At 36.0% G+C, this 256,366-nt stretch overlaps 7 protein-coding genes and 1 long non-coding RNA gene across 10 annotated transcripts in view; 1 reads left to right on the top strand and 7 right to left on the bottom strand.

Moving 5' to 3' along the window:
• Positions 1–2,583: 2,583 nt before the first annotated feature.
• Positions 2,584–3,483, bottom strand: LOC120423872 (uncharacterized). The gene has a single exon (XM_039587820.2). It carries the CDS (start codon positions 3,481–3,483, stop codon positions 2,584–2,586), a length of 900 nt encoding a protein of 299 aa, XP_039443754.2.
• Positions 3,484–13,841: 10,358 nt separating this feature from the next.
• On the bottom strand, positions 13,842–109,941 carry LOC120423877 (uncharacterized). The gene is made up of 3 exons (XR_005606293.2): positions 109,817–109,941; positions 92,131–92,386; positions 13,842–14,696 (listed from the first exon to the last, which is right to left on the bottom strand). It is a non-coding gene; the product is annotated as an uncharacterized LOC120423877 (long non-coding RNA).
• A 5,267-nt stretch (positions 109,942–115,208) lies between these two features.
• Positions 115,209–131,405, bottom strand: LOC120423873 (uncharacterized). The gene is made up of 12 exons (XM_039587821.2): positions 131,014–131,405; positions 130,896–130,945; positions 126,147–127,354; positions 125,953–126,087; positions 125,614–125,897; positions 125,250–125,554; positions 124,921–125,101; positions 124,804–124,863; positions 124,602–124,742; positions 124,212–124,546; positions 123,823–124,147; positions 115,209–116,112 (listed from the first exon to the last, which is right to left on the bottom strand). The coding sequence occupies exons 1-12, from the start codon at positions 131,053–131,055 to the stop codon at positions 115,957–115,959; spliced, it is 3,222 nt and encodes a 1,073-aa protein (XP_039443755.1). The 5' UTR covers positions 131,056–131,405; the 3' UTR covers positions 115,209–115,956.
• Positions 131,406–142,111: 10,706 nt separating this feature from the next.
• Positions 142,112–143,345, top strand: LOC120423874 (uncharacterized). Of its 2 annotated transcripts, none has more exons than XM_039587823.2 (2): positions 142,112–142,271; positions 142,331–143,345. In XM_039587823.2, exons 1-2 carry the CDS (start codon positions 142,208–142,210, stop codon positions 142,675–142,677), a joined length of 411 nt encoding a protein of 136 aa, XP_039443757.1. In that variant the 5' UTR covers positions 142,112–142,207; the 3' UTR covers positions 142,678–143,345. The 2 variants fall into 2 exon arrangements, with proteins under 2 accessions (XP_039443757.1, XP_039443756.1); XM_039587822.2 differs by having other exon boundaries at positions 142,116–142,271; positions 142,325–143,319.
• A 1,683-nt stretch (positions 143,346–145,028) lies between these two features.
• On the bottom strand, positions 145,029–147,277 carry LOC120423871 (uncharacterized; the record flags this gene model as incomplete). Its single annotated transcript, XM_039587819.2, has 2 exons — positions 145,029–146,847; positions 146,918–147,277. Coding segments are annotated over 2 exons (1,983 nt in total), but the record flags the coding sequence as incomplete, so codon positions are not given.
• Positions 147,278–201,486: 54,209 nt separating this feature from the next.
• LOC120423876 (AT-rich binding protein) lies at positions 201,487–217,297 on the bottom strand. Of its 2 annotated transcripts, XM_039587825.2 has the most exons (7): positions 216,625–217,297; positions 210,124–210,855; positions 203,520–203,678; positions 202,761–203,353; positions 202,274–202,683; positions 201,735–202,024; positions 201,487–201,627 (listed from the first exon to the last, which is right to left on the bottom strand). In XM_039587825.2, the coding sequence occupies exons 2-7, from the start codon at positions 210,370–210,372 to the stop codon at positions 201,622–201,624; spliced, it is 1,707 nt and encodes a 568-aa protein (XP_039443759.1). In that variant the 5' UTR covers positions 210,373–210,855; positions 216,625–217,297; the 3' UTR covers positions 201,487–201,621. The 2 variants fall into 2 exon arrangements, with proteins under 2 accessions (XP_039443759.1, XP_039443758.1); XM_039587824.2 differs by having other exon boundaries at positions 201,560–202,024.
• A 7,335-nt stretch (positions 217,298–224,632) lies between these two features.
• On the bottom strand, positions 224,633–225,448 carry LOC120423870 (nucleoside diphosphate kinase homolog 5-like). The gene has a single exon (XM_039587818.2). It carries the CDS (start codon positions 225,401–225,403, stop codon positions 224,633–224,635), a length of 771 nt encoding a protein of 256 aa, XP_039443752.1. The 5' UTR covers positions 225,404–225,448.
• A 12,385-nt stretch (positions 225,449–237,833) lies between these two features.
• Positions 237,834–256,366, bottom strand: part of LOC120423868 (uncharacterized) — a 37,284-nt gene continuing 18,751 nt past the window's right edge. Inside the window, exons 3-5 of the mRNA XM_039587815.2 lie at positions 244,590–246,739; positions 238,098–238,855; positions 237,834–238,036 (exon numbers count right to left, since the gene is read on the bottom strand). Coding sequence (XP_039443749.1) covers positions 237,989–238,036; positions 238,098–238,855; positions 244,590–246,739 — 2,956 coding nt within the window. The 3' untranslated portion in view covers positions 237,834–237,988. The remainder of the gene's footprint in view (positions 238,037–238,097; positions 238,856–244,589; positions 246,740–256,366) is intronic.

Here is a 256,366-nt window from a genome sequence, read left to right as displayed (position 1 = left end):
CTCATTTCCCATTTCTCATTTCTCATTTGGGTCATTCTCCGCCAACTCACTCAGCAGTTGCCCCGACCCCTCTTCGATTTTCGTGAAACTTTGCTCTAAGGGGTAATTTTGGTCCTTGATCACGAATCCAAGGTCCATTTTTCGATATCTCGTGACGGTGGGACGGTACGACCCCTTTCATTTTTCTGTTTTTTTACTAAGACACGTTTTTCAGTGATTTGAAGCTCGCAACCGTGAAGAGATAGAAATTTGGTGTCAAAGGGACTTTTGTGTAAAATTAGACGCCCGATTTGATGGCGTACTCTGTCAACTGTCAAAAATCGTGAGACATGTCATTTTATCGTCCAAGGGGTCATTCTTATGCAAAATTAGCTGAACTTTCCGAAAAAAATACTTTCAAAAGCACACGATTGAGTTTTAGGGGTTAAAAATTCGAAAAACTGGTCAAAAATGGTCAAAATCATAACTTTTTCAAAAAACTTTTTTGTAAAATTCTGATAACTCGTGAAAAATACATGCAAACCCCTTATGTATAAATATCATTTTTTTTTGTTTTTGTCTGCTCTACAATTTTGTAGAACATTGTTACACTCTAAAATGTAACCCTGCAAAGTTAGCAAAAACACGTAATTTTAAAATGAAAAATCTTGTTCTAAATAAAAAATGACCCTTCTGGATTATTTCAGATTCGAAAACTATGAACGGCCCGAGCGGTTTAGGCTTTCAGGATTTTTGTGATATTTACTTGTAGAGTCCAAACAGATCAGTAAACTTCACTTATTTGTATATTACACTTTTTAAAGATTACATTTTTGCGGTAACACTCTCAACTTTTACGCGCACGATCACATCACTCAACTATTTGTTGCTAATTTCATTAAGACCTTCGTCGAGCCAACTCTCTACGTTGAAGCCAGACTTGTCCTCCAGACCTCTTCGCCGAACCATGCCAGACCCGAACTCCTAAGTCCCGGGTGGATTCTTCACGGCGGCTAAGTCCCGGCGGACTCTTCACAGCGGCTAAGTCCCGGCGGACTCTTCACAGCAGCTAAGTCCCGGCGGACTCTTCACAGCGGCTAAGTCCCGGCGGACTCTTCACAGCGGCTAAGTCCCGGCGGACTGCGGACTCCACCGCTAAGTCCGGCTTGACTGGGGCCTCTGCTACTGGTGGCTGCTGGCGGGTCCGGCTGGTCTGGGGCTTCTTCAGGATCTGGAACTGGACTGGGCTTGAACTGGCTGGAACTGACTGGAACTAACTGGAACTAACTGCCCTCCTCAAGAATTTTGGGGTTTTTATAGTCAGTCCCCGAAAACTCTACTCAATTTTGTTCTACTAAAAGTGGTCCGTTTCGATGAGAAGCATCGATGAACCTCATGAATTAAATTATGCAGACCTCTGCAATTCTTCATGACTTTCCGTATGGTGTAGTGAGTACACCTCAAAATCGGAATCATGGGTTCGAACCATTGTCGTGAAACTTTAAATTATGTTATTGGAATATCAAAATTATGTTCCTAAAACATTCTCAAAAATGTTGGTCAATAATGAGAAGGTCGAATTCTCCATTGAACGAACATGCCAATGAATTTGGTTAAGCCACACCCAAGGGGCTGGAAACTCTAATATTACTTAGGAATACTGAGTATACTAACGATATTTCAGTATACTTGTTAGTATACTAACCGAAAAGCAATAAACTGTTAGTATATTAAGATACTCTCAGTGTATTGGTAAGTATACTGGCGATATGCAAAGGAAATAATAAGTATACTAACATATATTTTGATATACTGGTTAAGATAATAATTATAGCTCTAAGAGTTTCCAACCCCTTGGCCACACCCTCAATTTCCCCTGTGGAAAAACATCGCACATTCATAATTGAAAGCTTAACCATTTTTTTGATTGCCTAACAATTGGCGAAATTTAATAAAAGGCTTTTCAGGTGAGGATTACTCATGATCCACACCTGTACATAAGCTTAATTATTTGTCGCGCAACGCGAGTCGACGGGTAAAATATATCGAAAAATGGACCTCAGATTCGTGATCAGGGACCAAAATTACCCCTTAGAGCAAAGTTTCACGAAAATCAAAGAGGGGTCGGGGCAACTTTTTCCGATTCCGATTCTCATTTCTCATTTCTCATTTCTCATTTCTCATTTCTCATTTTTCATTGCTCATTTCTCATTTCTCATTTCTCATTTCTCATTTTTCATTTCTCATTTATCATTTCTCATTTATCATTTCTCATTTATCATTTCTCATTTCTTATTTTTCATTTCTCATTTCTCATTTCTCATTTCTAGTTTTACATTTCTCCACGCAGAAAAATAAGGCATAGGGGAACTATACCCTTTTTCAGCGTATTTCTATTATCGGCCTATCAGCACTTTGTTCATGAATTACGGCTTTCAAAAAGTGTTTTTGACTGTTCCAAAGTTATAAATAGCTCGAATTAAAGTGAGCAAGCATCTCTCCATTGTTGAAATATCTTTTTTTTTTTTTTTTTTGTTTTTATTATAGAGGTTTTACACAGTTTGTGCATTCGCCTCTTAAGAAAAAATAAAGATAAATACATTTTTATTGCATGTACATCAACTCACACCACTTCATGAAATTGTCGGTTCTTAATTTTGCGCTGTCTTCTTTGCTGATTTGTTTCAACGTTTGCTCGTCCATCTCGGTATCACTGTCGAAATTTATTTGAGTGCGCTTCTCCTGGGGCGTTGTTTTGGACTCGATAGAAAGTTGTCTTTTTGCACTCTTTTTTTTCTTCTCAACAGTTCTAAACCCATCGTCGTCGGTGACCTTCGAGATAGGATCAGACACTGTTGTTGTTGTTGCAGCTGGCACAATTGTAATCGTTGTTGTTGGTTTGTCGTTCTTCTGGTTCGCGTTCACGGTCTTCTTTTTTGTTTTCGCGGATGAGCAGGTTTTTTCGGGGTGACTTTTCTGTCCACATCGTCGGCAAGTCGGGATCTGGCCAGCATGAGTGGCCAAGCTTAATTGGCCCTTGATGCTGACGTATGACGGCACCTGCTTGGCGAGTTTCATCCTCAGGACCCGCACACCGTTTGGAATCCCGGGGAAAAAGTTCTTCCAAACGTCGTCCGTAATCGTCAGCACCTCTCCATACTGCGCCATTCCGTCAGCGATGTCGTCGTTGGGCATTCCCGGCGGAAGATCGTGGACCCGGACGTCGACGGCGTTGTCGTCAACGTACACCGGAATCAGGAAATTCTTCTCACCCGAACGGAGCGCGTGCTTCATGTGGTTGTCTGCTGCTACTTTAATGGCTGTTGCTAGATCAGCCATCTCGATGAGGATGCCGTTCCGGGTGTTGTGCAGTTGAAGGCACTTAAACCCGGCAGGATTAAGGCCCATGCTTTTTTCCACAAAGGTTTTTATGGAATCCAGCGGTGGGCGAGCTGGGAGGACTCCAAAGTCCACGAAGATCGTGTTTTTTCGAGTTGTGCTCATTTCTGAGCCTGCACGAAAACAAAAGAAATTGCTGCGAGGAGGTAGCACGTCTGATGTTGAAATATCTGTAAATGTTGATTTAATAGCGGAAAACGGCAAATTTATGAGAATTGGTCATTTGGTCATTTGGTCATTTGGTCATTTGGTCATTTGGTCATTTGGTCATTTGGTCATTTGGAAGAATTTTTATTCATGTTTTTTTTTTCATACATTTCTTTTTTAACTTATCCTTTAAACTTCCCAGAGGATGCAAACTCTCCGAACAATCCGCAAAAAAATAGATAGACACCAACAAAGGATGCAAATCAGTCGCGATGTGGGTCCTGAACCCGCGTGCAAAACCACATAACACGGTGTAGGTCCTTAACCTCCCCCTTTCTGGGTGGTGGATCGGGGTGAGAAATATTGATTTTGCCTTTCCAGAAAGACACGACCCCCGGCCGGGCTGCAACAGTCGGGGTTCAAAGGTTTTCTCACGAAACCGGCTTCTTAAGGATCATCCCTTGCGCAATTAAGTGAGGTAATCAATCAAGAGAATCCCTCCACCCTCCTCTCTAGGCATCATCAGAAAGGGATGATTCCACTAATCGACTTTCTGCCGTGGGAATTAGTGGGTTGGGGAAACCTTTTCTATCTTGTTTGCGAAGAGTAAAATGCTTGAAAAGTGAATATTTCCCTTAAAAAAAAAACATTTCCCTCCTTTGTTGGTTTTCATTTCTGAATAGGTGAGTTTTCAATCTGGAAAACGAGAAATTGCTGCAACGATGTGTGAGAGTTCCGCAACAACAATATGTTTGGATGATGATATTTCTGGAGGACATAAAATTTAATCTCGTTCCGTAAACACAACAGAGAAACGACTTCTGGCAAGTGAATGAATGAACTGGATTTTTGCCTCATGTTCTGATTGCTTCTATTTTTTCGTGGGGCAGGATGAACAGGGGCGTCGAAAAGGGTTTTGGGTTTTGGGTTTTGGGTTTTGGGTTTTGGGTTTTGGGTTTTGGGTTTTGGGTTTTGGGTTTTGGGTTTTGGGTTTTGGGTTTTGGGTTTTGGGTTTTGGGTTTTGGGTTTTGGGTTTTGGGTTTTGGGTTTTGGGTTTTGGGTTTTGGGTTTTGGGTTTTGGGTTTTGGGTTTTGGGTTTTGGGTTTTGGGTTTTGGGTTTTGGGTTTTGGGTTTTGGGTTTTGGGTTTTGGGTTTTGGGTTTTGGGTTTTGGGTTTTGGGTTTTGGGTTTTGGGTTTTGGGTTTTGGGTTTTGGGTTTTGGGTTTTGGGTTTTGGGTTTTGGGTTTTGGGTTTTGGGTTTTGGGTTTTGGGTTTTGGGTTTTGGGTTTTGGGTTTTGAGTTTTGGGTTTTGGGTTTTGGGTTTTTGTTTTTGTTTTTGTTTTTGTTTTTGTTTTTGTTTTTGTTTTTGTTTTTGTTTTTGTTTTTGTTTTTGTTTTTGTTTTTGTTTTTGTTTTTGATTTTGTTGTTACAAAAATACTTTTCTAAAGACTTAATGATTTGAGGTAGACTTGTAAATGATATTAATCTTAATTTGAATAAGAAAGCCTTTCAACCCTTTCCCACGCTACTGAAGTTTCGACTTCGCATTTTTACCATACAAGCTTCAAGCAAAACTATACGGGGAAGAAGAGAAGATTCAGATTTTTTACCATCAAAAATCAAAATGAGAAAAAAAGTATTTTTTGTCTCGTGCAGGATCATGCTCACATATGACTATGTCACTTCTGAAAGCTGTTCATCGTTTGTATGTTGTTAAAAACTTAGCGAGATGATTGCGTTGAAATTGTAATCCTAAGAGATTACTTGATAAAAGATTTCAGATGTCTTAGAAAATATTTAAAATAACACTTTTTTTATGAAATTTAAAAAAAATTTGCTGTTCTGTGAAAAGTTTATAAGTTCATATATTCAACTTACAGTGTAATAGAATAATTTTCTTAAAGTTTTTATTATTTTACAATACATGAATAAAACAACCCAAATTTTCTTGTCCCCTCCGATTTCCCCTACATCAAACTCCCTTCCAAAAATCACCCCAGGTGTTTGCGGAAAAAAAGCCAAGCAACAACACCGAGGAAAGGCAAAAACAAGCAAAAAATAAGAAAACAGCCGGGAAAATATTGCGCCGGCAGCGCAGGATAAAAGGAAAAATATACCCTCTTATTCGAAATAAAAAAAAACTTGATTCATAAATATTCAACCCGCCAAGTGCTGTGCCGCAAGTGTGTGTGCGTGCGTGTTTTACGAATGTATGTATGCTCTCTTTATGGCGCCGGTGAATGTAAGTGAAGGCGGCGCACACACAGAAAAAGTGCGAATATTTTCCGCCGTGCCATTCTGTTTGTGACGCAAGAAAGAGCAAGAATGAAATGCTTGAAGAAGGTTTGAAAATGGTGTAAAAGGATTTGGCAAAAAAATGGTTTTGAAAAACATTAAATTTTCGATCTACTAGCATGCTGTCATGTTTGAAATTTAAAAAAAGAACTATTGAAATGGTTAAGATATCGCTTATCTTGTCTTACTTACATTTTTCATTGAGGAATTCTTGAGCCCCTTAGCGATTTGAAAGTGTTTTTTTTAGCTGGCTTGAATTTTTTAATGTATTTTGATTGAACAGTTGATCCAAGACATAAGATTACGAACAAAATTGCTTGCTCTCTTAAGGAGAAGTTTTTATCTAAGAACCGATGATTTTCTCGAATATAAAATTCTGCATACAATATTCAGGATTTTCAAAAACTTTAAACCGTCAGTAGGAGTAATATTAGGACTCGGAGTTGAGATTTAAGCATACCGTCATCAGGGGTAACATTGAGTCTGGGGAGTAAGATTGGGGACCCAACGTCACCCCTGATGACGGTAGTATTTTTTACTGTTTTCGGAAATTTCTCGGAATAAATTTTATAACATTCTGAAAAAAGGTTATGGTGGAGATCTATTCAACAAACAAACATTGCTTAAAAATTCACCTTCATAGAACAAATCAGCTATTTTTTTTGTCTTTTTTCAACCAAACTAACTAAATGAATTCACTTTCAAAATAAGTGCAGATTTTGATCTGCGGAACAGCAAATCAATTTTCTACGAATCTTTCCTTTGAAAACATGGCAAGTTTTGAAGTATTTTTTGGATTATTTTCTCATTAATTTTCAATCAACAGAATGTAACTAATAGACATGTCTTCAATTCCTGTGATTATAAATAGGCTGTTACATCATAAGTTTTTACTATTCACTCCCTATTACTTTATAAAATAAATCTTTGAAATGTTAAAAATCTGTATCTTTCGATGGTATTTTCTTGGTAAATAGATAACTTTTTTGGAATTACCTTTTTTTCTTCAACTATGATATTTATTTTCAATTCTAGTCTTACATACGATTCTTTTCGACTGGCACAAACTATGCCTATTCACTTCCCACAAAAATACGCCATGATGACATTTTCTGTTGTAGGGATTCAGGCCGAACACGGAAAAAATCCGATTATATCTTAGTGATAAAAGTTGAATTCCCAAAATATGTATATTTTAATTTTCGAATGTTTTTGATATATTTTTGGGGAATAAAAAAGACAAAATCTGTTTTTTTATTTATTTTTTCGAAAATGTGAAGAAAAAAGTTTGAAAAAATAAATATTTTTAAAGCAAAATGGATTTTGCAATCTAAAACTTGTTTTTTTTTATAATTTGTGCCATTTTCAAGTTATACTTTGTTATATATTTGTAACTCAAAAACTAATTGCCCAATTTCCAGAGTTCCATAGAGAATAATGTATAACATTTTTTCAGTTATTCATATTTTATCCGGGGTGTTTTCTTTCAAAAAGATTTTTAAACAGCAAAAAATGTTACATTTAAAAAAAAATTGCGATGATTCTTTCGATTGCAAATTTGATTTTGCTTTGAATAATTATTTTTGATATTTTAATTGTTCAGGTTTGCGATACTTTAAAAAAAAACACGATTTATCAACAATGCTTATATCCTGAACCAATGCTTATCTTTAGCACCATGACGCACTATGGCTCAGAATATAGTTCCCTTAAACATTTTATATTTAAATGTCGAAAATAAAATAAATGTATTTAGAGAATTTAACAATTCAATGCTCACTTGCTCTATCAAGATTGGAATCTCAGCAAGCTTAGTTCAAAAGAGCACACCGGCATTGAATTTGTAAAAAAGGATGTATAAAAAAAATCGTAAATTTGTTTTTTTTTTGTGTACCTGTTTTTTTTTGTGAAAGAGCAATTCCATGTCAAATAGGGAATCGGTTGTACCCGACCCTCTCCGATTTCAATGAAACTTTGTAGACATGTTATCCTAGGCCTATAAAAGCCATTTTTGTGTATAAGGAGCCAGTTACACTCGATAATGACATTTGAGAAGGGCGTAAGTGTTTTAAATATTTTTGTATTTCGTAATTTAAATATTGCTGTATCTCGAAGCCGTTGCATCGTATCAAAGAGTGTTCAAAGACAAACTTGTAGGAAATTTGACGGGCTTTCCGAAAAAAATACCCTGAAAGAAAAAAGCACTCCACTTTTATGAGATTTTTTGATTTTTAAGTTTAAAAGTCAAATTTGAAGGTGAGCCCACGATTTTTTTTTCGTTCAAAATGTTTGTGAAAATAGCCTAAGATGTTACAAAAAGACTCACGAAAAATGCAGGATGGAGCAACTCACCTAAAAAAATAAAAAAAATCATTTACTGAAACTGTTTTTTTTTTCAAAAGTGCTCTAAACGTCAAAATTTTCAAATAACGAACACGAGAGTCGATTCTCCAGACAATTTTACATAAAATTCTCCATATTGACCAGTGTCCTAAGTCCAATCCTTGTGAAGTTACAGCGGTTTTAAAAATAAAAATGTTGAAAAAATAGGTTTTTTGATGGTTTTTGGCAGTTTCTATATGACAAACTTGATTTTTCAGTCTCGAAAATATTTTTACCGGAAAGCTCGTCCAATTTCCTATCAGTTTGTCTTTGACCACATTTCAATTGGATACATGGGCTTTTTTTTAAGTGAGTTGCTCCATCCTGCATTTTTCGTGAGTCTTTTTGTAACATCCTAGGCTATTTTCACAAACATTTTGAACGAAAAAAAATCGTGGGCTCACCTTCAAATTTGACTTTTAAACTTAAAAATCAAAAAATCTCATAAAAGTGGAGTGCTTTTTTCTTTCAGTGTATTTTTTTCGGAAAGCCCGTCAAATTTCCTACAAGTTTGTCTTTGACCACTTTTTGATACGATGCAACGGCTTCGAGATACAGCAATATTTAAATTACGAAATACAAAAATATTTAAAACACTTACGCCCTTCTTAAATGTCATTATCGAGTGTAACTGGCTCCATATACACAAAAATGGCTTTTATAGGCCTAGGATAACATGTCTACAAAGTTTCATTGAAATCGGAGAGGGTCGAGAAAAAAGTACCTAAAAAATTTCTGTTTTGGGCTGGAATTGCTTGAAAAGACCTTGCAAAGACACGGCTTGTCTAAAGGTTATTTATATAAAACTTGAATGAACCTCGCTAATTCATCCTGGAGCTTATTGGCGAGACTGTCCCGAGTCAGGGAAACTGTTTTTCATAATATTATATTGGTAAAAAATGATTTTTTCTCATTTTGAAGTTTTTTGTTTAATATATTTAAGCTTAAACTTCGAAAAAGTATCAAATAAATCGCTTAAATTAAGATGTTGTTTGTTGTTATTTCATCAATACATCAGTTTCGAGTTCCCTAAACATGCCTTTGGAAAAATGTTTATCTCGGTCGTCAGTTTCGAAAATAGCACCAAAATTGGGTTTTTCCTTATTATTATTTTTTTCAAATTCTTCTGGAAAAATCAATTTTATTCCTTTTTATCAAAACTGTTCGCATAGATTTGTAGCAAATATCATCTTTCGAAAAAAAAAAAAAACATTTCGAAAACCATCACTTGGAACCGTTTCAACCAATTATAGTTAGCCGCAAGTGACTATTTTTTTCCTTGAAAGCACATATGAGTTCAGTTGAAACGGTGTTAGACAATGATTTTAAAGAAAATACTTATTGTTGCGAAAATACTCAAAACTATCATCTTTGAACCACCCTGACGCGACAGGACAGGTGAATCCAACTCAGGATTTTTGATTTATCACTCTGGAAATGATTGAAGTAGCTGTTTAGTACGAAAAAGGAAATAATATCACTGAAATTTGAAAATTTGCATTTTTTTGTATACTTACATTGATTTAATTTTTTTGAGACACAATGTAATAGTAATCTCTGTTGTGGAAATTTGTTTTAGATGACATGTGCTAAAAATCTATGCGAAACTGAATTTTCCAGGAGAATTTGAAAAAAAAAATAACAAGGAAACCCCCAATTTTGGTGCTATTATCGAAACTGACGACCGAGATAAACAATTTTCCATGATGTATGATATAAAGAGCGAGTCCACGAACAGGGCATACACCTCTGTATGGGACGTCGGTTTTTGGTTGTAAATTTTTGTTCGGGGGAACCCTTAAATAAAATTTCCGGTGATAATTTTATCATATTCGTGTTCCTGAGACAGTTTCACAATAGAAACATGCATTAATACGTATATTTTCATCCTTTTAAACCCTTTAAAAATGAAAGACTTTTATTTTTTAAAGGGTTGAAATGGTTGAAAATAAACATTTTTATGCATGTTTCTATTGTGGAATTGTCTCAGGAACACGAATATGATAAAATTATCACCAGAAAATGGGATCTAAGGGGTCCCCCGAGCAAAAATTTACAACCGAAAAAATCACTAAAAGTAAAAGTGTTTATTTAATATGTTAAACTGCCTTACCCAAAGCGATCTCAGTCGCAGATGGTAGTCCCAAATGTTCCCTACAAGCTGCAGGTCGAATCGAGTTGATATCTGGATGGAACACTTTTTTATTTGAGTTTGAAAATTGTGCTATTTTTTCACTAAAATGCCAATAACTCCCTTTGGATTTGACCAATTTGGATGCTCTACCCTGCGTTTTGTTGCATTTTTCAAGCACTTTCAGATGCATTCAAAACTTTGAAATTAAATTGAATTTTGCCTAAGTTACAGAATTTTAAAAAAATTTGACGTTTTTGAACCATAAAACTTTGTGTCCCGATTTGCTCCACTTCCCGCTGACCTAGAGTGCTCATATTTTGGCCAGATGCTAGTTTTATATGTACAAACAACCCCTGAAAATTCCAGGCAGATTGGTGAGGAGGATGCGAGATGGGTATGCTTTGCTCGTGGACTCGCTCTTAAGTTCTTTTGTCACTTTAATCTCATTGCATGGCAAGAAAAAACACTGTTTCCTAAGACGATGTTGTAGTGCACTTTTTCTGAAAGTAAAAACTTTAAAACCTTGTACAAACTGGAAGTTAAGTGTTAATCCTTAACAAAAATTGGTACAGAATTTGGGAAACCTACTCTACTGTTTGACAGAATAGTGAGGTATTCACCATTTTCGCTTTGTGAATGATTCAAAACATTCGTATCGAGCATGTTGTAAATTTAGACCGAGCCACGTAGCCCAGTGGTAACGCTTCCGCCTCGTAAGCGGTAGATCGGGGTTCAAATCCCGGCTCGGACCAACACAACTGGTGATCTTTTCTCTTCTGGAATCGATTGCTTAGTAAAGGGAAGGTAGTGTATCGTCACAAACTGGACCTTATCACGACACCTTAGGGAGGCGACCTATGGAATGTTAACATTAACCTTAACATGTTAACATTAAGTTGAGAATGAAATTGCCACTGAATCCGCTTTGTAAATGCCGGCCCCGATACTCTTCAAGGGTGTTCCCCTCAGGAACTGGGAAAGATTTACTTTTTTTACTTTACATGTTGTAAATTTACATCCTTGCACAATTTATTATTTTTATTACTGAAAAATTGAGAAATTCTAGAAAATATTTAATCATTCATGAGTAAAAAAATAGTTTGACAAGAAAGCGTTTTAATACCGGAAATGCATCTTTTTGATAAAATTAATAGAATTCAGCTCAAACTAAAAAAAAAACCGATTTTCTTAATTTAGTAAAGTAAAGAACCACCCTTAAGATCGAAGTCATCCGCCAAATCCATCCCCGAACCGGAAGTCACCCAGACATTGCATCAAACTGAGTCCACCTTCTAGTTAAGCCCACCCACTCACTCTTTCTCTCTCTCATCTCCGTCTCCATCGAATTCCACCCCAAGGATAAACTGTCGTCTCGTTTTTAATTGATTCGTTCATAATCTAGTACGCGACTGGCATTAAAATGGGGCCTTTCCAAGTTCATTACCATAAATAACATAAAAACCACAACCCGGCTCGGTTTTTATCACATACAAAAAGGGAAGAGCTAGGAAGAATTGAGCAAGAAGTAGAAAGACAGATTATGTCATGAGTGGTGGAACCTGGGCTGGATGCTCTGTCATTGAGGAGGCAGCGAAATGATTCAGAAAAGGTTTCTCTGTTCGGGGTTTTTTTTTGTGACATTCGTCAGCTTAATCGACGTGATGGATTCCGTGTTTGGGTTTGTGGGGTTGGAATTCCACCCACATAATAATGGAGACTTCCTTTGAAATAACAAATTCTTCTCTTATATTCAAATTGTAAAGTACTTCGAAAGTAATCAAACAATATTTTCTCTTAAGTCCAAACGTATTTTTATCGATTTACTCATAAAAAGTGTTCTGAATGTCATTAAAATAAATCACAATCAAATAAATATCACCTCCCTACACAGAAAACACTTCAAAACAAATAAAAACCCCGAGACAGCCGCTCTTTTTTCGCATAAAGCAATTTCCGAAAACCTCCAAAACCCACCCAAAATCGAACCACTTCCGATTTATGCTCGCAATGTGTTGAGGAGCAACTGCCCTCCAGAATTGACCCGGCGGCATCTCTCCTTTTTTTTGGGGAAGCTGATCAAATAAAAAATACAACACGAACTTCGCATCAATAACGCGGGATTTTCTTCCGACCAAAGCGGCGGCGGCGGAAAACCCACTCTCGACTTTTTTCGCTGAAGGTCAAGTGGCGAATCACCAAAGTCGAATGTCTTTCTGAGTGGTTTTCCACGGAGAGAGGGCAATCCCTCGCTATGATTGGGATTTCTGAGTTTTCTGCGATTTCTGCGTTTTCTGCGTTTTTTTGGTATTGGTTTTGGTTTTGGTTTTGGTTTTGGTTTTGGTTTTGGTTTTGGTTTTGGTTTTGGTTTTGGTTTTGGTTTTGGTTTTGGTTTTGGTTTTGGTTTTGGTTTTGGTTTTGGTTTTGGTTTTGGTTTTGGTTTTGGTTTTGGTTTTGGTTTTGGTTTTGGTTTTGGTTTTGGTTTTGGTTTTGGTTTTGGTTTTGGTTTTGGTTTTGGTTTTGGTTTTGGTTTTGGTTTTGGTTTTGGTTTTGGTTTTGGTTTTGGTTTTGGTTTTGGTTTTGGTTTTGGTTTTGGTTTTGGTTTTGGTTTTGGTTTTGGTTTTGGTTTTGGTTTTGGTTTTGGTTTTGGTTTTGGTTTTGGTTTTGGTTTTGGTTTTGGTTTTGGTTTTGGTTTTGGTTTTGGTTTTGGTTTTGGTTTTGGTTTTGGTTTTGGTTTTGGTTTTGGTTTTGGTTTTGGTTTTGGTTTTGGTTTTGGTTTTGGTTTTGGTTTTGGTTTTGGTTTTGGTTTTGGTTTTGGTTTTGGTTTTGGTTTTGGTTTTGGTTTTGGTTTTGGTTTTGGTTTTGGTTTTGGTTTTGGTTTTGGTTTTGGTTTTGGTTTTGGTTTTGGTTTTGGTTTTGGTTTTGGTTTTGGTTTTGGTTTTGGTTTTGGTTTTGGTTTTGGTTTTGGTTTTGGTTTTGGTTTTGGTTTTGGTTTTGGTTTTGGTTTTGGTTTTGGTTTTGGTTTTGGTTTTGGTTTTGGTTTTGGTTTTGGTTTTGGTTTTGGTTTTGGTTTTGGTTTTGGTTTTGGTTTTGGTTTTGGTTTTGGTTTTGGTTTTTGTTTTTGTTTTTGTTTTTGTTTTTGTTTTTGTTTTTGTTTTTGTTTTTGTTTTTGTTTTTGTTTTTGTTTTTGTTTTTGTTTTTGTTTTTGTTTTTGTTTTTGTTTTTGTTTTTGTTTTTGTTTTTGTTTTTGTTTTTGTTTTTGTTTTTGTTTTTGTTTTTGTTTTTGTTTTTGTTTTTGTTTTTGTTTTTGTTTTTGTTTTTGTTTTTGTTTTTGTTTTTGTTTTTGTTTTTGTTTTTGTTTTTGTTTTTGTTTTTGTTTTAATTTTTGGTTTTGTTTTTGTTTTTGTTTTTGTTTTGTGATCTTCAAACGAATTTTCAGGGACAAAAATTGGTACTAGACCCAAAATAGATACATTGGTCCTACAATCATCCCATTTCAAGAAAAAAAAAACGTCTCAATCTTCGTTGCTTGAACAAATGCAACAAAAAACACACAGACAAGAGCGCGTATTTACACAATTATATCCCGGCAAAGAGAACCGGGCCCAGAACATCCCTTCGTTGGAAAATCGAGAGACAACGTTGCGTTGAATTTCCCTTTTCTTCTCCATTTTTTCCCAGCGCTGCACGTTACCAACCCGTGAGCAGGGGATTGTGTAGAAAAATGAGAAATTCAGAATTGCTGCTCCAGAATGTTCCCAGACATGCAGAATAGAGCCTTACTCTGAAATAGAATCGTAAAACGTTGTTACAGCAGGGCTTTTTTGGGGGAGTGAGGTGTGTTGGGATGGTGGAAAACGAGTTTATCTTTTCGGCAAATAAAGCTCTCCAATTACAGGCCACACAGTTGCGCGGAAAATTTGTGCTGACAGAACAGATGCTCACGTGGCAGTTCTGGTGGTGAAGAGGGGAGGTAGGAGGGGGATCACAGAGAAAATGACAGATAACAAAGATATAAAGAAGAGGGGAAAAAAGATAAAAAGCTAGACAAAGAGGCAAGGATTTGGAGGGATCGAGAGCCGCGTGGAATAGAATGAAATTTGTGACATTTAGACAAACTTTGGGGAAAGAAAAAACCCCTCTCAAGGGTTAAGCTTTTTGTGACGAGCTTTTGTTTTTTTTTCTCGGCTGTTTGGTTTGATGAATCATTGTGAAGAGATTAGAGGAAAACAAATAATGTAACCTTTTCACTGTTGCAGACAGTTTGCATCTATTGAGATCTAGGGATTTGTACTTGCGTAACAAAATTAAGGGAACTTACTACTGAAAATAGAGGTATTGTCTATCCTAGTTGTAAAACGTACCTGAAAAGAGAAAAATATATATTATTAGAAAATTTTTTACTCAATTTTGTTTGGATTTTAGATCAACATTTCTACTCAAATCAATACTCTTTCAAGATCAATTTTAAATTTAAGAGTCAAGAGTCAAGAGTCAAGAGTCAAGAGTCAAGAGTCAAGAGTCAAGAGTCAAGAGTCAAGAGTCAAGAGTCAAGAGTCAAGAGTCAAGAGTCAAGAGTCAAGAGTCAAGAGTCAAGAGTCAAGAGTCAAGAGTCAAGAGTCAAGAGTCAAGAGTCAAGAGTCAAGAGTCAAGAGTCAAGAGTCAAGAGTCAAGAGTCAAGAGTCAAGAGTCAAGAGTCAAGAGTCAAGAGTCAAGAGTCAAGAGTCAAGAGTCAAGAGTCAAGAGTCAAGAGTCAAGAGTCAAGAGTCAAGAGTCAAGAGTCAATTTTTTAGAGTTTTTTCTTCATTTAAAATGTTTCATTTACAAATTTAATCTATCGATAAACAGAGAAAAATTTATCTCTTTTTAAATTTCCAAAGGGCGTCTAACTCATTTTTCAGAAGGTTTTACATAAAGACAAGTATCTACTGAAAAGTTGCTTCAAAATCAAATTATTAATCTAGAGCAATTTAAAGCTCCAAGCTACCAAGAAGTTCTGAACGTTCAAAACTAGCACAATCTTCAATTTACACAGGAGCCGAAGAATTTAATCTGCGGAAGTGGACTGTGGTAACAAAAAGCAAAACCACGACATCACAGCAAATGAGACGGTGGTCACAGCAATGTTAATTTGATGGGCCCCACTTCCGGTGGACATGAGAGAGCGTGCAACATGCCACGCGAAACTAGCCCGGCGGTAATTGGGACGTTTTCGATGCCTTTAATTGGTGGTTTTTCTTTTCTTGTGAGAATGAGTTGTTTGAATTTTTGTTGGCGGAAATTTTTCAAGAAGTAATAACTAGTGATATGGAATGTTGTTACAATAGTGTGAGAAACCAAAAATATAAAACAGCAAAACTGTACTGTAAAATATTGTAAGACTGTAAGATTGCAAGTATGTAAAATTATAAGACTGTAAAATTGCAGGTATGTAAGACTGCAAGACTGTAAAATTTTAAAATTGTAAGATTGCAAGACTGTAAGATTTCAATTATGTAAAATTGCAAGACTGTAAGATTGCAAGTCTGTAAAATTGCAAGACTGTAACATTGCAAGTATGTAAAATCACAAGCTGTAAGATTGCAAGTATGTTAAATTTCAAGACTGTTGGATTACAAGTATGTAAAATTGCAAGACTGTAACATTGCAAGTATATAAAATTGCAAGACTGTAACATTGCAAGTATGTAAAATTGCAAGACTGTAGGATTGCAAGTATGTAAAATTGCAAGACTATAACATTGCAAGTATGTAAGATTGCAAGACTGTAAAATTTTAAAACTGCAAGATTGCAAGACTGTAAGATTGCAAGTATGTAAAATTGCAAGACTGTAAAATTGCTAGTATGTAAGATTGCAAGACTGTATAATTTTAAGACTGAAAGATTTTAAGACGGTATGATTTCAAGTATATAAAATTGTAAGACTATAAGATTGCAAGTATGTAAGATTATAAGTCAATAAGATTGTAAGACTGTAGGATTGCAGACTGTTAAAATTGCAAGACTGTAAAATTGCAAGTATGTAAGACTGCAAGACTGTAAAATTTTAAAACTGTAAGATTTCAAGACTGTATGATTTCAAGTATTTAAAATTGCGAGACTGTAAGATTGCAAGTATGTAAAATTACAAGACTGTAAAATTGTAAGACTGTAAGATTGCAAGAATGTAGGATTGTAAGTCAGTAAGATTGCAAGCCTGTAAGATTGCAAGTATGTAAAATTGTAAGTCTGTAAGATTGCAAGAATTTAGGATTGTAAGTCAGTAAGATTGTAAAACTGTAAGACTGTAAGACTGTAAGATTGCAAGACTGTAAGATTGCAAGCATGTAAAATTGCAAGACTGTAAAATTGCAAGCATGTAAGATTGCAAGAATGTAAGATTGCAAGTATGAAAGATGCAAGTATGTAAGATTATAAGTCAATAAGATTGCAAGTATGTAAGACTGCAACACTGTAAAATTTTAAAACTGTAAGATTGCAAGACTGTAAGATTGCAAGTACGTAAGATTGCAAGACTGTAAAATTGTAAGACTGTAAGATTGCAAGATTGTAAGACTGTAAGACTGTAAGATTGCAAGACTGTAAGATTGCAAGTATGTAAAATTGCAAGACTGTAAAATTGCAAGCATGTAAGACTGCAAGAATGTACTATTGCAAGTATGAAAGATGCAAGTATGTAAGATTATAAGTCAATAAGATTGCAAGTATGTAAGACTGCAAGACTGTAAAATTTTAAAACTGTAAGATTGCAAGACTGTAAGATTGCAAGTACGTAAGATTGCAAGACTGTAAAATTGTAAGACTGTAAGATTGCAAGAATGTAGGATTGTAAGTCAGTAAGACTGTAAGACTGTAAGACTATAAGATTGCAAGACTGTAAGATTTCAAGTATGTAAAATTTCAAGACTGTAAGATTGCAAGTATGTAAAATTACAAGACTGTAAAATTGCAAGAATGTAAGATTGCAAAACTGTAAAATTTTAAAAGTGTAAGATTGTAATACTGTAAGATTTTTTTACTATTTAAAACTGTAAGATTTTAAGACTGTAGGATTGTAAGACTGTAAGATAGTGAGATTTGAAGATTGTACGGTTGTAAAATTATGAGAATGTAGAAGAAAGTACTGTTAATTCATAAGACTGTAAAATTTCAAGTCTGTAGTACTAGAAAATTGCAAAAATGTAGGTTGTGTAAAGGTCTTTATATCCATTCATTTTTTCATACCATTTTTCTGACAGTTATATACCCATTTGACCATCACCTGTCAAGATTTTCCGACCACATCTCCAAAATTGTGCGAAAGTAATGATTATGATCATCACCAACGTCAAATTTGGCACCCTCTGTGAGTCCTCATCTGGTGTGCGTGAGAAAATGTGTGACCATCAGTCCTCCTGGCTGGTGGCAAATGGGTCTGGCCAAACCTGCCACCACCAGGACCCGAAAAAAGGTCACAGGTCCCAGCAGAGAGAGCTTTCCCGTATGATTTGTCCCCCGGTGTGGGCTGCTGCGGGACTGTTGCTGACAGCTAGCATAAGTTTATTTATGATGGGTATCACATGCAAGAAACATCACAGATAAAGTGGATGAGCTTTTATGGGAAAGACGAAATCTCATGCCAATTTCGAAAGATGAAAGCATTCGCAGAGAAATGAATGGGAAAAGTGTATTGACGTATTTTAGTCACAAAAAATTAAATTCTTACAATGTAGCAATTTAAAAAAAAAACAACCGTGTAAAGTCACATGTAATCTTACATGTTTTCGATGTAATAATCATAAAATGCTGCAGTTTTTAAATTGAATCTTTGAATCTTTGAATCTTTGAATCTTTGAATCTTTGAATCTTTGAATCTTTGAATCTTTGAATCTTTGAATCTTTGAATCTTTGAATCTTTGAATCTTTGAATCTTTGAATCTTTGAATCTTTGAATCTTTGAATCTTTGAATCTTTGAATCTTTGAATCTTTGAATCTTTGAATCTTTGAATCTTTGAATCTTTGAATCTTTGAATCTTTGAATCTTTGAATCTTTGAATCTTTGAATCTTTGAATCTTTGAATCTTTGAATCTTTGAATCTTTGAATCTTTGAATCTTTGAATCTTTGAATCTTTGAATCTTTGAATCTTTGAATCTTTGAATCTTTTTGGAATCTTCGCTCGAAATTTGCTTATTTTCAAAGTAAGTTCCACATGATAAGTAATTACATTTGCACTGCGAAAAATCTTCATTTACACACACCACATTACAAATTAGTGTACTAATTACAGTGACGTTCCAATTTCCAGGTTTTTCCCTGCACCAAGTGACTATGCAGTGCACCTAACGTTAAGGCAAATTTGATGCTCCGTTTTTTGCTCAAAATTTCATGCCTTCCCTCGTCGGCCTCACTTGAAACATAATTATCGTGAAAGAAGCTACTAATTACAGCCACTAAGCTCGTCGTCGTCGTCACACACACACAGTCTCCAATGCTTCAACTTAACCGCTTCAAGGTTGCGCGTTTCTGGAAGATAAGACAGAGCAGATCTCGCTCGAAAGTAAACACACACACATACGAATGTGTTTGTGTGTGTGTCCTTTGATGAGCGCTAGTTATAACCTTGATGACGATTAAATTCCTTCATGCACTATCGCACACACATATTCACAGAATCCTCAACTCATTTCCCACTCAGTTTGATGCTACGCTCACAAACAGGAGACACACAGGGGAATATCTTAGCATATCTTAAGCACACTCATTCCCTCGGCATCCGAGGCAGTCTGCACTGGTAGAATCACCCATCCACAACCACCCACAAAAGCACACACACACACACACACACACACACACACACACACACACACACACAAATACACTCTTACTAGTGCAAATATACTGAAAGTGAGGTGGTAGAACCACGAGCACCGTTCAGTGGAAATATTTTGCAATATTTGTTTCTTAAAGTACTTAAATGTTTTAAATATGAGATATTTGTAGCTGAAAACTCACAATATTTTGTATTGAGCTGGTGCATTTTTTTACTATACTAAATTAAGTTAAGTAGTGCATTAAAAAGAAACAAATATGATTTAATCTCATTTTTGATAAGTCAATCAAAAACGATAAATTTCAATTGTCTAATACAAACCTTGTTTAATAGAAATATTCGATGAGTAACGTATAATGGCTTGTGACATAATTCTGAGGCCTTTTCGGAATAATCTTCAGTAAAGCAAATATTTTACCAAAATATTAATCAAAAATTAAAAAGTGTTTTAAAACTTAATGCTTTATTAAGTTCCTTTTTTATCTAGCGAGCAATTCTTAACGTTTTCTCAAATCGCCTTTTCTATATGTGTTTTTTAAAGAAACTTTTTTCCATGCATACCCTTTCTCAAAGAAAGTCATTTCGCATCTTAGTTTTTACAAAATCGAATTCATAATCCGTATCTTGAGAACGAATTAATACATAATATTTCACATTTTTTATAGATGATTTAGGTGACCCAAAATTTGTATCTACTGCACTAGAGTTAAGGATGGTGCAAGATGCATCTGTTATAATTTTTTGAATGAAAAATAACATTTTGGAAAAATCTAAATTATTGTTAAACAAAATTTCAAAAATCCTATTCAGTTGCAAAATTTTGAAAAACTGGGAAAAATTCATTTTTTTGTGGGTCAGACTGCTAGTTGTAAAGTAAATCTTTCCCAGTTCCTGAGGGGAACACCCTTGAAGAGTATCGGGGCCGGCATTTACAAAGCGGATTCAGTGGCAGTTTCATTCTCAACTTTTTTTTTTTTTTTTTTTTAAGGACCCTCCATCACACCCCCACACCAAAAAGCTCATAATTGAGCCCCCTGGTAGTGGTCTCCTTAAATGCTCAGCTAACAAAAGTTAATGTAAAGGACGAAGGCAAACTAAATTTATGCTGAGAACATTGTTTTACAAAGAAATGCTAATATTGGTGTGCAATGAAGATTAACTACTGCTAATACTAAGGTGAAATCCAAGTGGAAAAAAGATTTCCTTTTAAGGGATCCACAAAACTAAAATAAATGACAATAGCTCGACTAATAACAAGAAATATAACCTATTTTATGTATTCGGTGTTAAGTGTATTCTATTGGAACAGTTCGTGTAACTTATGTTTTAAATGCTGTTTTAATCTGATTTTGAAAATGTAGGTGCTAGTGGTTTGTTTCAAATCACTTAATGTTAACATGTTAAGGTTAATGTTAACATTCCATAGGTCGCCTCCCTAAGGTGTCGTGATAAGGTCCAGTTTGTGACGATACACTACCTTCCCTTTACTAAGCAATCGATTCCAGAAGGGAAAAGATCACCAGTTGTGTTGGTCCGAGCCGGGATTTGAACCCCGATCTACTGCTTACGAGGCGGAAGCGTTACCACTGGGCTACGTGGCTCGGTCAGACTGCTAGTTGCGAAGATTGTTAAATTTTTAATTTAAAAAATTGAAAGTTTTTTGAAAATGTCAGCTATTTTCATTAAAAAAATTAAGATTTTTTTCAATCAACAGTTACATTTTGAAAGACTTAAAATACTTATTTCGGACATTTTCAAATCTTTTCAAAAATGACTTTCTGCTGTTACAGAAAAAATTATTTTCAGGGAGTAATAAATGCAACAACAACATTAGAGTTTGTTTTATTGATAATCATTTTTTTATCTGGCTTTCTTTTTAAGCTAATACAGTGAAACCTCTTTTTACGCAATGCGTTACGTTTTTTTTTTCTAATTTGTCGATTTCTCTGGAACGACGCAACATTTTTGAAATCATTTAAAAGCAATTGGTAGGTTTTGTTCAGATCTACAAAACGCTTTGAAAGCTTGCAAAAATATTGTATGGTTTTAGAGAAATCGACGAAATAAAAAGCGTAACGCCACCGCGTAAAAAGAGGTTTCTCTGTAATAAGAATACAATTTTGATTTGATATTAAAAAAAAATAACACGCAGAAAAAAACCATTTTCGAAACGTGAATTGTGTTCATGAATTGCACGAAGGAATTTATTCATGAGTATGGTGCATTTGCACTATAAACGAGAATATATAACTTCGTGGTTCTTAAATTCATGAACAAAATTCACGATTTGTAGATTTGAATATTTTCCGTGCAGTATCATAAAACGATGAAATTTATGCATCAAATTGTGTCATAATTCATGACAATGCTGACTTCCAATATTTCTGTAAATATCACATTGTGGTCTAAAATTAAAAAAAAAGTCGATTTAGTCCTCGTGGAGGTGAGGCAGAGCGTTTCTACCAAAATGAGATGACTTTCAGACTTTAAGACAAATTTGCGCATTTGTTAAGAATGATGTTAAGAAAATGGTGAAAATTATTTTTAAATATTTTGTTAAATATAAATTATGAATTATAGCTTAACTAGAATTAATCAATTAAAACATTGAAAAATCACACATTTTCAAACATTTTCTGTTAAAATAAGACATTAATAGAAAACAAAAAGCTCACAAAGCTTACAAAAGCAATAGCCAAAAACTTGATGAGTATCTACAAATATGCAGTCAGTTAGAAGTCACCATCCAATTTGAATTTGAAAAGTATCATAGAAAGGTAGAATCGGAAATCAAGAGTGATTCCAAGCAGTTTTTCAATTTTGTCAAATCAAAATTAAAAAGTAGTAATTTTCCGTCAAATATGTCTCTTGACAATAAAATTGGCAAAAACAGTGCAGAAATTTGTGAACTATTCGCAAACTTTTTTGAAAGCGTATACACCTCTTTTGATGAAAACGATCGCGACCGAAGCTACTTTTCCTTTATACCCCAAGCGAATAACGAAATAACAGTCGATAGCTTATCCTTAGATGAAATTCAGGCGGCTCTTAAAGCTCTAGACAGTTCAAAAAGTACCGGACCAGATGGAATATCTCCAAAATTTGCGAAAAATGTAGCCTCTGAACTGGCTTCTCCGCTTTATTGGCTATTTAATCTATCATTAAAATCAGGAATATTCCCAAGTGCTTGGAAGAAATCATATTTAGTTCCAATTTTCAAATCCGGTAAAAAATCTGACGTGAAAAACTACCGTGGAATTGCTCTTATTTCATGTATTCCCAAGCTCTTTGAGGCAATAGTTAACAACAAAATGTTTGCTCAATTAAAAGACTACATAACACAAAAACAGCATGGATTTTTCAAAGGGCGCTCAACAGCAACTAATCTTCTCTCGTTCGTAAACTACACACTGAATGAAATGGATAACAAAAACTCTGTACAGACACTCTATACTGACTTTAGCAAAGCCTTCGACAGAGTGGACATTCCTATCCCGAGCATGGGTAAATAACAAGGGAAATGCGTAATAATACCTTTCTCTGGTATCAATACCAAATTTTGGTATTCCTGGACCCTTTAAAAATTTTCTTAAGGATTATGCAAGAGCAAAATGTGGTATCATACCAATTTAAGGTATTGTTTTGATATTGCAAAATTGCAGCATTTGTCAATGGTCGAACACCACATTTTGGTATTCTTTTGGTATCACAGTATTTTATCAAATTCCTCTGAAACTATGGGAAAATTTTGACTAATTTTGACAAAATAATTAATTTTGCGCTAAAATGATGTATCAAAGCAAATGCCTTCATTGAAAACCGGAAATTATAAACTTGATTTTAAGCATTTTTGATATACCCCCTAAAGAAATTACTTGAAATTCTGAAAAAATTTCTAAGTCATGATGGCACATTTTGGTATTATTTTGGTATTAAAGTGTTTCATCAAATTCCTCTGAAACTATGGGAAAATTTTGACCAATTTTGACAAAATAATTAATTTTGCGCTAAAATGATGTATCAAAGCAAATGCTTTAATTGAAAACCGGAAATTTCAAACTTGATTTTAAACATTTTTGATATACCCCCTACAGAAATGACTTGAAATTGTGGAAAATTTTCTAAGTCATGATGGCACATTTTGGTATTATTTTGGTATTAAAGTGTTTTATCAAATTCCTCTGAAACTATGGGAAAATTTTGACCAATTTTGACAAAATAATTAATTTTGCGCTAAAATGATGTCTCAAAGCGAATGCTTTCATTGAAAACCGGAAATTTCAAACTTGATTTCAAACATTTTTGATATACCCCCTAAAGAAATAACTTGAAACTGTGGAAAATTTTCTAAGTCAGGATGCCACATTTTGGTATTATTTTGGTATTGAAAGGTTTCATCAAATTCCTCTGAAACTATGGGATTTTTTTTTATGAATTTTAATGAGATAATTAATTTTGCGCTAAAATGACTTGAAACCCAAAAATGTTAAAGCTGATTTTAATTTTTTTTATATACCCGCTAAGATTTTTTTTAAAACGTTGAAATTTCTCTAAGTTGGGATAACCAAATACTTTGAAAAACGAGTTAATCGACAGATTATTGAATTTTGGTGAATTTCAATCCAGTTTCATTTTAATAATACTTATTTTTCAATCTTTTTATTTTCAGAAGCTTCAAGAACTTCAAGAACAGGCCGTTCATCAATGACAAATGCATTCGATGTGGTGAAGAATATCACTTAGAACAACATGGAATCATCAGGTGAGTAGATTTGGCTGTTGCATATGGATCATTTCCGTTTTTTCACTAACTGCAACTGCTGCACTAAAAATGGTATGAAAATACCAAATTTTGGTATTACTTCTGCAAATACCAGCGACCAAAATGTGCTCTTGGTTGCCCAGTAATAGATGGTAAAATACCATGAAATCATATCAAAATCTTGTATGTGGAAGATCACAGGAATACCAAAATATGACTTTCCAAGGGCGCGGGAATACCTAAAATTAAAACCATGGCAATACCAAGTTTTGGTATTCAAGCAATGTTCAAAAATCCAGAAGATCTCAAGTTGGTATTGAAATGATTTTATTTTGTGGTATTATTTTACCTTTGGAATAACATGGTTTGGTATTGTTGTGCCCTTCCACATACAAGATTTTGGTATGATTTCATGGTATTTTACCATCTATTACTGGGCAACCAAGAGCACATTTTGGTCGCTGTTATTTGCCCAAGCAATACCAAAATTTGGTATTCCCGTGTTATTTACCCCTGATCGGGATGCTTCTTTTCAAATTGGATAAAATTGGAATTGATTCTAATCTACTTTCATGGCTTAAATCTTACTTAACAAAACGCACGCAATGTGTTAAATTTAATGGCCTCATATCTAGGCTCATCAATGTTACTTCCGGGGTACCTCAAGGCTCTCATTTAGGCCCATTACTTTTTATTCTTTACGTAAATGATGCATCCTTTATATTTAAGCATATCAACGTTTCGATTTACGCAGATGACATGAAATTGTTTATGAAAATTAAAGACGAAACTGACGCTTCAAGATTCCAGAACGAAATCAACATATTTTTTGAATGGTGCTGTCGTAGCCTTTTACAACTAAACATTAAAAAGTGTACATCGATCTTGTTCAGCAGAAAAATAAATAAGCCAAATATAAACGTAAAACTAGACAACCAGATAGTTGAAACCTGTTCAAATGTTAGAGATTCAGGAGATTGATTGATTGATTCTAAAATGACTTTCATAGAACATTACAACACGATGGTATTCAAAGCAACTAATATGCTCAACTTCATAAAACGATTCAGTTATAACTTTAAGGACCCCTATACATTGAAAACATTGTTCATAGCTTATGTTCGCTCTATTCTTGAATATTGTAGCGTCGTGTGGAGTCCACACATCAAAACACACGAAACCCGTATTGAATCAGTGCAAAAACAATTTTTACTATTTGCTCTTCGTAAACTAGGGTGGACAGTGTTTCCCCTTCCTTCGTATATTGCACGCTGTATGTTAATAAGCTTAGAAACACTTGTAAAGCGTCGTGAATTCGCTTCTCTCTCGTTCGTAAATGATCTTATTGCAAACCGAATTAATTCTCCAGAGTTGTTACAAACATTAAATTTCTATGAACCCACACGCGTATTGCGAGCACGTGAGCCTTTCGCATTGCATTTTCACAGAACTGACTACGCTAAACACGGGCCCATGAATAGAATGATGGAAACTTATAACAAATATAATAACATAATCGATTTCACAATGACAAAATCCACCATGAAAAAACAGTTTTACAATCAAAGATAGATGTTCCCCCCCTGTAATTAGAAACTAAGCAACGATCATGTAGTCTACGTATGTTTGACGAATAAATAAATAAATAAATAAATAAATTTTAAAATATAATTACACCAAAAAGGAGCAATGTATCGATAGTGCACCTTGGCGTTTAAGTTTTGACTTCAGGCAAGAACTAGCCGGGAATTCAAGTTTGTACAAAATAAAAATTTCAACCTGAAAAATAGGGTAAAAATAAGACATTAAACACAATTGGCTAAACATCTAGAAATGAATTTTCAACGAGCTTCAAATTTGGGCACAAGCAGTTCATAGCGCAAGCCTTCGAATTTCTTTTCTAATCTTATCTAATCTTAGCCTTCGAATTACTTTTTTTTTTTCAAAATAGAGTTCTTTGAATTTGAATGTGTTTTCTGCAAAGTTATCAACGAAAAAATAGAAAAAAAAATAGTTCTAGCCAATTACCGGTCCAACATTGGAAATTCATTAAAAAATCTTGAATATAGAAAATTCAGAGATCATGTCCGCAAGAAATCAAAGGTTAGCTTGTGACATTTTTCTCTGAAACGACTATATAAGAACCAATTTTTGATTCAAACTTTATCGGAAAAGTGCATCAAAATCTACAAAAACATGTCTTGGACGATACCTAACCCGTTCCCGCTTTTTTTTTGCAAAAGAGGCAAAACCTATTAAAAACGGCCAATTTAAAAAAACAGAATAATTTACTTCACACAGTTTTTTTTAATGATAGTGTAGAATAATGAAGAAATAAAACATCAATGAGATGATTTAAGTTTTTGAATTGAAATGATTTTTGTATATTTTGATCAAAAATTGATGATGCTTTTTTGTTGCAAGTTAAGAGCTTTTGTAAATTGAGAATTCTTCACTAAAACACATCAAAAAGAGTCAAGCAATATTTTTTTTCTTACGTGGTCTGGTCACCCTGTTTCAACACAAAAGTACTAGCGTGGTTTATATAAAAAAGAAAAAAATGTTTAAATTTTCAAGCACTTCGGCCCAGAAGCTAGCAAGAAAGTTTGAGCTTATTTAGCAAATGTTTAGTGAGTCTTCTATTGGCCAGAAATTGGTATGAAACTACAATCAATTTACTATGGGGGGGGGGGGGTTCCCATTTATTACCTCCTCTTATAGAACTTTTCTCAAAATCCAATACAAATTTTCATCCGGATTTCATCCTAAGTTCATCTTTGTAGAATTTACCACAAAAAGATACAGGATGTTTTTTTGAGTTTTTTTTTATCTTTTCAAAATCGATCCAAATGCTTTGCAATGTTCTACAAAGTTGTATTCCTGATCAAAACCTTAAACAAAAATTTAGGATATGAAAATTTCATCGAGATTCGGAAAACTTACACAAGTGAAAAAAAAAGATTATTTAATTTGATTCAAATTCCATTCAAACCCCAGGTCAGGAGTGGACCCACTAAACCTAATGAGCTTAACCCTCTACAACCCAACCCCGCCTCTAGACGGGCTTCGATTTAAAAAAATCGCCAAAAATCCATTTTTCAACCAATTTTTGATCTTCAAAATGCATTGGAAAGAAGAACTCTTAAAATTTTGAAATAATTTAGGGTTGGAAGTTTGACTTGTTTTATGTGACTTTGTCAATGTTTTTAAAAATGTAATTTTTTTAGGGGTCAACTTTGGCTGTGTTTTTTACTAACATTTCCTATAATTTAAGTAAAAAAGAAGTATGCAGTAATTTTTCTAGTGCCCCAGACTATGCCTCTTCGCATTTATTTACAATTCAAATGATAATGGTTCCATTTTATAGCAGAAAATGTGAAAAACATGCAAAAAATTGAAAAAGTTACTGTAAAAACATGAAAAAATAAGATAGGCAAAATGTAATGATAGGAGGTGGTAGAGTAGGCCAAATACTACCAAAAACAAACATAAACTAAACAAGATAAATGCAAATTAAAATACTAAAAATGAAACAAGAAAAACATAAAACAAGAGAAGTAAAGTTTTTCGTAGAACAAAAGTTGCTCAAAATGACCTCCTGAACACGGGAAAAATAAAAAAAATTGAATAAAAATTTGGGCAGTAAAGGGTTAAATTTTCAGGCCACCAAATGAGTTTCAATTTTAAGACAACTTTTGTCTTTATATATTATAATATATTTTTAAAAGAGTCATCGTTTCTTTTTAATTACGTTCCGAGACCTTTTTGATAGAAACATAAATGAATTTTACAACCCTGTCATGCTGACACTTGAAATGGATTTATCAAACATTTTAAGGTGAAACATTTTATTTTTTTAAAAATCGAGAGAAAGTTCTCAAAATTTTATCATGTTCCGGAGTTGGTCTTATTTCCAAAAATGGCTGATTTTCACTTTTTAAACAACTTATCTTGCAAAAGTTTCAGTAGAAACTTGTTTCCTCACTTCCTACTGAGCTGGTTATCACTCAAATTCAGTTGAAAACAACTCTTCGAAGTTGTAATTAAAATTAGACGTCAAATTGCTGCTGCCTACATTAGGTGCAAGATGGAATTAAATGCAGTTCGTCTTGAATTCAAATGAAAAAAGGAAAGATTTTTAAATTTCAGTCCACATTTACAGATCGATATTTAAAATGCATTCTTGAAATCTGTGAATACTGCCAAGACCAATCGGATTGTGTACATTTTTTAATGATCTCAAAGTATTCCAAAACAACTAAAAATCATAAAGATTCTAAAACTACTCTCCTCCACTGTCCTCCCACGAAGTTCAAGCATCCTTTTCGTCATCGCCACGACCAAGCTCTGCGAAGGGAAAGACTCTCCATGCCTGTATGAATCTTATCTGCCGGCTGGTGCTTTAGCACCGTGGCATCGTAATTTTTTTTCCTCCCCCACCCCATTACGGTCCCAATTATGTATGACGATGACGCCGCCGACGACGAGGCAAATCTCTGGCGTTGATGGCGGAAGCAGAAGCAGCATCACACATGTACATTTGCGTCAAATGCACTGCAGTTTTATGACACTTTAGAATTTTACTTCTCTCTCTCGCTTTTTTATGTTCTAGTAGTTTGAAGAAGCTTTTTTTGTTTGAGAAATGTTTATACTTTTCAGAAAGTTAAAAAATTTACACTTTGTCCTGACAATTTTTGAGCTTTAATGCAAAATTGCCCCCTCAAAAAAAGCAAGTTTCTCGAATTTCTGAAGTTGAAGTCTAATTTCGTTACAAGTTTCATTGGCCAAGACAAACAGAGATATAAGAACAAATGGGAAGGGGAAACCCCCCAGCTCAGAAAGGTCTGCCCTGTCCAGTTCAGAGCACCAGATGGAGCCGAGCTGCTTGTGGACAAACAAAGTTCAACTTAATTACGGCCCCCAAGTTTACCCCCGCACAAACAACCCTTAGGGGTCGTGCATAAACCACGTGGTCTCCTTAGGGGGGGGAGGGGGTCCGAAATCCGACCGAAAAAAAACCATGAAAAGCCATGGGGGGGAGGGGGGGGGGTCAACGGCTGACCACGTGGCCTTTAAAAAAAAAATCTTTTCTTAAAAAAAAAACAAAAAAAAGCGCTTTGAATTTACTTTTATGCATACATTTTTTGTTACACTTCAAAACCATACAATTATTGTGTTTAAAATTATTACTTATATTTCAATGTCATAATATTTTCCAATTCAATATTGAATTATATATTTCGGCAGATTCATATCAATACTTTGAGCCTGTTATTGATTGTACACTTTTTAATACTCATGTAACTACGTCTTGCAAAAGTTTAAAAGCTGTTAAAAAATAAAGTGACAGTATCCAAAGTTAATATACCCTAAAAAATGCGTACCAAAATGCAAACACAATTTCTCTTTTTTGTTGATGGTATCAAGTAGCTAAAAATGTGCTTGCAAATTTGCATTGAAAGCAGATGTAGTCTTCGATAGTTCAATTTTGGAACAACTTAAAAAATTAATATCGCTGACAATTTTATAAGATTTTTGTAACAAGGCAAAAACTAAATATGTATTATAAATGAAGTGTCTAAAAATGATTCTCTGCGAAAATTTTTTTTTTCAAAATCTCAGATCTTAGCTAATAACCGTAGCTGGTCCTATAAGTGTTTGAAGAATCTTAATCGAAAGATTTCCTTTTGGCACTTAAAACAAACTCAAGATATCTTGTATCTCCTCTCTCATGCAATATTTTTTTAAGTACAAAGAAACTAAAAACCCCAATTTCAGGATTATCGCACAAAATTTCAGTATCACTACCTCATTTGCAAGTGAAACATCTAACATTAAAAAATAACCAGTAACGAAAAAACGAACGATACATACTTTAAGATTCCCCAAAAGATTTGATGAATATTTTGGTCTAAAATATATTCCTTATTTCATGGGTTACACAATTTGGATTGTTATATTACATTACATTTCATAAAATACACGTTTACTGTCCATCGTCAAAGTTGTAGGTATTTTTTTTTAGTTTTTTTATGTTAATAGGGACCATCTCTTGAGCCAAAGAGAAACATGGGCAAACATTTTAGATTTTTAGAGAAAAAAAACGAGCTTCAAGCAAACATTGTTTTTGTTTCTCAATTAATTTAAAGATTAAAAAAATAGGGGCCAAAGGTGCCCTTTCCTGAAAATATTAGTTTTTCTTTAAGCTGAGAAAATATACTATACCCTCAACTTCATATTTGATATAAAACCACTCAAATACATAGACACATTAAAATAATTTAAGTTTTAAAGAGTCACTTAATTTTTAAATGCCGATATCAATATGTGAAATAAATTTCAATACAATGCCGTTAAAGATCAACATAAATAAAACTCCTTAAAAAAGATGGAACGGTATTTTCAACTCGCTGGTTCTCGGGCATAACTCAACCAACCGGGACATTTTTTTTTTGAGTGAATTATAAGGATGTCTAGATGATCCTTAAACTTTGCAGAACTCGATTTGGTCAAATCTGTAATTTATGCGATCAAAAACGTCGTTCCAACTTTTGTTTGCTCTAGATAAAAAAATCGCCCGAAAATCCGCGGAGACAAGCCCGAAAACCTGTGAGTTGAAGTTACCGTTCCAACGTTTTAGGGAGGCTTTGGCATCCGTGTATATTGGACATGCGTTGGGCGTCCCAGTATTAATAATTTCAAAGATATTGAAAAGATTGAAAAATTAACTTTTTCAATATTTTTTTTGTAATTATTTTGAAGTAATATCTCAGCAACCAAAAGTTGGATCAAAAATCTTAAATCGTAGATAATTGCTTATTTAAACAACTGAAAAAAAATGTAAAATAAATTCCAAATTTTAGCTCAATCTTTTTTAAATTTATCAAAACACGTAGTCGATAGCAAAATCAATTTAAAGTAAGTAAGTCTTACCTTAAACAATTTGGATGTCCATGACTAAAAGAATGATTTTTAGCGCGTTGTCTACAACTTTTCCAAAGACACGAAATCGATTTTGGAGCAATTCTATACAAAATCGGTCTTTATTCTTAAATTTTAATTTTTGATTTTTTTAATCCGTCTGAAACCTTTTTTGGTGCCCAAGCCATTTAGCATCATTAGTTTGTCCATATAGTTTTCCATACAAATTTGGCAGCAATGAAAATTAAAAAATCTGTATCTTTTGAAGAAATTTTTGGTCGATTTGGTGTCTTCGGCAAAGTTGTAGGTATGGATAAGGACTACACTGAAAAAAATGATAAATGTTAATTTACTTTGCTGATTTTTAATTTCACTTTTTGTCACTAAAACATGATTTGCAAAAAAACACTATTTTTATTTTTTTTATTTTGCCAACTTTTCAGAAATTTCCAGAACGGGCAAAAAATCGTTGTTTGAGTTATGAATTTTTGAATCAATACTGATTAAAAAAAATCGGAATATTGACCGCAACATAATTTCAATTTTATTTTTCGATGTAAAATCGAATTTGCAATCTAAAAGTACATAAGTGAAATTTTCATAAAGTGCACCGTTTTCAAGTTATAGCTATTTTGAGGTAACTTTTTTTAAAAATAGTTGCAGTTATTAATTTAAAAAATTTAGTGCCCATGTTTGCCCAATTTTGAAAAAAAAATATTTTTGAAATGCTGAGAAAATTCTTTGTTGCTTTGTTGCTGAGATATTGCCATGCAAAGATTTTAAAACAGAAAAATGGATGTTTACTACCCAAACAACCCAAAATTTTCTTATGTCGATATCTCAGCAACTAATGGTGCGATTTTCAATGTTTAAAAATAAAACTTTCGTGAAATTTTCCGATCTTTTCGAAATCAATATTTTCAAAAAAAAATTAAGACTAACATTTCAAAACGTCGTAATATTGAATGATTGTCCCTGTCTCTGATTCTTGTATGGAGAAAAAAATTAAACAGCTCGACTTTTTTGGACACACTGAATCATTGGAATCAATCATGCTTAATTAAAAAGAAAAGTTGCTGTAGTTTGGATTTTTATGAATGTTTGGAATAAAATAAATATTAACTAGGAGCTTTCATAACTAGATATTTTCCTTAAAATAAAATGAAAATATTTTTTTCATGAAACAAAACTTTTCTATTTAATTTCGATTTTAAGAAAATATTTAAAAGCGCATTTAAATTAAATCATGAATGCTGTTTATATATCAAAATAGCTTTGATTCTTAAAGCATTTTTATTCTGGATGCAATTAATTGCACTGCAATTCCATAATTTTGAATACATATGTTTTACTAAGTTGCTTGTTTTGTTGAGAGTATTTTTTACTTTCTGTACCATTTCAATAAATTGTTATACTGTTATTATTTACCTTAAACTTTGTGATATCATACTTTTTTCACACTTTTAAGTGAATTTCTGTTTTTTATATATATATATATGATTAAATTGGTTTTAATGGTGTTACAGCACCTACACAAATTAAAATGTTTTCTATTTGACCCAATGTCACCCCCTCTAAAGGGTGAGTTTGAGTTAATTTTAAAACGATTGGCATTTATGAACGGTGTGATTATACTAGCCATATTCTGGGAAAATGTTGGTAAATTCAGGAGCATTCCCCAACATTATTTATTTCGATATAATTTGAAATGTTTTTATTGTGTTAAAATAACAACAGTAATATCGTTTTTTGACCAAAAGTCACCACCACTGACGGTACATCATTTGTGGATAAACATTTTTGAAATCTATACTTATTTTGTTTTTTTTTAAAGATTTTTCACCTGGGAGGAAAAAGCCACGTGGCCATATAGGGGGGGGGGGGGTTGGCGTGAAACCACGAAAAACCATGAGGGGGGAGGGGGGGGTCAAAAATTCTCCAAAAAAAGGCCACGTGGTTTATGCACGACCCCATTAAGGGCGCCGCATGATGCTGTGGAAGGACTTGGTCAGTTTGGGAGATTTTTTTCCTGTCATCCAGTTGGAGAAACAAATAGAAAGTTTATTTTCGTACCCGGAAGCGATTCTTGGAGGTTTTTGGTCGTGACCAAATGTGAGGTTTAATTTCTTTCTTTGTGAGTTTTAAAGTTTGCAATTTTGAAGAAGTGAAGAAGTGAAGAAGTGAAGAAGTGAAGAAGTGAAGAAGTGAAGAAGTGAAGAAGTGAAGAAGTGAAGAAGTGAAGAAGTGAAGAAGTGAAGAAGTGAAGAAGTGAAGAAGTGAAGAAGTGAAGAAGTGAAGAAGTGAAGAAGTGAAGAAGTGAAGAAGTGAAGAAGTGAAGAAGTGAAGAAGTGAAGAAGTGAAGAAGTGAAGAAGTGAAGAAGTGAAGAAGTGAAGAAGTGAAGAAGTGAAGAAGTGAAGAAGTGAAGAAGTGAAGAAGTGAAGAAGTGAAGAAGTGAAGAAGTGAAGAAGTGAAGAAGTGAAGAAGTGAAGAAGTGACCAATGACCAATGACCAATGACCAATGACCAATGACCAATGACCAATGACCAATGACCAATGACCAATGACCAATGACCAATGACCAATGACCAATGACCAATGACCAATGACCAATGACCAATGACCAATGACCAATGACCAATGACGAAGGTCAATCAAAATTGTTTCAAAATTCAATTAAAGTCAATTCAATTAACCTTTCAAATTTCTCAAAATAATTCAGCAGCAGTTAAAATTTCATTCCCTGCGCCTGCAAGGTAGTCAACACGCACATCAAATCCAGTCAACTTTGACAGCACTAAACTAGCTTCCCCTCTGGAAGCAGTCCCTTGTTGGCGCTGACTGTCCAGCCAGGACTCGGTGAAACGATAAAAATCGAAACAACTTTTCGTGACCGTCCCCACGGGAGTTTTTGAAGGGGAGAAAAAATGGGGGAAGGGGGGTTGATGGAAGGTAATTGTAACCAAAGGTTGTGTGTGTTTGGGACTGTTTCGAGTCGCGAAAGAGCCGGAAAATTACATCCAGACTGCACTGTGGGCTGAAATACGTTTATGGTGGTCAAAATAAAATTCTTCTATTTTTTTTATTTGTTTTTTAATTAAATTCCAAAATTTTTATTGAACTTGTTGAAAATTGAATAAAATTAACATATTTTTAAAATAATCGCAAAGTTTCAGCCCACAGTGCCCCGACTCCCACGAGGGGCCCACCGGAAGGTGGAAAGGGACACCATCCTCCCTCTTCCACTGGCAAATGCCAAACTGACCGGAAGGTAGCTGCCAGCGGCTATTCCGCCTGAAGGGCCACTTTTTCATTTAACCGCTCGTACACGTTGCAGAGTTGGGGGGGGGGGGAGAAAGAAAAACGGCCAACCGGTTTGATCGATACTGACTCCTCACGTCTGATAGCAGGACCGGGTTTTGACCTTTTTTTTTAGATTTGAAAGAAGGATTAAGAAATGTTTTGATGGATGTTTGACCGCTAGAGGTCCTTGTAATCGGCAAAATCTTACAGATTCTTGAAATTAACTGGCTCAAGATCCAAAAACAAGTTCGTCGAAAAGTTCAAGTCGATTCGACTTCATCTAACAAAGTCTTCACCAAAAAATTTCATAAACTCACACAAAGTTTAATCAAGTTGCTCATTTGACCCCGGAAATAATTGCCCCACAAAACCTTAAACAGCCTATAACTTTGCTCGCTGACGTCGTATCGCTTTGCGATCTTCAACAACATTTCCGCAAATCCTCTCAGCAACAACTTAACCTCACTTCTAGCGGGATTTGCCTGAAATTTCATCGCGCTCTTGTTGGTCTGAACGATTTGAATAGCGAAAACAAAGCCCTCCCTTTGAAGTGGTGCTGATTTCTGACCGTTATCGGAACCAGCTGAAACCGGGATGAAACGGTCAGTCGGTGGTTTTGTGATTTAGGGTTCTTTTTTCGCTTTTTATTTTTGTTCCCTGGAAAGATCAAAAGGGATAATTTTCTCCACCGGAAGGTATTTTCCGTTGTTGAGTGAAAGCCCTATTTTGGTAGCGGTTTTTATTCCCCAAGCGGAACATTTGTCAGCGTCAGGCAACCTGCTGGCAGATGTCAGTCTTTTAAGCTTCCGGAAGTTTTCGCCCCCACCCACCGACGTGATAGTTCTTCGAGGGAAAAACACGCTCCGGAACTGCTGCCGGCAATTTATTCGAGCTACCTGTCGGGGTAATAAAACTGCACTGCAAAGTTTTCGTGTTTTTCTTTATTCAATTTAGGCGAGAAGCGGAAAGTTCTGAGCACACACATGCTCCACTAGGGTGTAATATGGTTGTATGGAAAAAAAATAAAGTTGTTCAAATTTAGTGAGCACAGCAACTTTTCAGTTCCTTTTGGGGTCCTAAACAACTCCCCAAAGTTTGAGAACGATTGGTTAAGTCCCCACTTTGCGCAAAGCGATTCAATTTTCCATATAAATTTGTATGGGAAAAACCATTTTTTTGGATTTTGATATTTTAAAAATCCACGTTTCACGCTATATTAAAACCGAATTCATATTTGATTGCTCTGAAATGTGCTCTACAACTTTCCCGAAGAGAGTATGGTGCTAACTTGTTCCTATAAAAAGATACAGCGTGTTCAAAACTCGTCTAAAACGTGTTTTTTGCTCGAAAATCACGTTTTAGACGAGTTTTGAGGACGCTGTATCTTCTTTCAGGGACAAGCTAGCACCATACTCTCTTCGGGGAAGTTGTAGAGCACATTCCAGAGCATCCGAATATGAATCCGGTTTTAGTACAGCGTAAAACGTGAATTTTATAAATATCAAAACTCAAAAAAATGTTTTTTCCCATACAAATTTATATGGAAAATTGAATTGCTTTGCGCAAAGTGAGGACTAAACCAATCGTTCCCAAACTTTCGGGAGTTGTTTAGAACCCCAAAAGGAATTGAAAAATGGTTGTGCTCGCTAAATTTGGACAACTTTATTTTTTTCCATACAACCATATTACACCCTAATGCTCCACCTGCCTCGTCGAAAATTTGAGTAATGCATAACTTGCCACGGTGTAAGTTGAGGTAACGCATTCATGGATGCACCGCAGTGCACCTGCTAGGTGTATTCCGCGAAAGCTGCCTGCTTGCAACAATATGTTATGGGAAATAGTTGCTGAAAGAAAATTGAAAGTCACGATGCATCTTATTTTCGAAAGTCAGTGTTTGAGTTATTGAAGCGAAACGAAATGGAATGATGTACTGTAGAATCAGTTTTTATCCTTTCAAGGTTACCTTTCTGAAAAAAAGGAAAAAAAATCCACCTGAAAGTAGTTTTCGTCTGTCTAAAAAATGACTTTTGATACGAAGAAACCGAAAGTTCTTGATGATGGGGAGCGGCCGTGGCTGACTGGTTACGGTGTTCGCTTTGTAAGCGAATGGTTCTGGGTTCGATTCCCATCTACTCCCAACGAGAAAGATAAGAACACATAAATTTGAAATGATAATTATGAACGAAAAATCAAAGTCGCTCGAGGCGGGGTTTGATCCTCCGTCCTTTGGATTGGTTAGCAAAAATGCTAACCACTAGGCCATGACGACTTGGTGAGCGTGGACTGGAATTAGGAATACAAAGTGTTCAAATTCCATGGTACGTTTTTCAAAATCGTACCATGGAATTTGAACACTTTGTTCGTGGTTCCGAATTTCATGAACGCTTGTTCACGATTTTGGGAACTCTTTTTTCTCCGTGTAAACAAAGTCTTTTTTGCATCGGTATTCGACCTACTTACGAAAAACTAATATCAAAAATGCTCGAGATTGTTCACCTACACGTCCTTCAAGTGCCCCAAACTTAAAATAAATGAAATTTTGTTTCATTTTCGAGAAAAACTAAAAATTGTATCAGAGGTCACGGTGTCTCTTACGACTTTTTGAAAACTCACCCGAGAAATACAATGTCCCATCCCAGAGGGTCCCGGAGTACCAAACCTTCTTCGCATGGTGCTCCCAACGAATACAACCAAATCTCGGAGCGTATGGTGGTGTGTCCCCACGCTTCTTCCTCCCCTGTCGATTCAGAATTGTGTTGTTGTTCGAACACTCAGTGCTCAAACTCAACCCAATTACGAGTCATCTCTGCGATACGGCTTTACGCAGTAGGCCTGGCCGCTTTAACGCTTTTGATGTTTCAATGCATTCCGATGCAATGGCGCACTACAAATGTTAATAAATTACAAGAAGAGTGCTAGGCGTCATCTAACCTAAGGCACTCTCCAGGGTCCCTTCGAAAGATTGGCTGCGCTAGGGTCTGATTAGATTAGATTAGATTAGAAGAAACCAAAAATTCTGATGATGTTCCCAGAATGACAGAATATAATATGAATACTCAGTTACTATTATGCCAATAGGTTGACTTTAAAATGCGTTATTTTTAATGTTTAAAAAAAGGTCGAAAGACATAATGTAAATGGACCAATGGTCGAATGTCAAAAGGTCGAATGATGAAAGGACAAAAGGTCGATTTTTTTTATAAATACAGTATGAAAAAAATCTACACCATTTGTGTTGAAACATGCAAGCAATTTAAAGTTTGAAAGAAACCAAGTACCTACTACGTTTTGTTCAGAAACTCATGTCGAACATTGTTACAAAAAGCTCATGAAAGGATGATTTCTATAAAAAAGTTTTATAACAAAGACTATAAAAAAGTGCATTAAAAAAATTACACCTTTACATAAATAAAGCTATTTGTTGATAAATCGCAATATATCCAATGTCCCAACTCCAAATAGGCATCCTTGACTGATTTAAAAAAAATAGGATTGAAAATAAAGTTAACTAATTGCTTGGTATAAAAGTTACTGTAACTCTGAAAATTCTATATAAAACTTATCTAAACTTAATTTTGCAAATTTTTAATTTATCTAAATATCAATATACAGCGATTCCACGTCAAAAGTCTCCATATCAAAAGTGCTTTGATTTGGCTCAAATTTGGCATGGGAGTTCCTTGACACAAAATAATTAGACCCGTATTTTTTTGTTTGGAAATTAGGGTACTCCTGTCCGAAATAGCTGAACCAATATTAGAGCGCCAAGTTTCAAAAGGAATGTTATTAGTTTTAAGGCTTCTAAGGAAAAATATGTTGAGGTCCGATAAATTTAGCTGAATATTTCAATAGGTCCTATGACATTTTTTTTATTTAGCATTTCAAAAGGGCGTAATATTCAATGTTTGGCCTTTTTGAAATGTTAGTCTTGATTTTAAAAAAATATATGAAAATATTGTTTTCAAAAAGATCGGAAAATTTCACGAATGTTTCATATTTTAACATTGAAAATCGGACCACTAGTTGCTGAGATAAAAAAAATGGTATTTTAATTACGAAAATTTTGGTACCCTAACATGTATAGGTCATCGCTGAAATTTTGACTTTTAAGTGAAAAAAAGTCGTTTTTTCCCGTTTTCGTCATTTTCCCATTCTTGCGCTTGGCGCGTCGAAAAACCCAGTATTTGTTTTCAACGAATCGTATCTCAGAGTATCGAAAACATAACTTCACAATTTTTTGATATGTTATGTAAAATTTTCCGAGGAATCTGATAACAATATTTTCAGACATAGGCTCTTTGGTCCCGAGACCTTCAAAACATCATCTTAAGTTTTCATACGACCTTTTCAAATGTTAAGCTAGATTTTTGGAACTTCTTACTATTTTTCCCAAAAAGCCAAACTAATCACCTTTCTTTTGCGTCTAGTACAGCTAAAATCGGATGAAATGGCGCGGAGATATGATTTTTTTTAAGTGGTTTTTGCAAAAATCGACGAAAATTGTCATTTTTCGGACCACCCTAACACGACGTAGGTCTCCCTAATGGCCAAACAAAAAAAAACGGGTCTAATTATTTCGGCTAAGGAACCCCCAGAAAAAATTTAAGCCCGATCGGAGAACTTTTTTTTCGAATCATGCTGTTTTAGTGGCAAAAAGTGAAATTAAAAATCATCGAAATTTGTTTTACCGTGACCGAAATCTTAGAGAATTGCTCTATACCATTAGGTCATATCGGCAAAGTGTACAGAGTTTAGCTCAGCAAGAGTTGGCAGCCTTATTTATGCATCATTTTTGAAAGCGGAAAACTAGCATAACAATCCTTGAAAATAGATTAAACTTGACATATTTTTATTTGAAAATGTCGAACTCTCAAAAGCGGAGTGAATGTTTTCAGAATTGAGCCGAAGTACCAAAATGTTGAAAAAAAAATCAAATTCAGCTGGCAAATCGAATTTAAGAAATGTTTAAAAAAAAATGGAAATAGAAAAGAATTCAGAACAGAAAATAATTTAAAATGCATTTTCCTGATTTGATATTCAAATTGAGCATGTTTGGACATCGTGAAAAAATATTTGAGTTTTTGCCTTTCTTACTAAAGAAAGGTATAGGTTTTACTTTAAGCCAGGACGTCATTTCCATCTTCGTAAATATGTCGATTCAGCATGAATTTTAATCGGAAAAATCGTCAAAAAATCACACTGCATCGATTTTCGACGCTCTATCGATTCACCTTGACAGAACTCGTCTATCTCACACCCTCGAATTTTGAGAAAATAAATTCCGTGGAGGTCGAGTGATGTTCGTATGTGGTAAAATTTTGCTAAATTTTGTGTCGCGCCGTTCTCAGCTCCCATATATCCGATTTCGATTCTTCTAAATGCAGATGAAAGCTAGTGTGCTGAACCTGGGCGAGTTGCCTCGCAAATTTCGAAATATCCATCTGTTTTCGGATGCGGCCAGACTTTTCAACAAAATACACAGTTTTCAAATGAAAATATGGTAAATTTTTATCATTTTCATATTTTTTATTTATCTCAAAAATTGCATTTTTCGAGCTCTACAACCTCCCAAATTTTCATCTAGATCCATAATCTGGTTCTGGAGTTAGAGCCGTTTGATTAACCTACCAAAAGAAAAAAAATCCCTAAAAAAAGGTAAAAGCCCACCTGGTGACCTTCGCCAACATTTTTCATTTCTGATTTTATTCAAAATTTCTTGCTACATTCATAGTACAAACCATGAGTGAGCACCTGAAACAAATTTGACATCGATCGGCAATCCCGATCAATTTTTAGACCGATTTACTTTTTGCCTTTCTTACTATTGCCTTTCTTACTAAAGAAAGGTATAGGTTTTACTTTAAGCCAGGACGTCATTTCCATCTTCGTAAATATGTCGATTCAGCATGAATTTTAATCGGAAAAATCGTCAAAAAATCACACTGCATCGATTTTCGACGCTCTATCGATTCACCTTGACAGAACTCGTCTATTTCACACCCTCGAATTTTGAGAAAATAAATTCCGTGGAGGTCGAGTGATGTTCGTATGTGGTAAAATTTTGCTAAATTTTGTGTCGCGCCGTTCTCAGCTCCCATATATCCGATTTCGATTCTTCTAAATGCAGATGAAAGCTAGTGTGCTGAACCTGGGCGAGTTGCCTCGCAAATTTCGAAATATCCATCTGTTTTCGGATGCGGCCAGACTTTTCAACAAAATACACAGTTTTCAAATGAAAATATGGTCAATTTTTATCATTTTCATATTTTTTATTTATCTCAAAAATTGCATTTTTCGAGCTCTACAACCTCCCAAATTTTCATCCAGATCCATAATCTGGTTCTGGAGTTAGAGCCGTTTGATTAACCTACCAAAAGAAAAAAAATCCCTAAAAAAAGGTAAAAGCCCACCTGGTGACCTTCGCCAACATTTTTCATTTCTGATTTTATTCAAAATTTCTTGCTACATTCATAGTACAAACCATGAGTGAGCACCTGAAACAAATTCGACATCGATCGGCAATCCCGATCAATTTTTAGACCGATTTACTTTTTGCCTTTCTTACTAAAGAAAGGTATAGGTTTTACTTTAAGCCAGGACGTCATTTCCATCTTCGTAAATATGTCGATTCAGCATGAATTTTAATCGGAAAAATCGTCAAAAAATCACACTGCATCGATTTTCGACGCTCTATCGATACACCTTGACAGAACTCGTCTATCTCACACCCTCGAATTTTGAGAAAATAAATTCCGTGGAGGTCGAGTGATGTTCGTATGTGGTAAAATTTTGCTAAATTTTGTGTCGCGCCGTTCTCAGCTCCCATATATCCGATTTCGATTCTTCTAAATGCAGATGAAAGCTAGTGTGCTGAACCTGGGCGAGTTGCCTCGCAAATTTCGAAATATCCATCTGTTTTCGGATGCGGCCAGACTTTTCAACAAAATACACAGTTTTCAAATGAAAATATGGTCAATTTTTATCATTTTCATATTTTTTATTTATCTCAAAAATTGCATTTTTCGAGCTCTACAACCTCCCAAATTTTCATCTAGATCCATAATCTGGTTCTGGAGTTAGAGCCGTTTGATTAACCTACCAAAAGAAAAAAAATCCCTAAAAAAAGGTAAAAGCCCACCTGGTGACCTTCGCCAACATTTTTCATTTCTGATTTTATTCAAAATTTCTTGCTACATTCATAGTACAAACCATGAGTGAGCACCTGAAACAAATTCGACATCGATCGGCAATCCCGATCAATTTTTAGACCGATTTACTTTTTGCCTTTCTTACTAAAGAAAGGTATAGGTTTTACTTTAAGCCAGGACGTCATTTCCATCTTCGTAAATATGTCGATTCAGCATGAATTTTAATCGGAAAAATCGTCAAAAAATCACACTGCATCGATTTTCGACACTCTATCGATTCACCTTGACAGAACTCGTCTATCTCACACCCTCGAATTTTGAGAAAATAAATTCCGTGGAGGTCGAGTGATGTTCGTATGTGGTAAAATTTTGCTAAATTTTGTGTCGCGCCGTTCTCAGCTCCCATATATCCGATTTCGATTCTTCTAAATGCAGATGAAAGCTAGTGTGCTGAACCTGGGCGAGTTGCCTCGCAAATTTCGAAATATCCATCTGTTTTCGGATGCGGCCAGACTTTTCAACAAAATACACAGTTTTCAAATGAAAATATGGTAAATTTTTATCATTTTCATATTTTTTATTTATCTCAAAAATTGCATTTTTCGAGCTCTACAACCTCCCAAATTTTCATCCAGATCCATAATCTGGTTCTGGAGTTAGAGCCGTTTGATTAACCTACCAAAAGAAAAAAAATCCCTAAAAAAAGGTAAAAGCCCACCTGGTGACCTTCGCCAACATTTTTCATTTCTGATTTTATTCAAAATTTCTTGCTACATTCATAGTACAAACCATGAGTGAGCACCTGAAACAAATTCGACATCGATCGGCAATCCCGATCAATTTTTAGACCGATTTACTTTTTGCCTTTCTTACTAAAGAAAGGTATAGGTTTTACTTTAAGCCAGGACGTCATTTCCATCTTCGTAAATATGTCGATTCAGCATGAATTTTAATCGGAAAAATCGTCAAAAAATCACACTGCATCGATTTTCGACGCTCTATCGATTCACCTTGACAGAACTCGTCTATCTCACACCCTCGAATTTTGAGAAAATAAATTCCGTGGAGGTCGAGTGATGTTCGTATGTGGTAAAATTTTGCTAAATTTTGTGTCGCGCCGTTCTCAGCTCCCATATATCCGATTTCGATTCTTCTAAATGCAGATGAAAGCTAGTGTGCTGAACCTGGGCGAGTTGCCTCGCAAATTTCGAAATATCCATCTGTTTTCGGATGCGGCCAGACTTTTCAACAAAATACACAGTTTTCAAATGAAAATATGGTCAATTTTTATCATTTTCATATTTTTTATTTATCTCAAAAATTGCATTTTTCGAGCTCTACAACCTCCCAAATTTTCATCCAGATCCATAATCTGGTTCTGGAGTTAGAGCCGTTTGATTAACCTACCAAAAGAAAAAAAATCCCTAAAAAAAGGTAAAAGCCCACCTGGTGACCTTCGCCAACATTTTTCATTTCTGATTTTATTCAAAATTTCTTGCTACATTCATAGTACAAACCATGAGTGAGCACCTGAAACAAATTCGACATCGATCGGCAATCCCGATCAATTTTTAGACCGATTTACTTTTTGCCTTTCTTACTAAAGAAAGGTATAGGTTTTACTTTAAGCCAGGACGTCATTTCCATCTTCGTAAATATGTCGATTCAGCATGAATTTTAATCGGAAAAATCGTCAAAAAATCACACTGCATCGATTTTCGACGCTCTATCGATTCACCTTGACAGAACTCGTCTATCTCACACCCTCGAATTTTGAGAAAATAAATTCCGTGGAGGTCGAGTGATGTTCGTATGTGGTAAAATTTTGCTAAATTTTGTGTCGCGCCGTTCTCAGCTCCCATATATCCGATTTCGATTCTTCTAAATGCAGATGAAAGCTAGTGTGCTGAACCTGGGCGAGTTGCCTCGCAAATTTCGAAATATCCATCTGTTTTCGGATGCGGCCAGACTTTTCAACAAAATACACAGTTTTCAAATGAAAATATGGTAAATTTTTATCATTTTCATATTTTTTATTTATCTCAAAAATTGCATTTTTCGAGCTCTACAACCTCCCAAATTTTCATCTAGATCCATAATCTGGTTCTGGAGTTAGAGCCGTTTGATTAACCTACCAAAAGAAAAAAAATCCCTAAAAAAAGGTAAAAGCCCACCTGGTGACCTTCGCCAACATTTTTCATTTCTGATTTTATTCAAAATTTCTTGCTACATTCATAGTACAAACCATGAGTGAGCACCTGAAACAAATTCGACATCGATCGGCAATCCCGATCAATTTTTAGACCGATTTACTTTTTGCCTTTCTTACTAAAGAAAGGTATAGGTTTTACTTTAAGCCAGGACGTCATTTCCATCTTCGTAAATATGTCGATTCAGCATGAATTTTAATCGGAAAAATCGTCAAAAAATCACACTGCATCGATTTTCGACGCTCTATCGATTCACCTTGACAGAACTCGTCTATCTCACACCCTCGAATTTTGAGAAAATAAATTCCGTGGAGGTCGAGTGATGTTCGTATGTGGTAAAATTTTGCTAAATTTTGTGTCGCGCCGTTCTCAGCTCCCATATATCCGATTTCGATTCTTCTAAATGCAGATGAAAGCTAGTGTGCTGAACCTGGGCGAGTTGCCTCGCAAATTTCGAAATATCCATCTGTTTTCGGATGCGGCCAGACTTTTCAACAAAATACACAGTTTTCAAATGAAAATATGGTCAATTTTTATCATTTTCATATTTTTTATTTATCTCAAAAATTGCATTTTTCGAGCTCTACAACCTCCCAAATTTTCATCTAGATCCATAATCTGGTTCTGGAGTTAGAGCCGTTTGATTAACCTACCAAAAGAAAAAAAATCCCTAAAAAAAGGTAAAAGCCCACCTGGTGACCTTCGCCAACATTTTTCATTTCTGATTTTATTCAAAATTTCTTGCTACATTCATAGTACAAACCATGAGTGAGCACCTGAAACAAATTCGACATCGATCGGCAATCCCGATCAATTTTTAGACCGATTTACTTTTTGCCTTTCTTACTAAAGAAAGGTATAGGTTTTACTTTAAGCCAGGACGTCATTTCCATCTTCGTAAATATGTCGATTCAGCATGAATTTTAATCGGAAAAATCGTCAAAAAATCACACTGCATCGATTTTCGACGCTCTATCGATTCACCTTGACAGAACTCGTCTATCTCACACCCTCGAATTTTGAGAAAATAAATTCCGTGGAGGTCGAGTGATGTTCGTATGTGGTAAAATTTTGCTAAATTTTGTGTCGCGCCGTTCTCAGCTCCCATATATCCGATTTCGATTCTTCTAAATGCAGATGAAAGCTAGTGTGCTGAACCTGGGCGAGTTGCCTCGCAAATTTCGAAATATCCATCTGTTTTCGGATGCGGCCAGACTTTTCAACAAAATACACAGTTTTCAAATGAAAATATGGTCAATTTTTATCATTTTCATATTTTTTATTTATCTCAAAAATTGCATTTTTCGAGCTCTACAACCTCCCAAATTTTCATCCAGATCCATAATCTGGTTCTGGAGTTAGAGCCGTTTGATTAACCTACCAAAAGAAAAAAAATCCCTAAAAAAAGGTAAAAGCCCACCTGGTGACCTTCGCCAACATTTTTCATTTCTGATTTTATTCAAAATTTCTTGCTACATTCATAGTACAAACCATGAGTGAGCACCTGAAACAAATTCGACATCGATCGGCAATCCCGATCAATTTTTAGACCGATTTACTTTTTGCCTTTCTTACTAAAGAAAGGTATAGGTTTTACTTTAAGCCAGGACGTCATTTCCATCTTCGTAAATATGTCGATTCAGCATGAATTTTAATCGGAAAAATCGTCAAAAAATCACACTGCATCGATTTTCGACGCTCTATCGATTCACCTTGACAGAACTCGTCTATCTCACACCCTCGAATTTTGAGAAAATAAATTCCGTGGAGGTCGAGTGATGTTCGTATGTGGTAAAATTTTGCTAAATTTTGTGTCGCGCCGTTCTCAGCTCCCATATATCCGATTTCGATTCTTCTAAATGCAGATGAAAGCTAGTGTGCTGAACCTGGGCGAGTTGCCTCGCAAATTTCGAAATATCCATCTGTTTTCGGATGCGGCCAGACTTTTCAACAAAATACACAGTTTTCAAATGAAATAATGGTCAATTTTTATCATTTTCATATTTTTTATTTATCTCAAAAATTGCATTTTTCGAGCTCTACAACCTCCCAAATTTTCATCTAGATCCATAATCTGGTTCTGGAGTTAGAGCCGTTTGATTAACCTACCAAAAGAAAAAAAATCCCTAAAAAAAGGTAAAAGCCCACCTGGTGACCTTCGCCAACATTTTTCATTTCTGATTTTATTCAAAATTTCTTGCTACATTCATAGTACAAACCATGAGTGAGCACCTGAAACAAATTCGACATCGATCGGCAATCCCGATCAATTTTTAGACCGATTTACTTTTTGCCTTTCTTACTAAAGAAAGGTATAGGTTTTACTTTAAGCCAGGACGTCATTTCCATCTTCGTAAATATGTCGATTCAGCATGAATTTTAATCGGAAAAATCGTCAAAAAATCACACTGCATCGATTTTCGACGCTCTATCGATTCACCTTGACAGAACTCGTCTATCTCACACCCTCGAATTTTGAGAAAATAAATTCCGTGGAGGTCGAGTGATGTTCGTATGTGGTAAAATTTTGCTAAATTTTGTGTCGCGCCGTTCTCAGCTCCCATATATCCGATTTCGATTCTTCTAAATGCAGATGAAAGCTAGTGTGCTGAACCTGGGCGAGTTGCCTCGCAAATTTCGAAATATCCATCTGTTTTCGGATGCGGCCAGACTTTTCAACAAAATACACAGTTTTCAAATGAAATAATGGTCAATTTTTATCATTTTCATATTTTTTATTTATCTCAAAAATTGCATTTTTCGAGCTCTACAACCTCCCAAATTTTCATCTAGATCCATAATCTGGTTCTGGAGTTAGAGCCGTTTGATTAACCTACCAAAAGAAAAAAAATCCCTAAAAAAAGGTAAAAGCCCACCTGGTGACCTTCGCCAACATTTTTCATTTCTGATTTTATTCAAAATTTCTTGCTACATTCATAGTACAAACCATGAGTGAGCACCTGAAACAAATTTGACATCGATCGGCAATCCCGATCAATTTTTAGACCGATTTACTTTTTTCCTTTCTTACTATTGCCTTTCTTACTAAAGAAAGGTATAGGTTTTACTTTAAGCCAGGACGTCATTTCCATCTTCGTAAATATGTCGATTCAGCATGAATTTTAATCGGAAAAATCGTCAAAAAATCACACTGCATCGATTTTCGACGCTCTATCGATTCACCTTGACAGAACTCGTCTATCTCACACCCTCGAATTTTGAGAAAATAAATTCCGTGGAGGTCGAGTGATGTTCGTATGTGGTAAAATTTTGCTAAATTTTGTGTCGCGCCGTTCTCAGCTCCCATATATCCGATTTCGATTCTTCTAAATGCAGATGAAAGCTAGTGTGCTGAACCTGGGCGAGTTGCCTCGCAAATTTCGAAATATCCATCTGTTTTCGGATGCGGCCAGACTTTTCAACAAAATACACAGTTTTCAAATGAAAATATGGTCAATTTTTATCATTTTCATATTTTTTATTTATCTCAAAAATTGCATTTTTCGAGCTCTACAACCTCCCAAATTTTCATCCAGATCCATAATCTGGTTCTGGAGTTAGAGCCGTTTGATTAACCTACCAAAAGAAAAAAAATCCCTAAAAAAAGGTAAAAGCCCACCTGGTGACCTTCGCCAACATTTTTCATTTCTGATTTTATTCAAAATTTCTTGCTACATTCATAGTACAAACCATGAGTGAGCACCTGAAACAAATTCGACATCGATCGGCAATCCCGATCAATTTTTAGACCGATTTACTTTTTGCCTTTCTTACTAAAGAAAGGTATAGGTTTTACTTTAAGCCAGGACGTCATTTCCATCTTCGTAAATATGTCGATTCAGCATGAATTTTAATCGGAAAAATCGTCAAAAAATCACACTGCATCGATTTTCGACGCTCTATCGATTCACCTTGACAGAACTCGTCTATCTCACACCCTCGAATTTTGAGAAAATAAATTCCGTGGAGGTCGAGTGATGTTCGTATGTGGTAAAATTTTGCTAAATTTTGTGTCGCGCCGTTCTCAGCTCCCATATATCCGATTTCGATTCTTCTAAATGCAGATGAAAGCTAGTGTGCTGAACCTGGGCGAGTTGCCTCGCAAATTTCGAAATATCCATCTGTTTTCGGATGCGGCCAGACTTTTCAACAAAATACACAGTTTTCAAATGAAAATATGGTCAATTTTTATCATTTTCATATTTTTTATTTATCTCAAAAATTGCATTTTTCGAGCTCTACAACCTCCCAAATTTTCATCTAGATCCATAATCTGGTTCTGGAGTTAGAGCCGTTTGATTAACCTACCAAAAGAAAAAAAATCCCTAAAAAAAGGTAAAAGCCCACCTGGTGACCTTCGCCAACATTTTTCATTTCTGATTTTATTCAAAATTTCTTGCTACATTCATAGTACAAACCATGAGTGAGCACCTGAAACAAATTCGACATCGATCGGCAATCCCGATCAATTTTTAGACCGATTTACTTTTTGCCTTTCTTACTAAAGAAAGGTATAGGTTTTACTTTAAGCCAGGACGTCATTTCCATCTTCGTAAATATGTCGATTCAGCATGAATTTTAATCGGAAAAATCGTCAAAAAATCACACTGCATCGATTTTCGACGCTCTATCGATTCACCTTGACAGAACTCGTCTATCTCACACCCTCGAATTTTGAGAAAATAAATTCCGTGGAGGTCGAGTGATGTTCGTATGTGGTAAAATTTTGCTAAATTTTGTGTCGCGCCGTTCTCAGCTCCCATATATCCGATTTCGATTCTTCTAAATGCAGATGAAAGCTAGTGTGCTGAACCTGGGCGAGTTGCCTCGCAAATTTCGAAATATCCATCTGTTTTCGGATGCGGCCAGACTTTTCAACAAAATACACAGTTTTCAAATGAAAATATGGTAAATTTTTATCATTTTCATATTTTTTATTTATCTCAAAAATTGCATTTTTCGAGCTCTACAACCTCCCAAATTTTCATCCAGATCCATAATCTGGTTCTGGAGTTAGAGCCGTTTGATTAACCTACCAAAAGAAAAAAAATCCCTAAAAAAAGGTAAAAGCCCACCTGGTGACCTTCGCCAACATTTTTCATTTCTGATTTTATTCAAAATTTCTTGCTACATTCATAGTACAAACCATGAGTGAGCACCTGAAACAAATTCGACATCGATCGGCAATCCCGATCAATTTTTAGACCGATTTACTTTTTGCCTTTCTTACTAAAGAAAGGTATAGGTTTTACTTTAAGCCAGGACGTCATTTCCATCTTCGTAAATATGTCGATTCAGCATGAATTTTAATCGGAAAAATCGTCAAAAAATCACACTGCATCGATTTTCGACGCTCTATCGATTCACCTTGACAGAACTCGTCTATCTCACACCCTCGAATTTTGAGAAAATAAATTCCGTGGAGGTCGAGTGATGTTCGTATGTGGTAAAATTTTGCTAAATTTTGTGTCGCGCCGTTCTCAGCTCCCATATATCCGATTTCGATTCTTCTAAATGCAGATGAAAGCTAGTGTGCTGAACCTGGGCGAGTTGCCTCGCAAATTTCGAAATATCCATCTGTTTTCGGATGCGGCCAGACTTTTCAACAAAATACACAGTTTTCAAATGAAAATATGGTCAATTTTTATCATTTTCATATTTTTTATTTATCTCAAAAATTGCATTTTTCGAGCTCTACAACCTCCCAAATTTTCATCCAGATCCATAATCTGGTTCTGGAGTTAGAGCCGTTTGATTAACCTACCAAAAGAAAAAAAATCCCTAAAAAAAGGTAAAAGCCCACCTGGTGACCTTCGCCAACATTTTTCATTTCTGATTTTATTCAAAATTTCTTGCTACATTCATAGTACAAACCATGAGTGAGCACCTGAAACAAATTCGACATCGATCGGCAATCCCGATCAATTTTTAGACCGATTTACTTTTTGCCTTTCTTACTAAAGAAAGGTATAGGTTTTACTTTAAGCCAGGACGTCATTTCCATCTTCGTAAATATGTCGATTCAGCATGAATTTTAATCGGAAAAATCGTCAAAAAATCACACTGCATCGATTTTCGACGCTCTATCGATTCACCTTGACAGAACTCGTCTATCTCACACCCTCGAATTTTGAGAAAATAAATTCCGTGGAGGTCGAGTGATGTTCGTATGTGGTAAAATTTTGCTAAATTTTGTGTCGCGCCGTTCTCAGCTCCCATATATCCGATTTCGATTCTTCTAAATGCAGATGAAAGCTAGTGTGCTGAACCTGGGCGAGTTGCCTCGCAAATTTCGAAATATCCATCTGTTTTCGGATGCGGCCAGACTTTTCAACAAAATACACAGTTTTCAAATGAAAATATGGTAAATTTTTATCATTTTCATATTTTTTATTTATCTCAAAAATTGCATTTTTCGAGCTCTACAACCTCCCAAATTTTCATCTAGATCCATAATCTGGTTCTGGAGTTAGAGCCGTTTGATTAACCTACCAAAAGAAAAAAAATCCCTAAAAAAAGGTAAAAGCCCACCTGGTGACCTTCGCCAACATTTTTCATTTCTGATTTTATTCAAAATTTCTTGCTACATTCATAGTACAAACCATGAGTGAGCACCTGAAACAAATTCGACATCGATCGGCAATCCCGATCAATTTTTAGACCGATTTACTTTTTGCCTTTCTTACTAAAGAAAGGTATAGGTTTTACTTTAAGCCAGGACGTCATTTCCATCTTCGTAAATATGTCGATTCAGCATGAATTTTAATCGGAAAAATCGTCAAAAAATCACACTGCATCGATTTTCGACGCTCTATCGATTCACCTTGACAGAACTCGTCTATCTCACACCCTCGAATTTTGAGAAAATAAATTCCGTGGAGGTCGAGTGATGTTCGTATGTGGTAAAATTTTGCTAAATTTTGTGTCGCGCCGTTCTCAGCTCCCATATATCCGATTTCGATTCTTCTAAATGCAGATGAAAGCTAGTGTGCTGAACCTGGGCGAGTTGCCTCGCAAATTTCGAAATATCCATCTGTTTTCGGATGCGGCCAGACTTTTCAACAAAATACACAGTTTTCAAATGAAAATATGGTCAATTTTTATCATTTTCATATTTTTTATTTATCTCAAAAATTGCATTTTTCGAGCTCTACAACCTCCCAAATTTTCATCTAGATCCATAATCTGGTTCTGGAGTTAGAGCCGTTTGATTAACCTACCAAAAGAAAAAAAATCCCTAAAAAAAGGTAAAAGCCCACCTGGTGACCTTCGCCAACATTTTTCATTTCTGATTTTATTCAAAATTTCTTGCTACATTCATAGTACAAACCATGAGTGAGCACCTGAAACAAATTCGACATCGATCGGCAATCCCGATCAATTTTTAGACCGATTTACTTTTTGCCTTTCTTACTAAAGAAAGGTATAGGTTTTACTTTAAGCCAGGACGTCATTTCCATCTTCGTAAATATGTCGATTCAGCATGAATTTTAATCGGAAAAATCGTCAAAAAATCACACTGCATCGATTTTCGACGCTCTATCGATTCACCTTGACAGAACTCGTCTATCTCACACCCTCGAATTTTGAGAAAATAAATTCCGTGGAGGTCGAGTGATGTTCGTATGTGGTAAAATTTTGCTAAATTTTGTGTCGCGCCGTTCTCAGCTCCCATATATCCGATTTCGATTCTTCTAAATGCAGATGAAAGCTAGTGTGCTGAACCTGGGCGAGTTGCCTCGCAAATTTCGAAATATCCATCTGTTTTCGGATGCGGCCAGACTTTTCAACAAAATACACAGTTTTCAAATGAAAATATGGTCAATTTTTATCATTTTCATATTTTTTATTTATCTCAAAAATTGCATTTTTCGAGCTCTACAACCTCCCAAATTTTCATCTAGATCCATAATCTGGTTCTGGAGTTAGAGCCGTTTGATTAACCTACCAAAAGAAAAAAAATCCCTAAAAAAAGGTAAAAGCCCACCTGGTGACCTTCGCCAACATTTTTCATTTCTGATTTTATTCAAAATTTCTTGCTACATTCATAGTACAAACCATGAGTGAGCACCTGAAACAAATTCGACATCGATCGGCAATCCCGATCAATTTTTAGACCGATTTACTTTTTGCCTTTCTTACTAAAGAAAGGTATAGGTTTTACTTTAAGCCAGGACGTCATTTCCATCTTCGTAAATATGTCGATTCAGCATGAATTTTAATCGGAAAAATCGTCAAAAAATCACACTGCATCGATTTTCGACGCTCTATCGATTCACCTTGACAGAACTCGTCTATCTCACACCCTCGAATTTTGAGAAAATAAATTCCGTGGAGGTCGAGTGATGTTCGTATGTGGTAAAATTTTGCTAAATTTTGTGTCGCGCCGTTCTCAGCTCCCATATATCCGATTTCGATTCTTCTAAATGCAGATGAAAGCTAGTGTGCTGAACCTGGGCGAGTTGCCTCGCAAATTTCGAAATATCCATCTGTTTTCGGATGCGGCCAGACTTTTCAACAAAATACACAGTTTTCAAATGAAATAATGGTCAATTTTTATCATTTTCATATTTTTTATTTATCTCAAAAATTGCATTTTTCGAGCTCTACAACCTCCCAAATTTTCATCTAGATCCATAATCTGGTTCTGGAGTTAGAGCCGTTTGATTAACCTACCAAAAGAAAAAAAATCCCTAAAAAAAGGTAAAAGCCCACCTGGTGACCTTCGCCAACATTTTTCATTTCTGATTTTATTCAAAATTTCTTGCTACATTCATAGTACAAACCATGAGTGAGCACCTGAAACAAATTTGACATCGATCGGCAATCCCGATCAATTTTTAGACCGATTTACTTTTTGCCTTTCTTACTATTGCCTTTCTTACTAAAGAAAGGTATAGGTTTTACTTTAAGCCAGGACGTCATTTCCATCTTCGTAAATATGTCGCTTCAGCATGAATTTTAATCGGAAAAATCGTCAAAAAATCACACTGCATCGATTTTCGACGCTCTATCGATTCACCTTGACAGAACTCGTCTATCTCACACCCTCGAATTTTGAGAAAATAAATTCCGTGGAGGTCGAGTGATGTTCGTATGTGGTAAAATTTTGCTAAATTTTGTGTCGCGCCGTTCTCAGCTCCCATATATCCGATTTCGATTCTTCTAAATGCAGATGAAAGCTAGTGTGCTGAACCTGGGCGAGTTGCCTCGCAAATTTCGAAATATCCATCTGTTTTCGGATGCGGCCAGACTTTTCAACAAAATACACAGTTTTCAAATGAAAATATGGTCAATTTTTATCATTTTCATATTTTTTATTTATCTCAAAAATTGCATTTTTCGAGCTCTACAACCTCCCAAATTTTCATCTAGATCCATAATCTGGTTCTGGAGTTAGAGCCGTTTGATTAACCTACCAAAAGAAAAAAAATCCCTAAAAAAAGGTAAAAGCCCACCTGGTGACCTTCGCCAACATTTTTCATTTCTGATTTTATTCAAAATTTCTTGCTACATTCATAGTACAAACCATGAGTGAGCACCTGAAACAAATTCGACATCGATCGGCAATCCCGATCAATTTTTAGACCGATTTACTTTTTGCCTTTCTTACTAAAGAAAGGTATAGGTTTTACTTTAAGCCAGGACGTCATTTCCATCTTCGTAAATATGTCGATTCAGCATGAATTTTAATCGGAAAAATCGTCAAAAAATCACACTGCATCGATTTTCGACGCTCTATCGATTCACCTTGACAGAACTCGTCTATTTCACACCCTCGAATTTTGAGAAAATAAATTCCGTGGAGGTCGAGTGATGTTCGTATGTGGTAAAATTTTGCTAAATTTTGTGTCGCGCCGTTCTCAGCTCCCATATATCCGATTTCGATTCTTCTAAATGCAGATGAAAGCTAGTGTGCTGAACCTGGGCGAGTTGCCTCGCAAATTTCGAAATATCCATCTGTTTTCGGATGCGGCCAGACTTTTCAACAAAATACACAGTTTTCAAATGAAAATATGGTCAATTTTTATCATTTTCATATTTTTTATTTATCTCAAAAATTGCATTTTTCGAGCTCTACAACCTCCCAAATTTTCATCCAGATCCATAATCTGGTTCTGGAGTTAGAGCCGTTTGATTAACCTACCAAAAGAAAAAAAATCCCTAAAAAAAGGTAAAAGCCCACCTGGTGACCTTCGCCAACATTTTTCATTTCTGATTTTATTCAAAATTTCTTGCTACATTCATAGTACAAACCATGAGTGAGCACCTGAAACAAATTCGACATCGATCGGCAATCCCGATCAATTTTTAGACCGATTTACTTTTTGCCTTTCTTACTAAAGAAAGGTATAGGTTTTACTTTAAGCCAGGACGTCATTTCCATCTTCGTAAATATGTCGATTCAGCATGAATTTTAATCGGAAAAATCGTCAAAAAATCACACTGCATCGATTTTCGACGCTCTATCGATTCACCTTGACAGAACTCGTCTATTTCACACCCTCGAATTTTGAGAAAATAAATTCCGTGGAGGTCGAGTGATGTTCGTATGTGGTAAAATTTTGCTAAATTTTGTGTCGCGCCGTTCTCAGCTCCCATATATCCGATTTCGATTCTTCTAAATGCAGATGAAAGCTAGTGTGCTGAACCTGGGCGAGTTGCCTCGCAAATTTCGAAATATCCATCTGTTTTCGGATGCGGCCAGACTTTTCAACAAAATACACAGTTTTCAAATGAAAATATGGTCAATTTTTATCATTTTCATATTTTTTATTTATCTCAAAAATTGCATTTTTCGAGCTCTACAACCTCCCAAATTTTCATCTAGATCCATAATCTGGTTCTGGAGTTAGAGCCGTTTGATTAACCTACCAAAAGAAAAAAAATTCCCTAAAAAAAGGTAAAAGCCCACCTGGTGACCTTCGCCAACATTTTTCATTTCTGATTTTATTCAAAATTTCTTGCTACATTCATAGTACAAACCATGAGTGAGCACCTGAAACAAATTCGACATCGATCGGCAATCCCGATCAATTTTTAGACCGATTTACTTTTTGCCTTTCTTACTATTGCCTTTCTTACTAAAGAAAGGTATAGGTTTTACTTTAAGCCAGGACGTCATTTCCATCTTCGTAAATATGTCGATTCAGCATGAATTTTAATCGGAAAAATCGTCAAAAAATCACACTGCATCGATTTTCGACGCTCTATCGATTCACCTTGACAGAACTCGTCTATTTCACACCCTCGAATTTTGAGAAAATAAATTCCGTGGAGGTCGAGTGATGTTCGTATGTGGTAAAATTTTGCTAAATTTTGTGTCGCGCCGTTCTCAGCTCCCATATATCCGATTTCGATTCTTCTAAATGCAGATGAAAGCTAGTGTGCTGAACCTGGGCGAGTTGCCTCGCAAATTTCGAAATATCCATCTGTTTTCGGATGCGGCCAGACTTTTCAACAAAATACACAGTTTTCAAATGAAAATATGGTCAATTTTTATCATTTTCATATTTTTTATTTATCTCAAAAATTGCATTTTTCGAGCTCTACAACCTCTCAAATTTTCATCTAGATCCATAATCTGGTTCTGGAGTTAGAGCCGTTTGATTAACCTACCAAAAGAAAAAAAATCCCTAAAAAAAGGTAAAAGCCCACCTGGTGACCTTCGCCAACATTTTTCATTTCTGATTTTATTCAAAATTTCTTGCTACATTCATAGTACAAACCATGAGTGAGCACCTGAAACAAATTCGACATCGATCGGCAATCCCGATCAATTTTTAGACCGATTTACTTTTTGCCTTTCTTACTAAAGAAAGGTATAGGTTTTACTTTAAGCCAGGACGTCTTTTCCATCTTCGTAAATATGTCGATTCAGCATGAATTTTAATCGGAAAAATCGTCAAAAAATCACACTGCATCGATTTTCGACGCTCTATCGATTCACCTTGACAGAACTCGTCTATTTCACACCCTCGAATTTTGAGAAAATAAATTCCGTGGAGGTCGAGTGATGTTCGTATGTGGGTAATTCTCCGCCAACTCACACAGCAGTTGCCCCGACCCCTCTTCGATTTGCGTGAAACTTTGTCCTAAGGGGTAACTTTTGTCCCTGATCACGAATCCGAGGTCCGTTTTTTGATATCTCGTGACGGAGGGGCGGTACGACCCCTTCCATTTTTGAACATGCGAAAAAAGAGGTGTTTTTCAATAATTTGCAGCCTGAAACGGTGATGAGATAGAAATTTGGTGTCAAAGGGACTTTTATGTAAAATTAGACGCCCGATTTGATGGCGTACTCAGAATTCCGAAAAAACGTATTTTTCATCGAAAAAAACACTAAAAAAGTTTTAAAAATTCTCCCATTTTTCGTTACTCGACTGTAAAAAATTTTGGAACATGTCATTTTATGGGAAATTTAATGTACTTTTCGAATCTACATTGTCCCAGAAGGGTCATTTTTTCATTTAGAACAAAATTTTTCATTTTAAAATTTCGTGTTTTTTCTAACTTTGCAGGGTTATTTTTTAGAGTGTAACAATGTTCTACAAAGTTGTAGAACAGACAATTACAAAAATTTTGATATATAGACATAAGGGGTTTGCTTATAAACATCACGAGTTATCGCGATTTTACGAAAAAAAGTTTTGAAAAAGTTGGTCGTCATCGATCATGGCCGTTCATGGTCACCCGCGACAGACACGGACGACGAAACAAAGAGAAACGCAAAAAGTAACTTTTTCAAAACTTTTTTTCGTAAAATCGCGATAACTCGTGATGTTTATAAGCAAACCCCTTATGTCTATATATCAAAATTTTTGTAATTGTCTGCTCTACAACTTTGTAGAACATTGTTACACTCTAAAAAATAACCCTGCAAAGTTAGAAAAAACACGAAATTTTAAAATGAAAAATTTTGTTCTAAATGAAAAAATGACCCTTCTGGGACAATGTAGATTCGAAAAGTACATTAAATTTCCCATAAAATGACATGTTCCAAAATTTTTTACAGTCGAGTAACGGAAAATGGGAGAATTTTTTAAACTTTTTTAGTGTTTTTTTCGATGAAAAATACGTTTTTTCGGAATTCTGAGTACGCCATCAAATCGGGCGTCTAATTTTACATAAAAGTCCCTTTGACACCAAATTTCTATCTCATCACCGTTTCAGGCTGCAAATTATTGAAAAACACCTCTTTTTTCGCATGTTCAAAAATGGAAGGGGTCGTACCGCCCCTCCGTCACGAGATATCAAAAAACGGACCTCGGATTCGTGATCAGGGACAAAAGTTACCCCTTAGGACAAAGTTTCACGCAAATCGAAGAGGGGTCGGGGCAACTTTTCCCGATTTCGTGTGAGTTGGTAGAGAATTACCCATGTGGTAAAATTTTGCTAAATTTTGTGTCGCGCCGTTCTCAGCTCCCATATATCCGATTTCGATTCTTCTAAATGCAGATGAAAGCTAGTGTGCTGAACCTGGGCGAGTTGCCTCGCAAATTTCGAAATATCCATCTGTTTTCGGATGCGGCCAGACTTTTCAACAAAATACACAGTTTTCAAATGAAAATATGGTCAATTTTTATCATTTTCATATTTTTTATTTATCTCAAAAATTGCATTTTTCGAGCTCTACAACCTCCCAAATTTTCATCTAGATCCATAATCTGGTTCTGGAGTTAGAGCCGTTTGATTAACCTACCAAAAGAAAAAAAATCCCTAAAAAAAGGTAAAAGCCCACCTGGTGACCTTCGCCAACATTTTTCATTTCTGATTTTATTCAAAATTTCTTGCTACATTCATAGTACAAACCATGAGTGAGCACCTGAAACAAATTCGACATCGATCGGCAATCCCGATCAATTTTTAGACCGATTTACTTTTTGCCTTTCTTACTAAAGAAAGGTATAGGTTTTACTTTAAGCCAGGACGTCATTTCCATCTTCGTAAATATGTCGATTCAGCATGAATTTTAATCGGAAAAATCGTCAAAAAATCACACTGCATCGATTTTCGACGCTCTATCGATTCACCTTGACAGAACTCGTCTATCTCACACCCTCGAATTTTGAGAAAATAAATTCCGTGGAGGTCGAGTGATGTTCGTATGTGGTAAAATTTTGCTAAATTTTGTGTCGCGCCATTCTCAGCTCCCATATATCCGATTTCGATTCTTCTAAATGCAGATGAAAGCTAGTGTGCTGAACCTGGGCGAGTTGCCTCGCAAATTTCGAAATATCCATCTGTTTTCGGATGCGGCCAGACTTTTCAACAAAATACACAGTTTTCAAATGAAAATATGGTAAATTTTTATCATTTTCATATTTTTTATTTATCTCAAAAATTGCATTTTTCGAGCTCTACAACCTCCCAAATTTTCATCCAGATCCATAATCTGGTTCTGGAGTTAGAGCCGTTTGATTAACCTACCAAAAGAAAAAAAATCCCTAAAAAAAGGTAAAAGCCCACCTGGTGACCTTCGCCAACATTTTTCATTTCTGATTTTATTCAAAATTTCTTGCTACATTCATAGTACAAACCATGAGTGAGCACCTGAAACAAATTCGACATCGATCGGCAATCCCGATCAATTTTTAGACCGATTTACTTTTTGCCTTTCTTACTAAAGAAAGGTATAGGTTTTACTTTAAGCCAGGACGTCTTTTCCATCTTCGTAAATATGTCGATTCAGCATGAATTTTAATCGGAAAAATCGTCAAAAAATCACACTGCATCGATTTTCGACGCTCTATCGATTCACCTTGACAGAACTCGTCTATTTCACACCCTCGAATTTTGAGAAAATAAATTCCGTGGAGGTCGAGTGATGTTCGTATGTGGTAAAATTTTGCTAAATTTTGTGTCGCGCCGTTCTCAGCTCCCATATATCCGATTTCGATTCTTCTAAATGCAGATGAAAGCTAGTGTGCTGAACCTGGGCGAGTTGCCTCGCAAATTTCGAAATATCCATCTGTTTTCGGATGCGGCCAGACTTTTCAACAAAATACACAGTTTTCAAATGAAAATATGGTCAATTTTTATCATTTTCATATTTTTTATTTATCTCAAAAATTGCATTTTTCGAGCTCTACAACCTCCCAAATTTTCATCCAGATCCATAATCTGGTTCTGGAGTTAGAGCCGTTTGATTAACCTACCAAAAGAAAAAAAATCCCTAAAAAAAGGTAAAAGCCCACCTGGTGACCTTCGCCAACATTTTTCATTTCTGATTTTATTCAAAATTTCTTGCTACATTCATAGTACAAACCATGAGTGAGCACCTGAAACAAATTCGACATCGATCGGCAATCCCGATCAATTTTTAGACCGATTTACTTTTTGCCTTTCTTACTAAAGAAAGGTATAGGTTTTACTTTAAGCCAGGACGTCATTTCCATCTTCGTAAATATGTCGATTCAGCATGAATTTTAATCGGAAAAATCGTCAAAAAATCACACTGCATCGATTTTCGACGCTCTATCGATTCACCTTGACAGAACTCGTCTATCTCACACCCTCGAATTTTGAGAAAATAAATTCCGTGGAGGTCGAGTGATGTTCGTATGTGGTAAAATTTTGCTAAATTTTGTGTCGCGCCGTTCTCAGCTCCCATATATCCGATTTCGATTCTTCTAAATGCAAATGAAAGCTAGTGTGCTGAACCTGGGCGAGTTGCCTCGCAAATTTCGAAATATCCATCTGTTTTCGGATGCGGCCAGACTTTTCAACAAAATACACAGTTTTCAAATGAAAATATGGTCAATTTTTATCATTTTCATATTTTTTATTTATCTCAAAAATTGCATTTTTCGAGCTCTACAACCTCCCAAATTTTCATCCAGATCCATAATCTGGTTCTGGAGTTAGAGCCGTTTGATTAACCTACCAAAAGAAAAAAAAATCCCTAAAAAAAGGTAAAAGCCCACCTGGTGACCTTCGCCAACATTTTTCATTTCTGATTTTATTCAAAATTTCTTGCTACATTCATAGTACAAACCATGAGTGAGCACCTGAAACAAATTCGACATCGATCGGCAATCCCGATCAATTTTTAGACCGATTTACTTTTTGCCTTTCTTACTAAAGAAAGGTATAGGTTTTACTTTAAGCCAGGACGTCATTTCCATCTTCGTAAATATGTCGATTCAGCATGAATTTTAATCGGAAAAATCGTCAAAAAATCACACTGCATCGATTTTCGACGCTCTATCGATTCACCTTGACAGAACTCGTCTATCTCACACCCTCGAATTTTGAGAAAATAAATTCCGTGGAGGTCGAGTGATGTTCGTATGTGGTAAAATTTTGCTAAATTTTGTGTCGCGCCGTTCTCAGCTCCCATATATCCGATTTCGATTCTTCTAAATGCAGATGAAAGCTAGTGTGCTGAACCTGGGCGAGTTGCCTCGCAAATTTCGAAATATCCATCTGTTTTCGGATGCGGCCAGACTTTTCAACAAAATACACAGTTTTCAAATGAAAATATGGTAAATTTTTATCATTTTCATATTTTTTATTTATCTCAAAAATTGCATTTTTCGAGCTCTACAACCTCCCAAATTTTCATCTAGATCCATAATCTGGTTCTGGAGTTAGAGCCGTTTGATTAACCTACCAAAAGAAAAAAAATCCCTAAAAAAAGGTAAAAGCCCACCTGGTGACCTTCGCCAACATTTTTCATTTCTGATTTTATTCAAAATTTCTTGCTACATTCATAGTACAAACCATGAGTGAGCACCTGAAACAAATTTGACATCGATCGGCAATCCCGATCAATTTTTAGACCGATTTACTTTTTGCCTTTCTTACTATTGCCTTTTTGCCTTTCTTACTAAAGAAAGGTATAGGTTTTACTTTAAGCCAGGACGTCATTTCCATCTTCGTAAATATGTCGATTCAGCATGAATTTTAATCGGAAAAATCGTCAAAAAATCACACTGCATCGATTTTCGACGCTCTATCGATTCACCTTGACAGAACTCGTCTATCTCACACCCTCGAATTTTGAGAAAATAAATTCCGTGGAGGTCGAGTGATGTTCGTATGTGGTAAAATTTTGCTAAATTTTGTGTCGCGCCGTTCTCAGCTCCCATATATCCGATTTCGATTCTTCTAAATGCAGATGAAAGCTAGTGTGCTGAACCTGGGCGAGTTGCCTCGCAAATTTCGAAATATCCATCTGTTTTCGGATGCGGCCAGACTTTTCAACAAAATACACAGTTTTCAAATGAAAATATGGTCAATTTTTATCATTTTCATATTTTTTATTTATCTCAAAAATTGCATTTTTCGAGCTCTACAACCTCCCAAATTTTCATCTAGATCCATAATCTGGTTCTGGAGTTAGAGCCGTTTGATTAACCTACCAAAAGAAAAAAAATCCCTAAAAAAAGGTAAAAGCCCACCTGGTGACCTTCGCCAACATTTTTCATTTCTGATTTTATTCAAAATTTCTTGCTACATTCATAGTACAAACCATGAGTGAGCACCTGAAACAAATTCGACATCGATCGGCAATCCCGATCAATTTTTAGACCGATTTACTTTTTGCCTTTCTTACTAAAGAAAGGTATAGGTTTTACTTTAAGCCAGGACGTCATTTCCATCTTCGTAAATATGTCGATTCAGCATGAATTTTAATCGGAAAAATCGTCAAAAAATCACACTGCATCGATTTTCGACGCTCTATCGATTCACCTTGACAGAACTCGTCTATTTCACACCCTCGAATTTTGAGAAAATAAATTCCGTGGAGGTCGAGTGATGTTCGTATGTGGTAAAATTTTGCTAAATTTTGTGTCGCGCCGTTCTCAGCTCCCATATATCCGATTTCGATTCTTCTAAATGCAGATGAAAGCTAGTGTGCTGAACCTGGGCGAGTTGCCTCGCAAATTTCGAAATATCCATCTGTTTTCGGATGCGGCCAGACTTTTCAACAAAATACACAGTTTTCAAATGAAAATATGGTCAATTTTTATCATTTTCATATTTTTTATTTATCTCAAAAATTGCATTTTTCGAGCTCTACAACCTCCCAAATTTTCATCCAGATCCATAATCTGGTTCTGGAGTTAGAGCCGTTTGATTAACCTACCAAAAGAAAAAAAATCCCTAAAAAAAGGTAAAAGCCCACCTGGTGACCTTCGCCAACATTTTTCATTTCTGATTTTATTCAAAATTTCTTGCTACATTCATAGTACAAACCATGAGTGAGCACCTGAAACAAATTCGACATCGATCGGCAATCCCGATCAATTTTTAGACCGATTTACTTTTTGCCTTTCTTACTAAAGAAAGGTATAGGTTTTACTTTAAGCCAGGACGTCATTTCCATCTTCGTAAATATGTCGATTCAGCATGAATTTTAATCGGAAAAATCGTCAAAAAATCACACTGCATCGATTTTCGACGCTCTATCGATTCACCTTGACAGAACTCGTCTATCTCACACCCTCGAATTTTGAGAAAATAAATTCCGTGGAGGTCGAGTGATGTTCGTATGTGGTAAAATTTTGCTAAATTTTGTGTCGCGCCGTTCTCAGCTCCCATATATCCGATTTCGATTCTTCTAAATGCAGATGAAAGCTAGTGTGCTGAACCTGGGCGAGTTGCCTCGCAAATTTCGAAATATCCATCTGTTTTCGGATGCGGCCAGACTTTTCAACAAAATACACAGTTTTCAAATGAAAATATGGTCAATTTTTATCATTTTCATATTTTTTATTTATCTCAAAAATTGCATTTTTCGAGCTCTACAACCTCCCAAATTTTCATCTAGATCCATAATCTGGTTCTGGAGTTAGAGCCGTTTGATTAACCTACCAAAAGAAAAAAAATCCCTAAAAAAAGGTAAAAGCCCACCTGGTGACCTTCGCCAACATTTTTCATTTCTGATTTTATTCAAAATTTCTTGCTACATTCATAGTACAAACCATGAGTGAGCACCTGAAACAAATTCGACATCGATCGGCAATCCCGATCAATTTTTAGACCGATTTACTTTTTGCCTTTCTTACTAAAGAAAGGTATAGGTTTTACTTTAAGCCAGGACGTCATTTCCATCTTCGTAAATATGTCGATTCAGCATGAATTTTAATCGGAAAAATCGTCAAAAAATCACACTGCATCGATTTTCGACGCTCTATCGATTCACCTTGACAGAACTCGTCTATCTCACACCCTCGAATTTTGAGAAAATAAATTCCGTGGAGGTCGAGTGATGTTCGTATGTGGTAAAATTTTGCTAAATTTTGTGTCGCGCCGTTCTCAGCTCCCATATATCCGATTTCGATTCTTCTAAATGCAGATGAAAGCTAGTGTGCTGAACCTGGGCGAGTTGCCTCGCAAATTTCGAAATATCCATCTGTTTTCGGATGCGGCCAGACTTTTCAACAAAATACACAGTTTTCAAATGAAAATATGGTCAATTTTTATCATTTTCATATTTTTTATTTATCTCAAAAATTGCATTTTTCGAGCTCTACAACCTCCCAAATTTTCATCTAGATCCATAATCTGGTTCTGGAGTTAGAGCCGTTTGATTAACCTACCAAAAGAAAAAAAATCCCTAAAAAAAGATAAAAGCCCACCTGGTGACCTTCGCCAACATTTTTCATTTCTGATTTTATTCAAAATTTCTTGCTACATTCATAGTACAAACCATGAGTGAGCACCTGAAACAAATTCGACATCGATCGGCAATCCCGATCAATTTTTAGACCGATTTACTTTTTGCCTTTCTTACTAAAGAAAGGTATAGGTTTTACTTTAAGCCAGGACGTCATTTCCATCTTCGTAAATATGTCGATTCAGCATGAATTTTAATCGGAAAAATCGTCAAAAAATCACACTGCATCGATTTTCGACACTCTATCGATTCACCTTGACAGAACTCGTCTATCTCACACCCTCGAATTTTGAGAAAATAAATTCCGTGGAGGTCGAGTGATGTTCGTATGTGGTAAAATTTTGCTAAATTTTGTGTCGCGCCGTTCTCAGCTCCCATATATCCGATTTCGATTCTTCTAAATGCAGATGAAAGCTAGTGTGCTGAACCTGGGCGAGTTGCCTCGCAAATTTCGAAATATCCATCTGTTTTCGGATGCGGCCAGACTTTTCAACAAAATACACAGTTTTCAAATGAAAATATGGTAAATTTTTATCATTTTCATATTTTTTATTTATCTCAAAAATTGCATTTTTCGAGCTCTACAACCTCCCAAATTTTCATCCAGATCCATAATCTGGTTCTGGAGTTAGAGCCGTTTGATTAACCTACCAAAAGAAAAAAAATCCCTAAAAAAAGGTAAAAGCCCACCTGGTGACCTTCGCCAACATTTTTCATTTCTGATTTTATTCAAAATTTCTTGCTACATTCATAGTACAAACCATGAGTGAGCACCTGAAACAAATTCGACATCGATCGGCAATCCCGATCAATTTTTAGACCGATTTACTTTTTGCCTTTCTTACTAAAGAAAGGTATAGGTTTTACTTTAAGCCAGGACGTCATTTCCATCTTCGTAAATATGTCGATTCAGCATGAATTTTAATCGGAAAAATCGTCAAAAAATCACACTGCATCGATTTTCGACGCTCTATCGATTCACCTTGACAGAACTCGTCTATTTCACACCCTCGAATTTTGAGAAAATAAATTCCGTGGAGGTCGAGTGATGTTCGTATGTGGTAAAATTTTGCTAAATTTTGTGTCGCGCCGTTCTCAGCTCCCATATATCCGATTTCGATTCTTCTAAATGCAGATGAAAGCTAGTGTGCTGAACCTGGGCGAGTTGCCTCGCAAATTTCGAAATATCCATCTGTTTTCGGATGCGGCCAGACTTTTCAACAAAATACACAGTTTTCAAATGAAAATATGGTCAATTTTTATCATTTTCATATTTTTTATTTATCTCAAAAATTGCATTTTTCGAGCTCTACAACCTCCCAAATTTTCATCCAGATCCATAATCTGGTTCTGGAGTTAGAGCCGTTTGATTAACCTACCAAAAGAAAAAAAATCCCTAAAAAAAGGTAAAAGCCCACCTGGTGACCTTCGCCAACATTTTTCATTTCTGATTTTATTCAAAATTTCTTGCTACATTCATAGTACAAACCATGAGTGAGCACCTGAAACAAATTCGACATCGATCGGCAATCCCGATCAATTTTTAGACCGATTTACTTTTTGCCTTTCTTACTAAAGAAAGGTATAGGTTTTACTTTAAGCCAGGACGTCATTTCCATCTTCGTAAATATGTCGATTCAGCATGAATTTTAATCGGAAAAATCGTCAAAAAATCACACTGCATCGATTTTCGACGCTCTATCGATTCACCTTGACAGAACTCGTCTATCTCACACCCTCGAATTTTGAGAAAATAAATTCCGTGGAGGTCGAGTGATGTTCGTATGTGGTAAAATTTTGCTAAATTTTGTGTCGCGCCGTTCTCAGCTCCCATATATCCGATTTCGATTCTTCTAAATGCAGATGAAAGCTAGTGTGCTGAACCTGGGCGAGTTGCCTCGCAAATTTCGAAATATCCATCTGTTTTCGGATGCGGCCAGACTTTTCAACAAAATACACAGTTTTCAAATGAAAATATGGTCAATTTTTTATCATTTTCATATTTTTTATTTATCTCAAAAATTGCATTTTTCGAGCTCTACAACCTCCCAAATTTTCATCCAGATCCATAATCTGGTTCTGGAGTTAGAGCCGTTTGATTAACCTACCAAAAGAAAAAAAATCCCTAAAAAAAGGTAAAAGCCCACCTGGTGACCTTCGCCAACATTTTTCATTTCTGATTTTATTCAAAATTTCTTGCTACATTCATAGTACAAACCATGAGTGAGCACCTGAAACAAATTCGACATCGATCGGCAATCCCGATCAATTTTTAGACCGATTTACTTTTTGCCTTTCTTACTAAAGAAAGGTATAGGTTTTACTTTAAGCCAGGACGTCATTTCCATCTTCGTAAATATGTCGATTCAGCATGAATTTTAATCGGAAAAATCGTCAAAAAATCACACTGCATCGATTTTCGACGCTCTATCGATTCACCTTGACAGAACTCGTCTATCTCACACCCTCGAATTTTGAGAAAATAAATTCCGTGGAGGTCGAGTGATGTTCGTATGTGGTAAAATTTTGCTAAATTTTGTGTCGCGCCGTTCTCAGCTCCCATATATCCGATTTCGATTCTTCTAAATGCAGATGAAAGCTAGTGTGCTGAACCTGGGCGAGTTGCCTCGCAAATTTCGAAATATCCATCTGTTTTCGGATGCGGCCAGACTTTTCAACAAAATACACAGTTTTCAAATGAAAATATGGTCAATTCTTATCATTTTCATATTTTTTATTTATCTCAAAAATTGCATTTTTCGAGCTCTACAACCTCCCAAATTTTCATCTAGATCCATAATCTGGTTCTGGAGTTAGAGCCGTTTGATTAACCTACCAAAAGAAAAAAAATCCCTAAAAAAAGGTAAAAGCCCACCTGGTGACCTTCGCCAACATTTTTCATTTCTGATTTTATTCAAAATTTCTTGCTACATTCATAGTACAAACCATGAGTGAGCACCTGAAACAAATTCGACATCGATCGGCAATCCCGATCAATTTTTAGACCGATTTACTTTTTGCCTTTCTTACTAAAGAAAGGTATAGGTTTTACTTTAAGCCAGGACGTCATTTCCATCTTCGTAAATATGTCGATTCAGCATGAATTTTAATCGGAAAAATCGTCAAAAAATCACACTGCATCGATTTTCGACGCTCTATCGATTCACCTTGACAGAACTCGTCTATCTCACACCCTCGAATTTTGAGAAAATAAATTCCGTGGAGGTCGAGTGATGTTCGTATGTGGTAAAATTTTGCTAAATTTTGTGTCGCGCCGTTCTCAGCTCCCATATATCCGATTTCGATTCTTCTAAATGCAGATGAAAGCTAGTGTGCTGAACCTGGGCGAGTTGCCTCGCAAATTTCGAAATATCCATCTGTTTTCGGATGCGGCCAGACTTTTCAACAAAATACACAGTTTTCAAATGAAAATATGGTAAATTTTTATCATTTTCATATTTTTTATTTATCTCAAAAATTGCATTTTTCGAGCTCTACAACCTCCCAAATTTTCATCCAGATCCATAATCTGGTTCTGGAGTTAGAGCCGTTTGATTAACCTACCAAAAGAAAAAAAATCCCTAAAAAAAGGTAAAAGCCCACCTGGTGACCTTCGCCAACATTTTTCATTTCTGATTTTATTCAAAATTTCTTGCTACATTCATAGTACAAACCATGAGTGAGCACCTGAAACAAATTCGACATCGATCGGCAATCCCGATCAATTTTTAGACCGATTTACTTTTTGCCTTTCTTACTAAAGAAAGGTATAGGTTTTACTTTAAGCCAGGACGTCATTTCCATCTTCGTAAATATGTCGATTCAGCATGAATTTTAATCGGAAAAATCGTCAAAAAATCACACTGCATCGATTTTCGACGCTCTATCGATTCACTTTGACAGAACTCGTCTATCTCACACCCTCGAATTTTGAGAAAATAAATTCCGTGGAGGTCGAGTGATGTTCGTATGTGGTAAAATTTTGCTAAATTTTGTGTCGCGCCGTTCTCAGCTCCCATATATCCGATTTCGATTCTTCTAAATGCAGATGAAAGCTAGTGTGCTGAACCTGGGCGAGTTGCCTCGCAAATTTCGAAATATCCATCTGTTTTCGGATGCGGCCAGACTTTTCAACAAAATACACAGTTTTCAAATGAAAATATGGTCAATTTTTATCATTTTCATATTTTTTATTTATCTCAAAAATTGCATTTTTCGAGCACTACAACCTCCCAAATTTTCATCTAGATCCATAATCTGGTTCTGGAGTTAGAGCCGTTTGATCAACCTACCAAAAGAAAAAAAATCCCTAAAAAAAGGTAAAAGCCCACCTGGTGACCTTCGCCAACATTTTTCATTTCTGATTTTATTCAAAATTTCTTGCTACATTCATAGTACAAACCATGAGTGAGCACCTGAAACAAATTCGACATCGATCGGCAATCCCGATCAATTTTTAGACCGATTTACTTTTTGCCTTTCTTACTAAAGAAAGGTATAGGTTTTACTTTAAGCCAGGACGTCATTTCCATCTTCGTAAATATGTCGATTCAGCATGAATTTTAATCGGAAAAATCGTCAAAAAATCACACTGCATCGATTTTCGACGCTCTATCGATTCACCTTGACAGAACTCGTCTATCTCACACCCTCGAATTTTGAGAAAATAAATTCCGTGGAGGTCGAGTGATGTTCGTATGTGGTAAAATTTTGCTAAATTTTGTGTCGCGCCGTTCTCAGCTCCCATATATCCGATTTCGATTCTTCTAAATGCAGATGAAAGCTAGTGTGCTGAACCTGGGCGAGTTGTCTCGCAAATTTCGAAATATCCATCTGTTTTCGGATGCGGCCAGACTTTTCAACAAAATACACAGTTTTCAAATGAAAATATGGTCAATTTTTATCATTTTCATATTTTTTATTTATCTCAAAAATTGCATTTTTCGAGCTCTACAACCTCCCAAATTTTCATCCAGATCCATAATCTGGTTCTGGAGTTAGAGCCGTTTGATTAACCTACCAAAAGAAAAAAAATCCCTAAAAAAAGGTAAAAGCCCACCTGGTGACCTTCGCCAACATTTTTCATTTCTGATTTTATTCAAAATTTCTTGCTACATTCATAGTACAAACCATGAGTGAGCACCTGAAACAAATTCGACATCGATCGGCAATCCCGATCAATTTTTAGACCGATTTACTTTTTGCCTTTCTTACTAAAGAAAGGTATAGGTTTTACTTTAAGCCAGGACGTCATTTCCATCTTCGTAAATATGTCGATTCAGCATGAATTTTAATCGGAAAAATCGTCAAAAAATCACACTGCATCGATTTTCGACGCTCTATCGATTCACCTTGACAGAACTCGTCTATCTCACACCCTCGAATTTTGAGAAAATAAATTCCGTGGAGGTCGAGTGATGTTCGTATGTGGTAAAATTTTGCTAAATTTTGTGTCGCGCCGTTCTCAGCTCCCATATATCCGATTTCGATTCTTCTAAATGCAGATGAAAGCTAGTGTGCTGAACCTGGGCGAGTTGCCTCGCAAATTTCGAAATATCCATCTGTTTTCGGATGCGGCCAGACTTTTCAACAAAATACACAGTTTTCAAATGAAAATATGGTCAATTTTTATCATTTTCATATTTTTTATTTATCTCAAAAATTGCATTTTTCGAGCTCTACAACCTCTCAAATTTTCATCTAGATCCATAATCTGGTTCTGGAGTTAGAGCCGTTTGATTAACCTACCAAAAGAAAAAAAATCCCTAAAAAAAGGTAAAAGCCCACCTGGTGACCTTCGCCAACATTTTTCATTTCTGATTTTATTCAAAATTTCTTGCTACATTCATAGTACAAACCATGAGTGAGCACCTGAAACAAATTCGACATCGATCGGCAATCCCGATCAATTTTTAGACCGATTTACTTTTTGCCTTTCTTACTAAAGAAAGGTATAGGTTTTACTTTAAGCCAGGACGTCTTTTCCATCTTCGTAAATATGTCGATTCAGCATGAATTTTAATCGGAAAAAATCGTCAAAAAATCACACTGCATCGATTTTCGACGCTCTATCGATTCACTTTGACAGAACTCGTCTATCTCACACCCTCGAATTTTGAGAAAATAAATTCCGTGGAGGTCGAGTGATGTTCGTATGTGGTAAAATTTTGCTAAATTTTGTGTCGCGCCGTTCTCAGCTCCCATATATCCGATTTCGATTCTTCTAAATGCAGATGAAAGCTAGTGTGCTGAACCTGGGCGAGTTGCCTCGCAAATTTCGAAATATCCATCTGTTTTCGGATGCGGCCAGACTTTTCAACAAAATACACAGTTTTCAAATGAAAATATGGTCAATTTTTATCATTTTCATATTTTTTATTTATCTCAAAAATTGCATTTTTCGAGCACTACAACCTCCCAAATTTTCATCTAGATCCATAATCTGGTTCTGGAGTTAGAGCCGTTTGATCAACCTACCAAAAGAAAAAAAATCCCTAAAAAAAGGTAAAAGCCCACCTGGTGACCTTCGCCAACATTTTTCATTTCTGATTTTATTCAAAATTTCTTGCTACATTCATAGTACAAACCATGAGTGAGCACCTGAAACAAATTCGACATCGATCGGCAATCCCGATCAATTTTTAGACCGATTTACTTTTTGCCTTTCTTACTAAAGAAAGGTATAGGTTTTACTTTAAGCCAGGACGTCATTTCCATCTTCGTAAATATGTCGATTCAGCATGAATTTTAATCGGAAAAATCGTCAAAAAATCACACTGCATCGATTTTCGACGCTCTATCGATTCACTTTGACAGAACTCGTCTATCTCACACCCTCGAATTTTGAGAAAATAAATTCCGTGGAGGTCGAGTGATGTTCGTATGTGGTAAAATTTTGCTAAATTTTGTGTCGCGCCGTTCTCAGCTCCCATATATCCGATTTCGATTCTTCTAAATGCAGATGAAAGCTAGTGTGCTGAACCTGGGCGAGTTGCCTCGCAAATTTCGAAATATCCATCTGTTTTCGGATGCGGCCAGACTTTTCAACAAAATACACAGTTTTCAAATGAAAATATGGTCAATTTTTATCATTTTCATATTTTTTATTTATCTCAAAAATTGCATTTTTCGAGCACTACAACCTCCCAAATTTTCATCTAGATCCATAATCTGGTTCTGGAGTTAGAGCCGTTTGATCAACCTACCAAAAGAAAAAAAATCCCTAAAAAAAGGTAAAAGCCCACCTGGTGACCTTCGCCAACATTTTTCATTTCTGATTTTATTCAAAATTTCTTGCTACATTCATAGTACAAACCATGAGTGAGCACCTGAAACAAATTCGACATCGATCGGCAATCCCGATCAATTTTTAGACCGATTTACTTTTTGCCTTTCTTACTAAAGAAAGGTATAGGTTTTACTTTAAGCCAGGACGTCATTTCCATCTTCGTAAATATGTCGATTCAGCATGAATTTTAATCGGAAAAATCGTCAAAAAATCACACTGCATCGATTTTCGACGCTCTATCGATTCACCTTGACAGAACTCGTCTATCTCACACCCTCGAATTTTGAGAAAATAAATTCCGTGGAGGTCGAGTGATGTTCGTATGTGGTAAAATTTTGCTAAATTTTGTGTCGCGCCGTTCTCAGCTCCCATATATCCGATTTCGATTCTTCTAAATGCAGATGAAAGCTAGTGTGCTGAACCTGGGCGAGTTGTCTCGCAAATTTCGAAATATCCATCTGTTTTCGGATGCGGCCAGACTTTTCAACAAAATACACAGTTTTCAAATGAAAATATGGTCAATTTTTATCATTTTCATATTTTTTATTTATCTCAAAAATTGCATTTTTCGAGCTCTACAACCTCCCAAATTTTCATCCAGATCCATAATCTGGTTCTGGAGTTAGAGCCGTTTGATTAACCTACCAAAAGAAAAAAAATCCCTAAAAAAAGGTAAAAGCCCACCTGGTGACCTTCGCCAACATTTTTCATTTCTGATTTTATTCAAAATTTCTTGCTACATTCATAGTACAAACCATGAGTGAGCACCTGAAACAAATTCGACATCGATCGGCAATCCCGATCAATTTTTAGACCGATTTACTTTTTGCCTTTCTTACTAAAGAAAGGTATAGGTTTTACTTTAAGCCAGGACGTCATTTCCATCTTCGTAAATATGTCGATTCAGCATGAATTTTAATCGGAAAAATCGTCAAAAAATCACACTGCATCGATTTTCGACGCTCTATCGATTCACCTTGACAGAACTCGTCTATCTCACACCCTCGAATTTTGAGAAAATAAATTCCGTGGAGGTCGAGTGATGTTCGTATGTGGTAAAATTTTGCTAAATTTTGTGTCGCGCCGTTCTCAGCTCCCATATATCCGATTTCGATTCTTCTAAATGCAGATGAAAGCTAGTGTGCTGAACCTGGGCGAGTTGCCTCGCAAATTTCGAAATATCCATCTGTTTTCGGATGCGGCCAGACTTTTCAACAAAATACACAGTTTTCAAATGAAAATATGGTCAATTTTTATCATTTTCATATTTTTTATTTATCTCAAAAATTGCATTTTTCGAGCTCTACAACCTCTCAAATTTTCATCTAGATCCATAATCTGGTTCTGGAGTTAGAGCCGTTTGATTAACCTACCAAAAGAAAAAAAATCCCTAAAAAAAGGTAAAAGCCCACCTGGTGACCTTCGCCAACATTTTTCATTTCTGATTTTATTCAAAATTTCTTGCTACATTCATAGTACAAACCATGAGTGAGTACCTGAAACAAATTCGACATCGATCGGCAATCCCGATCAATTTTTAGACCGATTTACTTTTTGCCTTTCTTACTAAAGAAAGGTATAGGTTTTACTTTAAGCCAGGACGTCTTTTCCATCTTCGTAAATATGTCGATTCAGCATGAATTTTAATCGGAAAAATCGTCAAAAAATCACACTGCATCGATTTTCGACGCTTCGTCGCCAAGTCGACAAGTTGTCAAGTTGAGCTTCGAATGCTGGCGCGAGAATGCTGGCGCATTTATTTGCTGGCTCGACTTATACTCGTTTGTAGTAGCTTGTCTACCGATGTTTCCTACAACATGTAAGATATCGTAGCTTTTCGGTTTCTTTTGCCCTGTTTGTTTTTGCATAACTGTCCAATGTTTATTTAAAAACTTTTGTGACATAGGACATTCATCCGGCTACAATCTATTTGTTTTCCGTGGGCTCCGAAAATCGCCTAAAAGTAGACTCAATTTTTTCGTGATTTCGTAAGTTTATTTAACAGGGTTCATTTGATTCCAATAGGAGCTTTCTAAGCTTTTCATCGTTTATATCGTTTTCAAAGTTTTCAATGCTGGCGACGCCAATAGAGCTATCTAAGCCTGCTCTCACGCACACTAGCACACCATTTGTTTTGCTGGCGGGTACAAAATTTAACCTCAATCTTTTTCGTGTACGTATACGCAATACATGCGCACGTAGATTACTCTATGGCTTTCTACCTAAGGTACTCGTGATTGAGTGTGTAGTAGTGCGGTTGTAAAAATAGCTATCTCTGACTCTGCCACATTCGTAGAAGCTGAATGGCTATCTTCCCTGCACCGTGCGGCACACGCGGTTCACTTATACCTCGGGTTTTCTTTGCGCCTACCGCGGTGTGCGTTGTCACTGGCGCATGTGAAGCTTGCTATGCTCGCGTTTGTCATAAACGCTTGTTTGATTAAGAATATGTACGATTTAAAATATTCTTTTGGAGAAAATGGCGTTTTTTGTTTCTTTTGGAAATCATATCATTTATAATACTTTGCTTTCATCATAAGACTTTCTTCTTCTTCTAAACAAAGTCAATGTTATGAATTGAAAGAAGTACCATCGTTATATTCTTTAGTAAGAAAGGCTCTATCTCACCCCAGGTGGGATTAAATCGGGTTTTTTTTGTGAAGTTTCGATGTACAGTAAGCACAGCGAAAAGTTTTTTTTTTCTTTAAAAAAAATGTCTTCCGTACTCAGATGTTTTGGAAACTAATTAACGTACTAGTACTTGTACTTGTAGAGTCGAGGGACATAAACTTCAAAAAATATTTGCATCAAATATTTTAAAAACTATTCAATCAAATATGACAAGTTTTTTTAAGCTACTGCTAAAAGTTCAAAATATTTTTAAACAAGCCCAAACATGCTAAATATTATTATCAATGCAGAAAAAGGCATTTAAAATTTTGATGTTTTTTGAAAAACACATTTTTTGCCCTCTGATTTTTCGGACCCATTTTTTGCCATATTTCAAAATAGAAAGTTTTGTTCTGAATAAAAAAAAATCCTGTTGGGTTATTTTAGATTTTAAAAGTACATGAAATATCTCATCAAATAACATGTTTCTAGATTTTGAACAGTCTTGTAACACAAAATGGCAGCTATTTTTTATTTTGAGTTCGGCTTCCTATTTAACACATAATTTATATCTCTACACGGTTTTGAACTGCAAATCACCTAAAAACGAATCTTAGTAAAAATCCAGAACATGTAGAGGGGAACGTACTGTTTAACCATCACGAGATATCGAAAAATGGACCTTGGATTCGTGATCAGGGACCAAAGTCACCCCTTATATACAAATTTTAACGATTCCTATGAAATCTTATCAAATATTTGTATACAGAGAAATATCTTTTTACACGATGCGTTACTTTTTTCTAATTTGTCGATTTCTCTGGAACGACACAACATTTTTGCAATCGTTTAAAAGAAATTTGTAGGTTTTGTTCAGATCTAATAAGAGCTTTTTGATGCTTGCAAAGATATTGTAAGGTTTAAGAGGAATTGACAAAATAAAAAGCGTAAAGCTATCGCGTAAAAAGAAGTTTCTCTGTATCTTCACATTTTTTTTGTTTTTTTTTTTCATGAAAAATCATTTTCATTAAGCTTCATATAAAAAAATATGCTTTTGCCTTTCATTGAATGTTGAATTAATAAAAACTTGTCTCAAATTAAAATTGGAAAAAAATAAGAATACTTGATTAAGGCCAGCTCAAACAAACCTTCTCTACGACACAAGCGCCATGAAAATTTCGTCTGTTTGTTGCTTGAATATTTAAACACTCCCGTTCGAAAAAAAAGTAATTACCACCGGCCACCGGCAGCGCGTAGCTCGTTTTGTTCCAATATCAGCTCGTTAATTTCTGGGTTTGGCTGCCTTTTTGTGCCTTTCTCATATATTGGTGGCACTTTTTTGGAGCAACTGGACTAAAAACGTGTGTACGCCAACCATATGGCATTTCTCGTTTGTATTGAGCAGGTGGGTGGATATTAAATGGGGGATGAGGGGGCAATACAAATATGGTCTAGTACATTGATATGCCAGTAATAATTTAGATGTTAGATAAGATAATTGGAGATGAATCAGCAAATAGATTGCTGAATAAAGGGTTGCAAGGGTTAAGTACAGAATGTGCGTTTCTCGAGAAGTTTTTGAAGGGTTTAAGATTTTTGAAATGATTTTATGAACAATTTTTCAATTTGCTTCAAAAACTCTCAATAATCACTACCGACAGCAAAGATTTAATGATACACTTCACCACCAAATGCGAAAACTTTGCAGCCTCTACTTTGCCCCCTAAAGGTATGCAAATTGCCGTCTGAAGTACAGTTTACCCGAAAAAAAATGGCCATTGCTCTCTCGCTTCAGAAATCGTTTTTAAAACCTCACGTTCGTCCAACCCCTTTTTTTTGCTGCCCATTGACCACTTTATGGCAAGTGTTGAAAGTTTTTAAGCCTGTTTCGTTTTTTGGTTAAGTGTGTAAGAGAGCTCTGCCACCGGAAAGCCCCCCGACAGGAAACACCCTGGAAGCATGCAACCGGCAGAACGGGCTGAAATGCCCACCAGGTGACTCTGAGGTGGGAGCCAGTTATTACTGGTTCATTAAAAAGTTAGTTTACGGGCATGTTGGTGGAATAGTGTGAGTGTTTGTTGAAGTTTTGAATAGAAGAATGGAAAATTTCATGAAAATTTTCCACGAAAATTAAAAAAAATACCAATTTAAACATCTATTTGTCTGTACCGGCGAAATTCTCCGATTACAAACGGGCAGACAGCTTTCCGGATTTTTGATGTTTGCCGGTGAAAACCGGCTCTGAAATTGCCGGTTTTCCACGAAATGGGGAACCACTTTTTGGGAGTGGGGAGAGCTAATTTCCGAAAAGTACGAAACTCGTTCCGGACCTCCGGAAGGTTAAACCGTGTTCAAGATTTGAGTGGGCTCGTCTGGGCTCATAATGTGAATCTTTTCCAGCGTCAGAAATTAGGGGATTTGCGTTTTCGAGCGAAAGCTTATGGGAACGATTTCTGCAGTGAGTGGCCAAATTACCCTAATAAGTATTCCGCGGAATGTTTGGAATTGTTTGGGAGGAAATTATGGAGCTGTTGAAATAGAAAGTATATTTGATGCGTTCGCTGGAAGTTTCTTCAATTTCGATGAGTTTCTTGTTTATTTCAAATAGCTGTGGTTTGAATTTCTTAAAATCCAGATTTTTCCTTATAATAAGTCTTATTTGATGAAACTGACATTTTAAAAGCAAAGAATCTTAAAGAGTCTTAACTTTGCAACCAATTGTTGAATCAACAATGGTTTAAAAACAATGTTCTTGAAAATTTTCTCAGCTTTTAAAAGAAAATTGTGTCAGGGGTGCTTTTATTTTATTGAATGCATTTAAATTTTGAAAAACCAAGCATTTAACTCACGCTGCACTTTGTAGTTTCTATTTGACGCTTGTGGAACAGATATATTATGAAACATAAATAAAACAGCGTTATTGAGCACACATTTTTGACTTTTTGTCTATTCAACATTTCTCAGGGTGAGTTTTCAAAATGCCGTAAGAGTCACCGTGACCTCCGATTCTAATATTCGTTTTTCTCCAAATTGTGACAAAATTTCATTCATTTTTAGTTCGGGACACTTGAAAGACGTGTAGATTAACAATCTTAAGCATTTTTGAAATTGTTTTTTCGAAGGTAGGTCAAATACCGATGCAAAAAGGCTTTGTTAACCATTGGCTCTTTCGTCTTTTTGAAAACTAATCCGAGATTTGTTCATTCGACCTTATTCAGTTTTTCATTTCTACCTTTTGTCATAAAAAAGTATAACAAAATCGAAAATTAGAAAAAAACAATATAGAAAAATCTACTTTAAGCGATAAAACATATTTTGTCGAACAGTTCTAATTCAGCCTAAAACTTTTCCGATGCACGAAATAAATTAGAAAATTTCTTCTCAAGATACAGATTTGTATAAATTTGCAGACTCGATTTTGTTGGTGTGACTACTAGAATGTAAAAAAAAAATAACAAAACAACTCTACAAAGATTGGGAACGATTGATTAAGTACCTACATTGCGCCAAGCGATTCAATTTTGTATTGAAATTTGCATGAGATTTGCTTTCGGAACTTTATAGCGACTACAATTACATGCCCGAAGGTTTCATCTCTCAACTTTCACTACCCTTCTTTCAGTCGCGAGATTCTCAGCACCAAGAATTGCCGGTTTCTAACATGTGTTTTTGCACAATCTCTTGTGATATTCCCTTTATCTCTCTCATTCCAATATTCACAATCGTACCTCCTAGAGAGCCTGGAGCTTATTAGAGAACGGACATCTCAAACCAAAAGTACCAATCGAAGCACGAGAAATGTCAAACGGAGGTACCAATCGAGCATAAGACAAAGGATTTTGCTCGATTGGTACCTCCGTTTGACAGTTCTCGTGCTTCGATTGGTACTTTTGGTATGAGATGTCCGTTCTCTAATAAGCTCCAGGCTCTCTAGTACCTCCTCGACAGAACGTAGCAACAAAAGCCGCCACCAAACCACCCTCTCACGTTTCTTTACTGCGGTTTTCTGAGAAAACAAAAGAATATTAAACGAGTGTGCGTAAATAAGGCAATCACGAGCTAAAAGCTCAAAACTCCAAGCTATAGTGACGGTCGCTATACCCGAGCATTGGTAAATAGCAAGGGAAATGTGTAATAATACCTTTCTCTGGTATCAATACCAAATTTTGGTATTCCTGGATCCTTGAAAAATTTTCTTAAGGATTATGCAAGAGCAAAATTTTGTATCATACCAATTTAAGGTATTGTTTTGATATTGCAAAATTGCAGAATTTGTCAATAGTCTGACACCACATTTTGGTATTGCGCGTATTCCCGAAAAAGACACGCGGCATATTAGCCTCGAAACGACGCGCCGCACTTTTGCCAAATGCTCGCTGTCAAATCCCTTACTGCGCATTTTGTTTTTGTTGATCTTCTTCTTCGAATCGCCTGGCATTGTTGCCAGGTATGTTTTTTATTGCACCAAAAGTGCAGAAAATCGCTGGCAACAATGTCTACGGCACAGTCACAAATACCACGCGGCGTGTACTTTTGAGAGAAACGTACAATATTCTTTTGGTATTACAGTATTTTATCAAATTCCTCTGAAACTATGGACAAATTATGAGCAATTTTGACAAAATAATTAATTTTGCGCTTAAATGATGTCTCAAAGCGGGAAATTTCAAACTTGATTTTAAACATTTTTTATATACCCCCTAAACAAATGACTTGAAATTGTGGAAAATTTTCTTAGTCAGGATACCACATTTTGGTATTATTTTGGTCAATTCAAACCATCCACATTAACGACCCCCGGGTCTTTTGTGGTCTCTATTGCAAGTTTCTGCTCGAACCTAGGAGTCCGAAGGCTTGAATGGGGAGAGCACCCAAACCTCTTTCTACTCCAAGGAACCTTCCACCCCAGTGTTCTGACTGACGACCTTTGGATTGCGAGTCCAACCGCCGCCAGCGATTCCACCGGAGTAGGCTTGGTTTAGGGTGGGCTTGGTGGGTCTCGTGGCGCAGGGGTAGCGGCTTCGGCTGCCGATCCCGATGATGCTATGAGACGCGGGTTCGATTCCCGCCTTATCCACTGAGCTTCTATCGGATGGTGAAGTAAAACGTCGGTCCCGGTTTCTCGTGTCTCGTCAGAGGCGCTGGAGCAGAAATCCCACGTTAGAGGAAGGCCATGCCCCGGGGGGCGTAGTGCCAATAGTTTCGTTTTTTAGGCTTGGTTTGGTGTGTTGTTTGTACTTATGGCATGGAGACGACTCCTACACCTGGAATGACTTAACGGCCTAACAACCAAGGCCGGGACCGACATTTCACTTCCTCATCCGATGGAAGGTTGGAGCAGATGGGAATCGAACCTAGAATCATCCGCTTACAAAGCGGACAGCGTAACCATTCGGCCACGCAATGCCACTAAATTATTTTGGTATTAAAGTGTTTTTGCAACCATTTAAAAAAAAATCTTAGTGGGTATATAAATAAATTGAAAATCGGGCTTAACATTTTTAGTTTTCAAGTCATTTTAGCGCAAAAATCATTATCTTGTCAAAATTGGTCAAAATTTTCTCATAGTTTCAAAAAATTTTGATCAATTTTGACAAGATAATGATTTTTGCGCTAAAATGACTTGAAAACTAAAAATGTTAAGCCCGATTTTCAATTTATTTATATACCCACTAAGATTTTTTTTTAAATGGTTGCAAATTCTCTAAGTCGGAATAATCATTTACTTTGAAAAACAAGTCAATCGACCGATAATTGAATTTTGGTCAATTTTTATCCAATTTCATTTGAATAACATTTATTTTTCAATCTTGTTATTTTTCAGAAGCTTCAAGAACTTCAAGCACAAGCCGTTCATCAATGACAAATGTATTCGATGTGGTGAAAAATATCACTAGAAACAACATGGAATGATCAGGTGAGTAGATTTGGCTGTTGCATATGGATCATTTCCGTTTTTTTTCACTAACTGCAACTGCTGCACTAAAAATGGTATGAAAATACCAAATTTTGGTATTACTTGTGCAAATACCAGCGACCGAAATGTGCTCTTGGTTGCCCAGAAATAGATGGTAAAATACCATGAAATCATACCAAAATCATGTATGTGGAAGACCATAGGAATACCAAAATCTGATTTTCCAAGGGTGCGGGAATACCTAAAAAAAACATGGCAATACCATGTTTTGGTATTCAAGCAATGTTCAAAAATCCAGAAGACCTCAACTTAGGGTATATGACCATATTTTGGACCTAGTACCTATTTTGGACCTTTTTTTATTAATCGAAGTAGTTCAGGCTTTAAAAGTACGAATTCACTGAATCCAACCAACAGAAAGTGTAAGCAGGATCGTTTTGTAGCTTACCTCTTTCAAAAATGTTAACATTTTTGATTATTTCCGCTTTTTCAGCCACTTTTTACAATGCCATTCGTATTTCCTACCATTTTCCTAGCACATCGATTAGGTCCAAAAACTCCAGCCTCGTTGCATATCTGATTTGGCTCGCGACACCTTGATGATTTTTTTCTGTTTTGCACTGACACCAAGCAATTTCGTCCGGTTTCCGAGCAATGTAACTGTTGTTTATTTAATTCTTTTATGTTTTTCGTCACAAAACCATTGAAATAACTATTCTATTATCGAAAAAAACTCAATTCAAAATATTTTTTCAAATCAGTCGCGTTGGATCAGTTTTTGGAGCTACTTTGCCGTCGGTTCAAGGCTATCACCAACACATGTATAACAAGGTGTTGCCATTTTTATTTATCAATTTATTTCGATATTTCATTGAAATTAATTGAAAATTTATTAATTAATATTTTGAATTGCATTTCTTTACTGAAATTATTTGAAAGAAATCTAAGCTTTTAAAAGCAAATGATTAACAGAAACAATGAAAATATGTTTTTTGAACGATTCAAATGCAAATTTATGAAAGAGATTAAGATGATTGTTAGGACCGATTGCAAAGTATCCCAAAATTTAAACTGATATTGATTTGTTTTTGTCTTAACATAATTATCACCAATTCAGCTGCATAAATTTTTATTTTTTGCTTCAAAAAATGCAAACTGGCTACCCTGTTCGAATTGAAGGGGAAACGATTGAAAAACCTAAAGGGTCTAGTTCATTAAATCGTCAGCTGTCACCGTGACAGGAGCCGGCAACATTGCTTAGGAGTGGTTTTTGAAAAAGTCGTATGAATTAAATTTAAAAAATCTTGAGTTAGTTTTAAAAAGATCCTAAGTTGTAAACAAATCAATTTTTCGATCAGTTCTCGTTCAGTTCATATAAAATGTGAAAACTTTTGATTCGTTCTTTGAATTCAGTTAAACATGTAATATAAATCTATAATTTAATAAACAAAACTAGTTTCAACGAATTCCAGGCAAAGTTCTGATTTTTTAACAATGTTACCTAAAATTTATATGTATTATGTTAAAAAGCTTATAAACATAGTTAACTAAATATTGACATTAATGATTTTCTTAAAAATTATATCAGCAACCTAAGTGATGGTAAGTTCGAATTCAAAATAATGTTTGAACACCTCAAATCTGCTTTTAACAAGACAAACTATGACTATCAAAGCCACCCTGGTATTCAAACAAAGATTTTTTTCAAGTATTACATTGTTTTTAAAAGTGCAACATGTAGTTAAACTTTTTGTCAAGCAACTGTAAAGTTTAACATGACATACCGTAAACCGGGGTGACTTTGATAGGATTTCAATTTATTTTTGGAATATTTCCCAACTGGAAAGGTTTTTCTCAAGATTATTATTTTTGAAACATGTACTGGGGTAGGCCACACAAAGTCCATGCACTATTTCTGAAAAAAGTTTTTTTCTTAAATTTTTAGAAAAAATAGTTACTTTAAAAATTGTCATTTTAAATTCCGGGGTGACTTTGACAGTCATAGTTTTTCTTGTTAAAATCAGATTAAAGGTGTTCAAACGATATTTTTAGGTTAAATGTACCATCACTAAGGTTGCTGATATAGTTTAAAAAAAAAATAATCAATGTTTATATTTAGTTAACTAAGTTTTCAGCTTTTTAACAAAATACATATACATTTTAGGTAAAATTGTTAAAAAGTCGGAATTTTGCCTGAAATTCGTTAAACCTAGTTCATAAAATTATCGATTTATATTGGATTTTAAACTAAATTCGAAGCACGAATCACAATTTTTCACATTTTATATGAAATTTGTTTAACTGAAATTGCCTATAAATTTGTAGATTTTTTTGAATTATGTTTCAAAAACACATATGATTTAATATTTACAAAATTATTTTACTTTCTCCTAGTGGAAAATTGTCCAAAGAAACCGAAAATGCATTCCATTTTCCGATTCAAAATCATGTTCATTGAGAAAATCACGACACTTTGAGAAGTTTAAAATAATTCCTTTCATCAACATTTTCTTAATGATAGTTAACTAACTTTTTAAACTTTTCAAAATATTAAGAAAAGTTCTTCTTGAGGTAATTTGAGTACTTCTCTACCACGGTCAGTATGATTCCAAGCCATTCCGTACGTATTTAATTTGTACTCTTCATTTTGCGGAAAAATCTCAATCCTATCAAAGTCACCCCGGCTATCAAAGTCACCCCGTTTTACGGTATGAGAAAGTTTCACACCAAGTTACAAGCTATAGTCTCCCTTTAAAATTACTTGATTGTTTAGTAATATTTGAACTTAAGCTCTGCGTAAAATTTAGAACCTTTTTTCATTGTAACTTGTTATGTATCTCTGTCATTCATTTAATTTTAAGTTAAGGTGTTTTTATTGCGACTAATAACGGGTTGTCGTTTATGTTCTAATGCTTGATCAATCAGGTCGTAAGAATACGCAAATTGTAAATAGGACAGAGACCTGCTAAAGATGCGTGAGTTTCCATTCAATATAATTAAAACACGTTATCAAATTCAAATCCATTGTTTTATCATAATTATTTAATTTCAGAAATAAATATTTTCCGAATTATAATCGTGGATAGGCCCTTTGGTTTATCAAACCGAGTTTTTGTAAGTGTACGCGTAGCCGCCGCACACCGCAATTCGAGTTGTCCATATTTCAACCAATCAGAGTGTGGGTCCAAAATAGGTTCAGCGATGTCTCCAAAATACATTCAATAAGTCCAAAAAGCATCCAAAAAATGTTTTACTTGAAATGCCCATTACAATGAAATGGTTAAATTATGTTAAATTTTCAATAGTACACTTTGTTAGGCATAAATTAAGGCACAAAACAATCCTGAAACGAGCCAAATTAGTTAGACCGTTCCTGAGAACCATGCGAAATATGTCGACGCTTTGCATAGTAGGTCCAAAATAGGGCCATATACCCTATATGAGATTTATCAATTTTTAAGTTTGAATGTTAAATTTAAAGGTTATGTCATGATTTTTTTCGTTTAAAATTTTTGAGGAAAAAGCCTAAGATGTTTCAAAAAGATTCACAAAATATAAAGACGGTATGTCTCTCCTTAAAAAAAATCAAAAATCATTTACTAAAACTTTTTTTTTGAAAAGTGATCTAAACGTGAAATTTCCCAGACAATTTTACATAAAAGTCGTTATATTGATCCTCGCAAAGATACAGCGGGTTTGAAAACAAAAATGTTGAAAAAATAGGTTTTTTGGTGCAATTTCTATATGACAGAGTTGATTTTTCAGTCTCGAAAATATGTTTACCAGAAAGCTAGAAAATATGTTTACCAGAAATATCACTAGAAACAACATGGAATGATCAGGTGAGTAGATTTGGCTGTTGCATATGGATCATATCCGTTTTTTTGACTAACTGCAACTGCCGCATGAAAAAATGGCATGAAAATACCAAATTTTGGTGTTACTTGTGAAATCATACAAAAATCATGTATGTGGAAGACCACAGGAATACCAAAATCTGATTTTCCAAGGGTGCGGGAATACCTAAAAAAAAACATGGCAATACCATGTTTTGGTATTCAAGCAATGTTCAAAAATCCAGAAGACCTCAACTTGGTATTGAAATGGTTTTATTTTGTGGTATTATTTTACCTTTGGAATAACATGGTTTGGTATTGTTGTGCCCTTCCACATACAATACTTTGGTATGATTTCATGGTATTTTACCATCTATTACTGGGCAACCAAGGGCACATTTTGGTCCCTGTTATTTGCCCAAGTAATTACAAAATTTGGTGTTCCCGTGTTTTTTACCCCTGCTCGGGTACTCTCTGACATTTTGGTGCAGGAATCATCAAATGATAGTGTTTTCTATCACTCATTAAAAACACTTAGATACAGTGTGTAAAAAACTGGTCTAATATTTGTGTTTTTTTTTCATCCCTTAATTTTTCAGAAATTGGTTGAAAATATTGAAATCCTCTGAAATTCCAAATAAATACATATTTCAAAAACAATGTATAAAAAACCACACACACTCACGTTCACTTCCCAATGGCATCTCATCTACCTTTCACAGCAAGCCAACCGCGTAAAATATTGTCGTTGGTCAAACCAAAACTCAACACAATGTCAAATTCAGTTACAAGCACCCACACATCACATGCTTCGTCCCGCCACAATCCGCACGGTTGGGCTTTGTGTCCTTTACATCAACACAAGGGTGACAAGATTTTTTAAAGCCAGATTTTAGTCAAAAAATAATTTCTTTTCTGAGTTTCACACTACTCTGCTCAAGACTGCAAATCGATTGAAGTTGATCATTGGTATTATTAGCGATTAACTGTAAATTTGAAAAATATGGGTTAAATTTGGAACAGACATTATTAAGACATAATTTTGGTCACCCTAGTCCCCACTCACCCAAGTTGCATCGCACTGTAATTGTTCAGTGGTCGCTATTTATATGACGTGATTCTGTCACTTGCAGTGCCGCCGCGTTCGTTGTTGCAACAACCTTTGTTTTTGGTCCAAACGTTTGAACAACACAACATAACATTGCATAACGCAACGCTGGGTTGGCCTGACACTGTGAAAAATTGTAATGTAATGTTACTTTAAATTGGAAAATATCATCTTTGATTTTACTTTAGTGATTGTGATCTAAAAAAAATTACATGCTTTTCAATAGTGTCGTAGTTTTACATGTAAATCGTGTAAACTTTTGAGTGATAAGATTCCTCGATTCAAATAGAATTTCAATTACCCAACTTAGTTGAAAAGGTTTTGAAGAGTTGTGAAAACTAAGCATGATTGTAAATTTTTCGTTCGGCACCATTAAGTTAAATGAAGAATATTAAATTTTCTTTAAAATTCATGTAATTATTCAACTTTATTTAAATAATAGTAAAAAAGATTTTAAAAAACCTAAACTAAAGAGCAAATTCTAGCAAAATCACTGATCTCAACATACCGACTACCTACATGTGTGCAACTCCTGCTTGTATGTGTGCTTGCGGTTGGTGTGGTGTGGTGTGTCTGCTTGCCAATTTGACCGTTGACGCTCGACAACAATATTGTAGCTCGCGTTATAGAGAGAATCCCGAGTGTCGAGTGGTTTGCGTGATTGAAATTAAAGCGGAGTCCAGTTGTGTGCGAGTCCTTTTGATTTGATGACAGCCAAGCAGGTGTCGGCGTGAACGGATTGCAGAGATTTGGTGAAACTATCATATGCGTAAATTGAATTAAACTGATTTGATTTGGTTTGAGTGCACTCAGAGAAAAAAAAAATAGATAAATCTGCAAAATCAAATGATGTTTTTTTTATATTTTAAATTAAAGAAGCTTTTTGTCAATTCGAGTCAAAATCAGTTTTTTGTTGGAATTACAAACAGTTTCATTTTCATTACTGCAAGTTTACAAGTTTTATACTGCTCCACAGCCACATCAATTGGGTCCTAAAATGAAGCTTAGATTGCTGATATTATTGTTTACAGCGATAAAGCTTATTTTTCTGAGTACACAAAGAGTTTGAAATGGATTTTTAAATCAATTTGGAAAAAATAACCTCGCAGTCCTTCTTGACAGAAAAGTTCCTACTTGACAGCTCGTTCCAAGGGGACCATAGTTGATCCATCGAAAAAATGTTGTCTTGTCAATTTTTTTTTTTGCATTAAAATGAAAAAAGTGATCAGAAATGGTTTTTAATCGTGTTTTTTTACCGTTGTACATAAAAATTGGTATAGAGCTTTAGAACCCAATTCAACAACAATATCCACATTGAAGGATTGGCTTTCTTGGAAATTTGAAAAACATCAACAACAAAACTGTGATGATCACACTTCTAGTAGCATAAAAAAAACTGTGGAAAGCAAAAATATTGACTCCGTTCCACGTCGGCACGCTCAGCTTGGATTGTATTATCCTTGCAACGAGTAGTGACGGCGAAGGACGACCCACGACGACCAACCCAACCCGTTTGCGAAGAAGTCTGGTGCTGCTGAATGCTTCCTGGAAAAATGGGCTTGCTGAATGTTGTCAAGCGAATTGACGGCAAAGGGATTGAAGTCCAACGACAGAGAACAAGACTGGATTCTGATTCCATTTTGAGAGTAGTTTAATATCTGTAAAGTCTGTGGTCTCAAAGAGCAACACCAGTCCAAAATTGTGACACCTGGTGATGAGTAGTGAAAGCTTGCAACTTGTATGCAAGTTACTTTACACACAAGCTACATTGTTGTTCTCATGTAACTTTGCGGATGGAATCGTAACGGTTTGCAATCTTCAGGAATTTCTCCTCAAAATTTTCAAAAAGATTTTTAAACAGATGATTTGCCAACACTGTCCAACCTCATTCACGACCTGAAACCCATCTAAAAACCAGACTCCAAAGCGTCAAATCACAACACCCCAGAATCATTCCGCGGCGTCTGATTATCCTCACCGAACCAGCGAACCGAATCAAACACGACAAATATGGTGGCAGTGACGAGCTTCCATCCTGATTGCACATGTATGTGTGCACTCCTGCAGTGCCGGCCGTGTACGTGTGACGGAACTGGGGTTTTTGTTTCGAGCCCTCGAACGAATCGAAATTGAAGGATTTGGGAGACACGGAAAAAATGGGAAATGGGAAATGTGCTATTGGCAGCGATGCAACGACGACGACGAATCCCGTCAACGGGTTTTTGAATGGATTTTTGTTTTTGCTTTGTTTTGGCGGATTGGGACAAAGCTTTCCGTGGGAAATTGAAAATGTCCTACCCTGGTGCAATCACCGTGGCAGCGTGGTTAGAGAAGGGATCGAATGTGAGCGTAGAATTGGGACAGTGGTCCTGGGGTGATGAACCGTTGAAATCGCTATAGTTTTGAAATTCAATTTCAAATTTTTCGTGTTTTATGTGCAAAATCTTTGGGTCTCCGTCAACTCACACAGCAGTTGCCCCGACCCCTCTTGGATTTGCGTGAAACTTTGCCCTTAGGCGTAACTTTTGTCCCTGATCACGAATCCGAGCTTAATTTTTCGATATCTTGTGACGGAGGGGTGGTACGACTTTTTGTAACTTTGTTATCACGGTTTTACGAAAAAAAAGTTTTAAAAAAGTGGGTCGTCGTTGATCATGGCCGTTCAAGTTCATCCGCGACAGATACGAACAACGAAACAAAGAGAAATAAAAAAAGTAACTTTTTCAACTGCAGAGTTATAAAATACACGAAATCATAAAATGAAAAAATATGCTTTAAATGAAAAAATTACCCATCTGGGTAAATGCAGATTCTTAAAGTACATTATAATTACCATAAAATGACACAGGAGGAGAGGGGGTAATATGCAACCCCTAAGGAGAAACTAAAATTTTTCAACCATAAAAGCATTTCTGTGGAAGAGTTTTGTTAGATGTTCTAAAACAACTATTATTTTACGTCATCCATGTTAAAAAAGCTTGAAAAACCTCAAAATGTTACAAAAATATCAAATTTCTAAAAATCTTTCAAATTTGATTCAAGCAACCATGCGGGGCAATATGCACCACAACATTGGGGCGAAGTGCACTACAACAACGGGGCAAAATGATCCACAACAACGGGGAAAATGCACCGGCTAAAAGCAGTTTTCACTTGTCACCACTAGATGACACCGCTGTTTTTACAAAGGAGTATCAAAGTGGTGCATTTTGCCCCGACCACGCTTATTGCTGAAAATTTAATATTTTTTTATGTTTTTAGACTCATCTATCCATAGAATAATCAAGATCATGGCAAAAACTTTACAAATCAACATTTACAATATCAATAAATGCTATGCCCAAAAGTCATATTGAAAGTCCAATGAAAATAGGATGAAAACACAACATTTTTAAATTTTGCAAATAACTGAAGCTGTTTTCGTAATACAACTCTCAAATTCGCCAGCATTCCTTTGAAATGTTAAGCTTTGAATTCCTATGATTTTTTCCTAGAAAATTCTGCCTTACAACGAAAAAAGCAGGGGGTGCATTTAGCCCTGGGGGTGCATATTACCCCCTCTCCCCCTATATAAAAAAAATACAGTTGAGTGACGAAAAATGGCAGAATATTGGAAACAGTTTTTAAATTTTTTTAACACTGGAACGCTTAACGCATGTCCAACTTACACGGACGCCCAAGCCTCCCAAAAAAGGTGGAACGGTAACTTCAACTCGCTGGTTCTCGGGCATAACTCAACCAATCGGGACGATTCTTGTTTCCAGGGATTTGTAAGAATGTCTAGATGATCCTAAAATTTTGCAGAACTTAATTTGAACAAATCTGTAATTTCTGCGACCAAAAACATCGTTCCACCTTTTTTAAAACGACTGCCTCCGCGGAATTTTTGGCGAATTTTTTTTTACACGCGAAAAAAAAAGTTGGAACGATGTTTTTGAACGCAAAAATTACCGATTTGATCAAATTAAGTTCTGCAAAGTTTTAGAATCATCTAGACATCCTAACAAATCACTGGAAAGAAGAATCATCTTGATCGGTTGAGTTATGCCCGAAAACCAGCGAGTTGAAGTTACCGTTCCAACTTTTTTGGAGCCTTGGGCGTTGGAATGTTAAATGAAAAATACGTTTTTTCGAAATTTCTGAGTTGGTAGAGAAATTCTTCTTTTTAAACGGACAGAAGATCTATCGCCATAAAAAAATGTTTTCATAAAAAATAATGTCTAATGGTTGAGAGCGAGTTGTGCCGCTATAACCACGGCAAATAGTGCCAGGGCATTCGTGGAAATACATCTCTCTGCGGTACAACTTTTCGCAGTAGGTCTGGCCGCTTTAACGTCTGTGATGTTTCAATGCATTCTAATGCAATGGCGCACTACATATGTTAATAAATGACAAGAAGAAAGCAAAGGCGTAAACTAAGCTATAGTTTTCTCCAGAATCCCTTTGAAAGATTGGCTGCGCTAGGGTTTGATTCGATGAGATAAGATTAAAAATAATTTCTAATGGTTAAGAAAAGAAACAGATTTCCGGCAAGTTTCAGCAAATTATCTAATTATTTCGGTGGATAGCTTTTCTGTATTAAAAATTTGTTTCGACGTATAAATTTGATTTACAAAGATAGTGGTAATATTCTTCTGTGGACAAAAATCCATTGCTACTGTATAAAGATTTAATTATTCAAGACTAACATTTGAAAGGGTCTTCAGTTATATTTGGCCCTTTTCAATGTTTAATTTTTTAACATTGTAAATTGGACCAAAAGTTACTGAGATATTGGCCTTCGAAAATCGAGGCTGTTTGGGTGAGGCTGAGAAAACTTCAATTTTTCAGTTTTTTTCTCTTCTTCCCGCTCTATCTCAGTAACCAGAGAGTTCAATTTAAAAGACAAATTTAAAGGAATATTTGTTTATTGCTTATTGCGAGATAAAATCACGTTTCTCCTACGCTGTGAGTGACAGGAGATTATTGCCGCCTAACTACCGCAGTTTTAAAATTAGCAAGTTGAACTGAAATTCTGCGTTGATTTGGCATTGTTTTGAATAATTTCCAAAAAGTTAGCTGAAAACTCAAGGTAACCTATGACAACAGCCAAAAATTTGTTCTGTGGTTGTCATGCGGCTGTTATGCGACCTTTATCTTGCGGTCGTATCACCGCACGTAAATTCTAATTATTGACGCCCGCAGTAATACTTAAAACCTTTAAAACCGCTTTCAGAAATGGTCATATTTAGACAATATTTTATGAAATCCTAAAACTGTTTTTTCAACCAGTGGCTACATCCCGAAAACGAATTACTTTATCAAAAATTGGGCTAAGACTGTTTATAAATAAGATTTCAAATTTAAATCCAATGAATTGAAAAAAACATGTTTCTATGATTGTTTTTGCATGTTTTGAATGTGGCAGTTTATTTGTTTTTTTTTTGTTATTCCCCCCACCCCCTTAAAATCGACTCGAAACTCGAAAATCGAAATCAAAAATTCAATGGAAATTTAAATGCAATCAGCTGAAATCAAATGTAAATGCAGGCGAATGGTTACGCCGTCTGCTTTGTAAGCGGATGATCATGGATTCGATTCCCATCTGCTCCAGCCTTCCATCGGATGGGGAAGCAAAACGTCGGTCCCGGCCTTGGTTGTCGATAGGCCGCTAAGTCACTCCAGGTGTGGGAGTCGTCTCCCTGCTATAAAGACAAATAATAGAACAAACCAATCCTGTTGCGGTGGAATCGCTGGTGGCGGTTGGACTCGCAATCCAAAGGTAATCAGTTCGAACCCTGGGGTGGGAAGGTTCCTTGAAATCATTTGAATTTTAGTAAATTTCCAATGTACTTCCAATGTAATCATTGCAAAACAACTGTATGGACGTATGATGCATTTTACAAGAATTTGTTCGTTGAAATGTTGAAATAGTGGCTTATAGTTAATTTTAGTTTTTATATATATTTTTATTTACTTTTCACCCCCTTGCCTTGGCCAGAGTTGGGGAGATTCTTAGGAGATATCCAATTTTATTAAATATTCTTTAAAACGGAAACCTGTGTCTAATTATTGTTTGGTTTTGTTATATAGGGGTCAGGGATGGAAAAATCGTAAATAAATCAATTTCGCTTGCGAACTTTCTTCACCCGCGAAAGAGAGAGGAGGCAAATCACGGAAAAAAAATCGCTCCCGAACTTCAAGAAAGTCAATCTGCTGATGATTTTTTATGAATTTCCTTGTCAGCACCACTTAAAAATATTTATTTCGCTTTGTTTACACACATTGCCCATCTACAAAATGTGACAGGTCATATTTCGTCGTGTGACGTTACACTTGCTGGTGTAGTAGTGAAAAAGATATTCCGCCGAATAATCAAGATGATGATTTTTTAGATTCCTTTTACCGATCTTTCGTGCGCGAGAGAGGAGAGCCATGCTCCCTTCGGATTTTTTTTTCTTGATGAACATCCAAAGATTTTTTTTTTTTTTTTTTTTGATGATGATTATTCCATCGCTGGTATGGGTACATCTTCCAGCAGCGTTTTATGAATTTTCAGAAGTTTTTTTCTCAATTTCCATCTTCTAATATGTCATATCTGGAGCAACATTTGAAAAGGGCGCATAAGCATTTTGACAGCTAGAACTATTTTGCAAATTCCGAGCCAACAGGTAACTATTTAACAAAACCCGCACCGTTAGAAGGTTGCTGGGAAGGCCAGCTGTTGTTTAACACATCGAGTTTTGTGGAAAAGTTACCTGTCAGCTCGGAATTTGCAAAATAGTTCTAGCTGTCGAAATGCTTATGCGCCCTTTTCTCGTGTTGCTCCAGATATGTACTAGGATTCAAAACTAACTACATCCAGAAAAAAATCCATACACCCATAAAGTTGCGAGAATTGACCACATGATGCTTTTAAGTTCGTTAAATCTTTATTAAATATGCGATATTCAATTACATGGATGGATGGAAAAGCAGACATCATTGTCATCAAAATTCACTCTTAAAAATTATAAAAAAAAATCACTCAAGTACACATGGGTTGTCAGTTCTTCGATATGTTTTCATCATTGGTAAGATTTATAAAAATTACTTTCAGAGAAAAGCAAAATTTGTTATTGCAAAACTATCAAGTTTAGATGCTTTCGTTATTAAACCAAAAACGAGTTTTTGCTTATAATTTTGATTGAACAACTCGATAAAAAATAGTCGAGCCAGCAGTGAGAAAATTGCGTGACAATTTTGCTACAGCTTGTTTTTTTTCAGTTTTGATTGTGAAGATTATAAAGGTCTTGTATCACTTCTAAAATCTTCTCAATCCAAGCTGAAAAAAAAACAAAAAAACTAGCCATGCAAAAATTGGCACGCGATTTCCTCACTGTTGGCTCGACTTATTTTTGACGTCTTTTAAATTGCGAATAAAATAATAAAAAAATCATGCGGCATCAAATTTACTGAATTGTTATAAAGTATTTATTCTAAATATTGGTTGAATTAAACATGAATAAAACTTCCTTAGTAGAATTCCACAACCCCAAGATGCCTGTACTGCAGAAGAGCCTCCCTTCAAGACCCTAATATTTAACCCTCGAGGGCGTGTTATTTGTGGCCAAACGATGGCGTTGGTGTGTGTGTGTGAGTGTGACGAACGAGCCTCTTCACTCCTAATTTCAACGGACGAACCAATGGCCCGCTAAATGGGACTGGAGGCTTGGCTTGGCACCAAACCAGGACCTTGCACTCCGAAAGCCGATGCAATTTTAATTAACCTCTTTTGGGTTTGGAACTCGTTTTTCATTTCAGCCCCATTTTCCATTTAAATTCACGTCAAAGATCGCTTCCTCATTTTTCCGGCTCAGTTCAGGGGTAAGGGGAGGGTTGAACGAGGGGGTGAAATTATTTATTCAACGGCTGATGTCAGTTGAAGCGAGTAAAAGGATGCATTTTGAATGCATCACATGCATACGGGAGGGACCTCGTCGGGAAACATGACACGAGTATTTTTTATGTTTTTTTTTTTCTCCCATCCCATTAAGAGTGGTTTGGTTTACCGGAAAATTTTGGTCTGAATTGTGAATGAGGTCGCTCTGCGGGATGGTGAGCTTTCGTATTTCAGTGTTGATGTCAAATGTTGTGATCCGTGGGATGCAGTACTTTTAATTGTTTTTTTTTAATTATGCACCTATTTTTTATGCGATTGATACTCTTTCGTTTAATATAATCTGTAATTGCTTAAAACAACTTAATTTTAAAAAGAAACCAAATTTGAACTCACCAACTAATTCAATCGCTTCTCATGGGATGGCTCGTCGTACCGACGATCGATGCTTACACCATCCACGGTGGGCTGAACCAGAAAATCGCAGCAGGAATTCTCCTTCACGCGGGGGTAGGTATTCCTTCGAGTCCCAGCTTCTGATCCGTTGATCGTAGCACCACGTTTGCACCGAAGAGGATTTGGAGGGAGGGCCCTCACCACCTCACGCACTCACTCACACCTTCTCACTTGCACTCAAACAGCACTTGACAACCTGTGAAAAATTACAACAACACACACACAAACCCTCTTGAGAGGTGAGAAGGGAGGGAGAGGGGCGGGAACTTCCGCCCTCTGGGGACACTCTTTTCCACTTGAAAGGATTTTTCTTCGTTTTTCATCTTCTTTTTCGAAATAAACCCAACGCGAAATGAAAGGGTTTTACTTTTTTCGTGTTTCGTTTTCCGTTTCCGTCAAAAGAGGTGATTTTTCCTTTTGTTGCAGAGCAAAACATATTTTCACCACTTTTTGCTTGTTGATTTGTCACTCAAAACGTCTTTCTTGCACAGGAAAGACTTTGATTGTGTTATAAATAGTATTGTTTAAAAAGATTGTTTCTTGTTTCTTGTTTTTTGTTTTTTGTTTCTTGTTTCTTGTTTCTTGTTTCTTGTTTCTTGTATCTTGTATCTTGTATCTTGTTTCTTGTTTCTTGTTTCTTGTTTCTTGTTTCTTGTTTCTTGTTTCTTGTTTCTTGTTTCTTGTTTCTTGTTTCTTGTTTCTTGTTTCTTGTTTCTTGTTTCTTGTTTCTTGTTTCTTGTTTCTTGTTTCTTGTTTCTTGTTTCTTGTTTCTTGTTTCTTGTTTCTTGTTTCTTGTTTCTTGTTTCTTGTTTCTTGTTTCTTGTTTCTTGTTTCTTGTTTCTTGTTTCTTGTTTCTTGTTTCTTGTTTCTTGTTTCTTGTTTCTTGTTTCTTGTTTCTTGTTTCTTGTTTCTTGTTTCTTGTTTCTTGTTTCTTGTTTCTTGTTTCTTGTTTCTTGTTTCTTGTTTCTTGTTTCTTGTTTCTTGTTTCTTGTTTCTTGTTTCTTGTTTCTTGTTTCTTGTTTCTTGTTTCTTGTTTCTTGTTTCTTGTTTCTTGTTTCTTGTTTCTTGTTTCTTGTTTCTTGTTTCTTGTTTCTTGTTTCTTGTTTCTTGTTTCTTGTTTCTTGTTTCTTGTTTCTTGTTTCTTGTTTCTTGTTTCTTGTTTCTTGTTTCTTGTTTCTTGTTTCTTGTTTCTTGTTTCTTGTTTCTTGTTTCTTGTTTCTTGTTTCTTGTTTCTTGTTTCTTGTTTCTTGTTTCTTGTTTCTTGTTTCTTGTTTCTTGTTTCTTGTTTCTTGTTTCTTGTTTCTTGTTTCTTGTTTCTTGTTTCTTGTTTCTTGTTTCTTGTTTCTTGTTTCTTGTTTCTTGTTTCTTGTTTCTTGTTTCTTGTTTCTTGTTTCTTGTTTCTTGTTTCTTGTTTCTTGTTTCTTGTTTCTTGTTTCTTGTTTCTTGTTTCTTGTTTCTTGTTTCTTGTTTCTTGTTTCTTGTTTCTTGTTTCTTGTTTCTTGTTTCTTGTTTCTTGTTTCTTGTTTCTTGTTTCTTGTTTCTTGTTTCTTGTTTCTTGTTTCTTGTTTCTTGTTTCTTGTTTCTTGTTTCTTGTTTCTTGTTTCTTGTTTCTTGTTTCTTGTTTCTTGTTTCTTGTTTCTTGTTTCTTGTTTCTTGTTTCTTGTTTCTTGTTTCTTGTTTCTTGTTTCTTGTTTCTTGTTTCTTGTTTCTTGTTTCTTGTTTCTTGTTTCTTGTTTCTTGTTTCTTGTTTCTTGTTTCTTGTTTCTTGTTTCTTGTTTCTTGTTTCTTGTTTCTTGTTTCTTGTTTCTTGTTTCTTGTTTCTTGTTTCTTGTTTCTTGTTTCTTGTTTCTTGTTTCTTGTTTCTATTGAGTTTTATTGAGTTTTGTTGTACAAAAAACCTGTTGTATTGTTCTGAGTTAGGTTGAAAGCCTGAAAATTCTACTTGAGCAATTCTCTCCGATTGCGGTTATTCGTTTTTTTTGTATTTTTTAATCTGGCTGAAACTTTTTTGGTACCTTCGGTATGCCCAAAGAAGCCATTTTGCATCATTAGTTTGTCCATATCATTTTCCATACAAATTTGGCAATTGTCTATACAAAAATGATGTATGAAAGTTCAAAAATCTGTATCTTTTGAAGGAATTTTTTGATCGATTTGGTGTCTTCGGCAAAGTTGTAGGTATGGATAAGGACTACACTGAAAAAAAATGATACACGGTTAAAAAAATTGTGATTTTTAATTTAACTTTTTTTCACTAAAACTTGAAAAAAAAACTCGTTTTTTTTTATTTTTTGATGTTTTAGGGGACATAAAATGCCAACTTTTCAGAAATTTCCAGGTTTTGCAAAAAATCTTTGACCGAATTATGATTTTTTGAAACAATACTGATTTAAAAAAAAAACGAAATATTGGTCCCAAAAATTGTCAACTTCATTTTTCGATGTAAAATTAAATTTGCAATCAAAAAGTACTTTAGTGAAATTTTGATAAAGTTCACCGTTTTCGAGTTAAGGCCATTTTTAGGTATTTTTTTTGAAAATAGTAGCAGTTTTTATTTTTTTCAAATTAGTGCACATGTTTACCCACCTTTGAAAAAAATATTTTTGAAAAGCTGAGAATGATCTCTATATTTTGCTTGTCTGCACTTTGTTGATACGCCCCTTAGTTGCTGAGATATTGCCATGCAAAGGTTTAAAAACAGGAAAATTTATGTTTTCTAAGTCTCACCCTAAAAACCCACTATTTTCTAACGTCGATATCTCAGCAACTAATGGTCCGATTTACAATGTTAAAATATGAAACATTCGTGAAATTTTTCGATCTTTTCGAATACAATATTTTCATTTTTTTTTTAAATCAAGACTAACATTTTAAAAGGGCATAATCAGTCGGATTGAAAAATACAGAAATTAAAATTCAAAAAAAAAAGGCCCAAAAGAAGGGAAACTCACGAAAGTCGCCTCAGGAGAAGCAAAATTAAGCTTGGTCCACCCACTCCTTTATTTTGGATGTTTTTCTTCTTTCCCTTGAGAGTGAAATCGACAGAGTGGAAATAAGATGTTGCCTGGAAAAGGGTTCCAACCAGGAGGTGCTGAAGCCCCTTCAAACACCAACTTGGATAAATGTATTAGAACGAGAGTAGAGGGACAACTTTGCAATTGTGTGAAACCTTTCTGTGAACACGTGTGTGAACTTTGGATTTAGTCACGTGTCTCTGAACTTTCTTTCATTATTATAACTGTTAAAACACTGTTAAATAAGCAGAAAAGACCTTTTTCCTGAAATGGCTTGCCGAAAATTACTAAATTATTGGCCCAAGTTCAGGTAGCACAACAAAAGCTCTTTCAAAACAAGTCCAGCTCTCAAACAAAAACCTCCATCAAGCTGCTGGAGTTGATCTCAAAGTACAACATCGCCACCGTGCCACTCTCACTCAAAGGTCGACGGCGCCGGCGTTGTTTACCGATAAAAATGATGTTTGCAGTAAAAATAACGATTTATTTTCCTTCCAACTAGTGCACATAAAAAAGCAAACACACAACCCCGGCACCGGGGCCTGAGACCATTCCTGGACTGTAGGGTGAGCGCCCGTATTTTTGATCTTCTCAACTCAAAAATTACAGAACGATGAATCTACTAGGAACCATAATCGAACCTCTCACCTTACTCGAAAGAATTTAGTTTGCAAAAACCATGGCAAACTACGACGACAACGACTGAACAAAAGATCGACCCATCCTCCACCCCGAAAAGGAGCCATTGATTAGGGTAATCGACCCTACAGTGAATCTTTTATTTTCCCCCCCCCCCCAATTGAACCCAGCTGAAACTAATGGCCAAGACTCGACGCCCACGTGTGCGGTACACTTTACTATCGTGATAAAGCTTCCAATTTGGCCAACCAAGGCAGAGAGCCCCCCTGAACAAGGTCTGCTTTTGTCGTGTTTTGCAAAAATACGATAAATTTTTCAAGGGTTTCCAGGAAAGCCTCAGACTGGCAAGTAATTAATAATTACTTTGATTTTTAGCTGGTAATTAGGTAGTTCTTTAATTACTTAGTAATTCATGGTAATCAGAGTTATTTTAAGTAATTAATTGGTAATTAAAGTAATTTTTGAGTAATTAAAGTAATTGCTTTTTTTAAATTGTACTTCTTCAACGAAACTTTTCACTTTTTATATATAATCTATTATAACAGTATTTTATTTATTTAAAATAAGAATGATACACAAAGATTAAAAAAGACTGGTTCTGTATGTCGAAGGCCTTATTCACCATAGTTCTCTCCTAAAACTCTCCTAAAATGTATTTTTATCATGTTGTTTATCGAAGATGACTAACAACAAAAGGCAACGCCATGACATATTACCCAGCGAAAAATGTTTTGTGAACCCAAAATCTATTCATTTTTATTAAGTAATTATAAAAATATGTTTTTTTTTTTTGCAGGAGCTACATTAGAATTGATTAATTTTTTATGCTTTTCCTTCTGATAGGCAGTCAAAATTATTTGAAGTTTATGTGGATCAAATATTTAAAACCAAAATGTACCTAATTATCATTGATAAAAACAAAGATTTCAAGTGATAGCCATTTAAAAATCATAAAAATAAAATATGTATTTAATATTTTTTCATAATCTGCAGAAATTGACAGTCCTGTAATATCTCTCTATTAAGAGCTATGTCATTTTCCCGAAAAAAATCCAAATATTTCTGAGACAAATGTTTCAATGTTAAAAATCAAACTCAGCGAAATCAAAATCGACTAATATTCAGATGCAGAAATTAAATCCAATGTAAATGTCACATTTCACATTATTCGTATTTTCAGTAACGGATTTTTTTTAATTTGCTTGAGAAAAAAACATGTGAAGTAATGTCAAACCAATGTTTGAAAAACATTTTAAAACTCAATGTTATTTTGATGACACACATCACACACACAATTTTCATGAAGAGCCGCTGCAAATATTTGCAAAGCTTTTTTTTTTGGCTCGAAAAATCAGGGGGCCTTTTTTCAAACAACTTCTATATTTTAATGGCATTCGGCTTGCAATAAACTGAACACAATTTTAAATTATTAATTAATTATATTAGGGTAATTCTCCGCCAACTCACACAGCAGTTGCCCCGACCCCTCTTCGATTTGCGTGAAACTTTGTCCTAAGGGGTAACTTTTGTCCCTGATCACGAATCCGAGGTCCGTTTTTTGATATCTCGTGACGGAGGGGCGGTACGACCCCTTCCATTTTTGAACATGCGAAAAAAGAGGTGTTTTTCAATAATTTGCAGCCTGAAACGGTGATGAGATAGAAATTTGGTGTCAAAGGGACTTTTATGTAAAATTAGACGCCCGATTTGATGGCGTACTCAGAATTCTGAAAAAACGTATTATTCATCGAAAAAAACACTAAAAAAGTTTTAAAAATTCTCCCATTTTCCGTTACTCGACTGTAAAAAATTTTGGAACATGTCATTTTATGGGAAATTTAATGAACTTTTCGAATCTACATTGTCCCAGAAGGGTAATTTTTTCATTTAGAACAAAATTTTTCATTTTAAAATTTCGTGTTTTTTCTAACTTTGCAGGGTTATTTTTTAGAGTGTAACAATGTTCTACAAAGTTGTAGAGCAGACAATTACAAAAATTTTGATATATAGACATAAGGGGTTTGCTTATAAACATCACGAGTTATCGCGATTTTACGAAAAAAAGTTTTGAAAAAGTTGGTCGTCATCGATCATGGCCGTTCATGGTCACCCGCGACAGACACGGACGACGAAACAAAGAAAAACGCAAAAAGTAACTTTTTCAAAACTTTTTTTCGTAAAATCGCGATAACTTGTGATGTTTATAAGCAAACCCCTTATGTCTATATATCAAAATTTTTGTAATTGTCTGCTCTACAACTTTGTAGAACATTGTTACACTCTAAAAAATAACCCTGCAAAGTTAGAAAAAACACGAAATTTTAAAATGAAAAATTTTGTTCTAAATGAAAAAATGACCCTTCTGGGACAATGTAGATTCGAAAAGTTCATTAAATTTCCCATAAAATGACATGTTCCAAAATTTTTTACAGTCGAGTAACGGAAAATGGGAGAATTTTTAAAACTTTTTTAGTGTTTTTTTCGATGAAAAATACGTTTTTTCGGAATTCTGAGTACGCCATCAAATCGGGCGTCTAATTCTACATAAAAGTCCCTTTGACACCAAATTTCTATCTCATCACCGTTTCAGGCTGCAAATTATTGAAAAACACCTCTTTTTTCGCATGTTCAAAAATGGAAGGGGTCGTACCGCCCCTCCGTCACGAGATATCAAAAAACGGACCTCGGATTCGTGATCAGGGACAAAAGTTACCCCTTAGGACAAAGTTTCACGCAAATCGAAGAGGGGTCGGGGCAACTTTTCCCGATTTCGTGTGAGTTGGTAGAGAATTACCCATTAAAATTCATATATTGGAGTAAAGCAGTACAGTATTTTTTCATCTTTTGCAATTGATTGATAAGGGTACGGTTGATTGAAACGTGAAACATAATGGAATTTCGAATCAGATTATGACCAGGTTAAATTGGCCATAAAGCAAATATTATTGTTCATATCAATTGAGCAACTTATTTTTTACCTGAAAATGGTATAATTAAATACTAATGTCAATTTTATAATAAAATAAAACAATTCCAAATTTCAAACCAATTAACTCGCTGTAGGATATTATGTAAACATCACCCAAAGTTTCAGCGCCCTCTAGTGCGGGGCATTTTTGACGTTTGATCGCCTATAGCTATTTTCAATAAAAATTATACGCGAAATTCACAATATCCAGATTGGTACAAAAAAACAAACAGCATAATTTTTGAAAGAGCTATCGAATGAGCTATTTATAAATAATTTAGTTTAGAACCGTAGAAATGAATACTTAAATTTAAATTAAATGTTTTTATTGTAGTGAAAAGTAATTAAGTAATTTATGTAATTAATCATTTTGGACCAGTAATTTGAGTAATTAATTGGCAGACTGGCAAGTAATAAACGCTTCTGGAAACCCTTGAAATTTTTGGGGTGTTTTTTGGACGGAACCATAGATCCGAACCGAAAGATAAACTCTCGTGTAGTGTGTAGAGACATTGGTATTCTGAGGGGTACGTCTCTGGAAAGGTTATCTTTTGGGAATTAAACCTAAATTGTTATAACTTTTATGGAGCACCTTGGCTATGAAACCTTCAATTCAACATTTTTTTATAAAAATAAAAACTTTATAAAATAAAAGTCCTTTATGGAGCAACTCACATAAAAATCAAAAAATCATTGGACCTATCATTCAATTGAGTTTTTATTTAAAAGAAAATGTAAAACTATATGAGAACTTATCCTATTCGTTTTTGTTGTTAAAAATCTACTTACAATTCTGGCAGATCTTTTTAAGACACGTTGAAAAAATAAAAAATTGACCTAAGAAAAAAATGGATTTTATTTTATTTTCATTTAAGCAATGAAGTCAAATTCCATCAACATTTTTATTCAAATTATGACTTTGTATAGTCTCAATTTAAAAAAATAACTTTCATTTTGACACACGAGTTTATCTAGAACAGTATTTTTTTTTCAAACATGATCTGGACACGAAGTCATACGCAATTTTCACTTAATACCATTGCTTTCTTGAAGTAAACAAACTTAGCTGTATTCCATTTTTAAAAATTCATTGAGATTATTCTCTTCAAAACTTTAAATCTTTAAATGTTCTAAAGTTATATCTTAATTCACAAAAAAAAACATTTTAATTAATACATATTATGTGATGTTTTAAATTATTATATTTTATATTTTTTCTTTATTTTCTTAAATCGAAACTGTTCAGAAGTTCTCACAAAATTCATATTCGACTAAAACCATTTTCTAAACTCTACAGATTGTTTGCTGTCACCCAATTTTTAAAAAGATAACTTTGTTATTTGCTTTCAATCTTCATCATCCCCTTTCCCCTAGTCCTTTAAATTTTAGCAATTTGTGCATCCAAAATAGCAAGCCATTTGGCGACATTTGCATGAAAAAAGTGTTTTAAAACGCACTTTCTACTATTTCAATTGATTTGCAAACACTAGTTTTCATATAATTGAGATTTGAAGGTAACATTTTTTTTGCGAAAAAAAAACCATTGCGGGACAGTAAACTGATTTTTTTTAAATAAAAGAAAGATTTTTAACGCAGGGGATTGCATTTTAAATTAGTTTCAGCTAATTGCATGAAACGAAGAACAATGACATAGATTTTCATAAAGTTTATGTTCTTTGTACAAAATACTCATTTTATAACTTTTTAATTTTCCTGATTTAATTTGAAAAACTTTTATTTTCAAACTCACTGAAATATTGTTTTAAGGTGATCCATTTTTTGTCATTTTTCAGCTTTTGCGATAAGGCCACTGCAAATATTTTTTGAAGTTTAGGTTTCAACATATGGATGAAAAAAGTGTTTTAAAATGCATTATACACCTTTCCAGTTGTTTTGCAATCATAGATTTCCGAAATTTCTAGATATTGACCAAAATTTAATTTTTGTGAGAAAAAAAGTTTTGCGGTGCTGAACATTGTTATTTAATAAATGTTCAAAATACTTTTAAACGAGCCCAAACAAGTTAAATATGATTATCAATGCAGAAAAAGGCATTTTAGAATGTTTTGAGTTGATTAGACTTCTATTTCCATTGAAATTTCGCAGTTTTATGAAAAAAAAATTGGCCACGATTTTTCTAACCAATTTAGAAATTTCCCTTTTAAAAAATATTTTCCGCATTTGAAAATAATTTTATCCAGGAGTATGTTGAAAAATCTTGAACGATTGGAGCAATTCTCTTAAGAATGAGCAATTTTTTTATATTTTTTTGTGGGTGAAAATATGTGTTTACTTTTTATATGACCAAAGTAGACATTTGGCATCATTGGAACGTCGATAAAAGTCTCCAAACAATTTTGGCAACCGTCTATACAAAAAAAATGCTATTAAAATATTATAAACTCTGTATCTTAGGAACGGATTTACTGATCAATGTGGTGTATTCGCCAAACTTGTAGGTATTGCTTTTCAGAGAAAAAAAAGTTATACTTTTAAAAAAATAATCTTTTTTTATTGGACTATTTACACAACAAAAGAATTGTTCAAAATAATAATTTTTGAAAATTCTCATTTTTGGAAATGTTTTTGATGACAAAAAATGCCATCTTTCGAGCCACGGCAAAAGGTGGTTTTTATTCATTTGAAAGCGTTGCCAATTTTTCGAGAAATGATCGTGATTTTTATGAAGGGGTCATTCATAAATCAAGTAAAAACTTTTTTTAAAAATTGTAAACACTCCTCTCCTCCTGTGAATAATTTTCCATACTAAATTAGTAGTTAATGTGACATGTAACAAAAAAAAAGATTATATCAGCACGAGTCGTTCATTTATCCAACGGTGCTCTGCCGAGTTGAATAAATATGAAGAGTGCTGAGAAAATAGAGTTTTGCTTTAAAACCGAGGGATTTAGATTTTACAGGTTTTAACAGTTCAGGGTCTGATGGAAATATTCAAAAAAATAATAAATAAATAAATAAATAAATGATACAATTCAAATAGTGCTGAAAACTTCAACTTTTCAGCACCAAAAACAGTACTGAAAAATACAACTTTTCAGCATTGTTTGTTTTTTTTTTGGTAGGGAAAAGTAGGCTTCTCAGTCAATAAAAGTTAGACAGTAAAAGTTGACGATTTCATAGCGAAATTGTAAAACAAAACTTTTTTGTATGAAGCGTGGTTTATCGTCAAGCATGGTCATAACTTGTACAGGTAGAAAAGCCTCGTTGTCAACCATAAAAAAACCAAATTTTTGGGGTATTCAATTGAATTGAAAACGTGCACGATATCGAAATTCATGCAAAATATGGGAATCTTGGTTGAAATTTTCTCAAATTTTAAAAATATATTTTCAGATTTTTGAAATCTCGACTGTAAAGAATTGGGTAAGGAAGGCTCATGATGGTGCTACCCCGCGCGGTACTAAACCATACTTGTTGTGGTGGCATTTCAATAGAGCCAAATCATATGACTTTTATATGGAAAGCTCCAAAATTTGTATGGAGACTTGTATTAAGAAACTAATGATGCAAAATGGATTTGGACTGAATAAATCGATGGACAAAATTGCATACAAATAAAAACATAAAAAATTAATTAGAGTTTTTGCGTAATTCTAGAGAACTGATCAAGTATTAAAAACATTGATTTTCATTTTCATCAGCTCAGCTCAAATCAATAAAAACACTGTGAAACTGAAAATGATTAACTTTTCGATAAAATTACATTACATTACATTGCAAATAATTAACTTTTAAAGCAATGTCATTTTATCGAAAAGTTAATCATTTTTGCAGAGTTTTTTTTTTAATTTGAGCTATTTTCATGTTTCTAGTGTTGGTTTACTAGAGATGTTAAAAAAAAAACAAATAAATCAATTCACTATACCACAACCTTTGTACAACAGGCCAAACCCATTTTTACAGATAAGATACATTCCTGTGTTGTGATTTTACAGATTATAAATTCCTGTGTTAAAAACAAACATCATCTATGAAAAACGTTTAAACTTCCAAACTGGAGTAAGTTATTTCTTTTTCTTTGATGTGAAATTTACTAGAGAGCCTATATGGAGAGGCGAAATGTCACTCTCAGGGTTCCAATCGAACTGTCAAATCGGGGTTCCAATCGAGCAACAAGGTCATGTAAGAACAAGGTCGGAATCAATTTAAAATCATTTTGGCAAAAAAACGAGACTTATAACAATCAAAAGTATTGTAAAACTGTTGTTGATAATAATCTGATAGTTTTTGTTATGTTTGTGCTTGTTCGGTACAAGAAAAGTGCCAGCACCAAAGCAAAACTACAAGTTTTTCAACCTTAAATTTGAATGACTTTGAGTGTTTGAAATTTCTCCCAGAACATTTCATTTCCCTATGTAGGTCCCTAAAATTTACTGGTGATATTAAGTGTGATGAAAAACGGTGAACTAGATTCAGTCTCTAAACCACAAAAAAGAACATTCTCAAGAGACCCCAAAAACCATACTTCTCAACTAACCAAACAAAATCAAGATAATTTATGCAAGTTCTTGCTCCCAGTTGCACAATAAACATGCTTCCCAAAACTACAAAATCATTGCATCCAATTATGCTAAACTCAATAAAGTGTCAATTCTTTGGCACGGTGCTGTGGGGGTAAATTTACATCTCTCCGCTGTAAAACCAATGCAAAGCAATTCCCATCAGAAATTGTCGTGTCTATATCTGGGACGGAACATGTCGTCGTCGCAGTCCGTATTTATGTTTTATTGGATGGAGGGCCTTGGGAAAAAACACCATTTGCAATGCTGGTTGCTATAAAGCTCAAACACACACGCATGGTTGACTGTAAATTTAATGCTGCTATAAAGCTTGGATCAAGAATAAAGATTTGATCTAAGATTTGTTACTTTGGAAATAGAAAATTAGTTCTTTTTGAAATTGATGTTTAAATTTTTTTAATCTAAATTTTCAATTAACTTCTTTTCAAGCTTAAAAATCGCATTACATAACCTAAACCCAAGCCAACCAACCCCAAAATGCAGCACAGACTTCTCGGAACGAACACAAACGAAACCGAATTGCAACAACATTTTAATCCTCCATTGTTACGGCAAGTGCATCCCACCCCCCGAAAAGCACACACTGACAGTTTGCCTCATTCTGCGTATTGGGGAGCAAGAGGGGAGTTGGTGGAGCCCGTCAACTCGAACTCAAGACTCTGTCAGAGATGTTTCCAGAGAGGGGGCAAAATGCCAGCAAGTACGCTGTTCATAAATAAGTTAAATCCCCCCATTATTGGACAGCTTGATTCCCTCTCATTTTGAGGGGGACCGTCGTTTGAGCAAATTTAAATTCAACGTAGTCCCACGTCAATATCTTAATGGTTCGTATACTTTGAATTTTGATAAGGGTTTTAATCACAATCAAAGTTACGCTATTGCACGGTTTCATTCTCCGACTGCTTTTATCGAGTCATAAAGCAAAGTATATGCTCGCAATTAGTGCTTCTGTGTACTACAACATAGTAGTACCGACAAACAAAGTAAATTATGGTTGATTCAATACGAGCTTGCGAGTGCGAATCAGAGAAGTTCGAGTGACTCAGCAGAAATGAAATTTAAAAAAAAATCCCGACAAATTTTATAATTTTGTAAGATTTTATACGATAATTTGAACAATTTTCAAATAATTATTTTGTTCAAACAAGTTTGCCACCTCAATCCTTGCTAATAGTAAAAAAAAGGATCGGCCCTATTCCGTAAGTTACAAAGTGGTCGAACCAACCCACAACATGATGGACTAACCTTTTCCCCAGCTGGACACTGCAGGGGTTGGGAGATTTTCCCAGGAAAATTCTGAGGGTTTTCTGTGTTTCTTTGGTGTAACAAGAGAGAGCTAATATTCCCCTCTGTTTTTCCTATCTCGTTTGAAGTTGATGAGGAGCTGACCGTAAATCAATAAGTCTCTGGGTTATCAGTAAAAAGATGTTAGCTGGCGGATACACAAAAGCGTTGTTTTGCTTCAAAAGATGTTGTTTTCTTTAATCACGATGTGAAAATTTGGAATTAGTTTAGCAGCTTATGTTGTGAATAGATAGAATTCAACAGTAAAAAATATCTGATCATTCAAAATGGTCCAATAGCCCGAATAATTAGACACGTATTTTTTTATTAGGACATAAGGGTGGTCCATACCAAGTTAAAATGGTTTCTTAAATTGTAATTTTCGAAAATATGCCAAAAACATTTCTTATCAAAAATCATAACCCCTTGTCTTTTTAACCAATTATAGCATTCTTGGACGCAAATAGTCAAAGTTTTCAAGTATTAGGCTAGCTTTTCGGTCCTCAAACCAACAGTCTAACTAATAACCTTTCTTTGTGCCCAGAGATGCAAAATTAATTAAAATGACAAAGAAATTGCTGAGACCACCCTGATGAAAAAAAAAATGTTTCTAATTATTTAGACCAAGGAACCTCCTGACCAATTTCGGACACTTATAATATTTTGGGTTTAACTTTTATATGAAATTGCTGCATACAAACATTTGTTTGATGATTTCGATATTTTTTCCAATTTTTTAACTGCTAAATATATCAGTAAACTGAAAAAAAAAAAACAAATTAAATAATGATTCAGTCACAATTCAGCACTTTAGTTTTTATACCTTCAAACATTTTTTTCCGTTAAAATTCTGTCTATTTTGGTGTATGGTTTACCTATATAAACCTTACAACTTAACTGGTTTCGCATGAGTGGTTTCAGATTTTTAAACGATTTTTCTAAAACCCTCCATACTTATTTTGCTCATTCTTTTCAACTTTAATAAATAAAATTATTTTTGAATTTCTTGTGTAATTTGTTATTTTTTTATAACAGATAAGGCAGTGCGTGGCCGAATGGTTACGCTGTCCGCTTTGTAAGCGGATGATTCTGGGTTCGATTCCCATCTGCTCCAACCTTCCATCGGATGAGGAAGTAAAATGTCGGTCCCGGCTCTGGTTGTTAGGCCGTTAAGTCATTTCAGGTGTAGGAGTCGTCTCCATGCCATAAGTACAAACAACACACCAAACCAAGCCTACCCCGGTGGAATCGCTGGCGGCGGTTGGACTCGCAATCCGAAGGTCGTCAGTTCAAACACTGGGGTGGAAGGTTCCTTGGAGTAGAAAGAGATTTGGGTGCTCTCCCCATTCAAGCCTTCGGACTCCTAGGTTCGAGCAGAAACTTGCAATAGAGACCACAAAAGACCCGGGGGTCGTTAATGTGGATGGTTTGATTTTGAAGGCCGTTGCAAATATTTTTCAAAGTTTATGTCCCCCCCCCCTCCTTCAAAGTTGGTCTGAATAATCAGGGGGCAAAAGAAATATTTTTTCGAAAAACTTCAAAATTTTAATGAAAATTAAAGTTTAATCAACTGAAAACCACTTAAAATGCATTTTCCCGTGTTTATAACTATATTTATCATCATGTTTGAACTCCTTTGAAAACATTTTAAATTTTCATGAAATACCAATGTACAGTCCCACGAAAAGTTTTGTTTTTGGCGAAAAAAAATCCGTCAATACCTTGATATTTTTATAAATAATGATTGGAAAGCAACTGTACGCCTGTAAAATGCATTTTAAAACACTTTTTCATCCAAATGTTGAAACCTAGGCTTGTAATTTCAATTTTTATATTTTTTTATTTCCCCCCCCCCCCCCCCTCCCTCGACTATGGTCAGAGCCGAGGGACAAAAACTTCAAAAAATATTTGCAACGGCCTAACTGAAAAAAAAAACAAAAAAATCATTACTTAATAGCAGCATATTTTCCCATTGTTTGAAACATAAGTATTTCTTTTGGAATTAACTTTACTTGATTTTATTATTTATTTATAATTTGGTTCTTTCAAACATGAGCAATTTTCTTAAAAATTTGCAAAGATTTTTGAAAAATTTCCTTGAGTTTTGGGATCCTTTCGATAATGAGCCACTATTATTTTTTTTTTTTTTGCAAGAGATTGCTTTTTTTATTTTTGTTAGTTTTAGTTTATCTTCTGACATTTAAAAATTGAATTAAATTTGAACACATTTAACCGAAGCAACAATTTTAGAAATATGTGTGAGGATTTGTATCCTTTCGATTTATTGAAAACATTTTTTTCATCAATTTTTTTGTTTTGATTCTGTTAAATTTTCAGGCATTACTAAAATCTTGGAACAGTAAAATAGTTGTCAAACAATATTATTTTTATAGTTGTGCTTTCTAAACCTCGGTGCTAAATTGATAAAATTTGAAAAGTAAATTGAAATCATATCAATGTCACCCCGGTTAACAGTATGTTAGTTTAAAGTGTCCAAATTTATTTAAAAAAAACCTTACTTAATCCACTTTTAGGTGGTTGGTGTCTTCCTCACAATTATATAGTGAAAACACTGCTTCTAAAAAGTGTATAAATAACACTCAAGCGTTTATAACTTTTGAGAGGGTTGTCAGATTTTCAATCTTTTTGTCGCTTTGGAAAGGTCTTTTGAATACCTTTTCTTAAAATGTATAGCATGACGGATTTCCTAACAAAAACTACCCTTTTTACAATCTTCCGAACTTAATTGGGAGTCATTTTTTTTGCATAACTTTTGAAGTACTTTGCTAAATTTTATAATTTATAGATAGTGACTTATAGGACTTCAAGACGGATTGAATGAAACCAAAACAGACACACACAGACATTTGCTCAGAATTTGATTCTGAGTCGATCTGTATTCATAAAGGTGGGTCTACGAGGTCAAATTAAGGAGCTATTACACTACTTGCACTTTTTAACAGTTTGCCTGGATTCGTTTGTAGAAACGTCAGCCTGCATACATTTTACCTTGTTTGCGAGTTTTCCGCAAACAAGTTTGCGAGTTTGGCAAACTGCCAAACACAAAAAAGTGCGAGCTTGCTTGTTTGTGTGCATTAGTGTAATAGCTCCTTTACGAAGTTCATGTTATAGCCTTTCCTCATCAAGGTGAGGAAAGCAAAAATTGAAAATAATCATTTAAAATGCATTTCGACCAGTTTACAACAGATAACGCACACCGGGATATGAACTCTTTTTTGGGAATTTAAAATTCTAAATAAATCTATGTTAATGGTATTCTTAGGCTGGTACAAATATTTTTTAAAGTTTTTGTCACCCCCCCCAAGTGCAACCAGCTGAAATCAAATTGAAATGCGTTCTCCTGCGTTTAAAAACATTTTTAGCATGTTTGGGTTTATTAAAAAATCTTAAGATTTTTTGATAATTTTCGATGCAAATTTTTTTTTTGATGCAATTTTTGTTTTTGTCAGATCTTAGATTTTTTGAAAACTAATGATTGCAAAACAACTGAACTAGTGTAAAATGCATTCTAAAACACTTTTTTCATTTAAATGTGAAGACTATGGCTTGTTATTTAAATTTTTATTTTTTTTTTTTTTTAATATAGTTGTGATTAGATTTTTTTTTAATTTTAAATATCTCCATCATAGGTTAGTTTAAGTTCAACTAATATTAATATGCGATGACAGATTAATATTAACGTATTTTAGCTTGAGCTGATTTTGTATTCTTGAAATTTATAATTCAAAAATATTACATTTAGCAAAACAAAATTATAATTTGGTAAATCCTTTGCAACAAAAAATATTGTTCCTTGAAAATGTGATGAAATTGATCTTAAACTTCAAGTTTCGGATTTTTGATGTAAAAAAAATTAGTAATTGTTAACCCACTATTGTCTCAGCTTGTACTTGTCGTTTTTCTAAAAGATCGTTGGGCTGGCATGATCATGAAACAATTGTGTTATTAGGCAAATTTTTGTATAGAACGATATTTTTCTGACAAAACTTTGCGAAAGCTTTCCTTCTTCTATTTCCAAACGAGATTTTGGTTCGTGAACTTATCATTTCATTAAAATGGTAAAGGCAAATGGTATCGAAAACTACTCCATTGTTGATTCGTCTGTCTAGTTTTTTGATAAAAAAAAATAAACTTCAAAAGAATCCCATAAAACCCATGTGTCCATTGAACACGTTTCCCAAAATTGCCACAATCAAAGCCTTTCCTTCCTTATCATATGCATAATATCACCCCTGCCACCACCACCACAACAGTCCTGCCAACCAAACCAAGTCCTGCCGGAACCTGTGGCTTTCAGGATAACCATCTGGTCTGTAATGGCACCGCCGCCACCACCGTCCTTCAACGAGGGGGTCGTCACTTCCCTATTGTGACTGTGTGGTGTGGAGTCACACTACTAGTATTTGCGATTTGCGATGATCATCTCCAAATTGGAAAGGATATATTCCACAACAGCGTCAAAGCCAACTCTTTTGCATGAAAGAGTGAGAGAGAGAGCGTACTCTCTCCCTTTTCTTCTCTCTGTTTGCCGTATCTTCTCCACGCAATGTTGGCTAAATTGTGCTCGTTTGCTACTGATAGCGTTACACACACACTCATACACGCAAACAGAAGCAAATAACGCAGAGGCAAAAAATCACTTCAATCCGCGTGTAATTTTACGTTCTTTGTCTTCATCGCGTGATTGCGAGGGGTTTTCCATGACAAAGAAGCAAAATCACCACACTTTTCCGAGCACTTGTTTTTCCGTTTTCCAAGAAGGCCAGCAAAAAAAACACACACTTTTTGTCGTCGTTTAGCATTTTCTCCTTGAAATTATTCAAAAGGAAGCACAAACACACTGATATCATGCTCCCTCTCTCTCGTTCGCACCCTCTCCGTTTCACTCTCCCTCTCTCTCTTTTTCTTCCTCGTGACACTGACACTGACAGAAGGACGGAAAATTTCCGAGGCACACACCCAAAGCTGCTGGTTCCGGTTCCGGAGCCTGCCACTTCCACCCGGATCCGGACCAGCTGGATCGCCCCAAACGTGACCACTTTTCCCAGCTCCTCAGTTTGCGGTCACTCCGGAACGCTCTCCTTCTTCTTCTTCTTCCTCTCTCCCTCTAGCAGTGGAACCAGATTTTTCCTGGTGCTGCTGCTGGAAAATTTACATACCAACCGCAACCGACGCTCGCCGACGGACCGGGGAAACTCATCGCGCAGTGAAAGTCTCGGATTGACTGGGGACCGACTGGGCTGGAAGAAATCAACAGAGTCGTCGAGCCAGAGTTGGGGTGGCCACGATAGTGGCGCTTGGGGAGAGATTTTTACAGGAGAGTCGGGAGAGTGAGTGCTGATTCGGGGAATGGGGCTGGTTTGTGGGGGAGACGAGGGCACTGGGTTGGAATTGAGAATTTTATTTGAAAATTAAGAATTCCTTAAATCCGTAGTAACATTTCAAAAGAGCAAATCTGCGATAGTAATCAAGCAGTCTATCCCTTTTGCTCAAGTGACAGTTCATGTTAAGTAAGAGGGGGATAGACTGCTTGTTTACTATCGCAGATTCGCCCAATTGAACTGTTACTAACGGAAATATTTAACAATCTAAAGAATATCAAACGATTTATATAGTCCATCATATAGCATCACAGCTATGGTGGCACGTCGTTTAGAAGAGAAAGTCAACTTGAAAATACAGTCAAAGCCAAACAGGCACGTTAAAATCTGAACCTGTAAAACTTGTATTTGTATCGTCATCTGCACGGAGAAAAAAGAGTTCCCAAAATCGTGAACAAGCGTTCATGAAAATGGGAACCTCGAAAAAAGTGTTCAAATCCCATGGTACGATTTTGAAAAACGTACCATGAAATTTGAACACTGTTCGTGGTTCCCATTTTTATGAACGCTTGTTCATGATTTTGGGAATTATTTTTTCTCCGTGTGGCGCGATTCAGGACAGCTGTATCAACCATATTTCCACAATATTTTGATACCTAAGATTGGTTTTGGTTAGAACAAAGTTGGAAAAACAAAATTAGATTTGGGGCCACTTACAAAAAATCCAAAATCGTTTTCCGGAACCCCTCTTCGATTTTCGTAAAGCTTTGGTCTGAAAGGGGAGATTTTGGTCTCTGATCCCAAATCCAGAGAACATTTTTCGATATTTCGTGACGAAGGGACGGTTCGACCTCTTAAATTTTTCAATATTTTCACAAATACACTTTCTTCATGATTTTGTAGCTCGAAACCCTGTTGAGACATAAGTTTGGTGTCAAAGTGTCTTTTTTATGGAATCCAAAAAAACGTATTTTGACGTTGAATAACTTCTTACTCAAAAGAACTGGGGTGGATAATTTAAAGTTCTTTTCAAATCATTTTTTCGATTGGAACAAAAAAAAGGTGTTGCCTTCCTCACCTCACTGAGGAAATGCTATAAAATCACTCGAAAAATGAACTTCTTAAATAGGCCTCGTAGAACCACCTTCACGTATACATATCGACTCAGAATCAAATTCTGAGCAAATGTCTGTGTGTGTGGATGGACGTAGTTTTTTTTTTCTCACTCACTTTTCTCGGAACTGGCTTGACCGATTTTGTCCGGATCTGTGTTTTAAGATCCGTCTACAGATCCCATAGGTCATATTTTCATACCATTATGTTTAGTAAAGTACTTCAAAAGTTATGCTAAAAAAACGATTTTGACTGAAGTTCGCAAGATTGTAAAAAGGGTGGTTTTTGCTATACATTTTTAGAAAGGTATTTGAAAGTCCTTTCCAACGAGTCCAAAACACTGAAGATCTGATAACCCTATAAAAAGTTATAAGCACTTAAGTGTTATTTATGCACTTTTGGAGGCCGGATCTCAGATATTTTGATGAAAACGTAGTCCGGATCTTTCATGCGACCTATCGTTGGATAGGTAATCAAAAGACCTTTCCAACGAGCACAAATTGGATTGGAAATCTGACTACCCTATCAAAAGTTGTAAGCACATAAGTGCCCTGCAATATGAAGATCTGACTACCCAATCCAGTGGTATGAATAATGAGTCAAATTGATATGCTTTAAATTTGAGGAAGGCACCAACCACCTAAGGGTGGATTGAGTAACGTTTTTTCTTTTTTTTGTAGCTTTGCAAGTGTATTTTAGAACGATACAAAGTTAAAAAAAATTGTTGAGCAAGTTAAAACTCAAACTTTGATGTATAAACAATAGAGCTTTGTTTGCTTTCTAAACGAGATGATAATTTTTTACCATTTCGAAGTTTCAAATCACTCGTATTCTCTTGTATCGTATTCATTTGTATTTTTATTATATTTTCTTTTTCAAATTATTCAGCGAATTTTGTCGATGAATGTCTCTTTGAACGTGTGTTTTGATATTTTGATTCCACAAAATTGAAATTAAATTTTAAAAATGGAATTAAAAAAGGTTTCCTTTACGCACCATGAAACATCAGACAAACATCAGATATTTTTAATTAAATTAAATTAAAAAAATAATGTTTAATGATCAACACTACACTTTTAGCAAAAGTATTTTCTTAAGGAATTTTCTCTAGTTAAGTACCCTAGTTTTTATAATTTGCAATATGGGTATATCCAACGAGGAGACATTTTGCAGAGATTTATACTGTTTTACTATCAGTAACGTTTAGGGCTTGTGATTTTTCGCGATTTCACGGAAGCCGCGTGAACCGTGAAATTAGTCTTTTGCCGTGAAATTAGGTAAATATTGTGAAATGCGACGAAATGCAGAATAATTTATTGTCTAAATCCTCCTCAGTGTGTTTACACTTTGATTTTTTTCATAACAACACTTCACAAGGTTTTAAATTGGTATTTCAATTAAAAAGAACTTACAAATATTTATTCATGAAAAAATATTTGATTCAACTTAATATATAATTATACAATGTTAAGTTTAAAGCAACACATGAACATTTCTTTTTTACACAAAGTTAAAAATATAATAAGAAATAACTTTATAAAAGAATCCGCAAAGCAGGTAATGCTATTTTATTTTGAATGTTTTTTTAATAACGATGAGCAAACTTCATATAATGTCATGAAAATTTATAAAAATGTATGTTGGTTGTAAATGAAGTTTTGTATTTATTTTGATTTACAGTGCAAAATATGTTGAAAGACTTAAAAAAAATCATCAATTTTGCTTTTTTGTATTTTAGGTAAATCTTTGATCAGGATTTGCTTCGTTTTGGGGTTTCTCAGCAAATTCAATTTCTTTAAACTTAGTAAAATAAGGATAAATGAATCGTAAATTCAGCGGATGAAAATTCTAGTATGAAAGTCAAAGTAAATGAATGTAAAAAAAAACATATTTTTTGCAATTAATATCTTTTGGGATCATGTTTTGTATCTTGAGCTACTGCTACTTATTTCGGTAACTGTAATGTTCACAATTATTATAAAATCACAACTTTTACGTTCATTTTAAGCAGATTTTAGAGTACCGTGAAATGACCGTAAAACTCCATATATTAACATTTTCATTTGGGACTAAAATATGCGTATTTGATAAAAATGATGATAATTAAAAAACCCCGAGTCGTTGAACACCCATATAAACAATAATGATAATCTGAGTAATTTTAAAAATTAAGGTACGGTCCAGACTCGATTATCCGGAACCTCGATTATCCTAAGTTCGATTTTCCGAAGGTGTGTATGAAACTTCGAATAATCGAATCACGAACAAAAAATATTTTTTTCGTATTTTTTTATTTTCTTACTTTTAACATCAAATTAGAGTTCTGCGACCTTATTTTAGTCAAATTTAAATAGTTGGTTGTATATTTAATTGAAAATTGCATATTTTTTTCAATATTTCATCACCGCCATTTTGGCCGCCATCTTGGAATTAAAAATTCTAAATCATCTAAGAGTAGTTTAGAGGTCTAACTAAATTTAAACAATCAAAAATAAAATAACGAAAAAAAAATCGTTTTCGTGATTCGATTATCCGAAGTGAAATTTTGCCAAAGCCTTCGGACAATCGAGTCTGGGCTGTAATTGCAAAATAAATAGTATTGAACATAAACAAATGTAATACAGTGAACATCGATTCAGAAGAACGCATATTTTGAACCCTAATACCCTTGCTAGAAGTAGTCATCCATAAACCTAGGCCCCTAACCCAAAAAATCTGCGACAAAAAGTAATTATCAATTGGAATACATTGCACAACGTTATTTTTTTCAAATCAATTAGGCTGGTACAAATATTTTTATAAGTTTTTGTTGTTGTATGGAAAAACTGATGATGCAAAAATGCTTCTTTAGACAAAGCGAATGCATGGACAAACTTTCATTAAAATAAAAAAATACTAAGAAAAGTTGATTTGCCGGATCGTAGAAAACCACTTTGAACGATTTTTCATTAAACTATGTACTCAAAATGGCATTAGAACAATCTTTAGGTCATAATTCATAAACCCAACAAAAAAAGGCTAAATTCTTAAATTTAACTACTGCCATGACATTTGTTCTACATATTTTTTTAAAGAAATTGTAAGATTTATTAATAATCAATTGCAATTGTTGTATTGTTAAAAACAATTGAATATTTCATTACCTTTATTTGTTCAAGTTTGCCTCCATTGTTTTTCCAAATTCCCACCCAGTGCCCAAAATCTCCCCCCTTTGAAGAGCATGTACTCGTCCGTTTGTTTTTGTAACTGATACGCACGCGTAGCCGGAAGCCACTCTGCTGGAAAATGAGCTTCGAGTGTGCGAGAGCAAAAGCAAAATGGGGAGAATGAGTTCTCTTCTCCCCCCCCAAACGAATGGAAGACGCTGCCTGCTGCTCACGTGTGGGAAAATTCTGAACAACCTTCATTCCGTTACATGCCACCCACTCTCGTGGGGGGTAGCTTCGAAGCAAGGGGGGAGAGAGGGCAATTGCGTTCACTGGAATGTTTTGTTTTGGTGGATGATTTTGATATTTTTGCTCTCTTCTCTGTTGAGAGAGCGCGAGTGAGGAGGGGGATGTCAAATTTCTGTCAGGCAACTTGTGGCATAAGTGGCAGAAATCGGAGAGCTGCTGGGTGGCAACCCTATTTTTCGTTCGTATGAGCAGTTGAGAATGCAAAAGTTTTGAAATAGTTGGGTGTGTTTTGTGATTTGATTCATTTCAATTTTTTTTCTTAGCTATACTCTGAAAAAAATGCTCTTCTCAAAATATTCAGAATCATTTTAATGTCGTTTATTCACACCATTTCGTTCAAGGAAATTATGGTTCACGCAAATTAAGTAAAAATATGCTATAGAAAACCTACAAAGAAAAAAAACTAAATGACTAATGATGCATATTTACATCAAGTTCATTGTAAATTCATATGACATAAAAAAATGGTTTCAAAGATTGAAGGAAATGTCATCATTCCAAAAACAAAGAAAAACAATCCCCTTGATGCTTCTGAAGAATCGAGTTATATTTTGTTCAACATCTAAAATATTTGGAATAAAACAGATTTTTCGCGATTTCCGATTCGTGTTTTCGCATTCTCTCTTTACTCCCCTCTCTGTATTTCCAATCGATATCGCACATTTCGTGTTTTTTTTTCTTTTGATGTGGAAAACTCTATTGCTCAACTAAACACACACATATTCGCGCCAATTTCGTTGCCGAACCGAGTGAGTTAACGAGAGTTTACAGAGAGTTTTGACCGTTCACGTAAGACACACTTTTTGGCTGATGAGATTTTTGTTTCATGAAAGGAATGAAGTAAAAAGGTGACATTCAGAAATTGAAAGAGCAACATTTGAAGTTTTTTTTATAAACTTTCGATCACAACACAACGTAGAAATTTCGAAAACGGAACAAACAATTAAACGTGTGTTTTAGACGGGGTTTGATTAAATTTCTACTACACGACTTGTTTCGATCAAGGCTATAACATGACTTTTATAATGTGTTTGTTTACTTTTTATGAATGCGAAAGACTTAAATGTTTGTTTACTTATGTTTTGTATGCTTTTTTCTACTATTGTTTCAGTTCTTGCTTGTTTTTTTTATTCCATTCCATTACAGGTATTACGACTCGCTATGTATTTATCAATTCAAAATTTCATTCACTATCTACAGTATGTTTGTTTAATTTTACTTATTTGATGTACGTAACTTAACTTTTTATCGTTTTATCCCATTGAATTGATACTAAGATCATGGCATCCATGCCTTCTTCTTCTTTTGTTAGTTTCACGTGTCACACGAGTGACATCACAGCGTTTTCTTTTTTTTTTTTTGCAGTCATTATAGTGCAGCAGCAGCAGTGGTCCCGTGTCCACATCATTGTCACATGAAGGAGGGTGAGGTTTTACGCGAGCGTGACGACGATTTGGTGCGCGAAGGACTCTTGAGGCTGCGCCGGGACCGATCCGAGCGGGCACCCTGTTCGCACCACGGTTCTGGCACGCGGCCGCACCACTTGATCAGGTCCTGGACCTCGCTCTAGGGGAAGGAGATTTGGAGGTTAGCAGAATCAACTTTGAAATTCAAGAATGTTTTAAGGGATTCAGATTTTTGAAGTGATAAAGAAATCTTAAGTTTGCATATCAACTTTGATCTTATTATATCAAAGCTATCGAAAAGCCGAATTCGGAAGGAAACAACGATATTGGAATGTATTTTTTTTTTTTTTTTTGTAAAAATTTGTTTATTCATTTGTTAATTGTACTAATAACCTTAACATTACAGTACACACGAGAGGCGAAATTCTAATGCCTGCACCTCTAACCTATTGTCAGAACTATCACAATAGTCTAAGTATTCGCAGAGAAGTTTTAGTATTTGAAGTCTTTGTCTTCTTCCGGCTCCCTCTAGGGCAGGTCTCAGCAGGTTCTCGAACGAGATAGAACGCCTTCCTCGCAAGATCACAGTGACCTTGTTTTGAAACATCAGCCACACGTCTGCCACGCGTGAACAATCACTGAATTTATGCTGCAGCGTTTCCACAGCAGCGCCACAGTGAAGGCAACTCTCACTGTTCGCCCTCTGTATCGTGTGAAACAACTTACGATGTTCAGTTTTTTCGTTCACGAACATGTACAGTTGATTCTGTTGTGCAGAAGTGAGCCCTCTCAAAGCGATGTTTTTCCAAATTCTCCGCCAGTTGACCGCTGGGTTAGCTTGCTGAACCTTCGGCTGTTCGGTTTGCTGCTCAACATAGTACTGATGTAGTCGAACGGTAGTTGGATTTTGCAGGATGTCGGGAGGAATACTGGGTTTGTTTAGAAATATTTGCTTGAGGCAGGGAAATTCAGTGGGAGGGATAATCGGGATGGGATTGTTTTGCTCAATGTAGGATCGATAAAATGGGATGGACGCTAGCTCTGTCAGGTGTCGGTTCATCAATAATGCCTTGCACTTCAGCGCTGGTAGCTGTAGCCCCAGTCCGCCTTGTTCCCGTTCACGCGCTAGCTGTAGAATGGGCACTCTCGCTGGAACTCTGCTCCACAAAAACGTACCCATCGTTGATGTAATTTTGGCAATGTGCAGGTTGAGGGGAGGCACTATTGAGGAGAGATACCAAAGTTTGGCAGAAACAAAAGTGTTGAGAAGTATCACTTTTTGTTGCAGCGTCAAAGTGCGCCAAGCGTGCATCCAAACGTGTCGCGAGAAACTTGCTACGAGTGCATCCCAGTTTAGACGAATCATTGAGCGGATCGAGTTTGCGTAAATCACTCCCAATATTTTCACCGAACTTTCGGTTCGTAGCCACGGAACGTCGTCACCAGCACCGGTTCGTCCTACTTGGATACTCGTTGTTTTCCGCAAGTTGAGTTTGGCCCCAGACACACGTTCAAACCTCGTAAAGAGCGTTCGTATTTGTTCGAGTTTGCGTGTGGAGGTTACCACCACACTGATATCATCCGCATACGCCGCAGCTAAATCCGAACCACACTCTCTCTCGATCCGACAAAGCAGCGGGTGCAGATAAAGTACGAAAAGATGCATCGACAAAGGATCACCTTGTCGAACCGAACACTTGATGGGAAAGGCTGACCGTTTATCAGCAATCGGGACGAAGCTGCCTCAGCTATCCGGGACAGCAGACCGACGAGATCACTGTTGATTCCAAGAGAGCGCATGGTCCGGAAGAGATAGGCATGGTCAACACGGTCAAAAGCGTGGTCGAGATCGAAAGAAACGACCCGACCTCTCTGACCACGACGGATCAGCTGTGCGATTCTATCTTTCAGCGCCAATGTTGCTTCGTAAATATTCCTCTCCGAGTTGGAACATTTTTGAGCAGGGCTGAGGATTCCGTGGACTCGCATAACTCTCTCCAGTCTTGCTTTCAGCACTCTGGAGAGAATTTTGTAGTCAAAATTCAGGAGCGAAAGAGGTCGAAAAGAGCGAGCCGTGTTTCCTGCATTTTTCTTCTTCACAAGCACGATTACCCCGTCCACGAACTCTGGCGGGAAGGCTCCCGACAATGCTTCGTTCAATACAAGGTTCAGCTCCCGATGGATGACGTCGAAAGCCCGAAGGTAAAACTCCTTAGGTAGACCGTCCGAGCCTGGCGATTTTTTGGATGCACTCGTTCGTATCGCCGAGAATATCTCCGTTGTCGTGATCTCACACATGCAAGCCTGATTCATCATAAAATTTATCAAAACTTATGACTTGTGAACTTATGACATCAGGGTTACACGGATAGCTATCCAGTTAGCAAATCGAGTAACTCTTTATGCTGTAAATTTTGTTGACATTGAAATGTGTCTAAAATCGTCAGCATTTTTTCCGATTTTGGAAACATTTACAGCGAAAGCGAATACAAATGATGACGATTGTGAAAGCATTTCAATGTTTACAAATTCTATAACTTAGTGTTACCGGATTTCCTTACATGCTTTCTCTCCGTGGAGAAGTCATTCCAATACCTATTCAGCTGTAAACAAAAAAAGCAATTTTCCCAAAAAATTATATCTTCTTTTTTATTTTCTATCAGAACATTTCTTTATAATTAAAAAAATTAAACTGCAAAAAAAGTATTTAAAATCTACATTATGGAGAGCATTGAAGTTTGCATGGGAAAAACTTTTTACAAACTTTTAAAAATCTTTCAGAAATTTTAATCCATAAACTAATATAAATTTCAAAAAAAAGTATTTGTTTTAGACATTTTAAAATTATTCATATAATTTTCTTACAAGTGAAAAAAAATTATACAAAGTTTATACAATTTTTCAACAATTTTTTAAATAAATTTTAACCTAATCTTACTTCCTTAAAGTGATTATTTCTATTTTTCCCTAATTAATGCTATTTTTACTTAATTTTACTTATTTGAATTGATCATTTAAATAATTTATTAAAATTTTAAATAACAGTCCAGACTCGATTATCCGAAGGCCTCGGAAAAATTTCACTTCGGATAATCGAAACTTCGGATAATCGAATCACGAAAAAAAAAAATTCGTTGCCTAATTTTTTATTGTCGAGCTTAAGTATGACCCCTAAACTACGTTAAAGTGATTTAAAACTTTTAAATCCAAGATGGCGGCCAATATGGCGGTGTTGAAATATTGAAAAAAAAAATGCATTTTATTATTTAATAGGCAATCAACTATTCAAATTTGACTAAAATGGGGTTGCAGAACTTGAATTTGATGAAGATAAAGAAAAAAAAAATGTTCGTGATTCGATTATCCGAAGTCCCATACAAACCTTCGGATAATCGAAACTTCGGATAATCGAGGCTTCGGATAATCGAGTCTGGACTGTATTTCAAACAACTTGAACTAATTTTATCAAGTTTCAACTGATTTACTTAATTTTATGCTAATCCTTATTAATTTTGACTATATTGTTCTAAATTTACTTAATTCAACTTATTTCAACTCTTAAAAATAATATTATTTCAACTTGCAGCAAATTCAAATGATTTTCAATAATAACCTTAAAAAAATCCAGTTTTGGCTTATATTAACTTATTTTTTATAAATTTTCAATATTTTATTTTTTTCTGAATCTCCCAGATTTAAAAAAATTGTGTTTAGTAATCCCAACTAATTCCCAAGATGTTTCCCATTAGCTCCTATGTAGTTTTGTCTATCTTTAATTTGTTTAAAAATAATAAAAAATATATTTTCAAGGTAAGTTTAAATCATTCAAACTTGTTTTTAATATTTTAAACCTAGTTGAGCTTATTTTAGCAAATTTAAAATAATTTTAACTAATTTGAACAAAAAAAACGAAGTTGACTTTATAGCTGTCAGCCACCATTGCTAGTACCAACCACTAGTGTCTTCCTTTTTATCTACAAGGACTTCGCCGCCCTGGGCTCCTATGTGTATGAAAGTATGGAACGGAGCGACGGCGCCGAATACCCATATTTACACAAAGAATTTTAGAGCGCCCGCCGCGGGATTCGAACCGGTGACCTCTGGATTGTGAGTTCAGTGCGCGGTCCGATTAATCCACACGGGCGGGACGACTAATTTGAACAGATTTTGCCAATTTTTTACCAAAAATTCATGCAATTTCTGTCAAATTTTATTATATTTAATCTTTTCTCTACTGAGTTAGCCAAATTTTAACTAATTGCACCTACTTTTAACTAATTTGAATTTGTAGCAACTAATTTTTCTGATTGCAACTTATATCAACTGATTTTACCTAATGTTTCTACTTAATAATCTCAACTAATTTGAAATACTTTTTGCTCAATTCAACTTATAAAAACATATTGAGGCAAATTGTCAATGTCAATAATGTTTTCTAATTTGGAGTTATTTTAAGTTGCTTTGACAAATTTTTAGTTTTTTTTACATTTTCAACTAATTCAACCTAAGTTTAAACAATTGAATTTATTGTTCAATAATTTCATCTAATTTCAACCATTTTTAACTTATTTCAGCTAATAAAAATCAGGTTTAACTTATTGACATTATTGTAATTTTTTTAATAATTTGACCAATTTAAAATATGTTTTACTAATCATTAATAGTTTCATTCAATTTTAACTTATTTAAACTTATTTTAAATTATTCAAATAAATATAGTAACTTTATCCAATTTGGCTTATTTTGGCTAATTGTTCAATAATTTATACTCATTTCAACATAACAACTTGGTCATTTGAAAACTAGTTTCTCCTTATATTAACTCAATTTGACTGATCTTAACTAATATTAGTTATTTGTATACAATTTCAACTAAATTTAATTATTTATTGTAACTCTTGCAAGATTCAACAAATTTAACTATTGAAATAAACTGGACAAATTAAGCCAATTTTTTATAATTTAATGTAATAAAATTTATCATTTTTATGTCTTATTTGAACCAATTTAAATTATTTAACTATTTTTTACAAATAAAGACTCATTTTAACTTATTTTTACTAATTTACAATAATTCCGTTTTATAATGTTCCGGTAAATTGCATTTCAAATAAAAATTCCTAATTGTTGTAATTTGTCATCCTAATTTTATTTGATCACCCTAACCTGGAATCCAAAATAAAAAGAAGAAATGAACCCTAAAAGGGGCACGTTCTAAAATTTAAATATTCGTAATTCTGGCCCTTCGTTGACTTTGCTTATATTCATTCGAAAGAAAATGTTGATAAATAATCTTTTCCATAATTCATTCTTTTTTGTGATAAATAGTGGAAAAACAAAGAACTTTTTTTCTGAATTCGTCGCTGTCGTGCTACCTTGTCGCACGTGCCTTTTGAGCCAAATTGAGATAAAAACGCCATTTTGTGCAGCTTTCAATGCCTTTTGACCTTAACAGATCTTAAAAATTCGATTTCAATCCTGAGACATTAATTAAAAACCGAAAAAAACTCGATGCATTGATGTCACTTTTCAAATGAAAGAAGTTTCAATCTTGTCTTGCTATTTTGACACAACCTGAAAATTGCTGATTTCAGGTCAGAACGCGTTTGACACAGGAACGAGCTCGACTACCGTAAACATTTTCAGTTATAATTCGGGACTCCAGCAACCAAATTCAATCAAACTTCAGGACGATGCACAAAATGGACAACCTAATAAAATGGGTCTAGCTCATTTCCCCGAATGACATTTCCCCGAATGCCATTTCCCCGAAAATCATTTCCCCTAATTGGCCACATCCCCGAATACCACTTCCCCTAATCAGCCACATTCCCGAATGCCATTTCCCCGAATATCATTTCCCCTAATCGGCTATATCCCCGAATGCCATTTCCCCTAATCGGCCATTTCCCCGAATGCCATTTCCCCGAAGTGACACTTACGCCAATTGCCGTTTATTTAAATTTAAATTTTCCCGAATTTTCATATCCCCTAATCATCATTTTCGCTAAAGCCTTTTTCCATGAAAAACAGATATTTTCTTTCTCAATTTTACCGAACAAACAGCTTTTTCGGGTATGCTGTTGATTAAATGTTGTAAATTGGGTAGTAAAGCCCTTTGTCAATTTTTATGAACAACGGTAAGAAACATGATTAAAAACCATTTCTGATAACGTTTTTTTCATTTTTATGCAAAAAAAAGTTATTGACAAGACAACATTTTTTCTATGGATCCACTATGGTCCCCTTGGAACGAGCTGTCAAGTAGAAGCTTTTCTGCCAAGAAGGGCCGTGAAGTGAATTTTTAAAAATTGAATTAAAAATCCATTTTAAATCCTTTGCGGTCGTTCAATGGGTCATTGTACTTAGAAAAATAAGCCATATCGTTGTGAACAATAATATCACAAATTTAAGCTTAATTTTGGGACCCAATTACAGTGCAGACTCGATTATCTGAAGCCTCGATTATCCGAAGTTTCGATTATCCGAAGTTTGATTATCCGAAGGTTTGTATGGGACTTCGAATAATCGAATCAAGAACAAATTTTTTTTTCGTTTTTTTCTTTTTCTTGTTTTAAACATCAAATTTGAGTACTGCAACCCCATTTTAGTAAAATTTGAATAGTTGAATATGCAATCATTAAATAATAAAATGCATTTTTTCAATATTTCAACACCGCCATATTGGCCTTGGATTTAAAAGTTCTAAATCACTTTAACGTAGTTTAGGGGACATACGCTCGACAATAAAAAAATAGGCATCATAAAAAAAATTCGTGATTCAATTATCCGAAGTGAAATTTTTCCGAAGCCTTCGGATAATCAAGTCTGGACTGTACTCGATTTTTTTTTGTTCAATTAACATTTGTATTCAACCGCATAATTAGATGTTGTTTTTGAGAAATTTGCAAGGAAATTTGTCTTTTTTCGAATTTTGTTCAAGAACACAAAAATCGAACAAATAGGTACATAAGGCTGGTACAAATTTTATTTAAAGTTTTTGTTGATTATACTTTTCGCCAAATCCCAAACCAGCAATGTGAATAAAATGATGAGTGTGTACGGGGTTCTGTACTACGAAAATCGCACGGTATGTTTTTTGAATCATAAAAAATAACAAAACTTCTATTGCATTATTATTATCATGTCTATAAGAAAAAAGTATTTGTTTTGAGAATATATGTATAAAAAAAAGTCTGTAACAATATTCATTGTATTGGAATTTGTATTGAATCCCCCCTAAAATGCTACGTCTGTTCTGAATGAAGCCAAAAAGAAAGTTGATCATTCAAGGCCATTACGAACCTTTAAATATGTAGTTTGATGTGATAAAAATTGTCATCATTTTTTTTCTTTTAAAATGCCATTTCCCCGAACGCGGTCAAGCGGAAATGCCCGGTGCCCAGGAGCGCGCGCTCCGGGGCACCGGGCATTTCCGCTTGACCGCGTTCGGGGAAATGGCATTCAGGGAAATGACTATTCAGGGATATGACTAATCGGGTAAGTGGCATTCGGGATTGTGGCCCATTCGGGAAAATGGCATTCGGGGATGTGGACGATTAGGGGAAATGGGAAATTCGGGTAAATGGAATTCGGGGAAATGACTATTAGGGGAAGTGTCTTTTCGGGGAAGTGGCATTCGGGGAAATGTCCCTTCGGTAATATGGGTTTCGGGGAAATGTCATAGATTCAATAAAATGTGTTTGTTGTTGTTTACATTGCGTGCTCTATTTTTTTTTATTTTTTTGTGTTAAACATTAACACGCGTTTTTCTCAGAACACAGAATAGCACGACAACGTAGAACTATTGTAATCAATCACTAAAACATTGCCGAAGCAACAAAAAAAGAAACATCTAGTGATATCATACCTGCAAATACCCCGGCAGCTCGCCAAAAATCTCCAACCGCGTCAGTTCCGTGTGCTGCGACAGATACGACAGACAGCTCGCCTTCAGCGTGGCCGCATTGAACCGGTCGGCAATTCCCAACAGATAGATGACCGAGTCCCCATCGATCGACGCCATCAACGTATTCTCACAGATATCCTTCAGGTTGTCCACCGAGTACCGATCCGCCAACAGCATCAGCTCGCACAGCTGGTCCACCCCGACCGACTTGTCCACCGGCGCTCCGTACAGGTACAGCAGGAGCCTTCGGAATATCACCGGCGACGTGTCGTGGATGACAATTTTCCTGAAAGAATTGGAATTTTTCAGGAAATTGCAAGCGATACAATCGAAATAACCGAAGCAGTTACCTATTGATATCCTCCTGCATGCCGGACAGCAGTGCCTTCTTGAACCACTCGCACCGCGCCGCCACAATCACCCGGTGCGCCTTGAACGTGTGCGACGACTGGTTCTTGGCCTGGGGCGTTCCGGCGCCGCCAGTTCCGCCAAACAGCAACGCCGCATCGTCCGGACTGAAGTCGAACGCCGACACGACGTTCTCGTTCTGGCAGTCGGTCGGCGACACCACCACCTCGAACTCCATGTCCGCCAGGTGGCCCGAGTGCAGCAGCTTGAGGGCGTTCTTCGACAGGCTGCTGTGGTGGGCCGTCGGCGGCTCGCACAGACTCTGCACCAGGTTGAGCTGTGAGTAGAAGATGCTTGAGGATTCGAAGTTCTAAAACATTAGAACAACCAACCTTAGTATTGTTGTAGTCCATAAAGCGGTTCGGACAGGGTCGTGGATCGCCGTACCCGCTGCTGTCTACGCTGCGGTTCTCCAGCAGGCCCAGCTCCAGCATGGCACGGGTGAACTGCTCCTTTTGGATCAGGTTGGACACCTGGGAAATGAAGTCACGGTGAGTCAACTAGACCTGGATTTGCTTCAGCAAGACTACTTACATACAACATTGCATCGTTTAAGGCAGCTTTATGCTCCAACAGCTTCGAGATTATTCCATTCTTGAAGAAGCGAGATGTCAGTCAGAAATTTTACACGATTTCACGAGAGATACTCACCACCTGACTAGTCAAAAACTTGAAGCAGAACTTGAACTCCTTCCAGCCAATTTTCTCATCAATCGTATCACACAATTCCTCGAGCCGAGCGATAAACAGAGGAACTTCCAGTGTCAACTGCTCCAGGTTCCTCCGAACAGTCTGGTGTTGATGCATATGGTTCATCTCGTTGAAGGTCGCCCTAAAATGTTGCGGTCTGATAAGGTACCAATCACTGGAGAAGACAGTGAGCAAGAGAGCAATTCTCTTTTCTCTCGTTTGCTCTCGAGAGGGATCGCGAAAAAAGAGATTTGCTCTCTCGCTCACTGTCAAACAATAACAAGCCATACCTCTTGTGAAGTATCACTTCGAGCGCGCTCGACACCCTCCCGTAGATGTCGCGCATCTTCTTCACCTCGTACATGTACAGGAAGAACTTGAGGTCGCTTTCGGAGTTTTGCTGGTTGAACCGGTTCGACTCACCACCCGCGGACGAACCCCCCGTTGCCGACGGGCTCGACGGGCTGGCATTGCCGTACCCAGAGGAACTTCTCGTCCGACCCCGGGCCGCCATCCGACTCTCGCGGGAACCGATCCCCGCGGTGGCACCACCGCCGTAACCTCGACCCTCTTGACCGTGCGTTGATTTGAGATCCTGAACGAACATTGAAGGTTAGGTTCGGTGAATCCCAAACATCTACACCCGCGACTCACCTTGCAAACCTTCTCCAGCGAGTTCTTGATCTCGGAGATGGACGCCGTCAGCACTTCCAGCGCGTACGTAATCTCCGGCACCAGGTACGACACCAGGTCGTTCCTCTCGTCCGTGGTCAGGCTGCACAGCACGACGTTGACGTTCTGCAGCAGCTGGTGCATCTGGGACAGGAAGACGGGCATCCGCGAGCGGACGTACTTGATGATCTCGTGGCGCTGGTGGCGCGTGAACGTGGTCGCGTCCTTGGTGAAGATGTTGCAGAACTGGAGCAGCTTGACCATCGCTGGAAGCATGGAAGCAAATCAATTTTGAGTGTCGTAAACATAACCTCAACTCACCTATCAGCGATTCCTTGAATCCCTCCTTGAAGATCTGGCACAGCACGCACGGGCTGTGCGAAATGGTGTTCGGGTTGACCATCTGGATCATGTTGTTCAGACTGTCGTGCAAATCCGTAATGATATCGATGACAACTGAAATTTGAACCGAAATTAAATCAAGCTTCAAGCTTTAAACAAGATCAAACCCTTACACTTCTTGAGCTGAATGTTGCGCAGGAAGTTCTTGCACGGTGGCGTCATCCGGCTCAGCGGCGTCGTACTCTCGCACATCGCGATCAAGCTCGTGCACGTTTCCTCGTCGAGGCTTTCGGGAAGACATTCGCAGTACAGCCAGTGCAGGATCGTGGACAGCATCTTCGACGGGATGTTGTTCAGCACCGAGAGCGGGGTGAGCGGTGACGAGGGTGGAGTGTCCAGGGAACAGGGGAAGGGCGAGGGGCTGCGGGCACGGAACGGGGAAGAGGGTGGCTTGAACTTGGTGCGCTGGAACGGGCTGTCGAAGGTGGCCGGGGTGATCATGCTCGGAGCGGGGAAGAAGAAGATGTTGCGGTCGGAGTTGAGGTTCGAGTCGGAGGAGGACACGTGATGCTTGCGGGGTACGTCCAGGAAGATTGAGTCCGAGTTGGCCGCGAGGCAGTTGAACGAGTTGGAGACCAGCTTGGGAGAGAGGTTGTACACGTCCAGCGTCGGCGGTAGCAGGAAGTTCGGGGTCGTCGTCGTGGTTGGGCTTGCCCGTTGGCTGATATGTTGACAACCGCTAACCAGCGCCACCACCGGCTTCGGAGACTTGGCACACGGAACCGAACTGACCTTCATCAGCGGCGGATGATTGTTACGTTCCGCGGTGGCAGCTGCGGCGGCTTCGAATCGATTCGCCAGGTGTTGATATGTGGTTGTGGCCGCCATACTGCTACAATCGAACCCATTCAACCGCAATATCGGCGAGTGGACGTTGTAAATCACGTTATCACAACTCTTCAGAGTCACATCACAAAAGTTCCCATCATCGAGCACCGACAGCAGCGTAAACGGGATCTCCTGCCCCACCGATTGGTCCTCCTTGACCCGCTTGCAAGCCAACCGGCACCACCCATCACACTTCAACGTCATCCGGTCGGCCGGGCTGTACGAGTTCGTGCGGAACTCAATGCTATGCCCGGTGTACGCCCCGAAGATCAGCCCCGGCACAGCCGAACTCAGCTCGACCACCTCGAACGTCTCGCAGCTGAACAGCACCATGGCGGAGTCGTTGAACGGGCAAAAGCTGGACGACTCGAAGCCGGTGGCCATCCGATGACCGTCGTAGTCCGCGCTTCCCGGGTGAGCATTGCTGTTGGTGGTGTGGACCAGGTCGTTGTACCAGATGATGTCGCCCATCTCGTCCAGGCGGAACTTTACGCTGGGGAATGGAGAGATAAGAATAAATATAGTCATTAGGGTGTTTCATCCAAAACCAAAAGTTCGCAGGATCAGGCAAACCGAGGTTCCCCTAGTAGAGGATACCCATAGGGACTCTCATGCCAAATTTCAGCCCATTTGGTTGAGAATTGGCCTGTCCCCAGCGGTTTGAAGTTTACATGTAAATTATTATGGGATTTTTATGCTTTTCGTTCAATCGTTCCTACAGGTCTGGGGACAACATGGATTCACTCGGAATAATGACAGGTATGTAGGGGATGGTCCAATGAACAAATTCCAGAAGAAATTAAAGTTGTCCATTCTGTCCCCATTGGATCGACGTCCACTGTCTCCAGAATCAATGATTCACCCTTCAAAAGTGGCAGAGCATACACTCAAGTTTTGGCTCAGAAACATTATTTTAAGTAATAAAATTATAATTATTGATGTTTCTTTAATAATTTTAACTATTCTGAATAACGTTGCATAGTGATTTTGTAATAATAATGCAATCGATGCCTCTCCACGTGTTCACCGTCTGACATGGGGCGTCGTAATTTTCACCTAACCGTCATAGCACACTAAGGAAATGCGATGCTTTTGAAGGGTGAATCGTTGATTCTGGAGACACCGGACGTCGATCCAATGCGCACCTTGGGGACAGAATGGACAAACCTAATTCCTTCTGAAATGTGTTCATTGGACCATTCCCTACACACCTGTCTTTATTCCGAGTGCATCCATTGTGTCCCCTGACCTGTAGGATCGATTGAACGAAAAGCACAAAAATTCCATAGTAATTTCCATGTAAATTTCAACTTGCTGGGGACAGGCCAATTCTCAACCAAACGGGCTGATATTTGGCATGAGAGTCCCTATGGGCATCCTCTACTAGGGGAACCTCAGTTTGCCTGATTCTGAGAACTTTTGGTTTTGGATGAAACACCCTAATAGTCATGCCACGGTTATGATTCGTTCAGCTGCCTCGGTTAAGCACAACCCAATTTTTAAAAAAATATTAAAAATTTCCACAAAAGTACTCAAAATTTTAGATTTTTGCAATACGGGTATCAAATAATATGAATTTTTCATACATTTCGAAAGTTGTAACACACATTTTAGAAAATATTAATTTTCTCTCAAAACTACGTATTTTTGAAAATATACTCAAAATTTCAGTTTTTACAATATGGGTATCAGATGATCGGATTTTTATTATACATTACGAAAGTATTGAATTTTTTTTAAATACTAAAAAAAATCATAAACCTACGTTTTTTCGAAAAAAAAATCTGAAAACATCACTTTTTACAATATGGGTAACAAATGATCGGAATTTTTCATATATCGAAAATATTTTTAAAAAAATAAAAATACTAGAAAAATTTCACGTAGTTTACGTATTTTCGAAAAAAAACACTGAAAATTTTATTTTTGAGCTGAACTGACTGAAATTTTGAGTATTTTTTCAAAAATACGTAGTTTTGTGAAAAATTTTAGTATTTTCATAAAAAATGTGTTATTACTTTCGAACTGTTTGAAAAAATCCCGATCATTTGATATCCAAATTTAAAATACTGATACTTTGAGTTTTTTTTTATCGAAAATCCGTAGCTTTATGATTTTTTTTAGTATTTTCAATCCCAGTTTGCCCTATCATTTGAGACCCATATTGTAAAAAACTAAAATTGCAGGTATTTTTGTCGAAAATACGTAGTTTTGTTAAAATTTTAAGTTTTTTTTTCATTGCTTTCGAAAAGTTTGAAAATCTCCCAATAAGTTGATTGAAATGACTGAAATTTAAAGTGTTCTTTCGAAAATACATAGTTTTGTGAAAATGATGAGTATTTAAAAAAAATACTTCCGAAATGTATGAAAAAACACGATCATTTGCAAAAACAATGATCGTGAAAAAAAATCGAGAAAGAATTTGCATTTTGAAAATACAGGAAAAAAACCTATTTTTGTAAAAAAAATCATAAAATTTAAATTGCAATGGATACCTGACATTATCCCGATTCTTAAACACTATATTTTTTTTATAGTTTGAATAATTTTTCATAGAATTACAGCCAATGTCTCCCATATAGCCGAAATCCCATAAGCTCTGTGCTTCAGTTATGCACGCCTCGGTTTTGCATCCCCCATATGCGGTGCTAAGCCGAGGCATGACTGTAGTAGTTTATGCAACAATTTGCAAAATAACATTTTTCTAGCACGAGTCGTACAAACACAACATTTTATTTTTCAGTGAAATTTCTGAGAAACCAAAACAGTGTCGAAGAATATAACTTTTCAATACAAGTGCTGAAAAAATGAACTTTTCAGCCCTGAAATGAGTGTTATAATTAACTTTTAGGCGCTTTTATGTTTGGTGGTGATTAGTAGGCCATTTTGTCACTATAAAATGACAGGAAAAGTAAGTATTTTCAAAAAGGTAGGTATTGTAAAAAGTAATTAATTTCAATTATTTTATGTTAAAGTATAGCATCAAAAATTTTAAAAAATTGAAATGAACTTAAAAGATCATCAACATCATTGTTATATAAAGAAGCAATTTTTATGTTTGTTGTTGTTGGTTGTTGGTTGTTGGTTGTTGGTTGTTGGTTGTTGGTTGTTGGTTGTTGACTGGTGGTTGTAGATTGTTGTTTTTTTAATAAACTTTTTGTGACTTTAAGTTTATCTCCCAAAATACGAATTTATGATTTTTTGTTATGTTTCAGGAGACTAAACAAGACATCTTTAAATTGTAATGGTGTTAAATTTGGGTTAGAAAATGTGGATTTTCAAAAAATATAGTGATTTTTGAAAAATATCGAAAATCTGGACATTTAACTTTTGTTGATCAATAATCATTTTTCGAAAAATCGAATTTGCGATCAAAAAGTATTTCAAAATTCTTGATTTTTTTAAAAGGTCAACGATATTATAATTCTATTTAATAAAATCTGTATTTTTTTCGAAAAGGTTGTTGAGCTTGGCTTGAAAAAAAAAATCAGAATCAGTTCAAAACAAAAATTGGAAAAGACATCACAGAAACTTATTTTTTTTCTAAAACGTTCTAATCATAACCTTGCCGGAAACTCCAAATCGATAAGAAATTCTCTTTTCGAGATACAGAATTTCATATGTTTTTTTTTGTGTATTGTTTACTGTAACTTATGTTTTTTAATGTTACTTTTTTTCAAATTTCCTCAAAATAAAACAGTTCTCGAAGGCTTTTCCCAAATCAATTCCATCATCATCACCGCTCGACGATCACCATCATCGTCATCGTCTGGTGAGATGCACTCTGCCCATTCACTTCTTTACGCCCAGCACTGCCACTTCCCGCAGAGCACCAACCGCGTCACAATTACACCGTGCCACTCCCTTTGCACTCCACGAGCAGCCACAGATGCGAGGTGGAGTAGGCAGAAAAAGACGATATTTTATAGCCAGAGCTCCAGAAAAAAAAGTTTTCACTCAATAATTTATGGCTTGCCTACCTTGCAGGCGTTAAAATTTAATTACACCTTCTTCGAGCAAACCCAACTTCTTACCCTTCCAGACCCAACTTGTCCGCAGTTCCATCCAGGTGGGATTCGATAATCTAGAAAAAAAAGATTAAAATTGCTTATTTTTTAAAAGATTTTCCAACAAATTATGCAGAAATTATACCTCCCAAGTTCCCACAAACGAGTTGGAACCATCCGAAGTCATTTTGAACTATTTGCGTAAGATTTTCCAGCAAATGAATCAATTTTTCACTGAAACTCGCACATTTTTCCTACAAATTTTCCCCCCTTTTCGAGATTTCCTCCACGACTTTTCCTCTCAATCGCCCCAACAAAGAATCACGAAAATTTTCACTTTTCCTCGTGAAAATTCCACAACTTTCACCAAACTATCACTCCCACAACACCCCAAACTCAGTTGCATTTCCAGCCAGGATTTCCATCGCCAATTCGAAGCTCCATTCTGGACAATTTGAGCAAGAAAATTTTCACTTTCCCCCCCCGTTCACAGCCAGACGTCGTTTGATGCTGCCATATCTTTGAGAAGTGAAGTGAGGAAAAGCAGAGAAAAAAACGAGCCACCTGGAAAACGCGAATCCTGCAAGTGTCATTCTGCTAGTGCGTCCATCCCGGGAATTCCCGGGACAAAAATCCCGGGATTTTTCTAAAACCGGGAATTCCCGAATCCCGGGATTTTTTGTAATTTGTCCCGGGAAATCCCGAAACCCGAACAGACGGTAATAACTTAAGTCATGCCATTTCAATAACAAATACTGTTAAAATAACAGAAAGTGTTATGGAGTATTCTTGCAAAATCCAATTTTGCATAAGAGTTTATGTTATCATAACAAAATTTGTTATTGGTATGATATTGATTGCAAGCCAAAACAACTTAGGAATAAATTTTTTTTGCTATCTCAAACTGTTATTGGGATGATCGGATTAGTTGTTAAAATAACAAAAAATAATAACATAGATTTGTTCGAAGAATAACTAAACATGATGGTAGTCTGTTATTACAATAACAATCCAATAACAAAAAATCGTAACGGCGAATAACAAAACTTGTTATAAATAACATAAAATGTTATTGGCCTAGTATGTTCAAACATCAAAAATTGTTATTCCCAAGTTATTTCCGTCTGTTCGGGAATTGAAAAAAAAAAACAAATTTTGGTCTGAAAATTCAGATTTGGTTGTAGAAATAGATGAACAGTTGAATACATAGTAAGCGATACGAATTTCAAAGCATTAAAATCTAAAAAAAAAAAGAGTATTATGTTTACTTATATTTAGGATATTAAATTTAAAAAAATATCCTATTAAATTATTTTTCATCAAATACCGGCAAAATCTGGGGCAAATCAGGACAAATGTAATGAATTAAGACAGCTATTGAAGCCATTTTTTGCATAATGACTTCGGTTCAAACAGGAACAGATCATTATAATTCCTAGTATTCGATTTCCAATTATATTCCCCTAAAATCTCCTGTACCTATTCAGACTGTAGTCCTGATTTTCATCAGTTGGCGGTAGTAACATAAAAATAATTTGTAAAATATGTTTTATATAAAACAAGAAATTCAAAACTTATCTAAAATTTAACATTAGCTGGAATCATTTTATTTGTTGTCGCTAATTGTTTTTTTTTAGACATTTTCAAAGAAAATTTTCGAGCTTTTGTAGTCATGTCATATAAAAAATATATTCATTTAAAACACTTATTTAATTTGAATCACATTTGAATTAAATATTTAAGTTCATTTAAAATCCATAGCACAACAGAGGATAAAAAAACAATTTTTAATTTCTTTTAATCTATTTCAAAACGGTCGTCCTTGTTTAGATTGAAGTGTAGATTGTCACTAATTAATATTATTCTGCTTATTCTATGATTTTAAGCTTGAAAACATATCAAATATTATGAAAACATTGATTTTATGACAGCTTTAAAAATTTCCCGGGATCCCGGGAATTCCCGGGATTTCAAAAATATTTTTCCCGTTTCCCGGGAAATTCAAAACCCGGGAAAATTGGACGCCCTACATTCTGCGCACCAATACACACTCACACGCGCTGGTGTATGTTTTGTTTGGGGCGAAAAGCTGTCAGAAAAGCTACGGAAGTGGGTGTGGGGGAAAAGCGAAAGGGCGAGAATTTTCTTTTCGCTTTTCCTCTCTTTGGTGTGTGAGGGCGAATGGGCCTCACTAATACAGTTGAGAGGAGGAAAAACACGTGTAGCTTCCAAAACATTGGTTGGGCTAGGGTTGATATGAAATAATTAGCGTCAATGTTTTGCGATGAATAAACATTTATTTTAATAATTGAATGTGTTAAATTTGGAATAATGGATTAAAAAAATACAGCCGTGCACCAAAGATTTGATATTGTTAAGACGAAGGTAACATAATCCATCGTTCAGGTTGGTATAATACTTAACCAATTTTTTAATATTTAGATCAAATTTGTCTATAATTTTCCTGTGTCAAAAGAAGCCTGTGAGCATCATTAGTTTTTCCACGCAAATCTCCACACATTTTTGCGATCTGGTCATACAAAATAGATTTGTAAATGTAAAATAATCTGTTGCTTGATATATGAGACTTTGTGATTGATTTGGTGAGCAAGTCTCTACGAAATCGGTATTTTTTCTTCAATTTTAAATTTTTGTATTTTTTAATCCGGCTGAAACTTTTTTGGTGCCTTCGGAATGCCCAAAGAAGCCATTTTGCATCATTAGTTTGTCCATATAATTTTCCATACAAATTTGGCAGCTGTCCATACAAAAATAATGTATGAAGATTCAAAAATCTGACCGAGCCACGTAGCCCAGTGGTAACGCTTCCGCCTCGTAAGCGGTAGATCGGGGTTCAAATCCCGGCTCGGACCAACACAACTGGTGATCTTTTCCCTTCTGGAATCGATTGCTTAGTAAAGGGAAGGTAGTGTATCGTCACAAACTGGACCTTATCACGACACCTTAGGGAGGCAACCTATGGAATGTTAACATTAACATTAACATTAACCTTAACATGTTAACATTAAGTTGAGAATTAAATTGCCACTGAATCCGCTTTGTAAATGCCGGCCCCGATACTCTTCAAGGGTGTTCCCCTCAAGAACTGGGAAAGATTTACTTTACTATTCAAAAATCTGTATCTTTTGAAGGAATTTTTTGATCGATTTGGTGTCTTCGGCAAAGTTGTAGGTATGGATACGGACTACACTGGAAAAAAATGATACAAGGTAAAAAAATGTTTGGTGATATTTTATTTAACTTTCTGTCTCTAAAACTTGATTTGCAAAAAACTTTTGAAAACAATATTTTTGAGAAGATGAGAAAAATATAGAGAATTTTTCAGCTTTTCAAAAATTGTTTTTTGCAAAAGTGGGCAAACATGTGAGCAATTCTCTACCAAAACCGGAAATGGATTTTATTTGTATTTTTTTATTTGACTCAAACTTTGTGGGGGCCTTTCCTATGACCAAATAAGCTATTTTGCGTCATTGGTTCACCCATACAAGTCTCCATACAATTTCGGCTGCTGTCCATACAAAAATGGTATGTAAATATGCAAACAAAATCAACAACTTTCGAGCCATAGAGAAACATGGTCAAAAAATCTGCCGCCGAGCTATGATTTTTTGAAAAAATAGTGAATAGTGATATTTTTTTAATGCAAAATTTAATTTGCAATCGAAAAGTACTTTACAGATTTTTTGATAAAGGGCTTTGTTTTCAAGATATAGCCATCGAAAGTTTGATTTTAGCGAAATATTTGCAGTTTTTCAATTTTTAAAAATAGTGACCATGAGTGACCAATTCTAATTTTTTTTTTTTTTTTTTGAAAAGTTCAGATAATTTGCTATAAAATTGTCTAAGAGACATTGAAGATTGGACCTCGGGTTGCTGAGATACAGCCACTTTAAGAAAAAGAAACACGAAAATTGAAGTATTCTTAATCTCACCAAAACAACCCACCATTTTCTAATGACGATATCTCAGCAACTAGTGGTCCGATTTCCAATGTTAAAACGTAAACGTGTCGTTAAATTTTCCGATCTTTTCGAAAAAAATATTTTGATTTTTTTTTTAAATCAAGACTAGCATTTTAAAAGGGCAAAACATTGAATACTACGCCCATTTAAAATGCTAGTCTTGATTTAAAAACTTATGGTCACTATTTTGAAAAAATGAAAAACTGCAAATATTTCGCTTAAATCAAACTTTTGGTGGCTATATCTTGAAAACTTAGCCCTTTATCAAAAAATCTGTAAAGTACTTTTCGATTGCAAATTCAATTTTGCATTAAAAAATAATGTCAAACTTGTTTGTGCATGAAACTTCGATTTTATCCAAAAATCACTATTTTTTCAAAAAATTCATAACTCGGCGGCAGATTTTTTGACCATGTTTCTCTATGGCTCGAAAGTTGCGGATTTTTGTCCCCTATAACATATCAAAAAATCTCGAAAATAAAAAAAATACGTTTTTTTGGAAAATTGAGTTTTAGTGAAAAAAAAAGTCTGCAATTTTTTTTCCGTGTACCTTTTTTTTCTCAAAATTCCTCAACAATACCTACAACTTTGCCGAAGACACCAAGTTGATCAGAAAATCCACTCAAAAGTTACAGCTGTTTGAATATTTACATACCATTTTTGTATGGACAGCAGCCAAAATTGTATGGAGACTTGTATGGGTGAACCAATGACGCAAAATAGCTTATTTGGTCATAGGGAAGGCCCCCACAAAGTTTGAGTCAAATAAAAAAATACAAAAAATAAAAATGGTCGAAATCGGCCGATTTCGTAGAGAGTTGCTCATGTGCACTAATTAAAAAAAAATAAAAAACTGCGACTATTTTCAAAAAAAGTCACCTAAATATGGATTTAACTTGAAAACGGTGCACTTTATCAAAAATTTGAAGTTGAAAAATTTTTGCGACCGATATTTCGATTTTTTTTTCAAAAATCAGTTTTGATTCAAAAATTCATAACTCGCTCAAAGATTTTTTGCAAACCTGGAAATTTCTGAAAAGTTGGCATTTAATGTTCTCTAAAACATATCAAAAATTAATAAACAATTAAAAATTGTGTTTTTTTGCAAAGCAAGTTTTAGTGACAAAAAGTTAAATAAAAAATCACCAAAATTTTTTTTTACCTTGTATCATTTTTATCCAGTGTAGTCCGTATCTATACCTACAATTTTGCCGAAGACACCAAATCGATCAAAAAATTCCTTCAAAAGATACAGATTTTTTTAATTTAAATACATCATTTTTGTATGGACAGCTGCCAAATTTGTATGGAAAATTATATGGACAAACTAATGATGCAAAATGGCTTTTTTGGGCATACCGAAGGCACCAAAAAAGTTTCAGTGGGTTTAAAAAATACAAAAAAATAATCGAATGACCGAAATCTGAGAGAACTGCTCTGGTGTCTTTAGAAAAGCTGTAGGTTATCATTAAGACTGTGTAGATAAAAAATAAGTAAATGGAAAAACTACTCTGACTTATTTATATAACATTTTATCATCAAAGATTGAATTCCCAAAATACATATTTTTCAATTCTTTCATCCTTTGCGCCAGAGTTTAGGGAGATGATGATTTTGTGATCATATCGAAGATATGGCCCAAATATAATTTTTAGTTCATTTTGTAATGTGAAACCTAATTTGCAATGAAAGATTACTTTCTTTACGATTTGAGAGAAAATTTTGTCGAGCAAAAGACCTGTTTTTTCAATGTTTGTTTAAATAATAAACAGCAATGTAACTGTTTTTAAAACAAAATTTTAAGCACCGACTATCCCTCTAAGACCATCTCCACCGGGCGCGCGCAGTAAGGATTTGGAAGCGCTCCACCATCACTCTTCCCCACACCGGTCGCTCATAAACGCGCTCATAAAATAGCAGCTCGACCCTGGGTGAACAGTAGCGTGTCCCAAAAAAACACGAATTCGAGGAATTCAATGTGCTCAGTTCTCAAATGATAGAAAATCATGTTAGAAACAACTCTCTCATACATAAAAACTTTCGGAAAAATTGTTTACCACGTTCCCTGGGCATTTTTTTGAAAAAAGTCAGTTTTTTCGACAATTTCACAAAATCTGCTTAGAAAAAATGGAAAATTTTAAAATTTCAAATAGCCTATACCATTAAATGATGGTCTGTGGTCCAATAAACAAGTTATTGTATCGATTTGGCCTTTTAAAACCTTGTTTTCACTTTCCCGGTAGCTTTTATGTCGAAAAATACGAGTTTTTGCTTTACTTTTTTTCAATCTTTTCCCTCGGTATTGAACACAAAAATTTCCTCATATGTGAAAATACATGCATCTTGTAGGAAATTTTCCGCCGAAGATTTTCGTCTAAGCAACTTTGAAGTTTCATCAACTCTGAGCTGAGATATTCCAGTTTTTGTGATGAAAGAATATTGAATATTTGAAAATGTTGATATTAATCATCATTGGCATACAATATTAAGGATAATTTAAGCCTAATTTGAAGTGAGGCTGTATCGCATCTGTTTTTAAACATGATTGGTTCATCCTTCAATACTAAGGTCCACCTGGTTTTGTTTTCTCATGGCACACTACGTGCTAAATGAATGAATTACTTTTAGCAAATAACTCATATTTAGAGCATTTGGCATTTAAACCAATCGATGCACGTTTGCTGTGTTTCCATGGATACAAATAAACAAATAACAAATATAAGGTTCAATTGTACGCATTTCCGTGATCTGAACCACAACGTAACGTTTACACTCCCTTCTTATAACTCCTGTTGATAAATCCGATGTTCAGGTAAATTAAAAATATCACTAATATTTGGAATTTATTCTATAGGGATCCATCCATTAATCACGTAGACATTTTTTTTAAATCTCAGCTCCCTCCCCTTCTCATGGTCAATTGTCCATAAAAAAAACTTTTTTGGTTGGAGCGTGGACAATTGCCAACCCCGTACAATCGAACCATATATTTCGATGCCTCTGTGCTCTTGTACTAAGCTTACTGGTTTTCCTATCTAGATAGCATAAGAGAGCACAGATGCATCGATTTGTTATTTGTTTATTTGTATCCATGGAAACACAGCAAACGTGCATCGATTGGTTTAAATGCAAAATGCTCTAAATATGAGTTATTTGCTAAAAGTAATTCATTCATTTAGCACGTAGTGTGCCATGAGAAAACAACACCAGGTGGCCCTTAGTATTGAAGGATGAACCAATCATGTTTAAAAACAGATGCGATACAGCCGCACTTCAAATTAGGCTTAAATTATCCCTAATATTGTATGCCAATGATGATTAATATCAACATTTTCAAATATTCAATATTCTTTCTTCACAAAAACTGGAATATCTCAGCTCAGAGTTGATGAAACTTCAAAGTTGCTTAGACGAAAATCTTCGGCGGAAAATTTCCTACAAGATGCATGTATTTTCACATATGAGGAAATTTTTGTGTTCAATACCGAGGGAAAAGATTGAAAAAAAGTAAAGCAAAAACTCGTATTTTTCGACATAAAAGCTACCGGGAAAGTGAAAAAAAGGTTTTAAAAGGCCAAATCGATACAATAACTTGTTTATTGGACCACAGACCATCATTTAATGGTATAGGCTATTTGAAATTTTAAAATTTTCCATTTTTTCTAAGCAGATTTTGTGAAATTGTCGAAAAAACTGACTTTTTTCAAAAAAATGCCCAGGGAACGTGGTAAACGATTTTTCCGAAAGTTTTCATGTATGAGAGAGTTGTTTCTAACATGATTTTCTATCATTTGAGAACTGAGCACATTGAATTCCTCGACTTCGTGTTTTTTTGGGACACGCTAGTGAACAGCGGGTGACCAAATTTAGTCGCCCGCTAGTAGCGCGCACAAATATTTGACATCTGCTTGAAGTGAAAGGAGAATCAAGATTTTTTTTTTGAATTGACTTTTTATGGTTCCATGGAACTGGACATTGATGATGGACATTTTCATTGTACTGGCCACAACCCGGATTGGCCCAGGTTCCCCGGGGGATGTTCCGTTGAAAGGATATTGGCGGTACCTATGAATATGGGCAATATTGGTGTCAAACTTCACGATTTTCAAAATCACATATGGAAATCACGAAAATGGACATTGTGATTGGACTGGCCACAATCCGAATTGGTCCGGGTTCCCCCGGGGATGTTCCGTTGAGCGGACATTGGCGGCACCGTATGAATATGGGCAATATTGGTGTCAAACTTCACGATTTTCAAAATCACATGTAAAAATTACGAAAAAGGACATATTTAACGAACTGGCCACAATCCAAATTGGTCCGGGTTCCCCCGGGGATGTTCCGTTGTGCGGACATTGGCGGCACCGTATGAATATGGGCAATATTGGTGTCAAACTTCATGATTTTCAAAATCACATGTGAAAATTACGGAAAAGGACATTTTTAACGAACTGGCCACAATCCAAATTGGTCCGGGTTCCCCCGGGGATGTTCCGTTGAGCGGACATTGGCGGCACCGTATGAATATGGGCAATATTGGTGTCAAACTTCACGATTTTCAAAATCACATGTGAAAATTACGAAAATTGACATTTTCAACGAACTGGCCACAACCCGGATGGTTCCGGGTTCCCTGGGGGATGTTCCGTTGGAGGGACATTGGCGGCACCGATGAATATGGGCAATATTGGTGTTAAATTTCACGATTTTCAAAATCACATATGAAAATTACGAAAATGAAATTTTCTAGTGGACTGGCCACGATCCGAATTGGTCCGGATTCTCGCGGGGATGTTCCGTTGAGCGGACATTGGCGGCACCGTATGAATATGAGCGATATTGGTGTCAAACTTCACAATTTTCAAAGTCACATGTGAAAATTACGAAAATTGACATTTTGAGTGGACTGGCCACAATCCGAATTGGTCTGGGTTCCCCCGGTGATGTTTCGTTGAGCGGACATTGGCGGCATCGTATAAATATGGGAAATATTTGTGTCAAATTTCACGATTTTCAAAATCACATGTAAAAATTACGAAAATGGACATTTTCAACGAACTGGCCACAACCCGGATGGTTCCGGATTCCCTGGGGGATGTTCCGTTGGAAGGACATTGGCGACACCGATGATTATGGGCAATATTGGTATCAAAATTCACGATTTTCAATATCACATATGAAAATTCCGTAAATTTACATTTTAAACAGACTGGCCACAACCCGGATGGTTCCGGATTCCCCTGACGATGTTCCGTTGAAGGGACATTGAAGGAATTTATTTTTTGAAATAATTTAAATTTTGGATTGTGGATCTTTTGAACTTCAATATTTGTTATTTATTTATTTGTGCCGATAAGGTCCCTTCAACGAAACAACGAATAAACTTTCTATGTTCATTTTCGTAATTTCGATAGGTGATTTTGAAAACCGTGAAGTTTGACACCATTATATATAACTTCCCCCGGGGAACTCGGAACTACCTGGGTTGTGGCCAGTTCACTCAAAAAGTTCATTTTCGTAATTTTCACATGTGATATTGAAAATTGTAAAGTTTGACACCAATATTACCCATATTCATACGGTGCGTCCAATAACCTTCCAACGGAACATTCCTCGGGGAACCCAGAACCATCCGGGTTGTGGCCAGTTCGTTGAAAATGTCCATTTTCGTAATTTTCACATGTGACTTTGAAAATCGTGAAGTTTGACACCAATATTGCCCATATTATACGGTGCCGCCAATGTCCCCTCAACGGAACATCCGATTCGGGTTGTGGCCAGTCCGTTTAAAATTTTCATTTTCGTAATTTTTATATGTGATATTGAAAATCGTGAATTTTGACACCAATATTGCCCATATTCATACGGTGCCGCCAATGTCCGCTCAACGGAACATCCCCGAGGGAAACCGGACCAATTCGGATTGTGGCCAGTCCACTCACAATGTCCATTTTCGTGATTTCCATATGTGATTTTGAAAATCGTGAAATTTAACACCAATATTGCCCATATTCATCGTAGCCGTCAATGTCCCTCCAACGGAACATCTTCCGGGGAACCCGGAATCATCCGGGTTCCGGCCAGTCTGTTTAAAATGTCAGTATTCGTAATTTTCACATGTGATTTTGAAAATTGTGAAGTTTGACACCAATATTGGCCATATTGATACGGTGCGGCCAATGTCTTTCCAACGGAACATCCCTCGGGGAACCCTAAACCATCCGGGTCCACTAGAAATGTCAATTTTAATAATTTTCATATGTAATATTGCAAATCGTGAAATTTAACACCAATATTGCCCATATTCATAGGAGCCGCCAATGTCTCTCCAACGGAACATCCCCCGGGAAATCCGGAACCATTCGGGTTCCGGCCAGTCCGTTTAAAATGTCAGTTTTCGTAATTTTCACATGTGATTTTGAAAATTGTGAAGTTTGACACCAATATTGGCCATATTGATACGGTGCGGCCAATGTCCTTCTAACGGAACATTCCTCGGGGAACCCTGAACCATCCGGGTCCACTAGAAAAGTCCATTTTCATAATTTTCATATGTGATATTGCAAATCGTGAAATTTAACACCAATATTGCCCATATTCATAGGAGTCGCCAATGTCCCTCCAACGGAACATCCCCCGGGAAACCCGGAACCATCCGGGTTCCGGCCAGTACGTTTAAAATGTCAGTTTTCGTAATTTTCATATGTGATTTTGAGAATCGTGATGTTTGACACCAATATTGCCCATATTCATACGATGCTGCCAATGTCCCTCCAACGGAACATTCCCCGGGGAACCCGGACCAATCCAGGTTACTACCAATCCAGTTTTTTTTTTTTGGAAATAATTACTTTTGGCTTTGAAGATTTTGGCAAATTGGTCATGCCAATAAATTAAAACAAATTTTATTTCGAAACGTCAAAATAAGCTGATACTCACCCCCGGTGGGGTTGGCAGTGACTATTTTACCAACCCGTTTTATCAACGACCGGTGTGGGAAGGGTGACTAAACTAAAATAGTAGCGCTGTGGGTGAACAAAATAGTCACTCATTTATGTGCGCACCGGTGGAGATGCTCTAACAAAACCCGATCCCACCTGTCTCACAACTGGGTATTCCATGACGTACTGGACGCCTCTATCGCGTAGAAAACCAGTTCCCTCAAAACAAAGTGCGGCACAACAGGCATCATCATCGCTCAGCGCTAGTAATGAAGATCCGATCCTCTCTCCCCCGGCACAGGTTTCGATCACAAGTCGAGAGCACAAGTTTGATAACCTCTTGGCCGTTTTGTTCTTGTCATTCTCTCGCGTACTCGAACTAAGTCAGTTGCGTTGAAGCCCTTGCCGAAAGATGAACTTGGCTGTAATTACTGGACTTTTGCTGGCTGTTTTGACGGTGCAATTCGTTCAAGGAGGTTAGTTTGAACTTGTTGTGTACGTTCAATTTTAACTTCATTCCAACTCAAAGTTGCAGATGAAAGAATACACTTTCCGCAAGATGAGCCGGAAAGGACTTTTGATCAGCCCAGACCCACCGTAAATCCCGTTCGAAGAGTTTCAAACTGTGAAACGCCAACTACGAAAAAGAAAGTTCTCGTGTTCGACTCCGAAATGGATTCCTGGAGTGATTCAGATCTAATAAGTCCAACGAATAATGGGGCACCTTGTACTGATCACGGGACCAGTATCAGCACGGCCAACGAGGGCCTTAAGCCTGCAGTTCAGGAAGCTCGACCACCGCGATGCGATCCTCCAAAACAGATTCTGGTGTACGATTCGGATACCGATTCCTGGGAGGAAGCCTTGTTGAAGAATTGCTAGTTTCTTTGGCTAGTAGTTGAAGTGACTTGTGAAGAACTAAGTACTAAGTTTTACAGAAAAAAAAACTGATGGCAGGTTCAAAGTGTCAGTTATGTTATGAACTTCCGAAGGCAATCACGTTTGTAAATTGATAGTGTATAATAAACAGCGCAATCCTCATAGTTGGGAATTCCCAAATAAAATCTGTGAGACTGACGATCATCGAGGTTATTCTTATTGAATTATAAATTACTCAATTATAAAGATTGTGACGAAAGAAGTGTTTGCCTTCCCCAGTTCAGTAAGGCTGTAGGTAATCCTGCTCTAAAAATCAATATTAAGTGATTTAACCATTTTAACCGACTTTGAAGCAAGGGTCCTGATTTTCGTTTCAAAGATCAGAAATCACTCACTCATCGCCGAACGAATCTTTGCCGACAGGAGCGCACAACCGTTCGCGAGCGAACACTACTCTCAGGCTGCCAGCGACTTGCTTAATCGCTTCACCCAGCGATACAAATACTTCGTGAATTTCTGTGCCTACTCCATCCGTCGACCCGAGTCACACACGAATACGTTCAGAGAGGAGATAATCTAACAACATACCAGCTCGGTGCTCTTTTGGCCTGCACTACCACAGTTTGCCGTTAATTTATATTTGATATCGTGGAAATTGCTGTCAAATGTGTCTTTGATGTTGTGTTATCAAAAAAATGCAAAACTTTTTTTGATAACATTGATTTGAAGCAGTTTAATAAATGAGCAAAACAAAGCCGATCGCAAATCGGTCTCTCTGAACCATTCGCTGTACTACCCGTTTGGAGTGAGAGCGAGAGCAAAGAGAGAGTGTTCAGTAGCGATTGGTTTGGTAGTGACAAATAAAGTGCCTAATAGAAAGTGGGGACAAGGCACTCAAAATGCAATGCCACTCACAGTTGGTCACTCAAATTTACCAAGCGTTTAAATGAAGGTGTTCATTTTTTGACAAATCCTATGGACGAAGGAGACTTTGTAAGCACCTTATGTGTAAGATCTTGGAGGTACTCAATTTTTTGACAGAAAATCGCTGGGTTCTCAGTTTCTCGTGTACCCACTTTCTATTAGGCACTTTAGTGACAAACGGTAGGTGTTCATCAGAGCAGTTATACATGGCGCTTGATTTGTGCTCGCGTGTGACTGAGTCTTTTTGAAGCAATCAGGACCCTTGCTTTGAAGCATAAATCACAATGTTTCTACCTTTACATGGGTTACATTTTAGGTGTTTCACATGACTATCGTGGATCCGGACTTAATTTTCATCAAAATTTCTGAGTATCGTTTGAAAGGGATTTTTGAATTTCTTTTTGTTTCGTCGTTCGTGTCTGTAGCAGGTGACTGTGAACGGCCATGATCAACACAGTAAAAAAATGTATAAATTTTGAAGGTGTCATTTTGGAAGGTTGAATATTGCCTCTTTTATGATGAAATTTTACCTCAATTTAGACTGAAAAAGTGACATTACACCAGAAAAAGGACAAATGAATGGTGATGTGTCATTAGGCACATTTCTGACGCATTTATTTTCTTTATCGGCGCCAACCTTGCTATTAAGAACTTTTATGCTCGACTAGGGTACGATCAATCAAGCTAAGCTAAAAAGTGACATTACACCAGGAAAGTGGTAAAATACACATTTTCAGAGGTAAAATTGAACATTTTTTCTTACGAAAAAGATATACCCTTTCCCAGGTGTAATATTATCATGTTTTTTTTAACTGTGAAAGACGACCAACTTTTTCTAAAGTTTTTTCGTAAAATCACGATAACATGTTTAAAAATTGAAGGGGTCTCCTTCTACACGAGATATCAAAAAACCGACCTCGGATTCGTGATCAGGGACAAAAGAGTTTGTGACAGCCCATGTGAAAATCTCTGGACGTTATATTTGAACAACCCCTTCCTGCATAGATCCCCAAAATAAGTTTTCAATCATGAAATATTCAATAAAACCCGAAAAAACTTCGTGCATTTTTGTCACTTTTCATATAGAGAATGTTCAATCTTGTCATGCCATCATGACATACCCTGAAAATTGCTGTAAATGCGACAACTGGCCAAAGGGATTACAGTTCAAAAAGCGTTTGACTCACGGACATGCCCAAATACTGTAAACATTTTTAATAATAACTCAGGACTCCTCCAACCAAATTCTTCTAAATTTCGTCACAATGGTAGCCAAACAAAACGAGTTTGTTATTGTTTACATTTCGTGCTCTAGTTTTGGTTTATTCAAGGCTATTCGCACCCTCGTCGTGCCTACAAATCACTTGCTACGAGAGGGGATCATTCAAACCATCCGGGCTTTCTTTCAAAACACAAACTCACCAAAAACGTCACGTTTCCAAATGTCTATTTCGCTCACATCGCACTAAAATTTATCCCTACAGTAAATAAATAAATTAATACTAAAATCATCGACTACGGGGGGGTGGCAGAACTTTTCTGCCGTTCTACCATTTAAAAGAGAGGCGGGTTTTCAAAAATCAACAAATTGCACGTCAAGGCTACAACGCTCTACAACAGTCCCGCTTACAGCTTGAAGCTAACGCTGAACGGCCGGTCGTTGAAGTGCGGGATCCTTGGCAGCGGGTGGGCCGACTTGACGCCGAGGGCCGGAATCCGGCGCACCGGTCGTGGCGGGCCTCGGATCGGTCCGTGTCCGGGGATGGGCTTTGGCGGCGGTCCCAGCGGGACACCTCCGTGCGGTCGTTGCCGGACCTCGGCGGGGGATCGCTTCGCGGCTTGGGCTTTCAGGAACTCGATCTGCGCCTTCAGCGCTTCCTTCTCCAGGTTGTCGGAATCCTCGGAGGGCTTGGCGAACTGGCCGTACGGGTTCTTCTTGGGTGGGGGTCCGTCGAGGAAGTGCGTCGTGCGGAACGGTTCCGGCTTGAAGACGCCCTCCGAGTTGAGGAAGTTCTCGATCTGGCCCTTGGCGGCGATGCCGGCACCTAGATGATGGTGTTCGTCAGGGTAGAGATTGGGCACATCTTGCAGTTTGAAGTTGGGTCGGAACTCGAGCGGGTTGGGATTGTCAATGTTGGAGGGACCGTGTTTGGACTTGTGTGGGTTCGTTTTAGTACTGTGTTGTCTGAATTTGTTGGAGTTGGAGTTCGAGTTGGTGATGGAGTGAGCGCCCGGCAGCTTGATGTTCTTCACATCGAAGTCACTGTCGAACTCGGTGATGGAGGGTTTTAGCAGCGGTTTGGAGGATCCAAAGGAGGAGGACGACGACGACGAGAACGATGAGTGGTGCGGTTTTGTAAGCTTGGGTTTGTAGGCCGGCTCGTACGACTCGTTGCTGTCGTCCAGGTTGAAGCTGTTGGAGAAGCTTCCTTGTTTGCCAAAGTTGGACGACGGTTTGAATTTGGACGCCCCAAAACCGGTACCACTCTCGCCGCTGTCGTCGAACAGGGAGGACGCTTTCTCGGGTTTACCTAGAATTCCATGACCAAAATGTTTCAGTGTCGATAAGGCAGAGTTCACCAGTGGTGGCTCGCCGGCACCGAAGCGGAAGGGATTCTTCTTGCCGATGCCAGCGCCGCCGCCACCGAGGAAGTCTTCTAGCTTACCGACGCCGAAGCTGTTACCGAATCCGCCGAACGCCGAACCAACACCGCCCCCGAACGTGTCATCGTCTAAGGACAGTTTGTTCTTCTTGTACTTAGTCAGGCCTCCTGTCGTCAGCGATCCGCTCGTCAGTCCAGAGTCGTCAAAGCTGGTATACGGTGAGAGCTTCTTCACCTTGCCGTCGAAGTTCAGTGAGGAGGAGGAACCTGGAAAGGCCGAAAACTGTGAAGTGCCGTAACCCTGCAACGGGGACCGGTAGCTACTGCTGGACTTTAAGCTAGAGTACACGTCGTACTCGGTCGAGTCGTCCAGGTGGTCGAGCTTACCCGTAATACCGGTGCTTTTCGAGGGAGTGGGATGGGAGATGGAAAATTTACTGGTAATGGAGGATTTTGGTCGGGTCGAAATGTCCAGGGAGGTCTTGGAATAGTCATTGTTCAAAAAGTCAAACGATCCACTGTTCTTAAAGTTGTTGTTCGACGACGTCAGGGGCTTGTGGTTCTTCAGGCCTCCTAGTCCGTAGTCTTCGTCCGAGTCACCGGGGTCGGAAAGCTTGGTGCCGCCGAAGTTGTACTCCGAGAACGACTGCAAAACAAAAAAACAAAGCGTCAAAATATCAAATCTCCCCAATTCCCACATTTCCACCAAAACCCACCGTCAGTTTATCGCCGCCACTGGTGACCGGCTTGAAGGCACTTCCCTTGCCGACGGAATCCCCTGCAGACGACGACGAAGACGACAAACCGCCACCCCCACCGCCGCCGCCGCCAATGGTGAACGAATCGCCGACCGTGTACAGGCCCTCGCCGTTACCGTCGCCGAACTTGGTCTCGGCGCTGGCGGTGTCCTCGTGGGTGGCGGCCGGATCCGGGGACGGTGGTGCCGCCGTGGTTGTGGACCGGCGGTAAAAGGCGCGACGTCGCTCGGCACCCCCCTGCTTGGCGGGCGCTGCCTCGAACAGCGCCGGTGTCGCCAGAAGCGCCACGAGGAAGATCTGAGGAAGGGTAGACGATAGGGAAAAATGAGATTTTTTTTGCAGAATAACCCTCTTTATTTTTTATTTTTAAATTTAATTCAAATTAGCATAAAATATTATAAATATAGGTAAAAGGTATTTTCAAAACTATCATTTTCTTGTCAGCTTCTTAAAGGCGTTGTCAAGTGGTAGGAATAATAAAAAACATACTTAATCTTAATTCTTAGTCCTGTATTTACACGCGCCTTTTTCGTATAGCCTAATAAATACTAACAAATATTTTGATTTTTTTTTAAATTTCAAACTTTAAATTGCTTTCACATCTAAAAACTTTTAGTTCTCCACGATCTCAATCATCATGCCCGAAAGTTCTTCTCCCATTTTCACTGCCCTTCTCTTTCTCATTTTCTCTCTCATTCCTACATTCAAAATCATCCCCCCTAAAAACAACGTAGCCACAAAAGCCACCACAAAATAAAATTTGCCACGCCGTTTAACGGAACGTAATCCGTGGTCGGTTCCCAATCCCCCTCTCACATCCTTTCATTGCGGTTTGCTGATAAAACAAAAAAATCTTCGGCGAGTGTGCGTGAACGAGGAAGGGTGACAGAAAGAGAATGCTCTTGCTAGGAAGCACGAGTTAATGAAGACAACATAGAAGCTATAGCGACGATCACTATTCTGCCCACCATTGAAAAAACGGCTAATATCCACTTTTGGCAAAAACGAGATATTAACACCAGGTGGTAGAGGATGTTCCAACGCATCTTCTGGAACTTGAATTTCACTAAAATAGTGTTTGGACTTGGCTGCCGATGCGAAAAACCAAACGGCTAATATGCCACTCTTATGGGAAATTGCCTTGACGGAGATTTTGTGACAAACACTAAAACGCGTTTTTCTCGGAATACTTGATTTGGCATAATAGCCGAATTTTCAATTATGGGCAGTATTCTTTCTGATATTTTGGAGCAGGAATCATTAAATGATTTTTTTTTCTATCGCTAATTTACAACACTGCAGGTGGTTCTTTATGAATCATTGAAAGTAAAACCATATTTTTAATGTCAACGAATTTAATATTTATTTAGCAAAAACACAAAATTGGCATCTTGTGTTAATGTTAGATGAGAGAGATTATTTTTTGTTGCCATTATGAATTCCTTAACATTTAACTCATTCAAAAATTAACTTTAATCTTGGTGAGGTCGAAATTTGTGCTGTTTCAAACATTTTCTAATTGTGAAATTTGTACTGTGCGTTTAAATTCTGACGTGCTATACAGATATCTTGATACTTTTTTAATGAAAAATTATCTGTTAAGAAAATGTTCACCCTTTATCCCTTTTCAATGTTTTAATTATTCAAGATGTAAATAATACATTTTTTGCGTCTTATTTCATATGATATTAAGTTTCTATTAAAATGTTGATTAATCCACCCTTAGGTGGTTGGTGCCTTCCTCACATTAAGAAGGTTATGCTATCCAAAAGGTGTTCTATTAATTTGACTCATTATTCATACCATCAGATTGGGTAGTCATATCTTAATAATTCAGGACACTTATGTGCTTACAACTTATGATAGGGTTGTCAGATCTTCAATCTTTTGAACGCGTTGAAAAGGCCCTTTTAATACCTTTCTAAAAATGTATAGCATTGTGGAGTTTCTTACAAAAACCACCCTTTTTACAATCTTCCGGACTTTTATTCAAATCGTTTTTTTAGCAAAACTTTTGAAGTACTTAACTAAACTTTATAATTTTCAATAGCGACTTATGGGACCTAGAGCGTCCAATTTCCCGTCCCGGGAAAAAAATTCCCGGGAATTCCCGGGATTTCCCGAAAAAAAATATTTCCCGTTTCCCGGGAAATTTGTAAATTTCCCGGGAATTCCCGAAATTCAAGCGGAAGTATACATTTTCTTAAATTTTTGGAACTATTTTTTGAAAATGCTCTGAAAAAATAATAAATGAACAAACTCAACATGATTTTGTTCAATTAAATGTATTGTTTGGTTTATATATAATTAATCAGATTATCAGAAATTATGATATCAGAATTATTTCTGATAATATTAATTTTTGAAGCAACTGGGAATAGATCTTGCTTAATGAGTATTAAATTATTACAATTAGGTAAGCTTTTAACAGATTGATGTTATTTCATCAAAACAATATTAACTCCTTACCTCCAAATTATAATTGAGATTTTTTTACGTTTTTGTTTACCATGATCAAATGAGATGAAAATCGAATTTGTGCAAAAATAATTAATTCAATTGGTTGAATACCTAGTACTAAAGAAATTACAATTTGAAGTAAAAGAATTATGGAGCACTGGTGCAACTACAGGTGTTAGAGGGTTAAATGTGAAAAAATAGAAGACTTTTTGTGGAATGATGTTAATTTATCGTATAATTTAAATCATGTTGCATAATAATACAAAAAAAAATCATTGAAAAATTACTTTCTATTGTTTGTTCTCAAAGCTTGCTTCAAATATTTGAAAACATTGGGTTGTTTGGAGTAAAACCAACACTAAAAAGCTTTACCATTTGTTCAAGAGCTGAAACCAGTATTTGTCATGAAAAACATAATTTCTGCATGTTTTTTTTCTCATTTCAATAAACTGGTCACAGAGGCAAGTTTAAAAGAAATTTTATGATTGTGGATTATGGATTCATTTTACTCACAGTTTAAACACATTGATAAAAAATATTTCTCATCAAAAAATACCAAAATACATTTTCTTGTAGTTGAATGATTTTTTACATGCAGTCAAGCTGTTAATTGATCTTCACACTTATTTAAACCATTAATGTTGATGTCCTATACAATTTTGTTGCATAATATTAATTAAAACCAAGATCATAACAATTTTCAATAAATTTAAAATTTCCCGGGAATTCCCGGGATTTCCCGGGAAATTGGCTGAAAATTTCCCGTTTCCCGGGAAATTTGTAACCCCGGGAAATTGGACGCTCTAATGGGACCCCAAGACGGATCGAATGAGACCAATACCCCAATACAGACAAAATCGGTTTAGCCAGTGCCGAGATAATCCAGTGCAATTTTTTTTGATCAACATCCCACCACACACACAGACATTTGCTCAGAATTCTGAGTCGATATGTATACGTGAAGGTGGGTCTAGAAGATCAAATTAAGAATTTTATTTTTCGAGTGATTTTATAGCCTTTCCTCATTAAGGTGAGGAAGGCACAAAAGCGTGTTTCAAAAATGCAGTGTGGTCATAAAAATCTGGAATATGTAATTGTTTATCAAAAAGTCGGGAAAATCAGTAATCCAAAGCAAACATGCTTGAAAGGTATTTTTTGACTCTTGAATTTGAGAATGTACAATTCCTTCCACTATTTCAATCTATTTGCTAATAAAAGGCTTTTTTGTCGGTTTGGCTAATATCGAGAAGCACTATAAAGCTTAATTTGAACGATTTCGACCAGCCTAATTTTTGTTTTGTTTCATTTTGACAAATTGCTTAAATATTTGAAAATACTTCAAATTGTCCAACTTGAGTTTGGCAGCAGTTTTGTTGTTGTAGCATATATTAAAAAAATAAACTTTTTGCCTTCCTCACCTTACTGAGGAAAGGCTATAAAATCACTCGAAAAACGAAATTCTTAATTTGACCTCCTAGACCCACCTTCATGTATACATATCGACTCAGAATCAAATTCTGAGCAAATGTCTATGTGTGTGGTGGGATGTTGATCAACAATATTTGCACTGGATTATCTTGGCAGAGGCTGAACCGATTTTGTCTGTATTGGTCTCATTCGATCCGTCTTGGGGTCCCATAAGTCGCTATTGAAAATTATAAAGTTTAGTTAAGTACTTCAAAAGTTATGCTAAAAAACGATTTTAACAAAAGTCCAGAAGATTGTAAAAAGGGTGGTTTTTGTAAGAAATCCCGTCATGTTATACATTTTTAGAAAGGTATTCAAAAGACCTTTTCAACGAGTTCAAAAGATTGAAGATCTGACGACCCTATCAAAAGTTATAAGCACTTAAGTGTTATTTATGAACTTTTTAGAGGCCGGATCTCAGATATTTTGACAAAAACGTTGTCCGGATCTATCATGCGACCTGTCGTTGGATAGGTAATCAAAAGACCTTTCCAACGAGTTCAAAGATTGCAGATCTGACAACCCTATCAAAAGTTATAAGCACTTAAGTGCCCTGAATTATAAAGATCTGACTACCCAATCTGATGGTATGAATAATGATTCAAGTTGATAGAACAGTGAAAGGTCCGCCCTTTTGTATCTATTTAGGATATCATTACCCTCTAAATGTGAGGAAGGCACCAACCACCTAAGGGTGGATTAAGTAACGTTTTTAATTTTAAATTAATTCCGCTACATTATAAGTCTATAATCCTTTGGAAAATTATCCAAACTTTATAAAATTATAGTGTTTTGGAATCGGGATGATGTCAGCTATCCATATAATTTCATGAATTATTTTTCAAAAATACGTATTATTGCTGTATTTTGAAAATGCAATATTTTCTCGAAAAAAAATCCAAAAAAATTTTGTTATTGCAATATGGGTAGCAAATAATCGGTAATTATTCATACAATTCGATAGAACTATTTTTTTTAAATACTCAAAATATTCACAAAACTTCGTATTTTCGAAAAAATACTCAAAATTTCAGTTTTTTACAATATGGCTATTAAATGATCGGGATTTTTTCATACATTTTGAAAAAAAAAGAAATGTATGAAAACATCGCGATCATTTGATACCCATAGTGTAAAAACTGTAATTTTGAGTATTTTTCAAAAATACGTAGTTTTGTAAAAAAATTAAGAATTTTCAAAAATTGGTGTTATTACATTCGAAATGTATGAAAAAATCCCGATCATTTGATACCCATATTGTAAAAAACTGAAATTTTGAGTATTTTTTCGAAAATACGTAGTTTTGTGAAAATTTTGAGTATTTCAAAAATTTGTGCTTTTGCTTTCGAAATGTATGAAAAATCCCGATCATTTGATACCCATATTGTAAAAAACTGAAATTTTGATAATTTTTCAAAAATACATAGTTCTGTAATTTTTTTTCGATTTAAAAAATGGGCTGTAACAGTCGAAATGTATGAAAAAATCCCGATCATGTTATACCCATATTGTGAAAACTGTTATTTTGACTATTTTTCAAAAATACATAGTTTTATAATTTTTTTAAGAATTTTCAAAAATTTGTGCTATTACATTCGAAATGTATGAAAAAATCCCGATCATTTGATATCCATATTGCAAAAAACTGAAATTTTTAGTATTTTTTTTCACAAATATTTATTTGTTTGAAAATGTTGAGTATTTAGTAAAAATAGTTTCTGCCCCCAACGTTTGATACCCATATTTAAAAAAAAGCTGAAATTTTTAGTATTTTTTTCAGAAATACGTTGTTTTGTGAAAATTTTTAGTATTTTTTTATGTTATTACTTTCGAAATGTTTGAAAAAATACTGATCATTTGATACCCATATTGCAACATCAATAATTTTGAGTATTTTTTCGAGAAACATTGCATTTTGAAATACAGGAAAAATACGTATTTTTTAAATTTGATGTTTTCAGTGAAACGTTTATTTCCCTGTTTGAATGTCAAGATAAAAGTCAAACCCCAAAACAGTATCATAAAGTACAGTCAACCCACATATTCGGAACACCCACAAACAGGGCTTGTGAAATTCCGACATTCTTTCTCCAATCGCGTTTACCACGACAACCTGATTTTTACATTCTACTTTCGTTCGTTTCACACACAAAGGAATGAGTGCTACGCAAAGTCACTCACACAATCATTGACTTCCCTCCAGGAGAAAAATCGCTAAGAGAGCGGTCGTTTGACATTCTACCGAGATTCCGATCATCTCTCCAATGATAGCAATCATATGATTTCTGTCACCACGCAGCATACACTAGGAAGAGAGAGACAAAAACGGGAGAAAGAGAAAGAGCACGTTGTCTCGTTCGGGCGGCTGCTTGAGTGGTGCTCATTTTTCGTTCGTTTCGTCTTCGTGTTTACGTTCATCGACCGTCGCCAAGCAATGACGGTCATGATAGGCGTTGTGTGTCAGCGATCAAATATCGTTTTGAGAAATGATCGCTGACAGAAAGTTCTATCGAATGTCGAGCAGTCCCGTTCAGTGATAGATCCCTTTTCAAGCATTGCCCACAAATTCGGAACACTTTTGTGATAATTTGTCAATAGCATGCCAAATACAGCTTTTCTCTCGACCCTACTATTTTTAGGACCTTTATTTGGACATTTTCTTGCTGTTTCACTAGTAAAAGTAGTACTTTTTGGAAAAAAAAACTTCACTTTAAGATTATTTTATCCTGAGCACCAAAACACTGCCTCCAAATTGCCTGTTCCATGATTGTGGTATGTTATTGTGCCTCCCACAATTGTGGAACACCTGAATTTAACTGATATTTTCACAAAAAAAGTTATCAGACCATGTATAAAACATCACTAAGCTTGAGTTTCACTGGTTGCAGTGTGTGAAGTCATTATTTTGTTACAAATATGTACTCCTGGAGAGATCCAAAGTTTGTTCACATCCGTAAGAAAAAAGTGTTCCGAATTTGTGGATTTTAAGGGTCAAAGTTTTTCTTCAAAAACATGATATAAAAGTAAAAATTTGCAATTGTTCAATACAGCATTCGAAAGATCGCATGAAAAGCTTTCAAATGAAGGTAAAAGCGAATCATTAAGTTCAATTATCGATTTGCTATGATTTTTTGAACATTGGCCGCTCTGTAAACTGTTCCGAATATGAGGGATGACTGTATTCCTTTTCGATGTAAGTACAGAAAAGTTCAACTTCTCAGCTTTCAAATGCATGCTGAAAAAACTATTCAGCACTTTTTTTTCGGATGTATAGCAGGTCGTTTTATCATTCGACAATGACAGGAAAAGTAAGTAGTTTCACAACAAATTTGCAAAAAAGTCACATTAAAATTTACCTCTCTTACCCAAATTGACAATAGCAATAAATCCAGCTAAAGACAAATTACCACGCTACTAAAAATACGTGCTATAACTTATTTCCTCAGACACAAAACGTAAAGAAAAGCAGTGAATGACGATAATTGGCGTGTAACCACCAGAAACATGCTCTGATCATCATCTGCCATGGAGGAAAGCCCCTGCATCCGAGCTCAATCAGCTGTGATTCACCCGATCGTCTGCCACATTGCCACCGTCACACGTCATAACCGAGCCAGTGCAAGTGACGAACCCCGTCCGATGCAATCCGGAAGTTCACGCAAGGTTATTGTTTCACCTGTCTAACATGTGGTTGGAGCTTCAATTTGCCAAGTCATCTTTCGTTATGAAAGTGCCCCATCGATTGGCGCCCTAAACGGTTTTGGTCAGAAAAGGCAGCTTCCAATGCGTTAAACGGTTTTCACTTAAAATTCACTTTTTTTCACGGCACCATGACCATCATAAATCACCACAAACGGTCAAGCACGGGTTATTACCTCATATGCGCCCGAAATATAAAAAAAACGCGCGTAACCGCACCATAAAAAAGGTGCAATAACAATGTTATCTTAATTTTCCCTCGTCGGACCCCTCGCATCTTCCCCCCTTCAAAAAGTCGAGGCCCGCTTTTTGTTTCGTTTGTTTGCGATAATTTCCATAAACCACCACAAACCAGTCAGCGACCCCCACACTTGCTCGCAGGAAGCTTAACACCTCTTTTTTTGTGGATCAACGAGGGGTCTCGGATGGAGGCAAGATGAACGAAGCAAAAAAACGATTCAAATGAACGATCAAGAGAGGAAAGTGAACAGCGGAAGATATACGCAAAAAAAAACAGTGGCATCACCTCATCGTTGAAACGAAAGTAAAATTTCACGATATTGAACGATTATCGCGGAGCGTAAATCTGTCATGAAAGGTTGAAATAAGTGTCAAGATTTTAGAATGTTTCATGTATAGACAACAAACTTGAATCGGAGAGTTGACTAAACCAACACATATATTTTTTAGTAATAAATTCCAGCCTTACATTAGAAGAGACTTCAAAAAAATATGGCTAACAGTTAAATTTTCGGAAAATTTTATTTAAATAAACATAATTTGTCATGCACTTTTTCATTTGCCCCGCCTAGCTTTAGATAGAACGTGCAGAAACAATAATTCAAAAATCTATTTTTAATTGGATTTTCCGCAACTTGTTTTCACTGTAAAGAAAATCCGACTGGGTCTCTAGCACTTTCTATGTTTGATATACTCATTGAAAGCTTAAGAAATTTATCGAAATGATTTTTTATCACATTTTATTTTTTATTTTACTGATAAAAACTGTTCCCAGTTCTATTGTGGTGTAAGTTTTAATTACTTAGAAAATGGTACGAATTAGAATGACACTCTTTTATGTTCAAAAATTAAAAAAAAAATGTATGGAGTACCTTTCGATTGCAAATTTGATTTATGAAGAACGTTTCATTGTAGGACGATTAAATTGGACAACCGACATAAAAAAAACGAATAAAATGTTTTAATGCTAGCCAAGCTACCGATGATTATGTGGTGTTAAATTTGATCTAACAAATTTTGAAACGTGTTTAATAGTTAGAATTCTTTAGGAATCTATGGTTCATGCATTACAAACAAAGTGTTTTTTCTTCTATTTTTTTGATGTTTTGTTTTCATTGCTTTTTGCGTATTGTTAATAGATCAGCCAATTAACAAGAATCTTCAAAGTTTGTTCAGTATCATACAATTATTTGTATTTTTTTTAAATTTTTTGTCCCTCGTGATTTTTACGAGTATCCCCAATTTGTGTCCCCAATATGATTTTTCACGCCAAAAAGAATAAAATTTCGCGGCATGCCAATTGCAAAGCATTGGAATTTAAAGGCAATTTCAAGGCATTCAAAAAATTGCTTGTTGAAAATAGCAATAATCCAGGATACAAACATTACCCCCTGACACAAAATATTAACTTTACAAGTGTACCTAGTGTTACAAAAATGATAAATCATATACTTTTAATGTTATGAAAATAAACAGTGTTTAAATCACGAAAAGCAAACCAAAGCTGAAGAGCCAAAGCTGACCACTTATAATGTAAATCAAATGTAATTATTATAAGAAAGATTCAATAAAGTATATTTAATAAAAAAACATCACTTAACAAAATTTGCTCGAGCTAATTTTTTTCAAAAAATTTTTGACCTTGGTAAGTCGCGTGTTTTTGCATTTCTTACAAGTGCCCTTACACACTGTGTACACTGCGACCTCCGGTGGGTTATTCTAATTTTACTGGAATTTAATAAATTTAAATATAATATTTATCTACAAAACGCAGGATACTGTTTGAGATGTATATTTATCAAAAGCTTTTTTTTTAAGTACCGTAAACCGGGGTGACATTGACAGGATTTCAATTTATTTTTAGAATATTTTCAATTCAATTCAATTAGTTTTTATTATTAAATAATCAATTCACAATTTCGTAATTCTTGTAACCTAATAGAGTTTTGGAGTACCTTTCAACTATGATTTGTACTATAGTTCATTTTGATGTAATTGGATATTCTAACAATGGATTTGCCAACAGAAGGAAAAATTATTTAAAAAAAACCTTATCCGTTGTAGATATACTTCATCATCAGCTCACTGAGAGCTTGGAATTGTTTTGCCTTGTTCCTGCAGGCACGAAAGCGCGTGAGCATCTCTCCAGCAAGAGCGAAAAACTCGGGAAGCTTGAAGAGGTCATCTCCGGTAACGTCTGCTTGTCCCGGTGAAGTACCGCTCCCAGAAGCGGCTACTCTAGCGTACGAACCTCCCCAACCGGGAGGGAACGCTGGGTTGGTCGAAGAAACCGCTCCGCCGCCAGCTGCTGCCGCGTTCGTGCTCGAAGTTGGCGGGACGCTAGCGCTTTCTTCTTCTTGTCCTTCTCCTCGAGGTACTTTTTCCGAGCGGCATAGCCACGGAAATTCGCCGTGTGGTTTTCACCACAGTTCGCGCACTTGACGCGCGCTTTGTGCTGCTGGGCGTTTTCCCCCAGCTGGTCTTTCCGCGAAAGACTGCACCTTTCGGTGAAGTGGGTCTCACCGCACTTTACGCACCGGGGTGAAAGATTTTAGTTTCTGGAACCGTGTCCAAATTTTTGACAGCGGTGGCATTGGGCTGCGTCGGCCAGATTCTTCGTATAGAAACGCCACGTCACAAAGAAGCCGTCCAGTGCTTTGATCCGCCGTAGGTCCTGGATTTTGACGGACCCACGATCGAAGTACAGGAGATACAAGGTGTACGTACCTGTCACCGTTGTCGATTTCGAGAGCACCTTTATTTCTCGAGGCTTAACTTTGACGCCCGCCAGGTTTTCATCCAGGCCGGAGATCGGGCGGTCCGGATATCCCTGAAGGACGATCTTCACTGGGACCTTCTCTGCCGGGTCAAATGTAAAAAACTTGAAGTTTCGCAACTTCAATTTCTTCACCACCAGGTCGAAATTCTGTTTATTATGCGTAATCACTTGCACTGAAGTTTTATTGATTTTTAGTCAATATTGGAGTCCCTCAAGCAACTCGTCAACATCGTCCGCCAACGTATCCATGACAAAAAATGGAGGTGGTCGTCGTTCCTTCAGAGAGTTACACTTTTTCTGCTTTCCTCGCTTGCGCGCAAATTCATCATCATTATCGTCATCGTCAGTACTGCTAGCTTTGTTTATAAACATGCCAGTTTATATTGCATTTTAAACTGAATTTGAAGCACGAATCAAAAGTTTTCACATTTTGTATGAAATTTGTTCAAATGAAGTTCCTTATTAAATTGAAGATTTTTTTAATTTTGTTTCAAAAACACATAATATTTATTGTTTACAAACTTATTTTACCTCTCCTGGTGGAATATTGTTCAAAGAATCAAAAAATGCATTCTGTTTCCGATTTGAAATCATGTTCATTGAGAACATCATGACACTTTGAGAATATAAAGATAATGCTATTCATCAACATTTTCTTAATTATAGTTAATTAACTTTTTAAACTTTTGAAAAAAAAGTGAAAACGTCTTCTAGCATTACTTTGAACACTGCTCTACCACGGTCTGTAGAAGAAATATTAATAATAGTTTTTTGTAACTTTTGGTATTGATAAGGCTGGTACACCTGCCCCCCCCCCCCCTCCTATCAAAATCAGCCCAAAAAAATCAGGGGACAAAAAAACTATATTTTTTTCAAAAACTTCAAATGTCACTGGAAAATTAAGTGCATGAGCTGAAATAAATTGAAAATGCATTCCCTTAAATTAAGAATCGTGTTTAGTATGTTTTTGGTATGTTTAAGTTTATTCAAAAGTCTTAAGATCTACAGTACCACAAAAAATGTTCATTTCTCGCTAAATTGTCACATCGGATTGATTCCAGAAAATAAATTAATCATGAGTTGTACTAAACTGCTTTGATAATCAAAAATTTCATCATTTTTATTATTCTCATGTTAAATGTTCACATTTAACACATTTAACTATCCATAGCATTTGTTTCAATCAAAGCAATCTGTTAGAATTTTGAAATTGATAATTTAAATTTTATAAAACACAAGCCTTACCCGAAAAACTTCGTCTTTTCCTTTTTTTCGTTTGTTGACGTTTTTTGCTTTTTCCTTGTTCAGCCTCCTGTGATCAAAATTTGATTTTACGCAACTTTTTCCATACAATCTGCAGATTTTCCGGAATCGGTTCCAGAGTGGCCAAAGTGTCAACTTATTAGCGTAAAAACCTTCCTTGGGCTTATACGAACCCAACGCAACAAAGAGCACCTCGATCCGACGTTCCGTATTGAACTGATTCGCGTTCGAACAAAACCGTCGAAATTTTTAATATATATAGATTGAACTAAGCAATATCATTAAAAAAAGAGATCTTAATGCATAATCTTTAATTTTATTTTGACAACTGAAATTAACATTCTTATTTTAAAACCTGTTTGATTTCAAAAAATAAGGTTTCAATACACTGAGAAGAACAAAAGCTGAATAATATAGAATTAAATATTTGTATTTGCCTAATTCATACAAATAAAATTAAATTAATATGTAAAAATTTTTTCGAATAACTTTTTTTTTTATTTGCCTTCAGTTTTCATCTTATTTGGCTACTAAAAAAAACCTCACAATCTTAGTATAAGAAAAATTAACATGTTTTTTTTTTGGAGGTCAAAAATTTCTTGGGCTGTATTTTGATTTTTCAATTGTAAAAGTTTCATCGAACAAACTGAATTCTAATGATAACTTTGCGTTGTGGTAAAGCGTCAGAAAATTAAATCTTTTTAAAAGTTTCAGCATTTCAGCAGAATTTTCAAAAATTCAAATCGACATTAACTTTTTCTGCAACTGATTTGCTCGGTATGTCTATTTTTGCTGTTTGAATTTAAAAAAATAGGAAGACAAAAAATTGCCCAAATTGCATGATAACAAATATTTAAAAAAAAAACACAATAAGTAGTATAACATATATTGCACAATTCATTAGTGTTTTATCAAATAGTAATGTTTTAATAAAAATTTAATTGTTTGTCCTGAAATTTTGTAGAGTGTATGGAAAATGTTTCAAGTATCTTGGTTTAACAATGTTTTAGTTTTAATGCAATTCAATTGCGAATTCGACCCACCTTACCTAGCGTGACCTAGAAAAATCGTGAACCAGACTGGAAACGGATCGTCTCTTGCTGTAAACATTCCATTTCCCTCCAACATATCTTACTTACACCAGTATCTCATATTGCACATTCTTTTAATTTATCGTTCTCTGTTTCTCTCATCGCTGCATCTCTGCTGCAGAGCTCTTGACATTGCACTTAGAAACAATATCATACCAACTTGCGGTCTAAAGACAATACCGTCTCGGAAGGCATTTTCCCTTTCAATTGTCTGTTTTCTGTTTTCACCTTGACTGCATTCAATTGCATATTTTGTTGTCCCAATTTCCCATGTAAAACTTGTTCATTTTTTAGTTATTTGGGCCAAGTTACTACGTTTAGAATATTGTTTCAAAATAGTAGTTTATGCAACAAGTTGCAAAAAGAGGATTTTTTCAGCACGAGTCGTACATTTATCCAACGAGGTTCACCGAGTTGGATAAATACGACGAGTGCTGAAAAAATCAAGTGTTGCAACTAGTTCCATATAACATTTTTTGCAATTCCGAAAAACACCCATTGAGTGAAATTTTAAGTCAAATTTGCATGTATTTTGTCAATAAATCGCTTAAATCAAAAAAATGTTGAAAAGTGTTACTTTTCGAAACAAGTGCTGAAAAGTTCAACTTTTCAGCACCCATTTCAGTGCTGAAAAGTAGAACTTTTCAGCATTTATTTTGAAAAGTGTTGCTTTTCGAATCTGTTATTTTTGGTACAGAAAAGTAGGCTATTTCGTTGTTCAAGAATGACAGGAAAAGTAAGAAGTTTCACGACGGAATTGCAAAAAATACTTTACAGACCATGAGGCTATAGGGATGATGTTGCCAAAACGTCAAATAAGTATAAAATAATCTCAACAATGCTATAATTAATAACAAATTAGACAATTTAGTAAAGTGAGAAAGTTTTAGTTCCGGAATTTCCGGAATGTAACCATCTGAGATACATTTAACCCGATTAGTACGCAACTTTATCGGAACAATTCACGTGGCGCAAACATTAATCTCAAATCAGGTGCCACTTTTCCCCGCAGCACTTTTCCTCATAAATTTGCATAATCTGCGTCGTGTTGGCTCCAATATCACCAGCCACTTATGCTTAGCCTGACTCGTTGGTCAAGTCATGCACTTTCTGCCTCATTTCCTCGTCGTCGTTGCGTTGGACCTCCTGCCACAGATATTTGCAGCAGCTGCGGAAAATGGCCACTTTTTCCTTTAACTTGCTCTACGCTCGTGCACCAATTTAGAGACTTGAACGCAAGAGTGCACCGTGAGGAAGGAAAGGAAACTTGCTCTAAGGCCTAGCGAGAGCAAAAATAGACATATCGGTTATGCCCGCGAAGAGTTGATTGAGCCTCCCTGGTGCCTTGCCAAACTGGTCTTCCTTCCGTAATTTCACAGAGAGGTGAGGTAAGGTGAGTGCATCGGAAAATTGCAGGTGATCTGCTGCATGTGGCGTAACATGCGGTCGCGTAATTTTGCGGGAAAACTTGCGAAGAGATTTTCCTTTCTTTTTGGTGCGTTCATAATCAAATCAAACTATTGAAATAATTGTACTCTATATTAGATTTATTCAACTGAAAATTAAATTTATTTAAACAAAAAAATCGAAAAGCATGCTCAAAACACCCCAAATGTCAACCAACGCGCCACTCTCCATCAAAAGACTTCCCCGGAGACCTCTTCACAGGCCACGAACCCTGAGTCCGGAATCACACTTAACAGTTTTCGCTTTCTTCGACCGGACGAGTTGCGATCCAAAGTGGAACAACCAGGAAATCTAGAGCGCAGCAGGTCAGTCAGTCCAACCCGTCAGCTGGCAGCGTAGACCGGATTCTCCTCAAGACCGTTTATAGCACTAGTTATAAAAGCCAGGCAAAATCGGTGTAATTATGGTGATAATGTGTCATAATCGCTGAGAGAGAAGAAAAGTGCCCACAAACCTAGTCGGCTGCGAGCGGTTCGTTGTTTATCATGTAAATTTGACGTATTGTCACGTGATTTTGAGGTTTTGTGTGTTTTATGATCGCACGACAGACGACCGCTTTTTGGTGGTTGCGCAACTCTAATGATGCATGGAAGCATTCCCGCAGATTAACGGCTTTTCCGATTTGATACACTGCACATTATCAGTCTTTTCAGCGTTTATCTAAAATTCATAGTTAATTGATTTTTGTTGTTTCTTGACGCCATTGAAATCTTAGTTTGTGTGGTTTACAATCCAAATGTTCCTAATTTTACAATATAAAAAAAAACTATATAAATCTGCAATATGCTCAAAATCGATTCTCCTTTCTCAAAATCGATAAAGTGAGTGGCAAATGCATTATAATTATTTAATTCAATTATAATTGTTTGCAAATTGCACTCTGCAAAATTTATTGTTATGCAATATGCGAAATTCAGACCAACAGACCAACCAATTTCTCCCATCCTCATCATCATAACACTTTGATTTTGGCAGCTGCACACGGAAGATAATGCAATCAAACTGCATAACTAACAATGTGTACGGGATGAAGAGCAAATGCATAAATCCATTTGATTATGACAGTTGGAAAATTGGGATGTGTGTTGATAACGCTTTGATAAAATGTAAGTACTTTAGTTATATCAAAATGAGTTTACTCAAAAAATCTTGATTTTGATTTTATTAAATTGTTGGGTTCACTTGTAATTCCGTTTGGAATATAATTATATTGTAAACCTGTCACTTTGCTCTAAACTGCTGATATGTTTCAATTTTTAAAAAAAAATCTTCAATTTTATTAATATATTTGAAAACATTCTACACGTGTAACAGTTCCTTTTATTAATTTTTTTTCTTAAAAGACAATTTTCAAACGATTGAGAAATTTTCTTAACCAAATAAAGTAAAAAGTCTTATTATTTTGCTGTAAATCTACCCTTATTTTTCGTAGCAAATCAGTTATGACATATTTTGATACATTTTTTCCTGTTTTTTTTTTGTTGTAATTTTGCTTACTGATCTGAATCTGCCATGAGAATTGAGTGTCAAAATATCGATATTTGGTCACATTTTGAGTTTCTACGTAAAATAGTCATATAAACCTGTAAAAACCCAAAATACGACCAAATATCGTTTCTTTATACTTTGGCTCAATTCTGAGTTCAGATGCAGATTCAACGTGTTGAATGATATGGAAAAGACAATTTTCGAGTTTTGTTAGGGTGGTACTTTTCCCTTAAAAGTTTTAAAATATAAAAAAACTTGACTTCATTGAAAAATATAAATATAATATTTATAATGAATGTATCTTTTTACTAATAAGCCCAAATCAGTTGTTTGAAAATTAAATTTTCAGTTGAAATTGAGAATTGAAATTATCTGCTATGACCTTATAGTGAAGATTCATAGTAAGCAAAATTATGAAATGTTAAGCTCAACAAATAAGATTAAAAATGTGTTTTTATACAGTTTTAAAACCAACAAGAAATTAATAAAAAAAAACCCACACATTTTTCACAAATTCAATTTTACTTTTCCAGAAATCTGACAATTTCATTTTTTTCTACATTGCTTCGTCACATTCTTATAGTATGTTAAGCTTATTATTACAACTTGTTATATTTTGAAAAGAATTTAAATTGCAAATAAAAGATTAATACGATAAATGCAATGCAATGATGAATAGAAGATCAGAAGATACATCAAATCCTGTTATTTTTCTGCTAATATAAGCACAATATTATGCATTATACCATTTTTAAAAGTTTTTTTTTTTCAAGATGTCTAAAACTGTCGTAATTTGACTGTAAATGAAATTAAATATTGCAAAACACATTTAAATCAGTTTTATAAGCGTTCGTTTGAGTATTGTAATGAAAAATCGAATTAAAATTCGATTGATGTTTTATAAAAAATAAAAATGTAAAAAATAACATCTGTACTGATAAAAGAAAATTTTCTAGATTATTTTGACAACTTTCACGATGCCAATCTACAATCACTTAGCAATCACTAGGCAAAAATAAGTAACTGTGCCAATTTTGAGCCAAATCGGTTAAGGTTTAAGGGTCGCTTTTTATCGTTAAAAATTAATATGAGTAAATCACAAAAAATGTATGCATAAAAACATCGTTTCAGTATTTTTCTGCCAGATTGCGGAGGTCTCACCCAAAATCGTTCAAGTGTGAGATTCTTGTGAGAAATTCAATTCCTTACAACTTTGTAGAAGGGTCCAAAGCAATCCGAATTGATCCTGATGATTTAGTAAAAAGCATTTTCTTAAATATTTCCTATAAACCACTTATATACTTTCAACTATATAAGCCGCTTTCTTTTCATCGCATTGCTAATAAGTCATCAGGATCAACTCGGATCTTTTTGCACCCTTCGACAAAGTTGTAGGAAATTAAATTTCCTGGAAGAATCTCACACTTGGCCAATTTTGGGTGAGACCTGCGTCATCTGGCAGAAAAATACTAAAACGATGTTTTTCTGCATACATTTTAGCGATTTTCCCCATATAAACTTCAACGATAAAAAGCGACCCGACTTTAACCGATTTGGCTCAAAAAGAATCGAGCTAACGGGTATTTCTTAAGATTTTCCAAAATTTTCAATTTTTCTTGTCACTCTATTGATCACTAGTCTAAGACTGGTTCAAATTTGACGAAACTCGATTGGTACAAGTAAGTTTTTCTTAAATGTTATATAGGAAAAGGAAAAACTGAAAAAGTGACTTCTCCTATTTAAACCATATGAAAAATGTACTTGGCATGGGATGCTCGAAATATCGTTCAATCGGCTCATGTTCAGGATTTAAGCACAGCACACTAATACAGTTCAGCCTATAATTGATTGCGAATAGTCAAATATCAACCACTCTGGTGATCACTCTGATTTCCCTCAAAACCACACCCGATTTTCACATCATTTGCTCACAAAAATGTCTAATATTTTTCCAAATTTGTCCCATTTCAGGAAAGCTTTTTCCAATATCACAACCCTGTTTCCACAATATTCTTAATGAAAACTTCAATCACGTACCACACGTAGCATAATATCAGCAATTTCAACGTTCTGGATCTTGAACTAATCCTCCGTTCACTAATCACTCCAACAACCGCAATCCCTTTTTGCCACTCCTGGTTTAGTCCCTTTTTGGGGTGTAACTCTCCAAAGCCTCTTTTTTTCAATTACACCTCCGCTGCTACTGCTTCTGCTTCTGCCAACCGCCACGATAACATCACAACCGTAACTAAACATTTCCTGGCGCATTGGATCATTTTTATAGCTTTCCACAGACACCTGGGCCTCAACCGAGCTTAGGGGTTGCATCTTCGACCGCACGCGTGAGCATAGATCTCTAGGAGATCTCTTGACGAGCAAAATTGTTACGCTAGAGAGAGTCTTTCGTGAAGAGTGAGTTCAAGAGAAAGAGTATGCTCTCGTTTTCCAACGCGAAATAAATGCAATATGGTGCGATCAAATGCAGTTTTGCCGGCTTCTCAAAACGCTGAGAGCAAAGAGAGTGATCACGTTTTTCATCAGTTGAGGTTTTGCAAGGTGATTTTTTTACGGTTCAGAAAATGGATTAGGAAAAAAAAAATCATCAACTCTTTGATTTACGATCGGATACAGTGAATTTGGAAGCGAAGTTTTTTTTTCTGGAAGTGAGCCCTCGCGTTGTAGTGCAGGGATGACTCAAAAAAGTGTTCTTCGTTCAAAGGAAATTATATTTGGCTAAGTGTGACTCTTTAACAGAATGAATTCTTTTGATCGCTTTATGTTAAGACTTATTGAACGACTACGTTAAACTTTAGGCATAACACTTTTTTCTGGATAAAAACTTCATAAGTTGATACTTTTTCTTGGAAAATAGAGTACAAAATTAAATCCGTATTAAATTTCATCTCCTCCGATAAGACTACTTTGACTGAATTCACTTCCCGCATTTTGTCTAATCTTATGAAAAATAGGGTGGTTTAAATTTGCAGAGCTGAATTGTATGAGTGTAGAGCAGCCCTAGGCAAAAACATTTTCCACACGATTTGTTTTGATAATTGTAACCAAAACCTAACACTGCTTCTTTGGAAAAAAAAATGTTCGTAGATGGCATTTATAACGAGATAAAATGACCAAAATCATATTAAAAGTGGTGTCTTGGACGAAGTTGCTTGGGTTGTAATACTGAACTACTTTCTAGATGTTAAAAAAAAAATCCACCACATGGTAACTTCATCACTCCTAACCAAGAACGGATCACACAAAATATCAGAAAATTATATTAGTCTGAATAATTAATTCTTACAACTTACTTTAACTAAGATCCAAAAAATAAATCAATATCATTGTTGTAGTTCCAAATTGAGACAGGGTTTCCAGGTCTTCAAGTTTTAGACTCGTTGGAAAGGTTTTTTAGCTTAATTTTTGTCGAATGATAGATCCAGACTTAGTATTCCTACAGATAAGTGAAGTAGAAAGTACATAAGTGGCCATAATTAGACACAGGGTTGCCAGGTTTTTTATTAACCAATAAAAGAATAAATGAAGATTGTTTTCAAATAATAAATAAAGGATTTTTATTAGACTTTAAGTTGAAAGTTTTTTTTATAAAACAAAAGCTAATATAAAAAATTACATCAAAATTTTTAGAAAAAAATGAATAAATTGGAAGCTCCACATAAAGTGAGCTAAAATTGTTAATGTCTAGAGTTACAATTATCTACAAAATCACAAAATTTCATATAAAATTTTAATTTTTGTATTTTTTAATCCGGCCTAAACTTTTTTGGTGCCTTCGGAATTCCCAAAGCAGCCATTTTGCATCATTGGTTTGTTCATATGATTTTCCATACAAATTTGGCAGCTATCCATACAAAAATGATACATGAAAATTCAAAAATCTGTATCTTTTGAAGGAATTTTTTGATCGATTTGGTGTCTTCGGCAAAGTTGTAGGTATGGATAACGACTACACTGAAAAAAATGATACACGGTAATTTTTTTTTTAGATTTTTTTTTACTTTTTGTCACTGAAACTTGATTTGCAAAAAAACACTTTTTTTAATTTTATTTAATTCCTGATATGTTTTAGGGGACATCAAATGCCAACTTTTCAGAAATTTCCAGAATGGGCAAAAAACTTTGACCGAGTTATGAATTTTTTAATCAATACTGATTTTTTCAAAAAATCGAATTATTGGTTGCAAAATTTTTCAATTTCATTTTTCGGTATAAAATCAAATTTGCAATCAAAAAGTACTCAAGTGAAATTTTGATAAAGTTCAGCGTTATCAAGTTAAAGCAATTTTCAGGTAACTTTTTTGAAAATAGTAGCAGTTATTCATTTTTTTAAATTAGTGACCATGTTTGCCCAATCTTGAAAAAAAAATATTTTCGAAAAGCTGAGAAAATTCGCTATATTTTGCATTCTTAAACTTTGTTGATACGACCTTTAGTTGCTGAGATATTGCCATGCAAAGATTTAAAAACAAGAAAATTGATGTTTTCTAAGTCTCACCCAAACAACCCATAATTTTCTAATGTCGATATCTCAGCAACTAATGGTCCGATTTTCAATGTTAAAATATGAAACAATCGTGAAATTTTCTGATCTTTTCGAAAAAAATACTTTCATTTTTTTCAAATTAAGAATAATATTTCAAAAGGGCCAAGCTTTCAATATTATGCCCTTTTTTTGATTTGATTTTACTTCGAAAAATGAAGTTGACAAATTTTTGCGACCAATATTTGACCGATTCTTCGGCTCCTTTTCAAAAAAATCCCAAGTTTTTTTCAGCGTTTTGGCTGTAGTGGCAAAATAAAAGAAGAAACCTCGCAATGTTATTACATATTTGGACTGGACTTTTAAAAGGCACACTACAAAAATCGCTACAGTTTTGCCAGTTTGATTTTTAAAAACTTTTGCTCTTCTACACATTATCACAAATTAAAAAACGAATCTTTTGCTCGTTGAACTGAAAGAATTGGTTGAAATTTGAGTTTTTGCCAGCCATTTCTTTTCGTGACGGGACAACGAAAGGAGCAGATTTATGAAAAAACTCCTCTCCCGTTCAATGGCTTGCGACCATATTTGGTCAATATTCTTGGCTTTTAAGGTAAGAAAACGCATTTAAAGTACATTGCAATTATTGAATCATAACAAAAATGATTTTTTTCATATTAAAAATCACATTGAAAATTGAAAAATGTGACATTTTGGTGTAGCTTCGCTAAGAATCGGTCATTTCCATTTTTTGAAAAAAAAAACAGTATTGATTAAAACATGTATAACTCGGTCAAAGATTTTTCCACTAATCCATCCACTAAAAAGATTATTCAATCACTCCTAAAAGTTTCTTGAAGATATTTAAGATTGAAGAGGACCAAATCAGCTAAATTAGGTGTAAATACTCTCAAGATATATCCAAAATTCATGACAAAGTCAACATTGAAATTTTGTTTTTATTATGCAAAAATCAAAAACTGCCTATTTTTATAAGATATTTTTTTTAACTTTTTGAAAATCGAAAAAAATGATTTTTTTTATACTTGAAATTAAATATGTGAATGCCCTGAAAACAGATTAAAAAAAAATTAGTATGAAACCTCTAAGAAGATACCCGAAACATTTTTTACATTAAAAACAGGATTTTTAAAAACTTGTTCTATCAAAATCTTATAAAAAATCCGACTGATTTTTTAACGTTTTAGTGGGTTATAACGTGCATTTCCTTAGCTTGTTACACTTGCCCCACTTTCCCCTACTTGAAAACGGTGCACTTTATCATAAATACTGTCATCAGGGGTGACTTTGGGTCTTTGGAAGAAAGAGGTTTCACAGGTTTTGAAACAGGAAGTGAACATACTTAACAACATAATTTCTACGAGATGACACAATTGCAATTATGTTCACTGTGATAAATACGCACACAGCGCTTAGTGCGGTGGTCATTTGCAACATGTCGAATTTCTCCGTCGCATTTTTTGTTTTGTACTCTTTTTCTATAGTGACTTCCAAACTTACATCTCGGCATCTTTTTTGGTCAACACAGTGGCCATCAAAATTAGGCAAAAACCGAACCAGCCACCACAGCTGAGATGATTGATATTATTGAAGAGTATCAATGGGGAATGAACTCTCAACACCTTATTTTCTCCAAACAGCGCGTCTTTTTTTTTGGGAAAGAACACACAATCACACAAATACACACACATCCGGAGTGTTGGTATGTGTAAAAGTATGCGCACTTGATGCCGCTGCTGCTACTCGGTCTGCGGTCATCTTTTGGGGCATTCCACAATTGTTGCGTGTACCTCCAAGAGACAGAGAAATAGACATGATTGGTGTCCGTACGAGAGTACCTGAACCTGATGTTTGAATCGGTAGAGTTTGCACTCTCTGGTCACAAGTGCCGCATTTTTGTAATTTTTGATTTCCTAAATTTGGCGTTTTTGATATGCTGAAAAAGTCGAACACCCAATTTTTCACAAATCTTAAGTTTTAACTTTCAGAGAAATTCTTAATTCAAACAATGTGACAAGAAAGCACAAACACAACGAAAACCATCCAACGAGTGTTATTGACCGTTTGTCTGGGGGTCCAAATTAATTGTCAATTATGCTCCATTCGGCTACCAACGGATCGACGCGACAAAGTCCGGATTCCGGAAACCGAAAAAAACAAAAGAAAGAAACAAAACAACAAAAAAAGTTCAAGTTCAATGTGATCTTCGCAAGCGGTCCCAAAAATGGGTAGGACCGCAACGAATATTAATGACTAATTATGCTGGCCGCGGGGATCCCGACGGCTTGTTTTGCGTTTTTTGGTCACCGCCGCCAGAGGTCGTCAAGGCCCGCTGATGAAGATGCTCTTGGGACACCCTCCCCTTCCGGCGGCCAGCGGTTCGTAGTTGCCAACTCGTCGAGCTCTCTTCACCTCGTACGAGAGCGAGGTGGAGGATGCGAGTTCAAGAAAGTTTTCACTTTCGTTTAGGCTTTGATTGGTGCTTACTTAACAGTAAACATATTGTTCGCACCAGAAAAAAAAACATACGAAACATATCGAAAGATGAAGATAACGTCCAATAGCCTCGCCGAAATGGGGGATTAAATCACCTGGGAGTGATTTTTATTAGCACCCATCGGTCCCTCCAAATTTGAAGTAGCTTTTTCTTTTGTGTGGAATGTTCATCCAAAAGCCTCAATCCGGTAGTGAAATGATGGGAATGTATATTTTGTACCAGACCTGAGATATGAGATATTTGTGTGATAATAGTGATAGTGTGTTAATATAAGATATGAAAACTTTTATGTATGGATCGTGGACGATCGCCAATTGAGTATTACAGCCAAAATATTGATGTCGAGATATTTAAATGTTGACCCTTAAGTCTAATTTCAAAATAAATCTTCGAAACCAAAAATTTAATTTTTAAGGGCTCTAAAAGTGCTCAGAAAATCACGTTTCTTTGAAACTTAAACTTGAATTTCTACGTTCAGAAAACTGATTTTTGTGGGTTTGCCTCGACAAAATATTCGTAGAAGGCGTCGATTGCGAGAAAAAATTTTGGTTTCTTCGACAAAATTAACAACAACTTTCTAGAGGAGAAAAATATTCCAGGAAAGTTAGATTTTCAAAATCCCAATCGTTAACGTGAACAGGAAATTTTGTATACCCTAATTTTCAAACAAGCCAAAAAATGTCTTTTTCCATAAGCAATAACTCTTTTCAAGACGCTGAAGCTCCAAAACAACATTTTTTTGGAAAATCCATTTCCACTTAATTTTGTGATCTGGACCAGTGTCTCAATGTTTACATTTGTTTATAGGACTTTTTTATTAGGTCCTATAAACAAATGTAAACATTGAGGTTATCCCACTCACACCTTATGTCATTGTCCATTTGAGTAAGCGGAATACACTCAATGTTTACATTTGTTTATAGGACCTAATCAAAAATTAGTCTGGAATTGTAGGTAATTGTAATTGAAAAAAATCCTGATTTTTTCATCTTTTACTCTCAAAAAACGTACTTTTCAATTTTTGAAACTAAACTTCAAACTGCATATTTAGCGCTAGAATTTAGAATTTTTGATTTTTATTTTTTTTTAATACTGAAAAAAAATTAAAACTCATTTTTAAATGCAGAATAAAATTTTAATGACTTTATATACCGTCATCAGAGGTAACATTGGGTCATACAAATTCCAGCATTTTTGTATGTCCCAAACTCACCCCTAGACCCAAAGTCACCCCTGATGACAGTATTTATGATAAAGTGCACCGTTTTCAAGTAGGGGAAAGTGGGGCAAGTGTAACAAGCTAAGGAAATGCACGTTATAACCCACTAAAACGTTAAAAAATCAGTCGGATTTTTTATAAGATTTTGATAGAACAAGTTTTTAAAAAATCCTGTTTTTAATGTAAAAAATGATTTTAAAATTTTTCATTTTCCGTACGTTCTACGTACGTTGTTCGTCTTGCCCCACTAGTTGATGCAAGACAAACAACCCGTTGGGGCAAGAGAAACAATGCATGAAACAATATGTTAATTTGCTAACTATTGAACTGTTATCACTCAGATACATCAGATTAGAATGTATTTGAAACGTTTCTTTAATTTTTAGATTAAATAACAATAGTTTACTAAAAAATTGATCGTTTTTACGAGAAAAAAATAATAGTCAGTAGATACATATTAAATTTTCATAATATCGCTATATTTTGAATGGACATTTTTTTAACAATTGTTTATCAGTTTTTATGTACTTTTATGTATTTTTTCCCAATAAAATATGTTGTTGCAGCAATTCGTATTTTTTTTTCATGCTAAAAATCCATTTAGTACACTTCCCAAGCAGCATCGCGCAACATGTTGAAAACGTCTAAGTCCAAATTAAGTTACAACAAGGGAACAACAATGTTGCAATTCTCAAAAATGTTACATCGAAACATAGTTCTTCATACAATAGTTACCATTATATGCTGTGGCAACAATTTGATTTTGTGTATTGATGCAACGTTTCGGTGACATTATTGTACCAATGTTGAAACAAACAAAAAACATACTTCATGTTGAGCGGCAAATGTTGCAAATTAGTTGCAGCAAAGTTTCCTTGATAGAACTAGTTGTAAACATCGTTTGCCATGGGCCATGACATAAACACATCTTTAGTGAAAAAATCAATTTTATGCAGCTTGTCCACAATGTGCAAGCGCTTAAATAAATGGAATAAACTTCCAAAAAATCTGTCCAAACGGACTTACAGCCTTAAAGTCAGAAGTATTGGGGCATGAAGATGAACTTCTAACTACATTTTTCCACACTGTTATCGACTTAAAACGATAATTAGACATATCAGCAAATAACGAATTCACTATTCATGATATAATTCTGCTGAATATGACGAGGAGGATTTCGCGGTCTGTGTGACCTCCGCAACACACACACGGCAAGCGTACTTAGGTGTTCCGAGCCGCCTACCCGGAGCCACTTAGCTTCTCGCCGGTGGGCAGTCTTGCCCACCGGATTTCCCGGTGAGACTCTTTCACGGTTCCGGCCGTGGCCCCACTACGTGACCACCCAAATCAACACCCTCCGTGGGGTACGGGACAGCCGAAACCAGCCTAGGGCTGACGGAACCCACTCCGCGACGTTTCGCAAGGGGGAGGAGAACCACCTACCAAGAAACATCCGCTATCCAGAAATTAAGATTCTTAAAACACACCTTCTAAACACAATTCATTCCACGGATTCGTTAAAATAGACATCATTTACGATCTCACCGCTGAAATAAAATGAGAACTTTTATTTCGTTTGACAGTTCAATAGACAAATTAATGTTTGCAAATTTTATGTTACCGTTATGTTACCACAACGTTACACAAATTGGGGTGTTGGATATTTAGCTTCAACATCGTTGCTACATATCTGAAATGTTGTTGCAACAGAAGTGATGGTTGGCAATTTGCTCAAAGAGAAGTAAACAGGGACGTACCAAGGGTGAATAATTTGGAAATCTTATCAGATTTATAAAATTTAATAGTTTTTGTTCTTCATTCTGAATAAGGTTTTCCACTGTTAAATCGGAAGGGATTACGAAAAAGAAGTCTAACAGAAAACAGATTTTTTTATTCTAAAGCCTAGAATGTACCTGGAGGATAGCGGGTAATTTGCATCCACTAAAGGAAAACTTTGATTGATTGATGTTTGCAAAACCGCATTTCGATGCGGATTCATCATATTTTGACAAAAACTAAATTTAAGAGCGAGTCCACGAACAGGGCATACCCCTTTGTATGGAACGTCGTTTGGACCTCACCAATCTGCATGAAATTTTCAGGGGTTTTTTGTACATATAAAACTAGCATCTGCTAGAGCACTCTAGGTCAACGGGAAGTGGGGCAAATCGGGACACAAATCTTAAAAAGGCTATAACTTAGGCAAAATTCAATTTAATTTCAAAATTCAAAATGCATCTAAAAGGGCTTAAAAATTGCAACAAAATGCTAACAGAAGCATCCCAATTGGTTAAATCTAAAGGGAGTTATTGGCATTTTAGTGAAAAAATAGCACAATTATCAAACTCAAATAAAAAAGTGTTCCATTATATCAACTCGATTCGACCTGGAGCTTAGAGGGGACATCTGGGACTACCACCTCAGACTGATAACGCTTTGGGTAAGGCAGTTTATCATATTAAATAGACACTTTTAATTTTAGTAATATTGTTCGTTGTAAATTTTTGAACTCTTAGATCAAAATAAAATAAAATCAACATATTTTTAAATTGCAAGTTCAATATCAGATAATTTACACAACAGTATCGCCTAACATACATTAAAAGCAAGATGCCCTCCTATTTTGCAAAAAAAATAAAAAATCTCACCGCTGATTTTTTTTAAAGGTTCCTGAATACACCCCTGTGCGTACGAAGCGCCATGATGGTAGATTGGAAAAAATACTTTCATAATAAATTTTCAGCTATTTAAACCCATTTTTTATAATGTTTTTTCTACAGAATTGACATTCTGCATAACTTGCATTGAAAAGCTGATAATTTTCAGATATATTTGCCAACTTTTTTTTATTTCCAAACGAAAATAGCTCTAGAAAACATAGCAAATTTCAAAAATATCAAGGGCGCATGAAAAAATCACGAGTAGAATGCAATTTTACTCGGTAAACTTGAAATGGCCAAAGAAATACACCTTTAATACATTTGAGAAAAACAATTTTGATTGTTGTCGACGAAAAATGTGACTGGTTTATTTTTCCAGACTTATCCATTTTTGTTTCGTAGCGAAACCAAAGCGGAAACATATTTATTGAGAAATTTATTAGAAGTTTGTTGCGCTTGAAATCATGTCGGATGCACGTTTGATTTCAAGCAACCAAAAATGTCACCAAAATGGTAACATATTTGCAACATATTTGTCACATTGTTGCAACAGCATCAATTTCTCCTACAAATATTAGCATCGCATAGGAAACATTGCCGCAACACGTTCACAACTATCTGGCTATTGTTGCCAATCGCGTTGTTGTCGTGCGCTTTTTTTGTCACCAGGAGTGTTGCGTACATGTTGCCTGAGCAATATTGGATTGTTTTGAATTAGTTGCAAATAAGGCTTGGCGACAATAAATGCTGCTTGGGTTGCCCTACCTTGACAAGATTTTTTAAAAGCTCTCAACAAAAATAATCAAGAGTTAAATCATACTTTATAATAGGTGCAAGTCATTGGTAAAGACATTACTGATCTAGGAAAAATAGCATTTTGATAAAATGAGCCTTAAAATAAACTCTAAGCCTTATTTTGTACTTTACAAATATTATAAGAAAACAAAGGTTTTGAAAAAATCTTCATTAAATCTTATGCCCCGTGGCGTTTACGTCGCATTGTTAGCAACAATTCCTCATGCTGGAAATAATCAAAATTGCAAAAATTACGGCCGTACGAACGATTGTTCCTCTTGCCCCATATGGTGGTCTTGCCTCACCTTCCCCTAACAGGCTTTTTAAGTGAACATTTTTTCTAACAATGTTCTGTTTGTTCCAATTTCTTTCATGAAGGAAAAGCAACCTTATTAAAAAATATTTAAAAAAATCTGAGAATTTTTGTTTGCAAGTTTCACCTTTTGACTTTGTCTATTGGAATGCTGTTTGCTAAAATACAACTTTTTAAAGCAAACATTTTGTGAAATATTGTTTTATCAGTTTAATTTGATAAGCCTCCAGTTTCCAACTCACGGCATCTTAGAAACTACTGGTTCGTATTTCAATGACTAAAAAAAATCTGACCTGAAATTTGAAACTGTCCAAAATGAGTGATTTAAGTAATTTCAAAAGTCAAAGTAGTTATGTCACAGACATAACCGGAATGGCGTAGACTACGTAAAGTTTTATGATGTGGACATAGAGTTTTCCATATCTTAATTTTGAAGAATTAGCTAGATACTTGAAATACATTTACGGAATAAGATCGTAAATGGGAGATGGACCCCCCAACAAGACAGAACTTACACACTCCAGTCAACTCAATCGGACCGCAACTGCCATGTAACCATACTTTGAATGTGTTGGTAAATCTTTGACAAGAAAGCCTTATTTAAACAATGGAAACATCGAATGGAGGAGAGAAGAACGAAAAACGATTTTTTCGCGAACCGAATGAAAGTTTGGTAGCATAATGTGGGGGAGAGAGAGGGGTTGGGGGGGAGCAGCCTCAGAAAGCTGTGCAATCCGTCACCCCCGAAGACCAACACTAGTTCCTGAAAGGCATTTCACCGACTCGGGTGGGACGAGAGACGGGGAGTGAGGCAACTCCGAAGAGTTGGGAAGTCTTCACCCCCTTCCTGATTGTTTCACAACCACGGCTTGACCCACGAAAGGCAACTGTTCGGCGAGACGGCAGCAGGCGCGTGCCTCATTTTGTTGCTGCCTCGTCCCGGGTGGGACGAGGGACGGGGAGTGAGGCAACTCCGAAGAGTTGGGAAATCCTCACCCCCTACCACGAAAGATCCAAACGGTCCGGCCATCGAGAGGCAACTGGCTGACGGTGACGACGAGAAGGCGATGCGCGCTTCTTTTGCAGTTCTGGTCCCTCTCTCTCCTGCTGCTGCTGCTCTGGTCTCTCTCCTGCTGCTGCTGCTCTGGGCTGAGCTTTCCTGCTGCTGCTGCCGGTCCGACGTCTGAGACGTGAATGATGGTCTGAAATCTGGCGCAGTTTCTTATATATGTTTTCGGCCCGCTACTTCCCCTCCTTTTTCGCGACCGGTACCGGTCGCGCTGCTTGTGTGATTTTCCCCTCAAAATAGGTACTTGACCTTCCCGTCCGTGAGTGGGAAGCGCTCATTTTGCTTGCAAAATCTCTGCATTTTGAAAACATTTTAAAACATTCAATTGTTTCAACAATTAAACTATTTTGCCAACAATGAAAGTTTTATAGCAAATTGCTGAATAATTTTCGAATCGAATGGAACCAAAATCGTGCCGATTCGATTTGAGGGAAGGAAGATATAAGCGATTGACGGATGACGCAATATTCCAGGGCCTTCGGCCCGGGTTTTTTGGAATGGCACCCCAGTACCTTCGACAAAGACGTAAGTCTACGTCAAAAGGTTCAAAATAAGCTTCATAGAAAAGAGCAGAAATCTTACAAAAGTTTAGTAAATTATCTCATCTCTTCAAACATATTTTTTAAAAGGGGCTTTCTCTTCATAACGTATTTTCAAATAAAAAAAATAGCATTTAAAAAACCAAAAATTGTGCAATCTATTCAAAAAAAAATTAAAAGTCTTTTTCGATTGCAAATTTTATTTTAAATCTAGGAATATTTTTTTAAATTTTGATTGAAAATATTAAACTTTGGGGTAGTCTCAATAAATAGGGGGTTGATGAAAATTAACAACCAGAAATTTATTGATTTCGAATCATGATGCGTTTGAGGGGGAATAGTCCGGTTTTAGCCAGCCCCGTAAAATTCCAGGATTTTCTAAAATCAACAAAATTACAAATATTTTAGCCAAACAGGTTTTAAGTGTAAAATTAATGAGTTACTTATTGAAAACCGTGATATTTATTTACTGAACTCTTCAATTGAACTGTAATATTTGAAATTATAAAAAATAGATTTTTTTTATTTTTTTTTAATTAAAAATGAATGTCTAATTTAAGTGCAGGATGATTGCAGTTATAAATATAGGCTAAGGTAAATTTTGTTTAATTTTTTAACTTTACACTTCAAAGTTGCCCAGGAGAATGAAAAAACATATTTTTGCATTAAATACTAATTGTCATTAAAAAATTATTAAAATCGCTTTAAAACATAGTACTTTGTGATTTTAACGTATAAAATTTAAATTTGGCACCGAGGCTTTTTCAATAATTTTAAGGTTTGAAACTACAGATTGGAAATACCTGTTACAGTAGCACTCCGCTTTTTTTCGAAAGCTTTATGGATATGTCATTTTTTTTTTTACAGTAGCATGTAACTGTAAAAATGTATCAATCATTTATGGATACTTTTTGCCAAAATTCATATTAGGTTATTTTTTTTCACTTGCAAAAAAACTATTTTATAAATATTTTGGTCCCCGAGAATTTTTTTTTTTTTTAACGTGAAAAATCACTAAACATATCGTCATCTGGGGCGAATCAGTACACATAGGGTAAATCGGGACAGCAGTTTTAGCAATGTTGCAGCCTAATATTTTGCTTTTATGAAGTGGTTTTGGTTAGACCAGATTCAGAACAACAAAATGCGTAAATTAATTCCCAAATTTGAAGCTTTTTTGTGCTCTGAAGCGTGCTGTCCCTATTCAGACTGTAGTTCCGATTCGCCCCAGATGACGGTAGTCATTGCCACCATCAAAATAAAAATAAAGTATGCAGTGTAATATTTAATTAATTATTTTAAAGGAAATATGTTTAACATTTAATGCTTTTAAAATTGAACTCATCAAATATAATTTTAGAATTTAGTGTGTGTTTTTTGTTGTTGCTCAAATGCAAAGTTTAGAAATCAAAATAACGACAAGAACACAACCCTTTTCCATAACCCAACACTGAACAGTAACGCTGCCGGTGCGCGCACTGCTACTCTTCCGACGTGTTGATTGATTAATTTCGACGGGGGCCTCAGCTCGGGGTGTGGCGGCGCTAATTTTTCCACAAAATTTTCAAATTATTTACAACCGCCACTTTGGTTGGCCGGTTGGTAGGTTGGTTGGTTCGTTTGGAATATTATATCATTTTGGGAGCCAGTAATGATGCACTGATGACGGCCAATGGACTTGGGGACCTTTAGTTGAAAGATGGTTGGTTTTATGGGGAGAGCCAATTTAAAAGAGGGTTTATTACTTATATGAATCGGAAGTACCAATTTGTGGATTGGTTTAGTAAATTGGTCTTGACTATCGAAAATTTGTGTTAATAAGCCTGGTTAGGGCTGATTTAGTATAATAGTGAGAGATATGAATGATGGAAGTTTTGTTTGTCTTTTTTCATGTTGAGATGCTAAATTTGGGCAAAATATTTGTGACAAATTCCTTTTTATCAAATGGAATTAATCGTGATTGATTAAAAGTATAAATTTCAGGATAAGCTAACATAACAAAATCACGATCTCCAAAAACGTTGCATAACATCTATTCACACCTACTCCAAACCACTTAACGTGTCATTAGATTTAAAAATGGAGGCTCCACCGTTCCTCCTCGATAATGATCGATGCAGGACGATTACGGTCTTTTCGGACAGGTTTTCTGGCCTCTGCAATGGCGTCATCTTTCGGAGAAGGTGCCCAAGGCCGGTTCGAAGCCCCTAACCCACAATTAGTAGAAATTAAGATCGAACAATTTTTTCGATCGCTTTTTCCACCACCCAAAAGGATTTTCCGCCAAATCAGCCGTGATGTGGTAACCGGGTGGAAATACTGATGGACGCTGAGCTTTGGAGAAGATGATTGTAATGATGGCGTCTGGCAAATCGATTACAAGACCTTGCCGGCGCCTGCCGAAGGCACTTTTATCTATGTTAAGATGCGCAGATTGCGATTTGTTTGATTAAATGAGTAACTTCGGTGCGTTTGATTGTGCAATTACAATGAGAGTGCGTTTTGTGGTCGTAATCGATTCGTTATGCGTTCGTTTTTTGGCGCAATAGGTTGTGTTAACCTAATCATTATTGTATTTATACGTTGAAATACCTTTAAAAGAAATAAAACTAAAAACATAGCACAGCACATAATAAGATTTAAAATTTGAAATATCATAAATAAAAACAGTAATAATTAAGGTAAAAATAGTAAAACAAAACTAATTAGGTAAGCAAATTTCCCAAAACACCTGCAAATTTGTCTACTTCCGTTTGCGCACTTCCGAGTTCAAACCGCAGCCAGCCAGCTGGCGTCCTTCAAAGCAGAGCAAACCGAAGAAAACGCGGGCAATGAAAGTCAACGGACCAATTGACTTAGTAGTTCAATTTACATCCGCGCTGCTGCAGCAGCTGTCAGTGAGGAATAACTTTTTAGTTTCGTAGACGCATCTGCGCGCTGGAACGGCTGGCTTCCTCCGTACCTCTAGCGCTGTTGGTAAGATTTACGGTCTGGTTCAAAATGCCACCGCGCTGCAATAAACGTCATGTTCGTGGAACAACCGTGAAATGGAGGGGTTTCTTTTTATTTTTAATTTAGAATAATTCAGAAGACTTTTGTAAAATAACTCAATTTATGGGAAATATTGGCCCAACAAACAAAAAATTAAATTGAATTTTGCCTAAGTTACAGCCTTTTAAAGATTATTGACATGTTTGAACCTTCAAACTTTGTGCCCCGATTTACCTCACTTTCCGTTCACCTAGAGTGCTCATATTTGGCCCAAATGCTAGTTTTATAACCCCTGAAAACTTCAGGCAGATTGATGAGGTCCAAACGACATCCCATACAAAGGGGTGGTGCCCTGTTCGTGGACTCGCTCTTAATTGATTGTAGAGATGCCATTAGAAGTGAAAAGTGTTTGGAAAATCTATTTTTTTTTCAAATTAATAATTTTCAATCAAAGTAGGCGTCTTAGGGGATCATAAGATGACCTAGTAGTAAATTTCAGTGAAATCGGTGTATATTTGACGATTTGGCAACGTGTTGGCAACATATCTGGAGACAGCTTATGACCCGTGTTTGTCTGAGAAGTAAAAGTAAGTAAGTGTTATGGTGTAATATTATATTTACAAAAAAATCATTATTTATCCTTAAAACATCGCCCAATCTGCTCTGATTTCACAGAAATTTTTATCACAAGCATATTTTGATCCCAAAAAACGTCAACTTTGGTTGAAAATTTAATACTCTTACAAATTAGCACAGATGCTTAAATTTACCCAAAAAATCATTTTCCGCTTGTGAAGCAGGGGTTTTTTTCTGTCCATACCCAAACGGTTTGTAAATATTTAAAAATCAGTATCCCCGGAATGGATTTTCTGATCGATTTGGTGCCTTCAGCAAAGTTATACGTTATGATGAGGACAATACAAAATAAAAAAGTTACACTAAAACAAATATCTATATTTAGTACCTTTTTTCTACAAATATTAAAATTCTCAAAAATCCTTTTTTTTATAATTTTCCTATTTTTGGATATGTTTTCGGGATATTATGAGCCACAGAGATCAAAAAATTCAGGGAAATATAAATTTTGGAAAAATCACAAAGCTGTCGCAAATTGTTTTTTTTTTTTTGAAAAATCAGGGATTTAAAAAAAAATTAAAATTTCGATGGAATCAGATGTGAAATGTTCTGGGTTGATAATCAATTCAAGCATTAAGGAACCAGTTTAACAATATTTGACATTTTTTAATTTCATTAAAATTAAGATTTTAGGAAAACTAATGGTTGTAAAATAAGTGTACAAGTTTAAAAGGCATTCTAAACATTTAATCCAAGGAAATATTGAAACCTTGGCCTGCACCATTCGTAATGCCATCTTGGCTTAAAAATCTGGATTGAAAAAGGTCTAAAACATAAATTTTGGCCCCTTGGAAAGTTTTGCTTTAGTTTGAAATTTGCTCAATATTGTTATTCGGAAGCTTGTAAAATTTCATAGCGATTTAATTTTTTTTTATATTTAAAATCGATACCCGAAATTAACTCTGAAATCACTTTAACCTAAAAGCGGTTTGTGTAATCGAAAAAATAATATTTTTTTGAAATGCGATTGTGATTTAGCATTTAAAAAAGATTTTGCAAGATACTTAGAGAACATTTTGAATATTTTTAAAAAATCTGTTTTTGTACTAGCTGCTGTGTGACTCAAATGTTGCCTTTTTTGGCCCACATAAAAAAAATAACATACTTGAGCAATTCTCTACCAAAACCGGAAATGGATTTTATTTGTATTTTTTGATTTGGCTCAAACTTTGTGGGGGCCTTCCCTATGACCAAAGAAGCCATTTTGCATCATTAGTTTGTCCATATAAATTTCCATACAAATTTGGCAGCTGTTCATACAAAAATGGTACGTAAATATTCGAAAATCTGTAACTTTTGAAGGAATTTTTTGATCAATTTGGTGTCTTCGGCAAAGTTATAGGTATTGTTGAGGACTATTTAGAAAAAAATAGGTACACGGAAAAAAAAATTTCCCGATTTTTTTATTAACTTTTTTTTCACAAAAACTCAAATTCCCAAAATACGTATTTTTTGATTTTCGAGATTTTTTGATATGTTTTAGGGGACAAAAATCCGCAACTTTTGAGCTATAGAGAAACATGGTCAAAAAATCTGCCGCCGAGTTATGATTTTTTGAAAAACTGGTGATTTTTGGAAAAAATCGAAATTTCATACATACAATTTTTTTGACCTCATTTTTTTATGCAAAATTGAATTTGCAATCGAAAATTACTTTACAGATTTTTTGATAAAGGGCCCCGTTTTCAAGATATAGCCACCGAAAGTTTGATTTCAGCGAAATATTTGCAGTTTTGCGATTTTTAAAAATAGTGACCATGAGTGACCATTTCTAAAAATATTTTTTTTGAAAAGTTCAGAAAATTTGCTATAAAATTGTCTAAGAGACATTGAAGATTGGACCTCTGGTTGTTGAGATACAGCGGCTTAAAGAAAAAGAAACACGAAAATTGAAGTTTTCTAAGTCTCACCCAAACAGCCCACCATTTTCTAATGACGATATCTCAGCAATTAATGGTTCAATTTTCAATGTTAATACATGAAACATTCGTGAAATTTTCCGATCTCTTCGAAAAAAATATTTTGAAAAAAATTAAATCAAGTCTAACATTTTAAATGGGCATAATATTCAATGTTTGGCCCTTTTAAAATGTTAGTCTTGATTTAATTTTTTTCAAAATATTTTTTCGAAAAGATCGGAAAATTTCACGAATGTTTCATGTATCAACATTGAAAATTGAACCATTAATTGCTGAGATATCGTCATTAGAAAATGGTGGGCTGTTTGGGTGAGACTTAGAAAACTTCAATTTTCGTGTTTCTTTTTCTTTAAGCCGCTGTATCTCAACAACCAGAGGTCCAATCTTCAATGTCTCTTAGACAATTTTATAGCAAATTTTCTGAACTTTTCAAAAAAAATATTTTCAGAAATGGTCACTCATGGTCACTATTTTTAAAAATCGAAAAACTGCAAATATTTCGCTGAAATCAAACTTTCGGTGGCTATAACTTGAAAACGGGGCCCTTTATCAAAAAATCTGTAAAGTAATTTTCGATTGCAAATTCAATTTTGCATAAAAAAATGAGGTCAAAAAAATTTTATGTATGAAATTTATATTTTTCCAAAAATTACCAGTTTTTCAAAAAATCATAACTCGGCGGCAGATTTTTTGACCATGTTTCTCTATAGCTCAAAAGTTGCGGATTTTTGTCCCCTAAAACATATCAAAAAATCTCGAAAATCAAAAAATACGTATTTTGGGAATTTGAGTTTTTGTGAAAAAAAAGTTAATAAAAAAATCGGGAAATTTTTTTTTCCGTGTACCTATTTTTTTCTAAATAGTCCTTAACAATACCTACAACTTTGCCGAAGACACCAAATTGATCAAAAAATTCCTTCAAAAGTTACGGATTTTCGAATATTTACGTACCATTTTTGTATGAACAGCTGCCAAATTTGTATGGAAATTTATATGGACAAACTAATGATGCAAAATGGCTTCTTTGGTCATGGGGAAGGCCCCCACAAAGTTTGAGCCAAATAAAAAAATACAAAAAATAAAAATGGTCGAAATCGGCCGGTTTTGTAGAGAATTGCTCACTTGGAAAAATGCAAATGAAAAGGGTTTTATGAGTGTAAATTGTCTTCATCAAAGCTCAACTACTAAAGAGACCATAACGATCAAAAATTATTTACAGAAAATCGTCAAATCCGCAACGATTTCGTTAAAATTATCACCAGGACTTTGAATGAAAATCGTAAACTCGAAAAAAAACTTATCGACTCCCATACTAGGCCATACACTTCAAACCTCTCAGTCGAGGGAATACTCTGCATAGTGGAAAAAATAAAACCACTAGGAAAAATATACAAATATATTTAAAATTACACATTATCTGAGATAAAACTACATCTGGGAAAGGATAAAACTTATCTGCAAAAAAAAATCATAAATATTTCAAGCTAACATGCAAAATTTTTAAGCAAATTTATACAGAAGTTTTGCAAAATGAATGTATGAAAAAACACAGTAGTTTTATGTCTTTTTCCAATCAGTGGTCCCAACATTCTGGAGCGACATTTGAAAAAGGCGCATAAGCATTTTGACAGCTGCAACTTTTAGGTAAGTTCCGAGAAAAAAGGTAATCCGGAAGTGTTGAAAGGGAAGCTGGGGAGGCCAGCTATTGTTTTAAACTTTGAGTTTTGTGAAAAAGTTTCCAAAAGCTCGAGAATCATCGAAATAGTTCAAACTGTCAAAATGATTATCCGCCATTTTCTCGTGTTGCTCCAGAATTAAAAATTTGCAAAGATCTCAAAGTGCTCTATTTGATTAAGAATAGAAAAATAAACCATAAATATTTTTTTCATGAGCTTACAAACAGTTGTAAAAGTTTTGTTTTTCAACAAAAAGAAAATTTCAGCAAAAGATCGTTGCAAATTTTATTTCAAGTGTTTGTCCTTCGCACTTTCCTCAAAATCTAATAAAGATTTTTTACCATTTTTTTTAGTCAAGGACCACAGATCGGAAGAATATTATTATTATTATTATTATTATTATTATTATTATTATATTTTCATAAATTAGTTGATATTTAGCAATGCCCATGTTCGCATAAATGTCCCATATGCAAAAACAGCAAGCTGAGAAAAACGCATTTGAAGTTTGTCCCATACATAAGGCTACGTGTTAAATTTTCGCGAAAAAAACTGGATTTCCTCCTGATATCTAGAACAAAGTACTGGATGTTATAGGCTCTTTCGAAAGAGCACACAATTTTGAACCAATCTGCATCAATAACTCGAAATCGATTAAAATGCATTTATGCGATCAGGGGCAGTGTAATGAAGTTAAAAGTGTTTTTGATACTTTTTGTTTTGAAATTACGAAAATCCGTCTTGGAATTTGAAATTTGATTTTTTTGTATTTAATTTTAGATTTTAATTACAATTTTAAATATTTGTAAGAAAGCTAAAAAAGACGATTTTCAATTGAACTCTTTCTGGCCTGATGGGCATATATGACCCAAATGTCAAAATTTCCAAAAATCAAATCAAATTTACCCATCAATAACTGAAACATATTTTTATGAAAATTTATACTTTAAATGTTTAAAGAAAAGTGGAAACAATTTTTTAAGCGAGGTTTCTTAAAACATGATAAGGAATCAAATTAAATCGTTTAAAAGGTAAATTCAAATTTGCAATCGAAAAGTATCATTTTTTTTTATTTTAAAGGGAAAAATGCAGATAAGAAAAAATATCTTTTTGATTTTATAAAAAAAAATCTACGTTTGAGCATTTCTAGAAAAAAAAATCGTGTAGCTGAAAATTTTCTCCACAATTCTCATTTTTAAACATTGATAATCAAAAATTTAAGATTTTTATTGATATCAAAATTTTAAAATTAACCCTTTCCAAATGATAGTTGATTTGCAAAATTTGAAATATATTTAGACCGTCGCAAATATTTTTTTGAAGTTTATGTCCCTCGGCTGTGACCAAAGTCGAGGGGGGGGGGCATAAAAAAGGTTCAAATTACAAGCCACGCTTCCAACATTTGGCTGAAAAGTGTGTTTCAAAATGCATTATACACCTGTCCAGTTGTTTACCGTCATTAGTTTCCAAAATATCAAAGTATTAGGATTAGGCTCCATTTTTTTTTCGTGAAAAAAAATCATTGAAATTTGATAAAAGTTCAAAATACTTTTAAGAGATCCCAAACATGCTAAATGATTATCAATACAGAAAAATGCATGTCAGATTGTTTTTAGTTGATTTGACTTCTATTATCATTAAAATTTTGAAGTTTTTAGAAAAAATATTGTTTTGCCCCTTGATTTTTCGGATAATTTTTTTACAACGTTTGGTAACGTGAATTTTATTAATGATTTTTAGATCGCATTCATTTTTTTATGTCCGTCCCGACCTAAACCTGCCTCGGTAGAGTCGCTGGTTAGAAATTGGACTCACAATCCAAAGGTCGTCAGTTCGACTTCCTCGGTGGATGTGAGCTTGAGAGAAGAGCCGTTTCAAGACGTTGAACACCTTGCTTCGAGTAATTGTAATTTCTAACTGTAATTTATTTGGTAACAATATCCTTTGTATCGAGGAGTAATCTCACAATAAAGAACGGCAAAGTAATGCTGGTGAGCGAACAATTTATGTTCTTTCATTTTTAATTTTTCCAAAGTAACTCCCCGCAACTGTTTGCGTTGGTGTAAAACACAACATGAACACGAATTAACTGGGCGGCAAAACTGGCAGGTACGATATTGAATTGGCTGCACTTTGGCTGCACATCAGCCTCTTTGCATTTTGTCCGGCGGAAACTCACTTTTCGTTGCAGGCCGGTGGTCACGACGATCCGAGGTGAAGCATGTTGTGATAGCACAACACCACACACATAATGCCCGGTTTTTTCTGCTCTCTGCGTTTATTAGATCGCAGCTTTATGTTTCGGCGCAGTCCACATGATTATAATCAAACTGTGTTGGAGCTGGACCTGACTTAATATTGTTTTTTCTTCTCTTTTTCTTGAAATTGGCTGCACATGCCACCCACCACCGTGGCCGTGGCCGCCGCCAATGAGACGCGTTCCGTTTCCTATAGCCAGACGGTACCGTGCGGAGTTGAACCAGGTTATGTCACCGCGGAGGTTGAGTTTCCTTTCGTTCGATAAATAATGGATAGTTTTTCTTTTCTAATTGAAGCATTAATTGATGGTGCACTAGAAAAGTGATAGCAAGTCAAACCGTGCGTAGTCGGGTTGTGAACAGTGACTTATTAAATTAATATTGATACTGATAGGGTAGAGCATGGATATAGACTCAACGGTGGATGTTACGAAAAAACACAATGTTTCGTATTTAAACGTAAATAAACGACTATTGTTCCATTGAAAGTAAAATGACGTACTTTTTATGATCATGCTCTTTTCAGAGGGTTATCATGTTGTTTAAGGTCATTGTGCAAATATTAAAACTCTCAAAAATCTTCGTTTAACTGTGTTTTATATGATAGGGATAGATATTTCAACATCTCTTGTTTTGTGTCCCCTTTTTCCTTTTTTATGCCTTTGAAAGATTACTTCGGCTTCAAATACTCAAGTCTGGACCTGTTACAAAATGTTGTAACTTATCCGAGAAAAAATGATTTTTATTTGAATCCGTAGCTCAGATTACTGATTATTCGTCTAGCCATAGTCTAGCCTGATGCATAATAGGTGTTGCCAAAATATCTGATCACCACTAATTAAAACTCAGTAGACATTCATGTAACTTCTAACTAATAAAATCAACAAATCAACCATTCATCGTCTCGACTTGTGCACGTGCGATAGTTCCCGAAAACATTGTTACACCGCTTCGTCAATATTTTTCAAGCCAAAACGAGCAATTATCCAATCGATGAACATTTCTCATCGACTCTGCCCCACCTTAATCCGAGACCAAAACACTCGCTTCCTCTCACCCGTGCTCAAACGGCAAAGATTGAGTTATTATCTGATGGTGGTTAAACGGCCACGCGCGACCGATCGGCGCGTGAAAGTGAAGTGATGGACCAGGGCTGGCACGTGCCAAAACAGACAGATTACAGGTGCTTATTCTGTTTTGGGGATTTTTAGCGCTCCCTCACTTTCTGTCTCACATTTTTTTACAGTCAAGTTGCAGAAAGAAATGTTCTCAAACATGATTTTTTAAATTAAATACAGCATTTGGAAACAGCATACAATTAAGTTAATAAATTAATTAAATTTAATTATTATCGCATGAAAATATTGTCATATATTTGTTTATTTTTTTATCAAAATTTTTTTAATCAGTTTTTTTAATGTTTTTTAATTCCATTTTTATTTTCAAAAAATAATAGATATTTTAAGAATCTTAAGATAGTTGGATGCGCATCATTTACAAAAATCATGAATTATTAAAATTAGTCGCCTCATTATTTAAAGAATTTTAAGCAAACCATCAGAAATGTATAAACTTTTGTAAAGAGTGTCGAAAATAACAATTTTGTCTTTGAATTCGTCGTTCTTCAGTGTATTTTGAGACCAGTAAAATATTCATATGGCTTGTTTTTTCTCCAAGATTTGCATGAAGAATTTGGGTGGTTCTGCATACAACTTAAAATTGCATGCAATATGTAGGAGAACCGAACAGCACTAATTTTCCATAGAACTTTTGTAGAAAAACTAACTTAATCCACCTATGTGGTTGGAGCCTTCCTCACTCATTACCAACAATGGCTGATATGATGGGGTTGTACACAAATTTCATCAATTTTTAGATCCGGAATAAAAAAGTACATAAATATCACTTAAGAGGCCATATCTCGAGACAGGGTTGCCAGATCTTCAATGTTTTGGACTCGTTGGAAAGGCCTTGTGATAACCTAACCAACGATGGGTCGGACGGTGGATCCGGACATAGTTTACATACATTTAAGTGAGATCCGGCTTCCAAAAAGTACATCAATATCACTTAAGTGGCCATATCTCGAGACAGGGTTGCCAGATCTTTAATGTTTTGGACTCGTTGGAAATGTTTTTTGATAACCTAACCAATGATGGGTCGGACGGTGGATCCGGACATAGTTTACATACATTTAAGTGAGATCCGGCTTCCAAAAAGTACATAAATATTACTTAAGTGGCCATATCTCGAGACAGGGTTGCCAGATCTTCAATGTTTTGGACTCGTTGGAAAGATTTTTTGATAACCTAACCAACGATGGGTCGGATGGTGGATCCGGACATAGTTTACATACATTTAAGTGAGATCCGGCTTCCAAAAAGTACATCAATATCACTTAAGTGGCCATATCTCGAGACAGGGTTGCCAGATCTTCAATGTTTGGGGCTCGTTGGAAAGGTCTTTTGATAACCTAACCAACGGTGGGTCGGACGGTGGATCCGGACATAGTTTACATACATTTAAGTGAGATCCGGCTTCCAAAAAGTACATCAATATCACTTAAGTGGCCATGTCTCGAGACAGGGTTGCCAGATCTTCAATGTTTGGGGCTCGTTGGAAAGGTCTTTTGATAACCTAACCAACGGTGGGTCGGACGGTGGATCCGGACATAGTTTACATACATTTAAGTGAGATCCGGCTTCCAAAAAGTACATCAATATCACTTAAGTGGCCATATCTCGAGACAGGGTTGCCAGATCTTCAATGTTTGGGGCTCGTTGGAAAGGTCTTTTGATAACCTAACCAACGATGGGTCGGACGGTGGATCCGGACATAGTTTACATACATTTAAGTGAGATCCGGCTTCCAAAAAGTACATAAATATCACTAAAGTGGCCATATCTCGAGACAGGGTTCCCAGATCTTCAATGTTTTGGACTCGTTGGAAAGGTTTTTTGATAACCTAACCAACGATGGGCCGGATGGTGGATCCGGACATAGTTAACATACATTTAAGTGAGATCCGGATATATGTGAAAACACATTTTTATACATAACTTTTGAACTACTTATCGAAACTTCAATCTGTATAAAACTCGATCTATGGGACCCTAAACCAAGTCGAATGCAACAGGTTCGGGTCAAATCGGTTCAGCCAGTGCCGAGAAACATGAGCTAGTTTGTTGGTCACATACATACATACACACACACATACACACAGACATTTGTTCAGTTTTCAATTCTGAGTCGATAGGTATACATTAGGGTGGGTCATTTTTTTTCGAAAGTGCTTGGATCCGGCTGAAATAAAGACCTCCTTGTAGAGGGTACCCATAGGGACTCTCACCTCAAATTTGAGCTCATTTGGTTGAAAACTGGCTTGTCGCTCGGGGGTTAAAGTTTACATGGAAATTACTATGGGAAATTTGTGATTTTACTTCAAACGCTTCTACAGGCTAAGCGACAAACTTTAGCCCACACTTACACTAGGTAGCCGTGTCGGGGGTGGTCCAAGGAACATTTTTCTCTAAGGGTTCATGGTCATACGTTCAACCCTCAGCTTGCGCAAAGCCGAAACATCCGGTGACGCCGGAATTCTTCAAAATCTCAGTTTTAATGGTCAACGCATGCTACGAACTTTGAATGTAGCATTGTGTGAAATGGAAAACACGACGCCAAACGTCAACACAAGCAGGAAACATCACGACAAACCTGTTGTAAAAAGTGTTCCTCATCGTGAACTTCGAAACTACCGTGAATCAATAAAATTAAAGAAACTTCCGTTCCCGTAGGAGCTTGACCATTGGCAATTGGCCACGGTGTTGACCGAGAACAGGTCGCATTTTTGCGTGCACGGACTTCTGCACAGCGAAAACAGTTTCTTAGATTTTTTTTAGTAAAACGTATTTTGTACTGAACTTTGATGCTTGTAAAGATCATCAAACCAAATTTAGTGAAGCACCCCCAGCTCACCCGGCTTATCTTCTAGTCACACAACTTCCGCCGGCTGCAGCAGATTGTGATGGCTTGCCCCACCAACGTCACGTTTGTCGCCGAAACGTTTTCTGGGGACTTCCAGTGTAGGGCATTTGCCGATTGCGAGCTGGCAAGAGATCTTACCTGCAAGTTGGAACTTGCCGCCCGTTTACACCATCTCTGGAATTGTCGCTCGGCGTCATGTACTGGACATGAAGTGCCTTCCGGACATGGCCTTGAAGAAGGTGACCAAAGTTGCGACCCGGAATAAAATTTTGTAATTGATATTGGGAAATCGTGATTAATGTAAATAAAAAAAATGCTTCAAATTTTTACTGAGAAAAGAAACATCAGAAAAAAACTATTTCCGTATTTTCCATGGACAGAACATTTCGTACCTAAACAAGGATAAGGCACCAACTGTGCTCTATGTTTTCACAATGCTGACTTGTCAACCCGGTGGCGGACAGTTTCTGCCGACTGCACGGGCAGTTGGCCTCTTTTGTTACCCACACGTTGAGGCACTACCGGCAGATTGGTTGTGAGTACTGGGGGCAGAAATTGCCGTGTGAGGATTGACGAGGAAGTTTGATAAAATGTTCTGTTATATTTCAGCAAATGAAAGATGCAAGCGCAACAAAAAAATTAAAAAAGAAAATAGAGAAACTATCTTCAGTTGTGTCGGTCCGAGTCAGGGAAGCGTTACCACTACGTTATATTTCTCGATATAGGAAAGTAAAGCAAAAACATTTCATACAACAAATACTTTAACCACGAATTTTATTCATTACATTCATGCTGATAGAAACATTTAACTAATTTTTATGGATTCATTTTCATTGGAGAGATGGCTTTCCTTCGGCGTAGACAATCCCCCATTTATCTGCAACAGAATTTCGTGCTTATGTCGATTTTGCTTGATTTGTTGCCGCTCTTGAATACCTTTTTTATCATTTCCGCTGAACCGTATTCGAGATGTTTTCCTTTTCCACGGAAGGCCAAACTGATCGGGTTATTTGCGTACAGGAACTCCACCAAAATAATATCACACACCACGTCCTGAAACCGAGTATTTATTTTTTTTGAGTTCCGGATTAACTGCTGGTTATATTCATACCTTTGTGCGTTAATTGGGGCTTAAGCTCCTCCTTGCGGGCCAGCAAAATCGAAGACGAACCGTTGTTTTCTGCGTCCATTTTAATGTGTTGACGTTTGGCGTCGTGTTTTCCATTTCACACAATGCTACATTCAAAGTTCGTAGCATGCGTTGACCATTAAAACTGAGATTTTGAAGAATTCCGGCGTCACCGGATGTTTCGGCTTTGCGCAAGCTGAGGGTTGAACGTATGACCATGAACCCTTAGAGAAAAATGTTCCTTGGACCACCCCCGACACGGCTACCTAGTGTAAGTGTGGGCTAAAGTTTGTCGCTTAGCCTGTAGAAGCGTTTGAAGTAAAATCACAAATTTCCCATAGTAATTTCCATGTAAACTTTAACCCCCGAGCGACAAGCCAGTTTTCAACCAAATGAGCTCAAATTTGAGGTGAGAGTCCCTATGGGTACCCTCTACAAGGAGGTCTTTATTTCAGCCGGATCCAAGCACTTTCGAAAAAAATGACCCACCCTAGTATACATGAAGGTGGGTCTACGACGTTATTATACAAAGTTCATTTTTAGAGCAGGATTATAGCCTTACCTCAGTGAGGAAGGCAAAACCATTCGGTCCAGTCTAAATATTTTTGAAAAATTCAAAGTGCAAGTGTTTCATGATCATGCTTCTCCTCGAATTTAGCCTGCGCAGAAATTTTGTTGGTCGGTGTTATGTGATTTTTTATTTTAATCTTCTTTGAATGCAACTATCAATTATTTTTTAAATCGCGTTTTTATCAGAAATTTAAAAAAAAGTTGAACAATTACATTTCAATTGTATGCTGGGATAAAGTAGTCTTCTTAGAAACATCTGGATTTTCAATTTATTTTTATATATATTTTAATACACTTTTATAATGTTATTTTTGATGCATTTTTTTCTCGTAAAGTGTTCCAACATTTACAAAAAAATGAAATCGATCCGACCTCTACAACCAAAGTTATTCCACTGATTCATTGTAATCGCACTTGGCAGGAACAACGAGACACACTATTCAAGTTTTATTTAAATGTACTTATAGTATAATAGACACCTAGCACTTCAACTAAAAAAATATAATGACTCTTTTTTTTTTGCAGGCGAAATCTCATAAATGAGGAAAAATAATGGTTAATTTTTGGGGTCCGAATTTTGGCTCGAGCATCGAGTCGATTTGGCTCGAGCCAAAATTATTAGTGGGCTGTTTGAATAGCTCGATTGGAACCCGGAGGGTAACACCCTATTCCTTTTGAGGATGATTTGCAAAATTTTAGAAATGTTTCACGAAAGGGAACTATGATACAGCTTGGGTTTCAGGGAATTGCCAAAAAATTTGGTCCCAATGAAAAGTTATTGAAGTCCCACATACCCTCCAAAAAAAAAGATAAATAAAATCAGAAAAATATGTTTTAGTGTTTATGCCAGCCACCGAAAGAATATGTAATTTTTGTTTTTGATTTACTTTTACACTCCACAATCAAACTTTATAACTTTGCAAGGGAGCGTCTGCTTGAAGGTAGACACACCTTACCTCCAAAAATTAGCCAACGCCAATTTAAGAGTTTAAAAAAAACCCGATTTAATATCACCAGAGGTGAAATAGAGCCTTTCTTACAAAATGATGAAACTCCGACAAATATATTGGTGCAATTAATTTTTCAGAAACCACCCTTGAATAAATGATTACATTATTAGAAAAAAATTAGGGTACTCAGCCTTTAATGTTAGTCTATGATTAACTTAAAAAATATGTATATTATTGCACTTTGTCGATCTATTATTAGAAGCCAGATAGATCACTTTCACGTGCAGCGTAAAAAGTGCAAGCGTAAATGTGCTGGCGTTTATGCTTCAACTTGACTACATGTCGATCTTTCGAGCGAGAACGAGCCGGGACTTCGAATTTGATGTTCAGTATATGATTCTGCATAAAACCGAAAATTTAATAGGAAAAAATAAAGTAAAAATAAGACGTAAAACTCTAATACGGCTATATCTCTGGAAATAAATTTTGGAAAAGCTTCATATTTTGGGCCCAAGCAGTTTATGGCATTTTGGTTTGAAACTGAATTCGTTAAATTTGATATTGTTATCTGTAAAATAGTCCAAAAAATACCTCTAAAAATGGCTTTGACCACATTTACTAGTCCAAAATTGGTTTCGGTTAGAACAGACTCAGACCAACAAAATGTGTACATCCCATTTCCAAATGTAAAACCATTAAATACTCACAACACTGCTTTCCCTATTCAGACTGCAGTCCCGATTCGCCCCAGATGACGGTAGTCTTTGATGAAAACCACGTTTTTAGAACAAGTCATGTTGGCTGCAGTTTACTACAAACTTTTCCTATTTTATGTGATTTTATTTTCTTGATGTCCAAACATGTAAAATCACAAAAAAATTGAGAGAATTGAGATGAAAGTTTTTTTTTTGCATTAAAAAATCGTGGAAAGCAAAATATCAATTTAAAACACAGATTTTTTTAGCGTGAGTATTTTCGACCCTCTTTGCGGATTTTCAGCCGTCCAGTTTTCTGTTAAGCTGATTTGGTGGAACTGTACGAAATTTGATGATAACAATACATTTTATGAAACAGCACATTCATTTTATTATCAGTTTAATTTTAAAAGGTTATTGGGTTAGTTTACCGGGTTTTCCTCTATTTAAAGCTGATTTTTAATATCGAAATAAATTTGTGAAAAATGAAATTTTATCATATTTTCAACAATTTTGATCATTTTCATGATAAATTGGTCTATGTCACACGTGTGCATTTCGGTATCCAGGAAACGGAAGCGAATTTCAAAAATCGGTTTAAAGCATGTTGTAGGGTACACAGAAAAAAAAAATCATGGTATTATTACATCTAGGAAGGAGTACATTTTTTATGTCAGAAAAAATGTGTAATTTTACCTTAATAATTACAATAAATATAATAATTAATTACATCATAAAAGAGGTAATATTTAACCTTCCAAAATTACACCTTCCAAATTTACACATTTTTTTTCTGTGTATTCTGATCATGCTGACGTCATCATGACCGCATTTTCGACCAAAAAAAGGTCGTTGTCACAAGATAGCACATAACAGACGAAATATTCCCGTTAATACATTCAGAGCGATTGTAATGTCGTAAACTGAGTTTTATAAAATAATAAAGAAACATAAAGATGTATTTCACCAAATCGAAGTTCATTTAAAGAATATCATTAATTTTCTTGATATTCAAAGGAAATTGTATAAGCTATGAATACATCAAACATTGTTATTAAAAATGTCATTTTTAGGGGTCAACTTTGGCTTTGTTTTTACTAAAATTTCCTATATTTTTAGTAAACAGAAGTATGCAATAATTTTTGTAGTGTCCCACATAATGCATCTACGCATTGTTTTACAAATTTAAATGATAATGGTGCCGTTCTATAGCAGAAAATGTGAAAAACAAGCAAAAAATTAAAAAAATGACTGTAAAAACATGAAAAAATTGCAAAATGTAATGATAGGAGGTGGTAGAATAGGCCAAGAACTACCAAAAACAAAGATAATCTAAACAAGATAAATGCAAATTAAAATACTGAAAATAAAACAAGAAAAACATAAAACAAGAGAAGTTAGGTTTTTTGTAGAACAAAAGTTGCACAAAATAACCTTCTGAATAGGGGAAAATAAAAATTTTCGAAAAAAAAAATTTGGGCAGCAGAGGGTTAAGTCACAAATTACAAATTTTAACTTAATAATTTCTAAACAGTTTTTGATCAATTAAAAAAAAAATAAGCGTTGCTAGAAAACGCTATTTTAAGGTGAAAACCATTCCTTAAAAAAATTAAATTCACATCCACTAATCTACCCACCAGCATGCATAACAAATCTGGCCGATCTTGCACAGTGGGTGGTTTTTGCATACATATATCTCTTCACTGCTTAAACTCTGACCATTCAAAAGATAGCAACTAATCTTTCCAATTCGCACACCATCTCGTGCTCGCGAACCCCTCATGAATATCCCCCCGGGGGCACGATCCAGCTGGCTGCTTTCCGCCGGGCCGGTACTAATCGAAACCGACAGCTGGAACCACCGGAAGAAGTCAACTTAAGTTAGACTGAGGGGAGATTTTCGGAATGAGAAATTAAACAATGTAATTGTCTTCTTTTTTCACTGATTCAATCAAATGTTTATTTTCAAGTTACGTTTTAGTCAACCTACTAATTTTGATTTAGTTACAAAAACTTCTATTCCATTTCCTGATAGCGTAACGATCTTTTCAAGATCTCCATTTAATCTTATCAACACATTTGCTTGCTTATTTGATGGCCATAGTATGACTTATTCTGTTTGATTTCAAAGAATTGCTAATTCTTCTAAGAAAACTAATACTCCCAGTTGCCCATTTTATGAAAATTAAATTGAAATTTCTCTAAATTACCTATAAAAGATTTATGTTCAATCATTGGATTTGGTTTGGATCATCAATAGAGCCAAACTAGAGAAATTTCCATCCAACTTTTCAGTGCATCTGCGTGTTAAAAAGAACTAATTTCTGTACAAATCGATATGTAGAATCGTTTCAAAACAGTACCCGCATCAAGAACGAAACAATTCAAAAGTTCACAAATCACAACTTAACAAAACACAAAAGAAAAGTGTATCCAATAAAAACCCGTTCAAACCTAACCCGTCAATTGCTTAGGTACTGTTGCTAACCCCACCTGTTCCACCACCCCCGCCACCGAGGTCCACGTGGCGCGCAAAGAGCGTGGCCGAATCAATCGTGGTGGCGGAAATCTTCCCGTCCACAAAGTGTCCCCGAATGTGGGCGGCAAACTCGGCCTGGCTGCCGCAGTCCTGCCGGCACAGGAAGCAAAAGTTGCCCCCGTTGTTGGCGTTGCCGGGGCCGCCACCACTGTTGACGACCTGCTGCAGCAGATGTTGGGGCGGCTGGTGGCTGGACTGGATCGTCACAATGCCACCCTGGTGCGGGATCACAATGCCGTGTGGGCCCGCGGGGCCGTTGCCCGCGATGGTGGAGCCGTAGAAGGTCTGGAATGAACAAGTTTAGAAGTTTTAAAAAATAGTTTGATTTCAATAAACAAATTTAAATAATTTTTCAGAATTCATCCTAAAATTAACAAGAAGATCGAAGATGTTTATTACTAGATGGTTTTTTGAAAAGGTCAGAAATCTTTATTTTTTATTTTTTGTGTTTTTGAGCCCTCTTTGAGTCAGGGGTATTCAAAAACATCCAAAAGGAAATATTTGAAATTTTGTCCATCGGACCTATGCAAACAAAACTACAGATTTTATTACGAGTTTTAAATTTTTGATCAAAGTAAGCCTCTTAATTAATTAAATTGGTGAGAATTTTAGCGAAACTGGAATGAAATTAACTTGCTTTATTTTTTCACTAAAAAATGCGCATCAAAGTACTAATAACTTATAACAAAAAAAACAAGTAGATTAAACTTATTAACCAGCTGGCCAAAATTCGATCATTTGAAAATTGATTAGATAGTTGCTGATATTAGCTTTTGACATTTTTCCGTTAGATTAGACGTATATTGTAGTGCTAACATTTCTATGGCATTTGGGTCCTTTTCTGCCGTTTTATAAAAAATAACTTAAGTAAATAAAACTCTTGTTATAAAAATGCAAGATCTTGAAAATTTATGACTGCATAAATGAACATTTAAAGAGCTAGTCATCGAACGGGGCAAACTCCTTTGCTAGCGACGTCGTTTGGACCTCACCAATCCGTCTGAAATGATCAAGGGTTGTTTGGACTTATATACCTATCACCTGAGCCAAATATGAGCACTTTAGGTCAAAGGGAAGTGGGACAAATCCAGGCACCAACTTTTTAGGTCGAAAAACGTCAAAAACATATGAATGTCTGTAGGTAAGGCTAAGATTAATTCAATTTCAAAATCCAAAAAGCATCTTAAAAGGCTTGAAAAATGCATCAAAATGAAGGGCTAAGCATTCCAATTGGTTAAGTGTCGCATCCACATATCAATTTGATTCAACCTGGAGCTTGTAGGGGACATCTGGGAGTCTGACTTTTTTATATAACTTTATATTTGGGTGTACATTTTTACTCATGAGGACCAAGGATCTAACCACGGCTACGTCACGACTGTCATCCACATACAAGGCGAGTGAAGTCAAAATCGAACCAAGATAGAACCAAGTTTTTAGCGCGTAGCGTTTGAAAAGGTCGTAATTTACAAAAAAAATAAAAGGTTTTTTTAGTTTTTTTTTTCTTCAAAAAGATTTACATTTAATTTCGGACTTGAACGTGGGGATCAGCATTTAATTCCACCGAGCACCTAATGTTAGCATATCACCTTTTTGGTGTTCAATGAAAAACCAGTTTTAAAAAATTTCGATGGAGATTTAGTGAGTATTATTCTATTATTCTAAACCAACGGCCAGGAAGAGTCAAACGTAATTTATGTTGTTTCAAGGAAATTGGATCTGACACGCATGCAGTTTTCTGAAGTCATCCATTGATACCCTTAAATAGATAAAAGTTGAAAAAATAGCTTTTTGCGAACAGTACATTGGTTCCGCTTTGACAGTTCTAAATTGAAGCCACTTTGCGTACCACTATTCCACACCCAGGTTATAACCATTTTAAAACCTCAACTGTCAAAGTTGTATCAGTTAAAACCTTGTTTACATTTAAAACCGGCTATAAGGAGCCCATGCCCTACCCATGCGAATAAGTATAAAGTACTCAGAGAGCGTTCTTTTATAACGTAACGCAGATAGGGGAAGAGGCGGTCGGAGTTCGTGTTACGTGTTTTTTTTTTTTCAAAATTTGTATAGATATTTTGTTATGAGGGGGGGGGGAGAGTCTTAATCCAATTGCATTACCTAATAAAAGAACGCTCTCTCATGGAATGTGCCATTTTCACAATACTACGTATTTTTGAAAAAATACTCAAAATTTCAGTCGTTTACAACATGGGTATCAAATAATTAGAATTTCATACATTTCGAAAATAATAACACATTTTTTTTAATGCTCCAAATTTTCATGTAACCACGTGTTTTTGATAAAAGTTATCTAAATTTCAACTTTTTAACAATATGGATATCATTGACCGGGATTTTTTCATATATTTTCATATATTGTTGAAAATACTCAAAATTTCACAAAACTATGTATTTTCGAAAAATACTCAAAATTTCAGTTTTTAGAAAAATATGTTGTTAAATGATCGGGTTTTTTATACATTTCAAAAGTTACATTATTTTGAAAATACTCAGTTTTTTTACAAAACTTCGTGTTTTTGAAAAAAATACTCGACCCGTACGGGATTTTTTCATACATTTCGTAAATAATAACAGAAATTTTTGAAAATACTCATAATTTTCATTAAACTACGTATTAAAAAAAATACTCAAAATTTCAGTTTTTTACTATAAGGATATCAAGTGATCGGTATTTTTTCATACATTTCGAAAGCTTTAGAACAAATTGTTGAAAATACTCAAAATTTCACAAAACTACTTTTTTTTTCGAAAAATACTCAAAAATTCAGTTAGTACATCAGGTAAATTTTAAGTATTTCCAAAAATATGTAAATAAAATATTTGATACCCATATTGTAAAATACTAAAATTTTAAATATTTTTTTTCTCAAAAATACGTAGTATTAGGGTAATTCTCCGCCAACTCACACAGCAGTTGCCCCGACTCCTCTTCGATTTGCGCGAAACTTTGTCCTAAGGGGTAACTTTTGTCCCTGATCACGAATCCGAGGTCCGTTTTTTGATAACTCGTGACGGAGGGGCGGTACGACCACTTCCATTTTTGAACATGCGAAAAAAGAGGTGTTTTTCAATAATTTGCAGCCTGAAACGGTGATGAGATAGAAATTTGGTGTCAAAGGGACTTTAATGTAAAATTAGACGCCCGATTTGATGGCGTACGCAGGATTCCGAAAGAAAGTATTTTTCATCGAAAAGAACACCAATTTTTTTTTAAATTCTCCCATTTTCCGTTACTCAACTGTAAAAAAAATTTGGAACATGTCATTTTATGGGAAATTTAATGTATTTTTCGAATCTACATTGACCCAGAAGGGTCATTTTTTCATTTAGAACAAAATTTTTCATTTTAAAATTTCGTGTTTTTTTCTAACTTTGCAGGCTTATTTTTCAGATTGTAACAATGTTCTACAAAATTGTAGAGCAGACAATTACAAAATTTTAATATATTCTCGATTAAATTTCAAAAGGCCCTATCTGCATAGGAAACCCATGAGAGATAGGTTTTTTGAAAATTTAATCTAGATATAGACATAAGGGGTTTGCTTATAAACATCACGAGTTATCGCGATTTTACGAAAAAAAGTTTTGAAAATGTTGGTCGTCGTCGATCATGGCCGTTTATGGTCACCCGCGACAGACACGGACGACGAAACAAAGAGAAACGCAAAAAGTAACTTTTTCAAAACTTTTTTTCGTATAATCGCGATAACTCGTGATGTTTATAAGCAAACCCCTTATGTCTATGTATCATTTTTTTGTAATTGTCTGCTCTACAACTTTGTAGAACATTGTTACACTCTAAAAAATAACCCTGCAAAGTTAGAAAAAACACGAAATTTTAAAATGAAAATTTTTGTTCTAAATGAAAAAATGACCCTTCTGGGTCAATGTAGATTCGAAAAGTACATTAAATTTCCCATAAAATGACATGTTCCAAAATTTTTTACGGTCGAGTAACGGAAAATGGGAGAATTTTAAAAACTTTTTTATTGTTCTTTTCGATGAAAAATACGTTTTTTCGGAATTCTGAGTACGCCATCAAATCGGGCGTCTAATTTTACATTAAAGTCCCTTTGACACCAAATTTCTATCTCATCACCGTTTCAGGCTGCAATTTATTGAAAAACACCTATTTTTTCGCATGTTCAAAAATGGAAGGGGCCGTACCGCCCCTCCGTCACGAGATATCAAAAAACGGACCTCGGATTCGTGATCAGTGACAAAAGTTACCCCTTAGGACAAAGTTTCACGCAAATCGAAGAGGGGTCTGGGCAACTTTTCCCGATTTCGTGTGAGTTGGTAGAGAATTACTCATTATTAAATTTTGAGTAGTTAAAAAATGTTTTCAAAAAGTATGAAAAAATCCCAAGTTGCAAAAAAAACATAAATTTTGAGTATTTTTTGCGAAAATACGCAGGTTTTTTAGTATTTAAAAAAAATGTGTTATTAGTTTAAAAATGTATGAAAAAATGCCGATCATTTGATACCCATATTGTAAAAACTGACATTTTGAGTATTATATATACGTATGGGAGCGTTTTTTATTACGTAACGCAGTTGGGGGAAGGGGGGGTGGAGGCCGAGGCCACACAATTTTTTTTTAAATTTGTATGAAAATTTTGTTACTAGGGCAATTTTTTGCGTTACGTAATAAAAGAACGCTCCCTAGTTTTGTTAAAATTTTAGTATTTAAAAAAATGTTATCATTTCCGAAATGTATGAAAAATCCCGATCATTTGACACCCATATTACAAAAACAATGATCTTGAGATTTTATTGTCGAGAAAAATTTGCATTTTAAAAATACAGGAAAAAAAAACTTATTTTTGTAAAAAAAAATCATGTAATTATAATTGCAATGGATAGCTGACATCATCCCGATTACAAAACACTATAACACTTTTTAAAGTTTGGATGATTTTTCATAGGACTATCGAGGTTTTTAAGCGAAGATGGCGTTCGAATGGTGAACGCCCGAAATGTCAAAATCACGCAGTGGTACCAACATTACGGAAAAAGTGTGCCATGGCATGACAGCCTCATTTTTTTTCTAATGTTGGTGCTACTGCGCGATTTTGACATTTCGGGCGTTCACCATTCGAACGTCATCATCGCTTAAAAACCTGGATAGCCAAGGTCTCTCATATAGCTAAAATCCCATAAGCTCTGTGCTTCAGTTATGCATCCCCCATATGCGGTGCTAAACCGAGGCATGACTGTAGGTATGTATACAAATTTCCAAAATTCTGCCTCCGCTATGTTGGGCGCCATCTTGGATTGCCCATTCCATAAGTACTTTAAAGCATTCTAGAGGTCATATTCGAAATCAGCAACCCCAAATTAGCTAAATTGGAATAGTTGATGGAATTCAGAAATCCAATTATGTTGTTTTTTTCCATTCAGCCACCATATTGGACGCCATCTTGAACATTTAAGTTTTATTTGAGAATAAGGAAAAACAACACGCCGATTTGGATTTAGAAGGTCGATTTAGCTTCTTGCAAATCTATTTTAGTGCCTTGACTAAAGAGACCTATACAAACCTCCGTGATCGCCTGCAGATTCTTATCTCTGTTGCTATTATTATTGTTGCTGCTACTACCACTGCTGCTGCCATTACCGGAACTTCCAGATCCGCTACCACTCCCCTCGCCGTTGCTACCTCCCGTCGTCGTCGTCCCACCCGCAGACGTCACCACCACCCCACTGCTGCCCGTTGTTTGCTGTCAATACTGTAGGAGTGTATGTGGGAACGAAAAAAACAAGAACAAGAGAGAAAAAGAAGGTCAAGATTCGCCTGCCCAAGCTAGTTCCCCTTTCCCGCTGTGATTCCACCTACTTCCAAGTGGCTCTTGGCGTGCAGAGTCCACTCGTCCCGGCTCGGGAACATCCGGCCGCACAGCTCGCAGGTCCAGGATAGTTGGTGCTGCTGTTGCTGCTGGTGGTGCTGCAGGGTCATTCCGCCGGGGATCGTAGATTGTTGCTGCTGCTGTTGTTGAAGGGATGACTGTTGCTGTTGTTGTTGTTGGGAGATGTTGTTGACCACCGTGGTCAGGGTTTGCGTGGCCAGGGCGTGGTGGTCAATTAGTAACGGTTTATTGTCTTCGCTTTTGGTTTCTTCTTTTTTCACTAAAATTGTAAGTTGAGAATGTTAGTAATGAAGGGGAATTGAGAATATCCAGGTTGGCCACTCTTTTCCAGTTAAAAAGAGAAATTAGAATGAGAGAAAAAGGCCGAGAGAATTTTACTCTCAGTCTAATTTGCGGTTGTTTTACTCTCATCTGCTGGAGATGTTTTGTTTAAGTTTTGTCTGAAGCCGAGTGACCACCCTGAACATATAAATTTCAAGTGATCGCTTATCGTCGATCTGGTTCGTGCCATTACAGTTCTGCCTCTTCCCGAGCGGTGCAATGTTGGTCGGCGTGACATGTTTGAACTTGTTCATGTGGATCACCAGCTTGTCGCGTCGTGCAAAGGCCCGATCGCAAACCTCGCAGATGTAGGGCTTCTCGCCCGTGTGGATCCTCATGTGGATCGTCAGTTTGTCCTTCCGGGCTAGGCCCTTGCCGCAGACGGTGCATTCAAAGACCGGTTTGGGCGGGCCCGTCGGGACGGCCGCCGGGGCCTTGGCCTTACTGTTTGCGGAACTCTTCGACTTGGACGAGGACTGCTGAACCTGCTGGAGCGCTTTCAGCCGCGTTCCCGGGTGCATCGAGCCACCCTCGGCGTACGGTTCTGTAAAGGGAATAAGGTTTGGCCGCGGAATGTTGGCCGGAATCTCCGGTGACCTAAAAGGTGGCGGCGGAGGTGCAAAAAAGAGCTTTCGGTTAGATATAATCAAGAAATTGTGCGGTTGACGATGTACCAATTCCCCAAACTTTGAAGAACGCGTACTCCACCTTCATAACCCATACCGACGTCGTCCGGGACGGTGAAGGTACTGGTGCTGTCCCCCCCGGTCCCGGTCGCGGTCGTCGTCGGCGTCGGAGCGTTCGTGGTGGTGGCCGCGGTGGAGTTGGAGTTGGAGATGATGGTGTTGAGCTGCGGCACCTTGATCGTGTGGGCGTAGTGCGTCAGCGTGAGCGGGTTCGTCGTCGGAGTTGCGGACTGCTGCTGATGCTGCTGTTGCTGCTGTTGATGGCCGTGCTGGTTGGGCTGTTGTTGCTGCTGCTGATGCTGCGGAATGTGCGGTAGCACCTGCTGGTGGTGAAACTGCAGCACCGGCTGGCTCTCGTGGCTGTTCGGCTTCGACTTCTTGGCCGACCTGGACGAACTGTGCTGAATTTGGACAATCGGCTGCAGTTGTTGCTGTTGTTGTTGCTGCTGTTGCTGCTGCTGCTGGTGTTGCTGATGAAGTTGCTGGGCGGCCTGCATCATCTGCTGCTGCACGGCCATGTGCGCCTCGAGGTAGGCATTCTTCTGCGCGGGCGTCATCTTGTCAATGTTTACCGTACCGTCCTTTGAGGAAAAATCAGAGAAAGGGAATCGTCACCAACACGTTTCCACGCAGTTAAAAAATGCTAAAATGAAGTGCAACCTTCATTTCCAAACATTTTTCAACTGCGCAGAGCTACAAAGGCAAACTTCGACGAAGGAAGAAAAAACCGATCTTACCGCGACTCACCTGAAAGTTAATTGTGGCCGTCACCACCCGCATCGAGTCGGCGTAGTTACGCAGAATGGCGTCGGTTTGGACGCAGTTGGTGCGCCATTCGAAGAACTGCTCGATCTTGGCCAGACACCGGTCGCAGATCTTCTTCGGCAGAAAGTCCTCCTTGTTTATCTGGCAGCATAAGGAAGCACGTGAGAGAGAAAGAGAAAGAAAGAGAATTCAATTAAATTGTTCAGGGTTACGCCAAACTTAAAACTAAATGTCTTATAACTCGTTACTGAGGTGACAATAAAAAAAATCGACCTCAGGGATACTCCCTGATTCGATTCCTTAAGTAAAACTAAGTGACTGTGAAAATTTTGAGCGAAATCGGATAAGGTTTAAGGGTCGCTTCGTTAAAGATGGTTAATAAAAATCGGTTCATACAAAAACGTCTTTATTCATAAAATTTTACTCAAGAAAGTCCACTGTACGAAAATCAATTAATTCAAATATTTGTTTGATACAAAAACGTCCGATTTCTTGCCCCGGGGAGATTCCCGGAATTTCCCCTTGAAAAAATACCAGTTTCCCGCTGTAATTTCCCGAAAATTTCCCAAAATTCAAGCAAATCAACCAAATCATCCCCCGGTGGTTGGTCACTTTTTCATTTGACACTTTTTTAGTTTGTACCCCGTTGGTTGGTCAAAGTCAAACTAAATAAATGACGAACTGTCACTTTTTACACGGCGCTCAAGCACACTATCGAAACGATCGAAACAAACGATTGGTAGGGTGTGTGTGAACTCCGTGTAAAAGTGGTGTCAAACTAAAAAGTGGCCCCGTTCGTTTGACAACAGTTGGTGTCAAACCACCGGGGTTTGAGTGTATTTGTTTACTTTTTGGCACCAATGCAATGTTATGAAAATGTATTGAAAAACAATGATAAAATTTGTTCTGATCAACTTACAGTTCTTATTGAACTAAACAACTCTAGAAAAAGCCCTTGCTTATTCGTTGTGCAACAGAAATGGTATGGAATGAAAATAAGCCATTACTTCCTTGATTATTTGAACATTTACATTACAGCAAATCCATTTGAAAATAGCCTAAACCAAAAAAAAAGTTCTCCAATCGGTGCACATCATTCGGAGCTTTTGCTTCGAGATTTGTGTTACACACATTTTAATATTTTGGAAACAACGAGAACTATCGATATAATTTCGAATTCATCCTCTAAGGTACTTTAAACCAAACTATTTACAACATAATTTGACTAATTATAAAATCAGATTGCTTCAGGATTGGGTCCGTAAGTTTCACAATTTGGGAATAAGAAGACGGCAACTTCCTTGGTTGCTGTGCACCCTTAAAGGAAAAAAATGGGTTTTTGGTGATTTTTTAAATCGAAGCCCGTCTAGAGGCGGGATTGGGTTGTAGAGGGTTAAAAAATCAATATAAAAATTATTATATATTGAAGGCGCCCAAAGAATGCAAACAAATTTTAAAAGTTAGCTCTGAATTTTTGAAAACTTTGAATTGTGATTTAATTTTAAAAAAATAAGCATGCAGCATGTAAATTAAAGGCTTTACTATTTTGCTTGTTATTAGTCATGAAAAACATAATTTGTTGAAAAAATCCCGTTTCCTGGAATTTTTGTAAAATTTGTATGGAAATTTTGTTACGAGGGTGGGGAGTGGTTTTAAAAATCCTTTTTTGCGTTACGTAATAAAAGAACGCGCTCTTTGTTAAAGTCTGTCCCATTTTGGTTTCATGTCGAGGAAATCAAGGTGAACACTTCTCAAATGATACATTATGATTAGGTTTAGTGAAATTTCACGATCTCGCGGAACGCGTGAAATCCGTAAAATTGGATACTTTTCATGAAACCAGAACCACGTGCACTTAATATTTTTCAAAAATAATTGGACAGAGCGGAATGGGTTTTCTGAAAACATTGCAGTGATTTTTTTGGTCGGGGTGTCATCGAATCTGATATTTTTTTCATTTTTTACTGTCGAATCTACACAGCAAAAAAAAACCGATGATAAAATCGCATGCAAAAGCATGCACATCACCTTTGTGAGCAAAAGCATGTAATATTGTATGAGAATAAGTGTGAACAAAAAGCATGTACGGAAGAAGAAAAAAAATATTTTACACCCCCCCAAAATATCAAAAATCTGGTGAGAGTCATAACCAGATTACCAAGTCCGCGCCCCAACCATCTCGGCTAACTCCCTGTCTTGTAATTGTTTGGTTCAACGCCAATGTATCAGTAGCTTTTCCCGTACGCCGTATATCTACTGTATACAATGTATGGGGAACTTACAGCTACATCGGTATTGGTCCGGACAATTTCACAGCGGCGAGATAGCCGAGAGGGTTGGGGCGCAGACTTGGTAATCTTGGATATTACTCTTATCAGATTGTTGATATTTTTGGGGAGTGTAAAATATTTTTTTCTTCTTCCGTACATGCTTTTTGTTCACACTTATTCTCATACAATATTACATGCTTTTGCTCACAAAGGTGATGTGCATGCTTTTGAATGCGATTTTACACAGATTTTTTTTACTGTGTAAGTATTACCTCTAAGCTACTATATAGCGATTTAGAAATATTTATGATCCTAGATAGCGATGATGAAATATTGAGAAAATGCATTTAGTTATAAAAATTCAACTTTTCAGCACATGTTTCGAAAAGCAACACTTCACGACACGTTTTGGTTTTTAATTTGGCCAAACACACGCAAACCAAACTAAACGTTTAACTGAAAAGAAGGATTTTTCAGAATTGCAAAAAAAAAAGTTGTATGTAATGCGTTGCAAAGCTCAATTTTTAAGCACTTTTCAAACGAATCACTTTCGATTAAAGAAACCATCATTTTGAAAGTTGTTGAAAGAACAAGTAATTTGAGCCTTATACTATGTTAGTACAGAAAGGTTTACTGGAAGTACCAGTATTATCTCGCTGATGACTTCCTTTATTTTAAGATTTCCAGGAAAGGGTTTCACTCGCTTCCCCAATATTGCATTGTCAACTCCACCAATTAGAGAACCCATTCTAGTTCCGTCTGGTCCAGGTCCATCTCCCGGTTCCGAGTTCCGAGTTCAATAAGTCTGCACCGAACCCTTTGTTTAGCACAAAAGTTTTAAACACCTACCACACGTTCATCAACTCAAATCCTAGACGGATTGCCTTGCATTATGTATCAACTTCTTGCACCTTCCAACCCCTCTCTCTTCTTGGGTCTCTATGTACATGGATTTCTCAGAACTCTGGACGCACCTTTGGCCAGCATCTGCAGCCGGTTCTGATGCACTTGCTGCAGCCCACATTATGCGTACGGCAAAATATTTACATACAGTGGGATGCACGCAACTCCACCCAAACCACTTCTCGCAATTTGCATTGGGATTGGGCGGGGGCATTAGGGTGGTCTGAACTTGTTATAAGTTGAGATTTTGCATGCAAATTCCTGAGAAATTTATTAATTTTGGATTTCATAGGAAATCCAACCAGGTTTTAGTATGAACTTCGAAAGTTTCATTCAAGAACCACCCTAACGTTAACATGATGCACCGACAGGCTGCACAACCCAAGTCCACAACCCGCAATGCAATATTCAACTGCCCCCTTGTGCAGGCAGGCTTGTGAGACGTCTTGTCTAAGCTAATTTGCCCACCGAGAAGACCCTTTCGTCTGTGCGTGTACGTACATCCGGGCAGGTCGTCTGGAAGCAGCACAGAGAGGGGATTGTCAAGAAGAATCTGATTGCTGACTGGCTGAATGTGGTCTCTGGGAGATGACTGCAACTGACCAGTCGTCGTCTCGGAAGGTACAAATTGCAATATGCAACTAACCAAACTAGCTAATAAATCGATACTGAGGACTTTGTTCAGTTTGAACGCCTCAACGGCCGGCATCAAATGTCTTGTAGCGTAATGAACGATGCTAACTGAGGGGATGAAATGGTTGATTTTATTTGAGTTTTGCGGGGTTGGAAGGGGGAGCGGGTGTTATTCAGTCTGGTACGATTACTTGAAAAAATATTAGATTGAATTGATATTGCAAATTTCTTAGTGAAAGAACGTAGGTTGGTTTGAGAAGCCCATATCAATTTTGTTAACGATATTGGAAATATGACCTCTTATACCAATCAGCCAAGCAATTCTGGAATAAACAGCATTTATACAATATATGCACTTATTGGTACATATAATGATAACACATAAAACAACAAATTACAATAACAATACAGTCCAGACTCGATTAACTGAAGTTTTGATTATCCAAAGGTTTGTATAGGACTTGCAAATCAGCCATGCCAGATATACAGATAAATCTGTATTTGACAGATTTTTCGATCCCAAAAATCCCAAAAAATCTGTATGTACAGATTTTGTAAGAATTATTATATTTAAAATTTTCAACAATTCAGTAATTAAATTATTCAATTGTGTTTTCATTAGAATTTAACTGTTCTGCTCCAGGATGTTACATTTGCAATTCGTTTTGGAGAACCTTTCAACTGAGATCAATTCATAAGCCTTTGCAGGGAGGATACATATTTCTACGTTTAGATTTTGCTAACTGGGTGTTCTTTTAGGGAAAATACATTTTGAGAAAAAACTCTAGATCTATGGTAATTAAATTATGTTTTAATATAATTAAAAAGCTTAAATCTGCTATTAAATTTTTTAAAATTTCTTCTATGGCTTGGATTTTGACATGATTCAGATAAAATACAGATTTATTTTAAGAAAATACAGATCTCCCATAAAATAATCTAGCAACGTTGTTGCAAATGCATTTTTTTCAATATTTCATCACCGCCATTCTGGTCGTCATCTAGGATTCAAAATCACTTTGGAGTGATATAGTGGTCATCTATAAATTCCACAATGAAATATAAGACAATAAAATCTTTTTTTTTTGTAATTCTATTATCTGAATTGATATTTTTCAAGGGCCTTCGGATTAACGAGTCTGGACTGTAATCGGTAAAGAAACAAAAAATAAAACTTAAAAAAAATCCGTATCTTTTCAAAATTCAAGAAAGTAAAAATGAATAAAAGTAAACGATTTTTAAATAAATGTGTATTTCACACTAACGATTCAAATACCGTGAAAATTTGAGTACAGTCCAGACTAAATTATCCGAAGTTTCGATTGTCCGAAGTTCGATTATCCGAAGGTTTGTATGGAACTTCGGATAATCGAATTACAAAAAAAGTGTTTCGCATTTTTTTTTATTTTCTTACTTTTAACAGTCAAATTTGAATGGTCGATTGCTCATCAAATTAAAAAAAAAAACATTTAATTAATATGTCACCACTGCCATTTTGGCCACCATTTTGGATTTAAAAATTAATTAATTTATGGGTCATACTGAAGATCTGAAGATCAACAATCAAAAATAAGACAACGGAAAAATAATTGTGATTCGATTATCCGAAGTTTCGATTATTCGAAGTGAAATTTTGCCAAGGCCTTCGGATAATCGAGTCTGGACTGTATTACGTTAAAAAATTACTTAAAAAATTACATCGTTTGCTACCAATATTGAATAGTGAAAATTTGAGTGTAAAAAAATTAAAATATCAAGCCTAATTTTCAACATATCAATGAATTTTTTAAAATGCATTTTACATTAGTAATGTAAGATTTGATGAAATCAAAAATATTTTCGAAAAAAAAACGTTTTGCGGTAATGTACATCGAAATTATTCAAAAATTCTAATGATTTTTAAATACACCCAAAAAATGCTAAAAATGATTCAAAACGCAGAGAAATGCATTCAAAGTTGATTATAGCTAATTGCACTTAAATTTCCACGGAAATTGAGATTTTTCTGAAAAAAAAAATGTGGTGCAGGAATTATCAATTGATAGTATTTTTTTTTTCAACCACACATTTGCTTCACTTTTAATCACTCGAATTTGAGTAATTTGGGGTCGCTAAACTGGAATATTGTGAAAAAAAAAAAAAAAATACTGAAACTAGGATAGCTTGAAATTTACCTTTACATTTCTTATATTTTTGTTCATTTATGAACAAGAACTTATACCTCTCTCTTGATAAAAAATGTTAGTTCGTTCCTCTTAGTTAGACATTTAAATATTTTGTCATGAGTGCTCTTTTATAGATTAGAGCTTAGAATTAAAATTTATCCAAGCCGATCATCATTAAATTTGGGCCATCTTTAGTGCAATATGTACAAATATTATCGATATCCAAAGTAACAGCATTTTGATATTTAGATTTTTTAAGTTCTTTTAAACAACGCCCTTTCTAGACAGCAACCTTGCTCTTAAAAATCGAGGAGACAAAAAAAATGTGTGTGTTTTAACTATACATTAAATGTAAATTTGATGTACATTATCGCAAGAACTCTTATTTTAGAAAAAAATAATGTTTCGGTGAAACAAACGCCAAAGGTTGTTTGCAGTAAATTCTACATTTTTCATCTTGAATTATATAAATTTTGGGAATCACAAAAATAAATAATTAATTTTTATATTAAACATTATTTTTAAAATACAAAAAATATATTTTGGATCATTAAGTAATATGCTTAAGTTTAACTAACTCTAGTAAAAAGTCAAAAGTGAACCATACTAGCTTACCACAATCGGCAAAATGTTCCGGATCTTGAACAGTAGCTGGCGCTGTTCCGCCTCCTTGTCGAAGATGTTCAGCCGGGGTCCACTCTTGATGGAGCAAAACCGACACAAATCGATAAAGGCGGTAAAGTTGAGCTCTTCACTTCCGGTGGACGATGTTTGCTGCTGTTCACTTTGATGCTGCTGCTGAAGATGGTGTTGTTGCTGTTGCTGTTGTTGGTGGTGGCTGGTTGGAATCATCAAGTCGGACATCTTTTTCCGACCCACCCCTCACAAAAAACGTCAATCTTCTTTCGCACTCTGTCTGTTTGAAATTGAGATTCTGCCCGGTTGAACACCGCTTCAAGTCAATGTCTGCTGCTCAGAATCAACCACGCGTGCTGCCCTGCATCGCCACCCACCACGTGCTCACTTTACCGCCACGCCACCCCATCGTTGCAGAGAAAAGTTTTTCCTCGCTCTCCTTTTTCCACGCCAATATTTGTAAACATTAGCTGCCTGCGTCCTTGACGCGGGGTTTTCCCTCAAAACAATAAATTCATCGCGAAAATTGCGCGCGCTTTTTTTGCTTCGCTTTTCCTTTTTTTTTCCTTTAGACACTCACGGAAAACCCGCAAACACACACGCGAACGTCGCGAACGTTGCTGCCGGTTGCAGCACTTTAGGAGTATTGGTGAGCGAGGGGAACTCACCGTAACTCAGTGCAGAGTTGCTCGGGTGCACTGTGCAGGTTCTCTGTGGAAAAGAGAATGAGTTTGATGTTGAAATTATTCGATTCAAATTGAATTTAGTTTTGAAAAAGAAAATTAAATACAAAGACAAGGTTAAGGTAATTTTACACAAAAAAAATATTTAAAAAATGTTAGTTAAATTAAAATTAAAATTAAAAAAAAATATTTTTTGAGATTTAATTTTTGTTTTCCCCTTAAAAAATAAACAACTCAAGTTTGATGGATTTTCAATATAAAAAATACAATAAATATTGCACGAAAACGAACAAGTTCAATACAGAGCGTTGTATCGATTTGCTCCTTGTTGCGTTGGGCTCGTATAAGTCCAAGGAAGGTTGCTACGCCAAAAAGTTACAAGTTACAGATTGTTTGGGAAAAGTTACGTAGTAACAAAGCCGTTTTTCGATCGGTTCTCGATCAATTTACAAATTATAAAATTCAACAAAGCTTTGAGATGTTCATCTGCGCATCTTTCAAATGCTCTAAACTGAAAAAAGAATAAAAAAAGATTTGTTCAAAAAAATCAAATAAGTGTTGGAGGTCGCGATGGCTGTTACAACGTTTTACAAACTTACGAGATATTTAAAATTCCCGAGTTTTTTTGACAAAAAAGGTCTTAGAAGCTATTGTGCTTCATACGTTTAAAGGACCTTCAAAAAAACTCTGGATTTGTTTTTGTTGATTATATTTCTAATTCCTTTAAAATTATGAAGCATTCTCAAAAAATATTTTTTTGAACTTTGAAAAATATTTGCAACGCCCTAATCGAATCTTCGGATAGTCAAGTCAACTTTTTTTTGTATTATTCTTATTGTTTTAGATCAAATATGACCCCAAATATGTTCATAAGTGGTATTAAGAGGCAGTTTATGTAAATAAAAAAAAGGATTGTAAAAATAAATTTTGCCGCGTGCAATTACAAAACAATGGAATTTCACGGTACTTTAAGATGTGTGTGTGTGTGTGTGTGTGTGTGTGGTCCAATCCAATACCCGCTAACCGGTAGCGATATTATGGGAAAGTATAGTTTGTATCAGACTTTGTATATGCCGAATGCTGATACAACTTATCTCAGTCCCGGGTATTAGTGGTGATAGCCCTTGCGCTGCTTCCAACGACCCGTTTCAGAATGACAGAGCTCCTTGCGGTCCAATTCCGAGGTCGCTGGGCATTGTTCGGCCCCGCCTAAACATAGAAGCAAGCATCTGAAGGAAACTCGATCTATATGGGTTCGTTCAAAAATTACGTCCATGAATGGGGGGAGGGGGGGGGGTCTGAGGTTTGTGACAGCCCATGTTAAAGGGATAGGAAAAGTGCGTGACAGGGGGGAGGGGGGGGTCTGAAATTCCCAAAATCATTGGACGTAATATTTGAACAAACCCTATTTAGACTTCCAATCCCCTCAGGCAAATCAGGGATCAGCGCGTATTTAATATGAGAAGATAACATGTTTCAACACTACGGATCAATTCACTGTTAGAGTGTAAACCTTCTGATGGCCGACTGCTTAGCGTTCCAGACCACCAATCCAAAGGCGTGAGTTCGAATCCCGCCTGATTCATTTTCGTTTTTGTTCATATTCAAAGTTCGAATTTCTGATTCCAAATTTCAAAGGTACCGACCGGGATTTGACCCCTGAATCTTCTGCTTGTGAGGCAGAAGCCGTAACCATTAAGCCACGGAGCCGGTTCTTGGAATTTCACGGTACTTTAAGATGTACTGAAAACAAAAGCACAGCTCAATTGTGAACAGGAAAGTTACTGTAAAAATAACAGTAGTTCAAACCAAAATGAGTTACATAACAAATAATATGTATCGCAATAAATTTTAAAAGTTCAATTTTTCGAAATTTTAGTCCGCTGAGTTTGCAATTGAGTAAACTTTATTTAACTGATATTTTATAAATTATTTTTTGCTAAACTATCTCTAAAACCAGTAAACCAGTAGTTTGCTAAACTATCCCTAAAACCAAGCACATCATGAATGACATATTAACATAAGTAGGTATAATCAGTAAAAAAGGTTTGTATTTGCATATTTCTCATTAATTTAAGCAAAAGATAAATTTGAGTATTTCAAAAAAGGTTTAGTTTTGAATAATATTGATAAGGCTCGTATAAATATTTTTAAAAGTTTATGTCAACACTAAACCCCTCCAGGCCGCTTTAAAATCGGCCCGGAAAATCAGGGTACACAAAAAATATTTTTTCAAAAAACTTCGAAATTTCACTGCAAATGTAAGTCAATCAGCGGAAATCAATTTAAATGGCATTCCCCTGTGTTTGGAATCTTTTTTAACATCTTTGGGTTTATGAGAAAGTCTTTTGAATAATTGAAAATTTTCGATGGACAGTACCACAAAAAGTTGTTTTTTCGCTAAAATTTTTGTTTTCGTCGAATCTTACACTTTTTGAAAACTGATGTTTGCAAAATAACAGAATTAGTGCATTTTGAAACACTTTTTTCAGTCAAATGTTGAAAATATGGCTTCTTATTCCAATTTTTACTTTGTTTTGCACTCACCCTCGCCGAGGGACACAAAAATTTACCTTTTTCCTTATTTCAGAAAATTATAAAACATTGCAAATTTAAACATTTTTATTATACTTTGAACCAATAAAAAAAATACTTTATTTATACCAATATCGGTATTCCATTTTTTTAAATTTTCCCTTGATAAATGATTTTATTTTCATCGCTATTTTAATATTTTTTTGAGATATTTGAATATAAAATAGCTCAAACTGCTTTGCGTTTTTGCTCATTAATGTTTTGAATTCCGTTCTTTCACATTATTTTGAAAAAAAAATTGTAAAAAAGAAAAAAAATCTAGAGTTTTTAAAAGTTCTTACTTCCCCTGATCGCATACACGTCCCATATGCGTTTTCATCGTTTTTGAGTTATTGATGCAGTTTGGTTCAAAATCGTGTCCTCTTTCAGAAAAGCCTACCACATCCAGTACTTTGTTCTAAAAATCAGGAGGAAATCCAGTTTTTTCACATAAACTTAACACGTACCGTAAACCGGGGTGACTTTGATAGGATTTCAATTTGTTTTTAGAATATTTTCCAACAGGTAAGGTTTTTCTCAAGATTATTATTTTTAAAACATGTACTGGGGTAGGCCACACAGAGTCCATGCTTTATTTTGGAAAAAAGTTTTTTCAATAGTGTTTAGAAAAATAGTTACGTAAAAAATTCTTAGTTTTAATTCCGGGGTGACTTTGATAGTCATAGTTTTTTTTGTTAAAATCATATTTAAGATGTTCAAACTTTATTTGTACGATAAATGTACCATCACTAAAGTAGCTGATATAGTTTTTAAGAAAAAAAAATCAATGTTTACGTTAAGTTAACTAAGTTTATAAGCTTTTTAACAAAATACATATAAATTTTAGGTAAAATTGTTAAAAAGTCGGAATTTTGCCTGAAATTTGTTAAAACTAGTTTTGTTTATAAAATTATCGATTTATATTGCATTTTATACTGAATTCGAAGCACGAATCACAAGTTTTCACATTTTACATGAAATTTGTTCAACTGAAAATGCCTATAAATTTTGAGTTTTTTTTAACTGTGTTTCAAAAACACATATTATTTATTATTTACAAACTTATTTAACCTTCTCCTAGTGGAAAATTGTCCAAAGAATCCGAAAATGCAGTTGACTTCCATCAACATTTTCTTAACTATAGTTAACTAACTTTATAAACCTTTCAAAAATTTATGAAAAGTTCTTTTTGAGGTACTTTGAACACTTCTCTACCACGGTCAGTATGTTTCTGAACCATTCCTTACGTATTTTAATTGTACTCTTCATTTTGCGGAAAAATCGCAAACCTATCAAAGTCACCCCGGCTATCAAAGTCACCCCGTTTTACGGTACCGTCATCAGGGGTGACATTGGGTCTGGGGGGTGAGATTGGGTCATACAAATTTCTGCATTTTTTTATGACCCATTCTCACCCCCCAGACCCAATGTCACCCCTGATGACGGTAGCCTTATGTGTGAGACAAACTTAAAACGCGTTTTTCTCAGCTTGCTGTTTTTGCATATGGGGCATTTATGCTAATATGGGCAGTTTAAGTCCTTTAAAAAATCTAGAAATGTTAATTTGTAATAAATTGCTTCCAACATTACATTGTATTTATTCATGGCATTTTCATGGTAATGAACAAAATCTTCAAAAAATAATTCCAAATTTCCATGCAACATTTTTTAATCAGGTAAACTGCTTCTATTTTTTTTTTTTTTTGTTAAAAAACCTTGTGGAGTGTTTAAATTAATAATCAAGGTTTGAATACGCTGAAAAGCTATTCGACAGTTGATTATTTCGTATTTTGAGGAATTTAACGGTATTTACAAAATTTCACTGCCAAGGGCAAATTTCATGGATTACGTGGCTCCGCGAAATCACGAAAAATCATGGTTGGTTATGGTTTCCACTTTTTCAGAATTTGATCAGATCGTGAAAAAAAAAACAGTTTTTTTATTTCATATTTTATTGCAAAAACTCGATTTTGACTAACTTAACTCCCATTGATTTTTTTTAAATTTGGTTGAGCAAAAAGGCCATCTTCTGAATTGAGTATGATGAATGTTTCTAAAACAGCATGTTTATAATTTTAAGAAACAACAGTGATTTCTGAAAAGTTTCACAGGAAAAACGAAAAACGAAGTTGCCTTTATAGCTGTCGGCCACTATTGCTAGTACCAACCACTAGTGTCTTCCTTTTAACTACAAGGACTTCGCCGCCCTGGGCTCCTAAGTGTTTGAGTACGGCACGGAGCGACGGCGCCGGATACCCATATTTACACTTAGAAATTTAGAGCGCCCGCCGCGGGGTTCGAACCAGCAACCTCTGGATTGAGAGTCCAGTGCGCGGTCCGATTGATCCACACGGGCGGGACACAGGAAACACGTGCAATTACTTTCATGTAGTTTTGATAAAATACACTTTTTCCGAGTTAAAACTATTTTTTGGTATCATTTTGAAAAAAAATACTGTCTGTTTTCCAATTCCAAAAAGTGCCCAAAATAGGACGTAGAAAAAAAAAACTTATAAAGATTTAAATAACAAGCCATAGTCTCAACATTTGAATGCAAAAAGTGTCTTAAAATGCATTTTACACTAGTTCAGTTGTTTTGCAATCATTAGTTTAAAAAAAATATGATTTTACGAAAACTAAATTTTTTGGCGAAAAAAAAACTTTTTGCGGTGCTAAACATCGAAAATTTTCTAAAATTCAAAAGATTTTTAAACCAACCCAAACATGCTAAAAATGATTCTAAACGCAGGGGAATGCATTAAAAATAGATTTAAGCTGATTGCACTTAAATTTCCATTGAAATTGTGAAGTTTAAAAAAAAATTGCCCCCTGATTGACAAAAACTTTAAATAACATTTGTACCAGTTTAAGGCCTAATTTATTGTTCTCAAGTTGACTGTCTTTTTTCTGATCTGTGATCCCTGTCTTTTTCATCTACTGAATGATTAAAAACCGCTTAGGTGATTGAAAGTACATACATAAAATTAATACAAAGTATTCTAATATGTTAACAAGCGTTTTCAAAAGTTTGTTCAAAGAAAACTTCCAATTTCAGCAATATTGTTTTGCCCCCTTATTCATTTGTAAATATAAAAGGTGGAAGACAAAAACTTGAAACATAATTTTCACTGGTTTAAAAAAAATTTCAACAACATAACCAATAATTTCAGATATAAAAAATTTCAATAGAAACAAAAAATACAATAAGCAAAAAACAACTCACCTCATCGAATTCTACATTCCGTCGCAGTAAGTCCGGTCCACTCACCCCACAACGACACACACACACACACACACATAAACACACACTCAGTGCGGTGGAAATGTCTTGTGCGTGTGTTTTCCGAGAACGAGGCAGAGAGTCCTCGCACCGCTTGCTACGACAAGTGTGCAAGAGACTTTTCCTCAAACGCACACACACATACACATTGAGCAAAGGGGACGATTTATCGATCGCTTTCTGGCTGCTGCTGCTGCTTGCTCTGAGGAGGAAAATTTTCCAACCCTTATTTTCGAATTTCGAGTCTCTATTTTGATTCACGTTTTTGACTGTGCGTGCTGCCTAAATTTGAGCGTTTTTTGCTTCGAGTTGTGTTCTTTTCCGGGAAATCTAAAATTTTCACGGGGCTGTATTTTTCTGCGTTTTTTTTTTGTTTTTCACTGTGTAGAAAATACTTTAATTTTTCTTCAAATTTCTTCCTTAAAACACCAATAGTTAAATTTTGCCCTTCACTAGCCTACTTTGATTTCACTACACCACATTTCCAGAAAAATACAGGGGGAAAAGTCCTAACTAATCTGGCCAGCAAGGAAAACTCTTGTTCCGGTGTCAGGCCAGCTCCTTGGTGACCAGCAGAGTCCGGACTCTGGACTCTGGAGCGTGTCCGGTGCAGTCGACTGACGTTTGGAGAATGATTTAGCCTTCGACTTTTTCGATCTTTGGAAGACACCCCGTCCGTCCTTTGAAGAACGGGACCACTCACCGATGTTTGTATTGCAATTATGCTTGTGTGTGTGTTATTCCTCCCGGTGGGTGGTGCATCGTGCTTCGTTTTGGGAGGATTTGAGAGTCGGTGAGTGATTTTTAGGGTAAGGTATTACTTTTGCACCTCTTTTTTCATATTTTTTCTCTTATGATATCGAATTCAAATAACAATGCCCGACGCTCTGGCTGTCGATCTTCTCGATATCAATATTGCTCCAGCTGTCAATAATTATCCTGATAATAATTAGTTTTCAACAAATTTTGAAATGTTTGTTAAGTTTAACTATTATAATGAAAACATTGTGAATAGGAATATTTAAATACTCTCAAAGTGTCTTATGCCATTGAGAAAACTCAATGAAAATTATTTCGAAACAGACTGCATTATTGGATTCTTCACTTGAGCATTTCTCTACAAAATCGACCGATTTCGACGATTTTTTTTTGTATTTTTTTATTTGGCTCAAACTTTGTGGAGGCCTTTCCTATGACCAAATTAGCAATGTTTTGTTATTTGTTCATCCATACAATTTTGGCAGCTGTCCATACAAAAATGGTACGTAAGTATTCGAAAATCTGTTATTTTTGAATGAATTTTTTGATCAATGTTGAGGAATATTCAGAAAAATAGGTACACGGAAATGAAGTTGTCGATTATTGAATTAACTTTTTTTCACAAAGCTCAGTTCCCCAAAAGACGTATTTTTATTTTCGAGATTTTTTTATATGTTTCAGGATACAACAACCCACAACTTTTGAGCCATAGAGAAATATGGACATTTTATGAATTGAAAAAAATGATTTTTGCAAAAAATGCAAAAAAAAAGTTGACTTAATTTTTTAATTTAAAATTGAAAAGTACTTTACAGATTTTTTGATATAGGGACCCGTTTTCAAGATATAGCCACCGATAGTTTGATTTCAGCGAAATATTTGTTTTTTTGGTTTTTTTAAATAGTGACCTTAGAAAAAAAAATTAAGTTCCGAAAATTTCCTACAATTTTGTCTAAGTAATATTGAAGATTGGACCTTTGGTTGCTGAGATACAGCATCCCGGGCAGACGGGAATAACAAAATTCATGCCATTTTAATGGCTTGACAAAAATGTTGGGTACAGCTGCTAAACACGATTGTCATCTCGAGGCCGGCAAACATGTTTGCCAAATTCACCCTAACATGTTTGTGGTTTCAACAAACATGTTTGTCATTGCCATGGCCTGACATGTTTGTAAATATAATAATCATTTGGGATGATTTAACAAACATGATTGTTGATTCAAAGATCAGTTTTATGACGATGACAAAATCTGGATAGCCTTTTCTTCTTCTTTTTTTTTATCTTAATATGTAAAAACCAGGGCTGTGGAGTCGGAGTCGGAGTCGGAGCCGGAGTCGGTGGAGTCGGGTCTTTTTGGGGACCTGGAGTCGGAGTCGGAGTCGGAGTCGTCAAAACTCGAATAGCTGGAGTCGGAGTCGGAGTCGGAGTCGGCTAAATTTTATGAGCTGGAGTCGGAGTCGGAGCTGGAGTCGTAGATTTCTGATTGACGCGGAGTCGGAGCTGGAGTCGGAGTTATCAAAATATTTTATATAATTTATGAACTTATTTATTGTTCAATATTTGTTATAATTCAGGTTAATTCCCATTTTTTTAAATTTATTTATTGAATCGCGTGCACTGCGTTGACATTTTTATAATCAATTTATTTTTTGGATCAAGATATTTATCAGATGTCATGATGTTTTCGAAGCATTTCTATTGTGATTGGAAAGCTCTTATTGTGTTATTTCACTAAGATCACAGAATGATAATCTGTTAATCCTCTCTTGTCAATGTTTGCATACACTATACTATAGTGTCATAACTCATAAAATAGTAAATAATTGTGGCTGTGTAGTCAAAAAATTAAAACATATTAAAATGGTTCTTTACTGTCTCTTTTTGCTTGTATTTACAGTATGTAAAAAAAGTATTTACACCCCTTGGGCCCTATGTACATTTTGTGATGAAACATGTAAACAATTTAAAGTTTGACAGAAACCTAGTACTACGTTTTGTACAGAAACTCATGCCGAACATTTTGCTACAAGCTCATGAAAAGATGATTTCTATGAAAAGTTCTATAACAAATACTATTACAAAAATCAAAAAAGGTACAAAAAAAGTTTGTACACCTTTCGAAAAATTAACATAAATAAAGTTATCTGTTTCGAGTAGGAATCTCGCAATCGAGAACGCCAAGGCAATGCTGTAGAGCGAATAATTTGATTTTTTTTTTTGAAAGTTATTTGTTGACAAATCACCATAAATCCAGCCTCCCAACTCCAAATAGGCATCTTTGACAGATTAAAAAATAATTTGGATTGAGTATAAAGTTTACTAACTTCTTAGTATAAAAGTTTATATAACTCTGGAAATTCTATATAAAACTTATCGAAACTTAAATTTGCAAACTTTTAATTCAACTAAATGTCAATATATTACCATAGAATTGCTAAGGTTTTAAGTAGATCCTTTTTGTTAATAGGAAAATAAAAGTTCACTATCAGTACTTAACGAAAAAAGAATATGTAACATTTGTAAAATTGACATTATAACTATACTAATAAATTATCAACTATTATATCAATCTACTACTTGGACCACAACATGCTCATTTTGTATGTAAATAAAAATAAATCAAACTGCCGTGCTGAAAACATTTAAAACAAACAAAAAATATCGAAAATAAGTTGCAACTAATTTTGAAATAATCATTGAATTGATTAGATATATCGATTACCTCAATGTTTACAATTTCTCTTAAAGTGTTGATCCTTAAGGATCCACTACAAGCGAACATTTTTTGCTTCGACTTTTTTACGGAAATTGTCATAACTCTGAAAAGAAAACAGTTTGAGTCCCACTTTTTGTATTAGGTCCTGTAGAAATGTTATGCAAAGTTAACAAAATTTTCGCAAGTTTTTTTTTTGGCTTTTTGAAGAAACTATTGAAACAATCAGATCAGTTTAGGTCTTGTAAACTTTGCATAACTTTTCTACAGGACTTAATACAAAAAGTGGGACTCTTACTGTTTGCTATTTAGAGTTATGACAATTTCCGTAAAAAACTCGAAGCAAAAAATGTTTGCGTGTAGTGGATCCTTAAATAATATCGTTGAACAAGTCTAATTTTTTTAAATACCTTAAATCGGGGTGATATAATTGATATAATTTTAATTTTTTTTCTTCAAATATTAGAATTTTCTCATGATTTATATGTTTAAAGTGTGTACTGGGCTGGATCACACAATTTCCATATACGTCCTCTGAAATAAATTCAAAAGAGCTTTAAAAATAGTGCTTTAAAAATTGTCTATTTCAAAACCAGCGTATCTTTGATAGTTACTGTGTTTCTTTAAAATTTCAGCCTAAAATTATCCAAATGGATTTTATATGTCAATTCTATCATGAAGGTTAACTTTCTTTTAATATTTCATTTAAAAAAGTACAGTTAAATATTAGTGTAGCTAGCATATAAACTTTAAAAAAATGAATGTAAATTTAAAGTAGTTAAATAAAAAGTTCAAATTTTTCAAACAACAAAATTTAAATATATTTAGAAAATTGTTGTGCAGAAAATGCGTTTAAATCTGAAGATATTTATGATTTTTGTTTCAATAACGCTGAAAACATGTAACATAGAACAGCGAACACTTATCTACCAAGCTTAGTATGGTTCCATATCATTCTGTTTGTATAAATAATTCGTATGTATAATTTTGTTAAACACCCCGAACATAAATGTCACCCCGGTATTATTCGCGCAAGTGTGAACTGAAATGTGAGTGATGTGATTAATTGAAATTTTTAAAATATTTTAAATATGGATTAGGTGTCGGAGTCGGAGTCGGAGCCGGAGTCAACAATTTGTGGAAAGCTGGAGTCGGAGTCGGAGTCGGAGTCAGCTAGAGTTGGAAGGCCGGAGTCGGAGTCGGAGCCGGAGTCATCAATTTGTGGAAAGCCGGAGCCGGAGTCGGAGTCGGAGTCGGCTTAACTCAGAAAGCCGGAGTCGGAGTCGGAGTCGGAGTCGCTTTAAATATGACCCGACTCCGCAGCCCTGGTAAAAACAAATGTTGAGTTTATTGAAAAGATTTATTACACTATTTTCACTTATAATTGCAACACATTCTGGAGAATTCCGGTCACACTTATTTCACAATCATTTTCCTTTGACGCCGACAAGAAATATCAGCTGCTGGAGACATGGTGCACGTTACTTAAAAAAGGAACTTCTGAAAAAATCGAAACCCTTGGGAAGACAAAATTACATGGCTTTTACCTCATTATATCCGGACATAGTTTCCTCCAGCCTAGTTTTATGACACGAACAATGACTGGAACAGAACAATATAAGGTTTATTTATTAATTAAATACCTGATACAATACACACTTACCTAATTCATAAATATCCCCAGAATTCCACATTTTTCACTTCGGCCATCTTGTTGGATTGAAAACATACACTGTTAATTTCCCTAACACGTTAAAATGAGATTAGCTTCAAACAACAAACGTGTTTGTCAAAACGGCAAAATGTTGGTCGAACCGAAAAACGGTGATTATCGAAATGATAAAATGTGTTTGTGACGCCTACAAACCGTGATAGTTGTTTTTAATAAACTGTTTTGTTCATTCAAACTTACACAATTTTTGTGCGTGTTATCATAATAAAATTTGTTATTGGCCTGATATTGGTTGAAAGCCAAAACAACTTTGGAATAACAATTTTTGTTATGGAAAAATAACTGTTATTGGGATGATCGGATTGAAAAAGAATAACAGAGATTTGTTCGAAGAATAACTCAAATGTTATTAGTCTGTTATTACAATAACAATCCAATATCAAAAAAATTATAACGGCAAATAACAAAACTTGTTATAAATACCATAAAATGTTAATGGCCTACTTGTATTTTCAAATTTAAAAAAAAAATTAACTGTGAGTAGCTATATTTTGAAAACGGCGCACTTAATCAAAAAAAAATTGTAGGGCGTCATCCATAAAGTATGACACGCTCTAGAGGGGAGGAAGGTCTGAGCAAAACTGACATTGCATGTTATAAGTATAGGAAAAGCGTGACACAGGGTGGGAGGGGGGTAAATTTTGGCTAACTTTAGCGTGACGTACTTTATGGATGAAGCCTAGAGTACTTTTCGATTGCAAACATCACTTTTAAAAAAAATATAACTCTTCGGCAAAATTTTGGTTCATACCTCCAAAGCTAAAAAAATACGGATTTTGGGAAATTTGCACAATGCAAAAAAAAAGTTAATTAAATAATCGGCAATTTTTTCCCATGTACCTATTTTTTTCTTAATATTCCTCAACAATACCTACAACTTGCCGAAGACACCAAATTGATCATTAAATTCATTCAAAAGTTACAGATTTTCGAATACTCTATATTCTGAAATTTCCTGTTGGAACATCAGATTTATTTTTGGCATTGATTACAGGAATAAAATGGCATTGGATTTAAAAAGATTTATAATTTTATTAGATTTTACGTAATATTACGCAAATCATGTAACAGGACAGATTTTGATGGTTCTAGACAAAATGCAACAATGCTGAGTCCGATTATCGCGGTCACCTAGCCGGATTCCTTAAGGGAAGCGAGATATTCATGATGGCGGCCAATATGGCGGCTATACGGAAGATTAAAAATATCCAAATAAGAAATGATATCGACTAGTCAAATCTAACTTATTTGGGGTCGCTGAACTTGAATATGACCACTAGAATCGTCAGAGAGACTTGGGATTGTGCAATCCAAGATGGCATCCAATATGGCGTAGGTAGAATAACTCTTTTCACTTAAGGATTCCAGCAAGATGACCACGATATTCAGACTCAGCATAGTCGATATAGTCCAAGGGTCCTGATTTTCGGTTCAAAGACCAGAAATCACTCACTCATCGCCGAACGAATCTTTGCCAACTGGAGCGCGCAACACGACCCACTAGCTGCCAACGCCAAGGCTAATCGCTTCACACAGCGAAACAAATACTCAGTGAATTTCTTTGCCTACTCTGTCCGTCGGCCCGAGTCACAAACGAATGTGCTCAGAGAGGAGAAAATCTAACAAAATGCCAGCAAGGCGCTCACTTGACCTGCACTACCACAGTTTGCCGTCATTTTATATTTGGCATGATGGAAATTGCCGTCAAATGTGTCGTTGATGTTGTGTTTTCAACAAAATTGCAAAATATTTTCGATAACATTGATTTTAAGCAGTTTAATAAATGATCAAAACAAAGCCGATCGCCGACTATTTCGAGTCAGCTTTGAGCGATAGAACGCAATCGGTCTCTCTGAGCCATTCGCTGTACTACCCGATTGGAGTGAGAGGGAGAGCAAAGAGAGAGTATTCTGTAGCGATTGGTATGGAAGTGACACACGGTAGGAAACGGCCAGGGCAGTTTTTCGTCGCGTTCGTTTTGTGATCGCGAGTGAATGAGTATTTTTGAGCAATCAAGACCCTTGATTTAGTCCATTTTGGACTTTGTGCCTTGACTAGTGCGCGTCTCCCGTGCATGCTCGGTTTGATCCCAACAGATTTGAAATATATTATGATAGCACAAAATCAGCTATTTGCACACAAAAAAAAACATTCCGGATTTTTCATCATTAATCATTTGAACGTTAACACATTTGAATTTAAATGCAATTTGATGTCATTTTGCAACAAATCCTACGTAAAAACATGATTACGATAACGTTGGTCGTCGGTATGGTTTAATATTATCTCTATTATGATGTAATGATAACTCCATTTAAACTAAAACTTTTGCATTACAACGGCAAAGTGGTGAATTTTGCATTTTAGATGTAAAATTGCACATTTTTTTTACATGAAAGATGTACTCATTCTCAGATGTACACAGCAAAAAAAGTGTAAATTTTTAAGGTGTAATTTTAGAAGGTTGAATATTACCTCTTTTATGATGTAATTTTACCTCAATTTAGACTGAAAATGCGACATTACACCAGAATAAAATTACACATTTTCAGAGGTAAAATTACACATTTTTTCTGACATAAAAGATGTACTTCTTTCCAGATGTAAAATTACCATGAATTTTTTTTCTGTGTAATATTACCAGGATTTTTTTTCTCTGTACGAAAAATTCATTGCACTTAAAAATTCTTTATTCCATTCGAGAATTTCAACATCATACAAAGTCCAATTAACACATTTTATTTCACTCCATTTCGGCGATCGTCGACAACGAGCACGAGCAAAGTCCCTTCGTCCTGTACTCGCTGCACCCGCACTCCGACTGAGCTCCCACGTGGCCGCCCTGGACTTGCGAAATCCCGTCCACCGTGCCGCCACGTTTCGTCCCTCCAACGTTGTACAACGGTTCAGCCGGCGCCGAAACGACCTTCGGCTTGTACGGATTGTTCAGCAGCAGCCAATCCGACAGCCACCGAACCGGTTCCGGTGGTCGTTCCTTAGCTAGCAGAAGCAGGCCTTCCATTAGAATTGGATTCACCATCGCCGCCAGGTAGTCGTGCTGACGCTGCTCACTGAAAATCGGTTCCAACAGCAACGTCGGAAAGAAGAACCGAATTTCAGCGCGAGCCGCTTCCGGATCTTCGCTCGCGTGGACCGCATTCCGCAACTCGTCCCGACTGTCGGCGAACATGGCCCGCAGTGACCCCGGAGCCGCTCTCACAGCCTCCTGGTGCCGTTCCGGACCGACCAGCCACAGCAGCTCGGCGATGGCATCGATCCGGGACACGCACAGCGCCTCGATGGGACCCTCCGTCAGCGCCACGATCAACGCGTGGTAGTTCGGCTCGGTCTGTTTGGACCGGTAAAACTCCGAGGCCTGTTCCGGCGTTAGCCGAACGATCCGCGACTGGACGATGGTGAAGCCGGCCTCGCGGATGCGACGCCCAATGGTGTCGCGGTGCTTCATGCCGTCCGGCTTGACGATGGCCAGCGAGCGCTCGTAGTTGGCGTTCATTTTGGTTGACAGGATGCTCCTAACGTAACGGAACTTCACGGCATACTGCGAGTTTTGGTGCACTTCACCACGTGCAACGCACCACGAATCGGTAGTGAAGTGAAAGTTTATTGCAAACAAAAGCTATAAATTTTATGACTTTCCAAGGTCGGTGGGTTGATTGAATTTAATAATAGATTAGCGATATGAGTAAAGTTCATTTATCGATGTTCTAGATTCTAGATTCGTTTGTTACGAATACGTACCAGTTTGTGCAGATGCTCCTTAGTAACAGAAACTAGTGTAAAAATTAGATAATTTCGCTCCTTTTGAAAAGAATGCCTCTAAATTTTTTTTCAAATTGAAGTCGCCCCTACCCTTAAAATTTTCAGGAGTAATTCAAGGGCAAAAAAGATACTTTTTAGAAAAACTTCAAAGTTTCTAAAGAAAGATGAGATCAGTACCGACTCGGTTATCCAAAGCCACGATTATCCGAAGTTTCGATTATCCAAAGATAAACAACATGTTTTTAATTTTTCTTGTCTTTAATATTAAGTTCGAGTTCTGCGACCCCATTTTGGTAAAACTTGAATGGCGTATTGCCTATTTGATTATCAAGTGCATTTTTTCAATACTTCATCGCAACAATTTTGTTGCGTCAAGTTGGATTTGTAAAATCTGATTTTTTTTTTCTAAGATCATGAATCTAATTAACTTCGGCTCGATTTCTGAAGATGATAACTTCTTGCAAGATAACTTCAGGTCAATTTCTGCAAGATAACTTTAGATCAGTTTTTGTAACATAACTTTCTGCAAAATAACTGCAGGTTCATATTTATGGGACCATCCACAAACCACGTGGACCCTTTTTTGGAAATCTCAACCCCCCCCCCCCCCCTCTCGTGGACATTTGTCCATACAAAAAAAATCTTTTTTGTACGGAGCGTGGACAATCGCCATACACCCCCCCCCCCCCTATAGTGTCCACGTGGTTTATGGATGGTCCCTATAGAAGGGGACTGGGCCATTCGGCAGAAAATTATTCGGCAGAATGACATTCGGCGGAAAGCCGAACGGCAGAAAAACAATCGGCGGAATGGGTCATTCGGCAGAAAAGGTCATTCGGCAGAAAATACGTTTGGCAGAAAAGCTTGTTCGGCAGAAAATCAATTGGCAGAATGTCATTAGGCGGAATGGTACAAATGGCAGAATAACTCGTTAGGCCGAATAAGTCGTTTGGCAGAATGTCATTGAGCGGAATAGTACAAATGGCAGAATAACTCATTGGGCCGAATAAGTCGTTCAGCAGAAAACCATTCGGCAAAAAGCTTTGTTTGGCAGGATCTCTTCTTAGTTGGAAACGTTGAAAAACAATACACAAAACAATAATGAATTAAAAAATCAATTTGTTTACACTCAAAATCAAAGTACAAAAAGATCACATTTTCGCGGTACTTTTGTACACCTTGCTGAGTCCGTCCATCGTTTGTCGTCCGTGCAACCGTACGACGTCAAAATTCAAAATATCAATATTTTTCGACATTGTTAAGCGGTTTTCTAGCGACGACGCACGGTTTTGTTATTCAGGACCATTGTGGTGTGCTGTAATTTCGGTTTTCGAGCTTCAGCATTGTCTTGGCGTTTCTCTATTGCGTGATTTCTACTCGAAACTAGTGGTACGTTCGTTTGAACAGCCAGTGTAGCACTGAGTGCCGCACTCGTTGGTGCCAGTTTTGGTTCAAACGAACATTCTTTTTCAGTGTGCATGGAACTCGCATGAAACTGAAAAAATATCGAGTGCGGCACTAGAGTTTCAGTTCCAAGATGGCGGCGAAACTCGTGCGGAACTAGCGCGAGTTTCTTCAAAGAAACACTTTGACAGCTCTGAGTGCGGCACTCAGTGCGGAACTACTTTTCAAACGAACGTACCATAGGTGTCCACAGGTTTGAAACGGTAAAGGTGAGAACAAGATTATTCGTTTGACGCAGTGGTGGACGCAGCACTTTGGGCCAAAGGAATCAGCATGTGGCGGTTGTTACCTTCTTGAAGCCACTGAAAGAATTTTTGATCTAAATCAAATGTGCTTCAAAATTTATAAAATTTTGTGGCACAGTCATTGACGTCCTACTTGGCAGTCATTGATTAATGACGATTTCCATAACTTTACAAGGAATGGGATAATCGTTACCAAAAGGAATCAGCATGTGCAGCAACTTGTTGAAGGAATTTTGTCAAAATATTGAAAGCGACGCAAAATTTATATCTTTGAACGAAAAATCATGACAATGATGGAAGTCCTCACGTTAAGATAATCCAAACCTCTCTTTACAATTATTTATCGCTGTCGTGCTGTCTTGTCGTACGTCGTATTTGACGTTCCGAGAAAAACGAGTTTTAAAGTTTGATCTTGAATAAACAAAAACGAGAGCACGCAATGTAAACAATAACAATTACGTTTTGTTTGGTTGACCATTATGTGCATTGCCCCGAAGTTTGGCTGAATTTGGTTGCCGGAGTCCCGAAATATAATTGAAAAGGTTTACGGTAGTCGAGCTCGTATCTGTGTCAAACGCTTTCTGACCTGAAATCCCTTTGGCCAATTGGGTCCTAAAATGAAGTTTAAATTTGTGATATTATTGGTCATAACGATAAAGCTTATTTTTCTGAGTACAATGACCCTTTGAACGACCGCAAAGGATTTAAAATGGATTTTTAATTCAATTTTTAAAAAACCCTTGAAAATGATATTATGTATATCGAAAGGTAAAACAAAATTTTCGTTTTAATTGCTACTGGGACTGATAAGCCGAGAACTAAATTTGAGAATTGATCCACCAGTTAAAAAATTAACTTCACGGTCCTTCTTGACAGGAAAGGTCCTACTTGACAGCCCGTTCCAAGGGGACCTTAGTTGATCCATCGAAAAAATGTTTTCTTGTCAATTTTTTTTTGCATTAAAATGAAAAAAAGTGATCACAAATGGTTTTTTATCGTGTTTTTTACAGTTGCTCATAAAAATTTACATAGGGCTTTAGTACCCAATTGTCGCACATACATCAAATTTCAGGCTGTGTCAAGATAGCACGACAAGTTTAAAACTTCTTTCATATGGAAAGTGACAAAAATGGTTTTTATGGAATATCTCAGTATTGAAAACTAATTTTGGGGGTCTGTTTCTATAATGGTACGTTCGTTTGAGGGCTTATTTCGCACTGAGTGCCACACTCAGAGCTGTCAAAGTGTTTGTTTGAATAAACTCGCGCTAGTTCCGCACGAGTTTCACCGCCATCTTGGAACTGAAACTCTAGTGCTTTTCGTTATATTTTTCAGTTTGATGCGAGTTCCACGCACACTGACAAATGACGTTCGATTGAACCAAAACTGGCACCGACGAGTGCGTCACTCAGTGCCGCACCGGCTCTTTAAACATGGCTTTCTACCTAAGGTACTCGCGATTGAGTGTGTAGTAGTGCGGTTGTCAAAATCGTTATCTCTGACCCTCTCACTCCACTGACACTGACATTGTTTATGTTTTGGTTTTCCTGGCACGGTCCATTGTTCGTTTGTTATTGTTTTGGTTTTAGTGGCACGGAGTCATGCACTCACACTGATGTAAAGGAAGATCGCGAGTACCTATGATATACAGCCTTGCTCTTTAAACGAACGTACCATAAGTTTACAATAAACTAGCGCTCCTATTCCGTGTACGTATCGGTTGTTGCGTTTGACACGGAATACGTAATCGATTCGAATTGAATTCCGTTTCAGAATTCCGAATAATTTTCACTTGTACTGCACAAAATTTCAAAATTCTAATGATAATGGCAAACACGACAATGTAGGTTAGGGTAGAGTAGTCGTCAATGAGACACGGGGAACAATGATAAAATGGCTCTCACAAGTAGTAGTTTCAACCAAACAAGCTCATATTTTGAGGAAATGTGTGTCTACACGATACACGTCTGCCATAATAGTGGCTTTGGTTATGGAAGCTCCCTTGAAAAGTTATTCATTAATGTTCGATTCTGGGGTGTAAAAGTAAATTGTGGACAAAAATTAGTTTTTCGCTCATAGGCTGCCATAAACACCAAAACTAACATTTCTCCAGATTTTTTCGACGTTTCATAGGGAATGAGTTGGGCTACAATGTCCTTTCATTTGGTTTGACCAAAATTAAGAATATACCCAGAATCCAGGGCTGCCTCATTGTTCCCCACTCCTTTCAGCCCATGGGTAACAATGAGACACTTTGATTTTTCTTCTTTTCAAAATCTATGTAACTAGGGCGTCCAATTTTCCCGGGTTTTGAATTTCCCGGGAAACGGGAAAAATATTTTTGAAATCCCGGGAATTCCCGGGATTCCGGGAATTTTGAAAACATCAATAAAATCTATGTTTTCAAACTAAAAATCATGGATTTAGCTCAATACTGTTCATTGGTGAAAATCTACTCTTCAATCTGAACAAGAATAGCCGTTTTTAGATAGCTTGAAAGATTAGTTTTTGTTCTTTGTTGTGCTTTGGTTTTTCAATGTATCAAAATATTTAATCCAGTGTGATTCAAATTAAATAAGTCTCTTATAAATACATATTTTTAATTTTTTATATGACATGACCAGAAAAGCTTCAACATTTTTTTTAAAATGTCTAAAACAACAAATAAAAAAACAGCAAATAAAATCATACCAACAAATGTAAAAATCTGTTTCTGTTTTAACCGAAATCAATCAGAAAAATCAAAACATTATGCAAAAAAATAAACTAAAACAACTGTTCTGATTCGATACATTTGTCTTGGTTGCCAAAGATGTTTCATAAAAAAATATTTAAAATTACTTTTTTTCAATTTAAATTCATGAATATAAAAGTGAAGAGAAAATATTTCAAGCGCTAGGCAATTTACGGCAATTTACGGATCTAACAAGTATTCTCTATAAGTAAAATCAATGCTGATATATGCTTAATATTTTATTTTTATTTTTTAATCGTTGTTCATCTATTTCCACAACAAAATCTGAATTTCCAGACCAAAATTTGATATTTTTCACCGATTTCGGGGATTCCCGGTATAAAATATAAAAATCCCGGGATTCGGGAATTCCCGGTTTTGGAAAAATCCCGGGAATTTTGTCCCGGGAATTCCCGGGATGGACGCACTATATGTAACTCTTTCAAAATATTAATTGAAAGTGATTTTTGGCATATTTATTTAGTTTTAACTCCATTTTAAACAAAATATAATGTTTTTTTGGTATAAATATATGGATTTTACAAAATTCTAATACTTTTTGGTATAACTTTTGTAATTAAAGTTTCAAGTTGGTAAAATTGCTTTAAAATAATTAAGGCAAGTTACCTGCAACGGAACAATACAAAAACATGACGTTTTATTAGAAAATAATTGATTTTCGTAGAGTGTTTCATTGTTCCTGCCAAGTGCGTCTATAATGAGACAGTTGAATAACTCGGGCTGTAGACGTAATACCGATGTCATGTTTTGGTCAATGTTGGTACACATTAAAAGAAAGTAAAGTATGTAAAAAAAGTATTTACACCCCTTGGGCACTATGCACATTTTGTGATGAAACATATAAACAATTAAAAGTTTGACAAAAACCTAGTACTACGTTTTGTTTAGAAACTCATGCCGAACATTTTGCTATAAAAAGCTCATGAAAAGATGATTTCTATAAAAAGTTATATAACAAATACTATTACAGAAATAAAAAAAGGTGCATAAAAAGTTTGTACACCTTTCGAAAAATTAACATAAATAAAGTTATTTGTTGACAAATCACCATGATTCCAGTCTCCCAACTCCAAATAGGCATCTTTGACTAATTAAAAAAATAGTTTGGATTGAATATAAAGTTTACTACTTACTTAGTATGAAAGTTTATATAACTCTGGAAATTATATTTAAAACTTATCTAAACTTAATTACCAAAGAATCAAAATATTACCATAGAATTGCTAAATAAACATTCTGGAGTGGGTATAACACCGTTTTGTGGGTATTTGTATCGATAGAATAGATTTTTCGTTGGAATTTCGTTTAAACCCAGAATTTCGTCGTCGGAAAATCCGCCGACATCCGAACAGGTCCACTGTTCACAAGCCAATCTATGTGGCATCGGAAAGGGCATACAATTTCCGATCTTTTGATACCCATACATCTAGGTTTTCTATAAAACCCACGTTTTTAAATACTTAGGCAAAAACGTTGTTATGGTTTCGTTTGAGCAATCTGCCAAAAATGTATGGACTTTCGTAATTTTTGTTCTCGTGGATCAAACTGGGCAAAAAGCCCAGGTATTTTAAAACGTGGGTTTTTTAGAAAACCTAGATGTATGGCTATCAAAATATCGGAAATTGTATGCCCTTTTAAAGATTTGTCTGGTCACGCCTTCCGTCGTATAAGCTCAGTCCAGGTTGTCTCACTGGGTCCTGTCTCGATAAAGTTGCTGGTAGGAAGTTAGACAAAAATGACTTTGTCTGCCAAATATTATTCTGCCTTATGATATATTCTGCTTAATGATCTTTTCTGCCATTTGTTTGTCTGCCTTCTGTACTTTTCTGCCATATGAACCTTTCTGCCTTATGTGCTTTTCTGCTTATCGACGTTCCGTCGAATGACCCTGTCTGCCATTTGACCTTTTCTGCCGAACATTTTTCTGCCATTCGTACTTTTCCGCCGAATGTACTTTCTGCCGAATGTTTGTCTGCCGAATGACCTTTTCTGCCTTTTGGTTGTCTGCCGAACGTCATTCCGCCGACCGTCATTCTGCCGAATGGCCCAGTCCCCTATAGAAGTACACATCAATTACACATTAACATCAGGCTGCAAGATAACTTCATTCTTGGGAATTATAGTTAACCAAAAAAATTCATTATTATATTTAAACAAAATCAATTCCGATTTAAAAAAAAACATATCTTACTTCTACTGGTGTCATAGAACTATACTGCAAGATAACTTCATGTTCATTAAATTCATTTAAACAAAGTTAAATTTGTGCAAAAATTTCATCTTGCAAGATTATTTTAGCTGTTTTCATATAACCAGGCTTATCTTGCAAGATAAGATTTTGGAACGGAATTATGTTTATTTATGTTTATTTTATTTAATGACAACTTTTGATCAATTATTATGACCATAACTGAAGTTTTCTTGCAAGACAAGATTTTTAGAAAGGAATTAATTTTATATAAATTTATTAATAAAATTCTACTACAGACCAGACACGATTATCCGTAGGCCTCGGAGAAATTTCACTTCGAATAATCAAATTTTCGGATAGTCGAATCACGAAAAATATTCTTTCGCTGTCTTTTTTTTTATTGTAGAGCTCAAGTATGACCCCTAAACGACGCAAGAGTAATTTTGAATTTGTTAGCTTTAAGCTTTGGCCAAAATGGCGAAAAATTGAACTACACTCAACCCTCGGTGGTTGGTCACTTTTTCGTTTGACACTTTTTTAGTTTGTACCCCGTGGGTTGGTCAAAGTCAAACTACAAAGTGACGAACTGTCACTTTTACACGGCGCTCACGCTCACTATCAAAACAAACGTTTGGTAGTGTGTGTGAACTCCGTGAAAAAGGGGTGTCAAACTAGAAAGTAACTCCGTTCGTTTGACAACAGTTGGTGTCAAACCATCGGGGTTTGAGTGTATTGAAAAAATGAATTTAGTTATGTAATAAGCAATCAATTAGCTCCCCTCCCACTAACATTTACACACAAGATCCTCTGTAATTATTAAGTCAAATGTAATTACAAAAGCCGACTCGGTCCTAACCAGGTCCCAGCACCGAAAAGGACCTATTAAAAATAATTTTATGGAAAAAAAGCAATCAATTATTCAAATTTTACTAAAGTGGGGTCGCAGTAGGTTGTTAAAAACAAAAAAAATACGAAAAAAAATATTGTTGTTTGTGGTTTGATTATCCGAAGTCCCATAAAAACCTTTGGATAATTGAAATTTCGGATAGTCGCATCGGATAATCGATTCTGGACTGTATTAATTACTTTGACCAATCTGAAGTTTTCTTGTAATCTGGTTCTATGAATCCAAAATAAGTTATCTTGCAAGATAGAAGTTTTAGAATGCAATTAATTTTAAATTTGTTTAAGGCCGATGCCAATATTTTTCAATGTATTTGTCCCTCGGCTCTAGCCGAGGTCGACGAAGGGAAAAAAATAATATAAAAATGGAAATTACAAGCAAGTTTTTAAGTTTTAACGTTTTTTTTACGGAAAAAACACTATTTGCGAAACTAGCTAAACTAAACTAGCTCAAACAAGTTTAAAACAATGAATGATAAACGCAGCATAATGCATTTTTAAATCAATATTATTTTTACCCCCTGATTTTGGACATTTTTTAAAAAGGGGGGGGGGCAAATTGTTCGAAAAATATTTGAAACAGTCAATTTTTAATAAATCCATTTACTAAAACTGAATTTATCATAAAACCTCGTTCTGTCCAACCAGCAGAAGTTGTCTTGCAAGATAGAATTTTTGATACAGAATTTAATTTGGTTTTTTGTGAAAATTTTCAATATTTTTTTACCAAAATTTAAGTTACCTTAAAAAGTGTCTTTATACTGAAAACCTGAACTTAAATAAACTACTGTCAAGACAACCTTTTTTCAATGAATTAACTATGGTCCCCTTGGAAAGAGCTCTCATACAACGATGCCAGATTATTTTATGGGAAATCTGTATCATGTCGAATTGAAGCAATAGAAGACATTTTTAAATTTGAAACAGCAGATTTAAGTTTTTTAATTATATAAATGCATAACTCAATTACTAAATTGTAGAAATTTTTAAATAAAATAATTTTAAAAAATCTGTACATACAGGTTTTTGTGATTTTTGAGATCGAAAAATCTATCAAATACAGATTTATTTGTATATCTGGCATGGCTGGCTGTCAAGTAGGACCCTATCTGTCAAGAGGGACCGCGAGGTTAATTTCAAAATTGATTTAAAAAACCATTTTTAAAAAATATATAAAAATTTCAATAACAAGCCATAGTCTCGACATTTGATTGCAAGAGCATGAGCATGAGCATGAGAGACCACCCATGGTTGTCCTTCTCCGTTGCTGAACAGGACCGTAATATCCTATCAATACAATCGACCATACGCTTAAACGATCAAATGATGTTTCCCTTATCAACAGCATGCATGAATGCGCTGAAAAGATAAAACATCACGATCATCAAAACTGGAGCCGGTGCGAAAAGGAAACAGTCGTTGGCCACCAACGGCGCCCGCCATGTCAGTTTGTAGATCTCGAGGGGATGGGACGGGAATGTTAGTTAGCACAGGCTGCTACCAAGGGTGGGTTCTATACGATATCCACACCCCCGCGTGTGCCGGAAAACTACTTCTACTTGGGATTTTGTTAGTGGGAAAGGGTAATGGCCAGGATTCATCATAGAGGATGATGATGTGGCCCAATAATCAATGAAATTATTATTTATTATGTATTAAGTATTCTCAAGGCAAACAATCGGATGATGCGGATGAGACCATTCCCGGTTATTTGGTGTTGAGTTTAGCATAAATGATTCAATCTTAGACAGCCGGCTGTGGAAAGATAGAATCAAAATTATGTGTAATTAAAAGGTGAAATATTATACTCAGCGTAACATATTTAAGTAGAGTTGACTTGAGACGATTTATACTTTTAAATAATTATAAGATGAGCGACCAATCAATTACACAGTCCAACAAGATTTTGTCTCTGAGACGAGAATATGTGTTCCTAGTAGATTTTTGCCTGCTGAATCCGATTCCGGGTCCAGAATTGCTCCAAATGGTCCCAATTTTGAGATACACCCGTTTGAAATGTTAGTTTAGGCCAAAATTAGCTACTTTGTCGACTATTTTACAAAAGAACTATTGAATAATCAAATAAACCAATACATGTATCTTAAAGTTCACGTTTTCCCCTTTCTGAAACACCCCTGGTTTTTAAAATTTGATTGTTTCTACGCATATTTATAGCCATTTTAAAATTATATTTTCAGTTGGTTCTCATTCAAGTTTTTCCAACTTGCATGCAAGTCAAATTCTAATTTTAAAATGGCTATAAATATGCGTAGAAACAATCAAATTTTGAAAACCAGGGGTGTTTCAGAAAGGGGAGAACGTGAACTTTAAGATACATGTATTGGTTTATTTGTTTATTCAATAGTTCTTTTGTAAAATAGTCGACAAAGTAGCTAATTTTGGCCTAAACTAACATTTCAAACGGGTGTATCTGAAAATTGGGACCATTTGGAGCAATTCTGGACCCGGATTCGGATTCAGCAGGCAAAAATCTACTAGGAACACATATTCTCGTCTCAGAGACAAGAAACATTTGATTTTTTGTTGAACTGTGTTATTGATGAGTTATGATGATATCTGAAGGACTTGAACGCGTTGGAACAATATTTTTCACCGTGCTTTACGAGCTATAAAGCTAAAAGGTAATTTCGGGACGACAAACGACGTGAAAAAAACATGCGACCCGACGGACAGGCATCGCAAAACGGACTCTTTTTGTGGAATTAACAGGTTATTTGAAACAAAACCACATCGACGAAATCAACCGGCGGCGTGATTTTATCACTCTAAGCCTGAAATAAGACGCAAAACTCACGATCAATCCTGCAAAGCTACCGCTTGGCCCGGTTACGCGTAATCGATTCGATTCAGCCTTAGACAGCCGGCTGTGAAAAACCTGAATCACCGTTAAAAATTTGCAAAATTTTAGAGCAAACATTGCATTTGAACGATCGCGAACCGAATCGAAACAACCGAAAGCTAGAATTAAACCGAAATTTATAAAACTGTTTAAATCTAAACTCATTCATGTTAGCTGAAAAAATAATAATTTTTAAATGAAAACAAAAATAAACGGATACATTCACACGAACATTCTCAATTAAGCCGAAACATTCTAAAACATTGGTAATTTCAACATACTACGAAAAACCGTTCGTAAATTTGTCAGCACCCAAAACATGGCACCGCTCCCCTAATCAAAAGTCATCTAGATAAGTTGTTTCGGCTCAATTTCATTCTCTCACCTACACACGCATACTCATTCACATCTTAAAAAAATGTTCTTATTGGAACTTGCTCACCCGCTTCTGCCTGCTGCTGCTTCAATCGTCGACCCGGCCGCAAGTCTGCCGTCCGGGCGGAACAAAGACATGGATCCAGCCGTCTGGAGCACTCCCGCGTTGAATCCTCTTCCACGACAAATCAGTCCTTTTTTCGCCAATTTTCGGACACACAGAAACATGTTTCCAAGGCATCACGAACATCATTCGCTACTCTCTTTCTCTCTCTCATGCAGTCGGCGCTAGACGCCAAACTCTCTACACACTAAAACCAGTCGGACCAAACCCGTCACACACACAGTCTCGACATTTGATTGCAAGAAACTTTAAAAACAAAAAAAAAACCAAAATTACCGAAGGAACAATGAATGCAAAAATCAAGTGTAACAAATAAAAAAAAGTTTTAAGTTTTTTTGTGAAATTTCAGGTTTTAACTACTGGAAACATGATAAATATGCCTTGGACACAAATCTTAGACATTTTAATTTTATATTTTATAAAGAAAATATATTGCATTGGTGGTCCCCTCGGCATTTTTTGTTCAGCCCAGTTAGCGAGCAGCATTCGGTAACTTAGCAACGTACTCAGCCCAGTTACCGAACAAGTACCAAAGAGTATTCCCTTCTCTCTGCAAGTACTGTACACAAAATTGTTTTTTGGGGCCAGATTTTCAGTTCAATTTTTTTTATTACAGGGAGTTCACTTTAACTACGAAAATTGACAGCAACTGCCTTTAACATTCGGCAAATGCTATTCAAATTATTAATATTAGTTCGTCTGCTGAAAAATTGTATTGACAAATATAAAACTTATTTCATTACCAGCGGTACTTGGATGGAATTAGGACCGAATCCTTGACCGAATCATTAACATTGGGGAATTTCCCCTGATTTTGAAAAATTACCGTTGAACTTACCTTGTTTCAGATCTGAATAAAATAATCGGAATAATCAAACAAACCAATCAACCCGAAACATTCCAACATTCTTTCAGTGCAGTGATATTTTCCCAAAACAGTAAACAGCAAGAATAATTCCCAATCGATCAAATCTAGGTTTTCATTAAAATTTATTTTGTTCTTTTTACAAAAACAGATTTCACAGATATACAGAATGATTTTTTCAACAGCCTAATTTCAAAGAGTCTAGTGCAGATATTTCACTCGCCGCGTTTTGTTTTTGGGTTTGCCTCATCGACACTCATTTTTCTTCAGTTTGATATGAATCCGTGAGAGAGACTAAAGAGCTGTATTTTTTTTATTTTGTGGGACGCATTGTTTTGCTGCGTGTGCCAGCAAACGGCGAAAGATAGAAAGAAAGTGTGTGATGATTCTAATCAGACACGGAGAATCGCCTTACAATCAAACTATTATAGCACTTCTTGGTATCGTTTACGTTTCTTTTTTTTTTGCAGATGCTTAAATACTAAACCACTTTTCACAACATTCCAGCTTATTTTGACTATTGTCGATCATCGCGCTCTACTCCTGCCACTTGCCGAGCTTCTTCTCCGAGCAGAACTTGCTGGCCTGAAATTAAAATCAAGAAATTAGTTTTAAGAAGTTGGAACTCACAAGTCAACACACTCACATTACACTTCTGGGCGTTCTCCTCGCTCGAGCACCAGTGCGCCGGTCCCCAGGTGCACTCCTTGGCGCCGACCTGGTACGCATGCTTCTTCTCCGCGTGGTCCACCTCGGCGACCTCGTCCTCAAATCGCACATATCCGGACGGGCTGCTGCACATGCCCATGTTCACGCACACCTGCTCGCGCTCGACAAAGTTCTCCAGCTGGCGCACCATGCTGATGCCGTACACCTTGACCATCTTGACGCACTTTTCGTAGTACCGCGCCGGCACCGTGTTGCAGATCTTCTCCACGTCCTGCACGATGTCGTAGTCGACCTTCTTGTTGCCGAGGATCTCCTCCACAGTCTTGATCGCGCCCTGACACACGGCGCACTCGATAATCTCCAGACTGCTCTCCTCCAGCCGCTGCAGCTGCTGCTCGCACAGTGCCAACCGCGTGCAGATCTCCTTCGGCGGCAGCGTCGCCAGGAACTTGATGATGAACTGGCCGTACTGGTCGATCAGCTTGTCGCACTGCTTCGTGACGGTGTTCGGCAGCTTCGAGCACACACTTCGCACCGCGTTCTCAATGTCCGCTTCGGTTTTCTTGTCCGCCAGCTCCGACTCCAGCTTGACCATCACAAACTCGCAGATGGCGCACTGCGGCGGCTGGTTGGTGGTTTCGGCGGCGGAGACCTCCACCGGGGAGATGAGCTCCTTCGGGGGTTCGGCGACGGCCGGTTCAACGACGTAGTCCAGCAGCGCTTCGTCGACTTCCACTGGAAGAAGGGAGAGGGGGAGAAGAATTGTTTTCAAAATTATTGCAACGAATCACTTGTGCGACAAACTTTACGTAGTAGGCCTGGCCGTTGAGGTGCAACTGTTAAGCATGACGTTTGTATCAATTCGCAATTTCGCAATTTTCAGTGTAAGAACGGGCCTTGACCGATCTTATGCACCAGGTTCCCGACGAACACGCACTGCCCTTACACCTACATCTCACCCTTGCTCTGAGTCAGTACGAGCAGCACGCTAGAACACGCTTTGAGTGTTCGTGCCAGGCATGCACACCTTCTTTTCCGGTTACGCATTTTAACTCGGCCGGGGGTGGTACATTACGTAGGGTTTGATGTAAGTATAAGCGCCTAACCATTTATAGTGTGCCTATCAACTATCATCAACGCAAAAACTGTTTTATTTTTAGTTTGAATTCAAAAACTAATTGTTATTTACTGTGTATTGTTTTCTCCTGAAATCTTCCCTAATGTTGAATCGTGTTTATCTGTTGCTATTTCTTTTGTCGCGGTGTTTTGTTACAATATTTTGGTCCTAAGCATTTTAAAAATGTTTTTCAAAAGTACAATAGTAATATTTGTGTTAATCCTTTAAACATTCCATAAATTGAGTAAGGGCTCGAACCTCACTTGCTTAAGAAAAAGGTGAAGTTTCAAAACAATGGACAGTGAAGGAAATAAACTATGTAAAGAATCAATAGTAAAAGAAAGATAGTAATTTATGAAGTAGATAAAGAAATTAACAAACAAGCTTAGATTGTATTGAGGGCAATGTACAGGGAAGATGAGAAATTATTCAAATAGATAAATAAAGAAAAGAAAAGGCACATGATACACAAAACAAAATTGACATCGCTGCCAAATTAAGGGAAAGCAGACAGTTAGTTACAGCAGCATCAATTGGTAAAATAGAGTGGAAAAGTGTTGAGAAATAAGAGAATCAAATAAGTAAAATCGAAATCAAATGAAGGATAGTAATCAGAAGCCGATTTAGAAAATTAGTGAAACAAAATAAACAGAAGATAGCTGTTAGCTGAAATGGAAAGTAGAGAAACCCCGTTCTGCGATGCTCAGGTACATCCACATCAGTTGACTCAACATACTGCGAATCAAAACAATACCGTCTACAATCACAAATTACTTCCCTTTCCCACTTTGACGCGCCCCTTTCTTCTAGCCGTCTCTACTCTGACCCTCGCTGGTCAAAGGTTTACGAGTCGTTTCCACAGGCCACCAGCTAGGTTACACCTTGTCATCATGATGACTAAACCAAGCCAACGTGGAGGTAAGAAAATAGGACACTTGCAAGGAACCAGAGCCATGCTGTTTTGTCCAAACAGCACTACGGATGTAGTTGGGCTCCTTCCGGGATGTTCCTTGCCTAGGTGTGTCAACCGACGAGTATCATCAGTATCATGCACCCTTGGCCTGCAAGCATGACGTTTGTATCAATAATGTTAATCGAAAACAGCTGTCAGAAGAAAAACATCGCTGCGCGAGCACTGTCTCTTTTGCCAATCAACTGCATCATGTCCTATCCTCATTCCACAACACCGAAAATAATCTCCTTCAAACCCTCATCAATTGATTTATTATCTGGCCCCGAGGAAGAGACTAAAACAAATGCATTTTTTCCGATTGAGTCGGTTGAAGCAGGCGGTTTTTGACTGTCATTTATTACTGTAAATCAGTCTAGTAAATCATAGCAAGCTAGTCCCTTGATCCAAGGAAGAGAATATTAGTTGACATTAAGACTGTGTCAATTCATAACCAAACCACGTCACCAATGCAAACAAAAACGGATGCAAACTTGAAGGTTACTTTCCGGATGACTCCGGTTCTTCAAGTTGCGCAGAAAACTAATGTCCGTTGAAAATCTGCCACATCCAAGAATATCTGTGAAATTGCCGTGAACATTGATGAGCACAATCCAAAGTCTGACCCGGACTCGAAACAAAGCAATAAAATGTAAGCCGTGTCGACAAAAATACATCTAGAAGAATACGTAACATGTGCTCTTGGATGAACCTGAGATCAACAACCGAATCAAAAAAGACAAAATCGGACTAAACTATTTGCTTAAGCAAGCAGAAGGGCAGCACATCCAGCATGCAACAAGGTATACTTCCCTAATATTATCAAATGAACGCAATTGTCGACGGTTCTACCCAAGGTATTCAGCTGATGAGTTTTAGAAACTGACCACTGCTTCTTTGACTACGTCCGGAATAGAAGAATGCTTATTGTTCAGTACAGATTTTGTTTTCCAGCTGGATTGAAAACAACACTTTGATTGCTTCTATCTTGAAAAATTAAACTCATTTTATCCACAAGGTTATTTATATTATTTTGAAATTTAACCTACTGGTTGGTGTCTCTGCTAAAAATTCTCATAAATTGGCTAGATTTCAATTTTTCAATTTGCAAATCTACTAACAGTATTTTCAATTTCTCGAGTCAAGTTTAGTTTGCATAACAAGCAAAAACACCATCCATTAATTTGATTCAGTATTCAGCAAAGACATGAACCAACCCAAGTAGTTTTCGTAGAGATTTTGAATTTTTTTCTGTCGACTCCACTTCGACAGCTTCGATGCCGAACTCTACAACTACGACTCAGGCGACTACGAACCAGAGTTTTCAATAAAGATCTGAAAAAAAGAATCCGAATAGACGACTCAAAGCAAGCTTTTGGAACTGCAGTCCGGTCGGGTAAATCGGCAGTAGATCGTTCTGCAACAATTATTGGTAAAATTACAAATTTAAAAACAAATATTCGGCATATTCTTTAATGGCAGAAGAGGAATATCAGCAGAAAGGAAATCCAATCAGTCTAATAAATAATCTGCAGAATTGAAGCGGAAACCAATGCAAAGAATTCTAAAACGGCAGTACATATCTATCAGCAGAAAACGTAAATAGGCAAACACAAATATTCGGTACAATTTTTAAAATCAGTTACGGCAGATTTTTGGAAGGCAGAACAGGCAGAATGATTGAAAGGCAAAAATCTAAACAACCAAAAACTCATCCGGCTTGAAAGTTAAATGACAGAAATAAGCAGAAGTTGCGATGTTAACTGTAAATGTATTAAATAAGTTTGGGAGGAAAACAACACCAGGTAGTTCGACAGAAAAGTTCTATAGGCAGAAAGAACTATCAGGCAGAAAGATTTAAAGGCATAACCTTTAAAGGCAACAACAAAAATCTGGTCGAAAAAGCGAAAGTTTCAGGCTGAATTGCTACTGGAAAACATGTATTCGGTAATATATTAAAATGCAAAAAAAAAGTATTTGTATTAAACATTTGATACAACTTTCAAAGGCAGATTGGTAAAAAGGCAGAATGGTCCATTAGCCAGAAGAATTAACTGGCAATAAATTGTATGGGTTTAAAAAACAGCAAAGTTCTAACGGCAGAAAAAAAAGGAGAACGATAAAAAAAAACTTTTATAGACAGAAACAAAAATATCAAACCTAGAGTTGAACGGCAAAAAATTTCTTTGACAGACAAATGTGAAAGCAGAAGTTGCAGGATTAATTTCAAGTGGTAAACACGAGTATTCGACAAATATTTAAAAAGTAGACAAAATGATCGGCATAATTACCGGCAAATGAAAAATCCGATCAAAACTTGAACGGTAGAAGAGTTCAAAAGCAAATGGAAATGATTAAAACAAGTATTCGGCAGAATTTTGAAAATATATACTGCCGCTCTAATCGAGTCCGTCCCAAATGTAAAAACAGCAAGGCGAGAAAAACGCATGTCAAATTTGTCCCATAAGGCTACGTATTAGAATTTCGCGAAAAAGTGGATTTTCTCCAGTTTTCTAGATCAAAGTACTAAATTTTATTGGTTTTTTCTGATAGTTTGAATGATTTCGAACCAAACCGCATCATTACCTCAAAATTAACGAAATTACATATGGGACGGACAAGCTTCGAGCGGCAGTATAACGGCAGAATATAACTATTTATCAGAATTTTAAAAGGCAGAAAAGTCTATCAGCCGAAAGACAACAATGGCAGTAAATTTCATGGTAACATTTCAAATGGTTATTGATAAACAATTCAAATGATAGAAAAATGTTATAGGCATAATGACTAAAAGAGATCAACAGAAACAATTTTTCCGGCCTTCGAATTAAACGGCAGAAAAGTACAAAGGCAGAAAAATCGGAAGCAGAAATTATGGGGTTGGTTTCAAATAAATAATTTAATGGTACAATTTTAAGTGGGTAATTTTTTTTTAACTTAAAATAAATATTTGGCGGAAAATATCTCTTGGCAGAAAGTAACATCAGGCAGAATGATTGAAAGACATAACTTTCATCGTCATACAAACTTATTTGGCAGACAAATATGACAGCAGAAGGGGCAGGGTTAATTTTAAGTGGTAAAAACGAGTATTCGGCAGATTTTTTGCAAGGCAGAAAAAATGTACTGGCAGAATGAAACTACAGGTATCAAAAGTTATATCGACAGAAAGAACCCCTAGGCAGAATATTTAAACGGCATAAACTTTATCGCAAAATAAATCTGGTCGAAAAGGCAGAAGTTTTTTGAAAGCCCGATAAAGTATATCATCGGCAGAATATAAATCCGGAAACAACAAACAAACTTATCTGTCCGAAAAAGAAAAAGCGAACGGTAGAAAAGTTCAATGAAAAATCCAAAAGCAGAAGTTTCAAATGAACAAAACAACTAGTATTCGGCCGATTTTAAGGAGGCAGAGAAAAATATATCGGCATGATATTTATATTTATTAGAATTTAAAAAGGCTATCAGCAGAAATATAGAACTAGCAGTAAATTTAATGGTAGGACTTCATTTAAATGATAGTCACAATTATTCAGCAGAATTTTTAAATGCAGAATGATTAAATTGAAAAAAAAATCATTAAGTTACAGGGTTAATTTTAAATGGAAAAAAAGTATTCGGCATTTTTAAAAAGGAAGAAAAATGTATCGGCAGAATGAATCAAACACCAAAAATAAGTATTCAACCATTCAACAAGCGGCAGAAAAATTGAATCGGCAGAATATTAATACTTTTTAGAATTATTAAAGGCTATAAGCAGAAAAAAGCACAAATATTCGGTTGAATGAAAAATTTAATAGCAGAAGTTTTAAGGGGGCAGAAAAATTAAATCAGCAGGCTATTAATATTTGTTAGATTTTTAAAAGGTAATCAGCAAAAATATAACATAGGCAGTATATTTTATGATAGGACTTCAATTGATAGTCACAGTTTTTCGGCAGAACAACACAGGCAGAAATATTAAATCGACAAAATCATCAAGTTGCAGGGTTAATTTTAAATGAATTAAAAAAGTATTCGGCATTTTTTGAAAGGCTGAAACGTAGAATCAGATAATAAAAAAATAGAAGATTTTTAAAAGGCAGAAAAATGTAATTGGCAGAATATTAATATTTTTTAGAATTATTAAAGCACAAATATTCGGCTGAATTTCCAAAAAGGCAGATAAGTTCTTCTGACCGAAATAACAGGCAGGATCCTTAAATGGCATAAACTTGAATCGATTTTTTTCAAATCGCAGATTTAATTTCTGATTTAAAAAAATAAGCATTCGGCAGAATTTCAAATCATGGAAACAAATTTTCAGCAGAATTGTTAAACTTTTAGCTGGGACGCCAACCATCCGACTCATTTAGCATTACAAGGACTCAAACCAAACAACTCATTTAATGTCTACTCACACTCATCGACCTCCTTCGCGAGGCAGAACCCAAGCGTCCGGCAGATCTCCTTCGGCGACAGCTGCTTCATCAGCAGGTCCACAATCTGGTCCGCGTGCTGGTCAATGTACCGCTCGCACTTGGTCTTGTACTTGCGCAGCCGGTCGCAGGCGTGCTCGAGTGCCTCCTTGATCTGCTCCTTGCTCTTCTTGTTCTGGATGCGCTTCTCCACCTCCTTGACCATCTCCTCGCACACGAGACACTCGGGCGAGCTGACGGTGGCCTGGTGGTCGACGGCGATCTGCCCGTTCACGGTGATGTCGGCGATTTCGTTCGTTTCGATGTCGTACGAGGGCCGGCGGAGGGTTTGTTGGCGGTTGTCGCGGTCGAACTCCATGTTGAGGAGGCTGAGGTCCGGGCGTTGGTCGACGCAGAGCTTCAGGTAGACGCAGATTTCCTGCGGGGTGAAGTCGGAGACGAGCATTTCGATGAGTTCGGCGGAGTACGTTTCGACAAAGTCGGTGCACTCGAGCTTGAGCTTTGAGGAGAGGTGCGAGCAGAGTTTGTCCAGGGCTTGCTTGACGTTCTCCTTGGTGCGGTCGTTCTTGATGGACTCCTCGAGCTGGGACACGGCGAACAGGCAGAGCGGGCAGGTGGGTTTGTCCTGGCCGGCGTTGGCGTCGATCGTCACATCAATCGGGGCCGGGGCGAAGATTTCGATGTCGTCGTTGGAGGCCGGGCACATGCGGAGTTGGGGACAGACTTGGCGGGGGTCCATCGATTGGATCAGGAGAGCGATGACGGCATCGCCGTACAGGTCTACGAAGGTGTGGCACTCTCCGCGGATGGCCTTGGGCAGCTTCTCGCAGGTATTTCCGACGACGTTCTTGATTTCGTCTTCGTTGCCCGGTTCGCTGAGCGCCTCCTGGACAAAGTGCATGAAGTACTCGCACAGCGCACAGAACTGACCGTTCTCAACGAGGTGCAGCGAAGCCGGCGCTCCCATCAAGCGATCGATTGGCAGCTGAGCCTGTTGAACTTCGACGGCAGACAGCTTGGCTTCGCCCTCTCCGGTAAGGAGCTTGCGCGGCGGCTTGTTCTCGCCAACCTTGACGGCGACCTTCACCGGAACAATCGGCATTATCGGACCATCCAGCGCAGAAGCTCCCAGTCCCTTCGGACAAACCCCGATCATGAAGCAAGCCGCATTGCTGTCCAAGTTGTGCACCAGCGTGCCGTAGATCTCCTCGTAGTACTGATCAACCAGGCTCAAGCACTCGGAAGCGAACGTCTTGGTCTGCTTGCAGAGTCCCTCCAACACTTCCTTGAACTCCAGCTCGGTCGTGTTCGCCACCAGCACGTCCCTCAGGTGATCCACCAGCTGCTCGCACAGCTTGCACGGAATATCATCCCCGAACTGCTGCTGATCTTCACCGTTCACGTTGATCACACCGACTCCACCCATCGGACGAACCTCGATCTCCTCGCTGCTCTTCTCCTCCTCATGCTGATGATACATTCCAGCGCACGCCCCCGTCATGTGACACACATTCTTCCCGGTCAGCTCCTTCTCCAGATGTTCGTAAATCTCGCTAAAGTACGTCAACACCACGCTCGAACACCCGTCCGAGAACGATCCCATCTGGCCGCAGAACCGCAAAAATCCCTCCAACACCTGATCGCGATCGCTCGCGTGGAACCGGTCCGAAATCAACCCCGCAATCCGGTTACATTTGCCACAGCAAAATTCCTCCTCCCGCTTCTCAATCGCCACCTCCGTCATCGGCTCCTCCAAATCATCCTTGTCCTTCGGCTTCACCGCCGGCATCTCCTCCAACATCCGATCGATCGCAGCATTATTACACAACCCCGCAACGCTGCACACCACGTTCGGGTTCATCTGCGAAGCCAACGCCTCGACCAGCTCCGGGATGAAATCGTCCGCCAACTTTCTACACTCTTTCTTGACCACCTTGATCGGAATCAGGTTGCACGAGCCCTCGAACACGGCCTTCAGATCCGCCTGGGTTTCGTTGCTCTCGAGCTGGTCCCGGGCCTGCTTGACCATGTCCAGACAGATGTTGCAGATTTCGTCGTTGTCCACCGGGTACTTTTGGCGCTCCCACACCGTCTGGATGCAGTGCGTGACGGCGCCGCAGCCCTTGGCGTTTCTGGAAGGAGAGAGGGAGAGAGAAAGCAGAGGAATGTTAGAATTGCGATAAAATATTACACATTTTAAGAAAACAATTTTCAGCTTTGCAAAACAGATAAAAGCAATCATAACCTTAAATATCATAGAATCAAGACAGTGAGCAAGAGAGCAACTCTCATTAATCTATAACTCTCTTTCGCTCCTTCTACTTTGCTCTCAATTGCTCCAGTCCAGATTTTTTTTTTTTTTTTTTTGAAAAAGGACCAATAAACTAATGTCTTTCATATGTTTATAGGACTTTATAAAAAAAAAACATTAGAAGTTAACTCTTGTACTGGAGCAAACAAGAGAAAATCAGGAAAAAAACAGAAGAGGAAGTGGGAGTTGCTATCTTGCTTACTGTCTTGCAGTTTCTAGTGAAATTACCTGTACTTTCTTTCACCGAAAAACATTGAAAATTTAATTTGTTTTATAGAAATAATCAAAAAAGTGTCGGTGGTGTGTTGATGGTTTTTACGACGTACTGCGAACTATCCCGAGAATTAGGTAAAGATTAAACCAGGGTGGCCACCTCGGGAAAAAACCGGGAAAACCGGGAAAAACCCGGGATTTTTATCCACCGGGAGAAAACCGGGAAAAACTCGGGAATTTGACAGACAAACCGGGAAAATATTTTGAGTTTAGTTAAAATTTGACGAAAGCCTCTTAAATGTATTCAATAAGTGCTTTTCTCAATGAGAATATTATTCCTCTTATTCTAAATGAAGAATTTGCGAAAACTATGTGTGAATTTGTGTAAAAGACTCATGCTTCTTGGCTATGGATGTTTTTTTCTGTTGTATCCTATGATATTTTAATTTGGCGAATTTGTTTTTTTTAATAAAGCAAATTGTTTGCTCTACAGCATGGCTTTGGCGTTCTCTATTGCGAGATTCTCACTAGAAACAAGGTGTCCAAAGGCTTGAAACGGTGAGGCAATCCAAATCTCTTGGTACACCTAAGCTCCCATCCTTCCCGGTATTCGAACTAACGACTTTTGGATTGCTGCGTAGGCTCAACTCGAGGGGAAGCATAAACTTTGGGGTCCTCAGAAACACGTGCACCTTGTTTTTTTTTTCGAAAATATTTAGACGGGACCGAAAGGGTTTTCTCCAAAGTTTGTATGGAGAATTTGTGTTACCGACCAGCAGCTCTACCAAGACAAATAACGGCCTAACCTCTTAGTTAGGTCAAAAAATGCCACCAGGGACGACTGGAATCAAACCAAGGCCAACTGGGGTGAGAGGCAATCACTATGTCACCGGACCCACATAAATGTTTGATAAGAAACAAGTTTTGCGATCAAATTGGCGTATCAATCAAGTATCAATAGAAAATTTACACAGCCGTATGATTTTTGAAGTCTTACACTGACCTACAAAAAATGACAAGAATGACTGCACAGGCTCAACTCCAGGGGAAGCATAAAGTTTGGGGTCTCCAGAATCACATGCATTTTGAATTTTTCAAAAAAAGTTTGTCGGGCCGAATGGTTTTTCTCCAAAGTTTGTATGCATACAAACCAAAAATGGTATGCAATATGTAGGAGAACCGAACCGCACTAATTCTCCATACAAACTTTGGAGAAAAACCATTCGGCCCAGACAAACTTTTTTTTGAAAAATTCAAAATGCACTTGACTCTGGGGACCCTAAACTTTATGCTTCCCATCGAGTTGAGTCTGCGCAGAAATTGTGTTGGTCGGTGTTATTTCAATAAGTCTTCAATTCCATTAGTGCAATTCAAATATATTTCAATTTAAAAATAATATCATAAGTTTGCTGTTTGTAAATATAATTTTATTTGATATTATTTTAGATTCTCAGCCAAACATTATTTTAAGGACAAATTGCAATGATTAATTTTCGAGTACTTATGTATGATTTTAAATGTCTGAAGTATTTAGTATGTACTTTAATAAAACATTGGAAAAAATATCTTTTTTGCAAAGTTTTCAATGTCGTTTGAAATTTATGTAAAATTTTCAGATATTAAAAAAACTATATTTTTAGAATTCTACTACAAAAAAGTCACTATTAATACAGGCAATCACTTTTAGGTGGTTACTACATCAACACAAAAATTGAGTTCATGTTGAAAATTATGTGTTGTTGAAAAAATCGCAGCACGGCCATTTTTACGATTTTTTACCGTTTTGTGTTTTGGGTTTTTTAGAAAGTTGAATTAATCTTTTCTATGAATTAAAATTATTTTCGAAATCTTATCCCATCAATACATTACTTACCGAAGATACTAAATCGATAAAAAAAATGTTTTTTTTTTTACATTTGTATGGCACTTTTCCTGCACTGCTGCCAAAGTGTATTTATACATTTTTGTTTGGACTAATGGTGCAAAAATACTTTTTTGGTTAAAAAGAAAGTACTCACATTCATTAATTGATGATTCTTCGAAGAATCGTACTTCTTGAATTCACAAAACCCTTTTTTCAAAGAAAATTTACGAGCATTTACATAAATGTTGATAACAATGTATTTTTGCAAATATTTTCTACAAAATTAATAAATTGAAAATGACATTTCCTGCTTTCTAGTAATATTTTAATGTTATTTTAAAAATCAAAAAAGATTTATTTATTTTTATTTTGAGTTTGTAAAATCTGTAAAGCATGATGATGAAAAATCCCAATCAATACTGAAATCAGAGGTTTCGAATGGAAACAGATAAAAACGGCTACGTTTACAACTTAGGGGAGAGTGGGGAGACTTGATCCCCTTTTTTTGTATCGCACATAACTCTGTCAATTTCTCACAAAATTATGAACTTTTTGCATGAATTGAAAGCTTAAACATTCAACTATGTTTGGCTGATAAGGGTATTTCACCAGATAAACTCTTCGAATCATGCCAAGCGTTTTAAAAAAATATTTTAAACCGGCATTTTCAAAATGTTGGGGGTAATTTGATCCCCCTTACAACATTTTGAAGAAATCTTAAGGACAATGTTTCTTATTCATCCAAACTTTTAATTTTCTATTTGTTACAGCAATTTCACATTAAACCTGTACGTTTGTGTTCAAAACATAACAAGTTTAGCATGCAAAATATTTAAAAACTTAAATTTTTCTTTTTTAGTCCAAAATTGAGCATGTTTAAAAAAGCTGGTAACTTTGTTTACAAAGCTTTTGAAAAATGGTTCAAACTGCAGCTGCCCACCATTGAAAAAACGGCTAATATCCACTTTTGGCAAAAACGAGATATTAGCACCAGGTGGTAGAGGATATTCCAACGCATCTTCTGGAACTTGAATTTTACTGAAATAGTGTTCAGACTTGGGTGCCGATGCGAAAAACCAAACGGCTAATATGCCACTCTTATGGAAAATTGCCTTGACGGAGATTTTGTGACAAACACTAAAACGCGTTTTTCTCGGAATACTTGATTTGGCATAATAGCCGAATTTTCAATTATGGGCAGTGCAGTAAGTTATGTACAACTATACTAAAGGAAACTATGTACGAAAACCCAGCCCAATTATTTAATCTTGAGGCTGATTCCAGTGACTGTAAAAATGCAGGGATCAAGTCTCCCTTAACGCACTTTTTTAAACAATTGATTGTAAAAATAGTATGACGATAAATTTAACGTCAAATGCGTAAGGGTTTTGAAGTTGATATGTTTATCAAACAATTCATGCATAAAAAATATTTTTTTGAATAATTTTTGAGTGTTTTCTATACTTATCAAAGCAAAGAAAAAAGATCTCTTGGAAGTTTTTTGCAGCACTTTTCAGAAAAATGTGTGTAACTCAATCAAATTTTTTTTTATTTTTTTTTTTCTTTGTTTTCTACAATGAGTTTTAGTCAATTTCGCACAACTTTCTATAACAAAGCTAATTGTTTTACCCACATGTTGACGAGATACAGGCTTGGGATCAAGTGTCCCCGGGGATCAAGTCTCCCCACTCTCCCCTACTTGCTTTGTACTCATAATATTTGAAAGCTTTCTTGAGGAATTCAAACTATGAACCAAATGTATGCGTTCAAAAAGTATGTTGATACTAACGTTAGCCTAAAACATTGTAATTTGATTTAAAAACATTCCGGAAAATTCCTTCTGATCTCGGGAGAAAACCGGGAAAAAACCGGGAAATTGAAAATCGAAATCTGGTGGCCACCCTGGATTAAACCTTCTGTGCCCATTCAGAGTATCATTGCACCATTGCAAAATTAGCATTATCACTGTGAAAAAAAAATCTACATTAAATCCTAAGATCAAAAGGTTGAATAAAATAATTACACTGAAATTTAAAATGTCACTTTAAAATTTAATATTTTATATTTTGCCATTGGCCGGTTCGCCGGTACACGGAAAAAATCCTTTATTTTTATTTGACTATTAACTATTAAAAGTTGATTTCAAAAAAAAGTTATTTTTTTATAATTTTCGTAATTTTTGTATAAGTTTTAGGAAAAGAGAAATCTTTTGCGCTAAAGTTTAGGATAATGCATAAACTGAGATACACAAATTGAGAAAAGAGACTTTTGGAAAAAAATGTTTTTAAATAAATTTTTAAAAATATAACAGATTCAAAATCAAATTTAAGTTGAAAATTACGTATAATTTTATAAGATTAATGAACTGTTTTCGAGTTATAAGCATTAATAGCTTTATTTTTTTATTTTTTTCGCGAAAAAGGTTATTTTTTTTTTGCTAATTAAAAATCTTTATGGAGGAAAAGTACCCCTGCAGAAAAATGCACAGCTTCTTTAAGTTTGAATTTTGTGAAAAAATTGTTTTTCTCGAAGCCATTAAACTAATTAGCCCTCATTTTTCAACCTGCGTTAACTGGGAAACTATTGGTTTGTACTTCAATGTTTAAAAAATAAAACTTGAAAAAACAGCTCTTTTTTTAATAAATTCGAAATTTCAAAATCTAGAAACAAAACATATTTTGGACTTTCTAAAATGTTGGGCTTGAGTTTTAAATTTCAAAATATGTTTTTAAGAAAAAAGCACAACATTTCATAAAAGTCATTTTTTAACATTGAAAATCGAATCAACAGTTTCCGAGATTTCCCGAGTTGAAAAATTAAAGCTAATAAGATGATACTGAGAAAGTTTTCTCAGCTTAATAATGGCAGGGGTGCTTTTCCTTCATGAAGTTTTTTTTTGAAATTGCAAAAAAAAAATATTTTTTTTACAAAAAAAACCTTAAAATGCATATTACATAAAAACGGTACGCATAAAGTGTTAATAAAAAAAAGTAGAGTGATTATCAATTGCCAATTGGATTTTTGATTTTTGAAATTTTATTCGACTATACAGTCTACACTCAATTATACAAAGTTTCGATTGTCCGAGGGTTTGTATAAAACTTTGGATATTTAAATTATGAACAAAAATGCGATTTTTTTATTTTCTTATTTTGAACAAGAAATTCGAGTTCGGCGACCCTATTTTAGTCAAATTTGATTAGCTGATTGCCTATTAAATACAAATTACATTTTTTTCAGTATTCAGCACCACCATTTTGGCCGCCATCTTGGACTCGAACATTTTGAAATACTTTAGGTAGTTTTGGGTCATACTTAAGCTAAATAAAAAAGACAACGAAAAAAAATGTTTTTTTTTTGTGTTTCGATTAGGCTGGTACAAATTTTAATTGAAGTTAAAGGCAAAAAGGTTTTTTTCTAAAAACTTCAAAATTTTAATGGAAATTTAAGTGAATCAGCTGAAAGCAATTTGAAATGCACTACCCTGCGTATAGAATCATTTTTAGCATGTTTGGGTTAATGTTGGAATCTTTTGAATTTTTGAAAATTTTCGATGTTTATTATCGCAAAAAGTTTTTTTGCTGTTTTTTTTTGTTTTCGTCAAATTTTAATGATTGCAAAACAATTGAACTAGTGTAAAATGCATTTCAAAATACTTTTTCCATGCAAATGATTAAACTATTGCTTGTTATCTCAATATTTATATATATTTTTTATTTTTTTCCCCTTTAATTTTTTTTCTCCAGAAACCATCATTTTATCTAAAATTCTTATCAAAAAGTGAATTTTTTAGCCCACTAGAACATATTTGAAAATAAAAAAAAAGTGTTTTGGGACTTGAATTTTTAGTGATAAAAAGTCAAATAAAAATATATTTTTTCCGTGTACCTGTTTTTTCAGGCAAAGTCCTAATCAAAACCTACAACCTTTGCCGAAGACACCAAATTGAATAGAAAGATTTAAGTATATTCCAATGCCTTTTTTTGTACAAAGTTTCAGTCAAATCGAAAAATAAAGAGAAGAGCGAATTACCCCCCTTAATTATTTCTTTATATTTTGCAGTGGACGAAAAGTGCCAACTTTTAAGCTATAGGGTATGACAGACTTTAGTTTTTCGCCAAATTATGATTTTCCGGAAAAAAGAGTGATTTTCTGAATTGACTTAATTCCCTTTCACATGATCAACAACAACAAAAGATGGTATGTTGTTGAAACGTGGAAATTATAACAAATTTTGATGAAATTCATAGAAATTTTTTGATTGATACTTGATACTTTTTTAGGAAACTTGTTCTGAAAGCTGTTCTCTACAATGTGATTGATTGGCATTTTCTCATGGACAGCTCTAATGCAAACACTTAGCCGTTAGATTTAAATTCTTCCACATTGCATTCTGTCTCATATATAACACAATTGCAACGACAACTCACAAAGTACTCAAAAATCAGTTGCTTTCTCATCTGCCCATGAATATGTGGTGCATATCTGCGTTTATTGTTCAACAACATTGATAACCTTTTCTCGATTTCACTCAGCACAGTGCCAGAACCGGCTTATCATTTCAGTCCAGTACGGAGTGACTAAGAGCTACCCGGCTTACTGACCGTCATAAACCAGACGCTGCTGTATCAAACGAAAACGTCAATTTAAATTCCCTCTCTCTTTGTTTGTAAATAGTAATCAAAACCAACCAGCTGAAGGTGCCGTTCGTTTCGTTTGGTGGGAAGGGTAGAAAAATCGCCGCGATAAGAAGGGTGAACAGTGCAAATCAACGCCGCGCGAATAACGCAGAAGATCTAGGTCAAGACAGGATGCCACTGCCAATTCTCGCAGAACCTTGTGACGACGACGATCTCAGTTTGAAAATGACTAATTCAGGACGCATCTTCTGGGCAGTAAATTTCAAAGAGCGACAAAAAAGTTACTCAATAAACCCAGATTATTTTGCATTCCAGCGTCGGAAAATGCAAATTACGACACGTCTGGTGTGCGATATAATACAATGTAGGTAGTTCAGGTTGAAAGCTTGAGCAACTTAAAAAATCTACTCTAGACACGTTTTGCAAAGCACGCTCGAAGGAAGAATGGCGAGAGGATCGCAAACAGGTGATTAGATTCAAAGATCATCGCGAGAAGAAGTCTGGGTGCGTTTCTAGAAGGATCGTCCAGATCAGTTCCTGAAGTGATAACAATAAATTGCCTCAAAAAGTCTCTAAAGATAAGAGGGGAGTTGATCGTGTGCAGAATTAAAAAAAATGTCTTAATTCGTTAAAAGTAAAGTTCTAGCTTGCGTAAAAAACAGTTGCGCAACTTCCCTAACACGCCACGTTTGCACTATTTATAAATTCTCAGTGAGCACAAAAGTGCCATAACTCCAATTACAATCGCATTATATCACCGCTAGCTTTCGTCACACTGTAATCCAAAGACGATTATTGACCCCGTCCACCAGATATCCCATGGTCAGCTCCAGTACAAGAATTGCGTGACTTTTTGCGCGGGATAATCCAATATGTTTGAATAATGCAACTACGACGCCGTGTAGTATAGAATGCAGCAGGCAAACATTCCCCAGTGCGGCTTCGCGATGCAATTCGCGATCGATTTGTCACAATACCTCCTCGTTTTTTTTTTTATTCTGATGGACATATCCAGGTGTGTTATTACACGTCAGGTGGTGACACAACGTTCTCGATTTCTACGACAGGCGAAGAAAGAGGACGAGAGCGAGTGTCAAGAACCTGCAAAAAAAAAAAAACGCAGTCACGTTCGTCCGGAGTGGTCTCCTTGTTTGGCGAATCGCGGCCCAGTTGTTGGACGATAAGTAGATTTCAGTTGCTAAGCAAAATCTTTGAAAGAGTTTAATATTTTATGAACTCCGATTATTGCACCGTTTCTTGGCACCGCAGCTCGGCGGGCACATCGACCGATGCGTTGAAACTTCAAACTGCATGTTACACATGGGGGGAAGGGGGCAAAAAAATATTGAAATAACAAGCTATGGTTTCAACAATTGCATGGAAAAAGTGTTTTAAAATGCATTTTACACTAGTTCAGTTGTTTTGCAATCATTAGTTTCAAAAAAATTTAAGATTTTACGAAAACAAAAATTTAAGCAAAAAAAACATTTTGCGATAAAAACATCGAAAAAATTTTTTAAAAAATATTTTTTTAAAATCAACCTAAACATGCTCAAATTGATTCTAAACGTGGGGAATGCACTTTAAATTGATTTCAGCTGATTGCAGTTCAACTTCCATTGAAATTTTGAAGTTTTTTGAAAAAATATTTTTTTGCCCCCAGATTTTTCGGGCCAACTTTGAAGAGGGGGGGGGGACAAAAACTTTTAATATTTTTTTTTAAATTTTGTACCAGCCTTTATTGAAAAGAAAAAAAATCACAATAATATTTTTTCATTGGGAAATAGAGATATTTTCATTGAAAACATGACCTAATACTGGATATTTTACAAAATCATCTCATAAAAATAATCTCAACTCCGGTACCAGATTTAGGCCACTGCCAATTTTATTTTAAGTTTTTTATAAATTTTCACCTTTTCTATGTGTTGATTAGTGCATCCATTCCCGGATTTTCCGGGACAGAATCCCCGAATTATCAAAACCTGGAATTCCCGGATCCCGGGATTTTTTTAAGTTTTATACCGATTTTCCCGGAATTGAAAAAAAAATATTTTAATCAAGAAATTTAGAATAGGTTGAGAAAATAGTGAAACAATTGAATACTTAGGTTTTAAAAGCACTAAAAATGTTATTGAGCATATACAGTACTTGTTAGGTAATTGGGCGTTGTTTAACTGGGCTGCTTTTTAACTGCACGGAAAAAAGTTAATTCCCGAAATCGAGAATTGTGTTCATGAATTTAAGAACCACGAAGGAATTTATTCATGAGTATGGTGAATTTGCACTATACTGCCGTTTTACGGCGATATGATGTATACGCCATTTTGGAGATTTTCAATTTTATTGTACAGTCTGATAAAGAATCTTAAAAGCTACCTCCTGACGAAAGAATTTTTCAAAAAACTGCTCTGGGGCCCATTTTATTAAGCAAACAAACTATGATGTATACGCCAATTTTACTCATCATGATGTATGTATACTAGGGTGGGTCATTTTTTTCGAAAGTGCTTGTATCCGGCTGAAATAAGGGCCATCTTGTAGGGGGTACCCATAGGAACTCTCATACCAAGTTTGAGCGCATTTGGTTGAAAACTGGCTTGTCGCTCGGGGGTTAAAGTTTACATGGAAATTCATATGGGAAATGCGTGATTTTACTTCAAACGCTCCTACAAGCTAAGCGACAAACTTTAGTCCACACTTACACTAGGTAGCCTTGTCGGGGGTGGTC

Source organism: Culex pipiens, chromosome 1 (assembly GCF_016801865.2).
Source record: "Culex pipiens pallens isolate TS chromosome 1, TS_CPP_V2, whole genome shotgun sequence".
NCBI classification, from domain to species: domain Eukaryota; kingdom Metazoa; phylum Arthropoda; class Insecta; order Diptera; family Culicidae; genus Culex; species Culex pipiens.
Note: the sequence above shows the minus strand (reverse complement) of the source record. Positions and strands in the feature narration are given on the sequence as shown.

Excerpts from the sequence above, each read along its gene's own strand:
- LOC120423872 (XM_039587820.2), bottom strand. The coding sequence starts at position 3,483 with ATGAGCACAACTCGAAAAAACACGATCTTCGTGGACTTTGGAGTCCTC.
- LOC120423873 (XM_039587821.2), bottom strand. The coding sequence starts at position 131,055 with ATGACTTCGGATGGTTCCAACTCGTTTGTGGGAACTTGGGAG. Across the intron at positions 130,946-131,013 it reads CGTTTGTGGGAACTTGGGAG|ATTATCGAATCCCACCTGGA; the intron begins GTATAATTTCTG and ends TTTTTTTTCTAG. Across the intron at positions 125,102-125,249 it reads GAAGTGATACTTCACAAGAG|GGCGACCTTCAACGAGATGA; the intron begins GTATGGCTTGTT and ends GCAACATTTTAG.
- LOC120423874 (XM_039587822.2), top strand. The coding sequence starts at position 142,208 with ATGAACTTGGCTGTAATTACTGGACTTTTGCTGGCTGTTTTGACGGTG. Across the intron at positions 142,272-142,324 it reads GGTGCAATTCGTTCAAGGAG|TTGCAGATGAAAGAATACAC; the intron begins GTTAGTTTGAAC and ends TCCAACTCAAAG.
- LOC120423876 (XM_039587824.2), bottom strand. The coding sequence starts at position 210,372 with ATGTCCGACTTGATGATTCCAACCAGCCACCACCAACAACAGCAACAG. Across the intron at positions 203,679-210,123 it reads GGAACATTTTGCCGATTGTG|ATAAACAAGGAGGACTTTCT; the intron begins GTAAGCTAGTAT and ends TTATGCTGCCAG. Across the intron at positions 202,025-202,273 it reads GAAGAGGCAGAACTGTAATG|TGAAAAAAGAAGAAACCAAA; the intron begins GCACGAACCAGA and ends TTACAATTTTAG.
- LOC120423870 (XM_039587818.2), bottom strand. The coding sequence starts at position 225,403 with ATGAACGCCAACTACGAGCGCTCGCTGGCCATCGTCAAGCCGGACGGC.